A 288,358-nucleotide genomic window follows, 5' to 3' on the forward strand; every position below is an offset into this window, starting at 1 on the left:
CATCTAGAAATAAATAATAGTGTTAATGATCGAGGAAAAGAAGAGGTTGATAGTTTGTTGAACTCAAATTTCATCATCGTGAATGCGGGGCATTAGCATTAACCCAGATGTTAACACACATTTTCTTATGTTTCCTCACAATGAACACGGATAGATAATTTTAATTTCTAAGTATGAGAATCACTCGTCTTTCATGTATTATAATACCACATATTGTGTTGTTTGGATTCGGAAAGGGAATATGTGTTTACTAATACATGTACCACAGATGCTGTTGCTTGGACTCGAGAAGGGGAGTTGTGCTGATTTTTAACCGTTTATCTTTAATATTCTGCTTTGTGAAACTTCCTCCTGTCTTATAGAAGATCATGGGTCGCCTTTCATTTCCTTGCACTTGAGGTTATGTGATAAACAGAATCTGACATTCGTGTCAATGAACGGTAATAATCCAGTGTCATTTATAACAATTTGTATGTATATATAGCAGTTGCGTATTCAATATCAACAAGAAAGCTATTTTAGCGACAGAGACGGATTAAAGGGGATAGGTATTAGTGCAGTCAGTGAGTATGTGGGCATGTGTAAGATCGATGTACTCAGACAATAGCTCATAAATTGATATCTTATACATATACAGATGGTAACAACAAGATACAGATATATCTCTTGGTGATTAGGAGGTATATATGTATGTGTTCTGTTGATGTTATGTCCTAAGTGTACTCCCATCTCTCATCATCCGTGGTGTTAAACCAGCTCAATACAGTTTCAATCGTTAAAAGCTATTTAAAGTCTGGGAATGTCTAGTTTATTAGTTTGTGTCAGATTATGTCTGAGTTCCGTAAAAGTGACATTCTATGGGAAATTGAACACGCTCACCTTCCACATACCCTTAAGCAAACTTTTTTTTTTTATTTTTTTTTTTTTTTATATTTTTAAGAATTAGTTTATTTATATACGAGTTTCTGTCCTAAGGCAATATGCAAATATTTGTTTATGTTACACGACACTTGTGTGGAAACATTACTCTAAAAAGGACCTTTCTTATAATTAGAATATCTTATCAATTCGAAAAGATTGGAATTAAAATAACTTTAAGTTACTACAGGTATTCGTGTATTTTACCCTTTAGCTTATTCAGACAAATCACTAGAGATTAATTTACAGAAATGTTAACATAATGGTTCCTTGTGTATAAAAATCAATCACAATCCACGTTACGGTGCTGTTTTATGTGTTCCCGGGTGTGTTTCCATAGTCACACACCTCGCTGGTATATATATATATTGCCACGAGTTGTATTACAATTGATAACCGCCGTAAAGAATAGCATTATTATGATATCTATTTCATGTTGACCAAATCCACAAAAAGCAACACAACAGTTCACGTGTGTTCTAGTTGATAACCCTTGTTAGTTTTTTACTTTATTATCATATCCGGACTAGACATACGGCATTAATCAGAGACCATTGATTCCATACGCTCATCAGCGTTTCTATTTAATTAGGCGAACACTAATTAGTGCGCCGCTCATCAGATCTTCTGAAAGACGCAATGATCGAAATACTCATTCTATCAGGCTGATTCTCTAGTATAACGCTAAAGAAACAGATCCCCGACTCTGTGTTGCTTGAAGGGCGTTTAAGGAAAATCTAGCTTCTGCTTTCTGATATAGACCAGAGGATTGTAGTCACACACGTAACTTCTAACCCTTTAATCTCTGAAAATCGAAATGACATTGCTGCAAACCCTAGATAATCGAAACAACTCAAAATAAAGTGAAACAGCTCTTATATCAAAACGAAATTTATCATGTTTTTGACATGAATTCTTTTTTGAAAGCGAGCTCGCAGACCGAAATTTTGTACAATTTGAATACTAATTGATTAAAATACTGATTTGAAACATACAATGTCATGCATATGTGTTCAAACGTTATACAGACATACCTATTTTTGGTAAGTTTTCTTTTTCGATAGCGAAGAGTTACTTTAATTTGATTATTGTTGTAGCTGAACACGTGGCTTTCCATCCATTTCATTTCTTCGTGGAAGACACGTTTAGATATTGAATGTAATTTCAATTTAATTAGCATGTGGCATCACATAATTGGTGTTCTCGATACTATTACTTCATTGAGTTTGATTTGTGGTGTTCTCGATATCATTACCTTATTGAGGTTAGTTAATGGTGTTATCGAGATTCTTACCACATTGAGTTTGATTTGTGATGTTCTCGAAATTGTTGTACCTTATTCATTTTAATTAATGGTGTTCTCGAGGTTGTTACCTTATTGTGATTACTGACTGCCGATGCATTATTCGGATTTTAATGGCGCGGTAAAGCACGTGCGATTTCTTTCCAGCTTCCTTTTGGCTAAGAAAGAAAGCGCAGATGGTAATCATCGATGGAATCCAATTTCATTAGAAACTGTCTGTGTAAAACATCAATATTCAAACTACATGTATGTAAATCTTATCTTGAAATTATCAAAATAGCCAGGGGGGCTATACATGTTTGATATCAGTTTTAATCTGCGATAAGCAGCCTTTGTTCACCTAGCGTTTGCTTACAGACAACACAACAGTATTTTAGGTGGCGGACACAAAATAAAGACAGGAAGAGAAAAAAAAAAAAACTAGAATGAAACATTTACACTACTGTAACCAACACGTTCCTGTGGGTTGTTCACAATTTTACCATCAGGTATTCAATATGATATGATTTATATAACCCATCCAATATGGTTTTTAAGAGTTTGATGTTTCAATGACTACATTGTCACCTTCATCATCAATCAGACTAATGACTAATGCGAAGGGTACAAGCACTGGCATATGTAGTGTCCAAGATGGTGATAGACTCGATCGACTGCTAGGATGTTCCGTATATCATGATCCTATTGACACCATGTTCGAAAATAGTGTGACGACATGGTAAAAAATAAATAGAATAAAAAAATTAAAGTCGAACCGACTACGCTTTGCTTCACACTTGGTCATAAATGTGCAAGAGTCTGTAACCCCAGTCCCTGTTTAGTAATAAACCGCTGGGGCGTATCCAGATGGCCTCCCTGACCAACCGCCCCGACAGGTTGTTCTCCCTGTCGAGGATTTTTGAGTTCTCCTAGTCACTTATGTGATTATGCTGCACCAAATGGTCTGTAAGTGATGATTTATTGAGCTGGCACTGAGATTGCTTCCTCTCTGATATGGTGATTTTATTTTCTTGGGATTTTACGTCTTTCTGATATTCGTTAAGTAAGACCCCGAATCTTCTAGTCGTTTCTCCGATACATGATGCGTCGCAGTTCATGCAGCCTATTTATATATATACTTAGCGACGTTCCCTTTAGGTGTTTTGTCCTTGGGGTGGACTAGAATATTTCGGAGAGTCTTGTGAGGTTTCATGGCTGTAGAAACTCCATAACGATTTTTTTTTACATTGCTAAGCTATATATATATATATACATGTATATATAATACCATCAATTCTTGATTAAATTATGCTACAATGTATCTACTGAGTCATCCCCTGGTGTGCCTTACTTTAATGACACAGCAGTACACAGTATACCCGGAGTAATCACCTGGTAATCATACTATTCCACATTTGTTAAAGGTTGGGTAAATTTAATTTCCGAAGCTCCACAAAACATTAAGGTGCACCAAATTCTGATCGTGGTCATGTAAGCGCTTATGATTAGACGACAAATACAAGGTATATAGCTGTCTTTATTCATTGTTTTTATGTTTTAAAAAGGAATTATAAACTAAGATGGGTAAATATGTAGAAACTTATCGTTCATTACGTTAAAAATGTATAACAGTGAAAATATTTGTCAGTTTTCGAAAAGATGATATTTCAGTGGAGGACATTGCGTTTTTCATCGGAGCCATGAACCAAAATGTGATTCATTAGAAAGAAGCCACGATATTTTAGCTAAATCATGAGAAAAAAAACATGAATATATTTTAAAATAATTCAAATAGTCACCTTTACGTTGACGGTGGTTCTGTTGATTTATGCTAAGATGCAAAATTATGTTTGCTAGATGATAGTTACAGTACTCGAGTCATGAACATTAATTTTCAAGACTATTCGACTATTCATACAACTGTATTTCCCGCCTACAGCTTGTAAATCGACGAAAACATAAGTTAATCAAACGTTTTTTTAGTAAAGGTTATTTGCATTATAGGCAAACAGGATGGCAATGTAACATTTAAAAAAACTAAAACATCATATTTTTCACGACAGTATATTGCCAAAAGTATCAATTTTTATTGAAAATCACGAGCTTCAATTCCTATCACCAAAGAAGACCTGATATTGGATATACATTGCATACTGTATATTTGAATGGTTTGACTGGTTTTGATTGCGAGAATTATAATGAAAATCAAGTAATTTTCGTCTCTGGATGCCAGTCGTATGTCCGTCACAAAAGCACGCTGAGTTAGATCTACATCACCATGGTGTTTAATCAATAACAGAGATCTCTTCATTAGCAGAGCATCTATTCCCAACTAACTTCGGTCCGTGAAATAAAACGTCATGACTTTTGAGGCGGAAAATCCTTCCCTGCTCCGGATCCACATCAAATTGATTAGTATCGCCCCATCTCTTCCGGCGTGTGTGTTAACAGTGTCATATTAAGTCACATGGGAGACTATACATATATGACGTTAACACACGTTTTAGATTCGGCAAAGACAAGCTTGAGTTACAGTACTGATATGAGTGACAACTGTAGAGCTCTTCAATCGCTTATTATTCGCTGCAAGAACTTAAAGTGGCATGCTTTGACATCCAGCATGATGAAGACTATTATTAATTAGTTATTAATGACTTTTATTCTTATTTCTCCAAAAATTTTATCTGTTTATATGGATTTTAACAAAACTGCCTGTCAATAATATGTTGTATTCATTAAGATTTCCGCTGATAACAATAACAAGTTTACGTTATGGATGAAGAAGAAACGTTGCATATGATTCCAGAGCAATTTTTAGATCAATGTATTTATTCTCCTAGAACTGTCATTCCAATACACTACCCAGAGATGACTTGAGTCGGACTATTGTTGGGTAGCATGCGCCTGACAAGTGTCAAGCCCTAGTCGCATAATGGCCACACATAATCGACTCGAGTAATTCATTTCCGACCTGATGATTGTTAGTTTTATGGCATGACATTTCGAGACAATAACGTTTTATAACACGGCTTTGATAGTTCACAAAGACAGCTAATCACCATTTACTTGTTTAGCGAACTACATTAGGCATGTGTTTGGCAGACTCCGCCTTTTTATACAGCTCTTTACAATCGTATAGTGTGCCATATAATAACGTCTTTGTAATGAAACTTTGCCCTGAAATTAGACGTTTGTATTTGTCAATAACAACAGTGGATACCGACATATTAACGAAATCGTTCATTGAAATCAAAATCTGTAACACAAGGTCAAAATACGCGTACGATCATGAAATAATTTTGCAAGGAGAAATTTGAGCAGGTACAACGGAAATAAGACTAGGTGTTCCGAAAGGACAAGAAGAGTAAGACTAAGTGTTCCGAAAGGACATGGAGAATAAGACTTGCAAGGTGTTCCGAAAGGATCAAAAGAATAAGACGTACTAGGTGTTCCGAAAAGACAAGAAGAATAAGACTAGGTGTTCCAAAAGGGCAAGAAGAATAAGACAAGGTGTTCCGAAAGGACAAGAAGAATAAGACAAGGTGTTCCGAAAGGACAAGAAGAATAAGACAAGGTGTTCCGAAAGGACAAGAAGAATAAGAATAGGTTCTCGAAAATGACATGAGAATAAGACTAGGTGTTCCGAAAGCAGAAAAAGAATAAGACTAGGTGTTCCGAAAGGACAAGAAGAATAAGACTAGGCGTTCCAAAAGGATATGAGAATAAAACAAGATGTTCCTAAAGGAAAAGAAGAATAATACTAGGTTATCCGAAAGGACATGAGAATAAGACTATGTGTTCCGAAAGCACAAGAAGAATAAGACTAGGTGTTCCGAAAGCACAAGAAGAATAAGACAAGGTGTTATGAAAGGACAAGAAGAATAAGACAAGGTGTTCCGAACGGACAGGAATAATAAGACTAGGTGGTCCGGAAGGACAAGAAGAATAAGACTAGGTGTTCAGAAAGGACATAGAGAATAAGACTAGGTGTTCCGAAAGGACATAGAGAATTAGACTAGGGGTTCCGAACGGACAAGAAGAATAAGACTTGGTGTTCCGAAACAAAAAAAAAAGAATAAGACTAGGTGTTCCGAAGGAAAAACAGTTTAAGGCTCATTAAGATTTTTACGACGTTTCTCTTTTCTTTTTAAATTAAAACAGTTTTAAGGTGATTGAAATATTCAGATGTTTTTCTATTTCCATTACAACCGTTTAAGTTTCATTAAGATATTCAGACGTTTCTCTATTTCGATTAAACAGTTTAAATTTCATTAAGATATAAGGACGTTTTTCTATCCTGTTTGCATTAAAACAGTTTAAGGTTCATTAAGACATTCAGACGTTTTTCTTTTCTTATTCCTTTAAACAATTTAAGGTTCATTAAGATATTCAGACGTTTCTCTATTTCCATTAAAACAGTTTAAAGTTCATTAAGATATTCGGACGTTTCTCTTTAACAATTAAACACTTGGTAGATTGTATTTATTTGCAAGATCAATGCAAGCGTTTAATTGTTATATTTACTTTAAGATACGTTAAACTTCACTTTCTCTTTGCTAAACCTGGGGTTTAAGTTCAGCTATTCCCCTGTTTGTTCAATTGAAAGAACGGCACATGTGAAATCGATTTCATTTTAGTGCTTGGTTTGCACTCAAATTGATGTGTAATACAAAGCCTCGGCGTGACTATGATCACCAAAGCACCAAAATGACGTCATATTTACGCGATTGTTCTTAGTCAAAATCCTTGCTAGCTTTGATTCACCCGCAACGCATTGCCGAACATTTTTTTGACGCAGACGGAAGTGACGTCATGTGATCTGGACTGCATTTATACGTGATCAATACCATCTGGTTTAACACAGGAGTAATGGGTGACTGTCACACAGAATGTAAACATATTGCCATTAAAACAGTTTAAGGTTTATTAAGATATTCGAACGTTTCTCTATTTCCATTAAAACAGTTTAAGGTTTATTAAGATATTCACACCTTTCTCTATTTCCATTAAAACAGCTTAAGGTTTATCAAGATATTCGGATGTTTCTCTATTCCATTTCCATTAAAACAGCTCAAGGTTTATTAAGATATTCGGACGTTTCTCTATTTCCATTAAAACAGTTTAAGGTTCATTAAGATATTCGGACGTTTCTCTATTTCCATTAAAACAGCTCGAGGTTTATTAAGATATTCGGACGTTTCTCGTTTTCCAGTAAAACAGATAAAGGTTCATTAAGATATTCGAACGTTTCTCTTTTCTTATTCCTTTAAATAGTTTAAGGTTGATATTAAGATATTCGAACGTTTCTCTATTTCCAGTCAAATCAGTATAAGGTTCTTAATATCACAAATATTGTGTATCAATTTGACTACTTAAAGGACAATTTCACAACGAAATAATGTAACAGTTTGACTTATTAAAAGGAAGAAGTCAAAATAAAATTATGTAACATTTTGAATCCGTGAAAGGAGAATGTTACAATGACAATGAAAATACCTCGGAGGGCGAAGGGAGGATAGGAATAGTATTGCAAACATGAATTGACGAGTGTCGGTTTTTCAATCATTTTTACTAAACTGTATTGAAAAAGTTTCATTTAAAAGCCTTTCCGATGCTAGAAGCGCACCCAGGGACCAGCTACCGTTCTCTCTTGTAATGAAATTTATCGGTTTAGATCGGTATGTTGGGACCAACTAACACACGATATGTAAACTTAATGCTGCTGGGTTCAATCAATGCTTCTCAATCGCCTTGCAATTCCATAGTTTATAGAAACGACACCGTTAGGGAATATAAAACTAACTAACAGCCAAAGCTTTTAATTTTCTGGTTTTAAATACGTAGTCGGAGGATTTGATCCAATACAACCTTGCATGCATTTTTTTCAAATTGCATTTTCAGAAGGCAGTGCGGCTCTGATATTCGCGACATCAGTCGCCATTAATGCAATTAGGCCATGGTCACGATTTACGCATGTAGGGTCTGGTGGCATTGTATTGATGCACTCTACTCATTTTCAGTTTAAATGTATTGTGAAAACGTCTGTGTGGTTACATAATTTTCGAACTGCTAAGATTTCGAATTGCCACATAAAGGATAGGCCCATTCGGTGTAGCTTCATAGTTTGACTGACAATACCACTCCTGACCATATCTAGTTGATGACTCAGTGGAATCTCCTTCCGAGGAACCATTAAAAGGGGATTATATACATGTATAAGGGGAAATGGGAATAGATATTGCGACTTCAAGTCTTTTCAGTGTTAACGGAAATGACGTAATGACTGTTGAATAGCACCTTAATAATTTATTACATTTTTACCAGTTAAATATCAAAAATATTCTTTTTATAAAAGTGATATTTTTCACTAGTGAAAAATATCACTTTTGCTGATTCGACCAATCAAATTAATGCTTAGAAAATACCAAAATAATTGACCAATCAGAAAGCCTGACATATATGTCAGCACCTGGACAGGGGGAATTCCTTTTTTTGTATGCAAACTTTCGTTGTAGGCCTAGTTAGCATGCGGGGTAGGTTTTTCGTTGATAAAAAATGTAATAAACAGAATATCTAACAGTGTCTCCAGTAATACCAAATATATTTCACTCGTGTGGCTAATATTTTGATATATTAGCCCCACTCGTGAAATATATTTGGTATTACTGAAGACACTGTTAGATATCCTCTATGCATTGAGTTATATATAACACTACATCACATTAATTTTAGGCACAAACTCACACTCCCAGCTCACTTAACGTTACATGTACTGTTTACAATCTTTATTAATATTCTTCTTCTTCCATTCTGATTGGCCTTAAAAAATAAATAGATAAACCTTAATATCCTGAGACTGCAATATTGCTTCCTGCATGTTGAAAATTTTATAATGTATAATATCGATGCTCTACACTCAGAACAAGATAACTCGAACAACAGGTTTGGCTGATAATATTACTCATAATATTATACAAGTTGTTTGTTTAACTTGCAACAATGCTCCATGTTTTGGAAAGACAATCCTAACGTAAACAAAATTGGTTCCATCGGTTTTGTAAACATTATAGGGTTGTGTGTATAAAATTATATTGCTTAAAATCGGATGTTATTGGGGAATATAAAGATAAACGTTAGGCTGTATTGATCATGTAATATGAGCAAAACCTCGGGGCGAATCATGCCGCGATGCCGAGTTTAACAGTAAGCCAAACTTTGCGAAAGATTTAAAGTTGTTCATGAACTAAACAGCATCCGATAAATATTGTTAAATTAAACTTTTTAACTATTTCTGAGTTAGACTATATACTTGTTGTAGTCAGATTGTTCTCATAAATAAGTTATTTTGTAGCTTGCAGACTATGCCAATCTTGGCCGGCCATCTTTGAAAGGCCATTACCTAAGGGACACACGACAAAGGTCTAGATCCCACTGTCTCATCCCAAAAGGGATTACAGATTCTATTAGTCTTAAAGCTTGATAAAAAAAAAGATTTAAACTATATTTTTAAACATGCTGTGGTTACCATCGAACTATCGAATCATCATATCCATATACCCATTGAACATATTTTACACTTCTTGATTTAAGTGTGTTAACGTTACGAGATGACTTCCATTGCCTGTATCCGTTACACGATGCCAGTTGTATGCTGTGCCTCTATCCGTTACACGGTGCCAGTTGTATGCTGTGCCTCTATCCGTTACACGATGCCAGTTGTATGCTGTGCCTCTATCCGTTACACGGTGCCAGTTGTATGCTGTGCCTGTATCCGTTACACGAAGCCAGTTGTATGCTGTGCCTGTATCCGTTACACGATGCCAGTTGTATGCTGTGCCTGTATCCGTTACACGATGCCAGTTGTATGCTGTGCCTGTATCCGTTACACGATGCCAGTTGTATGCTGTGCCTGTATCCGTTACACGATGCCAGTTGTATAGTGGGAAACACTCCTATTTCTGATTGAGATAGTTCCATTGTTGTTCTGTGGTTGCGCCATATAAATGTAGTATGGTATAGTAGATTGATTTATTAATGTCTTCTTATCAAACCGCGAACACTACAATTGTTTAGAAATAAAAATCAATTAATGTAATGCACTTTTGCAAGGAAACTTTCTAAGATCAGAAAATAAAATATAATTGACACCACTTTTTTAAAACAGAAGAAATACCGCCCATACCTCATGACAACGGTATGTTTTGTTTTATTTGTTTTTTAATTGAATAAATATATTTTATCAATATGTCTTTTTCGATTTCAATTATTCAGGATTCAATTGTATATTTATCGTTGTTACCATTCAATCCAAAAGTACGCGAAGTATGCTCATGTTTATAGACTTACATTATTAGTAGGTTACAATAACTTGAGACGGTCCTTCAGACTGCGTTTACCAATGGAAATGTTAACAACAACACTTGAATCGGTAAAGAGGATCAGTTTTAACATTGATTTCTAATTACCACAGAATAGCTTATTTAAATACATTTTGTTGTTATCGTAAATTTTTTGAAAAATATCGGATTGTCAACTGCACTAATTATGAAACAGTACATCAATGTGTCAGGAAGTTAGACTAAACATTGCACTTCCGGTGATACGTGTCATATAGCTGAGTGCTTTTATATCCCCATATAGTGGAGGACACTTTCCTGTATGTGGCAGTGTGTTTCTCCTTGAATGTATAGATATCGACAATGCTTTTCCTCCCCCGGGAATCCGAATAATTAAGGACATCGAAATTTATCACGTGGAACCTGGCCACGTGATATCATCATTGCTTTAGCAATGCTTCAATGTTACATGTATCAGTATGTCATACAGTACATCAATCACTTACAAACATAAACTATATTTATAGAATTTCTCTCTTAGGTTAGAAAGAAGTAAAAATACCTTCAATATTTGTTACAACATCAGTGCGAATAAGGATATTTAAAAAAAAATCAGATGGTATGAGTTGACTTTGTTACCCGGATCAGACACCAGTGTAGTTGTTAATGTTTTAGAGAACACAGTTCTATTGTAACTGTGGAAACTCATGTGAGATAGCATTTTGAGTGTTTGTTTAGATTCCCAATATGTTACAAATAAAAAGGTGCACGACTGTGCAAACCTGTCTTATTATGATTATTAATTAAACGTTTACATTTAGCCATTACCCAAACGTTTCAGGGAAGTCACACATTTAAATTTATATTTGGATAACACTAGGTTAAAGTACCTACTACCTTGTTTCTTATTCCGTGTTTGGTAGTCATTCACGTAAAGTATTATGGGATTGTACTGTAGACTTGATACAGTGTATACTGTCCTGTGCTGTGATAATTGTGCCTATTCCCAGATCATGGCGTCCGCTTCTGTATAATTGAGTGGTCTGGCGGTTCTGATATATTGCGTCTCTAAAAATGATACAAATCACCAGGATTATCAACGATACACAAATACGTACTTAGCTATATTGTAAAATATTCTCACAAAGCTGAGATAATTGGAGATAGTTCCACAATATCTCACAAATTGATTACTTTTTGTTTGGTATCGGACGTCTTAACGTATTACGTACATTATATGTACGTATATCTTTATAAGCGTATTTATCAGTCATATTTCTATCTATCTTGGTATGATGACTAACATTGAGATTTCGTCTTTTGTAGATCGGAATAAGGTAATGTCTTAATTTCAAATTACATGTACATCTTAATGTTTCGTTTGCTGAACTAGTAAACAACCCTGGAATGATCGATTATCTAGATACTCATTACAGGTTTGGTGACTTCATTTGGACGAGATATTAGATTCCATACCATCGATTTATTGCATCAAAGCTTACAAATGGTATACATATCCTAGAAATTTAAAATGGCTTGAAAATAGTTCATGCTGTATAGCGAGGGATATCAAAACTCGAAAACTTTGTTTTTACAATATCATCTTTGTACAGCGACAGAGTTCGATCGGAGATCATTCGTAAAGTTCCGTTGAAATCCGATTGGATAAGTCTGAATCGGTAAGTTGATTTAAGTGTGAAATATGCACTTCAAATGGGTGCAAGGTACGGTTTTCAATGGGATTTATATACTTGTAAGTGAATCATTTCAACGTTATATAGGGTCGTAGTTAACAAATAAAGTCTGTTGTAATACTCGCTAACAAATAAGGTATGTTGTAATACTCGTCTAACAAATAAGGTATGTTGTCATACTCCCTAACAAATAAGGTCTGTGAGTTTTGGGTAACAAATGGAGAAATAGATTAGATCATATACTTCTTGTGTATGTTGTATGGAAATCACATTAGCTATGAGTCTCTCTTTATTTTAAGACATCCTGTAATATGAACGCTAGATGAAGCAACGTCTTTTGTTTTCCTTGACTAAGAGTATAGAAAATAGAAAGGAAAACATTATAGTGTTATATTCTGATGTAAGTCACTATGTAAGGAGATTGGTCGGGAGGCTGGCAGTAGGGGCGATCCTCAATAGTACAATTATATTAAAGGTTGGTGGGATCCATATGCTACCCGCTTCTAAAACAAGATATGTCGGTCACTCTAACCAAACAGTGTCTATGTGGGATGGAAGTGCCCACATTGTCGTTAAATATGTATTTATGCTTAACGATTTCACATAACAATTCACAGCCTTCAACATTAATCCAAAATTAGATTTTGCAAGACTACCAGTGTAGCTAGATTTCAAAACGTTTCCGATTTTAAGGATTTGTCTTAGCCGATTTCGAGGATGAATAACATATTTGCAAAAAATACAACCATTTTGCATAGAGTTTTTGATATGCAACATGTCGATATAATAATAGTCATTAAATGTTAATATTCAAGTTGACAAATCTTGTACTTTAACAGCTTTATTGACAGACGTTAGGTAGATATCGACGAGAATATCTCCACGTAATAAAATCCGGTAATGACGAGAATGGAATTTGAAGTCATAATGACCGAAATAATTTACCACAGGCGATCACCTATACATGTACTCACAGGTCGGTGTGGCATTTCAATTTACGGAAAGCAACTTGCTTTGTTGACACAACCCTTAATTAAACAGTTTTATTTACATTTAAAAACTGTATTTATTTGTTTGATATATTTATTTGCGTATTCAAATAGACGCAGGCATACCATTAACTTCCGTAGACCGTAATCAATGGAATGCGTTTAGAGACTTGAGTTTTCATTAAAAAATATATAGATTATCTCAAAACTAATGTAGGTTCGGAACTGAATTCTGAGTTCAGATTATGGACAACAATAAAAGTACCAGTGTTATCAGCATCCGGGTTGAATAGAGGTGCTGTCCACATCATCATATTTCCTTTTTCGTCCCGGTGCAATAATGAAAATCAAACACGGTGATGGATGAGGAACACACTATCATTATAACTACATTGACATGTCAAAATATATAATTTACTTGACAGGAATGTGATTTAAATTATTTGAAATAGACGCAACAGCTCACTGTCAAAATAGTTGTTCCGTTTAGAGGTTTACGCCCCAGTAACTAGTACTTAATCATAATTCAGATCAATTTTGGAATATACTTGTGACAGGTAAAGGTTATAAAATGTGAATATAAACATTGACCTGTCTTGATATGGTAGTTTAAATAGATATAAATTACAGAGCTTTGCAAGCGAATATAACGTAGATGCATCATGTATAGTTAATAACCGAATGTTTTAACACATGGTGAAATGGATTAAAATGATGAAATCACAGGCGTCTTCTTCTAGTTAGTATTAATAGAAACAAATAGTTGACCCTACTCCTGTATATCAACAAGGTGTAACACATGAAGATCTGCGATGTATCGACTGTAGAACGGAAGTAGATTTGATTGGTCGACAATTAAAGTTAGCATTGTTGACCAATCAGATTGCCCCTCTGCATACCTCTCTGAAATATACAGACTACTTCCGTTCCACAGTCGATGCATCGTCGGCTATCACAATCGCTTTTGAACCATCTTCTCATCTTTAAATGAAAAGACCACATTGACTTTTTATCTAAGAATGTATTTTAAAAGATTGGTGTTCTGAAAAGGTTACAGCCAGTTGTGGTCTTGAGTGAGGCCAGTAACCATTGCTATGTAAGAGCAGCAAGAGTTTTACTAAATGTAAGAGATGTTTAACTCCATCTAAACTGCTTTTTACACAGTTAAAGTTGTTTCCAATTAAAGATTACTTTGATTTCAAGAAAGCTGTTCTTGCTTACAAAATTTTACATGGGATATTATAAATGTCTCAAGTACATGTAATACATGTATGTTAACCTATGTCAGAGATGTTAGTTTAAGAAGTACAAAGTCTTCAGTCTCCAACAAGTTTTATATTCCAAATGCAAGAACAAATTATCTTAAATGCTCATTTGTGTACACATGTTCCAATTTATTAGACAGGTTAAATGAAAATATCAAACCCACCCTCTCATGTCTTTAAATTTGTTTTTAGTATAGGTACACTTTGTCCATGTATTTTGTTCAAGATAAGAATTATATGTGTGTTTTTAATATACATTACATGTATTTAATTAGAGTGCTTATACTGATATTTTGATTATCTGTGATAACTGTATATATATTGATGCAGGGCCGAATTGTAAATTAGACTTGTCTAAATATGTAACCCTGGATAAATAAAATATATTATTATCATTATTATTATTAGATTATTGTTATACGACAAAAGAATAGCATGCATTGATATTAGGATTCTAAACCAAGGTACATGTACATGTACGTTACTGAAGTTTACGTGCAATTGATATTTTAGGACTGTATTTAAATTCAAAGTGAATCGAAGCTCACCTCCAGTTCCAGTTTTTAGAGTGTAGCCTATATTAATATATAAGTCTCTGGTGTTACCATGTTGATATAGTATGAGAAGGGCCTAATATATATTTTTTCTATTTATACTTACCAGTAGCAGACGCCTGTGGATAAGATATATTCAAAGAACCTGCCCGAGGACAGCTTTGTAAGGTTATTAGGATATACTGTACATAGAACAAAGAATCGTATAACAGATTCAATTCAAATTTTCAAATTTATTCTGTAAGTTTTACAACTTATTGGATAACATAATACATATTTGTACATACATTTAAGGACAAAGGCACCCACTCGTACATAATTCATCATTCATTCTACAAAATACTACTTACTCTCTTCACATACATCTACAGTCAACAAAAATAAATCTTACAACAATTTTAAAGAACAATAACAAATATATTATTAATCTAATAAGTTGAAAATGAATATATTTTAATTAAGATTTTATAACAAATCTTTCCTACGTTTATTTGCTAGTGACATATATTTTCCTAAATTGTTAAGTTCTTTTGTATTTTCTACTTTGAGTAATTGAATAAGTTTAAACATACTAGGGTTTTTGAAATAATATGGTTTAATCAAATTAAGCCGAATGTCTGCGTAACACTTGCATTTAAAAATAAAATGGTATTAGTCTTCTATATCATTTTCATCACATAAAATGCAATTCTTTCTTGCCTCGGAATATCAATATATCTTCCACGTTCAATAGTTAGATCATGTGCAGACAAACGAATCTTTGAAATAAGTTTTTGGTAATTAAAATTAACTGGTTTATAGAGATACGACTGAATTTTAATATCATCAACTAGATTTTGGTATAAAATTCCTTTAGACGACAAATTTACTTTCATCAAACATTCTTGCAGGAAATCATCGAAAAGACGCTGTTTAAATACATTACTATCAAATTGATCTGAACAGTTACTGGTTTCTTCAAACATATACCCAAGACCGACACTTTAAAGTTCCTGTTTTAAATTAAGAATCCAAGGGTCTTCATTTTCCAACATCTCATCATAACATGCTTTGAGTACACAATTATCTGAACGCTTTAATTTCAACCAATATTTAAAAAATCTGCCTTTTCTTAATATTTACAAGGGAAATCTTCCAAGTTCAAGGTACAAAAAAACATTATTCGTTGATTTTCTGAGTCCAAGTAATGACTTGAGAAATGAAATATGAAGTTTCTCAATAGCAGGGCTTTATGATAACCCCAGATTTCAGATTCATACATCAAAATACTATTTACATAAGTGTCAAAAACAGAAAGGCGAGATTAACATTAAAAAAGTTTTTTCTGCAAATATCATTTACGGCATATAAAGCTTTTCGTCCTTGTTCTGCAAGTTTATTTTGAGCTTTTGTAAATTTACCATTGGAATTTATTGTAAGACCATGGTAATTAAATTCATCAACAATTTCAATTTCCTCATTCGCATAGACCCATTTCTCGTTATTTTGTATTAATCCACCATTCCTGAAGATGATAATTTTTGTTTTACTAACATTAACAGTTAAGTTCCATTTTCTACTATACTCTTCTAATGATAATACCCTCCTAGCGTACGCCTACACAGGATGTACTGTACATATAGAACAAAGGATTGTGTAACTGATAACGGGATACATTACATTGTCAGATTTTATTGTATATTCATATGTTTAATATTGATACTGATTCTTCTTCACATTGCGTAATTAAAATGTAAATGTACAAGAAATTTAATTACACTTCAATAATGATTGCATTAGTTATTTGTTAACAAAACAACACATGTGGTGATTTACATGTTACGATCGTGTTCTGGCTTATTTCAGTACTTATCCTTTCGTTTGTTGTATGTCGTACTATTCAGCAGCTTTATTAATTGTCTGATATTTTATTTATCATTTTCTACTTGAATTGATAAAATACATAAATATTGATGTAACACTATAAAAGAGCAGGCAAGGAAACATATTGCCAAGGTGAGACCTAAGACTGTGTCATTGTATCACACGGTCGAGCGGGCGGTTTCAAAGATAGATAGCCGTAGATAACTGTAAGAAAAATATTTTACCAAAATTATAAACACAAGTCTTGTTCTGCCGAATTTGTATATAGAAACATTATGAAATAAAGAATAACAACACATCATTCAGAGACATACAAATGTATGCAGACCTGTTTCGAACACTTCTTTTGTTGAAAAAATTATAATAAAATCGGTAGATCCGCTTAATGTAGGCATTCTCTAACTTGAGTATTAACAGCACAGAGCAGCAGGGTTGAAAAAGGATCATGTGAAAGTTGTAAAACAGACATCTTGATTTTGCTGTGTCTGTTGATCTGCCTTGTGATTGCGCGGTACCTGTTGATCTATCATGTGATTGCGCGGTACCTGTTGACCGCCTTGTGATTGCGCGGTACCTGTTGACCGCCTTGTGATTACGCGGTACCTGTTGATATGCCTTGTGATTGCGCGGTACCTGTTGACCGCCTTGTGATTGCGCGGTACCTGTTGATCTGCCTTGTGATTGCGCGGTACCTGTTGACCGCCTTGTGATTACGCGGTACCTGTTGATCTGCCTTGTGATTGCGCGGTACCTGTTGACCGCCTTGTGATTGCGCGGTACCTGTTGACCGCCTTGTGATTGCGCGGTACCTGTTGATCTGCCTTGTGATTACGCAGTACATGTTGATCTGCCTTGTAATTACGCGGTACCTGTTGTTCTGCCTTGTGACTGTGCAGTACCTGTTGACCGCCTTGTGATTGTGCAGTACCTGTTGACCGCCTTGTGATTGTGCAGTACCTGTTGACCGCATTGTGATTGTGCAGTACCTGTTGACCGCCTTGTGATTGTGCAGTACCTGTTGACCACCTTGTGATTGTGCAGTACCTGTTGATCTGCCTTATGATTGCGCGGTACCTGTTGATCTGCCTTGTGATTCCGTTGTTCTCTCTAATACATAATACAATCCCTAGTTATCACGTGACATAACATATATTTGACCTAGATAGCAGAAGATGCGCCTGCGTCAAAATCGATAGTCTGCCCCCGAATTCTAGATTTCATATTCAAATTACGATTAAATTTATATGATATTTTCTAAAAAAAAAAATTAAGTTCAATGAAAATATATTCAAAACAGTTGCCGTGCAAACGTCAGAGCAGTCGTTTAAATTATCATTTAATCACACATTTCAAACCTTCTGAAAATAATCAAATAGAGGCATCAGCTTAAGTCTAACGTGACTGACCTAACTTACCATGTAAATTCAAAGTTAATTTAACGTCAATTATCTAATTGTGCCCACAGCAGAATAGAAATGGTAAAATTTACAGGTTGATCACTAGACTGTGTATTTTTCTGTCAGTAGTAAACGTAATTATAATTACTTTTAAGCACCTATTCGCACTGAGGGTCGTCAGACTTGTGTCTGGGGAGGTGAAATCTAGACTGATAAAATCACAGTCTGTCTAACTTTAAACAAATATTCCACGACCATGACCAGGCATGCTATGAACTGCATGATTACATATTGTGATATTGTATTGGTAGGTTAAATAGCAGTGACAGGAATTAATGAAGATGACAGAAGCATTAGCATTTCCAAGAACGACAGAGGACTTGTGCTTAATATGTATGCCTATAGTACTCGCGTACCATCATCTGTATTTAACAATGGGTAAGGTAACATCCGGATAACAGTACTGAACCTGACCGGATAGGGGGGGTTATGTTTGACAGTACTGAACCTGACCGGATAGGGGGGTTATGTGTGACAGTACTGAACCTGACCGGATAGGGGGGTTATGTGTGACAGTACTGAACCTGACCGGATAGGGGGGTTATGTGTGACAGTACTGAACCTGACCGGATAGGAGGGTTACATCTGACAGTACTGAACCTGACCGGATAGGAGGGTTATGTGTGACAGTACTGAACCTATAACCGGATAGGGGGGTTATGTGTGACAGTACTGAACCTGACCGGATAGGAGGGTTATGTGTGACAGTACTGAACCTGACCGGATAGGGGGGTTATGTGTGACAGTACTGAACCTGACCGGATAGGGGGGTTATGTGTGACAGTACTGAACCTGACCGGATAGGGGGGTTATGTTTGACAGTACTGAACCTGACCGGATAGGAGGGTTATGTGTGACAGTACTGAACCTGACCGGATAGGAGGGTTACATATGACAGTACTGAACCTGACCGGATAGGGGGGTTATGTCTGACAGTACTGAACCTGACCGGATAGGAGGGTTACATTTGACAGTACTGAACCTGACCGGATAGGAGGGTTATGTGTGACAGTACTGAACCTGACCGGATAGGAGGGTTATGTGTGACAGTACTGAACCTGACCGGATAGGGGGGGTATGTTTGACAGTACTGAACCTGACCGGATAGGAGGGTTACATTTGACAGTACTGAACCTGACCGGATAGGAGGGTTATGTGTGACAGTACTGAACCTGACCGGATAGGAGGGTTACATCTGACAGTACTGAACCTGACCGGATAGGAGGGTTACATTTGACAGTACTGAACCTGACCGGATAGGGGGGGTATGTGTGACAGTACTGAACCTGACCGGATAGGGGGGTTACATTTGACAGTACTGAACCTGACCGGATAGGAGGGTTACATCTGACAGTACTGAACCTGACCGGATAGGAGGGTTACATTTGACAGTACTGAACCTGACCGGATAGGGGGGTTACATCTGACAGTACTGAACCTGACCGGATAGGGGGGTTATATTTGACAGTACTGAACCTGACCGGATAGGAGGGTTACATTTGACAGTACTGAACCTGACCGGATAGGAGGGTTACATTTGACAGTACTGAACCTGACCGGATAGGAGGGTTATGTGTGACAGTACTGAACCTGACCGGATAGGAGGGTTACATTTGACAGTACTGAACCTGACCGGATAGGAGGGTTACATTTGACAGTACTGAACCTGACCGGATAGGAGGGTTATGTGTGACAGTACTGAACCTGACCGGATAGGAGGGTTATGTGTGACAGTACTGAACCTGACCGGATAGGGGGGTTACATCTGACAGTACTGAACCTGACCGGATAGGAGGGTTACATATGACAGTACTGAACCTGACCGGATAGGAGGGTTACATCTGACAGTACTGAACCTGACCGGATAGGAGGGTTACATCTGACAGTACTGAACCTGACCGGATAGGAGGGTTACATCTGACAGTACTGAACCTGACCGGATAGGAGGGTTACATATGACAGTACTGAACCTGACCGGATAGGAGGATTACATTTGACAGTACTGAACCTGACCGGATAGGAGGGTTACATGTGAGAGTACTGAACCTGACCGGGTAGGAGGGTTACATTTGACAGTACTGAACCTGACCGGATAGAAGGGTTATGTGTGACAGTACTGAACCTGACCGGATAGGAGGGTTACATGTGAGAGTACTGAACCTGACCGGATAGGAGGGTTACATTTGACAGTACTGAACCTGACCGGATAGGAGGGTTACATTTGACAGTACTGAACCTGACCGGATAGGAGGGTTACATGTGAGAGTACTGAACCTGACCGGATAGGAGGGTTACATTTGACAGTACTGAACCTGACCGGATAGAAGGGTTATGTGTGACAGTACTGAACCTGACCAGATAGGAGGGTTACATGTGAGAGTACTGAACCTGACCGGATAGGAGGGTTATGTTTGACAGGACTGAACCTACATTTGTATAACCGGACAGGAGGGTTACATCTGACAGTACTGAACCTATATTTGTATAACCGGACAGGAGGGTTACGTCTGACAGTACTGAACCTATAACCGGATAGGAGGGTTACATCTGACAGTACTGAACCTACATTTGTATAACCGGACAGGAGGGTTACATCTGACAGTACTGTACCTATATTTGTATAACCGGACAGGAGGGTTACATCTGACAGTACTGAACCTATAACCGGACAGGAGGGTTACATCTGACAGTACTGAACCTATAACCGGACAGGAGGGTTACATCTGACAGTACTGAACCTATAACCGGATAGGAGGGTTATGTTTGACAGTACTGAACCTACATTTGTATAACCGGACAGGAGGGTTACATCTGACAGTACTGAACCTGACCGGATAGGAGGGTTATGTTTGACAGGACTGAACCTACATTTGTATAACCGGACAGGAGGGTTACATCTGACAGTACTGAACCTACATTTGTATAACCGGACAGGAGGGTTACATCTGACAGTACTGAACCTATATTTGTATAACCGGACAGGAGGGTTACATCTGACAGTACTGAACCTACATTTGTATAACCGGACAGGAGGGTTACATCTGACAGTACTGAACCTATAACCGGACAGGAGGGTTACATCTGACAGTACTGAACTTACATTTGTATAACCGGACAGGAGGGTTACATCTGACAGTACTGAACCTATAACCGGATAGGAGGGTTACATCTGACAGTACTGAACCTACATTTGTATAACCGGACAGGAGGGTTACATCTGACAGTACTGAACCTATAACCGGACAGGAGGGTTACATCTGACAGTACTGAACCTATATTTGTATAACCGGACAGGAGGGTTACATCTGACAGTACTGAACCTATATTTGTATAACCGGACAGGAGGGTTACATCTGACAGTACTGAACCTATAACCGGATAGGAGGGTTACATCTGACAGTACTGAACCTACATTTGTATAACCGGACAGGAGGGTTACATCTGACAGTACTGAACCTATATTTGTATAACCGGACAGGAGGGTTACATCTGACAGTACTGAACCTATAACCGGATAGGAGGGTTACATCTGACAGTACTGAACCTACATTTGTATAACCGGACAGGAGGGTTACATCTGACAGTACTGAACCTATATTTGTATAACCGGACAGGAGGGTTACATCTGACAGTACTGAACCTATATTTGTATAACCGGACAGGAGGGTTACATCTGACAGTACTGAACCTATAACCGGATAGGAGGGTTACATCTGACAGTACTGAACCTACATTTGTATAACCGGACAGGAGGGTTACATCTGACAGTACTGAACCTATATTTGTATAACCGGACAGGAGGGTTACATCTGACAGTACTGAACCTGACCGGATAGGAGGGTAATGTTTGACTGTACTGAACCTATAACCGGATAGGAGGGTTACATCTGACAGTACTGAACCTATAACCGGATAGGAGGGTTACATCTGACAGTACTTAGCCTGACCGGATAGGAGGGTTACATCTGACAGTACTGAACCTATAACCGGATAGGAGGGTTACATCTGACAGTACTGAACCTATAACCGGATAGGAGGGTTACATCTGACAGTACTGAACCTATAACCGGATAGGAGGGTTACATCTGACAGTACTTAACCTGACCGGATAGGAGGGTTACATCTGACAGTACTGAACCTATAACCGGATAGGAGGGTTACGTCTGACAGTACTGAACCTATAACCGGATAGGAGGGTTACGTCTGACAGTACTGAACCTATAACCGGATAGGAGGGTAATGTTTGACTGTACTTAGCCTGACCGGATAGGAGGGTTACATCTGACAGTACTGAACCTATAACCGGATAGAAGGGTTATATGTGACTACAGGACATGGGCAATGCTCTTGTAAAGCTTGCTTCCTCAACAGTCAAAAGAAATTTATATATGCATTGAAACGACAGAATCGTGTAGAGATATACATCTTTGAAACAAACGTGGTCTTCTTATGTTGATGAATGTATATGATTTGTTAAATGGGGATAAAACCTCCACCACACAAGGTACTGGGCGTCCATTGGACGTATATTTTCACTAACCTGTTGTGTACTGAGGACTGAGCGCTGATCGCCGATCGCCGTATGAACCAATATACACTTTCAAATGCTGCTATTTTAAGCCTTGTAATTACTCTCCTTGGTAAAATGAGTCATCGTTACATAAACCTGGCAGTGCTTACATTAATGTTTGGTAATGACTTTTTTTTCTGTCGTAAACAATATACATTTGTATTTAAATATATATTTCAGTTAACAAATTAATGCGTTTTTACCCGTATAATTGCTGAATTGTGGCAACTATTTCCCTCTTTAATTCGGTACTATGCTTATTTTATTCTCCGTAGTTCTGTCATGATTTTCATTTCTGTATTTGAAATTTTAGTTTATTTCCGGTGTTCTGACATGATTTAGATACAGGTATTTGATATTTTGGTTTATTTCCGGTGTTCTGACATGATTTAGACACAGGTATTTGATATTTTGGTTTATTTCCGGCGTTCTCCCATGATTTCCTTTCCGGTATTCGATATTTTTGGTTTATTTCCGATGTTTTGCCGTGAGCTTTATTCCGATATTCGTTTTTTTTTTTTTTTTTTTTGCGATTTTCTGCCATGATTTTATTCCGGTATTAGATAATTTGGGTTCATTTAAACTTTGCGGCGTTTATTCTGTGGTTTTGTCTTGATGCTTGTTTTGTGATTCAATCCCGGACATTGAGATATGTTGGAATGGTTACTTAGGGGTCAGTCTGTATGATATTTCAATAAACTAGGCTATACGCAGATTGGGGGTCAGTAATACAATGTAGGTCAGTCGGTAGAGCATCGGGCTCAAGAAACCTACAGTAAAGGTCCAGTGAAGTTGAGATCTCTACACGGATCTGTGTGGGCGATATTACTGACCATCTCGTGCTACCGTGGTTATGTGGGCGAGATTACTGACCGTCTCGTGCTATCGTGGGTGTGTGGGTGAGATTACTGACCATCTCGTGCTATCGTGGGTGTGTGGGCGAGCTTACTGACCGTCTCGTGCTGCCGTGGTTATGTAGGCGAGATTACTGACCATCTCGTGCTATCGTGGTTGTGTGGGCGAGATTACTGACCACCTCGTGCTATCGTGGTTGTGTGGGCGAGATTACTGACCATTTCGTGCTACCGTGGTTGTGTGGGCATGATTACTGACCATTTCGTGCTATCGTGGTTGTGTACTTCGGCTGGACATCCCAGTTACAACGGATAGCATGCGATGGTCTTACGTATGTGCCATAAGGTAGTCACTAACTACTTCAAGGATGCCTCGCCTCAAAATGGCATTTTGCGATGTACAGAGTAAACTGATCAACTGATCTCAGAATTCTGAAATCAGTAAATCAAACAAAGCACAACCATCTCCAGACATGCTATTCGAAAAGCACAGGTCATTGCCCTATTGGTATGGTGCTGTAGATACGGAAATGACATCGTCTAACAAAGGATTACAACAGGCGCAATTACGAACAATTGATTTCTTTCATAATTCCAGAAAGATCATTTTTCATTTTGATCATAAGCGTTAACTAGATAACACTGGGACATTAGCTTCCTGTGTACCAGAGGACACGTGGGCATTGGCTTTCTGTGTACCACAGGATACGAGGACATTGGCTTCCTGTGTACCAAGGGACACGGCGACATTGGCTTCCTGTGTACCAGAAGACAATTGGTCATTGGCTTCCTGTGTACCAGAGGACACATGGACATTCGCTTCCTGTGTACCAGAGGACACGGAGACATTGGCCTCCTGTTTACTAGAGGACACGGGGACATTGGCCTCCTGTGTACCAGAGGACACGGGGACATTGGCCTCCTGTTTACTAGAGGACACGGAGACATTGGCCTCCTGTTTACTAGAGGACACGGAGACATTGGCCTCCTGTTTACTAGAGGACACGGAGACATTGGCCTCCTGTTTACTAGAGGACACGGGGACATTGGCCTCCTGTGTACCAAAGGACACGGGGACATTGGCCTCCTGTGTACCAGAGGACACGGGGACATTGGCCTCCTGTGTACCAGAGGACACGGGGACATTTGCCTCCTGTGTACCAGAGGATACGAGGATATTGGCCTCCTGTGTACCAGAGGACACGGGGACATTGGCCTCCTGTGTACCAGAGGACACGGGGACATTTGCCTCCTGTGTACCAGAGGATACGAGGATATTGGCCTCCTGTGTACCAGAGGACACGGGGACATTGGCCTCCTGTGTACCAGAGGACACGGGGACATTGGCCTCCTGTGTACCAGAGGACACGAGGATATTGGCCTCCTGTGTACCAGAGGTATCTTCCAATACATTGCCGTATACTGGGTGTGGTCGCCGTTATTAGAATTAGAACACAGACGTGTCGACACAATAATAAACCAATATATAAAGAACATATAGATCAGGTGGCATATATATAGGTAAAGGAACAACGGATTTCTGGAGCATGTATTATCTATCGACATGGGCGGTTTTTATAATCATGATCAGCGATTAGGGTTTTCATTTCATTTATTGAAAAAAAACGATGCCATTCCTCGGCAATTAGGATTTATGAAAAAATAAAATAGCGACGAGATAAATCACAACACAATATTGGGTCAATTCGTCTGTGGATGTTTAAGTATTCAAACGGTCAATGTATGATCAAATCGAGTTATCGTGCTATATTTAGATATTTTTTATAATTGCAAACTTAATTATTAAGTAGTTTATCAGCAATAGCAACCATACCAGCATCTGTTAATCAAGACGTCCATTTAACGACTGTCGTGTAACAGCGTCCTGATTTAGTTACACAATAACATGTAAAGCAACAATATAGATTTGTGGTATCTTAATCAAATCGATGACGCCACTAAGGCAAATTAATTTTGCAATTCATGTTCATTTAAAATTACGCAATATTCAAAATATATCTAATTCAGACAATTAGGAGAGTGGTACACATGCTCTTTATTAAGAATTGCTGAGAACCAATTTGATGTGCATATTTTCACACTTTTAGTCCTTGGTATAACTGACGAGTCCTGGAATGACGAAGCAGCTGAACAATTGATATTAATCATTTCTAATGAAGTTATTCATTTGTAAATTCATCTTTAGATGTGCATGTGATGTTCGCTGGTGTGTCTAATTCGTATGTGTTGTAATGGAGAACATGCTACCAAACATGGCGGACACGTGAACATTGACTATCCTGGCCTTAATTGCTTTCCATCCCAATAACGTGAACTGCAAGTGCCGTATTTGGACACGAAAGAGTGAAGGATGTTCTTTAAGTAAATTAGATTCATTAAAGCCGCGTAATTATAAAATGTGCGGGGCCTCATACTGTAACACGTGTTTGGTGTCGAATATTGTCAAAAAGTCTGCGAAAAGTGAAAACCATTTTTAAATGTTCAGGTTGAATGTTTTATGTTTGACGAGTAACCATACATGAACGCTAAAAAGTATCCATTTCTGTTTTCCACCTTTGCTCGTGCTGTATTCTTCACACGACCTCCATTCCTCTGTTCGCTCGCTTCTGTACCATATGTGTTCCGTAGCTAATTCCCGAATCTACAACTTACGTATTCTTCATTAATAATAAGAAATGTCTGAATATCTCATGGGTAATCATATTTTCCAGACAGCGATTCCAATTACATATTGCTTTTATTTCGTCAGACATATTCAATATGTTGTCACACCCAGACGGTCCAATCGTCAACTATTCTCGTTTTCTATTCTACGCAGAATCATACCTATGTATATCCAATGCATTTAACTGGAGGACCATGGTTCGATTGCATTACAGCAGCTTCCTGTATAGCCCGGATGTATTAGAGGTACATTGTACAGTGCATCCCCATTTATACCAGTTACAATGACTGTACTGTTACCTCGGCTGTACCTAATGTCTACCGTTACACCAAATAACCCCGTTAACCAGATAAAAACAATCACAGACACATTATTTTCTTTCAATAACATTAACATCTTGATCTGTAATAGTTGTCGTGCCTGTCAGAACACGGTATTTTTACCGAGCAGTTTAACGACGTCTAATGCTGTACTCTACAATTAATGACATTGTTGACGAGGAACTGGAGACAGAAGTGATACTTCCCGTCAGAAATATTGCACTCTGGGTAATCACAACTCGTCATATAAATCTAGATAAAAGTCAGTGATTAGATTGTAACGTAAGACTGTTTATCTGTACTGGTACTTGTTAATAATTCAAATAGTGCTACAACACTTACTGTTTCAGTGTCGGTAGCATGGCTTTTCGAAGTTCTGGAGTAATATTACGTTCTGTCTTTGTCAACCAAAATTATATTTAAATGTTCCTCCTACGAACCTCTTATTCAGTCTACGTGTCCAATTGTATGCTTTTGCTAGCAACCAAATATAGCATGTCTTACAGTGAACAAGTTCTGTAGGCTTTCGGAAATGCCGCACTTTAGTGTGCCAATACTACTGAAAGGGGTTTGCTCCTCTCCAATTAAGTGGTTAGACCATTGCGTTTAGTAACAAAACAATTTTGAAAAATTTATTGTATTTCAAGCATTGCCGAAAACCTATCATAGCTTTATTCTGAAAACATTTGTTGACAAGCTGTCCAACAGATCAGCAAGCAACATGGCCTGGAGTCGACTCTTTCTGATCCTCTCCAATAATGCCCTGTTGGCCCGCTAAACAGGACGTCTAACAGTTTATCCCATATAATGATACGTGTACTTTTCTGCTGGAGAAAGTACAGCAGGCATCCGTCCGTCACATTTAGGTCGGGCAGTAATTCTTTCTTTCAACTATTCCACACCCATTTCCGACAGTACACACCAGCGCATGAGCGCGTTAACGACTGGTGAAGGGTAGTCGGTAATTATCTGGGAATGTATGCTGTCAATGTGCTCACAATACCCTTCATTCTTCGGATAGGAAGAAATACAGTTGTGATGCAGTTCAGTTTTAAGCAGATAGTGGCATGTCGAAATTTTCTTTTTATTATTTTCCCCAACTGAAACGAGACAAATAATAGTATAGTGAGAAGTTTAATACCCGGGATTATCGTGTACTCATCCACGTGCGCTGTGTACTGGTATCACGCTTATCGCACCTTAACCCTTTCAACCCTAAGAAACTTTAGTGGACTCTTCCATTCAATCATCATTTGAAGTCCAATATGGTCATTAGGGGTGAAAGGGTTAATGCGTGTAGTCTGCAAACCCAATCCATCCGGAATTGGTGATATCTCTGTACGGAAGTCAGTGCAGTCTGAATGACGTTGACAAAGACTAACTCGGGATATGTAGGAATCATCGTTTGATTCAGCTTGATCAAATGTAAGACAATACACTGTCTTTCTAAGAGACATTTTCTGTTAATGGAAAACCGTTGTGATCTTCCTTTTTTTTTATTACTTTTGTCATTTTAAATGTAAAATAACACGAGACAATCGCCTACAAAACGTTTGCTAGGATTACTGTGAATATTTCATAGCGTTACATGACTATTGTATTACGTTGTATACGCACTAAAATCAATAACATATTTATATTCATACATGGAATGCAAAAAATCATCGATCTGTCTTTTTGGGATATCGGGTGTCATGAAATCACAGAATGCAAAATAGAACGAGACAGAACTAAGGCTTGCTATTATCACCTTCCCATTATAGCCTCGCACGTAAATATGAGACTTTTTACGAAATCTTCGTCAAGTTTGTGAATGTTTAGGGGATAGTACGTTGTTTTGAGGGGCTATACTTGCGATCAGAACATGAAATTTGGTTTGAACTCGAGACCGATAGGTCGAGAGTTTAAACCAAATTTCATATCGGTCTCGAGTTCAAACCAAATTTCATGTTCTAATCGCCAGTATAGCCACGAAAAACAACGTACTATCCCCATTCTAACACATTGAGGCTCCTACTATCGCATATATTTAGAAACATTGTTTTACATCGCTACCAGTACGTGACGTGCCATACTGTGACGGATTGACCAATCAGAAAGAAGCTTTCAAAGTCGGTCAATTGGCCACGCCCATACTGGCGAGAGTTCGATCTGTATGTTGACGAAGCGGTGTATTTGGATTGTTGTAAAGTCCTGTTACCGAAGATTAAACGACGTATGTGGATTTACGCAGTATGAATAAGGACATGGGCGTTTTGACAAAGTCAGTGTTGATGTGTTTCTACAGGCTCAACCGTTATGTGAAGTTGTGTGTACTTGTTCCATTTCATTTCGGATTTTAATTTGCTAACTGTTAGATGCCTACACACGGACGAAATGAACGTTTCAATCAATAAATGACGGTAAGAATGATGTTAACGACTTTTTGTTAAATTCATTCAGTTCATTCATTCTTTTCGATTTCTTCACTTTCGATTCTAATCTCATGGGTCAATGGAGCAGTGTTGAATTTCGCTACGAGTCGAACTTGACGCCATATTGTTTTGATTAGAAACGAGGCGTGGCTTAACACGATAGATCATGGATCTATAGCAGAATATTTACATTTGGATGGCAAAGCCATGATATAAACAAACTAAACAAATTTGCAGTCTATGAGAGTATAACTGACACCCAAAGCGTGACACCATTCTATGCATAACTGACACCCAAATCGTGCATTCGGGTGTTATTCATACGCGACCGGATCCCCCGGAACTACTTAAGCTTGCACCAATGTAAACAAATGGCATCTTATCATTGCTCATCATTCTATCGGATAGAGTACGAGACCAGAAAACAAATCTTAAAATGTAAAACGAAAAGAAAGGTAAGAATGGTTAACAATCACGAAAATGGAAATAAAACAAGATTTAATAAACACATTTGTTGACAGATATTTGTTCCGGGGCCAGAGTGGAAAATCATTACACACCACATTGTTTGCGCGCCACCGCCATCCAGTGTTTGGATGACAAAAATTTTGAAACCCGACACATCATGTTTATGTCAAATCATAAGAAAGAGGCTTCTCTCCGGTCGTACAATAGAACAGTTTCTTCTTCACAAAAGAAAGCATTATCGTGTCTAACGCATCCTAAACTTGAAACAGCCATGGAAGTTTTTTGGTACCCGTCACAAGCAACGTTGTCGCTGAAGCTCGTCTAACTCCCTCGGCCACTGTCACTTCTCTCATTGGTCGTATCCCTGACACCGGTGCTGTTGTAGCTACTATAAACTGTAATCAGGTTTCCATGCAATCAAAGAACATGTTTACATCTGGTTTTTTGGCGAATTCCACTTTCTCCCACTGCACATTCAACTTCCGTAGCTAAACTCTGTCAATGCTGTCAGCCGTTGCTTGCGCGTGGTGACGGGTGAAATTTCCATCCGCATAATTGTTCCGGATGGTAAATTTAAAAAAAAAAATCCGAAATCGTTAACAAACTGAATAATTCATCCGTATATTCTGAAATACTGACTACCAATATTATTGATATTGTTATTAAAATATCTGATGATGTTTTCAGTATTTTTTTAATTATTTCCACGCACTATTTTTTTTTGTTTTTGTTTGCCAATCAGCACGTGAATCACAATAGGCTGTTCAATTTGTTGACCTCTGACAATGGAAACGTCGGTAAAAGTCAGATTTCAAATTATAATGAAAATTAAAGTTGAAATCGAAAAGAAACTAATATAGAAAACGTAAATATAAGCATTAAACTGTCTTTTTATGGATTATATGGTCTATATAGATGCCAGAGCTTTGCAGACAATCATTTCATAATGCGCTAGCGCGCATTATGAAGATTGTCTGCAAAGCTCTGGCATCTATATAGACAATATAATCCATAAAAAGACAGTTTAATGCTTAATTAGAACAAGGTCCGTAACCAATCAAAACACGCGTTGCAAACGAATCGTGATAGAATAAACTATATGTCGCGACAAAGTAATGTCTATGTTAGATATATCAAGGTTTATGCCTAATGGTACATGTAAGAGATACACATTTTTGCTCGATGAAATGAAATATGTTGCCGAACATATTTGAAATGTAACAAATTTTTGATCAGTTAAGATGGTCGGGGGAAGGTGTAATCTGTTAAAAAATACTTTAATATATTGTATATATATAACTACCACTATGACTTCCTGCACGTAATTTCAATCAATACTCAACCATGGGAGTGTAACGGAAGTGTCATGTCGGGTTGTTTCTTCCTCTCTACGTCGTACAGGCATATACTTATAGATAAACCTATAAATTATCAGTTTGCCTCTAAGAAACAGGTTTTATTATTATAAATAACCGGCATCTCCTATACATCATTCTGTCAATTTGTCAAACCGTCTGACTCCATGACCTTCACAGGCAGCTGGGGGTCAGCTTACACACCCTGATCCTATCTAAATCCGTCGATGATTGATTACTATAATTCACATGTAGTATATGTCTGTGCAACGTTAAATTTGCAATCCAGGTATTCTATATGTCATTCTAACATCTCTAAAATTCTGTTTCTTATTTAAAAGTAAGCATATCCCTTGTCAAAGCATGTCAAGATTTACGCGTGAAGACATTATAACATAAACATCAGTTAAAGGCCGTTACACCAACAGATCCTCTATGATTGTCACGGGATACTCACTGGACTAAACACCATTTACCTACTGTAAGAACTGACTATAAATGGTTACTGTCATGTTTGATAAGACCATGATATTGTACGTGTATCAAACTATTGTTTAGTCTCTAGACTCGGCAACGTAGGCAACATCACTAACACTAGTCGCTAAACTAAATCTCAAATCACTTATTAACATCACTAACACTAGTCACTAAACTAAATCCCAAATCACTGATTAACATCACTAACACTAGTCACTAAACTAAATCCCAAATTACTGATTAACATCACTAACACTAGTCACTAAACTAAATCCCAAATCACTGATTAACATCACTAACACTAGTCACTAAACTAAATCTCAAATCACTGATTAACATCACTAACACTAGTCACTAAACTAAATCCCAAATCACTGATTAACATCACTAACACTAGTCACTAAACTAAATCTCAAATCACTTATTAACATCACTAACACTAGTCACTAAACTAAATCTCAAATCACTGATAAACATCACTAACACTAGTCACTAAACTAAATCCCAAATCACTGATTAACATCACTAACACTAGTCACTAAACTAAATCTCAAATCATTTTGACCTGACAACCATCCTGTTGTATGTGAAAAGCTAGGACACCCCGCATTTTGTACCTTCCTGAACACCCACATTCCTTCATCCTCTTGACACTACAAATCCTGTAGTATAGCTCCTGCAAATCTTTGGTATAATCCGGCTTTTACTTTACACAGACGGAATCATTCTGTCTTATTAATGTCATTGATACAGTAGTATTGCTTGTTATAACATCAACGTTTAGGTGGCAAATCCACGATATAAATTTACAGTCTATGAGAGCATAACTGACGGCCAAATCGTGACGTCATGGTATGCGTATGAATATATTTTATTTAATTTCAATTTCAACAAATTTTATTGTACAAGATCTTATAATTTATTTACGCACACCATAGTCATTCAATGGCTGAATGATCGCAATTTCGAGAAGCGGCACATAAACGTTTATAACCAAACAAAAAAGTAAATCTTTTCTTTGGTCGTGTAAGAAGACTGTATCACAGGGACACTCAATATCGTATTATTTAACGTAGGCCTTAATGATAGAGTAAACAGACAACTCCAGCGAATGTATAATCTACTATAGTGACGTGTCCCTGTGTCCGCCCCTGTTGGAAATTGGGTCATGGGGTCAATTGGGCCGCGTTCCTGATATATTGTCTAAAACTCGAGCAGTTGTAGCAACTGTCAACTGTCGCCATGTCCATAGGCAGTAGATGAATAAGTGTTTGCTAAATCAACGCGGTCGTACGCAAATGATGATTCGACGGTGTTAAGTGAATTAACTCATGTGCAAAAGTTGTTCGGGGTGAAAATTTGAAAAAAAAAATCATGGATTAGACGTTATAATGGAAGATCTACGTTATTTGAAGGTCGATGTAAGTATTGGTGATCATATGATAAGATGATAGCATCAGTATATCACTGACAGTTTTAATGGAATATGAAACTAATAAAATCTCCCGAGAAAAAAGATTTCCAATCGAACCTCAGACCTGTACGTAAGTAGAGCTTTTCATAATTACCGCCTGTGAACGCTGATCCATATTACATGTAGCTTGGAGACATGTTGGACTGTGACATCCAGTTAACGACAAAGCAACGTGGTGATAAATATAGAAGTGATAACTCCCCTTTATGCGATAAAGAAGAAAATCCACAACAATTCGTTGCATTATCTTTATTTCTCTCATAAGGTCATGCTTTTATTCTTCCATAATTTAATATTTATTCTAATCTATCAACGTAAAATGAAAAGTTATATGATTATTCAGGACAATTGTGTTTTAACAAAACATGTAAAAAAAAAAAAAAAAAAATCTATATTTGGATGACAATGTTATTTCCAATATGAGAACCGAAATTTCGACAAAGAACCTATCTGGCCTACCAACGAGAATTAGAGTAAATTGTTCTTGAAAAACATATGGAAGAATAAAAAAAATCATCTTGTAACACACGTTAAATACGGTAACAATGTGATTATTGTTTTTTCTGACACTCTCAAATACAATATATCTTAATCGTCAAAACGTTATTTAAATGCGGAATCGCATGTGACGTCACATTAATAACGGTTCCTTCTAGTTCGCGAGGACAGCGAATCAATGTAAACGGTTTGTAATAGGTTTACATAAGTAGCCTCTAATTAGTGTTTGTAAATGAGGATATGTCAGAGACAGCCATGGAGTTGACATAAAGTCAATATTGAATATATAAACGGATAAAATGGCAGTACAATTGATTTGTTTTCTTTACTACACATCTGTTACTCAATGCTTTATTTATTCTTATTTATTTATAAGGTTTTTTTTATTAATGTCTCAAAAACAACCTGTGGTTTCCGCCTCTACCACATTGTATCCAAAGTTATGTATGTCGTGTGCCAGTTCGTGTGGGAGGGAATTACACACGAAATCCAATATATACGAACATATCAAACCAAAAAGTATAATAAAGAAACAGTGATCATAACATAATATAAAACAACCCTCGCAAACTAGTTTTGTATTTTAAGCCAACCTTTGCATATTAATTTTGTAATACATGTATAAACCTACCCACGCAAAGATTACACCTTTTTTTTAAAAATAAGAATCTGACAAATGTGACAACATTAGATTACTTGCGTGGATGCTGAATTTTGAAAACGTACATCGGCCTTATTTATTATTCGTTAAAACAATAATAACTTCTCAAACTGACTTAAGATATTATGTGATTTGTTTAGAGAAATGATATTCCTAAGTTGTTATATTTTGTTGACTGGTTTAGATTTCCGACATTTCCCTTCTGGATTCCTAATCACTCGCATAATTAACTGAATCAAAAGCCATACGAAGGAGAAACAGCTCCAACAAGTAGTTACATTTATTACTATGCTGTATATATAATTCATCTATTTTAGAATGTATATACATCTCGTGTGTCTATTATGTCGATTTGTATATATTGATACTGTATGTCCGAGTGTACGTCTTGCTTCCTAATACATTGTACATATGATTAACAATGGTCGGCACAGACCGCCGCAATTCCACTGACGTCTGAATATGTGTTGACCACCACAATAAAGGACTATTGACCCTTGTGTTCATACAGTCGGGACAGCAATTGCTTTAATCGTATTAGAAACATGTTAACAGTATTACGTGTTTGCGGGGGTGGTGAGAATGTCATTATACTTCATGAATATATCCATGAGTTTGACCATTCATCTCAGAGATACGAATATTTAATTATTTTTATGTAATTTGTCTTAATAAGCAGTCATAGCAGACGGTTCTCTGTACACTGAACCAGTATATATATCCCGAATGTCCCAACAACTGTTCTGTACACTGAACCAGTAGATATATCCCGAATGTCCCAACAACTGTTCTGTACACTGAACCAGTAGATATATCCCGAATGTCCAAACAACTGTTCTGTACACTGAACCAGTAGATATATCCCGGACTGTCCCAACAACTGTTCTGTACACTGAACCACTAGCTATATCCCGAATGTCCCAACAACTGTTCTATACACTGAACCAGTAGATATATCCCGGAATGTCCCAACAACTGTTCTGTACACTGAACCAGTAGATATATCCCGGAATGTCCCAACAACTGTTCTGTACACTGAACCAGTAGATATATCCCGGAATGTCCCAACAACTGTTCTGTACACTGAACCAGTAGATATATCCCGGAATGTCCCAACAACTGTTCTGTACACTGAACCAGTAGATATATCCCGAATGTCCCAACAACTGTTCTGTACACTGAACCAGTATATATATCCCGGAATGTCCCAACAACTGTTCTGTACACTGAACCAGTAGATATACCCCGGAATGTCCCAACAACTGTTCTGTACACTGAACCAGTAGATATATCCCGAATGTCCCAACAACTGTTCTGTACACTGAACCAGTAGATATATCCCGAATGTCCCAACAACTGTTCTGTACACTGAACCAGTAGATATATCCCGAATGTCCCAACAACTGTTCTGTACACTGAACCAGTAGATATATCCCGGAATGTCCCAACAACTGTTCTGTACACTGAACCAGTAGATATATCCCGGAATGTCCCAACAACTGTTCTGTACACTGAACCAGTAGATATATCCCGGAATGTCCAAACAACTGTTCTATACACTGAACCAGTAGATATATCCCGGAATGTCCCAATAACTGTTCTGTACACTGAACCAGTAGATATATCCCGAATGTCCCAACAACTGTTCTATACACTGAACCAGTAGATATATCCCGAATGTCCCAACAACTGTTCTGTACACTGAACCAGTAGATATATCCCGGAATGTCCCAACAACTGTTCTGTACACTGAACCAGTAGATATATCCCGGAATATCCCAACAACTGTTCTGTACACTGAACCAGTAGATATATCCCGGAATGTCCCAACAACTGTTCTATACACTGAACCAGTAGATATATCCCGGAATGTCCAAACAACTGTTCTGTACACTGAACCAGTAGATATATCCCGGAATGTCCAAACAACTGTTCTGTACACTGAACCAGTAGATATATCCCGAATGTCCAAACAACTGTTCTATACACTGAACCAGTAGATATATCCCGGAATGTCCAAACAACTGTTCTGTACACTGAACCAGTAGATATATCCCGAATGTCCAAACAACTGTTCTGTACACTGAACCAGTAGATATATCCCGGAATGTCACAACAACTGTTCTGTACACTGAACTAGTAGATATATCCCGGAATGTCCAAACAACTGTTCTGTACACTGAACCAGTAGATATATCCCGGAATGTCCAAACAACTGTTCTGTACACTGAACCAGTAGATATATCCCGAATGTCCCAACAACTGTTCTATACACTGAACCAGTAGATATATCCCGGAATGTCCAAACAACTGTTCTGTACACTGAACCAGTAGATATATCCCAGAATGTCCCAACAACTGTTCTGTACACTGAACCAGTAGATATATCCCGGAATGTCCCAACAACTGTTCTGTACACTGAACCAGTAGATATATCCCGGAATGTCCAAACAACTGTTCTATACACTGAACCAGTAGATATATCCCGGAATGTCCAAACAACTGTTCTGTACACTGAACCAGTAGATATATCCCGAATGTCCAAACAACTGTTCTGTACACTGAACCAGTAGATATATCCCGGAATGTCCCAACAACTATTCTGTACACTGAACCAGTAGATATATCCCGGAATGTCCCAACAACTGTTCTATACACTGAACCAGTAGATATATCCCGAATGTCCAAACAACTGTTCTGTACACTGAACCAGTAGATATATCCCGGAATGTCCAAACAACTGTTCTGTACACTGAACCAGTAGATATATCCCGAATGTCCCAACAACTGTTCTAGTACACTGAACCAGTAGATATATCCCGAATGTCCCAACAACTGTTCTGTACACTGAACCAGTAGATATATCCCGAATGTCCCAACAACTCTTCTATTCACTGAACCAGTAGATATATCCCGGAATGTCCAAACAACTGTTCTATTCACTGAACCAGTAGATATATCCCGAATGTCCCAACAACTGTTCTGTACACTGAACCAGTAGATATATCCCGGAATGTCCAAACAACTGTTCTGTACACTGAACCAGTAGATATATCCCGGAATGTCCCAACAACTGTTCTGTACACTGAACCAGTAGATATATCCCGAATGTCCCAACAACTGTTCTGTACACTGAACCAGTAGATATATCCCGGAATGTCCCAACAACTGTTCTGTACACTGAACCAGTAGATATATCCCGGAATGTCCCAACAACTGTTCTGTACACTGAACCAGTAGATATATCCCGAATGTCCCAACAACTGTTCTGTACACTGAACCAGTAGATATATCCCGAATGTCCCAACAACTGTTCTGTACACTGAACCAGTAGATATATCCCGGAATGTCCCAACAACTGTTCTGTACACTGAACCAGTAGATATATCCCGGAATGTCCAAACAACTGTTCTATACACTGAACCAGTAGATATATCCCGGAATGTCCAAACAACTGTTCTGTACACTGAACCAGTAGATATATCCCGAATGTCCAAACAACTGTTCTGTACACTGAACCAGTAGATATATCCCGGAATGTCCCAACAACTGTTCTGTACACTGAACCAGTAGATATATCCCGGAATGTCCCAACAACTGTTCTATACACTGAACCAGTAGATATATCCCGAATGTCCAAACAACTGTTCTGTACACTGAACCAGTAGATATATCCCGGAATGTCCAAACAACTGTTCTGTACACTGAACCAGTAGATATATCCCGAATGTCCCAACAACTGTTCTATACACTGAACCAGTAGATATATCCCGAATGTCCAAACAACTGTTCTGTACACTGAACCAGTAGATATATCCCGGAATGTCCAAACAACTGTTCTATACACTGAACCAGTAGATATATCCCGGAATGTCCCAATAACTGTTCTGTACACTGAACCAGTAGATATATCCCGCAATGTCCCAATAACTGTTCTGTACACTGAACCAGTAGATATATCCCGGAATGTCCAAACAACTGTTCTGTACACTGAACCAGTAGATATATCCCGAATGTCCCAACAACTGTTCTGTACACTGAACCAGTAGATATACAAATGTATCTCGGAATGTCCCAACAACTGTTCTGTACACTGAACCAGTAGATATATCCCGAATGTCCCAACAACTGTTCTGTACACTGAACCAGTAGATATATCCCGGAATGTCCAAACAACTGTTCTATACACTGAACCAGTAGATATATCCCGGAATGTCCCAACTAACTGTTCTGTACACTGAACCAGTAGATATATCCCGCAATGTCCCAATAACTGTTCTGTACACTGAACCAGTAGATATATCCCGGAATGTCCAAACAACTGTTCTGTACACTGAACCAGTAGATATATCCCGAATGTCCCAACAACTGTTCTGTACACTGAACCAGTAGATATACAAATGTATCTCGGAATGTCCCAACAACTGTTCTGTACACTGAACCAGTAGATATATCCCGAATGTCCCAACAACTGTTCTGTACACTGAACCAGTAGATATATCCCGAATGTCCAAACAACTGTTCTGTACACTGAACCAGTAGATATATCCCGAATGTCCCAACAACTGTTCTGTACACTGAACCAGTAGATATATCCCGGAATGTCCAAACAACTGTTCTGTACACTGAACCAGTAGATATATCCCGGAATGTCCCAACAACTGTTCTGTACACTGAACCAGTAGATATATCCCGGAATATCCCAACAACTGTTCTGTACACTGAACCAGTAGATATATCTCGGAATATCCCAACAACTGTTCTGTACACTGAACCAGTAGATATATCCCGGAATGTCCAAACAACTGTTCTGTACACTGAACCAGTAGATATATCCCGAATGTCCCAACAACTGTTCTATACACTGAACCAGTAGATATATCCCGAATGTCCCAACAACTGTTCTGTACACTGAACCAGTAGATATATCCCGGAATGTCCCAACAACTGTTCTGTACACTGAACCAGTAGATATATCCCGGAATGTCCCAACAACTGTTCTGTACACTGAACCAGTAGATATATCCCGAATGTCCCAACAACTGTTCTGTACACTGAACCAGTAGATATATCCCGGAATGTCCCAACAACTGTTCTATACACTGAACCAGTAGATATATCCCGGAATGTCCCAACAACTGTTCTATACACTGAACCAGTAGATATATCCCGAATGTCCCAACAACTGTTCTATACACTGAACCAGTAGATATATCCCGGAATGTCCCAACAACTGTTCTGTACACTGAACCAGTAGATATATCCCGAATGTCCCAACAACTGTTCTGTACACTGAACCAGTAGATATATCCCGAATGTCCAAACAACTGTTCTGTACACTGAACCAGTAGATATATCCCGAATGTCCCAACAACTGTTCTGTACACTGAACCAGTAGATATATCCCGAATGTCCCAACAACTGTTCTGTACACTGAACCAGTAGATATATCCCGGAATGTCCCAACAACTGTTCTGTACACTGAACCAGTAGATATATCCCGAATGTCCCAACAACTGTTCTATACACTGAACCAGTAGATATATCCCGAATGTCCAAACAACTGTTCTGTACACTGAACCAGTAGATATATCCCGAATGTCCAAACAACTGTTCTGTACACTGAACCAGTAGATATATCCCGGAATGTCCCAACAACTGTTCTGTACACTGAACCAGTAGATATATCCCGAATGTCCAAACAACTGTTCTGTACACTGAACCAGTAGATATATCCCGAATGTCCCAACAACTGTTCTGTACACTGAACCAGTAGATATATCCCGAATGTCCAAACAACTGTTCTGTACACTGAACCAGTAGATATCCCGAATGTCCAAACAACTGTTCTGTACACTGAACCAGTAGATATATCCCGGAATGTCCCAACAACTGTTCTGTACACTGAACCAGTAGATATATCCCGGAATGTCCAAACAACTGTTCTGTACACTGAACCAGTAGATATATCCCGGAATGTCCCAACAACTGTTCTGTACACTGAACCAGTAGATATATCCCGGAATGTCCCAACAACTGTTCTGTACACTGAACCAGTAGATATATCCCGAATGTCCCAACAACTGTTCTGTACACTGAACCAGTAGATATATCCCGAATGTCCAAACAACTGTTCTGTACACTGAACCAGTAGATATATCCCGGAATGTCCAAACAACTGTTCTGTACACTGAACCAGTAGATATATCCTGGAATGTCCCAACAACTGTTCTGTACACTGAACCAGTAGATATATCCCGAATGTCCCAACAACTGTTCTGTACACTGAACCAGTAGATATATCCCGAATGTCCCAACAACTGTTCTGTACACTGAACCAGTAGATATATCCCGAATGTCCCAACAACTGTTCTAGTACACTGAACCAGTAGATATATCCCGGAATGTCCCAACAACTGTTCTGTACACAGGGAAGCACCCCAGCCCGCTGATAGAACAACCATGATCGATGGCCATCTCTTCGCTTACTATCTTAGTAATTCATATTAAATGGCCATTGCTAGCCAAAGCAATCATATAGAGGCCCGGGGTCAGCTCTGCAGAGACAATTCCGGGATATAGTGACAAATCTGTAAAAAGGAAAGTACATTTAAACATAAGGAATGGGCACGAATTATTTATCCGGCTTTCACTTTGTTGTTAGCATCACCAAATTGTATCTACAAGGTGATTTTATAAAAAAAAATTTTTTCTTCAAAATGTCATCTCTACCATTCTGTCTTGTCGACAATGTGTGACGCCTTATGGAAACGCGTATACAACATAAACAATACATGTTAGTCCATACTAGTATATTAAATATGTTTGTACTTAACCAATGAGACATATGAAACTATAGGAATAACTCGAACGAATTTCTCTTGTATGTTTTTTTCCGCTCCAGTCTAAATCACATCACCGTAAACCATGTCTAACTAAATCATTAACTGAAAGGCCCTAACCACAGCCTAACATGTATTTGTGTATTGATTCTGAGTTATTTCATATTGCTCCGAGGTTTTAACTGTCGTCTGTATAAGAAATAAGGGCCCCCTCGGACTAGTAAGCATTAATGGATAAAGTGGCTTCGGATTTCGTATTCTTACTTTCTATTTCGGCTTGTCAATACTCTTATGACATTAAGAAACGGTGCCTGATCTAATAGTGTCCCATGTAAGGCAACCAATAACACCTTTGTTAAATTAACAGTTTGTTAAATGTCTTACAACTAGCGAAGCATTCATTTTCCGATTGTGTACACTCGATGGTTATATAACAATGCTATACCTTAGATATATAGCATGCAAGGTATAGCGTTAGAGTATAGCATGATTTTATTTCCCTCGGGGATACAATTTAATTTTATATAACAGATTCCGAGGTTCATTTATAAGTCTTCATCTATTATATAGTAAACTTCTCCACCAGTAATCGCATATTTTTTGCGCTGGCCAGACACCTCCCAGTGACTTTAAAGAAACATACCTCTAGCCTCAATGTCCATCGCTTGTCTATCCCTGACGAGATGCCTGTTAAAGTGTACAACATATATAATGGTGTGTCAGATCATGATATATCAAAAACCAAACAACAACATTTCCGGGTGTCGTTTCACAGAGACACAGACACACAACAGTTGTTACATTTATATTTGTTGTTCCATGTCTAGATAGACAGATTTACATGTGTTTTCACAGAGACACATTACCGTTGATGTTTCATGGCCAGAAACACAGGTGGACATGTGTTTTTACAGAAATACACCTGATTGAATGTTAGGATTGCATATTTTTTATTAATATTTCATAACATACATGAAAAACACTGCTAAACGTGAGAAAACAATATTCGTCCATGTTGTTTATATGGTAATTCTATTGAATCCCGTATACATACTGGGGTCTTTTATGACTAGTTGGCTATGATAAACAACATACAACTACTCACCGCCTATTATGTTAAGAGCCTCGGGATAACTCATTTACTTACGCTTCTTCTGAAGGCCAGACATTTACATCGATTTGCGTTTATATTGATGGTGTTCGTTAAATATATCTCATAATAGGCCTGTCGTTAACAAATCACTGACAATATCATTTAAATGGAAGAAAAATCGACAAAACTGTATTAAAATACAAATGTTTTTGTTAGTTTATTTTTTCCCCATAGACAAACTGCACGACAGTCTTCCCTATTTAGTCTATTCTTGGGAAAGACATGCTCAATTACCACGCACATTTAAACATCCATTTTGAGCGATGACTTTTTCCCATTGGGAATTCCATTCTAAATTCGCCATGGTTGATATTCTGGAACAGTGCATTCACCGTTCATAATGGAATATATTAAGGGAAATGAAAAGAGACAGTGCCTGAGTCTGGTCCGATCATTCCTAATGACCAGTACGTTGACTGATCACACGTGATCGATGGAAGATACATCAAAAGTGTCATTCACAGGCAACAAATCGCTTCAATTGATGCAACATACAGGATGATATTCTCCTGCAATAAAATTACACATGCACACTCATAGACCGCAATTAAAATAGGGCGCTCTCATGTCAGCTCATTGACCATTATGTAAAGGTCTGGTGAAATGACGTAGACTCTTCTGGCTGTGCTTCGTGTGTGTTTCATGTTTCTTTGAAATGATTCATTGCCAATAGAATCACTGACGAGTCCTGGAAAATCAAAACAAAAGTATGATGTCTTTAGCATTACTGATGAATGTTAGCAGGACACAACAACAATACGATGATAATAGCATCACATGAAGAGTCATGGAAAGTCGAAACAACAGTATGATGTCCCTAGCTTCACTGATGAGTGATGGAAAGTCGAAACAACAGTATGATGTCTATAGCTTCTCTGATGAGTCATGTAAAGTCGAAACAACAGTATGATGTCCCTAGCTTCACTGACAAGTCCTGGAAAAGCGAAAGAATAGTATTATGCCCATAACATCACTGACGAGTCCTGAAATAGCAAAACAACAGTGTGATCCATAGCATCCATAACGAGTCCTGGACTAGCGAAAGAACAGTATTATGCTCATAGCACATTACTGACAAGGGCAGGAAGGACGAAGCAACAGTATTGTGCCCATAGCATTGCTAATGAGGCCTGGAAGGGCAAAACAACTCTATGATGTAATTAATGTCACATTTCGTAATTTGAAATGATACATTTATATTTTAACTTGCTAACTGCTTGTCTTTTATTTCTTAACATTAATTTTCTGTTGTTATCCATTTGTAATAATACTGTACACTAGAGCCTATCCAGTGGTCAATATGCCAACAGTGTATGCCATTGTTTCTAGGTGTTTTGAAATGATGAATATCCTTATAGATCGTAGTCATGATAACGTAAAACCACTTCAATTACAATTAACATGCAATCCTTACATTTACCATTAACAATATATAGTTAACTATAAGGTATACCGAAATTGTAACTCAAAAACGATAATAGGAAGACAAAACCACACGCGTCTCCTTCTGGTTGTTTCTTAGAAAAGTAGAAAAAAAATAGAGAAAAATTTAGCTCCTAATCTTACTATAGTAGGAGTACGGGCCAATGTTTTTTTCTGAAATACTAGTATGACGCATGTGAAAAAATGTAGAATTTCTCGGATACTTTGAAAAAAGACATTGAAAAACCCTGTTCTGGTTGTGTGACCGTCTTCCAGTTTATCGACGACATCTCTCATGCTTACTTAGACTCTAGGTAATGCCATGATCTCAAAACTAAAACCGGGGTGGTAATACTGGAAGTATAGGGCATATATTCGATCACTGGATATGTCTGATTTCTGATCGCACAAGGAAATAGAATACATGAAATCATCATAAAAACCAGAACACCCATAGTCTGTATCAATGAAACCACGTGGTGTTGTTTTCTGACATCAGTCACAATACTCAACGTATCAATAGCAGACAGTTTCGTTTTGACGTTCCCAACACATAACTCTAAACAGAATCGGTAATGTAATCGCTATGCGTAAGGTAAGCACCGCGTGGGAACGTGGGCTCGCCTTGTATGGGAGATTAACGTTACTGGAAGACGATATTGTATACAGTCGATTTCATCACACGCTTTGTGGATCAGCCGCTGTATTGTGTTTAAATACACGGTATAAAACATATAAATCACCCACACACAACGTTCTCGTAAGTTACATTTATGGACAACATTATAGAATCCGAGACTTTATTGCTTCTACTCAGACTGTCCCACTGTTGTCATAACATTGCTTGACCTTGGTAAAAATGGGGGTGTTAATGTGACATGGCCTGGTAGCTAACTGGTGAAAAAAATGACCTGACTTTGTAGTAAGAGGACATGACCTTTATATTTGAGTTAGTGAGCTTGACAGGTCTACTAAAGCGACCAGACCTTTTTATTAAAGTGGCTTGATTACCTGTACTAAGATGGCCAGGTTACGAAAGACTAACCCGTTTTACTAACAACGATAGTGAATGTGACATCCATATAAGGAGAGGCAATAGAGAACGGAAATACAGACGTCCCTCTTGGTGTTATGTAGGCCACAATCATTTATGGGCTGTCCTCTCTCGTAGAAGATGATGACACACAGGAAACCCATCGATTCTGAAGAGGGCATTAGTCATACAATAGTGTGGACACAACAACACAATGATGTTCTAAAGTTACTTCTGTAGTTACTGAATAATTCGGAATGTTTTTATATGCTGGACCTGAAGGAAACGTGAGATTGTCAATATCTTTTGCATAGTAATACTGTATTATTGGTTGAATTAAAAACCCTTTTTCTATTGTCATTTTGTATTGAAATGGATATTAATATGAATGGAAAGTATATACATTACGTAAATAATACAATAAAACTGATATTCTATCAAATACAGTATACACTTCACTGTGGGGAATAGATCCTTATTCATAGATATATATTAGTATGCATACAACAAGTGGAATAATTTGACATTCATTATGTTTATGTTGCATAATATTTGTCTTGTTGTCCTCATAGACAAATCAAACTACAAAAGAACGTCACAGCCTGCTGTATACGAACATTCAATTTGTCATTTTCTTAGAAATTGCATTAGCAGCAATAAAGTAACAGTAAAAATGTTTTTAAAATTCTGCACCATATTTCTCAATTTGATTTTACTCAAGAAAGGCCAGTGATTATACTAAATGGTAAGCATCGACAGGTTTTCTCAGATGTCATTTAGAAGACAATAGAAACAGACCAATTATATTCCTATAACAGGCAGCAAATAAAACACGGCTTTATTGCAGATTGGCACTTCTAGGGACAGGTGATAGGCTGTATCCGGCATCCATTGATTTTGTTAAGAGAGATCAATGAGCTTTTTTTTTTTTTTTACTTCAAACTCGTTTGTCTATATCAAGAACAACTTCCACTTTTGAAACGTATACACGCGTACAGGGATTTGGTAAACCATCCAATGTACTACTGACGTGGTTATAAGGTCTAAGATGTACCTCGCATATTAAAACCCGATTGGAGTAAGTGTATAGATAAATGTATTCATATGTACACGTCGTCTGATGGTGTTATGTATAGTGATACTACATATTTACCACGTAAAAGACTTATCAGAAGTATATCTAGTAATGTTCTATATATAGGTGAGGATGCACGTCATGCCATAAGTCATACTGTTATGAAGATGATGGAACGTTTTTGACGTATTTCTGCTATTTTTTTCAACGGGCTAGCCATGCGCCTCCTATAAAGACAGGCGTATGTCTTAAACTTCAAATAAAATGGTTTGGGGTGTTGTTATTTGGCTGTATGATATTGTAATAGGACTGTAAATGAATCGCTCCCTTAGTTACGTCACCAGTACGGCCCAGGAGACGACCATGGATTCTTCAGATGCTCCATAACAGTGTGAACACTTCTCACGCAAATCAATGGTAAATATTTACAGTGTATCTAATACGTCCATGGTACATTTTAAATAAAAGACAGATACGTCTAACATCCATATCTATAAGCCGATGTAAGGATACATGGATGACTACAATAGACTCAGCGACTCATATCTGCACTTTTTCATGTTAAGTGGCAAACAAATCGCGGAACAAGCGCCACCCTGACTGTGTCTAACGCAGAAACAAAGACAAGCGGTGACGTAACTAAGTAACCTCACGTGACTCGTTCCTTTTAGGACCTACATTGGCTTGATTATGTCATGTCTTCAAGTCAATCCGAAAGTCGGTAGATAATAACTAAGTTACAAAATAGCGTACTGATGCCCTGAAAGTACATTTAGTCTTTTACTGGTTATCAACATGTGCATATTTCTTTTCTAAAAGAGAAAAAAGTTTCAAAATATTGATTTGCAACATTACAGTAACATTGTTCAGGCACCCTGGTATTTTGGCGGCACTTCCAAAAGTTTGATGTTTGTAATGCGGATTACGGCGCTCACAAAACGCGATATTTAGATAAGAGGCGGGGGCCGCGGTGGCCGAGTGGTTAAGGTGTACCGACACTTTACTCGTATAACTAGCCCTCCACCTCTGGGTTGCGAGATCGAAACCTACGTGGGGCATGCGCAGTTGCCAGGTACTGATCGTAGGCTGGTGGTTTTTCTCCGGGTACTCCGGCTTTCCTCCACCTCCTAAACCTGGCACGTCCTTAAATGACCCTGGCTGTTAATAGGACGTTAAACAAAAACAAACAAACAAACAAACAAAGATAAGAGGCGGTCATAAAGGATTTCTTTGTACGTGTAATCATTCTACTACCAACCTCATAAAGATAGCCAGGATTCAACGATTCAGGATTAAAAAGAAGTGTTTTGAATGCATTTTATTGCAAAAGCAACAGGTCGATGTGTGATATTTATTGTATATTATGAAAATTAAAAAAGACATCCGAAACACATTATGTACGTACAGAGCACAGATAAAAAGCAATAAATTATTCGACGCATCACATGATTTGAATAAACTGCGTTTGCTGGTTCCTGATCAAATTTTCTAGCGAACTGCATTGTTTTCTTGCCAGTTGCTGTGTAACATGAAAAGTTGACAAACAGAGATACAGTCAAGTTATGCTTACAGATGCCCGGTAACACTTTCAAACAAAATTAGCAGGAAAACAGACAAAATCAAGAAGAAATACATTTACAACCGTTTGGATATCTATCTAAAACATAGCATGGTCAAATGGTATTTTACTGGTCAAAGTGTGCATAATACTTAAGAAACAAGCACGAAAGGCATTCTTGGACATTTGCAGCAATTTTCTAAATCAAAATTATGGCCAAATAGCTGATAGTATGGTTAGGACACAAACATCTTAATGACCGCCGGACTGCTTTTCTATGTCTATGTTCGCTGTCATAATGGATCACACTTAGTTTCAGGTAACATTCTAGAATCCTTATTTCAGTTAGTGTAACATTACTACGAAGTTATAGCGTGTGTGTCTATTTTATAAAAAATCAAAAAGGGGCTGCAAATTAAAGTTAGAACTAGGATAATATCAATTTCGTGAACAAGTAGCTGTACACTTAAATTTAAATCAGTACGTTTAGATACTGACGCAGATGTTCGTACCTACAATTGACACAATAGATTTAAAGTAAAGACACAAACACAATGTTTATTTGTCAGGAAAATCAATATCTGGTTGTACGGACTCTGTGTTTGAACCTCACCTTTTTATCGACATACGGCATTAACGGCAGGTAAGAGGCTGTATTACTTACCGGTGATTAAGGTCGATTAACGGGAATCTGATCAGCTAAGAGGATAATTAGTTTACCTGTAATGAACATCTACTTAACAGGACAACCACCATGTCAAGTTTGTAAGACTTTTACAAGCAAAACTAGATAATAACAAAGACATCCATTTTAACTTTAAATGGCCGTTTATTATATTAAACGACAGTTGTTCCGAGAATACCTCGATAGGTGACAATTAATTCCCAAAACGTCTTGGATAGGCTTCCTCCAATCTGAAGCAGCACAACTGAAGGCTCAGTGCCCTGAATGATGTAAGATATCCACTGAGAATACATATGATGATTGAATTCTACCAACACCCTCTCCATACTCTCGGCCCGAACCAAAACAGTGAACGTTTTCTCCTCCTTGTTCAATGCTAGGCTAACCTTCTGGAAACAACCAACCAATTGAAAAAATATATTTTTGAAACAGCCCTTGTGTATAGAAAGTTGAGCCAAGGATAAAATGTCTGGCAGCCACTGATTTGCCAGTATGTTATGTAGTGAGAAAATAGATATGTAGCCTTATAGGTAACTATCAATAAGAAATGTTGATATCAATTTCGTAAGTCCGATTGATTTTTTCCCCAAAAGTTCAGGTAATAATAATAAACAGGTAAACATTTAAGATTTTTGAGAATTTTTACTGCAAAATTCACCTATTTTCAAAATGGCTACCCTGGAGAAAATTTGAGCTGAAGGACCCAACTTTCTTTTTTGATTACGTGTTATATCAGACCCTAAACTCTTGTTATAAACCATAATTGTCATATTGAATTCAAGAATTCGAATGAAATACTCCAAAACGTTAGCACTAAAGCCTATGGGAAAACAATTGGTTGGTCCCTATATTTCTGCCTCACCATGCGGTTCTACATATAGATTAATCTGTGTATCTAAAACGCTTCATTCTCTATTTTGTTAACATGTTGTAAAGGGAGATAACCAATCGTTATTTATTAATGTGGTATCTGTTGATCCGTGCTGCAGTGTTAGGTTAGTCACGTGCCATTTTTTGTTTCATTGTGACTTTTAGGTTTGTAAATGTTCAGTTATATATTGCAATATCATTTTGATTGTACTGCTTAATGAGGTAAGATACATAAGATTCTAATTTTTTCCGTTTGCATATAAAATAGATTAACGAGAATAATTTCATTTACATATGTTGGGACTTCACTTTGAATAATATGGTTATATACAAACAGTAATATGTTCCTTTTAAGCCACTTTCAGGTATTATTCTTTTATAAACTTTGTATATTATCTTTTATGACTGATTCTTTAGTGATATGTACAAAGTGCAGAGCCACCAACGTCAGATCTGGGTTCAGGTCTGGCGTAGAAAGCGTGATATATGGGAGTACATTATATTCCTGTGAAACTATATCGAATCGTTAGGGTCATTTATACATACTATTTAATATGTAGATTCATGTTGTCGAGTCGGACGAATCTTGCATTCCTCTTCTTCGACACGTTCTTTGGGTTATGCATGCTTAGGAATGGAAATGTCTGGCAAACCATTTTAAATTCGGGAGAAAGACGATTTCTATTTTGTAATATAAAATCGTGCATTCTTTTTACTATGGTATTACATGTTTTCCATGTTAACCTAATGTAACTAGACATGTTTTGTTGTTGTTGTAATGTGATATATCACTAGTTGTATTCATTCCTCTGTAAGAAAATTCCCAATGATGTGTAAGGGATAATGCTATCAACACTTCTGGAAGAAACTCTGTGGTAAGATTAACACCTATTGAATGGTTTATCAAAATTTTCTTTTCACTATCATCAAAATCATTCCATACATGTTTTAGCGTAATGTGTTATGTATCGTATACAGGTTTTAACTATCGGGTATAACGTCAGGGTAACACAATCACATTTGACGGGAAATGTTGGTTTTGACAAACTACTTGGAGTTTCAGTTGGCGGTTTTAGTAATATTTTCAATGTAAATGGAATTAAAGTAGCAGAGCTCAGGTATTTTGTAAATATATCTGTGAGGGTATCAATGGGTCCGGGCTTCGTTTAAACACCAATGTAATGAAACAGTTATCATCAAGCTATTTTGGGTGAGTACATATTTAACAGTCACAGGTCCGACTAAATTCTCGTATACTATTTTACCTAGACAGACATGTGCTAATAGTGTTATATAACCATGGTAACTCTTCATTGGTTAGTTATTACATCATTGGTTATTACATTTCTCTGTATTATAAATGTATTGAGGTTTTGGTGAAGTGATTCATTTTCTGTCTCTATATAGTAACTGTAACTTCCTATTGGCTATCGTGTCACGAACGCTCAGCCCAAACATGTGTTGTTATGTTTGGAAATCAGAATAGTACGTTAATCTGTCGAGTAATTTATACCCTTGTACATAAATAGTATGTACATTATATAATGTAGTATACGTCGACCCTCTTAGTATCTGTACATACATAATATCTCATGGGAGCAGGAGGCGGTAAACTGAAACGTTCGAAATTGCCTGCGCCCATTTAAGACCGTTTATACGTCAGGGAAATCATTTGCCTATATACTGAAGAATTACCGCACGCGCTATAGGAATTTATCAATAACTCAAAAGTAACTGATAGATAGGGAAAGATAAGGGCCATCAATTCATTTCCAATGCAAATATATTGATACGGTCTGTAAATGCCATCATGCACATCATAAACTGGTCAATAATGTGTTTAGTATATAAAGCTACATAAAATGTCAAACCAATTTCCTCCATACATCGGAACAGAACAATGGGCTCTTGCCACGACAGTTGAACTAATACTGGGATATAGTACTGAGAGTAAAGACATATTTTCTTATTTAGGATACAATAACCAATCTTCTCTGGTAACCGGTATTTCGTATCTGCAGACATTTATCAGAATTACAAATTACCGATATTTGTTTTGTTGCAAAACTGCGTGTGAATCTCGAGATTCCTTGTTATTCCTAGATACCAATATCCACTCAGCTCACAGCTCCGTGTTATGTTATTTAGAGCTCAGTATATTTTCATTAAGTAAATTTACAATGATATATACCATGGCCAAGTTTCAGTTGTTAGACTAACCTGATTTAAACAGGAACATTACTGAACGTTCATGTCAATCAAAATGATAGAAAAATCAATTATGCAACAATAATTTTGAGTGCACTTTTCGAAATGCTGGTTTACATTACAACCCGAGTTCTTATCTCCCCAGCCTGTCAGCATTACTTACATGTAGGTATTATTCACGCATGTTTCCATAAACACAGAACTCGTCTTTTGTTTTGTGCAAAATGTATAGCAAACATGTACCTTACAGTCGGTACTGATTGACGGGCCGGAAGCGATCTGTTGGAGGGGACTCTTCAACAAACGCCATAAAAGATACCGAAGGAAAAATAAACGCATTAGAAGTTGCCCGCTTTACGGGAATTAAAAGGTATTTAAGAAGTTAATAATGATGTACATTTGTAGTTGAAAGATAGGGAACCACACTGTCGTGTGAAAATCTTATAGCTTAATCCCATGTAATCCGTCCAAATTTGAATAGCTCTCTGGGCCCATCACTATCGTGTATACCCAGCACCCAACACTTGCTGCAATAGTTAAACGGACTCTTTTATCCCTTAAATTGGCCAGGGTATTGACCCTCCTCATTGCTATACGGTGCTATTCCTCATTCGGCGCCAATGTCAACTAAGCGGCGGCGTTGATTGAAGGGCCCGACCCCTTCTGTCCAGCTCGTCCTATAAATGTTCTATCGAGAAGAGGTCAAATCAAATTGATGTTTGACGAGGGTGCTAAACGAACATGGATACATTGTTCACAACGACAGGGTGGTTCCCTAACTCTGTATTTCGCCTTTATAACAGTCTATAACATCATTGCATTTCCCGAAAACCGGGCAAATGTGCGTTTCTTTTTTCTTTCAGTTTAGCCCTTTCAAGTTTACAATGTCATTAGGAAGTTTTTTTCTTCTAAAGTAAGATTGAAACAATCGTCAATAAAATATAAGTGTGACTTCTTTAATGAAATCGACATACTGTATGATATCTCCATTGGGTTAGACACCACTCGACATGTGATATCTCCATTGGGGTAGACACCACTCGACATATGATATCTCCATTGGGTTAGACACCACTCGACATGTGTTATCTCCATTGGGTTAGACACCACTCGACATGTGATATCTCCATTGGGTTAGACACCACTCGACATGTGATATCTCCATTGGGTTAGACACCACTCGACATGTGATATCTCCATTGGGTTAGACACCACTCGACATGTGATATCTCCATTGGATTAGACACCACTCGACATGTGATATCTCCATTGGATTAGACACCACTCGACATGTGATATCTCCATTGGGTTAGACACCACTCGACATGTGATATCTCCATTGGGTTAGACACCACTCGACATGTGATATCTCCATTGGGTTAGACACCACTCGACATGTGATATCTCCATTGGGTTAGACACCACTCGACATGTGATATCTCCATTGGATTAGACACCACTCGACATGTGATATCTCCATTGGGTTAGACACCACTCGACATGTGATATCTCCATTGGGTTAGACACCACTCGACATATGATATCTCCATTGGGTTAGACACCACTCGACATAAAGTTGCCGTCCATAATACGTAATAAACTTCTAATGAGAAATGACTTAGTATGTGTCAGTGCTGTGTAATTGCAGTGTTGTATAGCGGAATCATACACCTTACGTTAGTGCGTGGGTCGTACCATCATCGATTCCTGGTCACCAAAAGGAATCCGGTCTTTTATTGACTAAATTACTTTCCGAAAGTCTGGTTTTATATAGGACACTGCAATGGCGTAATAATTGCACGGATATCGCTCGGTTTTATTACCCCTAAGGTCATTTTTCAGTTCATTATAACCTTCACAGAATTCCTGGAGGGGATGAAATTAGGTCTTAAATCAATCGGAAATGCGTCCGCGCATGGGCAATTTACTACATTTTATAAAAGTAATTGCCGATGGTGAAAACGAAATTCGTTTTATATAAATATAGATGTTATATCAAATATGTAGAGGCAAGCCGTAAATGTCATTTTAACGACATATATTTATGGCCTTTGTGATTGAGAGATATTTTATCTCACGGAAGGGCACGTTACGCTATGTGGTTTGGGAATTCACATGTATTTAGTAAACAAATATTGTCTTTGATATTAAATGTGAGCTGTATGGTTTAATATACATTCATGAAAAAAGGACGACAGCAGCGACAAAAATGAGTGGTTGTGTGATTCACCGTAGACAGAAGCAATCGTTTTATATGCATTTCAATCTCCTTGATCATGTATAGTCTGTACGAATTCGTCCAAGCGAGGATGGAGTGAAACAAACTCAAAGCCAACGGTAGCCACGATAGCTCAGTAGGTTAAAGCGCCGACCAAGTAACCTCAAGTGAATATCCGAGATGCGCAGTTCGACGTTCCCTACCCGTGTCGGCTTGTGTTTTTAGGAAACTGAGAAACAGACCGGTCTATGCTGTCGCGGTTGTGTCCTTGGGAAAGACACTTTACCCTGATTGCTCCGAATGACATGCGACAGGCCTGTCGTATGTTCTTCAGTGAGGTAGTCACCAACTAATACAGGGAAACCCCGCCTCAAAATGACACCGACTATTCACAGTTCAATAAACCCGGCAAACAATCAAAGACACTGTCATCATAGTTATATACATTGGCATTAAACAGGCCGACCGGAAAGCCACGTATCATCCACCGTAGTTTGTGGATTGTATTGGTACTTGATTCCTCTCTGTATAAACTGTATTAAAAATTATGACAGAATTTAGCTAATCCATGAAATTTTGCCGCTCCATAAAATTATTGATGATATGGTATAAATACAATATTTTGGTTGTCTTTGGGCGAGCTACATACATTGGCCTGTGAAATATAGAAATTTATCAAACTGAGAAAACTTATATTTTCACTGCAGCGTTGAGCAGTGAAAATTTAATATTTTGTAGTGAAAATATAAGTTTTCGTAGTGAAAAGTTTTGCGTTTTTGACAAATCAGAGCGAACCTTTTATTCACCTTAGATTTTTCCAAGCGAAGATAGATAAATTGGTTATTTCTTTATTTCTGAAATATTCTTTCTAGTTTTTGATAAAACACTCACTTTACGTTAACTTTTCATGCACAGATTCTCTTATAACAGCAGAAAACGCTAAAATTGCGTTGATACAGTAAATCCTTTCAAAATGGCGCCGTCAAGTTGCCGATGAGTAACGTCACAAAGAGACGACGTTAGAAATTATGTTATTATTCCAAGCACTTTCTGACACTATTAAATCTTTAATGTTTTTTTTAATTTTTGTTCTTATCATCAATATGCAATAAAGACGCAATTGAATGGTTTCCCGTTGAATATAAGATATACCATGGTATACCCTGTATCGCCGAGATCTCGCGTGATGACGGTATCGTGATGTCACACTTGCGTCATCTGATATCTAAATTTAGCTGATAACAGAGCCAAGAAGATTTTTTAAAACACCATTCGGCAAAAATAGGTAAATTTTTTATGTAAGCATCAAGAAATCAAAATAGATAAGAGTTAAGCCAATATCCCGACCCAATGTATTGATACCAATGTTGATATAAATCATCCATGCATTTTGTCCCAGCCAAGTATATAAATTCCAACGAAATACGAGGCCTATGACGAAACGCTATGACCATTGTCAAACAACAGTAATTATCGTTTTTATAAACTAATTTCCTTATGAAATCTAAGTAAAAATAATGCGGGAAATTGTGAGAATGTTGCATTTTTTTCAAGTAATTGCAATGGATATGTATTTACATCATAAAGTAAAAATATAATTTGCAGCATTTTTAGTTTGATAAGGGTGTATTTTTGTTGTGTTATGGGTCAAACCTATGAAAATATGACGAAAAAGAACTTCTTGACCCAAATTCTCTAATGCCTACATCCAATATGTCTGTATACAAAGCAGCCAAGCAGTTTGGAATATCCGAGTGAAGAGATCGTGTGTTATGTAAAGTTGATCCTGATTATATCAGAGCAGGTTGAGCACCTACATTTCCTTTCCAAAAGGAACTATAAATTGTAAATCATATCAAAGGTGGCTAATTTGGATTACTGTACACTAGGCAGGAAGCTATCAACATAGTATTTGATTATAAACTCTAATTGAAGATCAGACCAAAACAAAAATCTCCTTAGTCTGTTTTTTTCTGAAACCGAAATGAGGAGTGACTTATTGGAAGGTACAGTTTATCAAGTATAACGAACACTTTGTATATTGAATCATCAGCGCATTCTATAATTGGTAATTATAATCCCTATGAATCATATCGTTTGCTTTAATGGTATATGTCTTACATGTATCTTTCACTTCAATACTACGCCAGGGGCAGATCGAGATGTCTCCCCTTCTGGATGTTCGAATGCGACTATATTCAGCGAATATTTGACGAATATTTTTGTAAAATTTCTCCCTTTGGCGAATGTTGTATTTTGTTGTTGTTAGATGGTCACAAAATGCACATATGTGGGGCTGATAGATTGGGCGAAGGAACAAATATAATCCTCACTATCTTACAGGCAGGCCATCCTATATATTAGTCTTAAGATGTAGCATGTTATAGTCTCCTTCAAAAATATAAAACAACCTTTGTCACAAAGTGATTAGCTCAAATTCCTCAGTCATCCCAGGGATATACAATGTCTGCGAGTCCGCATGTGAGTCATGCAACAGTGCCTTATCTCCAGCCAATCTAGTTTAAAACGAACCCGCATTTCCCCACTGAATCGCCAGATGATAGACAATAAGGTACGGCAACCAGCAGAAGCATTCAAATCATCCATTCCCGGCCGTGAAAACACAGATATTGATGTCGAGAATAAACAGACGAACCCCACCGAAAAGGAAGGGAGTATAATTAAAGGTGGAGAAATCCAAGATCTAGAAATTTCCATGGGTGTTTCCGATGGTTTCTTTGAAAATCATAAAAATCTCTCGTCAGAGTAAAGTTCGAACCAATTACCAAGAAACCAAGGGCGGTGACTTTCCAGGACGTCAATAACGGAAAGAAGTACACTCGACGCAATCCGCAAAAGTGATGTGATCATGTTTTCCGACTGGGGAATGGGCAATGGGTCTGATCACTGAGTACATCTGAAGTTCTGTACAGAGCGTCAATGTGGGAATCCCTTTAAAGATAGCTATCACTTTCCCCCCTAATTTGTCCCTTGTATGTCGACTTTAGAAGACACCCACTCATTGCTTGATTTATCATGGTACAGTTCTGTTAACGTAGATTTTCATTGTCAAGCTGATTCTAATGTTTCTCTAGCTGACAATATTAACGTCACATGAGCTGCACAACATTTCCTGGGAATGTCAGGATGATTTGAGGAGCTATCATTTCTTAATCCCTACCTCTCCGTACTAACCTACATTTGTTTCAATACAATCGGTATAGATCAGTTACACAAGAAGCGAAAGTACAGCAAAAAGGCGCGATTGAGTGAAGTCGATAAGGGGTAGGTCCATAGTTCTGACAATGCAGGGGCATTCGCAACGACATGTAGATGTAAGTAATATAGTGTATATGAGACGACAATATTAAATTTAGTCAGGCGTCTCAGAACTACAGGGATATTGGGTGACCGTCCCAGGAGCGGACGCCGATGCGTTACAATGCGACGTCAGGATAAAAGCAAACGTCTCGGGCGCCTCTGTAACCGATTTCAAGCGGCGACGGAGACGGCACGTCGGCCGGTGTGTCCAAGAACGGTAGAGAATCGGTTGCAGGAGTTTCATTTAAAACTACGACGTCCCAATCTTGGTCCACCACTTAAGCGGAGCTGACGCCAACTTCGAACACAGTGCTTCTTGCACTTGTACCTTATTGGTTTCATTTGGCTCATTGAAGACGCGTGATGTTCACTGACGAGCCTCGCTTTACGCTTAGCAGGTCAGATGGACGATAACTTGTCTATCGACGTCGTGGTAAGCGGTATTCTGTCGTTTGCGTAACGTTCTTCCTTTTATCCATCAACGTACCTTACCTAACAGCAGGACAACGTTAGGCCCCATGTTGCTAAGTGTGTGTCGGGACTTTCTGATTCAGTTCCAGTTCCTGAATGACCACCAAACAGTCCAGATATGTCCCCAATCGAGCATTTGTGGGACTAGCTAGACAGGAGGATAAGAAAGCGCGTCAATGTCCAAAATAACGTCGCTCAACTCAAGCAGGCCCATATTCAGGAGTGGAATAATATCCCTCAAAGGGCAATAAACACCTTGACGGTGTCATTGTTAAGAAGAATATGAGCAGCGTCTGATGCCAGGGGTGGGCACATGTGCTACTGATTTGGATCAGGAAATGGTGTAGGGTACCCTTGTTTTAACGGTATTCACGCAAACACCGTTTGTGACAGGATGACAAAAATCTCAAAATGTATTCAGTAATGATGAAATAATTGTGAAACCTACACTATGAACACATCAGCAAAGAATCATGTAAAACAATAACTATCCAAAGTATTATACACTTCAATCACAATATAAACTGTGTTATCTAAACTCATGTACGTAGAATATGGAGTATGGAATAAAAAAAGAATAATTATTGATAATCTGTATATATAGACACATGAATACACTAACCACCTGTAATCAGTCTTCTCCAATGTCGGACGGTAGATCTAATGTATTGTACATAGCCTCGGGGATGTACATATGTTTCCCCATTTATTTTGGAGAGAAAAAGTGCGATAGGTTTATAAAGCTAAAGCAAACCAATTATAGTCATACCCTTACTTATCACTGGTAAAACATGTAAACATACTGATAAATTCATTTGAAATACAGTAGACTGTAGTCATTGTAACAATACACCTCTGCGCCTATTTATCAGACTGTCAAGGGTCTGGAAAAGATCGCAGAATCATCGAATTTAATGTTAAATGCATATCATCATTTATTCATTTATTGATCAACACAACCCAGCCTGCATTATGTAATTTTGACGTGTGGTCTAACGTTGAATAGTTCGCAGTTTAAGTGCATTTACTCAGGGGGGTATTTGGTATGACTTCTCTGTGACCATTGCTGTTCAGGGGACGATAAATCCAGCAAACAAACATATGATACCCGAAAGGGCACGATAGCGAGTGCAACTGTAAAAAATAAGGTCATGCACCGGAGCCGTTTGATCACTAGCCACTGTTATCTAGTTAAAAATGAGAGCATCTAATTAAATTTCTTGAATAGAATCCAAAATGGATAAGCTGACATGTAATTCCATGTAGGATATTACAGACGATAAATTTATATAACCCATGCCATGTTGTGTCAAATAAAAAAAAATGTTAATATAATATTGAATTCTGCGATCATTCCCTGACCGTAAACATACGGAGAGGGATGTTGTTACAAGGACTATAGTATATTTCAAATGAATTTATTTGCATGTTTACCTGTAGTAAGTAAGAAATGACTGAATGCAAATCCTTCCCATTTCTTTGTTCTCCAAAGCGTTTACAGGAGATAGCCGAATGTTCGTGCAAGTATTAAGGAAAAAGTAAATATATAAAAAAAAACTTAAGATTTCCATGTAAACACACGTATTATCCAAATTCTCCTAATGTGATAGGACTGCTTGAGGACTGACATTGTTATTATGGTTTCATGAGATGCAGGTTAATACTGAACGCTATGGAAACATTTTGTCTGTTCTGGGTTAATTGTTCTGTCTGTTCTGGGTTAATTATTCTGTCTGTTCCGGGTTAATTGTTCTGTCTGTTCCGGGTTAGCTGTTCTGTCTGTTCTGGGTTAATTGTTCTGTCTGTTCCGGGTTAATTGTTCTGTCTGTTCCGGGTTAGTTGTTCGGTCTATTCTGGGTTAATTGTTCTGTCTGTTCCGGGTTAATTGTTCTGTCTGTTCCGGGTTAGTTGTTCGGTCTATTCTGGGTTAATTTTCTGTCTGTTCTGGGTTAGTTGTTCTGTCTGTTCCGGGTTAGTTGTTCGGTCTGTTCTGGGTTAATTGTACTGTGTGGGTTATGTTCGTCTGTTCTGGTTTGAATGTTTTTAAAATGCCAAATTTTTCCATTTTCCCAATTTTTAAATTTCCCCTTTAAAAAAATGGATAAAAAAAAAAAAAACACAAACCCCCAGCCTTTTTTTTTTTGGGCAAAAAAAAATTAATTTTTTAAAAAAAAAACCCCGTTGGTTTTTTTTTTTTCCCCTAACCCCCCGTTTTGAAAAAAATTTTTTTGGCCCGGGGGCAGTTTAAAAAAAAAAAAAAAAAAAAAAAAAAAAAAAAAAAAAAAAAAAAAAAAAAAAAAAAAAAGGGGGGGGGGGGGGGGGGGGGGGGGGGGGGGGGGGGGGGGGTTTTTCTTATTTTCGTTTTTGGTATGTTTTTTTGTTAATTGGGGTTTTCGGGTTGTTGTTGGCATTGGGGGAATTGTTTTCTGCCGGGTTTAATTTTGTTTCCCGGGGTTTATGGGCTTTTCTTTAAAATTTTCTTGTTTGGGGTTGGGTTTGCTTTTGTCTGTTCGGGTTAATTGTACTGTCTGTTCTGGGTTAATTGCTCTGTCTGTTCTGGGATAATTGTTCCATCTGTTCTGGGTTAATTTACTGTCTGTTCTGGCTTAATTGTTCTGTCTGTTCTGGGTTAATTGTTCTGTCTGTTCTGGGTTAATTGCTCTGTCTGTTCTGGGTTAGTTATTCTGTCTGTTCTGGGTTAATTTACTGTCTGTTCTGGCTTAATTGTTCTGTCTGTTCTGGGTTAATTTACTGTCTGTTCTGGGTTAATTGTTCGGTCTGTTCTGGGTTAATTGTTCTGTCTGTTCTGGGTTAATTGTACTGTCTGTTCTAGCTTAATTGTTCTGTCTGTTCTGGGTTAATTGTTCTGTCTGTTCTGGGTTAATTGTTCTGGCTGTTCTGGGTTAATTGTACTGTCTGTTCTGGGTTAATTTTCTGTCTGTTCTGGGTTAATTGTTCTGTCTGTTCTGGGTTAGTTGTTCGGTCTATTCTGGGTTAATTGTACTGTCTGTTCTGGGTTAATTGTTCTGTCTTTTCTGGGTTAATTGTTCTGTCTGTTCTGGGTTAATTGTTCTGGCTGTTCTGGGTTAATTGTACTGTCTGTTCTGGGTTAATTTACTGTCTGTTCTGGGTTAATTGTTCTGTCTGTTCTGGGTTAATTGTTCGGTCTGTTCTGGGTTAATTGTTCTGTCTGTTCTGGGTTAATTGTTCTGGCTGTTCTGGGTTAATTGTACTGTCTGTTCTGGGTTAATTTACTGTCTGTTCTGGGTTAATTTACTGTCTGTTCTGGGTTAATTGTTCTGTCTGTTCTGGGTTAATTGTTCGGTCTGTTCCGGGTTAGTTGTTCGGTCTATTCCGGGTTAATTATTCTGTCTGTTCCGGGTTAATTGTTCTGTCTGTTCTGGGTTAATTGTTCTGTCTGTTCTGGGTTAGTTGTTCCATCTGTTCTGGGTTAATTGTTCTGTCTGTTCTGGGTTAATTGCTCTGTCTGTTCTGGGTTAGTTGTTCTGTCTGCTCTGGGTTAATTGTTCTGTCTGTTCCGGGTTGATTATTTTGTCTATTTTGGGTTAATTGTACTGTCTGTTCTGGGTTAATTGATCTGTCTGTTCCGGGTTAATTGTTCTGTCTGTTCCGGGTTAATTGTTCGGTCTGTTCTGGGTTAGTTGTTCTGTCTGTTCTGGGTTAATTGTTCTGTCTGTTCCGGGTTAATTGTTCTGTCTGTTCCGGGTTAGTTGTTCGGTCTATTCTGGGTTAATTGTTCTGTCTGTTCCGGGTTAATTGTTCTGTCTGTTCCGGGTTAGTTGTTCGGTCTATTCTGGGTTAATTTTCTGTCTGTTCTGGGTTAATTGTTCTGTCTGTTCTGGGTTAATTGTACTGTCTGTTCTGGCTTAATTGTTCTGTCTGTTCCGGGTTAATTATTTTGTCTATTTTGGGTTAATTGTACTGTCTGTTCTGGGTTAATTAATCTGTCTGTTCCGGGTTAATTGTTCTGTCTGTTCCGGGTTAATTGCTCTGTCTGTTCTGGGTTAGTTGTTCTGTCTGTTCTGGGTTAATTTACTGTCTGTTCTGGCTTAATTGTTCTGTCTGTTCTGGGTTAATTGTTCTGTCTGTTCTGGGTTAATTGTTCGGTCTGTTCTGGGTTAATTGTTCTGTCTGTTCTGGGTTAATTCTCCTGTCTGTTCTAGGTTAATCGTTCTGTCTGTTCTGGGTTAATTGTTCTGTCTGTTCTGGGTTAATTGTTCTGGCTGTTCTGGGTTAATTGTACTGTCTGTTCTGGGTTAATTGTATTGTCTGTTCTGGGTTAATTTACTGTCTGTTCTGGGTTAATTGTTCTGTCTGTTCTGGGTTAGTTGTTCGGTCTATTCTGGGTTAATTGTACTGTCTGTTCTGGGTTAATTGTTCTGTCTTTTCTGGGTTAATTGTTCTGTCTGTTCTGGGTTAATTGTTCTGGCTGTTCTGGGTTAATTGTACTGTCTGTTCTGGGTTAATTTACTGTCTGTTCTGGGTTACTTGTTCTGTCTGTTCTGGGTTAATTGTTCGGTCTGTTCTGGGTTAATTGTTCGGTCTGTTCTGGGTTAATTGTTCTGGCTGTTCTGGGTTAATTGTACTGTCTGTTCTGGGTTAATTTACTGTCTGTTCTGGGTTAATTGTTCTGTCTGTTCCGGGTTAGTTGTTCGGTCTATTCCGGGTTAATTGTTCTGTCTGTTCCGGGTTAATTGTTCTGTCTGTTCTGGGTTAATTGTTCGGTCTGTTCTGGGTTAATTGTTCTGTCTGTTCTGGGTTAATTGTTCTGGCTGTTCTGGGTTAATTGTACTGTCTGTTCTGGGTTAATTTACTGTCTGTTCTGGGTTAATTGTTCTGTCTGTTCTGGGTTAATTGTTCTGTCTGTTCTGGGTTAGTTGTTCCATCTGTTCTGGGTTAATTGTTCTGTCTGTTCTGGGTTAATTGCTCTGTCTGTTCTGGGTTAGTTGTTCTGTCTGCTCTGGGTTAATTGTTCTGTCTGTTCCGGGTTGATTATTTTGTCTATTTTGGGTTAATTGTACTGTCTGTTCTGGGTTAATTGATCTGTCTGTTCCGGGTTAATTGTTCTGTCTGTTCCGGGTTAATTGTTCGGTCTGTTCTCGGTTAGTTGTTCTGTCTGTTCTGGGTTAATTGTTCTGTCTGTTCCGGGTTAATTGTTCTGTCTGTTCCGGGTTAGTTGTTCGGTCTATTCTGGGTTAATTGTTCTGTCTGTTCCGGGTTAATTGTTCTGTCTGTTCCGGGTTAGTTGTTCGGTCTATTCTGGGTTAATTTTCTGTCTGTTCTGGGTTAATTGTTCTGTCTGTTCTGGGTTAATTGTACTGTCTGTTCTGGCTTAATTGTTCTGTCTGTTCCGGGTTAATTATTTTGTCTATTTTGGGTTAATTGTACTGTCTGTTCTGGGTTAATTAATCTGTCTGTTCCGGGTTAATTGTTCTGTCTGTTCCGGGTTAATTGCTCTGTCTGTTCTGGGTTAGTTGTTCTGTCTGTTCTGGGTTAATTTACTGTCTGTTCTGGCTTAATTGTTCTGTCTGTTCTGGGTTAATTGTTCTGTCTGTTCTGGGTTAATTGTTCGGTCTGTTCTCGGTTAATTGTTCTGTCTGTTCTGGGTTAATTCTCCTGTCTGTTCTAGGTTAATCGTTCTGTCTGTTCTGGGTTAATTGTTCTGTCTGTTCTGGGTTAATTGTTCTGGCTGTTCTGGGTTAATTGTACTGTCTGTTCTGGGTTAATTGTATTGTCTGTTCTGGGTTAATTTACTGTCTGTTCTGGGTTAATTGTTCTGTCTGTTCTGGGTTAGTTGTTCGGTCTATTCTGGGTTAATTGTACTGTCTGTTCTGGGTTAATTGTTCTGTCTTTTCTGGGTTAATTGTTCTGTCTGTTCTGGGTTAATTGTTCTGGCTGTTCTGGGTTAATTGTACTGTCTGTTCTGGGTTAATTTACTGTCTGTTCTGGGTTACTTGTTCTGTCTGTTCTGGGTTAATTGTTCGGTCTGTTCTGGGTTAATTGTTCGGTCTGTTCTGGGTTAATTGTTCTGGCTGTTCTGGGTTAATTGTACTGTCTGTTCTGGGTTAATTTACTGTCTGTTCTGGGTTAATTGTTCTGTCTGTTCCGGGTTAGTTGTTCGGACTATTCCGGGTTAATTGTTCTGTCTGTTCTGGGTTAATTGTTCTGTCTGTTCTGGGTTAATTGTTCGGTCTGTTCTGGGTTAATTGTTCTGTCTGTTCTGGGTTAATTGTTCTGGCTGTTCTGGGTTAATTGTACTGTCTGTTCTGGGTTAATTGTTCTGTCTGTTCTGGGTTAATTGTTCTGTCTGTTCTGGGTTAATTGTTCGGTCTGTTCCGGGTTAGTTGTTCGGTCTATTCCGGGTTAATTATTCTGTCTGTTCCGGGTTAATTGTTCCATCTGTTCTGGGTTAATTGTTCTGTCTGTTCTGGGTTAATTGCTCTGTCTGTTCTGGGTTAGTTGTTCTGTCTGCTCTGGGTTAATTGTTCTGTCTGTTCCGGGTTAATTATTTTGTCTATTTTGGGTTAATTGTACTGTCTGTTCTGGGTTAATTGATCTGTCTGTTCCGGGTTAATTGTTCGGTCTGTTCTGGGTTAATTGTTCTGTCTGTTCTGGGTTAATTGTTCTGGCTGTTCTGGGTTAATTGTACTGTCTGTTCTGGGTTAATTTACTGTCTGTTCTGGGTTAATTGTTCTGTCTGTTCTGGGTTAATTGTTCGGTCTGTTCCGGGTTAGTTGTTCGGTCTATTCCGGGTTAATTATTCTGTCTGTTCCGGGTTAATTGTTCCATCTGTTCTGGGTTAATTGTTCTGTCTGTTCTGGGTTAATTGCTCTGTCTGTTCTGGGTTAGTTGTTCTGTCTGCTCTGGGTTAATTGTTCTGTCTGTTCCGGGTTAATTATTTTGTCTATTTTGGGTTAATTGTACTGTCTGTTCTGGGTTAATTGATCTGTCTGTTCCGGGTTAATTGTTCTGTCTGTTCCGGGTTAATTGTTCGGTCTGTTCTGGGTTAGTTGTTCTGTCTGTTCTGGGTTAATTGTTCTGTCTGTTCCGGGTTAATTGTTCTGTCTGTTCCGGGTTAGTTGTTCGGTCTATTCTGGGTTAATTGTTCTGTCTGTTCCGGGTTAATTGTTCTGTCTGTTCCGGGTTAGTTCTTCGGTCTATTCTGGGTTAATTTTCTGTCTGTTCTGGGTTAATTCTCCTGTCTGTTCCGGGTTAGTTGTTCGGTCTGTTCCGGGTTAATTGTTCCATCTGTTCTGGGTTAATTGTTCTGTCTGTTCTGGGTTAATTGCTCTGTCTGTTCTGGTTTAGTTGTTCTGTCTGCTCTGGGTTAATTGTTCTGTCTGTTCCGGGTTAATTATTTTGTCTATTTTGGGTTAATTGTACTGTCTGTTCTGGGTTAATTGATCTGTCTGTTCCGGGTTAATTGTTCTGTCTGTTCCGGGTTAATTGTTCGGTCTGTTCTGGGTTAGTTGTTCTGTCTGTTCTGGGTTAATTGTTCTGTCTGTTCCGGGTTAATTGTTCTGTCTGTTCCGGGTTAGTTGTTCGGTCTATTCTGGGTTAATTGTTCTGTCTGTTCCGGGTTAATTGTTCTGTCTGTTCCGGGTTAGTTCTTCGGTCTATTCTGGGTTAATTTTCTGTCTGTTCTGGGTTAATTCTCCTGTCTGTTCCGGGTTAGTTGTTCGGTCTGTTCTGGATTAATTGTTCTGTCTGTTCGGGTTAAGTGTTCTGTCTGTTCTGGGTTAGTTGTTCCATCTGTTCTTGGTTAATTGTTCTGTCTGTTCTGGGTTAATTGCTCTGTCTGTTCTGGGTTAGTTGTTCTGTCTGCTCTGGGTTAATTGTACTGTCTGTTCTGGGTTAATTGTACTGTCTGTTCTGGGTTAATTGTACTGTCTGTTCTGGCTTAATTGTTCTGTCTGTTCTGGGTTAATTGTTGGGTCTGTTCTGGGTTAATTGTTCTGGCTCTTCTGGGTTAATTGTACTGTCTGTTCTGGGTTAATTTACTGTTTGTTCTGGGTTAATTGTTCTGTCTGTTCCGGGTTAGTTGTTCGGTCTATTCCGGGTTAATTGTTCTGTCTGTTCCGGGTTAATTGTTCTTTCTGTTCGGGTTAATTGTCCTGTCTGTTCTGGGTTAGTTGTTCCATCTGTTCTTGGTTAATTGTTCTGTCTGTTCTGGGTTAATTGCTCTGTCTGTTCTGGGTTAGTTGTTCTGTCTGCTCTGGGTTAATTGTTCTGTCTGTTCCGGGTTAATTATTTTGTCTATTCTGGGTTAATTGTACTGTCTGTTCTGGGTTAATTGATCTGTCTGTTCCGGGTTAATTGTTCTGTCTGTTCCGGGTTAATTGTTCGGTCTGTTCTGGGTTAATTGTTCTGTCTATTCTGGGTTAATTGTACTGTCTGTTCTGGGTTAATTGTTCTGTCTGTTCTGGGTTAATTGTTCTGGCTGTTCTGGGTTAATTGTATTGTCTGTTCTGGGTTAATTTACTATCTGTTCTGAGTTAATTGTTCTGTCTGTTCTGGGTTAGTTGTTCGGTCTATTCTGGGTTAATTGTACTGTCTGTTCTGGGTTAATTGTTCTGTCTTTTCTGGGTTAATTGTTCTGTCTGTTCTGGGTTAATTGTTCTGGCTGTTCTGGGTTAATTGTACTGTCTGTTCTGGGTTAATTTACTGTCTGTTCTGGGTTACTTGTTCTGTCTGTTCTGGGTTAATTGTTCGGTCTGTTCTGGGTTAATTGTTCGGTCTGTTCTGGGTTAATTGTTCTGGCTGTTCTGGGTTAATTGTACTGTCTGTTCTGGGTTAATTTACTGTCTGTTCTGGGTTACTTGTTCTGTCTGTTCCGGGTTAGTTGTTCGGTCTATTCCGGGTTAATTGTTCTGTCTGTTCCGGGTTAATTGTTCTGTCTGTTCTGGGTTAATTGTTCGGTCTGTTCTGGGTTAATTGTTCTGTCTGTTCTGGGTTAATTGTTCTGGCTGTTCTGGGTTAATTGTACTGTCTGTTCTGGGTTAATTTACTGTCTGTTCTGGGTTAATTGTTCTGGCTGTTCTTGGTTAATTGTACTGTCTGTTCTGGGTTAATTTACTGTCTGTTCTGGGTTAATTGTTCTGTCTGTTCTGGGTTAATTGTTCGGTCTGTTCCGGGTTAGTTGTTCGGTCTATTCCGGGTTAATTATTCTGTCTGTTCCGGGTTAATTGTTCCATCTGTTCTGGGTTAATGTTTCTGTCTGTTCTGGGTTAATTGCTCTGTCTGTTCTGGGTTAGTTGTTCTGTCTGCTCTGGGTTAATTGTTCTGTCTGTTCCGGGTTAATTATTTTGTCTATTTTGGGTTAATTGTACTGTCTGTTCTGGGTTAATTGATCTGTCTGTTCCGGGTTAATTGTTCTGTCTGTTCCGGGTTAATTGTTCGGTCTGTTCTGGGTTAGTTGTTCTGTCTGTTCTGGGTTATTGTTCTGTCTGTTCCGGGTTAATTGTTCTGTCTGTTCTGGGTTAATTGTTCTGTCTGTTCCGGGTTAATTGTTCTGTCTGTTCCGGGTTAGTTCTTCGGTCTATTCTGGGTTAATTTTCTGTCTGTTCTGGGTTAATTCTCCTGTCTGTTCCGGGTTAGTTGTTCGGTCTGTTCCGGGTTAATTGTTCCATCTGTTCTGGGTTAATTGTTCTGTCTGTTCTGGGTTAATTGCTCTGTCTGTTCTGGGTTAGTTGTTCTGTCTGCTCTGGGTTAATTGTTCTGTCTGTTCCGGGTTAATTATTTTGTCTATTTGGGTTAATTGTACTGTCTGTTCTGGGTTAATTGATCTGTCTGTTCCGGGTTAATTGTTCTGTCTGTTCCGGGTTAATTGTTCGGTCTGTTCTGGGTTAGTTGTTCTGTCTGTTCTGGGTTAATTGTTCTGTCTGTTCCGGGTTAATTGTTCTGTCTGTTCCGGGTTAGTTGTTCGGTCTATTCTGGGTTAATTGTTCTGTCTGTTCCGGGTTAGTTGTTCGGTCTATTCTGGGTTAATTTTCTGTCTGTTCTGGGTTAATTCTCCTGTCTGTTCCGGGTTAGTTGTTCGGTCTGTTCTGGATTAATTGTTCTGTCTGTTCGGGTTAAGTGTTCTGTCTGTTCTGGGTTAGTTGTTCCATCTGTTCTTGGTTAATTGTTCTGTCTGTTCTGGGTTAATTGCTCTGTCTGTTCTGGGTTAGTTGTTCTGTCTGCTCTGGGTTAATTGTACTGTCTGTTCTGGGTTAATTGTACTGTCTGTTCTGGGTTAATTGTACTGTCTGTTCTGGCTTAATTGTTCTGTCTGTTCTGGGTTAATTGTTGGGTCTGTTCTGGGTTAATTGTTCTGGCTCTTCTGGGTTAATTGTACTGTCTGTTCTGGGTTAATTTACTGTTTGTTCTGGGTTAATTGTTCTGTCTGTTCCGGGTTAGTTGTTCGGTCTATTCCGGGTTAATTGTTCTGTCTGTTACCGGGTTAATTGTTCTGTCTTGTTCGTGTTAATTGTCCTGTTGTTTCTGGGTTAGTTGTCTCCATCTGATTCTTGTGTAATTGTTCTGTCTGTTCTGGGTTAATTGCTCTGTCTGTTCTGGGTTAGGTTGTTTCTGTCTGCTCTGGGTTTAATTGTTCGTCTGTTCGGTTAATTATTTTGTCTATTCTGGGTTAATTGTTACTGTCTGTTCTGGGTTTAATTGATCATGTCTTTCGGGTTTAATTGTTCTGTACTGTTCCGGGTTAATTGTTCGGTTCTGTTCTGGGTGTAATTGTTCTGTCTATTCTGGGTTACATTGTACTGTGCTGTTCTGGGTTAATTGTTCTGTCTGTTCGGGGTATAATTGTTTCTGGCTGTTCTGGGTTAATTGTATTGTCGTTCTGGTTCATTTTACTATCTGTTCTGAGTAATTGTTCTGTCTGTCTGCGATTACGTTGTCTCCGGTCTATTCTGCGAGTTAATTGTACTGTCTGTCTGGGTTAATTGTTCTGTCTTTTCTGGGTTAATTGTTCTGTCTGTTCTGGGTTAATTGTTCTGGCTGTTCTGGGTTAATTGTACTGTCTGTTCTGGGTTAATTTACTGTCTGTTCTGGGTTACTTGTTCTGTCTGTTCTGGGTTAATTGTTCGGTCTGTTCTGGGTTAATTGTTCGGTCTGTTCTGGGTTAATTGTTCTGGCTGTTCTGGGTTAATTGTACTGTCTGTTCTGGGTTAATTTACTGTCTGTTCTGGGTTACTTGTTCTGTCTGTTCCGGGTTAGTTGTTCGGTCTATTCCGGGTTAATTGTTCTGTCTGTTCCGGGTTAATTGTTCTGTCTGTTCTGGGTTAATTGTTCGGTCTGTTCTGGGTTAATTGTTCTGTCTGTTCTGGGTTAATTGTTCTGGCTGTTCTGGGTTAATTGTACTGTCTGTTCTGGGTTAATTTACTGTCTGTTCTGGGTTAATTGTTCTGTCTGTTCTGGGTTAATTGTTCGGTCTGTTCCGGGTTAGTTGTTCGGTCTATTCCGGGTTAATTATTCTGTCTGTTCCGGGTTAATTGTTCTGTCTGTTCTGGGTTAATTGTTCTGTCTGTTCTGGGTTAGTTGTTCCATCTGTTCTGGGTTAATTGTTCTGTCTGTTCTGGGTTAATTGCTCTGTCTGTTCTGGGTTAGTTGTTCTGTCTGCTCTGGGTTAATTGTTCTGTCTGTTCCGGGTTAATTATTTTGTCTATTTTGGGTTAATTGTACTGTCTGTTCTGGGTTAATTGATCTGTCTGTTCCGGGTTAATTGTTCTGTCTGTTCCGGGTTAATTGTTCGGTCTGTTCTGGGTTAATTGTTCTGTCTGTTCTGGGTTAATTGTTCTGTCTGTTCCGGGTTAATTGTTCTGTCTGTTCCGGGTTAGTTGTTCGGTCTATTCTGGGTTAATTGTTCTGTCTGTTCCGGGTTAATTGTTCTGTCTGTTCCGGGTTAGTTCGTCGGTCTATTCTGGGTTAATTTTCTGTCTGTTCTGGGTTAATTCTCCTGTCTGTTCCGGGTTAGTTGTTCGGTCTGTTCTGGATTAATTGTTCTGTCTGTTCGGGTTAATTGTTCTGTCTGTTCTGGGTTAGTTGTTCCATCTGTTCTTGGTTAATTGTTCTGTCTGTTCTGGGTTAATTGCTCTGTCTGTTCTGGGTTAGTTGTTCTGTCTGCTCTGGGTTAATTGTACTGTCTGTTCTGGGTTAATTGTACTGTCTGTTCTGGGTTAATTGTACTGTCTGTTCTGGCTTAATTGTTCTGTCTGTTCTGGGTTAATTGTTGGGTCTGTTCTGGGTTAATTGTTCTGGCTGTTCTGGGTTAATTGTACTGTCTGTTCTGGGTTAATTTACTGTCTGTTCTGGGTTAATTGTTCTGTCTGTTCCGGGTTAGTTGTTCGGTCTATTCTGGGTTAATTGTTCTGTCTGTTCCGGGTTAATTGTTCTGTCTGTTCGGGTTAATTGTTCTGTCTGTTCTGGGTTAGTTGTTCCATCTGTTCTTGGTTAATTGTTCTGTCTGTTCTGGGTTAATTGCTCTGTCTGTTCTGGGTTAATTGTTCTGTCTGTTCTGGGTTAATTGTTCTGTCTGTTCGGGTTAGTTTTGTTATTCTGGGTTAATTGTTCTGTTCTTTCGGGTTAATTGTCTGTCTGTTCCGGGTTAATTGTTCTGGTTGTTCTGGGTTAATTGTTCTGTTCTGTTCCTCGGGTTAATTGTTCTGGTCTTTCGGGTTAATTGTACTGTCTGTTCGGGTTAATGTTCTGTCTGTTCGGGGTTAATTGTTGGTCTGTTTGGGTTATTGTTCTGCTGTTTGGGTTAATTGTCTGTCTGTTCTGGGTTAGTTATTTCTATGTTCTGGGTTAATTGTTATGTTGTTCTGGTTAATTGTTCTGGTCTGTCTGGGTTAATTGTACTGTCTGTTCTGGTTAATTGTTCTGTCTGTTCTGGGTTAATTTTGGTCTGTTCTGGGTTAATTGTTCTGGCTGTTTGGGTTAGTTTTACTGGTTGTTCTGGGTTAATGTTCTGTCTGTTCGGGTTAGTTGTTCTGTTCTTTCGGGTTAATTGTCTCTGGTTCTGTTCGGGTTAATTGTTCGGTCTGTTCTGGTTAATTGTTCGGTCTGTTCTGGGTTAATTGTTCTGTCCTGTTCTGGGTTAATTGTTCTGTCTTTTCTGGGTTAATTACTGTCTGTTCTGGTCATTTTCCTGTCTGTTCTGTGTTTTTCTGTCTGTTCCGGGTTAATTGTTCTGTCTGTTCCGGGTTAATTGTTTTGTCTATTCTGGGTTAATTGTTCTGTCTGTTCTGGGTTAATTGTTCTGTCTGTTTTGGGTTAATTGTTCTGTCTGTTCTGGGTTATTGTTCTGGCTTGTTCTGGGTTAATTGTACTGTCCTGTGTCTGGTTAATTTTTACGGGGTCTGTTCTGGGTTAAATTGTTCTGTCTGTTCTGGGTTAATTGTTTCGGTCTGTTCCGGGTTAGTTGTTCGGTCTATCCGGGTTAATTATTCTGTCTGTTCCGGGTTAATTGTTCTGTCTGTTCTGGTTAATTGTTCTGTCTGTTCTGGGTTAGTTGTTCCATCTGTTCTGGGTTAATTGTTCTGTCTGTTCTGGGTTAATTGCTCTGTCTGTTCTGGGTTAGTTGTTCTGTCTGCTCTGGGTTAATTGTTCTGTCTGTTCCGGGTTAATTATTTTGTCTATTTTGGGTTAATTGTACTGTCTGTTCTGGGTTAATTGATCTGTCTGTTCCGGGTTAATTGTTCTGTCTGTTCCGGGTTAATTGTTCGGTCTGTTCTGGGTTAGTTGTTCTGTCTGTTCTGGGTTAATTGTTCTGTCTGTTCTGGGTTAATTGTTCTGTCTGTTCCGGGTTAGTTGTTCGGTCTATTCTGGGTTAATTGTTCTGTCTGTTCCGGGTTAATTGTTCTGTCTGTTCCGGGTTAGTTCGTCGGTCTATTCTGGGTTAATTTTCTGTCTGTTCTGGGTTAATTCTCCTGTCTGTTCCGGGTTAGTTGTTCGGTCTGTTCTGGATTAATTGTTCTGTCTGTTCGGGTTAATTGTTCTGTCTGTTCTGGGTTAGTTGTTCCATCTGTTCTTGGTTAATTGTTCTGTCTGTTCTGGGTTAATTGCTCTGTCTGTTCTGGGTTAGTTGTTCTGTCTGCTCTGGGTTAATTGTACTGTCTGTTCTGGGTTAATTGTACTGTCTGTTCTAGGTTAATTGTACTGTCTGTTCTGGCTTAATTGTTCTGTCTGTTCTGGGTTAATTGTTGGGTCTGTTCTGGGTTAATTGTTCTGGCTGTTCTGGGTTAATTGTACTGTCTGTTCTGGGTTAATTTACTGTCTGTTCTGGGTTAATTGTTCTGTCTGTTCCGGGTTAGTTGTTCGGTCTATTCTGGGTTAATTGTTCTGTCTGTTCCGGGTTAATTGTTCTGTCTGTTCGGGTTAATTGTTCTGTCTGTTCTGGGTTAGTTGTTCCATCTGTTCTTGGTTAATTGTTCTGTCTGTTCTGGGTTAATTGCTCTGTCTGTTCTGGGTTAGTTGTTCTGTCTGCTCTGGGTTAATTGTTCTGTCTGTTCCGGGTTAATTATTTTGTTTATTCTGGGTTAATTGTACTGTCTGTTCTGGGTTAATTGATCTGTCTGTTCCGGGTTAATTGTTCTGTCTGTTCCGGGTTAATTGTTCGGTCTGTTCTGGGTTAATTGTTCTGTCTATTCTGGGTTAATTGTACTGTCTGTTCTGGGTTAATTGTTCTGTCTGTTCTGGGTTAATTGTTCTGGCTGTTCTGGGTTAATTGTACTGTCTGTTCTGGGTTAATTGTATTGTCTGTTCTGGGTTAATTTACTATCTGTTCTGAGTTAATTGTTCTGTCTGTTCTGGGTTAGTTGTTCGGTCTATTCTGGGTTAATTGTACTGTCTGTTCTGGGTTAATTGTTCTGTCTTTTCTGGGTTAATTGTTCTGTCTGTTCTGGGTTAATTGTTCTGGCTGTTCTGGGTTAATTGTACTGTCTGTTCTGGGTTAATTTACTGTCTGTTCTGGGTTACTTGTTCTGTCTGTTCTGGGTTAATTGTTCGGTCTGTTCTGGGTTAATTGTTCGGTCTGTTCTGGGTTAATTGTTCTGGCTGTTCTGGGTTAATTGTACTGTCTGTTCTGGGTTAATTTACTGTCTGTTCTGGGTTAATTGTTCTGTCTGTTCCGGGTTAGTTGTTCGGTCTATTCCGGGTTAATTGTTCTGTCTGTTCCGGGTTAATTGTTCTGTCTGTTCTGGGTTAATTGTTCGGTCTGTTCTGGGTTAATTGTTCTGTCTGTTCTGGGTTAATTGTTCTGGCTGTTCTGGGTTAATTGTACTGTCTGTTCTGGGTTAATTTACTGTCTGTTCTGGGTTAATTGTTCTGTCTGTTCTGGGTTAATTGTTCGGTCTGTTCCGGGTTAGTTGTTCGGTCTATTCCGGGTTAATTATTCTGTCTGTTCCGGGTTAATTGTTCTGTCTGTTCTGGGTTAATTGTTCTGTCTGTTCTGGGTTAGTTGTTCCATCTGTTCTGGGTTAATTGTTCTGTCTGTTCTGGGTTAATTGCTCCGTCTGTTCTGGGTTAGTTGTTCTGTCTGCTCTGGGTTAATTGTTCTGTCTGTTCCGGGTTAATTATTTTGTCTATTTTGGGTTAATTGTACTGTCTGTTCTGGTTTAATTGATCTGTCTGTTCCGGGTTAATTGTTCTGTCTGTTCCGGGTTAATTGTTCGGTCTGTTCTGGGTTAGTTGTTCTGTCTGTTCTGGGTTAATTGTTCTGTCTGTTCCGGGTTAATTGTTCTGTCTGTTCCGGGTTAGTTGTTCGGTCTATTCTGGGTTAATTGTTCTGTCTGTTCCGGGTTAATTGTTCTGTCTGTTCCGGGTTAGTTGTTCGGTCTATTCTGGGTTAATTTTCTGTCTGTTCTGGGCTCCTGTCTGTTTCGGGTTAGTTGTTCGGTCTGTTCTGGGTTAATTGTACTGTCTGTTCTGGGTTAATTGTACTGTCTGTTCTGGGTTAATTGTACTGTCTGTTCTGGCTTAATTGTTCTGTCTGTTCCGGGTTAATTATTTTGTCTATTTTGGGTTAATTGTACTGTCTGTTCTGGGTTAATTGATCTGTCTGTTCCGGGTTAATTGTTCTGTCTGTTCCGGGTTAATTGCTCTGTCTGTTCTGGGTTAGTTGTTCTGTCTGTTCTGGGTTAATTTACTGTCTGTTCTGGCTTAATTGTTCTGTCTGTTCTGGGTTAATTTACTGTCTGTTCCGGGTTAGTTGTTCGGTCTGTTCTGGGTTAATTGTACTGTCTGTTCTGGGTTAATTGTACTGTCTGTTCTGGGTTAATTGTACTGTCTGTTCTGGCTTAATTGTTCTGTCTGTTCTTGTTTAATTGTTCGGTCTGTTCTGGGTTAATTGTTCTGGCTGTTCTGGGTTAATTGTACTGTCTGTTCTGGGTTAATTTACTGTCTGTTCTGGGTTAATTGTTCTGTCTGTTCCGGGTTAGTTGTTCGGTCTATTCCGGGTTAATTGTTCTGTCTGTTCCGGGTTAATTGTTCTGTCTGTTCGGGTTAATTGTTCTGTCTATTCTGGGTTAGTTGTTCCATCTGTTCTTGGTTAATTGTTCTGTCTGTTCTGGGTTAATTGCTCTGTCTGTTCTGGGTTAGTTGTTCTGTCTGCTCTGGGTTAATTGTTCTGTCTGTTCCGGGTTAATTATTTTGTCTATTCTGGGTTAATTGTACTGTCTGTTCTGGGTTAATTGATCTGTCTGTTCCGGGTTAATTTTTCTGTCTGTTCCGGGTTAATTGTTCTGTCTGTTCGGGTTAATTGTTCTGTCTGTTCTGGGTTAGTTGTTCCATCTGTTCTTGGTTAATTGTTCTGTCTGTTCTGGGTTAATTGCTCTGTCTATTCTGGGTTAGTTGTTCTGTCTGCTCTGGGTTAATTGTTCTGTCTGTTCCGGGTTAATTATTTTGTCTATTCTGGGTTAATTGTACTGTCTGTTCTGGGTTAATTGATCTGTCTGTTCCGGGTTAATTGTTCTGTCTGTTCCGGATTAATTGTTCGGTCTGTTCTGGGTTAATTGTTCTGTCTATTCTGGGTTAATTGTACTGTCTGTTCTGGGTTAATTGTTCTGTCTGTTCTGAGTTAATTGTTCTGTCTGTTCATTCTACAATGACTGGATGGTTTGTCTCTCATATCCTAGGTGAGTTTATATTGGTAAATATGGCGGTATTCATCAATCAGACAGAAGACATTTGGTCTTTAGAAACAACTAGTCTTATTATCCTTATACTTTTTATGTTTCCCCTGTATTTTTTTTATGTATCCAATAATATGCCCTGGGTAATGATGGTGATATCAAACTCGACATTTGTTCGTGTACTTTCTTTTGATAACAACTCAGGTTTTCAGGTCAAATTAGGCGATTTATTGGTGATGTTCGGTTTTCGTGTTGTTTTTAGAAAAACCAGGAATAAATGATATTAATTGGAGTTTTTACCACGCATGCTTTTCTCATGTGATGGTGTAATTCTTTGGTATGTGATAACTTTTGTAAATAGAAATCCCAGTGAAATCAAAATTCCACCCCTAAACCATTTTTCATACCTGTATAAATACTCCGTACTGTTTGTTGTACTGCAGATTTTACCAGGAAACATTGCGTTTTTGTCTTTTCAAATGCCTAAAAAGAATACTATACCAAGCCTCGGGCAGCAGTTCCCTAAGATAAACTTGTTATATTTTCGTATCCTCCTTTTTAGGGGTTCATTTGCTTGTAAAATCAGAATAAGCAATTGAACTGTATAGCCACTTTGTGTCGTATTCACATCAACACATTGAGTTCTCCATTAACACACATGACTCACATTAAAACTATTCCAACTTGGAATATCTTTCTTGTGCAACTAGAAACCCGCTGTTTATTATTACACCACGGTAAACAAATGCATATCTATTGCTTTGCCGTAAAACTCTGAGAAACATTTATGTGAGTGTTTATTACCTTGTAAGTTGTGTGATGATATATTTAGGATGACTGTAACATCCGTTATACCGTGTACATTTAGTTTGGAGCTCACTCCCCTCCTTATTATGGAAGAGTTTACGTGGGGCTTCGGCCGTTTTTACCCACAAAGTGTTCACAATTACATCATCCACCATGTGAACAGATTGTACAAGGGAAGCTATTGGAGGTCTTTACTTGGTTCTAAGAAACACTTTGCCTCGGAAATGACAATCAATAAAAAGAAGCCATTGAATTTGTTAATCTTATCTGCTTTCACTAGAACGGAAAATTGGATAACTCTTTCGATATTTCTGCTGAAGAAGATAAATTAAAGTAGCTCTTTTACTCGCTACGTCAATGATTGGCTGTCGATGAAAACAATCAAAACATTTCAAACATACATGTATACCGAGAACACAGGTCTGTCTCCACAATTCGTCAAAGTATATACCAGGAACACAGGTCTGTCTCCACAACTCGTCAAAGTATATACCGAGAACACAGTTCTGTCTCCACAACTCGTCAAAGTATATACCGAGAACACAGGTCTGTCTCCACAACTCGTCAAAGTATATACCGAGAACACAGGTCTGTCTCCACAACTCGTCAATGTATATACCGAGAACACAGGTCTGTCTCCACAACTCGTCAAAGTATATACCGATAACACAGGTCTGTCTCCACAGCTCGTCAATGTATATACCGAGAACACAGGTCTGTCTCCACAACTCGTCAAAGTATATACCGAGAACACAGGTCTGTCTCCACAACTCGTCAAAGTATATACCGAGAACACAGGTCTGTCTCCACAACTCGTCAAAGTATATACCGAGAACACAGGTCTGTCTCCACAACTCGTCAATGTATATACCGAGAACACAGGTCTGTCTCCACAACTCGTCAAAGTATATACCGATAACACAGGTCTGTCTCCACAGCTCGTCAATGTATATACCGAGAACACAGGTCTGTCTCCACAACTCGTCAATGTATATACCGAGAACACAGGTCTGTCTTCACAACTCGTCAATGTATATACCGAGAACACAGGTCTGTCTCGACAACTCGTCAAAGTATATACCGAGAACACAGGTCTGTCTCCACAACTCGTCAAAGTATATACCGAGAACACAGGTCTGTCTCCACAACTCGTCAATGTATATACCGAGAACACTGGTCTGTCTCCACAACTCGTCAATGTATATACCGAGAACACAGGTCTGTCTCCACAACTCGTCAAAGTATATACCGATAACACAGGTCTGTCTCCACAACTCGTCAAAGTATATACCGAGAACACAGGTCTGTCTCCACAACTCGTCAATGTATATACCGAGAACACTGGTTTGTCTTGACAACACGTCCAAGCATAACCCTAGAACACTGGTCTGTCACGACAACTCGCCTAAGCACATAACGAGAACCTACCATACAGTTATATATCGCCGACCTGCTATATAATCTACCTGTGGTGTCAGTCAGTTATACCTGTGGTGATTTATAACCCGCGCTGTGATTGGTGTTGGCTTCCTCCGGGTAATAACAGGAAGTTGGGCTGGAGTCATCTCGATATTGTAAATACAAGTTATGAATGCTGACAAGATACATGTATGTTGAAAATGCTCTGTTTCCAGAACTCCTTCGATCGTCCCTGGGATCTGTCGTGATGTTTACTTCCGGTAATATATCATTATAATGGAAGGATTATGTCATATGGCTATTATATATCCATGATCACGTGCGGTTTTTGTTCATCCTAGAGCAACAATGGCCAGTTGTTGTGAAGACTGGGCCCTCACAGAAATACTCTTCACTAAAATACTACTGAGCTCTTCACAGAAATAGTATCGACCCTTTCACTGAAATACTACTGAGCCCTTTACAGAAATACTCTCGAGCCCTTCATGGAAACACTCTCGAGTACTTCACTTAGATACTACTGAGCCCTTCACAGAAATAGTATCGACCCTTTTACTGAAATACTACTGAGCCCTTCACTGAAACACTATTCTGGAGCCCTTTACTGAAATACTCTCGATCCCTTCACTGATATACTACCCAGAGCCCTTCACTAAAATACTACTGAGCCCTTCACTGAAATAGTATCGACCCTTTTACTGACATACTACTGAGCCCTTCACTGAAATACTCTCGAGCCCTTCACTGAAATATAATTCCGGAGCCCTTTACTGAAATACTCTCGAGCCCTTCACTGAAATGCTACACTGAGCCTTTCACTAAAATACTACTGATCCCTTCACTGAAATAGTATCGACCCTTTTACTGACATACTATTGAGCCCTTCACTGAAATACTATTCGGGAACCCTTTACTGAAATACTCTCGAGTCCTTCACTGAAATATTACCCAGAACCCTTCACTGAAATACTACTCAGAGCTTTTCACTAAAATACTACTGAGCCCTTCACTGAAATGTCCGTCGAGCCCTTCACTGAAATACTATTCGGGAGCCCTTTACCGAAATATTCTCGAGCCCTTCACTGAAATATTACCCAGAACCCTTCACCGAAATACTACTCAGAGCCTTTCACAAAAAATACTACTGAGCCCTTCACTGAAACACTATTCAGAGCCCTTCCCTGAAACACTATTCAGAGCCCTTCACTGAAACACTATTCAGAGCCCTTCACCGAAACACTATTCAGAGCCCTTCACCGAAACACTATTCAGAGCCCTTTACTGAAACACTATTCAGAGCCCTTCACCGAAACACTATTCAGAGCCCTTTACCGAAACACTATTCAGAGCCCTTCCCTGAAACACTATTCAGAGCCCTTCCCTGAAACACTATTCAGAGCCCTTCACTGAAACACTATTCAGAGCCCTTTACTGAAACACTATTCAGAGCCCTTTACTGAAATATACTACTCAGAGCCTTTCACAAAAAAAAATACTATTGAGCTCAACTTTTTATGCCTTGATTAAGACAATGCTTTCGTTGAAACGTTGAACTTATCGGCATACACTATAATTTCGAACTCTCCGGATCCATTTTTAATATATTTTGTATCTGACCCGTCTGCTGAGAGCCCGCAGAATTAATTAAGGACTATTGCCTGGAATAATCGGCCATATTGGATTGTAGTGAAGTAATTCTGGGATGGAATAATGTTTGAAAAACCCATCTAAAACATGACACGTGACTAAATCATCACGACAAATGCAAGATGTTGCACTATAAAGTGGTCACCTGCCTGCTAGCCAGTAGCAATTCTAGATTTAGAACGACCTTTCTTCACTGGTAATCATCAATACAAGGCGACCGGCGTGTTTAAAGGGGAGTTACTCTGATTGCCTTGTTTGAGTGACAGACTATCTGACATTTTACTATCGTTGGACGTACATTATTTTGACGGTAAATTTGTAACAATATTATGATTCATTATGTAAAAGCAAATACAATTCATTATACAAACATGATTACACATTACTTCAATAAATTGGGAAATAATTGACTTAATTGATAATAGTTTGCACGGAAACTACGTTACGATATTATTGATAATGAGAAAGATACATGACGCTGATATGATTTATATCCATATTGGCTGAAATGTTCGGGTGAGATTGGGGTCACCGGCAGACACAGCATGAGTACAACACAGTGGGGCTAGCTGGAGTGATTGGTATACAATGCTGTTTTAATGGCTGTATCAGATTTACTTATATGAAAAATATTATGATACATGCTATTGAAACAGGAAATAAAAGACATCAAACGAAAGTACTCGCTTATCTTACAGAAAATGTTAAATATCAGCACCAAATGTAATTACTTCAAAATAGACTGGATAAGCATGGGAGAACCAGGAACTCCTTTATAATTATACCGATAAGAAATCCATGTAACGTCACTTTCAACTATTATTAGATATTTCAATGTTATGATTTTGAGTCTCGTGAAGAGGTTAACTTAACCTTTAAAAACGTGTTGTTCTGCAGTTTGCCAACAAACGAAGGGAGACAACCCCAATTGTCAAATACACGTGAAGCTGTTTCTGTCGGAATCAAAGGCGGTCATTGATATCAGTTTAAATGGTGACGAGATTTCCGAGATGGACGTCCGTTATTTTACATATAATTACTTACCTTGACTGTGAATGACTTTAAATGCTAAACGCGGATAGCCGCTACAGGTTGATCCTGGCGATACTGATGTTTTCACTTAAAATCGAACTAGGCTTTTTGTAACAAGACATTGTACCATACGTGGGGTAATGACATGTGGATTTAATACATTACCTGTATTGTAAAGGTGGTTTAGTTTGGTTTTCAAAAATGACAGGTGAGTTTAATTACTTTCCATTCTTTTGTTTTTATTATTTATTATTTTTATTTAACTTTGATTCTAATGATTATACCATGAATGTCACATATTCAAATCTTGTCCGCATCATCATGATCATGTAACAAGCACGCCTATATCTATTTGCGTCTTAACTGAAGTTTTCCACACATGTATCTTCCTTTCAGATTTAATTGAAGCGTTCTGTATAAAACCTTTTACAGGACGTAGTTGTGTATACAGTTGTTAGACTAATGGGCTGATAGATCATGCATTCTGATTAATTTAAATACACATACAGATATATGATAAATGTTGTTGTTTTTTCTAAAGAAGAGGTAATTTTGAACAACACGTACTATTTACAGTACTCATACACATGCTTTTTCTTTCAGTAAAATCATTTGCAAATTATAAGTCTCAGACAGGATTATCGATTCAAATATAAGTTACCCTTGGCTTACATGTATCTTTCAGTCTATATTAACGACAATACACACATAAACACACCCTCTCTTAAACTCACAAACACAACGTTCCTTACTTTTATTTACGGTCATTTTCTGTAGTACCATGTAAAAAACGATTCAATGACTTGTTTGGTTGTAGAGGTATATACAGACGGATTCCGTGGGTTGTTTGGTTGTAGAGGTATATACAGACTGATTATATGGGTTGTTTGGTTGTAGAGGTATACAGACGGATTCCATGGGTTGTTTGGTTGTAGATGTATACAGACCGATTACATGGGTTGTTTGGTTGTAGAGGTATATACCGACCGATTACATGTGTTGTTTGGTTGTAGAGGTATATACAGACCGATTACATGGGTTGTTTGGTTGTAGAGGTATATACAGACCGATTACATGGGTTGTTTGGTTGTAGAGGTATATACAGACGGATTCTGTGGGTTGTTTGATTGTAGAGGTATATACAGACCGATTACATGGGTTGTTTGGTTGTAGAGGTATATACAGAACGATTACATGGGTTGTTTGGTTGTAGAGGTATACAGACCGATTACATGGGTTGTTTGGTTGTAGAGGTATATACAGACCGATTACATGGGTTGTTTGGTTGTAGAGGTATACAGACCGATTACATGGGTTGTTTGGTTGTAGAGGTATATACAGACCGATTACATGGGTTGTTTGGTTGTAGAGGTATACAGACCGATTACATGGGTTGTTTGTTGTAGAGGTATACATACCGATTACATGGGTTGTTTGGTTGTAGAGGTATATACAGACCGATTACATGGGTTGTTTGGTTGTAGAGGTATACAGACCGATTCCGTGGGTTGTTTGGTTGTAGAGGTATATACAGACCGATTACATGGGTTGTTTGGTTGTAGAGGTATATACAGACCGATTACATGGGTTGTTTGGTTGTAGAGGTATACAGACCGATTCCGTGGGTTGTTTGGTTGTAGAGGTATATACAGACCGATTACATGGGTTGTTTGGTTGTAGAGGTATACAGACCGATTACATGGGTTGTTTGGTTGTAGAGGTATATACAGACCGATTACATGGGTTGTTTGGTTGTAGAGGTATATACAGACCGATCACATGGGTTGTTTGTTGTAGAGGTATACAGACCGATTCCGTGGGTTGTTTGGTTGTAGAGGTATATGCAGACCGATTACATGGGTTGTTTGGTTGTAGAGGTATATACAGACCGATTACATGGGTTGTTTGGTTGTAGAGGTATACAGACCGATTCTGTGGGTTGTTTGGTTGTAGAGGTATATACAGACCGATTACATGGGTTGTTTGGTTGTAGAGGTATATACAGACCGATTACATGGGTTGTTTGTTGTAGAGGTATACAGACCGATTACATGGGTTGTTTGGTTGTAGAGGTATATACATACCGATTACATGGGTTGTTTGGTTGTAGAGGTATACAGACCGATTACATGGGTTGTTTAGTTGTAGATGTATACAGACCGATTCCGTGGGTTGTTTGTTGTAGATGTATATACATACCGATTACATGGGTTGTTTAGTTGTAGAGGTATATACATACCGATTACATGGGTTGTGTGGTTGTAGAGGTATACAGACCGATTCCGTGGGTTGTTTGTTGTAGATGTATATACAGACCGATTCCATGGGTTGTTTGGTTGTAGAGGTATACAGACCGATTCCGTGGGTTGTTTGGTTGTAGAGGTATAAACAGACCGATTCCGTGGGTTGTTTTGTTGTAGAGGTATATACAGACCGATTACATGGGTTGTTTAGTTGTAGATGCATACAGACCGATTACATGGGTTGTGTGGTTGTAGAGGTATACAGACCGATTCCGTGGGTTGTTTGGTTGTAGAGGTATAAACAGACCGATTCCGTGGGTTGTTTGGTTGTAGAGGTATACAGACCGATTACATGGGTTGTTTGGTTGTAGAGGTATATACAGACCGATTACATGGGTTGTTTGGTTGTAGAGGTATACAGACCGATTACATGGGTTGTTTAGTTGTAGATGCATACAGACCGATTACATGGGTTGTGTGGTTGTAGAGGTATATACAGACCGATTCCATGGGTTGTTTGGTTGTAGAGGTATATACAGACCGATTCCATGGGTTGTTTAGTTGTAGAGGTATACAGACGGATTCCGTGGGTTGTTTGGTTGACGTGGTATATACAGACCGATTACATGGGTTGTGTGGTTGTAGAGGTATATACAGACCGATTCCATGGGTTGTTTGGTTGTAGAGGTATATACAGACCGATTCCATGGGTTGTTTAGTTGTAGAGGTATACAGACGGATTCCGTGGGTTGTTTGGTTGACGTGGTATATACAGACCGATTACATGGGTTGTTTGGTAGTAGAGGTATATACAGACCGATTATGTGGGTTGTTTGGTTGTAGAGGTATATACCGACCGATTACATGGGTTGTTTGGTTGTAGAGGTATATACATACCGATTACATGGGTTGTTTGGTTGCAGAGGTATATACAGACCGATTACATGGGTTGTTTGGTTGTAGAGGTATACAGACCGATTCCATGGGTTGTTTGGTTGTAGAGGTATATACAGACCGATTCCATGGGTTGTTTGGTTGTAGAGGTATATACAGACAGATTCCATGGGTTGTTTGGTTGTAGAGGTATATACAGACCGATTACATGGGTTGTTTGGTTGTAGAGGTATATACAGACCGATTACATGGGTTGTTTGGTTGTAGAGGTATATACAGACCGATTACATGGGTTGTTTGGTTGTAGAGGTATACAGACCGATTCCGTGGGTTGTTTGGTTGTAGAGGTATATACAGACCGATAACATGGGTTGTTTGGTTGTAGAGGTATACAGACCGATTACATGGGTTGTTTGGTTGTAGAGGTATACAGACCGATTACATGGGTTGTTTGGTTGTAGAGGTATATACAGACCGATTACATGGGTTGTTTGGTTGTAGAGGTATACAGACCGATTACATGGGTTGTTTGTTGTAGAGGTATACAGACCGATTCCGTGGGTTGTTTGGTTGTAGAGGTATATGCAGACCGATTACATGGGTTGTTTGGTTGTAGAGGTATATACAGACCGATTACATGGGTTGTTTGGTTGTAGAGGTATACAGACCGATTCCGTGGGTTGTTTGGTTGTAGAGGTATATACAGACCGATTACATGGGTTGTTTGTTGTAGAGGTATACAGACCGATTACATGGGTTGTTTGGTTGTAGAGGTATATACAGACCGATTACATGGGTTGTTTGGTTGTAGAGGTATACAGACCGATTACATGGGTTGTTTAGTTGTAGATGCATACAGACCGATTACATGGGTTGTTTGGTTGTAGAGGTATATACAGACCGATTACATGGGTTGTTTGGTTGTAGAGGTATATACAGACCGATTACATTGGTTGTTTGTTGTAGAGGTATACAGACCGATTACATGGGTTGTTTGGTTGTAGAGGTATATACAGACCGATTACATGGGTTGTTTGGTTGTAGAGGTATATACAGACCGATTACATGGGTTGTTTGGTTGTAGAGGTATATACAGACCGATTACATGGGTTGTTTGTTGTAGAGGTATACAGACCGATTACATGGGTTGTTTGGTTGTAGAGGTATATACAGACCGATTACATGGGTTGTTTGGTTGTAGAGGTATACAGACCGATTACATGGGTTGTTTAGTTGTAGATGCATACAGACCGATTACATGGGTTGTGTGGTTGTAGAGGTATACAGACCGATTCCGTGGGTTGTTTGGTTGTAGAGGTATAAACAGACCGATTCCGTGGGTTGTTTGGTTGTAGAGGTATATACAGACCGATTACATGGGTTGTTTGTTGTAGATGTATATACAGACCGATTCCATGGATTGTTTGGTTGTAGAGGTATACAGACGGATTCCGTGGGTTGTTTGGTTGACGTGGTATACAGACCGATTACATGGGTTGTTTGGTAGTAGAGGTATATACAGACCGATTCTGTGGGTTGTTTGGTTGTAGAGGTATATACAGACCGATTACATGGGTTGTTTGGTTGTAGAGGTATATACATACCGATTACATGGGTTGTTTGGTTGCAGAGGTATATACAGACCGATTACATGGGTTGTTTGGTTGTAGAGGTATATACAGACCGGTTCCGTGGGTTGTTTGGTTGTAGAGGTATATACAGACCGATTCCGTGGGTTGTTTGGTTGTAGAGGTATATACAGACCGATTCCATGGGTTGTTTAGTTGTAGAGGTATACAGACAGATTCCATAGGTTGTTTGGTTGTAAAGGTATATACATACCGATTACATGGGTTGTTTGGTTGCAGAGGTATATACAGACCGATTACATGGGTTGTTTGGTTGTAGAGGTATACGCTCCATTTTAGGACGATCCTGCTTGGGAGGGGCTAACTTTAGGATCGCCTTTACGTGTCCTTTCCTTGTCAACCCTTTCGAGGTTGAAGACGGAGTAGCTAGTATCAATTACTGACTTTGGTAACAGGGGGACACAATCCATTGTCTTATCCACGTAGTCCTGCCCCAACTACAGGCTAAAAGTGTGACGGGAACACAATCCATTGTCTTATCCACGTAGTCCTACCCCAACTACAGGCTAAAAGTGTGACGGGGACACAATCCATTGTCTTATCCACGTAGTCCTACCCCAACTACAGGCTAAAAGTGTGACGGGGAAACAATCCATAGTATTATCCACGTAGTCCTACCCCAACTACAGGCTAAAAGTGTGACGGGGACACAAGCCATAATCTTTTTTCCCTTAGTTGATCAGTTTATCTCCAGTTTTAGACGTGAGAGATTTCTCTGTCAACCCATAGGGTATGGCAGATTGCACGCGCTAACCTTCTGAACCGGGAATTCTGTACCTTTTGAGTGACGTCACTAACAGTTCCCGCGCTGTTATTTAATGTTGAATATGCGTATGAGACAAAGAAAAGACAATATATACTGTTGTAAACATCAGAATAGTATCACTGATACCTTGTTTCAGTGTTTTTTTAAATAAATAATTTGAATTAATTTTAGACCTATGTTTTCTTGTGTAATGATATTGGGGTGCATTTTTTGGGGTTGTGATGGGTTGTGAGGATATTGATGCGCCGATCATGTGCATTTGTTTACAAACGTACCTTGACCGCCGATTTGATATGCAATTATTTGAAGTGGTGAGAGAAAAATAATAATTCCCTACCAAGGGAGTGTGACAAAGAAATCTCGACCCTCGGGTAAATTCATGAATGTCTATCCCGCGGCAAGCCTCCTATTGGACGTTCATGGATTCCCCCTTGGGTTGAGATTTCCTTGCCACACCCCCAAGGCAGGGAAAAAACTATTAATCCACGTGGCCCTACCCAAACTTCAGGATATAAGTTTGACGGGGACACAATCCATAGTCTTATTAACGTGATCAAACCCAACTGCAGGCTAAAAGTGTGACGGGAGACGATTGAAAGAAATTAGTAACTTAGGTGAAAAAGTGAATGGATAAACAAACCACAAATTAAGTCGCCTTTTACGAATGATGCAATGGGGAAAGCAGATTGAATTCCACGGAATCGGATGTTTACGTTTATTTAATAAGAGAAGATTTCCTTTAGTTCAATTTACTACATTGATTGATATAAACGTGTATATATAAATATATATACATATTTATATCCATGTATGTAATTACATTGCGATCCAGGTATTCATATCATCTAATAGACGACTTCCACAATGATCATGTCAGGGTATCGGGCCGACCATCACTGCGCCATTGAAACGTTCTTTTTTAAGGACGCCGATGTGACGCAGCAGTATTTTTGGCTAGGCGATTAGGTGCCGTAGATCGTGAGTTCGAGGCCCGGCCAGGGCACGAGTCTACAGGTTGTCTTCCTTCGTCATTTGTGTTACTATGTTATACATCTATTATCTATTTATTAGCACAATGTATCATATACACTATGTGTTGGTGATCAGAAGATATAGATTTGAATTTCCTGTCATAGTTGTACTGAGAGAAATATGTATAATATATGTACATATACAATTCGTATCCATATATGTAGATACATTGCGATCCAGGTATTCATATCATCTAATAGACGACTTCCACAATGATCATGTCAGGGTATCGGGCCGACCATCACTGCGCCATTGAAACGTTTTTTTAAGAACGCCGATGTGACGCAGCAGTATTTCTGGCTAGGCGATTAGGTGCCGTAGATCGTGAGTTCGAGGCCCGGCCAGGGCACGAGTCTACAAGTTGTCTTCCTTCGTCATTTGTGTTACTATGTTATATATACATATGAGTTATCCGATCTAAGCAGTGTTAAGAATCCCTTACAAACGTGTTGTTATCGAGAAGGGTGGACTGTCTTCGGGAGACGGACTGAAACGACGGAGATTTGAGAATTGATTGACAAATGGATTGATTGACAGGGCCTATGTAAGCATTAGACAGTAAACCGTTCCGGGAATTCTATATCGAGTTTTTCTTCGCATCCTATACTAATCCACTGCAATCATACTATATGTCGCCAGCATGTCTGACTAGATAGCTTAACAATGATGTATAACCATACATTTAATTGGTAAACGACATCAGCGAACGAGGAAATTAATATCATGAGCAATCATCTGGCGACACGAGATCAAGTCCAGTATAACATGGTAACATAGCCACCAGACCTAGTCCAGTATCACATGGTCACACTGTTACCAGACCTAGTCCAGTATAACACGGTCACACTGTTACCAGACCTAGTCCATTATAACATGGTCACACTGTTACCAGACCTAGTCCAGTATAACACGGTCACACTGTTACCAGACCTAGTCCAGTATAACACGGTCACAATGTTACCAGACCTAGTCCAGTATAACATGTTCACACTGTTACCAGACCTAGTCCAGTATAACACGGTCACACTGTTACCAGACCTAGTGCAGTATAACACGGTCACACTGTTACCAGACCTTGTCCAGTATAACACGATCACACTGTTACCAGACCTAGTCCAGTATAACACGGTCACACTGTTACCAGACCTAGTCCAGTTTAACATGGTCACACTGTTACCAGACCTAGTCCAGTATAACACGGTCATATTGTTACCAGACCTAGTCCAGTATAACACGGTCACACTGTTACCAGACCTAGTCAAGTATAACATAGTCACACTGTTACCAGACCTAGTGCAGTATAACACGGTCACACTGTTACCAGACCTTGTCCAGTATAACACGATCACACTGTTACCAGACCTAGTCCAGTATAACACGGTCACACTGTTACCAGACCTAGTCCAGTTTAACATGGTCACACTGTTACCAGACCTAGTCCAGTATAACACGGTCACACTGTTACCAGACCTAGTCTAGTATAACACGATCACACTGTTACCTGACCTAGTCCAGTATAACACGGTCACACTGTTACCAGACCTAGTCCAGTATAACACGATCACACTGTTACCAGACCTAGTCCAGTATAACACGGTCACACTGTTACCAGACCTAGTCAAGTATAACATAGTCACACTGTTACCAGACCTAGTCCAGTATAACACGGTCACACTGTTACCTGACCTAGTCCAGTATAACACGGTCACACTGTTACCAGACCTAGTCCAGTATAACACGGTCACACTGTTACCAGACCTAGTCTAGTATAACACGATCACACTGTTACCAGACCTAGTCCAGTATAACACGGTCACACTGTTACCAGACCTAGTCCAGTATAACACGGTCACACTGTTACCAGACATAGTCCAGTATAACACGATCACACTGTTACCAGACCTAGTCCAGTATAACACGGTCACACTGTTACCAGACCTAGTCCAGTATAATATGGTAACATAGCCACCAGACCTAGTCCAGTATAACACGGTCACGCTGTTACCAAACCTAGTCCAGTATAACATGGTCACACTGTTACCAGAACAAATATGACATATTCAGATCACAATCTATTGCGGTTTGGGAAGGTTAGGGTGTAGTCAAGGGGAAATATACATGAAAATGATTCAGGTATAATTGACTATGGCATTTAATGTAAAGCACATAAAATACATTAAGGGTAGCAAATGTTTGTACTCAATCTTGAATATCTAAACGTACTTCCTGGTTTCGTTTTCAAATATTCCGAACTTTATATGTAGCAATTATGTCTTTAAGTGATATTCGAACAAAAGAGGATAGATATATATAGACCGACCAGCTGTAATAAGTTACACACACGTACAGGACTAAGTTAACTTAGTGGTGACATATGTTATCGTTTTAATAATAATGACAACCCGTTATTTAATTGGATGTTTATAAATATTTACAAGGAAGTTAGAAACTAGTGTGGCCTTACTATTTTGATGAGAACACGTTAAATCTTAAAGAATTCGTGTCTTCCCTATCATTCTAGTCGAAGTGTAGCCAACTAAACGTTGTGAGTTAAAACTACACGGTGTTAAAAATAAACTTACTACTTGCCAATCCCAAATGTTTCGCTATACATGTGTAGAGCCGTTTTGATCTCGTGCTAAGTCAAAGATTACATTTTTTAGGCGATAATTCTACTCGATATTGTTTTGTAAACCTTCTATTCACAAGGTCCACGTTAAGTTTAGACAACAGAACTCTAATCTAATTTGATATAGTTACAAATTAACGCTAACGGTAAGTGGATTACAGACTGCTGTATGTCCAGGGCCGTACGGCACGCACTACTAATCATGTTATACACGTGCAGTACCCCCTCACTAACAAATATGGTAAAACTGTGTCGCCTTACTTACTGATATAAACGTATTTTAATTTGTTTTACAATGTATCAGACTTTTGACTTTGGTGGAGATATATTTTTTTATCAGATTTTTTACTTTAGTTGATACTTTACTTCCTCTCAAACCTAGCAAATCTAGCAATGATTGCAACATTACTTCCGCCCAAACCCAGCAATGAGTGTAGCACTACTTCCGCCCAAACCTAGCAATGCCTACAGCATTACTTACCGCCACACCCAGCAATGCTTAAATCATTATTTCCGGCCAAACCTAGCAATAATTACAACATTACTTCTGGCCAATTCATTACAGCCAAATGTAGAGCAAGACAAACTGTAACACTTGCAACATCACAGGATTTATTGGCTAATCCTCTTAAGCTAGTCAAACGCCTTCAGTGAAGTCAGGTTTTTGATAAGAGAATTTTGGGCTTGAACAAATGTCAGTTTACAATAAATGATTAAACCTGCTACTCCACATCGATGACAGTGTATTTAACAACATGATATACTGACAAATATTTGTACCTCTCATACTGTACGATTCTATAACACCGACACTCTCTCGTGTTAGGTATGGTACACTCCCTAGGAACAGTAACATGTAAATACATGATGGACGCTCCGAAACGATGATAGCACGTGATCCCGTCTCTCTCAGCAAGGCAGGTTTTCAGTATTTATGATACTGAGCCCAAGAAGGCGTTTCGTTTGTCCGAACAACTTTTTTTCGTACAAATATGTCGAGGGCGTGTGCGTGTGACCTTTGAACTCGGTATGGGATACGATGTAAGAATCAGGCAATACTGAGTCACATTAACATGTTAAGATCGTCAGGCTCGGTGTGTGGCTACATGTATATCTTGGGAACATATTTTCCGTAGCAGAATTAGGGAACTGTGACCTGTACTTTTATTGTCTACCTTATAAGGAAAGTAATGTGTCTAAGATTTGTGTGTGGGCACATCTTGGAAAGACAACTAACGATTTCAAGAAAAGATCATCCATAATTTGACCTGAAAGGGGAAATATTCCTGGTACTCTCCCATACTGCATGTTTCTCGTATAACTCTAAAATGGGCACGTGTAACCGATATACTTAAACTGTTCGATCGAACTCCCTGGTCCTTTGTAGACCCTCCGACGGGCGGACGATTTCAGACAGACGTCAGAGAGTAGTGTAGACAGGGTATGAGTATTCGTTCTCCATTGTCCTCCACTGGACTTTGGTGTCCTGGTTGTGTCTTTAGATAAGGCACTGAGAGAGTACCAACCTTCAACAGAAGTGTGCCCTTTACAATGTACATATAGTACAATCCCCGTGATTGGTAGATCAAATCTTCGCGTTGTAGTTTGTTTCATCCTCTTTTGACGTCATTCATGGCGAACACCAGAAACGGAAAACGCAATACGCATTTCCTATCATTAAAATTTCACTGTTTTATACAAAGACAAGCGTCATGCTTATCGTTCTGCTGACTCATCTGAAGGGGTATTAATTGGTGTTAAACTGGCATTTAACGCCCAGGAATTCTAGATTATATACTGGATAAAAGCATAAGGCTTTGTCATTTTACTTCAAACGGATTGATAATTAAATACAAAAAGCTTCAAAGAAATATAAAATAAAACGAATTGCGTTAGACTTGATGAAGATTTGAAGATACAATGTATGTTGATTTTCGCGGTTATCAGAAGTTTTATGAATTATTTTTCACTGCTTTCGGGGTGTCCGACAGTCCTACGAAACGCACAAACGATTGGGTACAAGTTATGACAACTTAGCACGACAAATTTTTATTACAGATGTAATTAATCGTTTTGGTCAACAACACTTCGTGTAAGAACAGTCGGAAAGCGATTTGAGATACTGACTTCAGTAAGATATCGAGGTCTTGGTAGGATGTATGTGGCATTATAAGATGCTGATCGGTCAGGCATCTGTAGCCAGCCACTTCGGAGCCTCTTAAGTGTTTTACTTCTGTATTTAGCTTCAAAATGGTCAACCAAGGATTAATTAAGTCCATATAAATAGTAATGTTACATTGACGTGTGGTTACAACTGCACGCAGTAGGACACGGCCTTAGCCCTCCCATAGCACAACGAAAATGGCGGATAACATGCGCTTCGCGTCGCAACGGTGAGTAAAATTTGTGCTAAGTCTGCTTACTGAGAATGTTCCTGTTTAATTAATATTACGTTTCCGGAATTTGAACCATTCCTGTAAAAATAAACGTGAAAAGAATCCTCGGGTATTTTGATTGTCAAAGCTGATATCGCGCTCGAATTCGGTACATAATTGATTATTATATCCCATATCACACGTTTCTAAGGTGTTAAGATAACATGAAAAGCAATATAAACACTATATTTTGTAAATTATTTGCGGATAACAGTTTCAGAAACACACACACGTTCGATTTTGACAGTTTAGGCACACCTTCGTTGGTCACATCGAGTTTCAGGGATGTCATTTTCGTCGTTCTCATATTTCTTACAGAGCATGTTCATATTTGTTTTACCATATCCCTATGACAGAAACCTGTGTGTGTGTTTCTGAAACTGTTATCCGCAAATAATTTACAAAATATAGTGTTTATATTGCTTTTCATGTTATCTTAACACCTTAGAAATGTGTGATATGGGATATATTAATCAATTATGTACCGATTTCCAGCGCGATATCAGTTTTGACGATCAAAATACCCGCCGTTTTTCATGTTTATTTTTACAGGACTTGTTCAAATTCCGAATTCTGTTCTCGAATATAAAGAGAGAATTCTTTAGATCCGAAACGCAATATTAATTAAACAACGTACATTTTCGGTAAGCAGACCTAGCAGAACTCATTGTTGCGATTCGAAGCGCATGCTATCCGCTATTTTCGTTGTGCCAGGGGAGGGCTAAGGCAGTGCCCTGTTGGTTATGTTGGACCCTTCGTTATGAGAAACGTTAATTACAGATGTATGTAAATGATCAAACAAGAAACTTTTATTATTCCACTTTTATTAGACGATGATTTGGTATTCCGATCTATAATTGTCAACATTGCTGTTTCTAATACGTACGGAATGGTTATGAGTGTGATGTACTTTGTAACTCGCAACTCGCATTTTGTAACTCGCAACTCGCATTTTGCAACTCACAACTCGCACTTTGTAGCTCGCAACTCGCATTTTGTAACTCGCAACTCGCACTTTGTAACTCGCAACTCGCAACTCGAAGAAAAGAAACCCTCATGATTATGAGTTTGCCGTATGATATAACCGGTGTTTACAAGTTCCCAAAACTAATCCCCGCTTTGTTGCCCGTACAGAAATCGGTTACGATCGATACCAGATGGCAGTTTCTCATGGCTTATGCTGGCCGATTAAAGGTAGATTGTCCTAACTGTGGCAACTAATGTAACTGGCTGGCGGTGACACTGTCGAAGTTTACCTAACCGATATGGTAATAAAATACTCGTGTTTACGGGGACATTCGATAATAAACTCGTGACAGCTATTGTTTATACACAGCGCCATAAAGACAGTATTTATTTTATTTGAAATAAAGGACACTGCATGATTTAAAATGTCTGCATATCCATATGTTTACTATTGTTAAGCTAATACGTTTGATCAAACCGTCTTTTAATTGACAAACAAATATGGTACACTAAGGACGTTATAGGTCGCCAAATCTCCAGACCTTTTACGGGATACGACTGGCCTTTACTCACTCGAGCTACACTTGATAATACTGTAACTGTCGCATACGAACGTTGAAAAAAATTTAATCTTAAAAAAAATCTTTAATATGATATATCTATATATATATATATATATACATATCCGAAACACCAATGCCCATATACCATTCATTATGCCTCTATTAGCATGTGTGTCTTTGTCAAAGATACCATTTATTGTATCTTTTTAAATAAAAAACATCAGAAACACCAATACTATTGTAAACTTAGAATACTCCTAAAGTAAGATGTCGTATGATTCCCGTGGTTTGTATATTATTATATTATCATATGTGTGTTAACCTACGAGGTGACTTACATGTTTGAACATGATTCATGGACATATAATTATAACTATCCGGTCGGTACTCTGTTCATTTACTCCATTTAAATTTACCCATTTATCTAATTGTAAGTACACTATTTATCTGCGATTTCGATGTTTAGAAAAACCACTGAAAACGCCTTAAACCACACAGGCAGTAGTTGCTTCTCTTTGTTGATAGTAATAAAAGCCAATACAAGAGAGACAACTCCTGTATACCTTGTTACTGGTGCCACCACTCTGTGTTAGTCCTCAATGCTGACATGCATCTATAGGAATACTTTAACAATATTAACCATGTACAACTAATCCGACAAGTACATTTTTAACATTTAGAATATTATGACACCATGTAGTACGTTTATGATAACATGTTGTGTGGTTATTATAACATGTTGTATGGTTATTATAACATGTTGTAAGGTTATGATAACATGTTGTATATTTATGATAACATGTTGCTTTGTTATGCTGACATGTTGTTTTGTTATGCTGACATGTTGTAATGTTATGCTGACATGTTGTAATGTTATGCTGACATGTTGTAATGTTATGATAACATGTTGTATGGTTATGATAACATGTTGTGTGGTTATGATAACATGTTGTGTGGTTATGATAACATGTTGTGTGGTTATTATAACATGTTGTGTGGTTATTATAACATGTTGTGTGGTTATTATAACATGTTGTAAGGTTATGATAACATGTTGTAGGGTTATGATAACATGTTGTGTGGTTATGATAACATGTTGTATGGCTATGATAACATGTTGTATGGTTATGATAACATGTATGGTTATGATAACATGTTGTATGGTTATTATAACATGTTGTATGGCTATGATAACATGTTGTATGGTTATGATAACATGTTGTATGGTAATTATAACATGTTGTAGGGTTATGATAACATGTATGGTTATTATAACATGTTGTGTGGTTATGATAACATGTTGTAGGGTTATGTTAACATGTTGTAGGGTTATGATAACATGTATGGTTATGATAACATGTTGTATGGTTATTATAACATGTTGTATGGTTATGATAACATGTTGTATGGTTATGTTAACATGTTGTATAATTATGATTTAACAATTTCGAAAGGCAGTCCTCTTCAATGAAGAGTTTGTCAGTAGGCTGGAATAGTTAACATAATGTTTTCTTTTCTGCTTTATGACTATTATTATCATTGTTGTATTTATTTGTTTTTTTGGTTGTTGTTTTTTTTCGTATTGTTTTTATTTTATTTCATTTTTTTTCACTTAGGCTGATTTTAAAAGTTAGATTAGTCATAATTTAAACCGTGTACTCACATGTATAAACGTACAAAATATTTTGATGTAAAAAAATCGGAAGTTTTATTTCAGTTCACTAAATCAAATGGTAGACCAGAAAAGATGTATATTTGTGTATACTGATGTCACACACATTGTACGTACCCCATGTCACACCGACAAAGGCGCATTGTACGTACCCCATTTCACACCGACAAAGGCACATTATACATACCTCATGTCGGACCGACAGTAAGTACACTGTACAGTACACTGTACATACCTCATGTCAGACCGACAGTAAGTACACTGTACAGTACACTGTACATACCTCATGTCGGACCGACAGTAAGTACACTGTACAGTACACTGTACATACCTCATGTCAGACCGACAGTAAGTACACTGTACAGTACACTGTACATACCTCATTTCGGACCGACATTAAGTACACTGTACAGTACACTGTTCATACCTCATGTCAGACAAACAGTACACTGTACAGTGCACTGTACATACCTCATGTCAGACAAACAGTAAGTACACTGTACAGTACACTGTACATACCTCCTGTCGGACCGACAGTACACTGTACAGTGCACTGTACATACCTCATGTCGGACCGACAGTACACTGTACAGTGCACTGTACATACCTCATGTCGGACCGACAGTAAGTACACTGTACATACCTCATGTCGGACCGACAGTAAGTACACTGTAAAGTACATTGTACATACCTCATGTCAGACAAACAGTAAGTACACTGTACAGTACACTGTACATACCTCATGTCAGACAAACAGTAAGTACACTGTATAGTACACTGTACATACCTCATGTCTGACAAACAGTAAGTACACTGTACAGTACACTGTACATACACTGTACCTCCTGTCGGACCGACAGTACACTGTACAGTGCACTGTACATACCTCATGTCGGACCGACAGTAAGTACACTGTACAGTACACTGTACATACCTCATGTCAGACCGACATTAAGTACACTGTACATACCTCATGTCGGACCGATAACAGCTACATTGTACTGACTTCTAGTACATTACAGAAAAAGATATTAGCACCTTTTCTATCATATAGCAGAGTAGGTTCTCATATACACTATATATATATTTTCTATAATAAATACTAAGCAGATGCAGAGGCCTGTTCTTCTTGTTCGAAATTGTGCACTGTCCAATATAGACCTCGTTTTGTTTGGCAACCAGAACCTACAGGATCAAAGACGATACTCTATCCTTTTAGTCTAAAGTTAACTCTGGTTAGAGATCGTGCGTCTGTACGAGAACTCTTGGTACAGCCAATGTCGTGTACACGAATGCTCATAAAAGTCCACATAAATATTGAATAATATAGAATTTTCCAGGAAAATACTTTTTTTCTATTTCACATCAAACTAAATAATTAGATTATGTGCGTTTGGATGACAAGCGGATAGTAAATGGGCTGGTATCCTACACAACTCATTTATTCTCACATAGGCACGTGTCAATCAAATCCAGTCTGAAAACCAGCATTGTCCGCTTCATGCTAACCCGTGCATCTATCTAGAACATATCCATTTCTTAAAAATCATTCCTGATGCTGATTACGTTCTCTATTCACAAATCGAACCTCTCTAAATTGATGAATTTTGTACCGAAGTATCAATACATCTAAAGCAGAACTTCACTATACATGTTTGAGACAAAGCTGAAAATACGATGTTCCATGATGGACTGTATGATTTCAGATTAGTAAAAGTAATTTCCAGTTCTTAAGGAGTGCAGAGACATGGAATTGTTTAGAACAAATGCTCAAGACCTGAGTATTAATAAACTGTGTTTACCAAAGTCAGGTTTTATAGGAACACTCTGTACCAAAATGAAATCAACATGATTTAGACTTCCGGTTCAACATCTCCCGAGAGCATGTTTTTTCCGGTAAATGTATATGTATATTTGTATAAGTCAATGATATTGATTGATCTGGTGTAGTCTGTGCTAAGTTTGTTTACATGGGTCAATACTTGTTAGGAAAAAGTACTATTTCCGTTACACCTCTAATCCTGGGCTACATATTTTGGAACTCATGAATCTTTTCCCTGACTTGTTAAACTCTATGATGCCGTTAGTACAACACACTTGTTACAGTCCATCCTTACCACTGAAATATCTACTCAGTTTTTAACACCCATCCTTACCACTGAAATATCTACTCAGTTTTTAACACCCATCCTTACTATTTAAATACGTACTTAGTTTTAACACCCATCCTTACAACTGAAATATCTACTCAGTTTTTAACACCTATCCTTACCACTGAAATATCTACTCAGTTTTTACTACCCATCCTTACCACTGAAATATCTACTCAGTTTTAACACACATCCTTACCACTGAAATATCTACTAAGTTTTTAACACCCATCCTTACCACTAAAATATCTACTCAGTTTTTACTACCCATCCTTACTATTTAAATACGTACTCAGTTTTTACTACCCATCCTTACCATTTAAATACGTACTCAGTTTTTAACACCCATCCTTACCATTTAAATACGTACTCAGTTTTTAACACCCATCCTTACCATTTAAATACGTACTCAGTTTTTAACACCAATCCTTACCATTTAAATACGTACTCAGTTTTTACTACCCATCCTTACCACTGAAATATCTACTCAGTTTTTAACACCCATCCTTACCATTTAAATATCTACTCAGTTTTTAACACCCATCCTCACCATTTAAATACGTACTCAGTTTTTAATACCCATCCTTACCATTTAAATACGTACTCAGTTTTTAACACCCATCCTTACCATTTAAATACGTACTCAGTTTTTACTACCCATCCTTACCATTTAAATACGAACTCAGTTTTTAACACCCATCCTTACCATTTAAATACGTACTCAGTTTTTACTACCCATCCTTACCATTTAAATACGTACTCAGTTTTTAACACCCATCCTTACCATTTAAATACGTTCTCAGTTTTTACTACCCATCCTTACAACTGAAATATCTACTCAGTTTTTAACACCCATCCTTACCATTTAAATACCTACTCAGTTTTTAACACCCATCCTCACCATTTAAATACCTACTCAGTTTTTAATACCCATCCTTACCATTTAAATACGTACTCAGTTTTTACTACCCATCCTTACCATTTAAATACCTACTCAGTTTTTAACACCCATCCTTACCACTGAAATATCTACTCAGTTTTTAACACCCATTCTTACCATTTAAATACGTACTCAGTTTTTACTACCCATCCTTACCATTTAAATACGTACTCAGTTTTTAACACCCATTCTTACCATTTAAATACGTACTCAGTTTTTAACACCTATCCTTACCATTTAAATACGTACTCAGTTTTTACTACCCATCCTTACCATTTAAATACGTACTTAGTTTTTACTACTCATCCTTACCACTGAAATATCTACTCAGTTTTTACTACCCATCCTTACCACTGAAATATCTACTCAGTTTTTAACACCCATCCTTACCATTTAAATATCTACTCAGTTTTTACTACCCATCCTTACCATTTAAATACGTATTCAGTTTTTACTACCCATCCTTACCACTGAAATATCTACTCAGTTTTAACACACATCCTTACCACTGAAATATCTACTCAGTTTTAACACCCATCCTTACCACTGAAATATCTACTCAGTTTTTAACACCCATCCTTACCACTGAAATATCTACTCAGTTTTAACACACATCCTTACCACTGAAATATCTACTCAGTTTTTACTACCCATCCTTACCATTTAAATACGTACTCAGTTTTTAATACCCATCCTTACCATTTAAATACGTACTTAGTTTTTACTACCCATCCTTACCATTTAAATACGTACTCAGTTTTTAACACCCATCCTTACCATTTAAATATCTACTCAGTTTTTACTACCCATCCTTACTATTTAAATATCTACTCAGTTTTTACTACCCATCCTTACCATTTAAATACGTACTTAGTTTTTACTACCCATCCTTACCATTTAAATATCTACTCAGTTTTTACTACCCATCCCTACCATTTAAATACGTACTCAGTTTTTACTACCCATCCTTACCATTTAAATACGTACTCAGTTTTTAACACCCATCCTTACCATTTAAATATCTACTCAGTTTTTACTACCCATCCCTACCATTTAAATATCTACTCAGTTTTTAACACCCATCCTTACCACTGAAATATCTACTCAGTTTTAACACACATCCTTACCACTGAAATATCTACTCAGTTTTACTACCCATCCTTACCATTTAAATACGTACTCAGTTTTTAATACCCATCCTTACCATTTAAATACGTACTTAGTTTTTACTACCCATCCTTACCATTTAAATACGTACTCAGTTTTTAACACCCATCCTTACCATTTAAATATCTACTCAGTTTTTACTACCCATCCTTACTATTTAAATATCTACTCAGTTTTTACTACCCATCCTTACCATTTAAATACGTACTTAGTTTTTACTACCCATCCTTACCATTTAAATATCTACTCAGTTTTTACTACCCATCCTTACCATTTAAATATCTACTCAGTTTTTACTACCCATCCCTACCATTTAAATACGTACTCAGTTTTTACTACCCATCCTTACCATTTAAATACGTACTCAGTTTTTAACACCCATCCTTACCATTTAAATATCTACTCAGTTTTTACTACCCATCCTTACCATTTAAATATCTACTCAGTTTTTACTACCCATCCCTACCATTTAAATACGTACTCAGTTTTTACTACCCATCCTTACCATTTAAATACGTACTCAGTTTTTAACACCCATCCTTACCATTTAAATATCTACTCAGTTTTTACTACCCATCCTTACCATTTAAATACGTACTCAGTTTTTAATACCCATCCTTACCATTTAAATACGTACTTAGTTTTTACTACCCATCCTTACCATTTAAATACGTACTCAGTTTTTAACACCCATCCTTACCATTTAAATATCTACTCAGTTTTTACTACCCATCCTTACTATTTAAATATCTACTCAGTTTTTACTACCCATCCTTACCATTTAAATACGTACTTAGTTTTTACTACCCATCCTTACCATTTAAATATCTACTCAGTTTTTACTACCCATCCCTACCATTTAAATACGTACTCAGTTTTTACTACCCATCCTTACCATTTAAATACGTACTCAGTTTTTAACACCCATCCTTACCATTTAAATATCTACTCAGTTTTTACTACCCATCCCTACCATTTAAATATCTACTCAGTTTTTAACACCCATCCTTACCACTGAAATATCTACTCAGTTTTTAACACACATCCTTACCACTGAAATATCTACTCAGTTTTTACTACCCATCCTTACCATTTAAATACGTACTCAGTTTTTAATACCCATCCTTACCATTTAAATACGTACTCAGTTTTTACTACCCATCCTTACCATTTAAATATCTACTCAGTTTTTAACACCCATCCTTACCATTTAAATACGAACTCAGTTTTTACTACCCATCCTTACCATTTAAATATCTACTCAGTTTTTACTACCCATCCTTACCATTTAAATACGTACTCAGTTTTTACTACCCATCCTTACCATTTAAATACGTACTCAGTTTTTACTACCCATCCTTACCATTTAAATACGTACTCAGTTTTTACTACCCATCCTTACCATTTAAATACGTACTCAGTTTTTACTACCCATCCTTACCATTTAAATACGTACTCAGTTTTTACTACCCATCCTTACCATTTAAATATCTACTCAGTTTTTACTACCCATCCTTACTATTTAAATATCTACTCAGTTTTTACTACCCATCCTTACCATTTAAATACGTACTCAGTTTTTACTACCCATCCTTACCATTTAAATACGTACTCAGTTTTTAACACCCATCCTTACCATTTAAATATCTACTCAGTTTTTACTACCCATCCTTACCATTTAAATACGTACTCAGTTTTTACTACCCATCCCTACCATTTAAATACGTACTCAGTTTTTACTACCCATCCTTACCATTTAAATACGTACTCAGTTTTTAACACCCATCCTTACCATTTAAATATCTACTCAGTTTTTACTACCCATCCCTACCATTTAAATATCTACTCAGTTTTTAACACCCATCCTTACCACTGAAATATCTACTCAGTTTTAACACACATCCTTACCACTGAAATATCTACTCAGTTTTTACTACCCATCCTTACCATTTAAATACGTACTCAGTTTTTAATACCCATCCTTACCATTTAAATACGTACTCAGTTTTTACTACCCATCCTTACCATTTAAATACGTACTTAGTTTTTACTACCCATCCTTACCATTTAAATACGTACTCAGTTTTTACTACCCATCCTTACCATTTAAATACGTACTCAGTTTTTACTACCCATCCTTACCATTTAAATACGTACTCAGTTTTTACTACCCATCCTTACCACTGAAAAATCTACTCAGTTTTTAACACCCATCCTTACCATTTAAATACGTACTCAGTTTTTACTACCCATCCTTACCACTGAAAAATCTACTCAGTTTTTAACACCCATCCTTACCATTTCAATATCTACTCAGTTTTTACTACCCATCCTTACCATTTAAATATCTACTCAGTTTTTAACACCCATCCTTACCATTTAAATATCTACTCAGTTTTTACTACCCATCCCTACCATTTAAATATCTACTCAGTTTTTACTACCCATCCCTACCATTTAAATATCTACTCAGTTTTTAATACCCATCCTTACCATTTAAATACGTACTCAGTTTTTAACACCCATCCTTACCATTTAAATATCTACTCAGTTTTTAACACCCATCCTTACCATTTAAATACGTACTCAGTTTTTAACACCCATCCTTACCATTTAAATACGTACTCAGTTTTTAACACCCATCCTTACCACTGAAATATCTACTCAGTTTTAACACACATCCTTACCACTGAAATATCTACTCAGTTTTTACTACCCATCCTTACCATTTAAATACGTACTCAGTTTTTAATACCCATCCTTACCATTTAAATACGTACTCAGTTTTTACTACCCATCCTTACCATTTAAATACGTACTCAGTTTTTACTACCCATCCTTACCATTTAAATACGTACTCAGTTTTTACTACCCATCCTTACCATTTAAATATCTACTCAGTTTTTACTACCCATCCTTACTATTTAAATATCTACTCAGTTTTTACTACCCATCCCTACCATTTAAATACGTACTCAGTTTTTACTACCCATCCCTACCATTTAAATACGTACTCAGTTTTTACTACCCATCCTTACCATTTAAATACGTACTCAGTTTTTAACACCCATCCTTACCATTTAAATATCTACTCAGTTTTTACTACCCATCCCTACCATTTAAATATCTACTCAGTTTTTAACACCCATCCTTACCACTGAAATATCTACTCAGTTTTTACTACCCATCCTTACCATTTAAATACGTACTCAGTTTTTAATACCCATCCTTACCATTTAAATACGTACTCAGTTTTTACTACCCATCCCTACCATTTAAATATCTACTCAGTTTTTAACACCCATCCTTACCATTTAAATACGTACTCAGTTTTTAATACCCATCCTTACCATTTAAATACGTACTTAGTTTTTACTACCCATCCTTACCATTTAAATACGTACTCAGTTTTTACTACCCATCCTTACCATTTAAATACGTACTCAGTTTTTACTACCCATCCTTACCATTTAAATACGTACTCAGTTTTTAACACCCATCCTTACCATTTAAATATCTACTCAGTTTTTACTACCCATCCCTACCATTTAAATATCTACTCAGTTTTTAACACCCATCCTTACCATTTAAATACGTACTCAGTTTTTAACACCAATCCTTACCATTTAAATACGTACTCAGTTTTTACTACCCATCCCTACCATTTAAATATCTACTCAGTTTTTAATACCCATCCTTACCATTTAAATACGTACTCAGTTTTTAACACCCATCCTTACCATTTAAATATCTACTCAGTTTTTAACACCCATCCTTACCATTTAAATACGTACTCAGTTTTTAACACCCATCCTTACCATTTAAATACGTACTCAGTTTTTAACACCCATCCTTACCATTTAAATATCTACTCAGTTTTTACTACTCATCCTTACCATTTAAATATCTACTCAGTTTTTACTACCCATCCTTACCATTTAAATATCTACTCAGTTTTTACTACCCATCCTTACCATTTAAATATCTACTCAGTTTTTACTACCCATCCTTACCATTTAAATATCTACTCAGTTTTTACTACTCATCCTTACCATTTAAATATCTACTCAGTTTTTACTACCCATCCTTACCATTTAAATACGTACTCAGTTTTTACTACCCATCCTTACCATTTAAATACGTACTCAGTTTTTAACACCCATCCTTACCATTTAAATATCTACTCAGTTTTTACTACCCATCCCTACCATTTAAATATCTACTCAGTTTTTAACACCCATTCTTACCATTTAAATACGTACTCAGTTTTTACTACCCATCCTTACCACTGAAATATCTACTCAGTTTTTACTACCCATCCTTACCATTTAAATACGTACTCAGTTTTTAACACCCATCCTTACCATTTAAATACGTACTCAGTTTTTACTACCCATCCTTACCATTTAAATACGTACTCAGTTTTTAACACCCATCCTTACCATTTAAATACGTACTCAGTTTTTACTACCCATCCTTACCATTTAAATATCTACTCAGTTTTTACTACCCATCCTTACCATTTAAATACGTACTCAGTTTTTAACACCCATCCTTACCATTTAAATATCTACTCAGTTTTTACTACCCATCCCTACCATTTAAATATCTACTCAGTTTTTAACACCCATCCTCACCATTTAAATACGTACTCAGTTTTTAACACCAATCCTTACCATTTAAATACGTACTTAGTTTTTACTACCCATCCTTACCACTGAAATATCTACTCAGTTTTTAACACCCATCCTTACCATTTAAATACGTACTCAGTTTTTACTACCCATCCTTACCATTTAAATACGTACTCAGTTTTTAATACCCATCCTTACCATTTAAATACGTACTCAGTTTTTAACACCCATCCTTACCATTTAAATACGTACTTAGTTTTTACTACCCAATCTTACCATTTAAATACGTACTCAGTTTTTAACACCCATCCTTACCATTTAAATACGTACTCAGTTTTTACTACAGTTCTTATGCTTACAACTTAATACCTACTCAGTTTTTAACACTCATCCTTACCACTTAACACCTACTCAGTTTTTAACACCCATCCTTACCATTTAAATACCTACTCGGTTACTACAACATATGCTTCATACCTACTCAGTTTTTACAACAGATGGTCCCCACTTAAATACCTTTATTGTCGTGTGTGTCGTCATCCCCAGTACAAACAGCGTGTGACTACTAACCTTGTCGTGTGTGTCGTCATCCTCAGTACAAACAGTGTGTGACTACACTAACATTGTCGTGTGTCGTCATCCCCAGTACAAACAGCGTGTGACTACTAACCTTGTCGTGTGTGTCGTCATCCCCAGTACAAACAGCGTGTGACTACTAACACTGTCGTGTGTGTCGTCATCCCCAGTACAAACAGCGTGTGACTACTAACCTTGTCGTGTGTGTCGTCATCCTCAGTACAAACAGTGTGTGACTACACTAACATTGTCGTGTGTCGTCATCCCCAGTACAAACAGCGTGTGACTACTAACACTGTCGTGTGTGTCGTCATCCCCAATACAAACAGTGTGTGACTACACTAACATTGTCGTGTGTCTTCATCCCCAGTACAAACAGTGTGTGACTACTAACATTGTCGTGTGTCGTCATCCCCAGTACAAACAGTGTGTGACTACTAACATTGCCGTGTGTGTCGTCATCCCCAGTACAAACAGTGTGTGTCACTACTAACATTGTCGTGTGTCGTCATCCCCAGTACAAACAGTGTGTGACTACACTAACATTGTCGTGTGTGTCGTCATCCCCAGTACAAACAGTGTGTGACTACTAACATTGCCGTGTGTGTCGTCATCCCCAGTACAAACAGCGTGTGACTACTAACATTGCCGTGTTTGTCGCCATTCCCAGTACAAACAGTGTGTCACTACTAACATTGCCGTGTGTGTCGTCATCCCCAGTACAAACAGTGTGTGACTACACTAACATTGCCGTGTTTGTCGTCATCCCCAGTACAAACAGTGTGTCACTACTAACATTGTCGTGTGTGTCGTCATCCTCAGTACAAACAGTGTGTGACTACTAACATTGCCGTGTTTGTCGCCATTCCCAGTACAAACAGCGTGTGACTACTAACACTGTCGTGTGTGTCGCCATTCCCAGTACAAACAGTGTGTGTCACTACTAACACTGTCGTGTGTGTCGTCATCCCCAGTACAAACAGTGTGTGACTACTAACCTTGTCGTGTGTGTCGTCATCCCCAGTACAAACAGTGTGTCACTACTAACACTGTCGTGCGTGTCGTCATCCCCAGTACAAACAGTGTGTGACTACTAACATTGTCGTGTGTGTCGTCATCCCCAGTACAAACAGTGTGTCACTACTAACACTGTCGTGTGTGTCGTCATCCCCAGTACAAACAGTGTGTCACTACTAACACTGTCGTGTGTGTCGTCATCCCCAGTACAAACAGTGTGTCACTACTAACACTGTCGTGTGTGTCGTCATCCCCAGTACAAACAGTGTGTGACTACACTAACATTGCCGTGTGTGTCGCCATCCCCAGTACAAACAGTGTGTCACTACTAACATTGTCGTGTGTCGTCATCCCCAGTACAAACAGTGTGTCACTACTAACATTGTCGTGTGTGTCGTCATCCCCAGTACGAACAGTGTGTGACTACTAACCTTGCCGTGTGTGTCGTCATCCCCAGTACAAACAGTGTGTGTCACTACTAACATTGTCGTGTGTGTCGTCATCCCCAGTACAAACAGTGTGTGACTACACTAACATTTTCGTGTGTGTCGTCATCCTCAGTACAAACAGTGTGTCACTACTAACATTGTCGTGTGTCGTCATCCCCAGTACAAACAGTGTGTCACTACTAACATTGTCGTGTGTGTCGTCATCCCCAGTACAAACAGCGTGTGACTACTAACCTTGTCGTGTGTGTCGTCATCCCCATCACAAACAGTGTGTGACTACACTAACATTGCCGTGTGTGTCGCCATCCCCAGTACAAACAGTGTGTCACTACTAACATTGTCGTGTGTCGTCATCCCCAGTACAAACAGTGTGTCACTACTAACATTGCCGTGTGTGTCGTCATCCCCAGTACAAACAGTGTGTCACTACTAACATTGTCGTGTGTCGTCATCCCCAGTACGAACAGTGTGTGACTACTAACATTGTCGTGTGTCGTCATCCCCAGTACAAACAGTGTGTCACTACTAACATTGCCGTGTTTGTCGCCATTCCCAGTACAAACAGTGTGTGACTACTAACATTGCCGTGTTTGTCGTCATCCCCAGTACAAACAGCGTGTGACTACTAACATTGTCGTGTGTCGTCATCCCCAGTACAAACAGTGTGTCACTACTAACATTGCCGTGTTTGTCGCCATTCCCAGTACAAACAGTGTGTGACTACTAACATTGCCGTGTTTGTCGTCATCCCCAGTACAAACAGCGTGTGACTACTAACATTGTCGTGTGTCGTCATCCCCAGTACAAACAGTGTGTGACTACTAACATTGTCGTGTGTGTCGTCATCCCCAGTACGAACAGTGTGTGACTACTAACCTTGCCGTGTGTGTCGTCATCCCCAGTACAAACAGTGTGTGTCACTACTAACATTGTCGTGTGTGTCGTCATCCCCAGTACAAACAGTGTGTGACTACTAACCTTGTCGTGTGTGTCGTCATCCCCAGTACAAACAGTGTGTGACTACACTAACATTTTCGTGTGTGTCGTCATCCCCAGTACAAACAGTGTGTCACTACTAACATTGTCGTGTGTCGTCATCCCCAGTACAAACAGTGTGTCACTACTAACATTGTCGTGTGTGTCGTCATCCCCAGTACAAGCAGCGTGTGACTACTAACCTTGTCGTGTGTGTCGTCATCCCCATCACAAACAGTGTGTGACTACACTAACATTGCCGTGTGTGTCGCCATCCCCAGTACAAACAGTGTGTCACTACTAACATTGTCGTGTGTCGTCATCCCCAGTACAAACAGTGTGTCACTACTAACATTGTCGTGTGTCGTCATCCCCAGTACGAACAGTGTGTGACTACTAACATTGTCGTGTGTCGTCATCCCCAGTACAAACAGTGTGTCACTACTAACATTGCCGTGTTTGTCGCCATTCCCAGTACAAACAGTGTGTCACTACTAACATTGTCGTGTGTCGTCATCCCCAGTACGAACAGTGTGTGACTACTAACATTGTCGTGTGTCGTCATCCCCAGTACAAACAGCGTGTGACTACTAACATTGTCGTGTGTCGTCATCCCCAGTACAAACAGTGTGTCACTACTAACATTGTCGTGTGTGTCGTCATCCCCAGTACAAACAGTGTGTCACTACTAACATTGCCGTGTTTGTCGCCATTCCCAGTACAAACAGTGTGTCACTACTAACATTGCCGTGTTTGTCGTCATCCCCAGTACAAACAGCGTGTGACTACTAACATTGTCGTGTGTCGTCATCCCCAGTACAAACAGTGTGTCACTACTAACATTGTCGTGTGTCGTCATCCCCAGTACAAACAGCGTGTGACTACACTAACATTGTCGTGTGTCGTCATCCCCAGTACAAACAGCGTGTGACTACACTAACATTGTCGTGTGTGTCGTCATCCCCAGTACAAACAGTGTGTGACTACTAACCTTGTCGTGCGTGTCGCCATTCCCAGTACAAACAGTGTGTGACTACTAACCTTGTCGTGTGTGTCGTCATCCCCAGTACAAACAGCGTGTGACTACACTAACATTGTCGTGTGTGTCGTCATCCCCAGTACAAACAGCGTGTGACTACTAACCTTGTCGTGTGTGTCGTCATCCCCAGTACAAACAGTGTGTGACTACACTAACCTTGTCGTGCGTGTCGCCATTCCCAGTACAAACAGTGTGTGACTACTAACCTTGTCGTGTGTGTCGTCATCCCCAGTACAAACAGCGTGTGACTACACTAACATTGTCGTGTGTGTCGTCATCCCCAGTACAAACAGCGTGTGACTACTAACCTTGTCGTGTGTGTCGTCATCCCCAGTACAAACAGTGTGTGACTACACTAACATTGTCGTGTGTGTCGCCATCCCCAGTACAAACAGTGTGTGACTACTAACATTGTCGTGTGTGTCGTCATCCCCAGTACAAACAGCGTGTGACTACTAACATTGCCGTGTGTGTCGCCATTCCCAGTACAAACAGTGTGTCACTACTAACATTGTCGTGTGTCGTCATCCCCAGTACAAACAGCGTGTGACTACTAACATTGCCGTGTTTGTCGCCATTCCCAGTACAAACAGTGTGTCACTACTAACATTGTCGTGTGTCGTCATCCCCAGTACAAACAGTGTGTGACTACACTAACATTGTCGTGTGTCGTCATCCCCAGTACAAACAGTGTGTGACTACTAACATTGTCGTGTGTGTCGTCATCCTCAGTACAAACAGTGTGTGTGACTACTAACATTGTCGTGTGTCGTCATCCCCAGTACAAACAGTGTGTCACTACTAACATTGTCGTGTTTGTCGCCATTCCCAGTACAAACAGTGTGTCACTACTAACATTGTCGTGTGTGTCGTCATCCCCAGTACAAACAGTGTGTCACTACTAACATTGTCGTGTTTGTCGCCATTCCCAGTACAAACAGTGTGTCACTACTAACATTGCCGTGTTTGTCGCCATTCCCAGTACAAACAGTGTGTCACTACTAACATTGCCGTGTGTGTCGTCATTCTCAGTACAAACAGTGTGTCACTACTAACATTGCCGTGTTTGTCACCATTCCCAGTACAAACAACAGCCCACACATTTCTGTAAAACGTAACTCTCGATGACGGCACTAACATGCCATTATGAGCATTGTAATGTGAAGCAGTTCATTTCAAGCCCAATTCCCTTGTCGATTTCCCCACCTAGAATCATCTCACAACAAGTTTCAATCACTTTATGTGATTGTCTTTATTGTTTTGGGATCCAATCTTTTCGGTTTCGTTCTGTAGTGGAAACACTTCACTCCACAATAGTACTCGTCTGGTGGAAGTTATTTGTTACTCTGACAAAATGAAAAATAGGCTTTATTTTTAAAATGTCCACATGATGGTGTTCTTTCCGCATTTCGTTTTGCAATGTGATACTATTAAATGGTGACGCGAGATCAAAACGGTCATAATGAGATTTGTTCCTAATGTTAAAGTGAACCTTCACACATTGTATCTGTTACATTGAAAGATGATGTCCTGTGGAATCGGCCCTTAGATTCTGTAGGTTACGGCATGTCGATTTCTGTAGAATATTCCAATCACAAAGTCAAAGTTTGACGATTCCCATTAGACCTGCCCGTCAGAAGGTCACGCGCGGTATATCAATGTCCATTGAATGTTCCGATCAGAGGGTCACGCACGGTATATCAGTGTCCATTGAATGTTCCGATCAGAAGATGGTATGCCGATTTCCATTGAACTTATTTTCATTCTTATGTGTAAGTTGCTATTTTTACACGAGGAAAATCGTGTAAATGTTCATTTCACATAATAAATCAAAACAGTTCACTCCAATGCGTATTAGACAAAATGATTTCTATATGTTTGTGCTCACTTTTGACATTGTCTTTTATATGTTAATATATTTCACACGGAAGACGATAGCATTGATTATTCACTTGATGACGTTGAACAACTGTAGAGAAGCTACCATTATCTTAAGGACCTTTCTAATCGAAATGGATATGATGGTAGCATGCAGACGCCGCTGATTGGATAGGCGTGACTAGCTTGTTTGTCGTTTTTGTCAGTGTTAACACGTTAAGCAATAGAATGAAAGACGACATCCGACACCAAAGGTCTACGCTCACGGTGCCGACATCACTTGTCTCTGTCTCTTTGCTGAATATCCCACCAATAATACAATCGGATACTGTATTATGCAACGTTCCACCTACCAACGAAAAGGAGGTCACGTCTAGGGGATTGGTCGTTGCTTCAGAAAACGCAATCAAACAGATGAAGAATGAAGCATGTCACTGCTTCGAAAGTCTCCTATTCAGAACAGTTAAGATGGTATTAACGAATTTGAAAGCAACTTCGTCAGATGTGAAACACCCCGTAAATACATAGTCTCCTTTTATATTACACTGTAGCACGACCAGGGACTTTCTTGTTGTGGTAGACACATCGCTATCTCCCCTGGTGATAGAAATCAGCGACTACGGACACAGTCGGTCATCGTAACAGATTAAATATGTAAACCTGACTTATCACAGGACAACTGACACGTCGGCTAATGAACACACCTCTCCATGTTCAGTAAACAACGGACACGTCGGCTAATGAACACACCTCTCCGTGTTCAGTAAACAACGGACACGTCGGCTAATGAACACACCTCTCAGTGTTCAGTAAACAACGGACACGTCGGCTAATGAACACACCTCTCCATGTTCAGTAAACAACGGACACGTCGGCTGTTGAACACACCTCTCCATGTTCAGTAAACAACGTACACGTCGGCTGTTGAACACACCTTTCCATGTTCAGTAAACAACGGATACGTCGGCTGTTGAACACACCTCTCAGTGTTCAGTAAACAACGGACACGTCGGTTAATGAACACGCCTTTCCATATTCAGTAAACAACGGACACGTCTGCTGTTGAACAATCCGTATATCATGTCGTCTTTTATACAGTGTGTATGTCATGTTCACATAAAAACGGAACCGTCGACTGGTAAACAGTCTTATATGGATATGTCAAAACAGTTGATTTTGTTTGATTTTGATCATTAAAAACATAACACTTACATCGATATGTAGAGTGTGTTGTTATCAGAGGTAGTCAGTAGAGTGTCGACACACATCAAAGCCGCTGTCGGCTGTGTATAGCCAGAGGTTTCCCTTATGTGGGTAGCCCAAGTATAGATATACTTTGTTTCAATGGTTTGAATCGAATAATTCGTCTGGCGCCAATAGTTAGATAAGGACATCATTATATTGCTGTAAATGTTATACAGTTTAACAGTTATAACGTCATCAGATTGTTTGAATCATGTTTTGTGTGAAACTTCATTACGCACAGAACTTTTTTTTTTTATCAGAATGCATTCGTCATCAGGCCATGCTTCATTAGATCGTATGCAGCTTTATCATACACGTACATATATCTGTCCTTTGGTATTGGAACTCTGAACATTTTACACTTACCGTTGCCATGCCTCTAGGTGAAGCTAACTAAATCCTATGTGTGTAATTATAGATGTTTACGCATGGTGATTAGGCATGCGCAATTGTACCAGAGACAAACGTAAACATAACTACTTGACTTAAAATCACCAGCGCTTGAGAAGGAATTAAAAGATACATCATTAAATTTTGGAAAATAGTAATAAACAATTCTAGCAGTAATGAAAATTTTAAAAAGACTTAAAAGTATCAATAAAACACCTGGTTCCAAGTACACGCTAAATAGGAATATTGTTGTCGGTAATCTACGGTATACTGACATGAGGGATCCGGCTGCAGCCGAATTCTCTACCGGAACATGATACTGGAGATACAGAGGTGTCCACTGAATTGAGTTCGTGAGAGTGGAAGATTATTGAAAAGAAAATTAAGATAAACGGAACTAAAAACCGGTTACGAGTTCCGTTTAAGAAAAATCGGAACTACTATTATAATCTTTAAAGACTTCCAGAGTCTCCAACGTCCAATCTCGTCACTGCTTGCTACATGTTACTACAGTGTAGCTGTGCGATATTCATACAGTATTATCTTAGACAATACGTATACTTAATCTGGTCGACCAAATTCAATAAATTGTTCCTTTCTTGTCCCTCATTTCTGTACATGATGATACTTACTTCGATACGATTGGTTTGACTGAAGAAGTCTAACCGATGTCATTTCTTGTGTCATTGATTTATTTGTTCTTTGGGAGAACTGAGATTTAAAGTCAGTTGTGAGCTTTTCATCTACAATAAATACTTCATTATTTTTCTTTGCAGTACAATATAGGGTTTACGTTAAGAATATAAGTGAGATATTTTCACTTTATTAAAAATAATTGCAGTAATTGCAATGAAAATGTAGCTTTTGACGAGAAAATGTACATTGTAATAGAATATCCATTGTTCTTGACAAATTTCAAGTATATTTCATCTCTCTTGGTGTTGAAAATTTTACATATTTTCCTCGTCTCTTTTGTTGGGGGATTCCAGAGACGCGTTGTGTTTAGCCAAAGAAGAACTCTGTGACCAATATATATCTTTGTCAAACAAATATCTGTCAAATAACATGACATTAGGCACAGGTCGTGTGGCAGCTGTACTGGTGTACTGGAGTTTAATTAAGCAGGCTTTGTTGTGTCCATCTAGGTGTTGTGTAGTACTCGTTGACCCGAATTAGTGTGTCACATGAACGTATCACCCGCTTTTGATGATGGTGAAATAAATTACATTGTGTTGATTGCCACAGGTATCGTGTTGTATTGTTTTGTACCTATTAATACGACAGGTGTCGTGTTGTACATATTAATACGACAAGTATCGTGTTGTGTTAATATATTGTGTTGTACATATTAATACGACATGTATCGTGTTGTGTTGTGTTGTACATCTTTATACGACAGGTATCTTGTTGTACATCTAAATACGACAGGTATCGTGTTGTATTGTGTTGTACATCTTTATACGACAGGTGTCTTGTTGTATTGTGTTGTACATATTAATACGACAGGTGTCGTGTTGTACATATTAATACGACAAGTATCGTGTTGTGTTAATATATTTTGTTGTACATATTGATACGACATGTATCGTGTTGTACATATTGATACGACATGTATCGTGTTGTACATATTGATACGACATGTATCGTGTTGTACATATTAATACGACATGTATCGTGTTGTACATATTAATACGACATACGTTTTACTGTACATTACATCACATTAGACAATATTTGTTTGACGTGTATTACCATATCATTGTGTGTGATGAACGTAATGTTTATTTAAACCGTGATATATCGGGAGGCTTCTCATCTTCGGTCATCCTTATGGCATTACAGAGTATGTAATATTAAAATATAGAAATCATGTTGTTAGATCATACTTTAGTCATCGACATTGTATTTGATTTGGGGAAAAATCGAGACGAGAGCCACGTGTACCAATTTGGGGTCTGTTTTAGGAACATGTTTTTATCAGTCGATAATCATTGTTGATACTGATTTTGATGCCTATTTTTCATTGCAGTGCCGTTAACAGTTGTCATTGTTGGGGCCGTGTGCAGTGCCTTCGTCTTGTCTCTCATCATGTACATCACCTGGAGGAGATGCTACAGACAACGCCGGAAGTCTTCCACATACGAACAAATCGTGTCGGACCATAAATCGTCCAACATACACGTTGAGAATGGCAGCGTCGTCCCCACCGCCTCTGTCAGGTAAATGGGATATATCACTTCTACAAGTCTAGTATACGATCAATCCGGGCACTCTATAATTTACACGTCACAGTAAGCGATGTCGGGTACACCAATCAATCACACATTGAAGGTTTGTGGTTTACGTGATGTACCGGACAATTAGATGGCTCTCATAACAATGGTACAGAATTATCTGCTTATATTCGTATTTAAGTCTTAGATCAATTGACCATGTACGATATTTAATTTTTAGAAATTCTACACAGATCTAGCTAATTGATTACAATATTTGCGCGGTCCTGATTGCGGCAGACATCAGAACAACCGGAAACAAATGTGGCAACTCTTTGTGTTTTTGACAGCAGGTATTGTCTTCTTCTTCTTCTTCTTCTTCTTCTCCAAATAAAGTTTGAATTTTATAACTTTCTTTATATACTGCGCCATTCGGATTGGTTTGGTACTGTTAAACGTCGTATCAAAACAATAAGACTTACTTAAATGGGCACGAACTTAAAATCGGATTTTAACGATTTCCCTTACATTGTAACAATGTCCAATACATCGTAATGTTGTCCCATTCATTGTAACGGTGTCCCATACATTGTAACGATTTCCCTTACATTGTAACAATGTCAATACATCGTAATGTTGTCCCATTCATTGTAACGATGTCCCATACATTGTAACGATTTCCCATACATTGTAACGATGACCCGTACATTGTAGCGATATCCCGAACATTTTAATGATGACAAATTCATTTTAACGATGTCCAATACATTGTAACGACGATCCGTACATTGTAACGATACCCCATACATTTTAATGGTGTCACATACATTTCAACGATGTCCAATACATTGCAACCATATCCCGTACATTGCAGCGATGTCACCTACATTGTAACGATGTCAAATACTCTGACCAAACCACTGGGGAGTAACATAGAATTGACTGATATCAGTAAAATATTAACACATTGAGTTCTGTATCATGTGATTATAAGATCAGCTTTCTCACGTGATTGGTATCACCACCATGTTTGAGATGTAAGTGATGTGATTGGATGATTTTACGGCTGACCTTGGTTCAGAAGTTCATCAGTAATCTAGTGTTCTGTCACCCATTCATCATTTCTTTGTTTCGTTTTCTCGTGTAATGGCATGTTTCCTAGGTACTGCTGAATCGATAATTTGACGTATCGCTGGAGTGTTACAGATTACTTATATATTAATCATCCAGTTGTAAAAACATTTGGGTTTGCATTTTAGCGGAAAATGTAAGGACAGTGACAGACAATGTTAAATAAATGTAGTCAAAATAAGAATATATAAAATTTACAGAGTACCTGGTATGAACGAGTTCATTCTTCGCTTGGTTTCAATTAGGGAAGACATTTGCTGTACGCGTTTTTTAGACACAATGATTTACAGACTCGCGTACAATATTGACCAGAAGTGTATGATTATCTTGTGATGATGTGTGGTTACGCTGTGGAAGAATTTAGTAATGTATGAGTATCTAGTGTACACTGTGGTACAATGTAGTAATGTATGATTTTCTAGTGTACACTGTGGTAGAATGTAGTAATGTATGAGTATCTAGTGTACACTGTGGTAGATTGTAGTAATGTATGATTATCTAGTGTACACTGTGGTAGAATGTAGTAATGTATGATTATCTTGTGATGATGTGTGGTTACGCTGTGGAAGAATTTAGTAATGTATGAGTATCTAGTGTACACTGTGGTACAATGTAGTAATGTATGATTTTCTAGTGTACACTGTGGTAGAATGTAGTAATGTATGAGTATCTAGTGTACACTGTGGTAGATTGTAGTAATGTATGATTATCTAGTGTACACTGTGGTAGAATGTAGTAATGTATGAGTATCAAGTGTACACTGGTAGAATGTAGTAGTGTATGATTATCCAGTGATGATGTGTAGTTAACAGTTACGATCGGACGGTAGAATGACGGAAGTAGGCCAGAGTCAATGGAAACGTACATATCATATATAAAATTGGTTTACGTTTGTTTTTTGGTGTAATAGACTTTGATAGATTAGTTATAACTATGACTGCGGTTTGTTTATACAGTTACCTCTACATTTGTTTTCGAGTTGTTAAAGCCTATCACCATACAGCACACGATATCTAGCTAGTGTTGGACTATGCAATGCTTTAGTTTAGACCCGAAACTCAAGGTCAGTTTGTGAATGCGCCAAACACATTGAAGAATAAACCAATGCATCAATACGACATGTTTGTAATTTATACATATAATTCCTTATCCTGGAAGATTGCCTTAGCAACCCCAATCCTAAATTTAACCAAGCTTTGTCCGATGTTTTCTGCGTCTCCAGTCCGCCACATAGTACCGTCCTCTGGAACAAATCGCTGTTTATTGGTCTCTCTGAAGATTACAAATTACCTACTTACTCTCACTGATCACTGCGGATAATTACCACAGGACAATAGTATACCACATTGACCTCGCTACCAAGTCTCGTGGAAAGGCAGATCTCGGGTACATTGTAGCCATAGTAGCGATTACCAGGGCCATCTGTTTATCCCATGAGAGCGAGGGTAGCGTTCATTTGGGTGAAAATTCAGCAACATTAGTCCATTTGTTGCCAAGAGTCGCGATGAGGCTCGGGCCATAAAAGCCTTGTGAGTATAAGAGGGGCATAAATGACTCATTGAATAAAGGTTTTCCTGGAATGATGAAACGAACAATTTTTATATATACAAAATGTACATCCCTACATCGCCTTATATTCATATAACCTCTTCTACAAATATCATTATATACCGATGATTCCTGTCTATATATATCATTATATACCGATGACTCCCTGTCTATATATATAATTATATACCGATAGCTTCCTGTCTATATATATAATTGTATACCGATAACTCCCTGTCTATATATATAATTATATACCGATAACTCCCTGTCTATATATATCATTATATCCCGATGACTCCCTGTCTATATATATATAATTATATACCGATAACTTCCTGTCTATATATATAATTATATACCGATAACTCCCTGTCTATATATATAATTATATACCGATAACTCCCTGTCTATATATATCATTATATCCCGATGACTGCTTGTCTATATATATAATTATATACCGATAACTCCCTGTCTATATATATAATTATATACCGATAACTCCCTGTCTATATATATCATTATATCCCGATAACTCCCTGTCTATATATATAATTATATACCGATAACTCCCTGTCTATATATATAATTATATACCGATAACTCCCTGTCTATATATATATCATTATATCCCGATGACTGCCTGTCTATATATATCATTATATACCGATGACTGCCTGTCTATATATATCATTATATACCGATGACTGCCTGTCTATATATATCATTATATACCGATAACTCCCTGTCTATATATATCATTATATACCGATAACTCCCTGTCTATATATATCATTATATACCGATAACTCCCTGTCTATATATATCATTATATACCGATAACTGCCTGTCTATATATATCATTATATACCGATAACTCCCTGTCTATATATATCATTATATCCCGATAACTCCCTGTCTATATATATCATTATATACCGATGACTCCCTGTCTATATATATAATTATATACCGATGACTCCCTGTCTATATATAATTATATACCGATAACTCCCTGTCTATATATATCATTATATACCGATAACTCCCTGTCTATATATATGATTATATACCGATGACTCCCTGTCTATATACAATGTATATAATTATATACCGATGACTCCCTGTCTATATATATAATTATATACCGATGACTCCCTGTCTATATACGTATATATCATTATATACCGATAACTCCCTGTCTATATATCATTATATACCGATGACTCCCTGTCTATATATATAATTACATACCGATGACTCCCTGTCTATATATATAATTATATACCGATGACTCCCTGTCTATATATATTGTTTTATATACCGATGACTCCCTGTCTATATATATTATTTTATATACCGATGACTCCCTGTCTATATAAATAATTATATACCGATGACTCCCTGTCTATATATATAATTATATACCGATGACTCCCTGTCTATATACGTATATATCATTATATACCAATGACTTCCTGTCTATATATATTATTTTATATACCGATGACTCCCTGTCTATATATATTATTATATACCGATGACTCCCTGTCTATATATATTATTTTATATACCGATGACTCCCTGTCTATATACGTATATATCATTATATACCGATGACTCCCTGTCTATATATATTATTTTATATACCGATGACTCCCTGTCTATATATATTATTTTATATACCGATGACTCCCTGTCTATAGATATAATTATATACCGATGACTCCCTGTCTATATATATAATTATATACCGATGACTCCCTGTCTATATACGTATATATCATTATATACCAATGACTTCCTGTCTATATATATAATTATATACCGATGACTCCCTGTCTATATACGTATATATCATTATATACCGATAACTCCCTGTCTATATATCATTATATACCGATGACTCCCTGTCTATATATATAATTACATACCGATGACTCCCTGTCTATATATATCATTATATACCGATGACTCCCTGTCTATATATATTATTTTATATACCGATGACTCCCTGTCTATATATATGATTATATACCGATGACTCCCTGTCTATATACAATGTATATAATTATATACCGATGACTCCCTGTCTATATATATAATTATATACCGATGACTCCCTGTCTATATACGTATATATCATTATATACCGATAACTCCCTGTGTATATATCATTATATACCGATGACTCCCTGTCTATATATATAATTACATACCGATGACTCCCTGTCTATATATATAATTATATACCGATGACTCCCTGTCTATATATATTATTTTATATACCGATGACTCCCTGTCTATATATATTATTTTATATACCGATGACTCCCTGTCTATATAAATAATTATATACCGATGACTCCCTGTCTATATATATAATTATATACCGATGACTTCCTGTCTATATACGTATATATCATTATATACCAATGACTTCCTGTCTATATATATTATTTTATATACCGATGACTCCCTGTCTATATATATTATTATATACCGATGACTCCCTGTCTATATATATTATTTTATATACCGATGACTCCCTGTCTATATACGTATATATCATTATATACCGATGACTCCCTGTCTATATATATTATTTTATATACCGATGACTCCCTGTCTATATATATTATTTTATATACCGATGACTCCCTGTCTATATATATAATTATATACCGATGACTCCCTGTCTATATATATAATTATATACCGATGACTCCCTGTCTATATACGTATATATCATTATATACCAATGACTTCCTGTCTATATATATAATTATATCCCAATGACTCCCTGTCTATATATATAATTATATAGCGATGACTCCCTGTCTATATATATTATTTTATATACCGATGACTCCCTGTCTATATATATTATTTTATATACCGATGACTCCCTGTCTATATATATTATTTTATATACCGATGACTTCCTGTCTATATATATAATTATATACCGATGACTCCCTGTCTATATATATTATTTTATATACCGATGACTCCCTGTCTATATATATAATTATATACCGATGACTCCCTGTCTATATACGTATATATCATTATATACCAATGACTTCCTGTCTATATATATAATTATATCAAAATGACTCCCTGTCTATATATATAATTATATACCGATGACTCCCTGTCTATATATATTATTTTATATACCGATAACTCCCTGTCTATATATATCATTAGATACCGATAACTCCCTGTCTATATATATAATTATATACCGATGACTCCCTGTCTATATATATCATTATATACCGATAACTCCCTTTCTATATATATAATTATATACCGATAACTCCCTGTCTATATATATCATTATATACCGATAACTCCCTGTCTATATATATAATTATATACCGATGACTCCCTGTCTATATACAATGTATATAATTATATACCGATGACTCCCTGTCTATATATATAATTATATACCGATGACTCCCTGTCTATATACGTATATATCATTATATACCGATAACTCCCTGTCTATATATCATTATATACCGATGACTCCCTGTCTATATATATTATTTTATATACCGATGGCTCCCTGTCTATATATATTATTTTATATACCGATGACTCCCTGTCTATATATATTATTTTATATACCGATGACTCCCTGTCTATATATATAATTACATACCGATGACTCCCTGTCTATATATATAATTATATACCGATGACTCCCTGTCTATATATATTATTTTATATACCGATGACTCCCTGTCTATATATATTATTTTATATACCGATGACTCCCTGTCAATATATATAATTATATACCGATGACTCCCTGTCTATATATATAATTATATACCGATGACTCCCTGTCTATATACGTATATATCATTATATACCAATGACTTCCTGTCTATATATATTATTTTATATACCGATGACTCCCTGTCTATATATATTATTATATACCGATGACTCCCTGTCTATATATATTATTTTATATACCGATGACTCCCTGTCTATATACGTATATATCATTATATACCGATGACTCCCTGTCTATATATATTATTTTATATACCGATGACTCCCTGTCTATATATATTATTTTATATACCGATGACTCCCTGTCTATATATATAATTATATACCGATGACTCCCTGTCTATATATATAATTATATACCGATGACTCCCTGTCTATATACGTATATATCATTATATACCAATGACTTCCTGTCTATATATATAATTATATCCCAATGACTCCCTGTCTATATATATAATTATATACCGATGACTCCCTGTCTATATATATTATTTTATATACCGATGACTCCCTGTCTATATATATTATTTTATATACCGATGACTCCCTGTCTATATATATTATTTTATATACCGATGACTTCCTGTCTATATATATAATTATATACCGATGACTCCCTATCTATATATATTATTTTATATACCGATGACTCCCTGTCTATATATATAATTATATACCGATGACTCCCTGTCTATATACGTATATATCATTATATACCAATGACTTCCTGTCTATATATATAATTATATCAAAATGACTCCCTGTCTATATATATAATTATATACTGATGACTCCCTGTCTATATATATTATTTTATATACCGATGACTCCCTGTCTATATATATTATTTTATATACCGATGACTCCCTGTCTATATATATTATTTTATATACCGATGACTTCCTGTCTATATATATAATTATATACCGATGACTCCCTGTCTATATATATTATTTGATATACCGATGACTCCCTGTCTATATATATTATTTTATATACCGATGACTCCCTGTCTATATATATAATTATATACCGATGACTCCCTGTCTATATATATAATTATATACCGATGACTCCCTGTCTATATACGTATATATCATTATATACCAATGACTTCCTGTCTATATATATTATTTTATATACCGATGACTCCCTGTCTATATATATAATTATATACCGATGACTCCCTGTCTACATATATTATTTTATATACCGATGACTCCCTGTCTATATATATTATTTTATATACCGATGACTCCCTGTCTATATATATAATTATATACCGATGACTCCCTGTCTATATATATTATTTTATATACCGATGACTCCCTGTCTATATATATTATTTTATATACCGATGACTCCCTGTCTATATATATAATTATATACCGATGACTCCCTGTCTATATACGTATATATCATTATATACCAATGACTTCCTGTCTATATATATAATTATATCCCAATGACTCCCTGTCTATATATATAATTATATACCGATGACTCCCTGTCTATATATATCATTAAAAACCGATGACTCCCTGTCTATATATATATAATTATATACCGATGACTCCCTGTCTATATATAATTATATACCGATAACTCCCTGTCTATATATATATAATTATATACCGATGACTCCCTGTCTATATATATAATTATATACCGATAACTCCCTGTCTATATATATAATTATATACCGATGACTCCCTGTCTATATATAATTATATCCCGATAACTCCCTGTCTATATATATATAATTATATACCGATGACTCCCTGTCTATATATATAATTATATACCGATAACTCCCTGTCTATATATATAATTATATACCGATGACTCCCTGTCTATATATATAATTATATACCGATAACTCCCTGTCTATATATATATAATTATATACCGATGACTCCCTGTCTATATATATAATTATATACCGATAACTCCCTGTCTATATATATAATTATATACCGATGACTCCCTGTCTATATATAATTATATCCCGATAACTCCCTGTCTATATATATATAATTATATACCGATGACTCCCTGTCTATATATATATAATTATATACCGATGACTCCCTGTCTATATATATCATTATATACCGATGACTTCCTGTCTATATATATAAAGAATACTTGCTTAGTGTCTTAAAATACAAGGTTTATTTTTGACGAGGGTTAGGAAAGACGGGATGGCGAGCCTTCTCCTCTTTCCGTTCCGAGCCAAAATAAACCTTGTATTGTAACTTGTATTGTATACTAACCATGTATTCTGTTTATCCTGCAACAATGTTCTCCAAGTTGACGATATTCAAAACAAGCAAATTACCGTTTTGTTTACCTTTCTTTGGTACGAGTGACCCCGAGTGACGTGAACGGCTACATCGCGCAGGAAACTATCCATTTATAGATACCACTTGTGTGTATTTACTACCACGAAACTACAAGCGCCATTGAAAAATAGTTCCATGCTTTGTATGTAAGTCAGAGTTCAGTTTCAGTTAAGCATGTATGGAAATGTCACACAAATACTAATTATTCTTCACAAAGACCTATTTGATTTACAATATGTTTAAAACAACAATCAACACAACTTTTTAGAACTCGCAGACATCAGACACAAACGTGTGTCACTGTGTGCAAGGCGTAATAGTCTTTAACAACAACTCGAGCTCTGTGACGTAGGCCTAACGTTATTATGACAACTTGTTTGATGTTGGAGCCCGGACACATCTGAAAGTCAATAATATATCTACATGAAAGTATACTACAATATATTATTATTATGGCTTGTATAAATGTTTCAAATTAATTATATGGAAAGTTGCGCCATATAACATTGAATTAAGCTGAGAATTTGCCTGCCGTCACTGTGCTCGAGTTGTTGTTAAAGTATAGGCCTGGAGCACGTGTTTGTGACACTTGGCATGGATGGATTTTCTGATTCAGATTTAAGGTTAGTTGTCAACATGTTTGAATATGCTCTTTGTTGTGTTTCCGAGGTGGAACTGTAAATTACTACTGTCCGCTAATCTGCATGATGTCTGTTGGTGGAACATTGACATCGCGAAGGTTTTGAAGTTTGAAGTTTTTTTCCTTTCTAGCGCTGTGCTATTTTAGTTGGAAGAATAAGGTATTTACTTACATTATGCACTTTTTAACTAAACAAAACAAGCAAATTAAGTTTTGACGATTACGACAAAGCATTTACCCGCTTTTGTTTACGTTTACGTTACCAATTCAGGTCAAAGTTGAGGGTCAAGTTGAAAGTAGTCCCGTCAGATGCGGAACAAATTCACGTGAATTGTGTTGACGTATAACGCAAATTATTGACGGATAAACGTATCCGTCAGTAGTTATCGGTCAGTGTGTGTGACAGTTGCAGGATAAATCATTTTATCCGGATGACTCCCTTTATACATATTTACATCATTATATCCCGATGACTTCCTGATTATATATATTATTATATCATGATAAGTCTCTGTCTATGTATGTCATATCCCGATGACTTCCGGATTATATATATTATTATATCATGATAAGTCTCTGTCTATGTATGTCATATCCCGATGACTTCCGGATTATATATATTATTATATCATGATAAGTCTCTGTCTATGTATGTCATATCCCGATGACTTCCGGATTATATATATTATTATATCATAAGTCTCTGTCTATGTATGTCATATCCCGATGACCCTTTTTCTACCAATATTGTTATATACCGATGACTTCTTTTCTATATAAATCGTTATATCACTATGACTCGCTGTCTCTTCATATATATATATATATATACTCCGATGACTACATGACAATGACATCCCTTTCATGAAAATTTTTTCTCTTTCGTAGAGACGTCATATTTGAGAATATTCGCTTACTTCTATAAAACTGCACCGATACATTTTAAGTGAAGAAAAAAAAACCATCCATATATATTTATTCGCTATTAAAAGTCTAGAACATCTACTAGGCCTTTTGATCATTGTTTCACAACATATTGCTATGTTACTGTAAAAACGCTCACTTGTGGGCGAATTATCCATGTCACAATGGCTTATTGTGTTACTAGCGATGCTTAGTACAATGACTTACTACATTGCATGCTGATGATATGTTGAGAGCAATTGTCAACTGAGGCTAATGTGTTACAGCTATTCCTGTTTTAGTCCATATGTATTACATCCCAAACAAATGTTAATGACAACCTTTGTTCACATATTCTCGCTATCACAACGGGCATCCTTTGGACTAGTTTTGTCAATCATGCTACGGTTGAACCTTTGCAACATTTGTACATTATCAGTACGGACGAACCTTGTTAATGAAAGTCCATTCTATTTTTGAACAAACCTTTTGTACGATAGTCCATTATATATTGATCAAGAATTTTGTTAATGATAGTCCATTGTAAGTTTGGACGAACCCTGTTAATGATAGTCCATTGTAAGTTTAGACGAACCTGATTAATAATAGCCCATTGTAAGTTTAGACGAACCTTGTAAATGATAGTCCATTGTAAGTTTAGACGAACCTTGTAAATGATAGTCCATTGTAAGTTTAGACGAACCTTGTAAATGATAGTCCATTGTAAGTTTAGACGAACCTTGTTAATGATAGTCCATTGTAAGTTTGGACGAACCCTGTTAATGATAGTCCATTGTAAGTTTGGACGAACCCTGTTAATGATAGTCCATTGTAAGTTTAGACGAACCTTGTTAATGATAGTCCATTGTAAGTTTAGATGAACCTTGTAAATGATAGTCCATTGTAAGTTTAGACGAACCTTGTTAATGATAGTCCATTGTAAGTTTGGACGAACCCTGTTAATGATAGTCCATTGTAAGTTTAGACGAAACTTGTTAATGATAGTCCGTTTTAAGTTCAGACGAACCTTGTTAATGATAGCCCATTGTAAGTTTAGACGAACCTTGTTAATGATAGTCCATTGTAAGTTTAGACGAACCTTGTTAATGATAGTCCATTGTAAGTTTGGACGAACCCTGTTAATGATAGTCCATTGTAAGTTTGGACGAACCTTGTTAATGAAAGTCCATTGTAAGTTTAGACGAACCTTGTAAATGATAGTCCATTGTAAGTTTAGACGAACCTTGTAAATGATAGTCCATTGTAAGTTTAGACGAACCTTGTAAATGATAGTCCATTGTAAGTTTAGACGAACCTTGTAAATGATAGTCCATTATAAGTTTAGACGAACCTTTTTAATGATAGTCCGTTTTAAGTTCACACGAACCTTGTTAATGATAGTCCATTGTAAGTTTGCACGAAAGGTTTAGATTTAGACGAACCTTGTCCATGTCAGTCAACTGTTAACGTGGACGAACCTTGTCGACTTTAGTCCATAGTAAGCGCGGACGAACCATGTTAATGATAGTCCATTGTAAGCTCGGACGAACCATGTTAATGATAGTCCATTGTAAGATTGGAAGACGAACCTTGTCCACTTTAGTCCATTGTAAGCGCGGACGAACCTTATCCATTCATGCCACACTATCAATCTCCACATTGGGTTAACTGTCAATACGGACGACGACAATAGTTTGTATTGTCTGTCCAATGAAATGTACATTTACAATTGCTTCTTGTGCTTAAAACCTAGAGTAATCATACGACGTTTTTATAATGCTCATGGGATAACGAAACTCAATGGTGATTTATGCCTTCTGTCTATGGAAATTGAATAATGTATGGACTGTTCCGTCTTGGGTCCTGCGGTTACCTCCCATGAGAGCGGTATATCTGCCTTAGTCAGCCATCTTTGTCCGATGTTAATGGAACCTGTCCAATCACATTCCGTGTGACAGGGTTAACTACCATCTCTTGCCCTGCCTGCCGCCGCTGCCTCTACGTACCCTGCTCCCCCTATAGCAGGTCATACTGACACTCCTTACTGCCACAGAGACCGGTATGTGGTGCCATGATGTCGTCAATTTAATTAGTTGTCTAACGCCTTATCTGGGAAGCTCGTTCTTGTGCTGGTAATGACGCCATTTTTTAATTTGGAAGCTTCGCAAAGTGCACAAGTTGCGGGAAGTGGCTCTTGTACTGATATTTCTCATTTCTGAAGGTTGACTAGCTCTATAAATAACTTTGCTGACTGCTGCTTGCCTCTAAACATTATTTAATTTTTGATGGTATAAAGATTGTTTATTTAACCGTGCACAAAATGTCAGGAGGATACCAATAACTTTAAGCAGAAAAAACGTATTGATAAGAAAAAAATTAAATGGAACACACCTTCCCATATTGAATTGTAATCAAGGCACATGACTTAATAGTTCGATCTTTTTTCTGAGAGTTGGCTGACTATTGCTTCCCTCCGAAACGTTTGCTTACTATCGCTATCCTCCGAAAGGTTGGCTGACTAACATTACCCTCCGAAGATCAGCTGACTGTTACTACACTCTGAGGAATTGCTGACTGTTGTTACCTTGGGGAGGTTGACTATCGAAGGTTGGCTGGTTATTGCTACATCACGAATGTTAACTGATTGTTGCTATCCTCCTAAGGTTGGCTGTCTATTGCTTTATTCCAAAGATTGACTTACTGTAGCTACATGTATCATATGAAAGTTAGCTGGCTGTTGATATGTTCCGAAAGTTCGTTAACTGTTGCTGCCCTCCAAAGGTTGGCTGACTAATATTGTCCTCCGAAAGCGGCTGACCGTTGCTACATTCCGAATGTTGACTGACCGTTGCATTCCTCCGAAGGTTGGTTGAATGTTTCTATCTTCCGAAAGTCCGTTAACTGTTGCTGCCCTTGGAATGTTGGCTGACTGCTGGTACGCACCGAAGGTCGACTGGTGGTTGCTACCTTCCGCAGATAGGCTGACTATTGATATCTTCTAAAGGTCCGCGAATTGTTGCTACCCTCTGAAGGCAGACAATTGCTACTTTGTGAAAGTTGACGGAGTGTTGGTTACATCCAGTTACTGATAGTGTAAACATTAAGAGCTTCACGTACTTTCCAAATCCAGAAGCGTTATTACTACAAATGACCTATTTACTCAATAGATATTTACCATTATCACATTTAGTACAGTTAATATAAAGTGACTGTTAATGCATTGCTATAAAGTCCGCCGTGTGATGAGTAAAAAAACAGGACAGGGAGTTCAAGTTATGATGTTTTGGATGATTTACAGAATTAGATAATAGAAACACTGCAGAATCATTTACTATGAATTTGGTAATTAGATACACTGATTTACTCCAGAAATATGTATAAATTGCAAAACGTGATATCATTAGTGTTTTATGTCAATTGTCGTTTTGGAATGCCAATAAAACTATAGTAGTTGTTCGTTCATAAGCTCTTTTTCTGTTTACTATTTCTAAAACCATGTTTATATTACACCCAACAAAAGCCAATTTTGCTGAATGCTTACAAGCTCAGTCATGTAAACCTGCTTTCGAATAGAACCATTCATGTTCAGTTATCCGTTTATTTGTGATTGAATCGACGTTCAAATTAATGTCTTTAATGAGACGCTATTTTTGGGCGATTATAAAGTGGATTAAAAATTCATTTCAATATGTGAAAAAATTCCTTTATTTATATTTAGAACAATATTTTTTTAATTGAAAGTGCAATGTTCGTTAAGTAAAGAGTTGCATATCATTTCTAAAAACGCTACCTGATCTCATAACAATATATGAGAGTTGCACAAACCAATCAAATCTTACTGCATAACAGGCAGAGGTAAAGTCAGACTAAGGCGGAAATCAGAGGTAAAGTCAGACTAAGGCGGTAATAACTGGTAAACTCTGACTAAGGCGGTAATCAGAGATAAAGTCAGACTAAGGCGGTAATCACAGGTAAAGTCTGACTAAGGCGGTAATCAGAGATAAACTCTGACTAAGGCGGTAATCAGAGGTAAACTCTGACTAAGGCGGTAATCAGAGATAAAGTTTGACAAAGGCGGTAATCAGAGGTAAACTCAGACTAAGGCGGTTATCAGAGGTAAAGTCAGACTAAGGCGGTAATCAGAGATAAAGTCAGACTAAGGCGGTAATCAGAGGTAAAGTCAGACTAAGGCGGTAATCAGAGGTAAAGTCAGACTAAGGCGGTAATCAGAGGTAAACTCTGACTAAGGCGTTAATCAGAGGTAAACTCTGACTAAGGCGGTAATCAGAGGTAAAGTCAGACTAAGGCGGTTATCAGAGGTAAAGTCAGACTAAGGCAGTAATCAGAGATAAAGTCAGACTAAGGCGGTAATCAGAGGTAAAGTCAGACTAAGGCGGTAATCAGAGGTAAACTCTGACTAAGGCGTTAATCAGAGATAAAGTCAGACTAAGGCGGTAATCAGAGGTAAACTCTGACTAAGGCGGTAATCAGAGGACAACTCAGACTAAGGCGGTTATCAGAGGACAACTCTGACTAAGACGGTAAAAGAGGAAAAGTCTGACTAAGGCGGTAATCAGAGGTAAACTCAGACTAAGGCGGTAATCAGAGGTAAAATCAGACTAAGGCGGTAATCAGAGATAAACTCAGACTAAGGCGGTAATCAGAGGTTAAATCAGACTAAGGCGGTAATCAGAGATAAACTCAGACTAAGGCGGTAATCAGAGGTAAAGTCAGACTAAGGCGGTAATCAGAGGACAACTCTGACTAAGGCGGTAATCAGAGATAAATTCTGACTAAGGCGGTAATCAGAGGTAAAGTCAGACTAAGGCGGTTATCAGAGATAAACTCAGACTAAGGTGGAAATCAGAGGTAAAGTCAGACTAAGGCGGTAATCAGAGATAAACTCTGACTAAGGCGGTAATCAGAGATAAACTCAGACTAAGGCGGTAATCAGAGGTAAAGTCAGACAAAGGCGGTAATCAAACGTAAAGTCAGACTAAGGCGGAAATCAGAGATAAACTCAGACTAAGGCGGTAATCAGAGGTAAAGTCAGACTAAGGCGATAATCAGACGTAAAGTCAGACTAAGGCGGAAATCAGAGATAAACTCAGACTAAGGCGGTAATCAGAGGACAACTCAGACTAAGGCGGTAATCAGAGGACAACTCTGACTAAGGCGGTAATCAGAGGTAAAGTCAGACTAAGGCGGTAATCAGACGTAAAGTCAGACTAAGGCGGAAATCAGAGATAAACTCAGACTAAGGCGGTAATCAGAGGACAACTCAGACTAAGGCGGTAATCACAGGACAACTCTGACTAAGGCGGTAATCAGAGGTAAAGTCAGACTAAGGCGGTAATCAGAGGTAAACTCAGACTAAGGCGGTAATCAGAGGTAAAGTCAGACTAAGGCGGTAATCAGATGTAAAGTCAGACTAAGGCGGAAATCAGAGATAAACTCAGACTAAGGCGGTAATCAGAGGACAACTCTGACTAAGGCGGTAATCAGAGGTAAAGTCAGACTAAGGCGGTAATCCGAGATAAACTCTGACTAAGGCGGTAATCAGAGGTAAACTCTGACTAAGGCGGTAATCAGAGGTAAAGTCAGACTAAGGCGGTAATCAGAGGTTAAGTCAGACTAAGGCGGTAATCAGAGGTAAAGTCAGACTAAGGCGGTAATCAGAGGTAAAGTCAGACTAAGGCGGTAATCAGAGGTAAAATCAGTCTGAAGCTGTAATTTTCTGAGGTCTGTCCGTTTAATTTATGTTATTATAAACGGCCGAGTATCCTTAATTTGATTCAAATTATCTAATATAAAAAAGCTAAAAGTGACTACTTTTGATATTATACCTTTTCAGTTGATAGATAGCAGTCGATGACGTATTTATCACAATATGTTGTTGCGAATTGTTATCAAATGTTTCTGTAGAACAAGCTTTCATGGTACGAGATAATGACTGGTTATATTTGGTTTTCACTCAGTTTCTGCTTCCTAACCAGCGAAACCACAAGCCCCGTCTCCTGAGATAGCAATTTAGTGTCCACAGTCCAGAGAAATAGAGCGTACACTATGTAGATACAGGTCATTACTTATTACGCTATGGCGGTAAAACATCGCACACTAGAAATAGACCTCTCATCACGTTTTCAAAGATATGTGGTGCCATACGGAGGAGAAAGATCCCTGCAGCAAGCTAGGGATTGGCTGTTCTTTTGATGTCTGGATGTTATCGAGTTTGTTTATTGACACCCAGCCTTGTATATAATATTGGTTTAACCAACATTTGTGTCTCGATGGGTAGTTGTCTGCATCTATTTCTACCAATTCGATCAGCCATTGAGAGTTGCAGATTGAACATTATCGCTGTGTAAACGAGGACGTGTTTTTATTTGGTCTGCCTGAATGTTCCCCTAGAGGACTTCTCTGTAGAAACAAAGAGTTGGCTATCCTTAAAAAGTTACGCTCCAGCAGGATAATGCATGGTATACTCTACAAAGATCTTCGTATCGTAAGCCCTGGTTTTGTTTTTGCTGTTTTTTTTTTTTTAACGTCCTATTAACAGCCATGGTCATTTAAGGACGTGCCAGGTTTTGGAGGAAGAGGAAAGCCGGAGTACCTGGAGAAAAACCACCGGCCTACGGTCAGTACCTAGCAACTGCCTCACGTAGGTTTCGAACTCGCAACCCAGAGGTGGAGGGCTAGTGATAAAGTGTCGGGACACCTTAACTAAATAACATATAGCTCAACATACTAATACATTACCACGGTCATTACAACTTAAACTAGTTTAAAAAGTTTAGGACGTTAAACACTTAGAACACTGTACTAGGGAAAACAACGTGAAAGTACTTAAAGTACATTGTAGTGTGAGTACGCTACATTACTCACGAAAATACGTGAAAATACGTTAAAGTAAGTGAAAATAAGTTAAAGTAAGTTAAATTACGTGAAAGTATGTTAAATTACATGAAAGTAGGGGACAGTACGTTTAAGTACATTAAATTACGTAAAAATATGTTAAATTACATGAAAATGCGGAAAAGTAGGTTAAGGTAAAATAAATTACGTGAAAACATGTTAAATTACATAAAAGTACGTTTAAGTACATTAAATGACGTGAAAGTATCTTAAATTACATGAGAGTATGGGAAAGTAGGTTTAAGTACATTAAATTACGTGAAATGAAGTTAAAGTACGTTAAAATACGTTAAATAACGTGAAAGTATGTTAATTTACGTGAAAGTACGTTAAATTACATGAAAGTACGGAGAATTACTGTAAAGTATGTTAAATGGCGTGAAAGTATATTAAAGAAAGTTAAAGTCATTAAAGAATCTTGAATTAAGTTAAATTGCGTGAAAGTATGTTAAAGGACGTTCAATACGTTAAAGTACGTTAAAGCGCACGTTAAAGTACGTTAAAGTACGTTCAATACGTTAAAGTACGTTCAAAATGTGGCATTGTTACTTCACACTTTTATATATGCTAGTACTATGAGCAACATGTATTCCAGGTTTTGAAGGTAGCAATTAAAACTTTTTTTCACCTGCACTGCTACTTTTTAACAAACTTTGCACAGAATCTTACATCAATGTGTGTTTTAAGTGTAAATATTTCTGCAATTTGATCGGAGTTCCAGTGCACTTTAACCACATAGACAGGGGTGGAGCAAGTTATTGGCAGTACGTGAACTATTGCACTTTATCATAACACATTGCCTGTATTCTATTCATCATACATATTACGAATTAATTCTCAACGAAATATTGATTGCACTGTGTAGGTTTGGTCATGAATGTGTTAGGATGTCTGTCCTCGGGCTTTGGTCTCTCTCCCAAATGTCTTGTGACAACTTGTGGTCATACACAATGGTGGTAGCGAATGATCAATTGTCACCGTTATGAAAAAACAGAAGAACGGAACCAGCCAACCGCACGACATTGTACCACAGGCCAACATACCCTTAATTCTACTCAAGGATCCATGGCGTGATGGATGCGGTGTAACGGGCCGTAAGGAGCTTGCGTTCTTTAATTTACGAGGCGTTTGAATATGAACCGCTTTATCTGAGACGTAGCACACCGTTTAGGGCGACGTTGTTAGCTGTTTTGAGACGTTGTTAGCTGTTTAGGGCGACGTTGTTAGCTGTTTTGAGACGTTGTTCGATGCTAACGAAGTCGGTATCCGCTATTAAGGGAGAAGTAGTTTGCTGTTTAGGGAGACGTTATTCGTTGTTTAGGAAGTTGATAACCTCTGTTTAGGGAGACGTTGTCCGTTGTTTAGGCATACGTTTTTCGCTGTTTAGGGAGAGATATTCTGTTGTTTAATAAGTCGTTGTTCGATTTTAGGGAAACGTTGATCGCTTTAAAGGGCGTGGTTGTGAGCTGTTTATGAGACGTTGGGAGTTTTTTTGTTTAAGAGACATTGTTCGCTGTTTTGGGAGACGTTGTTCGCTTTTTATGGAGACGTTGTTCGCTGTTTAGGGGGACGTTGTTCGCTATAAAATGAGATGTTGATCGATGTCTGATGACAGGTTGTTCCCCGTTTAGGGAGGCGTTGCTTCCTGTATGAATGAGATGGTATGTGCTATTTAGCGAGATATTTTTAGACGTTTTTATAAGGAGAATTTGTTTTGGAGTTATTTAAGGGCTCTGAGAGGGTTTACTCTATTGCTTGGAAAGGCGATGCGACATTGTTTGAATTATTGACAGTAAAGTTTTTGTTTGTTTTTAAGGGACCATGATCATGAGTAATTGTTCACTTGTCCCACTTACATAGTTATTTACTAATCATAAGTGCCGTTACTATGTCGACGTAGAGACATGTATAAATTAATGTTATCCACTTAGACCTCCGAGTCACGTGACCAACGTGTAGTCCCCAGTGTGCTCTCAGTTAGTTGTTATGAGATGAGCATAGCTTTATAACTGAATTTGTGTTTCAGTAATTATCATAACAAGGGTTAAACCATCTGGTGTATACACTTATAGGCTCATGTTTGCCAACGTGCAGAGGTCACCTTTAGGTCAAAGCATATTTACGTAACACTTTTGTCAATGCTTTTATGATAGGATAGATATTGAACACAGTGTGAGAGGTAAATTTTGAATTATGTTGAAGTTGTTTCAGCATGATTTGTGATAAAAGGCCTGTGTAGTTAGTCACGTTAATAGAATGTCATCACCAACATTTTGTGTTATTTCACTTTGAGCTGCTAATATGCATTACTTAGCAGACAGTCTTGTTGAATGGCTGACTTTACATCAAACCCAACATAGGATGAATCCCCAACGACGATCCCGTTATTCATTACATGCAGACGTGAACCTGTATCTTAACATATGCATTGTTCTTTAATTAAATTTACAATTTCAGCATACTGGTATTTGCTTGCCAAGCAACTGTGGGCCAATATACATGGTAATAACTCGCCAGAGATCGGACATGGAATTCCGATTCCACTCTTTACTGGACGAACGCGTTCCCGCTATCCGTGGAGGAATGAAGTCGGAGAACCAAGACGGCATTTTATGTGGGCTTAAGATATTAGCAATTGTTTTATTGTCAAGAGTTAAGGTTAAGCTGTATAATATGTACGTTCTAGGATCGCTTGAGGCGATCATATGACCGTAGCGACTGGTACTTCACCGGTTAGAGTGTATAACGAGTAGACTCTGACTGTATAAGTACAGACAGTAGCTCTAAAGGCCAGTAAAAGGCCTTACACAAATCGAATACAGGTTTGCTAAAATTAAGGATCCGTTTCTATAAATTGTTTCAAATAAATTTCCTTTTTGAATCAAAGGTCTATTCCAATATTACAATACAAGAGATAGCTATACGGGAGACCTCATCAGGGAAATATCCATGGGACATCAGGATGTCGACCGTGAAACATTCCAACGATCTTCATCAACCTCCTCCCCTTGTGTTGTTAATTTCTCCGTCAGTAGTTGACATCTGTCATGAAAATCGTGAACATTTGAACCCTTGACTACCAAATAATCTGGAACATGTACAAAAGTGCACATAGAAATGACGTAGGTAAGGGAAGCAGGGTGTTACTATCTAGAAATGGGAATTGAAATCATCATGTTTATCATACAGCTTAGCTGTAAACAATCATGATAGTTACATCGAGGTAAGCAGTTGATGTTTAAGAGTCTGCACTGTCCTTGATTTATACGTCCTTCATGGTATACATCCGATGGACATGGCCAGTAGGTTTTGTTCTTATTTAAAGATAACATATCTTCAATATACCTATAGTGAATTGAAGGACTGATAAGCTCTTCGATTAATTCATTTTCGTATGAAAAATAAATCCGCCAAAAAAGTGGAACAGTATGTTCCCGTGTGGATGCTAATATAATCAGCTGATATATTTACTGTTTTGGCCTCAGTTGACCATATTGTACTCAGCTTATACCAGTATGACCTCTGCTAATAATTGGTTACTGAGTAGAAGTCGTGTACAACGCGAAAACAACATATTTCATTAACATGTAACTGGACAGAGAAATGATTAAAATGAGGTGGCTAATATCATATATGTCGAGTTGAAGTAATTTTGTCAGTGTTGGTTTTGCCTGATTTTATATTGCTGTAATAAAAGTGTCATACAAGTGTAAGAATTGTACCTGCTGCCATTATTGCGTGATCATAAGGGGCGACTGAATTTGGGATCTTATCCTTTTCTCTTTCTTGTAACGTTGTTCTTCCTTGACCCTACCTCAAATTTGACCTTTAGTTGAGCTTCCGTCTCTGTGAGGAAGGCTTTTGGTTTTGTCCCCTGGCCGAGACATACATGTACCAGAGTCTCTGAAAATGGCAGTTGCTACTCCTGTTTATCGCTCAGCATTTTGGGAGTTGGACGACTGGTTCGTCCGTTGTCAGTATAATATAACCGGGTTGGGGTGTACTGCTTGGCGTTAGTATACTTCAGTCAAGTAGCACTATCAAGTCGACATCGGTTCCACGATATCACAAGGAGACAAACACGAACATACCGCAGCCTCCCAAAACATACAAACATCCACCATATCCATGCATTTTGCACACATGACAGACCGTCTTTAAATGACCTGGGGAGTTGACCTTAAATAATACTAAACTATACCTAATCATGGCAGTGTAATTGTACAGATAGCTAGTTGATACAATGCAAACTACAACAAAATCGATAAATTTTTGAAAATGAAATTCCCGAAATGTTTTCCAAATGACGAAACTGAAGAGCGTAGCAGTGCGACATGGGACGGTGTCCATCGACAGTCGGATCCTGTTTGATACAGGTGAAGTCGCTGTAAGTGCATTATAATATCTACATAGTTTTTGTGGTTTCCTTTACTAATTCGGGTATAAAGGAGATGCATTGTTTTTGTTAACAAGAACCAAACTTACTCAATATCTATACATAATAGCCAACTTGTGTTGCAGTTTATTGTAAGAGATACGTGCAATGCGAACAAGCGCATTTATATATAACGCAATAGAGCAGTTCTAGGATTAGACATCAGAGGCACATGGTTAATGGACAGTCATTGGTCCCAGAGACAGAGTTAATTGACAGTCATTGGCCCCAGTGACAGAGTTAATGGACAGTCATTGGTCCCAGAGACATAGTTAATGGACAGTCATTGGCCCCAGAGACAGAGTCAATGGACAGTCATTGGCCCCAGAGACAGAGTCAATGGACAGTCATTGGCCCCAGAGACAGAGTCAATGGACAGTCATTGGTCCCAGAGACAGAGTTAATGGACAGTCATTGGCCCCAGAGACAGAGTTAATGGACAGTCATTGGCCCCAGAGACAGAGTTAATGGACAGTCATTGGTCCCAGAGACAGAGTCAATGGACAGTCATTGCCCCCAGAGACAGAGTCAATGGACAGTCATTGGCCCCAGAGACATAGTTAATGGACAGTCATTGGCCCCAGAGACACAGTCAATGGACAGCCATTGGCCCCAGTGACATAGTCAATGGACAGTCATTGGTCCCAGAGACAGAGTCAATGGACAGTTATTGGTCCCAGAGACAGAGTCAATGGACAGTCATTGGCCCCAGAGACACAGTCAATGGACAGTCATTGGCCCCAGAGACACAGTCATTGGACAGTCATTGGTCCCAGAGACAGAGTCAATGGACAGTCATTGGTCCAAGAGACAGAGTCAATGGACAGTCATTGGCCCCAGAGACAGAGTTAATGGACACTCATTGGTCCCAGAGACACAGTCAATGGACACTCATTGGTCCAAGAGACACAGTCAATGGACAGTCATTGGCCCCAGAGACAGAGTCAATGGACAGTCATTGGCCCCAGAGACAGAGTCAATGGACAGTCATTGGCCCCAGAGACAGAGTTAATGGACAGTCATTGGCCCCAGAGACAGAGTCAATGGACACTCATTGGTCCCAGAGACAGAGTCAATGGATAGTCATTGGCCCCATAGAGAGAGTTAATGGACAGTCATTGGCCCCAGAGACAGAGTTAATGGACAGTCATTGGCCCCAGAGACAGAGTCAATGGACAGTCATTGACCCAAGAGACAAAGTCAATGGACAGTCATTGTCCCCAGAGACAGAGTCAATGGACAGTCATTGGCCCCAGAGACAGAGTCAATGGACAGTCATTGGCCCCAGAGACAGAGTTAATGGACAGTCATTGGCCCCAGATACAGAGTTAATGGACAGTCATTGGCCCCAGAGACAGAGTCAATGGACAGTCATTGACCCCAGAGACAGAGTCAATGGTTTCATGGACAGAGTCAAATCCTAGTGTTAAACAATTAGCAGGAATTAAATAGTTTATTTACAGTAGGGTCAAAAACTTATTCTAAATAACAACGTATCATCGTTGTATTTCTGTTTCATACCAGCTTTAAATGATAAACTAATAAGTGTACGTGGTTTTCAGAGCCTTTGGAGATATGCTGCAACTGATCCCGATGAGAAAAATATTGTGGTTATTTACGTTATTCTTTATTTACATTCAAAAGTACAGAAAAGCAAAGATTCATAGTCTGTTAAAGAATACCTGATGTTTGGTTTCTAGACAGCAGCATCGTCATGTTCAGCATTTGTGTACACTGATCGTTATATTGAGTGTAAGAAGTGTTTTAAAAGATAAATTAGACATGTTAAAACGCGGAAACTCGTACAAATGTGATTGATGGTGTTATCACGTATTTATACAAAACACAGCCGCCTGACAAGTCAGCATTAGGCTTATGACGACGGAGTGAGATTTAGAAACAGCTCATACATGTATCTATGGAGAAAAGTATGGGGTTTTCCAAAGGGATTAATGTATACGAAGAGATCCTCAAAAGTTGTCAATTATTTCCATATCATTTTCTCGTTTATTCGTAATTAAAACCTAGTTTGATTTCCAGGACTTAATAAATGTCAAAAGCCAATTTTCTTTCCGTAAACCGATCAATGCTGAAGAATAAATAATTACAATTTGATGTAGCCATTCGTACCGATTGCTCACAGACTGCTAATACTGCGCGTGACAAGTTTAACAAAACAATGATTGATTACACATTACTGATACGGTTCTGAATGATAACACGAATGCGCTCTTAATTTTAAAAGGACATGTTAAAGCGACTAAAATATCGAAACAATCTCTGTTTGAAACTTTTATCAGATGTAACATTATCACATTATCTTAATATATATATAATCGCATATGAAGATAGAGTGGACAATCAAAGACTTCCACTTGATCACGATTGAAACTTTACACAAATAAAACACTGAAAAATAAGGATATCGGTAGCATAGCAATAACATAGCAATAGCATAGCAATAGCATAGCAAGCATAGCAAGCATAGCCTTGTTACCTGTGACACTTTCACCTTTCTTCATCAAAATGTCTTATTGCTTAATACACAATAATCACTATAAGGTCTCAAGAACCGCCACCATGTTCTGGTTACTCGCCATGTTTACGGTGTTTTATCAGGAAGTACGAGTTATACCTCCAACCTACAATGTAGTTTGGACCTTGATACAGCTGGAAACAGCGAATCATTTTATACCAATCACTGTTGTTGGCCCGGATGGAAGCGCGCGATGGGTCTTTATGTGGAGGGAACCGACGTACCCGGAGACAACCCACGTGATCGGGCAGTGAACCACGTGTATACAGACGAATAGAGATACTTCCTTAAAATCACAGTTTATTTGTATTAAGAAAGGAAAGTATTTGCGTGACATATATTATTATCATTACGTTTATGCATATATAATTATTGTAGCCTAAATCAATTCCATATAAATGATGCAGCATTGCATCTACAAGTAAAATGTGAATTCAGCCAGCAAATTCATATATGATGTTACATTTTGCATACGTAGAAAAATTAATTTTGTTTTAAGAAAACATGGTTATCGATATAATCATACATGTATGTGTTATCCCAATAACACTGTCGCCGGTTAGCAATCAGACGTGTTGCAGCACAATTGCTACCGGTTCGATTGATGACGTCAGCGAAAAAACAATCATGACTGGCAATTTCAACCCAATTTCCGTACCGCCGGCGCATCTTCTCCACACTTTAGATAGATTTGTGTATTCGGTAATGTATATTACCAGCGCAAAAAGCGCCAAATCTGTGTTTTTAGCTTTGTTAGTTACCTATCCACTTTCGACCACGCTACAATACAACCTGATTTTCGTTCGATTTGTTCATATCATCACTTGTCAAATACTCACGAGAACATTTGTTGAAAAGTTCACGTTGATGTTCATATAATAGTGTCTAATTTCTTACCCGTATTTTTTTTTTTTTTTTTAATGTATAACAAAACGTTAATTTTGTCTAAGGGAGTCACTAACATTGATATAAAAGATGTACCAGTATTTACTACATATAAGGTACACGGGTCGGGAATATGTGACTCTGTATATTTGTGCCTATAAATGTGTGACTCTGTATACATTTGCTGATCATTTACTTCTCTTGGTACATAACTTTGAAATATTTTGAAATGAAATATTTCACATTTTTACCTCCATTCATCGTCAAGAATTATATTTTCTCTCCAATTTCACAATCCATCCTTCTTTGCAAAACATTAATTGTTTACAAAATCTGAATGAATATGAAATTGATATTACATAGAAATCTCTTGCACGAGACTGAAGTCATGTACAAAAACTATATCTTTCCATTGAGCGTAATAAAAAACTTGTTTATATATTTATATTACTAATAGTCTTCAGATATCGAGTTGAAATAATTGGTTAACAGTTTCGACCTAAAGTTGGAGTCAAGATGACGTCTTAATTCTATTAAGAGACTTACATGTATATACACATTATGTAATTCTAAACTGGCAGCAACGATGCTTAGACTAGATGCAGTCAAGATCACATGACGTGATTGTTACGTCATTTTGATCAACGTCATGGAAATGCTTCGCTATGCGCTACGAATGAATCAAACACAGTGAGAATAATGATTGCGAGAAATTGCGTAACTATGACGTCATTTTGGCGCTATATTGATCATTGTCAGAATTTAACATAAGTAAGTGTAAATGTAACATTAAATACAATCTAAAATGCGTTTAATTGTTAAATATAGACTGGCATGCAGACACTTGAAAATGTATAAGGAAACAGGACCAGGTATCCCGGTAGAGTAAGCGTCTTTTGCTTCATCGACTATTAATACCAGTCATACCACTATGGTCAAATCCAGAGAACATTATATAAAAATCACATTTACGATGATGACAAAGGAACACGTCTGAACTGTGTACAAAGAAATAAAATACCTTCAGATGAAATCATGACGCCGACCTAAAACTTCCCTCATGATCCCGTCAACCTGTAAAATACAACATTATAGTCATATAATTACTCTTATGAAACATGGCCTTATTTAAAGGTAGATCTCCCTACATCTGGGCAATATATGCCACAATTTATATGACCCAGAAATGGCGAATGTAGTCTATCGTCATATGTGCTAATGCTATTTGCAAGTGTATTGTCTGCGCCGCGGGGTGTTGTGACAAACACCTTTACGTGTGGTATATTGGAGTTTTACATGGTAGCTGTTCTAGATCATTGGATGTAATCACCAAAAGTCTTTCTGGTTGCAAGGAAATACTTCTAGAGAACTACAACATTTCTATCGCTAGAGTACACTGTTTAGAATAAAAAAAATGTTAATTGAGTCCAAAATAATTTTCAATAAAATATTTTTATCGTTTCAGAAAAAAATTAATTGACAAAAATCTAATTTGAAGGCGTGTAAATAAACCTATCACATATCAGGTCATTGTTTAGATAAAATAGAATTGGTTCTTTTTCGATTTTGAGTCTTTTCCTTTTATTAACATATACTTGGTAACACTAATTACATTATAGCAGGCTTCACGACGGAGCGACTGGTTTCATAACAGAATTAGGTAGAAAGAGGTATTCTTCCCGGCCCCTCGAAGGACTATTTATCTTTGGGGAACAGAAAAAAAAATTCCAAAAATGAGGACGACAATTTCATTGTTGGCAAAACAAATTAAAAGATTTCTTTTTATATTCAGATATTTCCCTGATGATTTTATCTTGTATTGCTTTACGTAGAGCATGGTGATGATGTTGTTCATACAATCACTGAAGATTTAGTAAATGAGGGTGTTGTGTGGTGTGGTGAAACAAATCTAATATTATTTGTTCTGTAACTCAGAGTATTCGCTTTTATTTGCTTTCAACCCTGATTACGACCAGGGCAAACAGTAGGTGAGCTGACTATTAGATGAGTCGTGCTGTCTCGGTGAACTCTTTACGCGTCACAACACAAGGGAGTACAGGTGATCAGCGGTGAATACCTGGAAAACATTATGGATACCTGTTTATATTGTGAACATATCACGGAATACCAAGATACCTACTCATAGTGTCACCGACAACGGAGAGTTCACAATTACGGAATATCCGGATATCCTATATCGTTCATCGATTACGAAATTTTAAAGATATTATATAACTGTTGATAATATTTAGTGATCACTGGATATCTAGATAGTATTTAATTACTCCAGGAGCAACGTACGTATTTTACGCCTGTTTCATTGGTCATGAAATCAGTTGTACCTGTACATATAAATTAAATACCTGTTGACAGTTTCACAGTTCACGGCGTACCACTATATAATATACCTGGCTATAGTACTATTGTTCACTATCACGGAGCACGATAGAAGAATGCTACATCTTATAGAAAACATGGAGTTTCCTGGACTTTTCTTGGATAAAAAGATCAAAGAAGGAAAACATCAGGTAATATTTGTTTATTTGCATAGATTTTGATTTTTATTTACTAGATTACCCTACAATGCATTTCATTTTGGTTTTGATTGTTTACATTCCGTTGAACCACAGACTATGCCTACAAATATATGTACACCGCAATAAAAATGAATGGTCCTAAACGCGAAAATACCATAACAATTATACTACTTAAAATGCCTCCTCGTATGATGTGATCGTAATCTTGTAATATATTAGTTTTTGTACATTCTACGTCCCACATAGTCTAAATTTTGTTCGCGTTACTTTGTTCACAACTGAATATTCTTAAAGATAATGGTTACATCACCAAGCCATGGAACGCAAAACCATAAAATTATTTAAATTAAAATAAGTATTAAACTCTAAACAAAAGGAGGGGAAAAGACACGTGTTGTCATTGGACATTAATATCATGACAAATTCTCTAACTCAATCGTGTATAATATAGATGACATGATGTCGTGTCTGACTGGACAATGATCTGGTCTGATAATCATGTAGCATTTATGTTCCTTGTATATTTGTCATTTTTATCTGAGTATAAATGTCGGACATATCTGGTGACAGGAACTATACCCACATATATAGATCTCCATGACGGCTGTAGTTGACACTCAATACCATTAAAGGCAAAACCCGTATTATCATCAACAGCAAATTCCTGAAACAGCAGACCTTCTGACAACCTTGGTCAGATAAGGGTACGTGACACGAAAGTGAAGCAGTGACATTAAGATGTCCCTGAAGTCAGATAATAAATTAAGTCATTGCATTTTTGCCAGTGAAATATATAGAGGATATCGAAATATTCTGTCATACGAATGGTCAACGGGAAACCATTCCATATCCTCTATATGATCACCCAAACACCTGTTTTACCGTTTTGGGTTGCAGTACGGCACTAAATCTTGGTGAATCATATGTAAGTGAACTTTGAGGAAGACCAATTTACACAATACTGATCGCAAAGATATATTTGATTATATAATGTAGAAGCTAGTATTTATCCCGCCACAATTAGTTGTAGACTTGTGGTGGGTCGTTCGTGCTCCGCCCGTCTTCTTTAAATAATTCTTGTTCTTACTATTTCTTGGTAAGTACTGGAAAGGAAAACATTTTCATATAAAGTATTTAACTCTTCTTGGTCCCTAATCTTACGCAAGTATAATTTGTCGGGGATCCGCAATATATCAATAAAACATGACAATAGAGAAAGATGTAGAAAGGCACAAAAGTTTAAATTTAGATAAAACCAAAAGCTACCGTGCAATTATGAACACCAACATGTTTATGTGGGATCTCTTGCTTTGAATTGAATTTAATTTCTATTGATGAAACATTTAAGAATAACCAGATGTTTTAAACACGTGATATACCGCATGATACAGTCAAGGTGGATAACGGAAGGCACGACTGTACATAGAGGTGTTGTAAATAAGGAAGGACACTTAGCAAAAGGTTAAATTTTCTCATGACATTACTTTTCTGATTCAAACAGAATATATAGTGATATAAATACGTTGTAAGATGGCCATCGCACGCACAACACTATATCGCGGTGTGCATTCCTTCTTTTTTTTTTTTACTTTATTGGTCTGTCTAGTGCTCAACTTGACCAAGAAATTGCTTTTCTATAAATAGCCCCGTGAAAACGCTATACCCTGTGACGCGTGCTATCAGAAGCGCGAGGCATGGTTTTGGATGAAAATGTGTACGTCGGTCCAGGGAAAGATAGAGTAACCGGAATATGAACTCGATTTTTATTTCAACAACGACTTTTCATTCATTAAGCCGTTGTTAAGATAAAAGACAATAAGATCAAAATACAGGTGTAAGAAAGCGATATGGGACAGGGCATAGCGTACAAAATGTAGACTTTCAAGTACCTGTGCCAAGTACGTACATTTGTACGTATAATATCATGATTGTTATTATTACTTATACTACGTTAGTACAACAGAGAATAATGACATGGAAGTGAACCCGGAACTCGTGACTCGACGGAACAAGCTTAATATAGAACAAAATTTATATATTTGTATGATGGCATTTAAAAAAGTGTGCTAGAAGAATAATGCCGACCGTTCTGGAATGGCTAAGCATTCATTCATCCAGTTGGCCCTAGTAATCTAGTTGATTTTGATATCAACCACTTACAAGAAATGATCAGAAACATGCATTTAAACTCCAAAAATAACTCTTCAACAACTATCGTGCACAACATAGAGATCATAAATTATATTTGTCAATTCAGAGTGTCATTGTGCTGTTTTGGCTTCAATTTTCACGAAACCTTCGATCTTCGTATCCAGATGACCGTTAAGGCCTAGTTGACTTTTAAAGAATAAAATAATGTTGTCCAAGAATTCTTTATTCTTCAAATAAGCCTACGAGTCGTTAACAAATATTTACCAAGATCCAAGTAGTGTTGAAAAAGTGCAATGTTAATTAAAAAGGGAAACCTTTTCGTGTAATACTACGAGGAGATAGACAGGGCAAATACCAATGTTGTAGGGTACTGTTAGAATGTCACAGGCCATACATTTCGACCAACATCAGGTTGTTCCGATTTGTCTCCGATCGTCATTTCTTACTTTGACAATTGCAAACTACATCCTTGGATGAAGTTAGTGCACATGGTCCATCAATATATTTCGGTATGAGGCTAAAATACAGAGGAAGTCTGTCTCCAAAATTATCAATCAATTACACACGGCGAACACCATCAAGTAAGTTTATATTATTACATGTATATAGATAAAATGTCCGCCGACGTCTTTCATTATTTTGGATTATGTAAGACTCAACTTTAATATTGTACTTGCTTGCATTAAAAACCAAATATTGATACCTTACTTCAGGATTTGTGTCGTCTGTAAAATACCGGGTTTCATTTAAGAGTCAAATTCGTATAATACCAGAAAGTTTCTTCATATATCGCATGGGAATTTATGTCGTTTTTTAGTGTAATATCAGAAATATATTCAGATACAAAAGGATATGAGATGATTGTTTCGAAAAGATTTATCATTTTCATTGTAATCTGCGCTACTGTATCGTAGTAATTTAAGGCATGGAATAATTGTTAGGTTCTATCACAGGAAACTTTTCTAGGCATGCAAGACATAAAATGAGCGAAGTTTTGTTAATCTGGACATGATTAATATTGCTTTGGATAATACATCCTCATCACTGCGGAACAGATCTCTACTCGAGAAGTTTGTTCCTTGTAATACGTGCCTGTTTTGTAGTAGATTTACGTAGTGCAATAACTCACAATGGTAATATTTACAACAGCATTAAGGATAATGTCCCTTTGCAAACGTTTACAGCAGCATTAAGGATAATATCCCTCTGCTATACGTTTACAACAGCATTAAGGATAATGTCCCTCTGCTATACGTTTACAGCAGCATTAAGGATAATATCCCTCTGCTACACGTTTACAACAGCATTAAGGATAATGTCCCTCTACTATACGTTTACAGCAGCATTAAGGATAATATCCCTCTGCTATACGTTTACAGCAGCATTAAGGATAATGTCCCTCTGCTATACGTTTACAACAGCATTAAGGATAATGTCCCTCTGCTATACGTTTACCACATCAGTAAGGATAATGTCCCTCTGCTATACGTTTACAGCAGCATTAAGGATAATGTCCCTCTGCTATACGTTTACAGCAGCATTAAGGATAATATCCCTCTGCTATACGTTTACAACAGCATTAAGGATAATATCCCTTTGCTAAACGTTTACAGCAGCATTAAGGATAATGTCCCTCTGTTATACGTTTACAACAGCAGTAAGGATAATATCCCTCTGCTACACGTTTACCACATCAGTAAGGATAATATCCCTTTGCTAAACGTTTACAGCAGCATTAAGGATAATATCCCTCTGCTATACGTTTACCACAGCAGTAAGGATAATATCCCTTTGCTAAACGTTTACAACAGCATTAAGGATAATGTCCCTCTGCTAGACGTTTACAATAACATTAAGGATGCTATCCCTCTGCTATACGTTTACCACAGCAGTAAGGATAATATCCCTCTGCTATACGTTTACAACAGCATTAAGGATAATATCCCTTTGCTATACGTTTACAACAGCATTAAGGATAATATCCCTTTGCTATACGTTTACAACAGCATTAAGGATAATATCCCTCTGCTATACGTTTACCACATCAGTAAGGATAATATCCCTCTGCTACACGTTTACCACATCAGTAAGGATAATATCCCTCTGCTACACGTTTACCACATCAGTAAGGATAATATCCCTCTGCTACACGTTTACAGTTACCAGATGTACATCACTACAGTCGTTATGTAAGCTAGTTTTCCTTCGTATTGCCACATTAAATCGTCATAATTCTCACATATATTGTTTCTTCTGTATGACTTTACCATTATGTCTATTTCCTTTTCATGTTACTTACCCTTTTATTTTCACTTTGATTAATAATAAACCAGAATATATATTTATGCTATGGAGCCTTAACATTTTACTTTCTCTTAGAAATTACGCCGTTTTATCAACCAATTATACTCGACCTTACAAACGACCACGCCAGTTTTTACGTTTTGGGCAGATTATGGTCCGTTAAATTTCTAAACCAACGAAATTGTAAAAAAAATTTTTTATTATATTCCATCACTATCTATTTTCATTCAACATCGCTGTGATAGTCACATGATGTTAAACTTTGTTTGTGTAGTGTTAAAGAGACTAATGACAACCAAATCTATTTAGGACCAATCTTACGTTTCATTCAATTGTTTAGGCTTTCCATGTTGTGCATGTAGTCACATCGCTGTACAATGTAAGTGTTGCACTTGAAAGCAGTGACGCAATAACCACAAGGAATCAATTTCCAAAGAACAATAGGTCATGCAGGAGAAGCCATTTTAGCTTTGTTCGTGATAGTTTGTGTAAAACCAAAACAAAAAGAATATTTTTAAGACATCAATGTGTCCTTTTCTGTATTCGTCTTGTTTTTAATGCAAGGAATATTGAAATACTAAAATTTCAATATTCAAAGCAAGACTTTTTTCCTATTTAAATTCCTCTGGAAATAGATACTTCGGCCTCAATCCTACGTATTTAAATAGATAATGTCCTTGGCAATATCATCACTGTTTTCAGTGACGATAGGTTTTCAGTAACAATGCTCTACCACAGGCGCCTCGTTCTGCCATACGATTGAGTAGCCAAAATGTGATATACCTTATATTACAACACATTCAACACCCAGTGGTAAAAGCCCGCCAATGATCCTCACGTTCTATATTACGATTGTTTCACTGTGTTCCAGTAATTATGCTATTGAATTATTGTGATTTTTATACCTATAAAACATGGCAGAAATCTATAATTCCAAGTGCTTCCGGAGAAAGCCTAACCTAGACTACAACTGCGGCCCATAATCTGCATTTATAACGTGCCGAAGCGCACGGATATGTTGTTACAATGTCTCGGCCGCTGGAACTTAAAGTTCAAAGCGTTTGCCTCATGTTTATATGCAATATGGGCTAGGAATGTTCGTTGGCCATAAACAGTGGTCTCGGTGAGATGATTCAATGGACAGCTAACGGAGACGGACTTGTCTACGTGTATGTAGATAAGGAGGAATCGGCAGGGAGTTGAAGGCGTGGAATAAGTGCCAGGACCCCAATCAATTGCCATCCAATGCGATTTGATTATTGTATTAGAGACCACTCCGTTTCTCTGAAGTGGCCATCTGTCTCATGGATACGATATCTACTCAAAAAAATGTGCAGTTTCCGGGCCGGGTCTCCGGGCTAATGCGACAGACTAGGGATACTTACACGTGCACGCTGTCTTTGAGACCATATAACGTCTCGTACAGACATATGTCATCCTTGCCAAGATCTGGTGTACTCTGAAGACTAATGACTACGCCATTGGATGTATATCCGTCAGCGAACACGCACCAGATTCAGTGACACATATATTGTGACAAGTGATAGGGACTCGAAGTTTCGATATAGATTTTTACACAAGCATTATACGCTTGTTATCATCACCATCTCCATTTACTCATTCTGTCATAACGTTTTAGCGACTAATTGTGAAAGTGATATTACTTAATTGGGTTCTATACTACATTCTTGAACACTACGTGACGTCTTCATGATGATGACGCATTTAACGGAATAACGTATTCACGCACAATATTATATAATGTATTAATTTCATATACATTTATGGCTGTTTAGAGTAACACAGAAACCTGGCGACGTCTCCATTACGTTCGCGACATATACCACATTTATTAACCTCATCAGATCCAGCCAATTACTTACTGAAGCGGTCAGTGCTGTATAGAGGACAACACGGGTCGTGTCCATCACCTCTGTCTGTAGGCCAGGTTACGTCAAACACACAAATTGTGTAAAAGTCAATTTCAATTGGAAGATAATTTACAGCGGTTTTTTTTCGTGGACAGCTTAGTGTGTAGTTCCTCAGCCGAGTAATCGTCACAATTGCCTTCTAGCTCACTTCGCAAGCCTGCCAATGTGGTGTTACCGGTGTTGACTTACTGTCTCAATATAACATTATATAACGCCTAGAAACTGCCTTCCTTGTTTCCCGCCGTCAAAGAGAAGAGTACAAGCTGGAAAGGGACAGTATATTATTGATAAAAAGAAAATATATCTTCACCAATGGACGCCTTAAAAGGACTCCTACAAAGTATGGAGAGGTAAGTAGATCACTGACATCATTCGAGGCCCCACGGTTAACTTGTTTAACCTAATTGATTTGGTTATTTTACAAACTTACATTATTTTAAATATCACGTAAATCGTTTAATAAGAAATACTCTAAGGGCATATACAATACATTGTATGTTTATTCAAGCATGCACAATGTACATTGTCATACGTGCTGAAATATTAAATGTTAATTTGAGGATATTACATTTTTACATGTATAAAGTGTATTGTATGACGTCAGTGGCTAACAGTAGAGTCATCTGTCGTTCGGTTTGGATACGATGTAAGTTGATGTCTAACATTGATACCTTACTCGTTTGTACAAGAGTGTACTCGAGACGAGTAACAGACATTACCGATAATTATTCCTGGGTGGTAAATGTACGCCGCATAAAGTATGTATCACTCCGTCTAATGAGGTCAGATAATAAGATTTGCTGCATACAACTATATCTACTATTCTATATGCAGTTTTTCAATGAAACGAGCTTTAGCAAGTTTCATTGAAACTTTTTATAACGCATTTAACCAAAGCGTGTTGAATTATAAATTTTAGTGATATATTGAGAGAGATAATGTTTTGCTATTGTCGGGATTTCGAGAGATCATATTTAACTTCAGTCTGATGTTACATAATGTGATACTGCATTGCATCAAGTGTATTTGGAATATTAAGATTCATTTAGTTTGCATGATATTTTACTGTCTTACTGAAATTATCCGAAGGACAGTAAACGTATACAGGCGCTAAACGGAACAGATAACTACGTAATTCCTGACGTTGTGATGGTTTATAGTTTCAAAGAATGAACAGTAGAAAAAAATAAATACAATTAAACATTTTTAGCAAGCTGTATTTGGATTAAGATTAAGCCTGCTGATGATAACTGTGTGTATGATTACCCTGTGTATGATAACCCTGTGTATTACCCTGTGTATTACCCTGTGTATGATAACCCTGTGTATTACCCTGTGTATTACCCTGTGTATGATAACCCTGTGTATTACCCTGTGTATTACCCTGTGTATTACCCTGTTTTAACCCTGTGTATAACCCTGTGTATGATAACCCTGTGTATTACCCTGTGTATTACCCTGTGTATGCTAACCCTGTGTATTACCCTGTGTATTACCCTGTGTATGATAACTGTGTATTACCCTGTGTATTACCCTGTGTATTACCCTGTGTATGATAACCCTGTGTATTACCCTGTGTATTACCCTGTGTATGATAACCCTGTGTATTACCCTGTGTATGATAACCCTGTGTATTACCCTGTGTATTACCCTGTGTATAAAAATTCTGTGTATGATAACTGTGTAAAACCCTATGTATGATACCTGTATATAACCCTATGTATGATAACTGTATAACCCTGTGTATGATAACTGTATAACCCTGTGAATGATAACTGTGTATAACCCTGTGAATGATAACTGTGTATAACCCTATGTATGATAACTGTATAACCCTGTGAATGATAACTGTTTATAATCCTGTGTATGATAATTATGTATAACCCTGTGAATGATAACTGTGTATGATAACTGTGTATAACCCTGTGAATGATAAATGTGTATGATAAATGTTTATAACCCTGTGTATGATAACTGTGTATAACCCTGTGTATGATAACTGTGTATAACCCTGTGTATGATAACTGTGTATGATAACTGTGTATTACCCTGTGTATTACCCTGTGTATTACCCTGTGTATTACCCTGTGTATGATAACCCTGTGTATTACCCTGTGTATGATAACCCTGTGTATTACCCTGTGTATTACCCTGTGTATAAAAATTCTGTGTATGATAACTGTGTATAACCCTATGTATGATACCTGTGTATAACCCTATGTATGATAACTGTATAACCCTGTGTATGATAACTGTATAACCCTGTGAATGATAACTGTGTATAACCCTGTGAATGATAACTGTGTATAACCCTAAGTATGATAACTGTATAACCCTGTGAATGATAACTGTTTATAACCCTGTGTATGATAACTATGTATAACCCTGTGAATGATAACTGTGTATGATAACTGTGTATAACCCTGTGAATGATAAATGTGTATGATAAATGTTTATAACCCTGTGTATGATAACTGTGTATAACCCTGTGTATGATAACTGTGTATGATAACTGTGTATAACCCTGTGTATGATAACTGTGTATGATAACTGTGTATAACCCTGTGTATGATAACTGTGTATGATAACTGTGTATGATAACTGTGTATAACCCTGTGTATGATAACTGTGTATGATAACTGTGTATAACCCTGTGAATGATAAATGTGTATGATAAATGTTTATAACCCTGTGTATGATAACTGTGTATAACCCTGTGTATGATAACTGTGTATGATAACTGTGTATAACCCTGTGTATGATAACTGTGTATAACCCTGTGTATAACCCTGTGAATGATAACTGTGTATAACCCTGTGAATGATAACTGTGTATAACCCTGTGTATAACCCTGTGTATAACCCTGTGAATGATAACTGTGTATAACCCTGTGTATGATAACTGTGTATAACCCTGTGTATGATAACTGTGTATGATAACTGTGTATAACCCTGTGTATAACCCTGTGTATGATCCTACATTTCCTACATCATACAGTGAGTTCGACAGTATTAAACGTGGGTAGGATGATGTTCGACTTCTAGGCTACTAAAGAATTAAGTCCGTTTTTGGGCCTCGATTTTCATAAGAAGAATATCAATAGAAGTTAAACCCTGTGTTGAAATTTGTTATGCATGCATTGCTATTATTACTTCTTTTATTGATAGAGCAATACAATCGTCCTTCGTAAGCATAGAAAAAACAAATTTTTACTATAAAAAAAAGTGAAAACTTTTTAACGACACAATTCTATGTTATTGGCTTAACCCATTTAAACTTAATGTGTCACATTTTGATATTCATATTCAGAAGAAGCAAAGTAAATGAAAAACTTACATTTCCGATGTAAATGATTTTCTTTACTGTTGGAGAAAATGCTTCTTAGCATTCATGTCGCACGCACGGGAGGCCGTCCTTAAATGACCTTAGCTGTTAATAGGACGTTAAACAAAATAAACCAAACCAAACCAATTGTTAAGAAGAACAGTTGGTTGCTAAGGATTACAGATGTAAAACTGTGAAAACATGTGTCTGGATCTCAAACTTCCAACAAACTACTAAACACCCAACTATCAGGTTAATTTACTAGCATGATAATATATGATAAACCGGCTGCTGCTAAAGATTTGTAACGTTCTTAATTATTTTGCCTCAATAAAAATACCAACATGTACGGTATGTCCATAAAAGGTTTAGGGAATATACGATAAATAAAAAATTTTGTGCACCTTTCCGCCTCAATGTACAGATATCCATACTCGTTTTTCAGTACAACACAATTATATATTTGACTTTATAAGAATATTCACAATGTTGTTACACGGCGTAACTAAGTCCACTATCGTCAATTCTGCCCTATATCGGTTAAACGTTACCAAATATTATTGCAGTAACATTTGTATCTGAGTCAGAATTGACTACTCATGACAAAGAAGGGTTAATGGTAACGTTTGGCTATTATGACTGAAAAATAATCACATTTCGGTATCTCCTTAGAACAATAGGAATATAACTAAACCTATACTTGTTGGTACCAGTATACATGTCTGTCTGTCGACTCCAACACTTTCTATCTACTCCGACCTTTATACCAACACAATTGTTCTTTTTCAACCTTGCTTTGGCACAATAATTCTTATACATTCTTTTGTATCTCGTTGTCCATGTCAGCGTCATACATTTAACATTTCCCGGTGTGTTAGATTAAACAGAAGACGTTAAAATCAATATTTGTCGTATTATAAACTTTAACTTGCAACAATTACACATATATCAAAGTGCATTTCCAGTCCACTGCAAGGCAGAGCGATATTCCCGAATAAAAAATGTACAATTTGTCAGATATCAATTTGTGACATTGCTGAAACATTGCATGTCAAAACTGATAAAAATGCAAGATTTCTCGTATTGACCGCTGTCCTTGATTATAGAATATTAAAATGTTGCGTTAAAAAAGTAAACAAAAATATAACAAAAAATCAATATAAAAGTACCACTTTTGTTGTCTACTATTCTGTACCGACATATACATGTACATGTGATTACCGCGCCTCAATACTACGGTAAAGAAATCGTGTAAATTAATTAATTGCCTAGTTGAAAATAAGAAATGTTCTTATTTTAGAGTCATAATTTAATTTGCTTTGGAATTCGTTAATCGTCTACCAACGTAAACCCTATTTCTCTGTTGCTTCGGGAGAATGTCTCTCTCACTTGTTGGGATTTCCTGTCCACACAAAGCTGTCGTACGTTAAGATGTTTTTGTACAGAATACCATAGACTGAAATTTCTGGGGGTAACCATCATAATACTCGTATGGCATTGATATAAAGAGCTGTTAGGATTTGAAACACATACACACAAAGGAGAAAGGCATACTTTTAAAAGTATATTGAATAATAGGTACAATATGGTTAATGCTTGATACTGAATACACGTTGTATCATAAAGCATACAGCAAGTTCTCTGGTAATAGACCAATGGCGTGTCAATCTTGAACGGAAGTTTGGGACACCAGAGCGAAAAAAAAATATTAAAATGTAGAAGAGGTGATAATGAATATGCTTCATAGAATATTAAATATTTGTTTGTAGTAGTACATTTCAAATCATATACATACAGGTGTGTGTAGGACAGTCGTTCTGATAACAGCGTACTTACGGCCGTATTCACAAATAAATGAACGGTTTACTGGTTGTGCTCTTAACAATGAAGACTTGATTTGTTTGACAACAATTGTAAAAGTATTATATCAATTTATATCAACCACTCTTATTAGCACGGATAGAAGCCTTTGAGTGGTCTTATTTCAACAGAAAACCGTTGTACATGGAGAAAATCCACGAGGTCGGGGTATCGAACCTCGGCCGCCTAGATGAAAGGCAAGTGTACTTGTGCTACCACTGTGTCACCCGGCCACCCATTATGCCTATGGGTTTAACGGAATGTATGAATCATAGTTTAAAGGCTATTTACTCACAAGATATGTTTCCAGGCACAAACTTTCCTTAATAATGATCCTCCAAATCTGTTTGACAAACTTAATTGTTATGGAAGTATCTAGGTAGCAGAAACATTTTGACATTCATGTTTCATAACTAATTTGATGGTTAGGTTTGGAAAGCCACCCCCTGGTCATTTATCACCATAACCATTTGTGCGCCCATTATATGCAACTATATATTAGCTAAAATAAGTATTCCCTTCGAAATCGGTATTTCGTGATTATCTTTTTTTAAAGTTGATAAAGTATCCTTCCTTAATCCAGTTATCATAGAAAATCACCAACAATTTTAATGTTTGAACACTGTTGGAGTAAAAAATCCCAAATTATTAATCGTACCATTAAACAATGAAATAATCTTATGGTTTTTTATTTTTTTTAATATTTTTACACCAAACCTCAATTCAATGCATCATAGTTTCCGGTAGATTGATATTATATTTTACACACTGCCTACTGTCAGCTACAATGACAGAAAGTAAAGACAATAAGGAATAGCATGGGTTGTGAATGCAATGTTAATGTGGATTGTAGAATGCGTTGTACAAATGGTCTCGCTGATGACAGTTTGTTCTATCGATCTATGTGAGCCTTGGACACGACATACATAGCGATACAGGGACAATCTAATTTAACATTGTTTATCTTGCGATCATTTCCCTTACTCCAGTCGGTCAAAATAGTCATTTCCCTATACTAACGACTAAATGTTTCATCAGACCACTCTGATTTCCGATCTCACGTCTGCGAGGCTGTCCTTTTGTGTAGTGGATACGTGATCTGTTAGGGAATATATGTGCATGCCTAAATCTGATGTTTGGCAACCTACAATTTCATAACTACTCAAATATCGCATACGTTATCTGATTGTTCTTATTTCAAAATGAGTTAGTTTTGTCCTCTTCGGTAACAAGACTGAACAAAATATTGTGCGAGTTAGCTGATCTGTACAGCTTTTTTTGCAAACCTAAGTCCCTGTAATGGGTTTTCAGGGCAAAATGGTGGATAGGTAAGCATCGACAATAACGTAAATAGCAATTACGCAAAAGTGTTTATGTCGTCATATGCATTTTGTATATTATTTATTTACGATATATCACATAACATTTTGTAATATACAGTCTTTACGATATATCAAATTATACTTTGGATATAAATATAAATTCTTTGCGATATATCACATTTAACTCTATGTACATTTTTTACCATATATCACATTTAACTCTATGTACATTCGTTACGATATTTCACATTTAACTCTATGTACATTCGTTACGATATATCACATTATACTCGGTATGTATATTCTTTACGATATATCACATTATACTCGGTATATACATTCTTTACGATATATCACATTATACTCGGTATATACATTCTTTACGATATATCACATTATACTCGGTATATACATTCTTTACGATATATCACATTATACTCTGTATATACATTCTTTACGATATATCACATTATACTCGGTATATACATTCTTTACGATATATCACATTATACTTTGTATGTACATTCGACATGATACAACGAGGTGAGTTATATGTATACCATTCCAGGGAGCTTTGACAACCGCTCTTGAAAACATCACTTCCATAAAAATGACATACAAACTCTCTACACGGATATACCTCAGATAAAACGTATGTAGCACCTTCAGCTTATTGTCATGGATTATCACAGATACAAATGAATATAGCCGTAAACGATTCTGTTTATTAAGGTCAGTGTGAAATACGCTAATGTTGGAATATCAATGGGAACAAACTATCCATCTCCTTTGGCCGGCTCCTTGTTTGTATCCATGTATCAGTTCACATTACCAGACTGTGTTTATCCTTTCAATAGCAACAAAGATTACCAACATAACCACGACGTTATAACTCAAACTAAAAGGAGGGTAAAATATTAAGAAAAATATAGGTTGGCATGGAGACTGCTGAAAAAGTAACAGGAAAACAAGACCAGTGCCTTGCTTCAACGAGACCAACTGCCATACAAATCTAAGTCAAACCCGGGTTAGAGTGTTGACAACGAAACCATTTTGCATAACAACAAGCATGAAACATACGTGACTTCTGATCTCACACGGAAGTAGAATATGTCCAGATTAGATCAGGATGTCAACCGTAAAACTGTCCCCTGGTCTTCATCAACCTACATCTCGCCAACCTTTGTGTTGTTAAGTTCTCCATCAGTGGTCTGGGCATGTAATCACCGTAGGTAGGGGATTCATGCATGTTGTTATCTAGAATGGAGAAATTGATTATTGGTAGGTTGATATCATCACGCTTGTCATTGTAAAAATCGAGGTAAGCAGCTGATGTTGAACAGTATGTAGTGCCCTTAATGTCAAGATCTACAGGGTAAATCCAATTTTACGTTAAGATAAATATTACGTTGATACGTTGTGTCATCATATATTTTTGTACCAATGCATTGATTTGCCAGATCTATCATTCTATGCACATTATGGTATGCCTCCTTAATCTAAAATCAGTGACACAGCATTTTCTTCTTTCTATTTCAACCGCTTACCTTGACTTTTACTTAAAGCATAACCGCCATAAATAACCTACCTTAAAGTTATAAACGACGTGGTATTTATTTCCTTATAGCAAATGTTCTGTTTCTCGATAGGAATATACCCATTTCTCCAACCTGCAGTGTTTCCTTGCCTCGGTAAATTCATTAAACGAGGGTTTGCTCTCCGTATCACATTTACCACGATATACATCGACTGCTGCAACATGACGCTTACAACGTAAATTAATATGTAAAAAATATCAACAAAAAGTCATTTCCTTGTGTTTTTCGACATTTTCGATTTTCATTTACATGCTTAAGATTTCATTGACCCTGCCCCGGCTCGTGTTTTAGGAGCATACAATAGCGTCATGGTTGATATAGTAACCGCTTTCCATTCCGGACCACCTAGACTTATCCTATTTTCCTTTTAAACGTTTCAAATAGACGTGTTTTACTTTACCATCGTTTTATAGATTATAGATAATGTTTTGTTCACAACTTGTAAGTTTCTCTTATTTCTATTTCATTGTTCTAAGTGTAAATAACGCATTGTTTGTCTAAATGAAGTGATATTCACTGACATTGTATTTTGTTATGAGATACACGCTTCACCATGCTATTGTGTTTTGCCGATATGTATTCTCTGTCTTTGTATTTCTATCATTTAATTTATTATCTAAAAGGTAAACTTCGTACTACATTTGTATATTAAATTGATTTATTTAAGAAATACCATTAATGAGGGTTTTCCAGCATATATCGTGTTACATATATTCCAATTAATAAGTTCGCCTATACATTCAATCCTGTAAACCTATATCATATGCTATCTCTATTACGCCACGTTAGTCCCCATACCGAGCTACAGGTCGTAGACCCGTCACCCGCAGGTATAAGGTCATGCTAATGATCTCGACCAGGAGATAACGGCATGCACATGTATTGAATCCAGAATATCATTCTGGCCAATTCAATTTCACGTGAATTACAGACACAGAAATGTTTTTGTCCATTAGTATTTACTGATTGTGGAATCTCGACGTTTTGTTCCAGGTTTAATGTATAAAAAAAACCAGTGGGAGTATTGCTATGTCGACAAGGTAAGGCCGGATTCTATGGATGTTTTCCCGGGAGATCTGTGATGAAAAGATCGACAAGACCCGTGTCTGGTTTCCTCCCAATCACGTCACGTTCACATGGCCATGATACCGAGATTAAAAACGATTATTTTGTCTGATTTGATACTTAAATGAGTTACCTTATCTTTGTAAATATCCATTATTACCTTCGTTGGTTTACGAAAGCATGACATCAGTGCCAGGCGGATACAAAGGAAACCATCCCCCCTACTTGTTTACCGTGATAGCCAGTACAGCAATACTCAACTTTCCTTCTGATGGATTCGTTCTTATATCGCAAAACTAAAATGATTTAGGGCTGTTTTTGTTATACATAAGTTGTTAAGAATTATATAAATATGTATTTATATACATGTATTATCTAGGTATGAGAAATTCAAATTCGATATCCTTGCTGGCTACTCACCATCACTAATGTCGATTAAGGAACCTCACACCATCACGTTTGTCAACAAAGGAACCTCACACAATCACTAATTTGAGAGAACTTTACTTTTGACCAATCAAAATTGTGTTTTCTACGTCAATGACAAACATACATTGCAAGCATACATATTGGGGGGGGGGGGGGGGGGGGGGGGGGGGGGGGGGTAATCAAATACAATTTGTTTGTCTGTTGTTTTTGCATGTTTGTTCGTTTGTTTATTTTTTTATTTATTAGGTATTTTTATTTCATTTATCTATTTTTTGTTTTGTTATTATTATTAGTTTTTTTTACTTTACTTTTTTATTTTTTTTATTATTATTATTATTTTTTTTTTTTTTTTCACTCGTGAAAAATACTGATATAATGTGATATTTATCAAAAGTAGCCATTAAATATCCCACATATATTCAAGCTACATTTGTATCTGTAGAGGAATATTTTTGACACGGGTCGTGGTCCATGTTATAACTAGTACATGTACTTTGATTTCACGTAGACAGGTGTGCGAAGAAACAGATAACGCTTACCAAACATATGCCCTAACCTGGTTTTGTGCCTTACCAGCATGATAGTTTATGTAAAAGTGCGTTGTTTTAGTATAAAAACAGCACAATTACACAGTGGCCGATCTTCTAACTGTCGCAGAAAGAAGCTAGCATTAACAAAGAATCACCTGTTGCACCTTGTAAAACTTGCTTAGATATAGTACCAGGTTCCTCCCTGTATTGACAGCAGAACTATTAAAATATTGTCAGATCGGCTATCCCACTGTTTTCTGCCAATTCATCAAAACACTAATGCTCATCATCAATTAAGACGTTTTTCGGTAAAAAGTCCTACCTTATTCCGGTATTGTGTGACATCGAATATCAATAAATTTCCTTTTATTCTATCAACACCACACGTATTACCTTACGTAATGCTACAGATGCCCACGCAATGTTGGATATTGTCCTGACATTTATCACCACCACCAATGGTCATCGTCATAACTTGTCATATGAATCAGCGTCAGACATGCATTTCTTTATGCTCATTATCATATTCAATTTCGAAGCAGCTTCCGTCTTTTTGTTTGTTTAGTGTTTCATAAAAGACCTAATGAATCGTAAATAACCAGCAATGGATGGGGAGTGACCGGTTATCAGCTTAAAGGAAGTACTGTAAATAACGCTGTATCTTTTGGCAAGCAAACTAAATATGCCTTCAGCAGTATCTAATTAGTCTTTGCACTGCAATACTCTCTTTTGTAATTGCTATGTAATCAGTGGTCTGAGTTTACGAGAATACCAACTGACAAAGCTTCCCTGTTGTTTTTTACCAATATGCCCATTGTTATGTATCAAATTGTATGTGTCAATTGTCATGTCTCCAACGGTATGTGTCAATTGTCATGTATCCAATGGCATTTGTCCATTGTCGTGTATCCGATGGTATGTGTCCATTGTCATGCATGCAATGGCATGTGTCCATTGTCATGTATCCAATGGTATGTGTCCATTGTCATGTATCCAATGTCATGTGTCCATTGTCATGTATCCAATGGTATATGTCCATTCTTATGTATCCTATGGTATGTGTCAATTGTCATGTATCCAATGGCATGTGTCCATTGTCATGTATCCGATGGTATGTGTCCATTGTCATGTATCCAATGGCATGTGTCCATTCTTATGTATCCTATGGTATGTGTCAATTGTCATCTATCAAATGACATGTGTCCATTGTCATGTATCCGATGGTATGTGTCCATTGTCATGTATCCAATGGCATGTGTCCATTGTCATGTATCCAACGGTATGTGTTCATTGTCATGTATCGAATGGCATGTGTCCATTGTCATGTATCCAAGGTCATGTGTCCATTGTCATGTATCCAATGGTATATGTCCATTCTTATGTATCCTATGGTATGTGTCAATTGTCATGTATCCAATGGCATGTGTCCATTGTCATGTATCCGATGGTATGTGTCCATTGGCATGTATCCAATGGCATGTGTCCATTCTTATGTATCCTATGGTATGTGTCAATTGTCATGTATCAAATGACATGTGTCCATTGTCATGTATCCGATGGTATGTGTCCATTGTCATGTATCCAATGGCATGTGTCCATTGTCATGTATCCAAGGTATGTGTCCATTGTCATGTATCCAATGGCATGTGTCCATTGTCATGTATCCAATGGTATGTGTCCATTGTCATGTATCCAATGGATGTGTCCATTGTCATGTATCCAAGGTATGTGTCCATTGTCATGTATCCAATGGCATGTGTCCATTGTCATGTATCCAATGGTATGTGTCCATTGTCATGTATCCAATGTTATATGTCCATTGGCATGTATCCAATGGTATGTGTCCATTGTCATGTATCCAATGGTATGTGCCCATTACCATGTATCCAATGGCTTGTGTCCATTGTCATGTATCCAATGGCTTGTTCCCATTGTCATGTATCCAATGGCATGTGTCCATTGTCATGTATCCAATGGCATGTGTCCATTGTCATGTATCCAATGGTATGTGTCCATTGTCATGTATCCAATGGCATGTGTCCATTGTCATGTATCCAATGGTATGTGTCCATTGTCATGTATCCAATGTTATATGTCCATTGGCATGTATCCAATGGTATGTGTCCATTGTCATGTATCCAATGGTATGTGCCCATTACCATGTATCCAATGGCTTGTGCCCATTACCATGTATCCAATGGCTTGTGTCCATTGTCATGTATCCAATGGCTTGTTCCCATTGTCATGTATCCAATGGTATTACTTTCTATTACCAGTACATTTTTGGAATTAAATGTTATTGATAAAGCCACACTGTATGATATAACACATGTTACAAATATTACATGATTCATATATCTGTTGTTGGCTGCCTCTCTAATTAATTCCACTTTTGAGCTGTTAATGCATCACATCTCTGATTTGATATCCTGGATAAATATTTAGTTTTCCTGTTTTCATTGACATTTCTCATTTTTCTCATTGCAATCGAATTGGACCTTTTAAGTGACATTTTTGTTTCGGTATTGTGGACATGGTTTGCATTACTAAACGTCTGTATTGTTTGTTATCCGGGCTGTGATCGCATCAATTTAATTTCCCGTCAGCTGTTCTAGACGAACAGAACAATTCCCCGTGCGGGAATATAAAAGGACAATGTTTAACGGTTGGTAGCAATTAATACAAGTTTTTGAATACAGAATATAGTGTAAATATTAGCCGCAAACAAGAGGACCAAGCGTAGACTTCCATGTACTAGACTTATTGTGTTGTTCCCAAAGATGAATACACACTACAGGTTTCCCCTGGGTGTAATATCGTGTTTATAAATCCTACCGTATGCGTCAAACAGTGGTGGATTGGGATTTCATATTTTGTTTTGTACAATTTGTTATGATGTCTACATTGTTTTGCCTTTCTATAGCATCGCCGATGTTGTGTAAAGGTTATTGTCTTGTATAAATGTTTTCTCGTGCTTTATCATATTTTTCTATGTTGTAGAGGTTCGTGCGCGCTGTATATAGAAAGTATTCAATGGTTTCCACGAGTTCACGAGTATGACGAAGCAAGGGTGAAAAATGTCTGTATATTCTGTCATATATGTTACAGACACCGGAAAATCATTCATTTTTAAAGACAATATAAATATATGCGCATGGTTATAAATATGGAAATGAAATATTACCATGTCAACTGAAATTCTAATCGCTAACGTTTTTAAGCGTTACAGCTCTTTTCAGGTGATTGCATTTATGCCACAGTTACTGTACGTTACATTGTATCATATGACGTAATGCTATTGTTCATTAAAAGGGGAGGTAATAATGGTAAATTGGCGTCCCGACACTAATTTTAGTGTCCATGAACACACACTAAATTTAGCTTCGGGACGCCAATTATACGCTTTTTGAGAGTTTGTTCGTGCTGTCTAAAGTTTTGTTAGAGCTATTCTTAGGTTTGTCCGCGCTCTTTAAATCTTTTTTTAGCTCTATAAAGGTTTATTTTTACCTATATAAAGGTTTATTTCTAGCTTTATAAAGGTTCATTTCCAGCTATATAAAGGTGTGTTTTTTTCGTTCTGTAGAAAGTTTTGTCAGAGGTATACTTATAGGGTTGTCTCTGTTCTCTTAATTTTTGTTGCCTATATAATGGTTTTGTTCGTTCTCTATAAAGTCTTTTTGCCTATATAATGGTTTGTTCATTGTCTATAAAACTTTTTACCTATATAATGGTATGTTCGTTGTCTATAAAGATTTGTTAGAGTTGTAAAAGGTGTTTCCGTGCTGTTTAAAGTTTTGTTAGAACTACATAAAGTTTTGTTAGAACTATATAAAGGTTTTTCCGAGCTATATTACGGTTTGTTATTACTTTTTCCGTGATGTATAAAGTTTTTTTTCCCGAGCTATACTTAGGTTTGTCCATGTTATTTAAAGTTGTTGTTTTTTTCTAGCTATATAAAGGTTTGTTCGGGCTGTATAAAACTTTGTTAGATATATATTTAGGTTTGTCCGTGCTCTATAAAGCGTTTTTACGAGCTATATTACGGTTTGTCCGTGCTCTATAAAGCATCTTTTACAATGTACGAGCTATATTAAGGTTTGTCCGTGCTCTATAAAGCGTTTTTACGAGCTATATTACGGTTTGTCCGTGCTCTATAAAGCATCTTTTACAATGTACGAGCTATATTAAGGTTTGTCCGTGCTCTATAAAGCGTTTTTACGAGCTATATTACGGTTTGTCCGTGCTCTATAAAGCATCTTTTACAATGTACGAGCTATATTAAGGTTTGTCCGTGCTCTATAAAAGCGTTTTTTACGAGCTACATTAAGGTTTGTCCGTGCGTTATAAAAGTGTTTTCCGAGTTATGTTAAGGATTGTCCGTGCTGAATAAAGTTTTGATCCGTGTTATATAGGGGGTTGTCCGTGCTGTATACAGTTTTTATCCGAGTTATATAGGGGTTTGTTCGTGCTCTTTAAAGGGTTTTTTTTCGAGTTATATAAAGGTTAATTTGTTCTGTATAAAGAGTTTTCCGAGCTTTATAAAGGTTTTTTTGGGACTATATAAAGTTTTTTGTGTTATATAAAGGTTTATTTGGGACTATATAAAGGTTTTTTGTGCTATATAAAGGTTTGTTGTGCTATATAAAGGTTTATTTGGGACTACATAAAGGTTTTTTGTGCTATATAAAGGTTTATTTGGGACTATATAAAGGTTTTTTGTGCTATATAAAAGGTTTATTTGGGACTATATAAAGCTTTTTTGTGCTGTATAAAGGTTTATTTGGGACTATATAAAGGTTTGTTGTGCTATATAAAGGTTTTTTTGGGACTATATAAAGGTTTGTTGTGCTATATAAAGGTTTATTTTGGACTATATAAAGTTTTTTTTTTGCTATATAAAGGTTTATTTGGGACTATATAAAGGTTTTTTGTGCTATATAAAGGTTTATTAGAGACTATATAAAGGTTTGTTGTGCTATATAAATATTTATTTGGGACTATATAAAGGTATTTTGTGCTATATAAAGGTTTATTTGGGACTATATAAAGGTTGTTTGTGCTATATAAAGGTTTATTTGGGACTATATAAAGGTTTGTTGTGCTATATAAAGGTTTATTTGGGACTATATAAAGGTTTGTTGTGCTATATAAAGGTTTATTTGGGACTATATAAAGGTTTTTTGTGCTATATAAAGGTTTATTCAGGGATGTATTAAGGTTTGTAGGTGCTATATTATACAAATATATCATGGGTGTGCAATAGAACATTGGTCGATTACCAGTGTCAAATTTTCTTATTTATTGATACTTGTCTTATTTCAAACCTTTAAACAACAAAATGTCTGAATGTATTCCTACGTCTACCCTCCTACAGTGTATAACTGATGGACGTAAGTCTTCATTCTCTCGCATCATTGATCGATGATATATTTATTACCCATACAAACATAACCACATTCGCACATTCAGATGTGTGTGCGCTGCGGTAGCATGAATTATCTCCCTGGGAACAATGATTTACCGAATTGTGCAGTATTCATGATTGAAGCCAGAAAAATGCAATTTTAAATGGTTACCCTCGCAATGAACAAAGCGCACTGTGAGTTTTTTTTTACTCCAATAGCAATTACTGAGATAGGTTTCAGAGTGATAATCTTTTTACAAAATGAATTAGATTTATCTAATTTCCTAGAATTGAATGTAATGTAGACCGTTACATATAATAGCTTTTAGATGTCAGTACAAAGAAAATGCTACAAGAATATAAAATTGAATGCTACTTGATAGTTTTCGCAGCAAGGCATATGTTTCGCATTAAGTAAAGAAATCAAGAATGTGGATATTTCATTAAGTTCCGAATCGATACAATTTGCGTGTATCTTTTAAACATAAGTAGGTAAATGTTTCACAATTGATCTTAACAAGTGAAATAAAGACTATTTTTGGTTTATGATTATTCTTCATTACAAACCTATTTTTCAATGGAATGCAATAATGGCGTGGGTCATTTCTTGCTGCGTAACACAGCTCGTTATCACATAAAAGCTGAACAAGAAAACACACTCACAATTAAACATAATATTAAACTATCACCACATAGCATTCGAATAATGTCAGAAAATAGTTTCCGGTCGTCGATCAATGTCAATAGTTATTATTTTATTCATGTATTTATTTATTTTTCTATTTTTCCAAAATGTCGATTCCAAAACCAAAATGTTACAGATTCGTCTTTCCCAGATGTACATCTATATAGAGAGAGCATTTAAAGGTCTAGCGACAGTTACTTCTGAGCGATAAAATAGTCATTATACTGTAAATGTATATACCAATATTTCATCTGTGCTTCGCGTCCTTGTGAAATGGCCTTCAGAGAGAACCGGTTTACCAGTTTTACTTAAGTGATGGAGACGTCGACTGCCATTCTCGATAGAAGTTGTGAATCAATGTCTTATATCGAGACTGTAAAAGCGCGATCTGTATGTCGACGTGCGTTTTAGTGGCAGCCTGTGATTGTCATTGATCGAGAATATACGCTAGCCTGCGTCTCTACCTCGACGTGAGGGTATTGGCTGGGAGCAACTCAATGGCGCAGTTCCGATGTCAAATTAAGTTTAAAAGCATGCCACAGTAGTTATGTATTACCGATTTGTGTTCACTTCCGGTTTTGGCATAGATTGCAATTCCCGATCTGTTCACTTCCGGTGTTTTCTGCTACTTTGACGTCACTAGATGACAAAGTAATCAAAGATTATGCTAGCTCCAAGGGAATTGTTTACTTCCGATGTACTAATTACATGTGCATAGAATCCCAACAGACGAGCATACGGTTCACGTGATGTATCGTGTACATATCGTGTCAAACATGACCTCTGTTACTGCAAGGCATAGCCGAGCGTTTCCAGGACCAGCACTATTGTTACGATCACAACAGAAATATATATCTGAGCTGTTAAAAGACGCATAGTAACTTCATATATAACCTAATTTATTTGGAACATATAAATCAACTCAAAGACGGATACAAATTCCTAAACGAATTTCTGCTGTTTGAATTGTTTTTGTGGAACCATTGGTAGAACTTTTCTTGCTTTATAATCACACTGACACCGCTATAGTTTTGTCTTTAACGCCTTCGGTGTGACAAACCGATGTTACATTTTTAAAGGTCCATTGTACATATTTATCTACCTGTTTTCTACTATGTGGCCGGTAGCCGAGATCTTTAGCTGTCATACATATATACCTGCTCGATGGTTGATACCGATGTATGTCAGTTATAACTAAACAAGGGACCCCTCTGGCTACTTTATGTCGTTATAGTTGTTTACGTACGTCACACGACTAGTATTGTAGGAACGTTTTGGTAATCCAACTGGGTGATTGTCTGAACGGGTATACCAAGGTTGGATACAACTAAACAGTTAAAACTAAAGTTGACGTCAGCCTGGACAAAGAAAAGGTATAGTCCTCAGATACAAAACAAAATGAAGCTGGTTTATCATAATCAATTTGAATGAGAATTTAAGGAATCCATAATTCACAACCGACTCTCAAGGAACAAATACTGCGGCAAATAATCAAATTCAGTGTATCGATAAGTTTTGCTGATCAAACGAAAACAAGAAACGTTATTGACCCATTAAGAAAATATTTACTTATGCCCGCCCTGACGTATACTTATAGGTAACCGCCCTCACAATGACATGCGTACGTCATATATCTCCAGGTGAAATATTTTGTTGAGATTAAATTCTTTTTGTTTACTGTAGATTGTGTCCGATGTAGTACATTTTAACGTGTTTATGATATACAGAAGGAATCTGCCCCAAAGACAAACGTCTACCTTCTTCGTTCTGCGTATAATGACAGTACACATTGTGTGTATGGGTCGTGTGTTACCTTTAGGCTCTTACTTGCGTACCTGTATCTCATACAGTCAGTGACCTTTCCGTACTTACATCGGTAGCTGGCAATTCAAAATCTGACCAAAATTAGAGTTGAGAGAGAAGATGCTTAAAATACAGTAAGTATCTTACAGTACAGGTTTCCCTATTTGATAGGAGATTAATCATTATAAATTGGTCTTTGTATTACACAATACAGTATTTAGAATCTACCTTTATGTAAGCATTGGAATACTCCCATTTTTATGTCAAGAAAGGAGCGTGATCACGTTGGTATATAATTGTGGTAGCTGTTAGTTTGAAGCCATATTCAGACATTTCGTCTCAATGGAACTAATGTATAGATGGAAATATATGTGATAAAGTCGCCCCTCATTTATTAACACAATAAGGAATCTGTATATTACACATATGTATAGTAGTCCAAGACTTCGGATTATTAAAGAAGTGTGTACGAAGAGTGGGCTACAGCCTTACATATTGTAGCTATTTAAGCCAATAAAATTGACTTGTGCTCTACTTTCTATGCTGAATTAAACGAAAATTTATCTAATGTATATATTCTATATAAGATTAACATTAAGAGTATGTCCGACGTTGGTGTCAATAAGAAACAATTGTCATAATAGAAGCAATGGAATAACATGGCAATATGATAAAAAGGTAACAACAATACAGTGCAAGAACATATCTGAGAATATTTCTTGTGTAAATATTACGGAAAACGAAAATTCGAAAAAGAGCAAACAAATTAACATATTTGTTTTGTTTTTATAACAGTGGCGAAACAAACTAAATCCGCTTATATCTATCACTCTTGTTGGATAGAAAGGCACGATGGTACTTTTCGTGGAAGGAAACTGAGATTAGCTGGGGATGGGGGAAAACCCACGGACATGATTGGGCAGTTCCGATCGGAAAACTAATTTTGTCAACAATGAGAACGCCATTGTTACATTATTAGCAAGGTGGCAGTGAACATTTATTAATGAACGTCAAGTATAAATAATGTGGCGAAAGGACGATGGTAAAAAACAAACTGTCATTTGTCTGTCAGGCAAATTAAATTTGTTTACCTTCGTATACGACGTATAATACGCGTTCCGATTAGATGGGAAGGGAAACTCCTAATAAATCATCTAGACATATCTGTTGTACATAAAAAAATGTAGCTATTCATCAGGTACCCTTGCTTACGTATAAGGCATTAGATCATATGATTGTAGAACTCTTGTGTAGATAACCACACTTATCAGTACGAAACTGAAGGTTGTAGATGTAAGTAGCAATCGCACATTCATTAGTATATATACAATATACAATGCAGAATCGACTGGGGATGGCTATAAAGACTTAACACACAACGCCATGTATGTTGACCATATGTCAAGCAAATCGATTCTTGGGTTTGGTCAATGTCTGCATTGTACATGTATGTATTCCATCACCGCTATTTACGAAACAGGCCCTATCGTTCATCCTATATATGCTGATTAATTACTGATATGTTGGGCAGAGGTTGGCTGTCGGTGAGAACGGTTGATCTAGTATGTATGTTAATTGAAAGGGAAATGATAGACAACATGATGTTTAGGAAGTCACAAAAACATAGTGCAGTAGAGTTACAAAATACACCGATTATCTGTTGGATTATCAGGAGTATGAGCCTTCGTACCAACGTGGCCTCCTAAAAAGGAAGTATTCATTAACTATAATGACGTGTGTCAATTAAGGTTACTTTGATCGCAATTACTTAACCTTTGAGAAATTAAAAGTTTTTGAAGGGGCGATACACTTCACTGTCAGTTACATTAGTCCATGCAGTAGCCTTAATATAACGTCTGGAGGATTAGGTGTAATACGCAGCTTTCAAGTGTCAGAGTACTGTTGATTACAGTAGCATGACTAAAGATACTTGAGATAGTACTCCGCTATTTTTTGTATTATTGTATAATCCGCAGTATCAATCGTGACTCCTACGTAAAATGAATGCCCCTCCATTACGTAATAATAATCCTAGGCGATTAAGAAAAAATCTGATGACGTCATGTCATGTTTTGAGTTTCAATGTGGCATGCGTACACCGTATGTCGACCATACAGATTTGTATCTAACTAAAGCCCACAAAATAAAAATGCATTTAAGCTTGAGGAAAGGCATTATTTTCGCTGATACAATACAAACTTTGCTTTCAAGAAAAACTTATTATACACGTTAAATCTGCACTTTATTGGTTAGACTGTAGCATGGTGGGTAATTAAACGTGGTAAGTCTATGGAATACTTGGACATTGCATGTTAATGAGATTAGGAAACCAACGGTCTTCCTGGCGTGCGAATCCGGATGATATAATCTGTCATAGATCAAATCGTGACAAATGCTCTTCTGATAAATGGGATTCGGGGATATTAGAACGAAAGTTCATGTGGAATCTAAAGATAGTACCTTCAATTTAATAAAGAAATGTCTCGCTTAGGGCAAGAGTGTATCTGAAGCTCTTCGCATATAGAAAGACTAAGACAGACGTAGCTCAATGAGCATTTAGAATGCCTACACAACACGTTAATTTGTCTATAACATAAAAGGGCGACTTGTTGTGCTCAGAAATTGTAAATAAAAAGCAATATTTCCACCAACAAAGAAACGGTAACAGACATTGAGTCAACAACACTGGAAACTACTAGTTTTGGTTATGGGACTGCTTGTAAGTAGTCCCTTTATTAAGAATTAAACTGTCTTCTTTTGGAAGGTTATTGTCTTATAAGTCTCACTGGATTGCAGACAAAGTGAATAACGCACTCCCGTTATGATTAATTTCTCTGTAATCCTATGAGAATTATAAGACAATACCTTTCCAAAGAAAGCAGTTTAATACTTCTATTTCTGTATTAAATTTCAGTTTCGCCAATATTCAATCTGTGACAGACAGTGTTATTTCATTCCAAAGTTAAATTTCGCGCTGTCAATGGACCTGTTCTTGTTAGGTCACGATACAGTCGACCGTTCCCGGCAAAAATATAGGTCGTATAAATAAAAACTAAATCACCAATTAATTGTTTGTTTTTGTTTTTGTTTTCATTTTATTGACTAACTGTTGAGTATCTCCCCTTTCTGGCAGCATTTGCTACCACAGTACATATAATCATGATTGCCCATGAAAGGGGATTATGTTTATGGTGGAGTGAGGTAACAAGTGATTTATCACCTTGGGTTGTTCTTATTAGAGGGCATTTATAACCTTGGACGGGCTTAGGCAGCTGGTCAGGAATATGTACTTGTAGTAAGATAAACTATAGTCATACTAACCTCATAATCTGGTATGAATGTTTATGCTATTCCGGTCACAAATGTGATAATCATAAGTATAATTGTGTGACCATATATCAGAAGAATCCCTTATACCCAAATATAAAATGTGACAATCACGAGGATAATTGTGTAACCCTATACAAGGAGAATTCCTTATACCCAAATATGAAATGTGAAAATCACGAGGATAATTGTGTAACCCTATACAAAGAGAATCCCTTATACCCAAATATAAAATGTGACAATCACGAGGATAATTGTGTGACCCTATACTAGGAGAATCCCTTATACCCAAATATAAAATGTGACAATCACGAGAATAATTGTGTGACCCTATACTAGGAGAATCCCTTATGCCCAAATATAAAAAGCTCGTGGTATTTAACGTAAGAGGTCGTGTACGTGTAAATGGTAGATTATCACACAAAAACACTCCTCTGGTATTGATCGATCACGCCACCACAGTTGCCTTGGTCAGTTTTATTTTACTTTAATTACTGCAATATTGAGTAAGGCATGTAGCCGCTGTACAGAGTCAACAGAACAACATCTCATGCCATCGATTCCATCCTCATTCTCAAGTACAATCATGCCGGATCATTATTTAGTTTTTCCGGAATTTTAACAGTGATTTTTCGTCTTTGATAGTCTCTATATTAAGTGCGTGTACTTCATCAGTGTCTGAGCCATTGTGTTCCCGTCATCAGCTCACTCTTATACGGAATATCTACATTTCTGTGGAGATGTGACATTTGTTTTATTGAATTATCTATCTAATTGCGTGAACAAAACTAACTGCAAGTTGTCTTCATTATATAGATGCACAATCCCGAGTGTTTGGGTAACGCTTGACAATATTTTATTAAATAGCCTGACTCCCAAATGTAGAGCTTTCCTAACAGCCGCTCTTATTCCATGGCTCAGACAATAGCATCGAAGTGTCAAAGGCACTATACAGCATTGAAACCAATGGACTTAAAGGATTTGAAAAGTTCTCAAAGACAGCGAATGGGCTGACAATAACAGCTGATGAAAGTGGATAAAACTCGACCGTTAATCCTACGTGATCCTTTCGCTCTTAGAAATAAGGTGAACGCTATTCCACCGGTTAGTGAAATCAATGGCTGAACTGCCATACGGCCAACGCGGTTTTGTAGGCTCTCGCTACTGCTTATTTAGTTTCATGTTGTGACATTAGGATGCTTCCTTACTAAACGCCTTGTTTGTTTTTTCTATCGGATTGTGTAATTAACGCGTTCATTTAAACTGTTTAGACTCCCGTCCTGTCGCTACAAGTACACGGTACAGCACTGTACTTACCAGAGTGAACTGTATCAATGTTACGATGACAGCTACGGAAACTACCTAACTTTAAGGTACCCTGTCTGGATTTTAGAGGCTGGTATAACTTTAAGATACCCTGTCTGGATTTTAGAGGCTGGTTTGACACGTGAACCGGCACGTACAGACGATACCATTATTTTGACGGCTCGCTTTCAGATAGGGTTATTGATAGTGTGTAAACATTATGGGATATTTTAATTAAAACGGCGATGTAAACTGTATCAAACTATACCGGACATTATAATAGTTTGACGTGGTCTTTCCTTGTGAATTACTGGAATATAAGAGATGCTCTGCCATCATTAAAAGCCTCACCAAATACCAAGGCACTTTAAAATCGTCTGACACATTACCGAAATTCAAATATCTAGTTTTTCTTTAATTTTTCTGTTCGCTTGTGTACACAAATTGGATGTGTGTGGAAATAAAGACCAACTAGAGCTATAGTTGTATTTTCGATGTACATATGTCAAAAAGAGTATTGGATATTTGTGGATTTTCAATGTGCACGAATGAGGTATTTTCGGATCGCGATAAACCTGAAGTAGTTGCAATATACACAACTTGCCTTGGATACTTGTTTGGATTTACCCTCATCATACCTGGAGTCCGTGGTGTATCACAATGACTATGCTAAGACGTTACCATTCTCTCATACTTCTTCCTTGCAGCATGAAGCAGATCCCCTTCACGGTGCCTCCCCACGGTTCCTCCCCTCGCCGCATGGACCGGGGGTCTTCGGAAGAAGCTCTATCATCAGGTGGTCGTATGTCGGAACCCTCCTCTCCCGGAGGTAAACGCCCTTCTGTCGAAATCCCAGGTAAGTCTTTTAATTCATTTTAACACGGGCTTATAACTATGTTTCATAATTGCTGGAACAGTTATATGTGCTATTTTCAAACTTATTATTTTTTATTGGATTAGGTTCAGCTTATCAAATAGTAATGTGTACAAACAAGCACTTGTATTGAATGAAATAAATTGGTAGTTTGAATATTATTGAAATCACAGCAAACAGGCTTTCGTAGATATCGTTCGACGCACAGTCTGTGATCATTGATAGGTAGTAAATAACCAAAAATAAACGTTTATAACACTCATCAGACATCATCTAAGTTTCTCCTGCTTGTTTTTATATATCTAGACCATTTTGCCAAAAGAAGTCATTAAAGGTCATTGAAATGTCATTTAGGTCAAATTAAGGTCAAATGTCGGACCAATGCGGTCAGTGTCAGGTCGATTATTAGTCAATTAAGTCATTAGAAAAGATTTATTATTAGATGATAGAGGATTTACATTATTGCTCAATGAAGTCAGCATAAGGTCCATTAATTATCGCAGGTTTCAGTCGGGATCCGTTGTTTATCAAAGACAAAGGCCGGGAGCTCTGTTATCGCCAAAAATAGACTCTTCCTTGTTGGTCAATTGGAGTCCGGAAATGATTCCTTATTTATCCGAAGTCTGCAGATCACCCGTTGTTTAATCAATGACTCAATAGAGATACATTATTTATCAGTCAGTAGATCATACATTGTTTAATGTATGACTCAATAGAGATACATTATTCATTTGTCAAAAGATCATCAATTGTTTAATTATGACTCAATAGAGATACATTATTTATTTGTCAAAAGATCATCAATTGTTTAATTATGACTCAATAGAGATACATTATTTATTTGTCAAAAGATCATCAATTGTTTAATTATGACTCAATAGAGATACATTATCTATCAGTCAGTAGAACATCTATTATTTGATGTATGACTCAGCAGAGATACATCAAATTAAATAGTTGAAGTGAAAATGTAATCTGTAAAAGGTTCAGTATAAAATCAGTTTTTTGTCTTTAATTCGGCGTATTCTTTATTTGGGTCGCAGAGTTGGAACAGTAGAAACACTCAGATACAGTTTACACTATAATAATCTAGCCGTTCTAGGTCTTTTGGTTAAGTCCATAGGTCACGTGCTCTTCAAAGTTTAATATTCCACTTAAGTGATGAAATTAGTACTGAATTCATTCAGGATGAACGAGTGTCTCGATATTTGATAAATAAGATCCGGCGTGTGTATACCAATGTTTGAAATTGAAATAGATTGTCACCACCCAATCTCCGAAAAACGCCAGAAGGGATGAACGAAATCGAAATTGTAACTTAGAGCAGTCTCTGAGTGGCTAACTGTATATTGTATCTGATGTAACATACACTTGGCTATACTGACCACTTTACTGTCATATATTCATGGTTAAATCGATTCTTGCGCCCATATGTGGTGCCCCGGGCAAATCGATGTATATTTTCGTATCTTGACCGGCCATCTTTGTGCTTTTGTTCAATGTATTTAGGGTTTGACCCACTAATGTGAACGAGTGGTAGACAAAACAGCACTAGAGGCACCTGATATAACGACCAGACATTTTACAATGTATCTGTTCACAGAATTGTAGAAAGTCTCCCCTGTTTTAAAAAGTGTGGGTTCAGTCAAAGTTCGTATGTTGTCATAATATAGTTATTTAACAAGTCTAAAATGGTATTTGGAACATAGGCGATAATGGAGCCGTGACTCCGAGCACTGACGACTAAGCCAGGGGGTGTACCAATTCAGCGTGTAATGATAGCTTAGCACAACTTCAAAGAGCATTTACAGTGTACCAATATTGAAAGTCCGTTCCTCAAAAGCGTTCCTTCAACTGTATCATTTCATCTTCCCCACTATCCAATACCAAGATACCTCGTTAAAAACCAAAGAAATGCATTCATCCAAGAAAGACGAATGACATTACAATAAACATACATTGAGATGAACCATCCCGGTCCGGCATTTTGAAAGCATTAGTTTTTAGCTCGCCTGCTCGAAGGGAAAGTGAGCTTATGTATTGGTGCAGTGTCCGTCGTCCGGCCGTCCGGCGTCAACTTTTTCCTTCAAACAACTTCTTCTCAAAATCCAAGAGGCCTAGAGACCTGATATTGGTCATGTGTCATGCCGGGATAAAGAGCTACCATGTTTGTTCAAATGAATGACATTGATCTTCATTCAAGGTCAAAGGGGTCAAATATGCTGAAATCTTTAAACAACTTCTTCTCAATAACCAAGAGGCCCAGGGACTTGATATTGGCCCTTAAACATGCTGGGGTGAAGGGCTACCAAGTTTGTACCAATAAATGACCTTGACCTTCATTCCAGGTCACATGGGTCAAATAGGCTAAAATCTTCAAACGTCTTCTTCTCAATAACCAAGAAGCCCAGGGACTTAATATGAGGCCTGTAGCATGCTAGGTAAAGGGCTACCAAGTTTGTTCAAATGAATGACCTTGACCTGCATTCAAGGTCAAGTAGGCTGAATTCTTCAAGCAATGATTTCTTGATAGCTTAGAGACCTGATATTAGGCCAGTTGTGTACTGGAATGAAGAACTAGAAAATTTATTGACATGAAGAAACCTAGCCTCACTGATATTTGAATAAAGTGGTTATCAGCATAGTATCTGCAGAAATAACCTAAATCAACTTCAAAGTTGCTGTAGTGCCAGGTGAGCGATACAGGCCCATTGGGCATCTTGTCAACGGATGAGACTTATCGTGAAACAGACAGAAATCTTGGCTGAAATAAATCTGTTGAGTTTAGTGGCAAGTTTTTAACAACAGTCTACAAGTATACCGATATGTACAAAGTGTACCCTTTATTGTCCAATTGTTTATGTTTATATGAAGGAGGATTTATCGAAAAGCTTATCGGGGCGATTTACAAACCAAGTCCGCTCATTTTCAGTTGTTATATCGATGTCTTTATAATACCAAGACAGCGTCGGTTCAATGTCCCCTCTCCGCTGGCGCCGGTATTTCATTACAACGTTACCATCACGGACGACTCACCAATGAATTGTATAATAACAGTTATTATTTAAATTTTCTATAATGAACTTCATTTTTCATCCCTGTTTTCTTCTTCGCATGTGATTATTTTCACATGACAGTTGATTTGGTAATCATTTTATGACAGATTTTTAGTGCTGATGGACCAACTTAAAACACAGGTTTTCGAGAGACGAAGAATGAAAATACTATAATAATGTTTATAGCCGCCGCCTTCTTTTGTAATACTGTGTTATGAAATTCGATGTATCCGAGACTCGTGAGCGTCCATGTTAGTTTCTAGTCTTTATTCCGTTTTTCATTCTAAAAATACCACATTTCTTGAATTTGACCTAAACTGATCAATCCTTCTTTGTAATTTTTTCTTTTGCTGATATGGTCCTTGTTTCGGCATTTTTACTCGCGTCATATTTTCTAGTTTTACTGTGTGTAAATACAAACTCCTCCCAATTACTCGTCCGACATATCTGCCCAAATTATGTTACGAACAGCGTATCTTCTCTTTAAAATAATAGAAATACCTTAAACACAATACATACTGATTTGCGGAAGGTAAATGATATCAATAAATAGCCATATTACACAGAACAATTGTAACGTTAACACAACAAGCTGTCCTGCATATGTTAGTAACTATAGATTGGGTCTATCTTTTTTTTTCCCCAGTATATGTATGTTTCTAGATACACAAAGACTTTAAAGTCATTCTACACCAATAAAGCTGCAAATAGGATAGTGCTTCATTTACAGGAAGTATAATGCAATGCATTAATTATATCCTCTATTGATCAACTTTCTTCAACAACACGGGTGCTTGTACTTTAAATCGGGAGCCGTTCACACTGGTCGTGCCACGCTAATGGCGATGGACACGTCTATTAGAGCACCTCAGCCGCAGGTCACAGTATCTATGTGTACATTGCCTGCCCTGAGGCTGTCCCTAACGTTTTGACCACACAGACTTGGCCACTTTATCAGAGAACCTCGTAATAAGGTTTGCTTCGTCACCAATCTGTTTTATTTGTGTTGTATCTGGTATCACAGTACACGGTAGTACGTGTATTGGTATACAAACCAAAACTAGTTTATGGGACAAGTGTTTCGTATAAATTTGACAGTTAAAACAAACAGGTATTTAAATAGTTTAAAAGACGGCGTACATCAATCAAAAGTAAAATTCCATTGCGCTATTTCACAGGTGTTCTTCAAATATCTGGAGCTATTCACGAAACCAAACTGTTCCGATTTTTATTTTTTTGATGAAATTGTGAGAAATAGCTGCGTTTGCCTAATTCGACCTCCATTGTACTATCAAACTCTTTTGTACACAAGAGTATTTCCGTGTTCTCACCCATCAACATTTAAGACCTATATACATATATATACATATTGTTTAAATGAAAATAATTTAATATCTGTATCAATCCATTTTAATATCAGAACGTCAGAATATTATGGCGAGCTGGCCTCGTTAATGAAGCGCTATAGGTTTCATATTCACGAAATTACATTGTTTGTTATCTCAAAGACATCTACGCTTATACGCCTGCGCCCACGAGCACTTTTGGTGATTTAAATAATGTTTTTTTTTTTTTCTACTTCCTGCTAGCTTAAGAAACTCAATCAACAAAGAAATGTGCTATTAAACGACTCGTTATATCAGTATTTACGCGTGCGCGTCGTTACATTTCCGGTGCGGTCTCGCCCGACGCTGCTGACTGGCACCGATATTTATCTTGTATTCATTTTTTATTCATAAATCTGATCCTCTGCTCGGTCCCGATCAGCTATCTTTATGTTGTAAGTTAAACGCCGATGTTGTCAGGCTTTCTCCAATGTTGGATCGATTAATCAATACTCGCTCTATCATTACCCCACCCCACCCCCCCCCCCCCTTCAGTTCAGCCGCCTCATTGGGTAATCAACTCTAAAGTAGATAACATATTAGGTTATATTAAATCGTCGCCATTTGGATTAATTTTTCTATCGGTTTGCCTAATGATGTATAATGCTGGATGTGCTCTGGGCGGTACAGTGTTACATAACATGCTCAAAAAAGATTTAAAATCCACTACGATTATTTTTTTAAACAAAATAAAAGTCAACCCTTTTCAGACACAATTTCTGTCCACTATTTAAATTAAAAATTTGACAATGGGACATATCGTCGAAAACACAATTATGATGTTATCTTTTACAGTCATATCTCTGTGTGAAATATTCCATTTAAAACTCGTTTGATGACAATTCTGCCGTCATGTTGATATGTAACAGTTTCCGGTATGTAATGAGAGATACTGTTTTTTGTTCGTCGTTTCCACATGCATGATCTATGATGTCCTCAGATCACAGTAAAGTAATAATTACATCACATCCCAAGTTATTGACTTGCTTCTACTCAATCATTCAACAGATATTGCGTTCTTATAGCTATAAAAATATTTGGGAAAATACGAATGACGGCCAGGGATGGGTTTCTGGGGACTTGATAGATAGAGAAGGGAGGCAAATTAGTTTATTTTGATTTAATTATATAAGTTGACAATTCCTTCCCTGGAAACATTAATAAGTGTCGTTAAAAAAAGCAATACAAAGTAAAGGATATCCATAAATCATTGTACGTTAGTGCGATAAATTTTAGTCCGATTTTTTCAGGGTTTCATACATGTATGACGACGGTCTATCTCTCATTTTATGTCGGAAACTATTTATACAACTAGGCTGGCATGATCAATCTGTATTACCCACTGGATGGTATTACACGTAACAATAACTCCACATTTGAATTATGTTTTATGTCAAAGATAAAAAGCTTGTCGATATATATGTCATCAATATGTTCTAAAACTAATGGTACTTGTAATAACATCTGACACGGAAAGATAAATCAGGTCCGGGTATTGTCTCCGTCTGCTGTATCTCCGGAACTCCAGCGGTAGACAGGATTACTCGATTACAATGGCAATAACTATTTATTTTGATATATTTTCTAAATCTGGCTGTGGTCACTATGTGGTTAAACAGTGGCAACGTATCATGGAATTATGTTACAACACGTATTAGTAGGCGCCAAAACCAACACAATAACGAGGAAACACTATGTTTACTCATGCCCTTGTCGGAGCCACAAGTACTCATGTAAAATGTGGCGCCATATTCTAACAACGTTTGGCAAAATGGCGCTGTCCTATTCTTCAAATTCCGCTCGTTGTGAGTGTACCATGTGCTGCTATTATAAGGAAGAGTTTGCTTAGAGAAACATATTGTTGTGTCAATGAAAAAATAACAATGTGACATTGGACGCAGGGATCCATTCTTTATTTAGTCTGCTTTTCACACCAATACTATCAAATATGGCTGTACACTATGTCCTTCTATGACATCATAGCATACTTATTGATATATGACTGCATTGGCTACCTCAGATTTACACAAACTCTACATAACATTCACGTGACACCAAATTCACGTAACGTCAGACTCACGTAACGGCTACATAACGCCTACGTGACGTCAGATTCACGTTACGCCTACATAACATTCACGTGACGTCAAATTCACGTAACGTCAGACTCACGTAACATCAGCTTCACGTAACGGCTACGTAACGCCTACATAACATTCACGTGACACCAAATTCACGTAACGGCTACATACCGCCTACGTGACGTCACATTCACGTAACACCTACATAACATTCACGTGACGTCAAATTCACGTAACGTCGGCGACAGGTTATTCCCCAATACTGCACCCTGCATGTGGATCAAACATCTAAAATTCAGTGTCGAAGAACACAGAGCTTTATTATATATATCATTTGAAGTGTCCACTTCCAATATAAGATAAATGTCTAGAATACGATTGAAAGAGATAAGCTCAAATACGCCATGTTTTGGCCATCATCTAAAGAAAATGGAAAAAAAAAAAAAACGGAAAACAAAACAGGACCTTGCCGAGCTCGAGTTAGCTCAGGGTTTGTGGTAGATATGCAAACAAGCCCCTCCATTGCTGGTGAAATGTTAAAACAAAGCAGGTATTGTGGGGATAACGAGAAAATCTAGGCATAATTGCTCTCAATTTTACACAAATGACGCTATATTCATCAATATGACAAAGAAAGGCTATTTCGTTAATCTTTTGTGAAATCAGGTCACACTGTACTTTTGTCGTGTATACTTTGGTTTATTTGGTTTATTTTTGTTTAACGTCCTATTAACAGCCAGGGTCATTTAAGGACGTGCCAAATTATGGAGGTCGAAAACAGCCGGAGTACCCGGAGAAAAACCACCGACCTACGGTCAGTACCTGGCAACCGCCCACGTAGGCTTCAAACTCGCAACCCAGAGGTGGAGGGCTATAGAGTTCTTGAAATTGAAGATATCTTACCGGGCATGAATGTTTAATTATATAATGACGTAACTAATAAACTGGAAGGAATAATGAAAAAAGTGAAACCCATTTCAAATATTGACAGACGAAAGGCAATTTTTGTTTCAAACAGCACAATATCAATCTATCACATTTCTTGTAGCAAGCATGCGCAAGCTGCAATGGTTGTACTTCTGCACTTTAACATGTCTTTAACAACGAGTTTCATATTGGTGGTCCAACAACGAGTTTCATATTGGTGGTCCAACAACGAGTTTCATATTGGTGGTCCAACAACGAGTTTCATATTGGTGGTCCATATCAGCCTTCATAGACCAAAGTATGACAGCAAGACCTTCACTATCATCTAGTTATCTGGATCTTGGTACGTGGCAATCTAAAAGACTACATAAAGCGTTAGAAACCTTTAAATGTTTCATTAAGAAGGAAAACATTACGTCAACAGATTTACTAAAAAAGAAAAACAAGATATTGATCAAACTATGAAATAACAGCCGAAAACACTTATCTGCGGCATGTATAAGTGATGATGTCACCTTACTATCGGGCTATTATCAGAGATCGGAACACGCTTTTAATTAATCACCGTTCTTGGTTCTCAACGCCGCCACGTTTATAACAGAAGTCGACACGTCTTCCGCGCTACAGAGACATGCTTTGTGATGAATGACAAAATTAAAGCTACCGATTTACATACATTGTGTTCTGACATTCGTCAATGTTGATGATTTTGTGTTAATGCACTTCTGTATGAGGGTAGTACGATACTATTTTTTACTCTGTCACGGCGGTTATACCAATGTTTATATTCCATGTTCACCTCTCAATACCATTGTATGTTGTGTTTTCTGATGAAATGCCACTATAGGATCCCGTAAACAAGTGTCAATCTAAATATTTGGCCATACTTTAGATCGGCAACGGAATAAGATACCTATTGTGTCTGCTTCACGGATACAGATAGGACGCCATTTTAGCGTCAGGAAGATGAAACACAAGATACTTCATTTACTTATTCTGTCATCAACATCGGTTGTTTCCGAGCATGCAAGAACTGGTTTTGTTCGTGAAACCCGCAGAAGCCTGCCAATTGCAGAAAGAGTAAACAAAATGGACGAAATCAATTCCAATAGGCTGACGTCATAAGACAGACATGGGGGCTCTGGGGCCCCAAAGAGGGGTATAGAATGACTAGATTGATATGAACTGTGTTTCGTTATGTATCTCAAGGGAAAACTCTTCAGAAAAATTAACACAGAGAAATTTTTTTCTGTTTTAAAAGTTAGCTAGGCCTTTGACAGGCGAAAGAATTTCAAGTACAAGAAAACATGGGAGTATGAGGGAAGGGCATTGTATATCAGATCTTTATGGACAATGTCATAAACATGTATGTATACTAAATCAATTGTTTTATCGGCAACTGGAAATTTGGTCTTGCTTCACCAGAAATGAATTAGAAGCAGTCTGGTCAATGCAACCGAGGGACAGTTTATTTGATATGAAATGTTCAGACTGAATAATGAAGTTGTCTGTGTGCATTCTCGGGTATTGACAAATATTTGATACAGAAAAGTACGAATTTATCTAAAGCAAGATTCAGATCGCGATGGTCTAATGATATAAATGGCATTTTTACGGTTACCAGATCAAGAGTGTTGTACATGTATATTCTAATAATTTGGATTAATACAAGTATTATCTTCAGCGGATGAGATATACATATGGGAATCATGTTTTATGTATCCTTCTACCTGCTTCAATGGGTACCGACTTATACGATTTATGCGGTCATCTATTTAGTAAAAATTGCGCTTTATTCACTACTTATCTAAATTAATGTTCATTAATCTGAAAAGAGCTGCACATTCATAAAATAAAATATTGAGTTTAAGTTAAATAAAAGCGCAGCAAAGACAGACGCTTGGAGAACACCTAATGCAACAAATAATTAAATTCCTGATGTTATTTTTGTATTTTTGTTTTTAGATTTATGTCAGGAAAATGTCTGGTAATATCAAAAATGAATTAATTAAAAAAATAAATATTCAGATATCAAACTCGAAAATGGTTTATAAATGTAAAAAAAAAAAGATACCGTTGTTATGTTCTACCGTCTTCACTGCTATGGCGCTGACGAATCGTTCAGCTTTGTTCAATGGAAGGAAGCAGGGATAAGAAAATGATAATTATTCATGTCATCATTTGTTCTGAACGGTGTTTCATAAGCTAGGCTGCAGGATGAAAGTCATCAAAAACGAATGCTTAAATATGTAACGTAAACGAAACTGAGAAAATGAGTTGCTGAACATTTTTTTTAATATAGGATGACTTACAAAATCAGTACTAAACAGCTTGAAGGCAATCAGCGTCCAGAATAACATTATATAGATTTTTCCATCGCAGAAAATATCGAGATTGAATTTACCACCACATTTAAGATACATTAGGAGCGTGTGAGCACAAGTACAATCATTTTGCTGTGTAGAAAATCGTTTGAAGATTATTCTCTGCCGGAGTCATCTGGAAATGCATTTGGTTTCGTGGTGAAGAATATGTGCATTCTGAAATTAAGTTAGATTTCATGAAATTTTCCACTGAATTCTTGTTTCGAGGTTGTACATAGACAATTTATTCTTTTGTATTATAGCATAATATCCGAACAAAATTTTAACACCATCACTATCATTTAAAAGGAGATCTTTATTTTAATGAATAGAGTTGTAGATAGTTTTTTTCGAAAAGAGTTTGAAAATCAAAAAAAAAGGTATATAATGAAATTTTGATTAACTTCAAATCATCCGTTTCATAGAGGGCATAAAAAGTGTCGGTTCACAATCGCGTATTTCCCTGCTCGATATAACATTGGATGCAACACAGTATTTAAAACCACAAAGTCTGTTACACAGTAAGGGGCATGCTTTGACAGGGCTTATATTCTAATTTATTTATAAGGATTCGAGTACAACACATAGCCAGGTACATCGGGGTTATGTAACACCAGAATGGCGTCTGGTTCGGACAGGCCTCTAAAGGAAAACAGGTGACCGGCTATCGACCGGGAAAACAGGTGACCGGACTATCGACCGGGAAAATAGGTGACCGGACTATCGACCAGGAAAATAGGTGACTCAATTGGCTACTGGAAGCAAAGATCGCCGGATTATCGACTCGGGATATAGGTAGCTAGATTAGCTGCTTAAAACGAAGAAGTCTGTATTATCGACTTGGGACATAGGTAGCTAAATTAGCTTCTGGTAACAATGATGGTAGGATTATCAACTTGGGACATTGGTAGCTAATTTAACGTCTGGTAACAATGATTGGTAAATTATCAACTTAGGCAAGTAAATTAGCTACTGGGAACAAAGCTGGAGGGAATATCAACTTGAATCACAATTAGCTTAATAATAAGCTGCCTGTAACAAAGATCTGGTAAAGATCTGGTTTATGGACTTAAGTCACATGTAGCTAAACAGCTGCTGGTAACAAAGATGACTGGATTATCGACTTGAGTCACTTGTAGTTAAATAGCTGTTGGTAACAAAGATGGCTGAATTATCGACTTGAGTCACATGTAATTAAATAGCCGTCGGTAACAAAGTTGGCTGGGTTATCAACACTTGAGTCACTTGTAGCTAAATACATATATGTAGCTGTTGGTAACAAAGATGGCTGTGTTATCGACTTAGATAAGTAGATTAACTACCTACAGGGAACAGTTAGACCGGTTACGTGCTGAGAACAAAACGATATTGGAACAAAAGTGGTTAAATTATCTACTGGGAACAAATGTATATGTATTACATAATATGACAGGAAGTTAGCTAGGCTATATAGTAGAGGTGGACACAAGGCTAACTGGATAATCTGGAATAAAGACAATTTGATTCTTCATTGAGAACACAGATTATTTGATAGAAACACATGTACTTGTTTATTCTATTGAGAACACAGATTATTTGATAGGAACACATGTAATTGTTGACTCTATTGATAACACAGATTATTTGATAGGAACACATGTCATTGTTTAATCTATTGAGATCAGATTATTTGATAGGAACACATGTCATTGTTTAATCTATTGATAACACAGATTATTTGATAGGAACACATGTAATTGTTTACTCTATTGAGAACACAGATTATTTGATAGGACCACATGTAATTGTTTACTCTATTGATAACACAGATTATTTGATAGGAACACATGTCATTGTTTAATCTATTGAGAACACAGATTATTTGATAGGAACACATGTAATTGTTTACTCTATTGGTAACACAGATTATTTGATAGGAACACATGTAATTGTTTAATCTATTGAGAACACAGATTATTTGATAGGAACACATGTCATTGTTTAATCTATTGAGAACACAGATTGTTTAATAGGAACACATGTAATTGTTTACTCTATTGATAACACAGATTATTTGATAGGAACACATGTAATTGTTTACTCTATTGAGAACACAGATTATTTGATAGGAACACATGTAATTGTTTACTCTATTGAGATTACAGATTATTTGATAGGAACACATGTAATTGTTTACTCTATTGAGAACACAGATTATTTGATAGGAACACGTGTAATTGTTTAATCTATTGATAACACAGATTATTTGATAGGAACACATGTAATTCTTTACTGTATTGATAACACAGACTATTTGATAGGAACACATGTAATTCTTTACTCTATTGATAACACAGATTATTTGATAGGAACACATGTAATTGTTTATTCTATTGAGAACACATATTATTTGATAGGAACACGTGTAATTGTTTAGCCTATTGAGAATAAAAGTGGTAATTTCATTTGTCTTTGAACTTTATAACAAAGCTATACATATATAACGAGCTGCTGTCTGTCTGTTTCTCATCTTTAAGTAGTGAAGGATACGTAATGATAGACGGCAGTGAGATGAATGTTAGAAAACAGACAAGTGGGTTGTTTGTTAGCTCTTTGCAATCCGCGATTTTAGTAGTTGCTTAAATTGAAAAGCAAATTGTGATAAAACAAAATCATTTCCATTTCACTTTATTTGTTATATATCGTAAGATACTCGGTGAAACCTACAAATTGATTCTGTTGGCCACTGAGCAGACCTACAAATTGATTCTGTTGGCCACTGAGCAGACCTACAAATTGATTCTGTTGGCCACTGAGCAGACCTACAAATTGATTCTGTTGGCCACTGAGCAGACCTTCAAATTGATTCTGTTGGCCACTGAGCAGACTGAATTACTTGCAATATGGACAGTCGGTGATTTCGTCAGACTTTACCAGTAGACAATCTTTTGAATCGAAATACCAAACTAGTAACATTTCTTAACGAATCGGTATAAAATGTTGACATTAAACTACGTATGCGATAAAAAGACAATTAATCTAGACGACTGATTGTAGATGTATTAAATGGAATCTATGTCTAGGCTGAAATAACGATTTTAATTTGTATCCTCTCCAGCCTTTGTTATTTTCTAAAAGCATCCTGTCTAAGTATCTCATTTAATTTAGATAACGGAAGTACTTAATTAAGTTCTTGAGATGTATCTTTATAGAAACATTGTTTGTTTATCGTGGATATACAGCCTATTAGAAAGCGTTGTATTGCTAAATCAAATTAAATTAAAACATATATTGTCTTCACGAACATCTCCCGGTATTAAATGTCTGTTTTATGTAACACTGGATAGCACACTAATAAAACCTGTTGTATCCCAAACATAGGAGGCTTTCTGCTGTGTCGTCTCCATACACTCATAGCCGATGTATACATCACTTGTGAATTGTATCTGTTCCTGTCTTCTTTTCTGTCGCCTTTTTCTTTCGGTGTATTGTTTTCCTGTTCGTTTCACCGTAGTCAACCGTCCTGATATTACTGTGTCTGCTGCGAACGCATAAAAAGTTTAAGAAAATCGTCAACTCTGTTTAATTAGAGTAAGTAATTATTTTGATATGTCCTAAAATTACTATTTCTATTTTCGATATACAGAGCATAAAGCGCCATTTAAAAATCGTAGTATGTACAATCGGTATTGTGGGGAATCACTTGTGACAAAAATCACCACCGATAGACATATTGAACAAACACAAATACACAGTTCATTATTTACAGATAGCATACATTTTTAAAATTTTTCACATAACACACACATTTTAAATGCATGCATACATTGCTCATATACCACGTAATATAAAATGTATATTGTTCATATTCCACGGTACATACAATGTACATTGTTCATATTCCACGGTACATACAATGTACATTGTTCATATTCCACGGTTCATACAATGTACATTGTTCATATTCCACGGTAAATACAATGTACATTGTTCATATTCCACGGTACATACAATGTACACATGTACATTGTTCATATTCCACGATACATACAATGTACATTGTTCATATTCCACGGTAAATACAATGTACATTGTTCATATTCCACGGTAAATACAATGTACATTGTTCATATTCCACGGTACATACAATGTACATTGTTCATATTCCACGGTAAATACAATGTACATATGTACATTGTTTCATATCCACGGTACATACAATGTACATTGTTCAATTCCACGGTAATACAATGTACATTGTTTCATATTCCACGGTACATACAATGTAGCATTGTTCATATTCCACGGTAACATACAATGTACATTGTTCATATTCCCACGGTACTACAATGTACAGTTGTTCATATTCCACGGTACATACAATGTCACATGTACATTGTTCATATTCCACGATACATACAATGTTACATTGTTCATTATTCCACGGTACATACAATGTACATGTTCATATTCCACGGTAAATACAATGTACATTGTTCATAATTCCACGGTACATACATTATTCATATTCACGTAATACATGTACATTGCTTCATATTCCAAGTACACACATACATTGTTCATATTCCACGGTACATACAATATTGTTTCACATTTCATTTCAACGTAATACAAACATTGTTCATATTCCACGTACATATACAATGTACATATGATTCTATATTCCACGGTAATACATTACATTGTTCATATTCCACGGTACATTATATACATTGTTCATATTCACGTAACAAACATTGTTCATATTCACGCAATATACAATATTGATATTCACGCAATATACATTATTCATATTCACGTAACAAACATTGTTCATATTCACGCAATATACAATATTTGATATTCACGCAATATACATTATTCATATTCACGTAATACAAACATTGTTCATATTCACGTAATACAATTACATTTCATATTCCACGGTAATACATGTACATTTTCATATTCACGGTAATACAATGACATTGTTCATATTCCACGAAATACAATATTGATATTCACGCAATATACATTCTTCATATTTACGTAACAAACATTGTTCATATTCACGGCAATAACAGTCATTGATATTCCACGTAATATACAATTCATTTTCATATTCCACGGTACTCATATTTCGCATTTCATCAATTGTTTATATTCCAAGTCACATACATTGTTCATATTCCACGTTATATAGATTGTTCATTTTCACATAAAATGTTAAATTTCCACGTAATATACATGTACATATTATTTATATTCATGTAACATACATTATTCTTATTAATGTAACATACATTATTCATATTCACGTAATACGCATCGTTCATATTAACGTAACAAACATTGTTCATATTCACGCAATATACAATATTTATATTCACGTAATATACATTCTTCATATTCACGTAATATATACATTCTTCATATTCACGTAACAAACATTGTTCATATTCACGCAATATACAATATTGATATTCGCGCAATATACATTATTCATATTTACGTAACAAACATTGTTTAAATCCACGTAATATACACTATTCATATTCACATAATATGTATTGTTCATATTCATATTCACGTAATACGCATTGATTATATTCACGCAGCGATTTAAGAACAAAGATATTGATCCCCCAACATAATCATCTGAACCGTGTGGAAATTAGCAAAGTTAAATTAGTTTTAATTAAAACAGGACGGGTAGCCCCTGATGTTCTGAGCGATCACAGGAAAACTGTTTAACAGTAATTAATGAAGGTAGGAGAGAGTGACGTAACACAAAAGTGCAAAGAGCTTCAGAATCTGTCTGTCTCTATAGCAGACTTCAACTAACAAACAAGATTATAGAATCCATTGTAATTTCTAAGCAAAATGTTTGCAGCATTTATAAGAGTTTTAATTGTTGTTTAATGTTGAAGTAATATTGGTTATAACAGAGGGGTACATGTATGTAGTGGTGACAGGGTTATAACAGAGGGGTATGTAGTGGTAATAGGGTTATAACAGAGGGGTATGTAGTGGTGATATTGGTTATAACAGAGGGGTATGTAGTGGTGATATTGGTTATAACAGAGGGGTATGTAGTGGGGATAGGGTTATAACAGAGGGGTATGTAGTGGTGATATTGGTTATAACAGAGGGGTATGTAGTACTAGTGGTGATATTGGTTATAACAGAGGGGTATGTAGTGGTGATATTGGTTATAACAGAGGGATATGTAGTGGTGACAGGGTTATAACAGAGGGGTATGTAGTGGTGATATTGGTTATAACAGAGGGGTATGTAGTGGTAATAGGGTTATAACAGAGGGGTATGTAGTGGTGATATTGGTTATAACAGAGGGGTATGTAGTGGTGATATTGGTTATAACAGAGGGGTATGTAGTGGGGATAGGGTTATAACAGAGGGGTATGTAGTGGTGATATTGGTTATAACAGAGGGGTATGTAGTACTAGTGGTGATATTGGTTATAACAGAGGGGTATGTAGTGGTGATATTGGTTATAACAGAGGGATATGTAGTGGTGACAGGGTTATAACAGAGGGGTATGTAGTGGTGATAGAGTTATAACAGAGGGGTATGTAGTGGTGACAGGGTTATAACAGAGGGGTATGTAGTGGTGATAGAGTTATAACAGAGGGGTATGTAGTGGGTATATTGGTTATAACAGAGGGGTATGTAGTGGGGATAGGGTTATAACAGAGGGGTATGTAGTGGTGATAGAGTTATAACAGAGGGGTATGTAGTGGTGACATGGTTATAACAGAGGGGTATGTAGTGGTGACATGGTTATAACAGAGGGGTATGTAGTGGTGACAGGGTTATAACAGAGGGGTATGTAGTGGTGATAGGGTTATAACAGAGGGGTATGTAGTGGTGATATTGGTTATAACAGAGGGGTATGTAGTGGTGATATTGGTTATAACAGAGGGGTATGTAGTGGTGATAGAGTTATAACAGAGGGGTATGTAGTGGTGACAGGGTTATAACAGAGGGGTATGTAGTGGTGATATTGGTTATAACAGAGGGGTATGTAGTGGTGACAGGGTTATAACAGAGGGGTATGTAGTGGTGACAGGGTTATAACAGAGGGGTATGTAGTGGGGATAGGGTTATAACAGAGGGGTATGTAGTGGTGATAGGGTTATAACAGAGGGGTATGTAGTGGGGATAGGGTTATAACAGAGGGGTATGTAGTGGTGATAGGGTTATAACAGAGGGGTATGTAGTGGGGATAGGGTTATAACAGAGGGGTATGTAGTGGTGATATTGGTTATAACAGGGGTATGTAGTGGTGACAGGGTTATAACAGAGGGGTATGTAGTGGTGATATTGGTTATAACAGAGGGGTATGTAGTGGTGATATTGGTTATAACAGAGGGGTATGTAGTGGTGATAGGGTTATAACAGAGGGGTATGTAGTGGTGACAGGGTTATAACAGAGGGGTATGTAGTGGTGATACTGGTTATAACAGAGGGGTATGTAGTGGGGATAGGGTTATAACAGAGGGGTATGTAGTGGTGATAGGGTTATAACAGAGGGGTATGTAGTGGTGACAGGGTTATAACAGAGGGGTATGTAGTGGTGATACTGGTTATAACAGAGGGGTATGTAGTGGGGATAGGGTTATAACAGGGGGGTATGTAGTGGTGACAGGGTTATAACAGAGGGGTATGTAGTGGGTATATTGGTTATAACAGAGGGGTATGTAGTGGTGATATTGGTTATAACAGAGGGGTATGTAGTGGTGATAGAGTTATAACAGAGGGGTATGTAGTGGTGACAGGGTTATAACAGAGGGGTATGTAGTGGGGATAGGGTTATAACAGAGGGGTATGTAGTGGGGATAGGGTTATAACAGAGGGGTATGTAGTGGGGATAGGGTTATAACAGAGGGGTATGTAGTGGTGACAGGGTTATAACAGAGGGGTATGTAGTGGTGACAGGGTTATAACAGAGGGGTATGTAGTGGGTATATTGGTTATAACAGAGGGGTATGTAGTGGGTATATTGGTTATAACAGAGGGGTATGTAGTGGTGATATTGGTTATAACAGAGGGGTATGTAGTGGTGACAGGGTTATAACAGAGGGGTATGTAGTGGTGATATTGGTTATAACAGAGGGGTATGTAGTGGGGATAGGGTTATAACAGAGGGGTATGTAGTGGGGATAGGGTTATAACAGAGGGGTATGTAGTGGTGATATTGGTTATAACAGAGGGGTATGTAGTGGTGATATTGGTTATAACAGAGGAATATGTAGTGGTGACAGGGTTATAACAGAGGGGTATGTAGTGGTGATATTGGTTATAACAGAGGGGTATGTAGTGGTGATAGAGTTATAACAGAGGGGTATGTAGTGGTGACAGGGTTATAACAGAGGGGTATGTAGTGGTGATATTGGTTATAACAGAGGGGTATGTAGTGGTGACATGGTTATAACAGAGGGGTATGTAGTGGTGACAGGGTTATAACAGAGGGGTATGTAGTGGTGACATGGTTATAACAGAGGGGTATGTAGTGGTGACAGGGTTATAACAGAGGGGTATGTAGTGGTGATATTGGTTATAACAGAGGGGTATGTAGTGGTGACAGGGTTATAACAGAGGGGTATGTAGTGGTGATATTGGTTATAACAGAGGGGTATGTAGTGGTGATATTGGTTATAACAGAGGGGTATGTAGTGGTGATATTGGTTATAACAGAGGGGTATGTAGTGGTGATAGGGTTATAACAGAGGGGTATGTAGTGGTGATAGGGTTATAACAGAGGGGTATGTAGTGGTGATATTGGTTATAACAGAGGGGTATGTAGTGGTGACAGGGTTATAACAGAGGGGTATGTAGTGGTGACATGGTTATAACAGAGGGGTATGTAGTGGTGACAGGGTTATAACAGAGGGGTATGTAGTGGTGATATTGGTTATAACAGAGGGGTATGTAGTGGTGATAGAGTTATAACAGAGGGGTATGTAGTGGTGACAGGGTTATAACAGAGGGGTATGTAGTGGTGATATTGGTTATAACAGAGGGGTATGTAGTGGTGATAGAGTTATAACAGAGGGGTATGTAGTGGTGATATTGGTTATAACAGGGGGGTATGTAGTGGTGACAGGGTTATAACAGAGGGGTATGTAGTGGTGACATGGTTATAACAGAGGGGTATGTAGTGGTGACAGGGTTATAACAGAGGGGTATGTAGTGGTGATAGGGTTATAACAGAGGGGTATGTAGTGGTGATATTGGTTATAACAGAGGGGTATGTAGTGGTGATATTGGTTATAACAGAGGGGTATGTAGTGGGTATATTGGTTATAACAGAGGGGTATGTAGTGGTGATAGGGTTATAACAGGGGGGTATGTAGTGGTGATAGGGTTATAACAGGGGGGTATGTAGTGGTGATACTGGTTATAACAGAGGGGTATGTAGTGGTGATAGGGTTATAACAGGGGGGTATGTAGTGGTGATAAAGTTGTAACAGAGAGGTATGTAGTGGTGATAGGGTTATAACAGAGGGGTATGTAGTGGTGACATGGTTATAACAGAGGGGTATGTAGTGGTGATATTGGTTATAACAGAGGGGTATGTAGTGGGTATATTGGTTATAACAGAGGGGTATGTAGTGGGTATATTGGTTATAACAGAGGGGTATGTAGTGGGGATAGGGTTATAACAGAGGGGTATGTAGTGGTGATATTGGTTATAACAGAGGGGTATGTAGTGGGGATAGGGTTATAACAGAGGGGTATGTAGTTCAGGGTTATAACAGAGGGGTATGTAGTTCCTGATAAGACTGGTCTATGTGACAATATATCAACACCTCGCCTGTGCGTGCAACTGAGTCTATATAGACGGCGGGAAGCTTGTATTCAAATACTTGCGTAGGAGGTATAGGACCAGTTATAGACCCATTCTATTGTGTTTTATTAGAATCCAGTGGCTCATCTACGCTCAACAATAATGATTTATTGCTTTTGAAATTTGGAACGGTCTAACTTATGACATAATGATGGTATAAACAGCCAATATCAGAAGTAAATTTTCTCTGTCAATGGATCGATTTAAAACAATGATACTTTCATCGTCTTAATTGAGAAAATTCTGATTTATCAATTCCTGGAAATAATTCCCAAGTGGTATTCATGTGTTTGACTGTTTTATACTGTGTTCTGTCTAGCTGCAATGGCGTACGGACGGAAGCTTCAAACAGAAATATGTTTATAAACCTACCGTAACAGTGAATTGGTTGTTTATTACGTCATCATGCTGCAGGGTAGATATACACTCGTTTTAGAGTACAATGGCCATGTCCCTTATTTTAGACATATTATACTTACAATACACATCATTATTGATGGAACAGATCGTAATGACATAGACAGCGAACGGCTAGTATATGATGGCAGCCTTAATTAATGACAAACGTTGTATAAAGCAGCATGTTTCCGGCCGTCTGATTCCTACCAGTAATAATCCTTGTATAGGTGCTTCCATAATAGCTTGGAAACAAACATGCACGTGCGACAAGGATATTGTAGGAATTGTCAATCGAGATATTATTTGACAATCTACTTTAACTACAAATGTCAGTTTCTGAATCCAGATGAAATAATGTCCTTCAATTCTTTTTTAAAAGCTTTCGATATGAATAACATATTTTCAGCTTTGTCTAGGTGGCAAACCTCAACATACGGAGATCTAGAGCCACTTAACACCCGTTCACGAGGTGTAGATCACATTCTGATTGCCTCGTTTTATTCTGTATCTGACACCTGCATGTAAGAACAAAACATAACATCAAATATACCATGTCTCGATAAATCACCCATTTACCCATTCCTTAGTTACAACTTAATTTAACAATGATTAACCGAAACATCACAATCTGATTAGAACTCAATATGTGTTTTAATATAACTCTAAAGGTCACGCAGTATGTGTTTTAATATAACTCAAAGGTTACTTAGTATGTGTTCTGATTAAGTTTGCATATCTACATCTATCTACTATCATTAATGTCACAAGACAACCAGGCTCACATTGTCGTCCAACAACAACTTAAACGAAGCAGATATGCCAATTATTTATAGAATTAATCTCTAATTAAACGACATTCCAGAAGTCACATTTTAAACAACATTTTACTCGAGAAGACAAAAAGATAACATTCTAAAGCTGATATAATTATATAAAGTATCGTACAATGAAGTCCGAAGTGGAACGATTACATTTCACTTTTGATACCGTAGGCAAACACACGACATTACATCACATTGACCTAAGCAACGAGATCTAGTCGATATATCAAATCCTTGTTTTGATTTAATATAACATCGCTTTAAAAAGTCAGTAACGTTGAACGTAATCATTACACTACAAAACGGAATTCTTAAAAGAAGACTTCTGCTCAAATAAGAATGTCTCAATAGCAACACATTAATTAAATTATGTTCAATTAAAATTTTCTAAAGCGTGCAAATATTACACATTGCATTGAACTGAAACTCCACGAAATTATTGGATATGAAAATAGACGAACCAGTGTAACTGTACGCTTGTATCTAACCCGTGCTGTAGGAGCGAGGGAAATATATTTGCTGCATCTTACTACATTTAGTTTGTGCTCCCTCTTCATGATGGGAATGGTTTGTCTCTGATGTCTTCTGTATTGGAGGCATGGAAGACACGTTGAATAAGGCTTGTTCCACCCCACTACCTGGATCTGCTGGCGCTCCAGTGAAACATTTTATATCTCTATATTATCATTTCTTTCCTGGTTTCCCCTTTGTTTCTGTCTGATATTTCTTTCTGTATTTTGCGGTCTCTTTTCCTTGACAAGACACCCGTCCTCGAGTGACCCTGCCGAGGTCGTTTAACTCCATACAAACACATACGTCACACGTATTTGCCACCATCATAACTGTTTAACATTGATTTACACTATGAAGCTACCACCTCATTGTAACGCTTAGCCGCCACCTGGTAAATTGTATGGCAGTCATTAGAGGATACAGCAGAATCTACTCTATTTGAGGATGTAAAGCCGCCATGTTTTCAGACTTACATGCTGTAGGTACCTTCCGTCTGGAAAAGTCATAATTAATTGCCATGTATATATTTCTCCGGTCAATGAATGCCATCCAAAATATATGTCAGATAAATCACGAAGTTATGAAAAGATACATGTATCTTCTTTTCTGAGAGATTTTTTTTTTGCGATGACATATTTCTGAAAGCCAGGTAATAAAACATATGTATATTGCATTATTGCACTTTTTCTATTCAAATTTCTTTGTGTGAGGCCATTGTGATTCTATTATAGATTTAAAGCAGATTCGAATTAGAAAAGCATAATATATTTATCGAGTACGCACTTTTCATACGGTCAATATGGAGACAAAAGCCCACAAGTGAATCTACCATATGTGTGTATAGTTAAACCCCCACGATAGGACGTTGCTTGTGTGTTACAATTAGTTAAACCCACAGAGACTTTAATTTGGCATTAATGTATTTCATTTCTTGAAATTCGAATCGATCTTCCATGAAACACACCAGATTGTGGTTAATGATCCCGTAACCACTACAGCTATGCTTCATTGTAATACTGCATACCTGGAATAAAATAAAATAAATATACAATAAAAGTCTTTATGTTACCATCACCAAGGCAACGCATTGTTAGTGTCATCAACATACTATTTTTACACGTAAATCCGTTTTTATTTCCATCCTACTTGCATGTCTTCAGAACACTTCATGATGATTATCCTATTTAATGTCTCGTTTTCCTTAGTGACTTCATTATACGAATCAAGGGCATCTATGAAGTACCACGTGACAGTCGGAAATATACGTTACAGACAATTTGCCCAGTATATCGAATAATTTGTTCGAGGGCAACACAGATATTTGTCTCACATGCAAACATTAAAATAACCAGGGAAAACTTTCTGATAATCCCCGGGGGAAAATAAATTGAAATTCGAAACCGACTTTTATCTAGACCATGTAAATATACCTGATGTTAAGTGTGAAATCAGTCTGAATGACATTTACCTTGAGCACATCAATATACGTGAAGTTAAGACTCTTACCTTGACCACATCAATATACGTGATGTTAAGTACTGTATGATATCAGTCTAAATGACTCTTACCTTGACCTTGACCACATCAATATACCTGATGTTAAGTACTGTATGATATCAGTCTAAATGACTCTTACCTTGACCACGTCAATATACCTGATGTTAAGTATGATATCAGTCTAAATGACTCTTACCTTGACCTTGACCACATCAATATACCTGATGTTAAGTACTGTATGATATCAGTCTGAATGACTCTTACCTTGACCTTGACCACATCAATATACTTGATGTTAAGTATGATATCAGTCTAAATGACTCTTACCTTGACCTTCACCACATCAATATACTTGATGTTAAGTATGATATCAGTCTGAATGAAACTTACCTTGACCTTCACCACATCAATATACGTGATGTTAAGAATGATATCATTATAGCTGGTCTTCAATTTCATCACGACATTAGCAACTATTAAAGAGACGAGATTTCATCGCTAAGATCAGACCGAATTATCTTAAAATCATGTTCTGTTAGCCTTACACTAAAGAATCTTGTCTTAGTATCTGAAACTGAATCATGGTACTTGATGAGATTATTTATTGCCCTGTTTTCGCTGGCTCGTCATGTTTTCTTTCATTACCTACCCAAATAATAATGATGAACAGCACAAAACATATTTGATGTGACTTTAAACATTAAGGTTAAAATTAAACTTTGAAAATCGACTATTCTAACTTTCGAATTCACGATTCGCTCCATCAGCATATCAGATTACAAAGAACTTTAAAAAGGTTAAAATTCAAAAAGTTATTAAAAGATCAAGATGTTGTTACTGTTTACTAAAGACTCCTGATGAAAAAGTTTAACACAAAAAGAAATGAAAACCGCCAAAAATATTACCACTGTTTATACAAGGACTCAGTAAATGGTACAAATCGAGAAAATGAATTGATTCATGTGAACACTGACGAAACGAAACCTGGAAGACGATTACGTGTACCTTTATAGAAAGTGATTACGTAATGGGGTTCGTTTCACAGTCAAAGGCCAATTCCCCATAGGTAAGGTTTACACACCTCACGTTTAGAATATCGATGGCGGTTGTAGCTGGAATGAGGGAGTATACCTTCTGTATCCTCCTGTACACTATAGACATATCGACATATATACAAGTGATGGTTCGTTAATAGGGATAGTATACGTGTATAACTTAACACTCCTACAGCCACATTTTCAACGGTGTAAAACACATATACAGTTACATATGGATGACCTGACAGCGCCAAGAACTCACCATATACGACACCTGGTCGCCTAAACAGAAATACATGCAGCTTGGTCAAACTGCACCAAAAAGACGTCCTTAAAAAGAACGTTTCAATGGCACAGTAATGGCCGGTCTGATACCTTTTCACTGTAGCGACTGATGATATGAATACCTGGATCATCATATACTTAATATAAATAATTAACGATGATTCGTGTATTGTTGCAGGATATACAACGAGGACGAGGATATTTTGCAATTAAATTAATAACGAAGGCCGCTCGGCTATAGTAACCTTATATGAAATATGTGAATATCAGATATATAAAATTGTAACAGCCGTGACTCACGAGCGTGTATTATTGGAAAATAATACATGGTTTTCAACCAATCAAAACTGGCGTTGCATAGCAAACATGGTAGAATTATATATATATGTGGATGTTCAACAAAGTCCAATCACAACAGAAAATTACACATAATGAATATGTCTATTTGTTATATACAATCCATATCTACATAATCGCTCTATAAATAATATATTTCATCTTTTCGCACGTATCTTTGAACGAGGCAAATGTTTATCTGTTGTCAGGTGCCTACGCTCTCGGCAGTATAGACCCGAGCCTGTACAAAATAGTAGACGAGGATGACGATTACGAGATTCCTCCAGAGCATATAGGAAGGGTGTGGTTTGCCGTCGAGTACGAGAGGGAGACAGAAAAACTGCTGGTGACTTTGATCAAGTCCAAGAACCTTCCCACACGGCAGTATGGCAACAACAGTAGCTGTGATCCCTTTGTAAGGTAGGGATTATTTGAGGAGTTTCTATCTTATAGGTGGTATATTCTTTTTTTTATAAAGTGCAACGGTGATATCAGTTTCTTGAGTACAAGAAACAAATTGCTTATGATGTGTAAATGACTATACATAGCATGAAGCCACATTTTACTCCGGTCATTTACTCGTGTTCGTCATTGCGACTTTCATTGAGCCATCAATTATTTATAGATTTTTTTAAGAAACGGAAATGTCGAATTCCTCGTTTATCAAGGTATTCAAGCCACGTGTGTCCATCGTGAGCGTTGTATTCATCTAATGTGTCAATTCCAACTTATATAATATAAACTACAGTAGATGTTCTTGTGCAGGTTCGCTAGTATTCTGTAATGGGATTTTGACGGCGGTAAGCAATTGTTCCAAATTATCCGACAAATTGTCGATCGGATTTATATCAGGACTTCCGAATGGCCAATCTTGGATAAAGTTTTGAGCCCAAATGTATGCAATGTGCAATGGTGCCTTTGGGTATATGGCCGTCTGTGATGTCCTACTAATGGTACGAATACTGAAAGTAATCCGCAGAAACAGGACAATGTGTAGGTCAAGGACTTCTTCCCGATACTGACACGCACTTAGATTCCCATGAATAGCAACACGAGGTGATCTGTGGCCTTGAACAATGGCTTTCATACTATTGCACAGTAACCTCATATAGGTAGACGTTATATCTAAAACGATCGGTCCAAGGACATAGCAGTTCGTGTATCCTTCATTCCGCCGTCGGTAAACGCTCACGCGACCATTAGCCCTGACCAGGGAATACCTGGATTCAACTGGGGAAAGACAGAACTCCATCGTTGTCAGTTCAATGCTTGGTTCCTACAAGCATCTAGACTCGGCTCGGTTATACCGGTTGAAATCCTTAAGTAAACATGCATATATGGCCAAGCGTTTTACGTATCAGTACCATGATTAAACTGACGCGATTTAATAGCCAATTTAGTTGTAACAAAGCACAAACAGGCATTTCAAAACTTCACTGGAAAGATTCTCTAAGATTCATGTTTAAGGATGCGGACTTCTATTTATTCATCAAGCATATGTATTACTAATACGACCTTGAATCTTAGTCTACAATTATACACCAAGTTTTCGAAATGTCGATGAAAAGGAAGGATAACAGGGAAAGTAACATGTGGGCGAGTTGTTTATGCTGAGATGTCGTTGTAGATCCGTTTATCTATATTTATGTTCTTACTGACATACAAACCAGTCATGACATGGAGCCACTTTCAAACAAGCCAATGCACATGGGATAGATATAACAGCGAACAATCCCGTATATACCCGTAAATGTCATGTGCATGTATCACATTGTAAACGTTACTACTGCCCCGGTCCACGGGATGTATTTTGCAATGTCTGATGTTGACACACCGCGATGGCTATAAATATTTTACCGTAAATTTTGACATTTACATTTTATTACTCCAAATGGCCTCAGACAGTACAGAAGATTGTTAAAGATTTAGATCTGTCTGTTAAACAGTTCGTATTCTTCTTTCAATACGCGAGGACGAATATTTACAAGTACATTATCACCTCTTTGCCCTCGGTATTTCGGATATGTCTATCCTATGTTAGGCTTTTATTGTAGCAGTATACCCAACGGAAAATGAATAAAATCTTTGGTATCATTTCTCCTTCGTCAGTTTTGATAGATATGATGCAGTGTTTTCGATCAGGGCTGTTGTCCTTTTATAGAAAATGGCACTGTTACTAGTAATAATACTCCATACACTTGTTTACTTAAAGGCTTTGTTAGACAAGGATCCTAAGCAGGCGCTGTGGTGGGATTCCCCTTCCATAATACCGTCGTTATACAACAATGACCTTGATCGGAGTGAAGATCGTGGACTTAGTGATTAAAAAATCAAATGACATGCTAATGGAGAAACAAATCTATTGTTCTCGTTAAATCAAAGAAGATTATTTATTTGTTGCGTTTTGTTAGTGCAGATCGGTGACTTAAATTTCAGAAAAAAATCCGGATCTTGAAGCACAACTATCGAAGTAAATCCGGCTGATACATCTATGACAGTTTCTTGGTTAATAGACTTTTTTTCGCGGCGGAAATGGTTTGCCTTTGAAAGAACCGGTACTTTGTTTTAAACGGTCTAGCAGACTGTACCAGCAAAGGAAGTGCTTCCCTCTGCCGCAAAAGAAGAAGTAAAAAAATGGTGTCAATATTTCTATTGAATTGTAAATTTGTCCAATACACAAAACCTATTTCCCGGAAATTGCATACAAGGAACATCTTGTTTGCCGAGAAACTTACCATGTTCCCATATGTTGACCGACATATGCATATCAAGTTTGTATCTATTTTGCGACCGGAAGTCACGGCTAAGACGTTTCCTAAGTTAGGGCTAGATATCGATGTCGATGAAAGAGCTATCTGGACGAGCCCTTGTGAAAAAAAATAGCATCTTGTAGGTGATTAGTGAATACTCGAGGAAAAGACCTCGTGAGCGATTTACAATGCAGAATGGAGGAGGTCTGCGCACGCCATCTAACGATATTCTTAACAAATAATAACAAGTTGGTGTAGTGTGGAAATCGATTTGGTCCAATAGATCACACCAAGGAAGACTTGGGTACATGCATACATATATTAATATGCATATGAGGACATCATGTCGGCTACAGCGTCGCCAGTAGTCGTATGTACCTGTCTGTATGTTAGATGACTGGACAGTCTGTCGGGAGTACTGAACAGTTTCGGGTCATCCAAATAAATTTCCGTCCAATTTGTATATTAAACACGCCCTTGGGATAAAGCACGTGCACGAAACTACTTCTCTTCATCAGTTATACACGTTATTTATTGGACAATGTTACACATCATTTGAGGGAAAACGCATACATTAATACAGAATTTAGTGCTTTGGAGGAATGCTGATAACACATTGTCGATTGTATCGCAGTCATTAAAGCGGACTCTACCAAAACGCCTAGTAGATACAACATGTTACCTCACTTTCTCAAATAAAGTGCAAATGCATGTACAATAAACATTTCAGTACATTTGTCAAGAAGAATGTATATTTTACAACTACTATATTGGATTGCATAACTCTTCAGATGATAGTGATATGTCCATATACGTGAACATCGACTGCAGTATGTGTACATGTACTTGATAACAATAGACAAGGAAATGGCTGATTGTTAGGTCAGATTTTGTTTTATAGACATTTAAAAGTTTTCCAAATATGAGTATTAGCTACATTTACATACATCTATATTCCTCATCTCTGTCATGATTTAACTGTGAAACTACTACAACGTTTGATCAGGTGACCATTATTGCTGTTCCAAGAACTTCACAAACTGGAAGTTAGAAGGATGTTATAACAAAGCATAACTACACTACACTCTATTAAAAATAAATATAAGTATTGGATGTTTAGCAATGAGTGGTAGGGTCATACCGACTTGTAACCAATAGCAACGGGTGTTATAGGACCATAACTCCATTTTCTGAAATGTATATTTTGAAATACGCTTTCGTATTCTTCACAAACACAAATACAATTGAAAATGTTTACTCTTCTTGTTCCCTGAAGTTGATTTTACAATTCTTAACCGATTAGACTATTCAATTATCTTGGCATGTGTGATCATAGGAAATGCTTACTTTCATGATTTGCGACGGTAAAGAATGTTAAGCTTATATTTCCATTTTCCCATTATGTTGTCAATAAGAATCTCATTATTTCTTGAGATTTACGTAAATAGCAGCATGCTATGAAAGTCTCAAAAGTGACAATAGAAATGTAGAGTATTGAAACAGTTTCCCTTGTCATCAGACTAGATAAAGATTTCCTTCACTGCTGCTCCAATGACCGGTCATTCCCACAGACTATTCTGTACACCAGTCGGACACTTCCATGCTAAAAACGTAACCTATTCATTTATATCTACACCATTTGTGTCTGTCTCGTCTTTTTATGTCCAGTAACTACTGTGCGTCTGCTAGTCTGATTAGAGACCCCGTCATGGTGGTACCGACATGTCGGACAAAACGTCCTGAAGAGGGAGCGTATTCTTGTTCGATAAATCTGGGCAATATATCTTCATTTGTAGGTAATGAACTATTTACCGCACGAGATTTAGATATATGTTGGGTTCGTGGCACGCATTAGGCTTGTCGTATTATCGGTCAAGCTTATATCTCGTGCCCACAAGCTCTGGCTCCATGTAAGAAAAGAAGAGCCACCCAGGGGAGACGGTTTGCATGAGTGTGCGTCGTAAAACACAGATAAACGTTTAAGAATCGCATAGTAACTATGTGGCAAGAGTGATACATATTGTCCGTGCTCTAGTCTGAATACTGAATTCTGAATACTGCAGTGTCGACCAATTTACTACTACGCCTGTTATGCCGCAAGTGTATACATTGTAATAGAATTGATAAGAAACCAGTGGATAAATTATATGTTCCATAATGAAAGAAAAATATTTAAATTTTAAGCGATTAAAAGGGATATACATACATTGAATAATAACACGTGAGTGTATATTTTTATTCATAAAAACCGATTAGTTGGTGTTATTTAGTTTGGCTGATTAGAATAGCTGATCTCGACACTAAAATGGAAATGTTGGGTTGTGTGTCGAATTCTACACGAAATATCTGCTAAAATCTGCCGTTATATCTAATTAAAATGTCTGTATTAGGTAAAAATGTCTGTATTAGGTAAAAATGGGTTTACAATGAGTTTTCAATGAGTTTACTATGAGTCACACTTTTATAGAAAATTAAATGACATACTGAAGATAACAAAACTCCACGAAAAAAACTAAAAGTGTATAGTCTGTTTTTGATTTCATCTGTTGTTTTTGTTTGGTTTATTTTATTGTTGTTAATTTATATTACATCAATAAAAGTTTATAGTCTGTTTTTTTTTTTATTTTGTCTGTTGTTTTTGTTGTTAATTCTATATTACATAAACGTTTATAGTCTGTTTTTGACTTCATCTGTTGTTTTTGTTTGGTTGATTTTATTGTTGTTAATTCTATATTACATCAATAAAAGTTTATAGTCTGTTTTTTTTTATTTTGTCTGTTGTTTTTGTTGTTAATTCTATATTACATAAACGTTTATAGTCTGTTTTTGACTTCATCTGTTGTTTTTGTTTGGTTGTTTTTGTTGTTGTTAATTATATATCACATAAAATATCGACATCAAATCTAAAGCTTTATAAAAGTTTGACATGTATGCGTGTGGTGCTAAGACTGCCTATGTCATCCAGTTTAATTGATTAGACCAGACAGTCGGTACAGCTTATCCCCATTATTATGGTTTTGTCCATTGATGATCTGAACGTTTATCGTATTTTGCAGAATTTATCTCATGCCGGACGAGAGACGTTATCTTCAGTCCAAATTCAAAAAGAAGACATGCAATCCTAAATTTGAGGAGAGCTACGTGTTCCAAGTAAGTTGGTGCAAGTGAACTGACACAATCAACTGTTATAGAGCGATGCAAAGAGAGATCAACATTCAAAAAATATTTCTAGAATAACCATTCACTATCGTATAATCCCTGCACTACATGCATGACTCCGCAAGACGTTGTTTATACTCCTTAACTTTCTATAGGGATTGCAAATACGGTTCCCTAGCACTTGTCCTTAATTGTTCATGTTTTGTGATTTTCTTTTATTTCACTATTAAAATATCCAAACACCTGGAAACCTCCTACAATTAGTCAGCCTCATAAATATAACCATTTCTTGCCTAAAGGATATTTACTTTAACAGGTTTCCACCAGGTCACTGCAGGACAGAGTATTAAAGTTTACAGTTTACGACGTAGATCGTCATAAACGACACAACGTGATTGGACATGCGCTGTACCCACTCAAGGAACACGACGGAGAAAGTAATGAGCGTCTTGTTATATGGCGAGATTTGGAACGAGAGGTGACGGAGGTACGGCAGTTAATGAAAGAAAAAAAGGAGCTACGCTTTTGACAAATGAGATTTTATTTTTTACTCGCAGTGAATCCGATTTTTGGTGATTTGAATAATTGTTTCCCCTTGATTCATTTTAAAGAGTTGATAATATCTCTCTGCAAGTATATTGACATCGGTAATTATAGAGATAAGTAGGGACAGTTATAGATAAGAACACATGTACACTGTACTTGTATTAAATATCATGTTTATAATGTAATTCCGCATTATTTTTTGAAAAAGTATACAAGGACACCTCTTAAGCGTTTGTGAATTCACAAGGACATTTTAACTTCATTAGTTGTCCAAACATCTGTAAAATTAAGCTTTCAGTTGTTGTTTATATCATTGCTATAACGAAGTCATATTTTTCAAGAATTGTTTATTCGTAATCATTTTTGACTATTTTCGATCACATGACATAAAAGATGGCGGCGTCCATGATTGATTAAACGGCGAGATTAAAGGAGTATCATGTTGTAAAAACGGTACTTTGTACCTTTTGCTATGAAACAAGGGGCCTAGGAGAGCAGGGAGGAATTATGATAGTCTGGGAGAAATGTTTGGTCAATAACCTTGAGTGAAGACGTAAAGGAATGCCGAGGCCACAACCTATGAAGAAAGTATATAGGTTAGCCTAAAAGGGAAACCATGGGTGAGAAACTAAGAGCGGGGTTTAAGGCGACAACCTAGACAGAAAAGGGCTGAGTGAATAGCCTAGGAGACTACCCAGGAAGTAGCCTAAGAGATAGACTATGGGGTCGTCTAGGGGGAAAGCCCATGGAGAAGCCTAGGGGATAACACAGAAAGTAGCCTAGGGGGATAACCGAGGGAAAAGCCTAGGGGATAATCCAGAAAGTAGCCTAAAAGATAGACCATGGGGTCGTCTAGGGCGATAGCCCAGGGAAAAGCCTAGGGGGATAGCTCAGGGAAAAGCCTAGAGTACTACCCAGAAAGTAGCCTAAAAAATAGACCATGGGGTCGTCTAGGGGATAACCAAGGAATAAGCCTAGGGGATAGCACAGGAAGCCTAACGCAATAGACAACCACCTGATTAGTTATGATTGAGGGCGATACATTATAGAATAACCTTGTTATTAACATTCCACAGGGATGGTGTACTTTCTAAACACAAGTCATCGACTAAGCGCTAAAGTTATACATTTCAAATCAACATATGCCACTAGCTAACACGATCGTCTAGGCAACAAGACATTTACAATAAATATGGAATTTTGTTAGCATCTCCACATCTAGTTATGTACTTCATTTACCTATATAAGTTTTTTTATAAACTTGACAGACTGTGACCAACAAGGGTGAACTACTGGTGTCGCTGTCTTACAACAATCATCTTGAGAGGCTTACGGTTGGAGTGTTCGAGGGGCGTGCACTGAAAACGGAAGGTGCAAACGGTAAGATTATAACAACGTCCAACCTTTTTTCGTGTTTCTCTAAAAGTACATGCAGCTTATTTCTTGGGAAAAGTGGATGTCAGCCGCAAAACATTTCAGTGTATTATCATACGTCAATGTGAATATAATTCAACAGTAGTCATTTGATACGTAGTCCAGAAAGCATCAGTATACATGTACACAAATATATGTCACAACGCATACTTGAGAAATAGCACAATGAAACAAAAATTAGGTTTATCCTGACATAATTACGCCATCAGAGATCACAGAATGAAAAAAAAATCTGGAGACATACATCAATGCGCCAGTGGGGGTATACACAGGAAGTGGCGCCGGTGATTATATATCCGTCTTTCCTGTGCCATTCCTGGTATTTATCTCAGGAGCAGCCACCAGTTGTCCACGCAATGAGACCAATCAGAGTTCAGATTATGCATAGGTTAAAGCATTGTTAGCTTTTGATCAATAAACTGGAGACAATAAAAGTATCATCACTTGCATAAAAGTGAACAATTTAGATGTATACATTTTAAGGTTACTAATCTTTCCAATTCATCTCTTCCTACTCATATATCACATATATATATATATATATTGACATGCATTGCTTTGAATCTTTCGCCTAAGCATTACTTTGGGCAGGGATTCAGTTACAACAAAATATTATCTATTGCACCGGTGTTTTAAAATGGGTTTCTTTCCATTTAGATATGTTTGTTGTTACATGATGTAGCCATTATAGGCATTGTCGTTAAGGAATCGAAAGTACATCTAACCTAGGTTACAATACTGGTCTGTTATCGCCGGTCTGTATTTTCGACAGACATTTAAGCTATGATTTTATATCCTATTCATAAGATAATTGATAGGTACTGAATAGTTTTTGAAATAATGGTCCTATTAAAGTGTCGATAGCATATACAGAATTGTTTCTCTTTCATTATCGAGAGATTCCGAAATCACGAACGCTATGATAAGATATCGGATACATAACGGAACCACTATCCAATCAAATAAATAAAAATCGGAATGCGGTGACCGTAAAATCCAGCGGCAATATACACTGTCCATTGATCCTTTAATCCATTAAATCTCATCTCGCGTGATCTTGTCGTGACTCTAGTGTGTTTACATAACTTTGCATTTCAGTAAAGCCTTGGATTGATTTTACGGCCCCATTCTCGTGCAGTTTTATGCACATGAAAAAATCCCAAAGTTAAGGCAAGGGTGATCAAATAACCGTTAGTTGTCAATGCAGAATGAATGTCAGATTGTGAATTCTGCGGCATACTTTCAATCGATTCAAAAACGTTTTGAATTTTCTTGTTTAAAGATGTCTAAAAGTTCGAGCACTCTGACTTAATATTTTTTTCGAAGTTCGATCTGCTTTCAGTCATACTTACCTACTCTAATTGGTCTGAGAATGTTCATAGTTACAAAGCTTTGTATTGTATACATGTGAAAATATAATCTTAACATTTTCGATTGTCTTCGTACAACGTTAATTAATTAGTTAATTGATTAACGATCCAGTAAACTGTTATCAGACCAGACAGCAATATATCTCACCCACACAGCAGATATCATACCATACGGTTTTGACAATAATACAAAAATATTTGCTTATATCTAGCCTGTGATATCTACAGGGTCTGATAGTCGATCATACCTCGTTACATGAACGCTAAAAGAATTGATCCTGTAGCTGAATGCTGGATACGATGGCAGATATATAATAAACCGTTTAATATGTTTCAGATTTCTTCGTCAAAGTGTGTTTACATGTGCAGAACCGTGTGGTGAAATCAAAGAAAACGGAAGTTATCAAAAAGTCAGACTGTCCGAATTTTAGTGAATCCTTTACATTCAAACTGCCCGTTGCCAATCTGGATGCAGCCAGTCTCAACATTACAACCATACAGCATATAAGTGGACATAAGGGTCAGTATACCAGTCACGATAACGAGTCTTACCATGTCAGTATAGCCCCTTATATATAGTGTATACAGATAGTAAGTTAATGAATCCCGCCATGTCAGTATGTATAGCCCCTATATATAGTGTATACAGATAGTATGTTAATGAATCCCGCCATGTCAGTATGTATAGCCCCTATATATAGTGTATACAGATAGGATGTGTATTTAGCCCCGATATATAGTGTATACAGATAGTATGTTAATGAATCCCGCCATGTCAGTATGTATAGCCCCATATATATAGTGTATACAGATAGTATGTGTATATAGCCCCCTATATATAGTATATACAGATAGTATGTTAATGAATCCTGTCATGTCAGTATATATAGCCCCATATATATAGTGTACACAGATAGTATGTTAATGAATCCTGTCATGTCAGTATATATAGCCCCATATATATAGTGTACACAGATAGTATGTTACTGAATCCCGCTATGTCAGTATATATATAGCCCCATATATATAGTGTACACAGATAGTATGTTAATGAATCCTGTCATGTCAGTATGTACATGTATATAGCCCCTTATATATAGTGTACACAGATAGTATGTTAATGAATCCTGTCATGTCAGTATGTATAGCCCCCCATATATATAGTGTATACAGATAGTATGTTAATGAATCCCGCCATGTCAGTATATATATAGCCCCCTATATATATAGTGTATACAGATAGTATGTGTATATAGCCCCCTATATATAGGATATACAGATAGTATGTTAATGAATCCCGCCATGTCAGTATATATATAGCCCCTATATATATAGTGTATACAGATAGTATGTTAATGAATCTCACCATGTCAGTATGTATATAGCCCCTATATATATAGTGTATACAGATAGTATGTTAATGAATCCCGCCATGTCAGTATGTATATAGCCCCCTATATATAGTGTATACAGATAGTACATTCTGTATGTTACTGAATCCCACCATGTCAGTATGTATAGCTCCTATATATAGTGTATACAGATAGTATGTTAATGAATCCCGCCATGTCAGTATGTATATAGCCCCCTATATATAGTGTATACAGATAGTACATTCTGTATGTTACTGAATCCCACCATGTCAGTATGTATAGCTCCTATATATAGTGTATACAGATAGTATGTTAATGAATCCCGCCATGTCAGTATGTATAGCCCCATATATATAGTGTATACAGATAGTATGTTAATGAATCCCGCCATGTCAGTATATATATAGCCCCTATATATATAGTGTATACAGATAGTATGTTAATGAATCCCGCCATGTCAGTATGTATATAGCCCCCTATATATAGTGTATACAGATAGTACATTCTGTATGTTACTGAATCCCGCCATGTCAGTATATATATAGCCCCTATATATAGTGTATACAGATAGTATGTTAATGAATCCCGCCATGTCAGTATGTATAGCTCCTATATATAGTGTATACAGATAGTATGTTAATGAATCCCGCCATGTCAGTATGTATAGCCCCTATATATATAGTGTATACAGATAGTATGTTAATGAATCCCGCCATGTCAGTATGTATAGCCCCTATATATAGTGTATACAGATAGTATGTGTATATAGCCCCATATGTATAGTGTATACAGATAGTATGTTAATGAATCCCGCCATGTCAGTATGTATATAGCCCCATATATATAGTGTATACAGATAGTATGTTAATGAATCCCGCCATGTCAGTATGTATATAGCCCCTATATATAGTGTATACAGATAGTATGTTAATGAATCCCGCCATGTCAGTATATATATAGCCCCATATATATAGTGTATACAGATAGTATGTTAATGAATCCCGCCATGTCAGTATGTATAGCTCCTATATATAGTGTATACAGATAGTATGTTAATGAATCCCGCCATGTCAGTATGTATAGCTCCTATATATAGTGTATACAGATAGTATGTTAATGAATCTCACCATGTCAGTATATATATAGCCCCATATATATAGTGTATACAGATAGTATGTTAATGAATCCCGCCATGTCAGTATGTATAGCCCCATATATATAGTGTATACAGATAGTATGTTAATGAATCCCGCCATGTCAGTATGTATAGCCCCTATATTTAGTGTATACAGATAGTATGTTAATGAATCCCGCCATGTCAGTATGTATAGCCCCCTATATATAGTGTATATAGATAGTATGTTAATGAATCCCGCCATGTCAGTATGTATATAGCCCCCTATATATAGTGTATATAGATAGTATGTTAATGAATCCCGCCATGTCAGTATGTATAGCTCCTATATATAGTGTATACAGATAGTATGTGTATATAGCCCCATATATATAGTGTATACAGATAGTATGTTAATGAATCCCGCCATGTCAGTATGTATATAGCCCCTATATATAGTGTATACAGATAGTATGTTAATGAATCCCGCCATGTCAGTATATATATAGCCCCATATATATAGTGTATACAGATAGTATGTTAATGAATCCCGCCATGTCAGTATGTATAGCCCCCTATATATAGTGTATATAGATAGTATGTTAATGAATCCCCCCATGTCAGTATGTATAGCTCCTATATATAGTGTATACAGATAGTATGTGTATATAGCCCCATATGTATAGTGTATACAGATAGTATGTGTATATAGCCCCCTATATATAGTGTATACAGATAGTATGTTAATGAATCCCGCCATGTCAGTATGTATAGCCCCATATATATAGTGTATACAGATAGTATGTTAATGAATCTCACCATGTCAGTATGTATATAGCCCCTTATATATAGTGTATACAGATAGTATGTTAATGAATCTCACCATGTCAGTATGTATATAGCCCCTTATATATAGTGTATACAGATAGTATGTTAATGAATCCCGCCATGTCAGTATATATATAGCCCCTATATATAGTGTATACAGATAGTATGTGTATATAGCCCCCTATATATAGTGTATACAGATAGTATGTTAATGAATCCTTTCTGAATGACCTAACTTTCTGTAATAAACAAAACCTCATTTACAAGATACAACTGACGACGGAATACAGTGATATATTTACATTCTGTGTTGCATTTGCCTAAATTTCGTTAGTAAACCAAATTGTATTCATGAGACTGTATACTACAATTTACAGTGATTCGGTCAGAGTAGGAATGCAGCCCCAGGTGTTGCTGGTCAAAACAATGGCCGCCAGGTACAAAAAATAAAGCAACTTCACAAGTTATGAGAGTAATATTTTATAATTAAAACAAAATGCAGTCAACACAAAAAAAACTATAAGCGCCGTTCTTGATCTAAGAATTATCAAATTGTCAACGTCGTCACACTCGCAGGGGCTCGTTTCTGAATTTTCAGAATGTAAGACACGACAACATTAAAAGTCCAGTATTTATTAAAAATAAAAATCTTGTGAAAAATCGGGAGCATCAACATGGTTTCCGGTTGTGTATGTATATTGGATTTTAGTTTAGTGGTTATTCACTGATATTAAAGGCCTACCTTACAAAATCAAGCCCCTGTGAAGTTGAAAATCGTCTGCTAAGATGCGACAGGTTAGACTTGAATCTGTTTCGAACGAAACTACCGGGCGACATTCTATTGGTCTGTCACCCAAATTGTATTCATATCGACTGTATACTACCATTTTGTAACAGTTCAATGCTTAATTAACAGCTGAGAAACATGGTGTGGATAGGAGGGAAACAAGGTGTGGATAGGAGGGAAACAGGCTGTGGATAGGAGGGAAACAGTGTGTGAATAGGAGGGAAACAGGGTGTGCATAGTAGGGAAACGGGATGTGGATTGGAGGAAAACAAGGTGTGGATAGGAGGGTAACAAGTTGTGGATAGGAGGGAAACAAGGTGTGCATAGGAGGGAAACGGGATGTGGATTGGAGGAAAACAAGGTGTGGATAAGAGGGTAACAAGGTGTGGATAGGAGGGAAACAATGTGTGGATAGGAGGGAAACAGGGTGTGCATAGTAGGGAAACGGGATGTGGATTGGAGGAAAACAAGGTGTGGATAGGAGGGTAACAAGTTGTGGATAGGAGGGAAACAAGGTGTGCATAGGAGGGAAACGGGATGTGGATTGGAGGAAAACAAGGTGTGGATAAGAGGGTAACAAGGTGTGGATAGGAGGGAAACAATGTGTTGATAGGAGGGAAACAGGGTGTGGATAGGAGGGAATCAGGTTGTAGAAAGGGGAAAATAGGGTGTGGATAGGAGGGAAACAATGTGTGCATAGGAGGGAATGAGGTTGTAGAAAGGAGGAAAACAAGGTGTGGATAGGAGGGAAACAATGTGTGCATAGGAGGGAAACGGGTTGTGGATTGGAGGAAAACAAGGTGTGGATAGGAGGGAAACGGGGTGTGGATTGGAGGAAAACAAGGTGTGGATAGGAGGGAAACAAGGTGTGGATAGGATGGAAACCGGGTGTGGATAGGAGGGAAACAGGGTGTGGATAGGAAGGAATCAGGTTGTAGAAAGGAGGAAAACAAGGTGTGGATAGGAGGGAAACAGGATGTGGATAGGAGGGAATCAGGTTGTAGAAAGGGGAAAACAAGGTGTGGATAGGAGGGAATTATGTTGTAGAAAGGAGGAAAACAAGGTGTGGATAGGAGGGAACTAAGTTGTAGAAAGGAGGAAATTAGGTGTGGATAGGAGGGAAACAGGGTGTGGATAGGAGGGAATTAGGTTGTAGAAAGGAGGAAAACAAGGTGTGGATAGGAGGGAAACAGGATGTGGATAGGAGGGAATCAGGTTGTAGAAAGGGGAAAACAGGGTGTGGATAGGAGGGAAACGGGGTGTGGGTAGGAGGGAAACATGGTGTGCATAGGATGGAAACAAGGTGTGGAGGGGATGGAAACATGGTGTGCATAGGATAGAAACAAGGTGTGGAGAGGAGGGAAAGGGTGTGGATAGGAGGGAAACATGGTGTGGATAGGAGGGAAACATGGTGTGCATAGGATGGAAACAAGGTGTGGATTGGAGGAAAACAAGGTGTGGATAGGAGGGAAATAATGTGTGGATAGGAGGAAAACAAGGTGTGGATAAGAGGGAAACAATGTGTGGATAGGAGGGAAACAGGGTGTGGATATGAGGGAAACAGGTTGTAGAAAGGAGGAAAACAAGGTGTGGATAGAAGAGAACAAGATGTGGAAATGAGGGAATTAGGTTGTAGAAAGGAGGAAAACAAGGTGTGGATAGAAGAGAACAAGATGTGGAAATGAGGGAATTAGGTTGTAGAAAGAAGGAAAACAAGGTGTGGATAGGAGGAAAACAAGGTGTGGATAGGAGGGAACTAAGTTGTAGAAAGGAGGAAATTAGGTGTGGATAGGAGGGAAACAGGGTGTGGATAGGAGGGAAATAGGGTGTGGATAGGAGGGAATTAGGTTGTAGATAGGAGGAAAATAAGGTGTGGATAGGAGGGAAAGAGGCTCTGGATAGGAGGGAATCAGGTTGTAGAAAGGGGAAAACAGGGTGTGGATAGGAAGGAAACGGGGTGTGGATAGGAGGAAAACAAGGTGTGGAGAGGAGGGAAACAGGGTGTGGATAGGAGGGAAACAGGGTGTGGGTAGGAGGGAAACAGGGTGTGCATAGGAGGGAATCAGGTTGTAGAAAGGAGGAAAACAAGGTGTGAATAGGAGGGAAACAAGGTGTGGATAGGAGGGAAACAGGGTGTGGATAGGAGGGAATCAGGTTGTAGAAAGGGGAAAACAGGGTGTGGATAGGAGGGAAACAAGGTGTGCATAGGCGGGAAACGGGGTGTGGATTGGAGGAAAGCAAGGTGTGGATAGGAGGGAAACAAGGTGTGGATAGGAGGAAAACAAGGTGTGGATAGGAGGGAACAATGTATGTATAGGAGGGAAACCGGGTGTGGATAGAAGGGAAACAGGGTGTAGATAGGAGGGAAACAATGTGTGGATAGGAGGGAATCGGGTTGTAGAAAGAAGGAAAACAAGGTGTGGATAGGAGGGAAACAAGGTGTTTATAGGAGGGAAACCGGGTGTGGATAGAAGGGAAACATGGTGTGGATAGGAGGGAAACAAGGTGTGGATAGGAGGGAAACCGGGTGTGGATATGAGGGAAACAAGGTGTGAATAGGAGGGAAACAGTGTGTGGATAGGAGGGAAACATGGTATGGATAGGAGGGAAACAGTGTGTGGATAGGAGGGAAAGAGGGTATGGATAGGAGGGAAACAGTGTGTGGATAGGAGGGAAACTGGGTATGGATCGGAGGGAAACAGGGTGTGGATAGGAGGGAAACAATGTGTGGATAGCAGGGAAACAATGTGTGAATAGGAGGGAAACGTAATGTGTATAAGATGGAAACAGGGTGTGGATAGATGGAAAACAGGGTGTTGAAAGGAGGGAAACAGGGTATGGACAAGATGGAAACAGGGTATATACAAGAGGGAAATAGTCCGTGTATAGGAGGGAAACAGGGTATATACAAGAGGGAAATAGTCCGTGTATAGGAGGGAAACAGGGTATATACAAGAGGGAAATAGTCCATGTATAGGAGGGAGACGGTGTGTGTGTATATAGGAGGGAAACACAATGTGGATAGGACGTTGATGATGTAGGTGCTTTAAATGTGGATAAAAGAGATACAAGATGCAGAGTACTGTATGTTATACTCATAGATGCCAAACGACAAGATACTGCGTGGATGAAGTATGACATCTTAATTCATACCGTGCACTCTACTGTTCTATTATATATCACACAGGACACGCCATCTTTATACCGATGAGATATCCATTTACCGGTATTTCGTTCGTTTGTTATTTACATATAATCGCTATCTGGAGCTCGGAAATTGACTTCAGACGACTAAGTGGCAATACGACATATCTGGACTAATAACGTTTCCGGACGTCATTGGAGATGATTTTCCTGACCTGATTTGTCCTATCGAAATTCCTCCATAGTCCTCTGTATCATTTCCATCAACTACTTTCATTCAGACATATCAATCGTATTTTTAGCATTTTGCTGTTAGCTTATTTAAACATTCCAAACAAACATATAACGCGAAATGATACATGCGTGTAACAAAGCCGCCATTAACAGTGATCAGAACCAGACGGAACTACAGACCAATGTTTATAATCCCTGTAAACTATTAGATGTTTCATCAAGAGCGAAACACGCTTTGATTCAGAAAAGATCTGGAAGATAGCTTGATTAAAATATATTTGATTTGATTTTATTATCTATTATGGATTCTCAGTTAAGCCTATTGTGTAGAGCATTCACATCACCATATGAAGCCTGTTCTAGATTATAGCGTTATTTTATATCTGCAGATTAAGGCTACTTTTTTATGCCGGAGAAATGCCAAATAGGACACTGCTTATATGCTATGTGACACAGAGGTCATTAATAAAAGCGAACTTCTCTGGTTTAGGTATTGTATTTCCTAGACAGATTGGTACTTACCAGGGACATTTTGAACTGTACAGATTACTGGTTAGAGAAATGTGTCTGTACCCTTCGGCAGAGACGGAAATCACGCTCTGTGATGTAACCAGCAGTTTGTATTATTTGTTCCGCTTTAGGAATAGTAAGAGAAGACTAATTCATCAACACTGCATGACGGAGACAGCGAAATATCATCATTCGGAGGCAAGTGCATGCCTGCGTCTGTCTACACCATGGCATATCTTTTCAATCCAAACCTCTGGCAAATGTGATCACATTCCACCCCTTCCGGCAAGTGATGAACAACATTAAACTAAATGAATGTTTCGCTAGCCTGATCTTTTGTGAGATGTTTAAAAAAAAATGCATTACTCAATTAATGGAGTTGGATATTTATGCTAACAACTTAGTCATAACGCGTCTAAGTTTTAAGCCATGAGATAGGCGGGTCCTTCACGTGAATTTCACGTAAAAAGAGCAAACAAGTAAAAATCACGTGAAATTTTTCATGTGAATTTCACGAGAACGTATTTTGCCTTTGTAACATAGATATATAAATAAATCACACAAACACTGTTTACATCTATAATTTACGTTACCTTTTTAAAGCTAAAATATGCAAATAAAATTGCTTAGACGCAAACTTCACGACAACGACTTGCATGTCGTGATATACCTAAATAATCCAACAAACATAGATTTGAGTAAAAATAGTGATGTTAATGCAGTCATGACTCTTCTTAATGTTCAGAATAAATGGAACGAAACCGTTACTAAGATTCTCGTTCAGAACAAATGACACGAAACTGTTACTAAGATTCTCGTTCATGATTGTTGTAAGTTAACATTTGGATTCATTTAACGATTGTGTGGCTGTCAATTTTGTTTCGTCAGCCTTGTTATTTACTTTTATTTCTAAAGAAGAGCGACATAACCATCTGCATGTTGTGAGGTAAACCGCCCAGATTGTAGGGAGACTAGTCCACTGAGTGTCGTGTCTGATACGCCGCGGCCGGCGTGATTGTGGTAGGTTTATCTGTCTCATGCTGAAGGTACATTTGCTTTACCTCATATCTGGGTTTCCTTCTTTGTCTTTTACTGATCTCTTGTCGTTCATAATGAAACGAAACTTGATATATGGTCACTATTTAATCATTTCTTATCACCATCTTTTTCTGGCATTTATCAGGATACGGGTATGAAATCACAATATATTGAGTGATGACAGCCTCGTTGTGAGCTGATACTGTTACATATATGTGTCGACAGGATATATTTGCTGAAGCCTTTTTATTGAAGAATGTGATATTTGAAATGAAAAGCAAACGTGTATTAGTTGGTCAAATTCTCAGTTACCTGATGTCGCCTCTCGGACATTCTGTTCTCCCTCAAGGCACAATGTCAACGTATTGGATACTTAATGGTGTAGGATTACCAATAACCCGACGGTTACCGGACTTATTAAGCTTTTTGGACATAGTATGATAGACATTGTATTCTCACATACTTCACATGGTTATACGGCGGTTGCGAGGGAACAGATCACCCGATCTCACACAGGGGGGGGGGGGGGGGGGGGGGGGGGGGGGGGGTAGGAAGACAGCCGGCACGCGCTGTATGACGCTGCTCACAATAACGTAACGTCATCATTTTACGTTGAGTAACCATGTCGTAAATGAATTCAAAATGATATTTATAAAGCACTAGTGTGAATTGCATTCAACATAAACATATGGAAGCTTGGTGCCTTGTTTACCACGACGTATTCATACTATGATAAATTTATTACCGAGCTATCTTCCGATATTTTTCTGCTAAAAATATCCTCTGTGATTGAGGAAGTGTGAACAATTTACAACTGATACTTATATGCCTTTATTAAATTAAAATCTGTCATTGACATGTAGCAGATTCAATATTTAAGTCATTGTTCCCAATATCACGATGTCAATGATAGTGTCGACTGCTGACAGGGAAATCTACAACACGAGTTACAGGATACAAATCTACAACACGAGAGATACAGGATACAAATCTACAACACGAGAGTTACAGGATACAAATCTACAACACGAGAGTTACAGGATACAAATCTACAGCACGAGAGTTACAGGATACAAATCTACAACACGAGAGAAACAGGATACAAATCTACAACACGAGAGTTACAGGATACAAATCTACAACACGAGAGATATAGGATACAAATCTATAACACGAGAGTTACAGGATACAAATCTACAACACGAGAGATACAGGATACAAATCTACAACACGAGAGATACAGGATACAGATCTACAACACGAGAGATACAGCATACAAACTTACAACACTAGAGATACAGGATACAAATCTACAACACTAGAGATAAAGCATTTTAATGAGTGGTTTTAGTGTCACCATTATGACCTTAACTTAAACTATTCCGTTTCTATGTGTGTAAGAAGATCCATTTTTTTGCCCGAAAGTAGTCTTTATGTCGTTTGCTGACATCAGGGAAGTTAAATTCCCTTGTTATTTTGGAAGTATACGATCCCTGTGTAAATAGTTGTTTTGTTCATATTTTGCCCTTGGTTACTCCGTTTTTAGTAGGAATTATGATTTACATTTCTCCAAAATCTTATTTTTGGCATCGTCTTGTCCTTTGAGTATCCAGAATCCAAACATGTTTTTTCTATTATTATTATTTTCTGCTTCAAATTCAGTTCTACAGATCAAATTTTATGTGATATTTCAGTAGATTTAAAGGACATTACCATTTGTTTTCAATTCTATGGATAGATAATTAAGTTTGTCCACTAGTTGAGCTAGGATAAAAGCTGTGTGTCTGGTTTAATGATAGGAAAATATATAATGTCCTGTTTGGGTAGTGGACGCCGTATCGCCAGTGTCTAACACTGATAAACAATATAGGACTTGTATGGGTGCATTGCGAATCATTTTATAAAAATAAAACATATTTCATCCCTAAAATGTCCCTTAACGCAAAATTCAAAATATTAAAAATACAAAATTTTTAGATCGAGATTACAGAATGCATTCGTTTTATATTAAATTAGCCAATCTGCTGCAAACCGCTTGGTAAAGTGGTCAAATATATAATGATGAACGACGCAACCATTACCGTGTATTCACGTGTACGTAAGTAACAAACGCCTTTGATTCCATTCCAGTGTTTTACTCAATAAGGTATTGTACGTTGATTAATCTCAACTTTACAAATATAACCAAAGATAATGTCCGACCTCCACATGGCGATCGGTCAATACACCCCCACACAACCGTGTGTTCGATGTCTCCGTTGGTAGACAGGCCTGCTGTTTGATCGACTGCCATTTTTGTTGCCAGACATGTTTTATAGATAATTGTCATTAATGTTTTGCTCTACAGAACTATGTTTTCCGTTTTCTCGTCAAGCCAAAAGACCTACTTTCGATTAAAAGAGAAAATGATCATTCGGAAATTATCTGCCGGTCCGAACAATGTATTCATTACCGATTTGTATTCGAATTGTTTAATGATCTGAAAGAAGAACAGAGGACAGGAAATGAGCAGATGATTCTGTACCAGCGATTTACGGACAGTAAATACTTTCTTAATTCGGCATCAATTATCATAGAGTATATCGAACCAAAGGAAAGCCAAATACATGTATCAGGATAGGAAAGGGGCTCTCTCTGAATTTCAGTTTTGAGATTAGCTAATACGCAGATAACATAGTGATGGACCTTTTTGCCCTATCTTAGGGGACGCGACCAAAATTTGGGCAATCGGAACTCACCGGATATACTTCGGATATACCACACGGAGTTCCGAGTGGTATTTTGGATTAATGTCCTATCTGCACTTCCTAACGTGAACTTAATTAAAGTGATGATCCAACAGGAACTTCAAACTAACCTATACCTACTATTTCTATTGAATGTGAGCAAGAAACCAAGAACAAAAGCTAGTTACGGTGTATGAGATATTACATACATGTATTTTCACTATCTGTTCGTTCCCTCACTTATTATCATTATAAATGCTCGTTATTCTACACGAGGAAGATTATATAGACTTGTTTTGGTCCTTACCTTACCCAAAACTTAATTTAAGTATTTGATTCCCCAAGACAGCTACCAAATTTTCAAGCGAGTACATACTTATGTTTCCGATGGTCCTTGTCCTGTTGTGCTCCTTCAAAGGTCACAGTGAAAGTCTGTGTTTTGTTGATAATGTTCTCTCGTTTTACCCATTAAGTGTACATGACAGTACATTTTATTGCTGTCGAGAAGTAGGTATTAAGCGAGCGTTTGACTCGTGATGAATCCCAGAAGATGTATTGTCGACGCTGTGACCTAAGCTTTCGAGATATTGGTTTTTTTCAGTTCTGACATTTCATGGCATGCCATGACAAAACAAAACTGCGCAAAGGGTATTATTTCTCAGATTTTAGTTAATTACAACTAACTCGGTCTGGTCCAACAAACTGTACAGAAACGGCTCCTCACGTGTTAGATGTAAACACGTCGTATGTATGGTGTATAATATATTCACTTTCGGACATGAAACGATCATTTCAAACTAGGTCATATCTGGACAATCAGGTTTATTATTTACAATCACCAATGAAAAAGAAAGTAGTGTCGGTTTCGATAAATACAATCGCGGTGTATACTCAAATTTAATAGAAAGAAACAAAATAATTAAATCACCATTGTAATATTAGTGATAGAATCATGTACAGATAAGTGAGGGAAGGGAAGTTCCTACAAACAACATCAATAAAACTGGAAGTCTAACGTACACTGATAACATCAGCCTGGTATACATTATCGCCGCTGCTCTACGTATTCTGACATGAAATTTGAAATATCGGATTGAGATCTCGACTGATTTGACGTAACTCAAACAAATGATTCTACCGTAAAATGTTTCGTCGGAATAAGAATGTAATCACATTGAGCTCAATGTTAAAATGTCTAGTCTGAGTGATGTTGGGACATTTTCATTTGTGTGTTCATATGGGCAGGCGGATTTATTGAGTAGTCAAATATTTGGCCACAATGCAATACATCATTGGAGAACATAAGTACATAGTATCTTAATTGGTCCCCACACTCAATGAATTAATATGTAAAAGGTTATCTATGAGTTCGAATATGTATTAGTTTGGTGATGATTAGCGTGAGCTCTCATCCGATCCGATACTACAAATTAGGTATCTCACCTGATCCGATACTACAAATTAGGTATCTAACCTGATCCGATACTATATAAATTAGGTATCTAACCTGATCCGATACTATATAAATGAGGTATCTAACCTGATCCGATACTATATAAATTAGGTATCTAACCTGATCCGATACTATATAAATTAGGTATCTAACCTGATCTGATACTATATAAATTAGGTATCTCACCTGATCCGATACTATATAAATTAGGTATCTAACCCGATCCGATACTATATAAATTAGGTATCTGACCCGATCTGATACTATATAAATTAGGTATCTAACCCGATCCGATACTATATAAATTAGGTATCTAACCTGATCCGATACTATATAAATTAGGTATCTAACCTGATCCGATACTATATAAATTAGGTATCTAACCTGATCCGATACTATATAAATTAGGTATCTAACCCGATCCGATACTATATAAATTAGGTATCTAACCTGATCCGATACTATATAAATTAGGTATCTAACCTGATCCGATACTATATAAATTAGGTATCTCACCCGATCCGATACTATATAAATTAGGTATCTAACCCGATCCGATACTATATAAATTAGGTATCTAACCTGATCCGATACTATATAAATTAGGTATCTAACCTGATCCGATACTATATAAATTAGGTATCTAACCTGATCCGATACTATATAAATTAGGTATCTAACCTGATCCGATACTATATAAATTAGGTATCTAACCTGATCCGATACTATATAAATTAGGTATCTAACCTGATCCGATACTATAAAATTAGGTATCTAACCTGATCCGATACTATATAAATTAGGTATCTAACCTGATCCGATACTATATAAATTAGGTATCTAACCTGATCCGATACTATATAAATTGTAGGTATCTCACCTGATCCGATACTATATAAATTAGGTATCTCACCTGATCCGATACTATATAAATTAGGTATCTAACCCGATCCGATACTATATAAATTAGGTATCTCACCTGATCCGATACTATATAAATTAGGTATCTAACCTGATCCGATACTATATAAATAAGGTATCTCACCCGATCCGATACTACAAATTAGGTATCTCACCTGATACGATAAATTAGGTATCTAACCTGATCCGATACTATATAAATTAGGTATCTGACCCGATCCGATACTATATAAATTAGGTATCTAACCTGATCCGATACTATATAAATTAGGTATCTAACCTGATCCGATACTATATAAATTAGGTATCTCACCTGATCCGATACTATATAAATTAGGTATCTAACCTGATCCGATACTATATAAATTAGGTATCTAACCCGATCCGATACTATATAAATTAGGTATCTAACCTGATCCGATACTATATAAATTAGGTATCTAACCTGATCCGATACTATATAAATTAGGTATCTAACCTGATCCGATACTATATAAATTAGGTATCTAACCTGATCCGATACTATATAAATTAGGTATCTCACCTGATCCGATACTATATAAATTAGGTATCTAACCTGATCCGATACTATATAAATAAGGTATCTAACCTGATCCGATACTATATAAATTAGGTATCTAACCCGATCCGATACTATATAAATTAGGTATCTCACCCGATCCGATACTATATAAATTAGGTATCTAACCTGATCCGATACTATATAAATTAGGTATCTCACCTGATCCGATACTATATAAATTAGGTATCTAACCTGATCCGATACTATATAAATTAGGTATCTCACCTGATCCGATACTATATAAATTAGGTATCTCACCCGATCCGATACTATATAAATTAGGTATCTCACCTGATCCGATACTATATAAATTAGGTATCTAACCTGATCCGATACTATATAAATTAGGTATCTCACCTGATCCGATACTATATAAATTAGGTATCTAACCCGATCCGATACTATATAAATTAGGTATCTAACCTGATCCGATACTATATAAATTAGGTATCTAACCTGATACGATAAATTAGGTATCTCACCTGATCCGATACTATATAAATTAGGTATCTCACCTGATCCGATACTATATAAATTAGGTATCTCACCTGATCCGATACTATATAAATTAGGTATCTCACCCGATCCGATACTATATAAATGAGGTATCTAACCTGATCCGATACTATATAAATTAGGTATCTAACCTGATACGATAAATTAGGTATCTAACCTGATCCGATACTATATAAATTAGGCATCTAACCTGATACGATAAATTAGGTATCTCACCTGATCCGATACTATATAAATTAGGTATCTAACCTGATCCGATACTATATAAATTAGGTATCTCACCTGATCCGATACTATATAAATTAGGTATCTAACCCGATCCGATACTATATAAATTAGGTATCTAACCTGATCCGATACTATATAAATTAGGTATCTAACCTGATCCGATACTATATAAATTAGGTATCTAACCCGATCCGATACTATATAAATTAGGTATCTAACCTGATCCGATACTATATAAATTAGGTATCTCACCCGATCCGATACTATATAAATTAGGTATCTAACCTGATCCGATACTATATAAATTAGGTATCTAACCTGATACGATAAATTAGGTATCTCACCTGATCCGATACTATATAAATTAGGTATCTCACCTGATCCGATACTATATAAATTAGGTATCTAACCTGATCCGATACTATATAAATTAGGTATCTAACCTGATCCGATACTATATAAATTAGGTATCTAACCCGATCCGATACTATATAAATTAGGTATCTAACCTGATCCGATACTATATAAATAAGGTATCTCACCTGATCCGATACTATATAAATTAGGTATCTCACCTGATCCGATACTACATAAATTAGGTAAATTAGTTCACGTGATGCCTTCGGTAAATTGGTTTACTTGATGCCTTCAGTGAATTGGTTCACGTGATGCCTTCGGTAAATGGGTCCACGTGATGTCTTCGGTAAATTGATTCACGTGATGCTTTCGGTAAATGGGTTCACGTGATTGATGCCTTCGATAAATGAGTCCACGTGATGTCTTCATTAAATGGGCCCATATGTGATACCTTCGGTAAATGGGTCCACGTGATGCCTTCGGTAAATGGGTCCACGTGATGTCTTCGGTAAATGGGTCCACCTGATACCTTCGGTAAATGGGCCCATATGTGATACCTTCGGTAAATAGGTCCACGGGATGCCTTCGGTAAATGGGTCCACGTGATGCCTTCTGTAAAATGGTCCACGTGATGTCTTCGGTAAATGGGTCCACGTGATGCCTTCGGTAAATGGGTCCACGTGATGCCTTCTGTAAAAGGGTCCACGTGATGCCTTCGGTAAATGAGTCCACGTGATGCCTTCGGTAAATGAGTCCACGTGATGTCTTCGGTAAATTGATTCACGTGATGCCTTCGGTAAATGGGTTCACGTGATGCCTTCGGTAAATGAGTCCACGTGATGTCTTCGGTAAATGGGTCCACGGGATGCCTTCGGTAAATGGGCCCATGTGTGATACCTTCGGTAAATGGTTCCACGGGATGCCTTCGGTAAATGGGCCCATGTGTGATACCTTCGGTAAATGGTTCCACGGGATGCCTTCGGTAAATTGGTTCAAGTGACATTATAAACTGATTTTCGTTTTCTTATAAAGAGAAATTCTGAGTACTTTTTTTAATATGTTAGTTGCCATGTGCATGAATACGTACATAAGTAATTGTTTAAAACAATGAACGGTGCTTAGTGAGAGCGTCATAGTAAAGAGAGGTCGAAAAGGTGTTGTTTTTTCCGACTTCTCGTTACACTCATGTACCTGGATTCCGAAGATCACAAATTCATACTACATTGTACTAATGCTGGTTTTGTCAAGCAATCATTATTTTCAAACCTTGGACATACATTACAGATTTGGTTTCCAATAACAATTACCATAAGAGATTTACAGATTTGAATGTGATACTACAGAATGCTGGAGCCTGTTTTTATTGTCAGTATTGTCTTACTTACATTAGAGTATAAACATCACACTGTTACTTCTTTCCTCTTTTTCAGACAAGGTCCTTGGTCGTGTGATTCTGGGGTCGTTCATGTTTGCCCGCGGTAAGGAACTCGATCATTGGAATGAGATGGTAGCCAACCAAAGGGACCAGATCACATCAGTGGCACGCCCTCGTATGAGACGTCGCAAAGTAACACCTTCATGGAATACGGACAATGATAATCGTGATCTCGTTTCTAATGTAGTGGGACCAAACACTGGATATTGACGGGACTGACATTATGGATGCAACAAGTATTAACCTGAGAAACACATTCTTACACATTCGTACGTAGCAGCAATCAGTCCTGACGGAATACGATGGTGACTAGAGGATATACCTAATGGAACTACCACGATTGCACGCACAGTTTCTCTCTGTAATCTTATTAACAGGGAATTTACACTTGAGGATTTTACATCACTCATGCCATTCCCAGCAACGTGTGTTTAACTTTTCTTTACTTTAAATTGTAACAGGGATATGTTACAGATAAGAATCATATCCATATATGGTATCGTAGTGTTGGGGAGGGGGGCAAAAGTAATATCGGAAGTACCCTTCCGATCTCAAGCTCACTATGATTTCCAGTTTAATCATAGTTTGATTATTGTTTAAATCTACTGTAGTAATTTTGTTATACATATATGAATGAAAGTAACAAATCCCAACTAATGAAATTATAATCGAACATGGCCAGGTACTGACGATTTATCATTCCTAATGAGAATTCGATGATAAGAAAAGCCGATATCCACAACACACGCTTCAACTAATCACTGTTTGAATGATGTACATGTATATAAATAAGGACTTCTTGGTGATAAGCTTTAATTGCCCTATGTCAAGGATATAGCATTGTTTGTTTATGAGGACTATATCGAACTATAATTTTAAACGATTTCTTAAGATGATAAAAAAACAAACAAACGTCATCCAATTGTCCCCTTAATGGTACTGTGGATATAAAACCAGAAAGAGACCGTTTATAGCCCGTCATTAATCATTTTTAGTACTAATGTCTGAAAAAAATGTGTCCCCTCTGACAATATGACATTTTACTGTCAAGCCTTAGTATTTAGCTGAACTCAGACAAGCATCATTCTACTAATAATATGGTTATTTCAATACACGATGTAAAACGCTGTGGAGGCGATGCCTATGATTAAGTAAACATTTCTTTGATTTAAGAAACTTAGTTGAATGGTTATCAGGATTCAACAGTTAGTCAAATGGCGCCATACGCCATCATCGCTTCAGGCTTTTCGTATGTTGCAATCAGTTATAATACAATACAATTTTTTATCAATAAAAGGCGGGTCGTATGTTCATCATCAGCACAATCAGTTAGAGAACACTTGTGTTTTTATTTTCTTATCGCTGAGCTGCATTCTCTGTATCGATAGTGATTCCTACCTGAATGCAGTTGTTTAAACAGCGTATAAACAATTAACAAATATAGAATTGTTTTTAATAATTGTTCAATATGTTCATTTGATAACGTTTGAAATAATTTCAATTTGTTTGAAAACTCAACTCAAAACTATATCATCACTGTTTTCATAATTGCGATTTCAAGATGCCATTACCTTCGGTTTTTAAGTGTACACATGGCATTTTCAGTTTAAATAATCAAGTTATCGGATTTTTTTTTTCATGTGTGTGTGTGTTTACATTGTTAGAGCACAAACTACTTCATGTTTACCTTGAACCGAATCAGTAAGTTAGAGAGGGAATAACGGAGTGATTATTTTGTAAATCGGACGATTGTGTTCATAACCACGTATATACAGCGTATGTTAACACATGGCATGTCTGTTGTAACGTTAGTCCGAATTTACAATGAATGCCTTTGAATTACGTATACGGTCAAAATCATATGTGTTCATTGAAATCATTATGATAAACTTATGGTAAGACGTGTTTTAATTCCCGATTTAAATACGTTTTAATGTTGGCGTTAATTCCTAAAAAACCAATGAATAATAATATCTGTCTTTGTTTTTATTGAATACTTTTACATCAAACACGCCATACTCCGGGACAACAGCGACACGGTCACAAAAAGAACATTAAGTTACTTCACCGTGGCAACAGTGATACTTTTAATCAAACAAAAGCTGTATTTACTGTACTATGGCGACAGGCATACTTTAAATCAAACACACACTTTAGTTACCATGGCAACAGTGGTACTCTCCATCAAACACACATTATAGTTATCATTTCACCAGTTATACAATTTATCAAACACCCACTATAGTTATCATGGCACCAGTAGTACTCTCCATCAAACACACACTATAGTTACCATGGCAGCAGTAGTACTCTCAATTAAACACACACACCATAGTTACCATGGCAACAGTAGTACTCTCCATCAAACACACATTATAGTTCCCATGGCAACAGTAGTACTCTCCATCAAACACACACTATAGTTACCATGGCAACAGTAGAACTCTCCATCAAACAAACACTATAGTTACCATGGCAACAGTAGTACTATCCATCAAACACACACTATAGTTACCATGGCAACAGTAGTACTCTCCATCAAACACACACTATAGTTACCATGGCAACAGTGGTACTCTCCATCAAACACACACTATAGTTACCATGGCAACAGTAGTACTATCCCTCAAACACACACTTTAGTTACCATGGCAGCAGTAGTACTCTTAATCAAACACACACACTATAGTTACCATGGCAGAGGTAGTACTCTCCATCAAACACACTATAGTTACCATGGCGACAGTGGTACTCTCCATCAAATAATCGCTATAATCATTATTACTATGATAACAGTGAGTTCCGTTAGAACAAAAGGTATATGCAGTTTGTGGTGGCGACTTATAACCTTGTAGCATAATCGATGTGTCGGATTTGGAACATTTTTATTGAGCATCACTAGCTTGGGATAAGATATAATTCAATAAATAAACAAGAGCGATAGTCATGGTTACCTGGTAGTATGTAGATATTTACAGTATGACCCAACGTTATATAGAGTAACAACCTGTCATTCTAAAGGGAGCATTAGTAGATGTCTATATTATGAAAGTGTCAACATTAAAGGTTCATCATCTTGAGATTCAAGTAACTATAATCGGTTCACTATTGTTTTTAAATGTCGCTCTATTTCTCTCTTTCATTGAATATGCAAATATCGGTTGTTTGTGAAGCACCCAGGGACACATTATTGTGTGTATATGCACGTGTAAATTCTAGACTGTGGCGTGGTTATGATGAAGTTTTACAGACTTTAAGATATCTATTTGAGAACTTCATCAGATTTTACATCAACAACATTATATACAGTACATATATCTGATTTGTTAAAACATTATTTTGATGACGTCATTTTGACACTTTGGATATTGCCTCTACAATATGTAGGAATACGTGCATAAGAGGTAAGGCCGTCTACACTGAAATGATCAAGGGAAATGTTAGGAGTGCGGTGGCCTTAAACTTGTTTGTTTAAAAGACGTTAATAATCGATCATCCAGTGAGTCAAAATGATTCAATGTAAAATGTATATGATATATATATGTGATTATAACAATACTTATGTGTACATTGTGCTGGCGTCATGTACTTTATTAAAATGTGTAACTTGCAGTAACTGTGTTTGTCTTGTATTGATAGCATGTGTCAGGTTATCGATGAAGAATCAGGGTACTGGATCCTGCGGAAAGTGTTATCAGCTTTGAGCAATCAAGTAAACAAGAGAGCATTGACGGAAAAACGAATGCGTAATTCTAACTCAATACGGAACAAGAGCAAACTATGAACAAAAGAAAGAGAATAAGATCGCGTGCTTCAGATGATGTAGCGTCGTCTTCTTAATCGTACAAAACAGTGCTGTCAAATCCGGGTAATGTCATGTTCTCAAAATATGAAACCGGTATAGTAACAGGGAAACCGCCATATCAACCGATATAACTAAGACATCTCATATGAAGTGGTTTATCGCATACTGGAATCGGCCCGCCTGTCTCTCTGTCGTCCCATAATCTTGTCCGGACAACTCTTACTAAAGTATTGTTCCGACTTCAACAAACTTGGTATGCATAATCAGTGTAGCATGTAGTTTTGCATCCTGATTTGTTACCATAATGCAATTTCAAAATGGTCGCCGGCTTCTGATTGGTTGAGGCTTGTTCGGACTCCTACTATAGTACAAACCGGATTTCAAATGAAACTTGGTATTAATGATGGGTATGGCATGTAGTTGTGCATAGGAAAAAAATGACCGTGATCCATTATTCAAAATGGCCGCCGGCTTATTCAAGATGGCCGACAGCTTCTGTTTGGTTTAGGCTTGTAAAGTACTAACCCGAAACTTTACATTTATGATCTGTATGCCATGTAGTTGTGCACATAGGAAAGAAAATTAACCGTGATGCATTATTCAAAATAGCCATGATGCCGTATTCAAAATGGCCGTCAGCTTTAGATTGGTTAAGGCTTTACATACGCTTGTTCAGCGTTGCTCATTCTCGGTGATTATTAAGATCATCATGATTACCAAACCCTGAATTATGATTGGTTTATAAAAATTGAAAATGATTCCTAATAATACTTTTATTGATAAGAAAAATCATTTACCGTTATGAATATGTCTGCATATGAAGATGATACTCCATTTTAAAGACGGTGTGCAAGGTAGCCACAACGACGACAGTTTTGATCTGTTATTGCATAAAGCCGTAGAGATAAAGCATCTGTAAACAGGGCATCGCGGAACGATACTAAACCCCTCGCAGTAAACCCTGACGACGAACGTGAACTATGAATTGAACAGGCCGACACAAGTGGAATGTGATCTGTTTTATTAACAACAAATTGATACTCAACTGCATTTGTATTTGAACTCCTGATATAGGTGTTGGTTGTGTTACCTTTTAATGTACAGCTACATATATAGCTGTGTGGTCAGAGTAGTATTGAAATACTCTGTGAAAACGGAAGCAAGAGTTACTGTTTTGCACACTGCACTCCGCCTCGATATGGTCTTGATCTGTATGATTTGAACGTTATGCTGTTGAGGACAAGGTTTTTTTTTTTGTAAAAGGGGAATAACTCTGTGAAAACGGATGCAAGAGTTACGGTTCTTGCACATTGCACTTTGCCTCGATGTGGTCTTGATGTGTATGAAGTTTGATGAAATAACCATGCATGTTATGCTTCGGACAAATATAATACGTGCGTATAACACTGCTTCCATTCCGATTGAGATGAGGTTTATTTAGGTCCAATTGTCAGGAAGCAAGAGCGAACTAGGCAAGTGTGCTGAAGACTAAGCAGATCTGGGACGGCCCTTACAGTGCCGACCAAGTGCACGTTACAGTAACATTTACTATTGATTGATATAACAACATGTCTGGCCCCAGTAGGTCCTTATTCAGCTACAAAAACGTAATATGATACAGTATGTAAAATTGTGCATACGTATATAATTGAAGTAAACAATGGCATTATTTACCGTTTCTATGGTACTAGTATATTGTACATTGATATATGCTAGTGTTCATATAAATTGTATCATGTGGCCTATAACAAGGATATGCATGAAGGATTTCTTTGAAGGATTGAATATATACATGTACATGTAGTAGTTAGTGGAATAAAGTACCAGTGCATAAACACTATGATAATTATCATTTAATAGTATTGTACATGTATTGTATATATGTATGTCTACCCTCCGATGTGTCTCGTAACACAAGGAAATAAAAGAAGCTAAATCTGAGTTGTCACGGAATCGCTTTTTTCCGGAAATAAAGTTTTTCAACTTTAACGTCAGTAAAATTCGTGTGAAAATTCTACATATTGGCAAAAAGGCGTAACCAAATCATTGGGAGCATGTCGCTGTCTCAGAATTATTAATCAGAATTATTCATTCGTTTAGTTTGATATCTGGATTTTAGATCAACCCACACCTAATGCTAAGTTTTACGCAAAACAAATCCGGATAATGTGTTATTAGTTTGTATTTATTTACATCTCTCCCTTCTTCAGCTTAGTAAACTCTGACTGCGAATAAATTAGCGTATACGCAGTGAGAAAAGGCTCAGTGGATTAATAGGCGCGGGAATCGGTACCATAATTATGACGTCATCCATTTGTGACATTATCGGAACGTCAACTAGACGCATTTTGAAAGGACTGATCAACGCAATGTTAGCGTTTTCTCCTGTTACCCGATGAACTCTGCACAAAAAGCTAACGTCAAGTGAGTATTTTGTCAAAAACTAAACTGAATAATTGGGAAATGAGTGCTTACAACAAATGGCAAATTGTTCCTATAGAACAATCGACCACGTCACTACTAAATCTGTGTCAATATACGCTGTGCTCGACAACCATAGTTAATCTGAGACGGAAATTGTGAATTATAAATATATCAATCAATTAAACAAAAACATTGAGTTGTTTCTTTTAATTTTGTTAACAATACTGGTGTCTTTACATAGATTCACTGGAACTATAGTATCTTAGCAACCGCGGCTGCCGTAGTTACCAACGTCGCAACACACCTTAGATTTCATTTTCTTCGTACTGTATTTAAGCCACATACTCACGAAGAAACATACATTTTTATATCAATGTTTACATTTTGAGCTTTTTACAGTTTTCGGACTTGATACATACCTAACAGATTATCGTGAATCAGAAACTGAAAGAAAATGTGAAATTATGAAAGTATACCGGGAATTCCCAAAAATAATAACTGTGGCTGCCGGACCAAGTTTCTCTGAAAATTAGTTCCACAATGCAACGGCGGGTTTTACAGTCCATACAAAATGGCGGAACGCCGAAAGCGTGGACCTAGGGAAACGCAGACAGATTCTGCCAAAAATAGACGCAAACGTGAGTGAAATCGGCAAAAACCGAGTATTTCCTAAGGAAAGGAAATGATTCGTTGGATCTTAGCGAGAAAAGAAAAGGGAATAGACTCGAATTCCGATTTTGCCGGACATCTATTGGATTGCTGGTTAGCTTTTGAACATTGTCAACTTCACCGATCTAAAATTCTATCGATGTTTTGTTGTATGCATATTGCTACATTTTAAAATCAAGTATTTAAATGTAAACTATGTTTATTTTGTTCAGTTATTATGTGAATATTCTGTTATGTTTAAATGAAAGCATTATCAGGCAAAGTTCACGTCTGCTCGATATGTAAACAGAGACATATATGTATATATGTCTCTGATGTAAACAACGGCCCTGTGTGTAGTTTATATGCAGCCCACGTTGTTATAGCCTCGTTCTCGGCTCCGTGACAAATCTCGCGATAAATATAAATGCGGCGAGTTATTTTTATACACTGATGTCTCAAGGACTCCCCTGGTGTCCAGACCAGTGGTCATTTTAATGTTAGGAGAGCATGAATGAGTATCTTGGATTGCCATTAATACATGTGTGGAACTAGAATTTTAGGTTGTTTGGGAGTATGTGGCTTTAAACGGGGTTTTTTTTATGTAAATATAAGGATTGTACTTCAATCTAACTGCGTCTACGGCAGTATGACCGCTGATGGCAACGAACATATCCTATGGAGTGCTAACGCGCGAACCATAGGAAACGTTCGTTGCCAACTGCGGGCATACTACCGTATACGCAAAATGAAGTATAATCCTTAATTATGTGCGCATTTAATAAACTTCCGGGGACATAAACCCTTTAATGGACAGTACGTATATCTTCGGGTCACATGATCTAACAAAACGGCCTGGCTTATTATTAAACAATCATCCACGAGCCTGTTGATTGCTCAATTCTGTCGGAAATAAAAGAAGTGTACAATTATTTATAATGTCAACTTTACCGTTTATCTTTTTCTGAGACATTTCATATTATTTCACGTTGTTGTGCTACGTGCTGTTTTGTTTAACTCGTCCTCAGTCAATATTGTCAAAGTTGCTGACTTATGAAGAATAGATACACTAGTGGTACACTCGGATTTAATCGGTATGAAATTGAGATACATTTGGGAAACATTACTGCAGAGGCCATACACTTCGACGCCTTGCTGTCGAGTGCAGGTGGTGACTTACAGACTGCTACTGAAATTCAATAGTTCACGGTGTCAGAAACGTTTACGTTCTCCCCATTCGTTACAAGTATCCATTGTCTTGTATGAGAGGATAAAATACCGCATTATAATCAGCTGAATAAAATCAATATAAAACATGACAATAAATCTAAACAGACTTGCTTTGGAAAAGTGAAAATATGAAATGCCACGAAATCAAAAATTTCAAAATGTTTTTATTTCACACGGAACCTTTCATTTTGTTTTTACATGTGTATGGCAATTTAATTAGATCATATAATAGATCAGAAAATGAAGTTCGACTAAAATATCTCAAACTTTAAAGGTTTGCATGTTGCATCATTTTCTGATAATCATTCCTGTACTATCCATGTCATCTCCAGTTCCTCAGGTGTAAAAAAAATTAATTAATCGAGAAAGTACATGATCACATATACGTACAGGTATATATGTACATCGCCTTTATTTTACATTGATACAGTCATAACCGGTTTTGACTGGTCCCATGAATATATACTCGCGGATTTTCATATTCGTTATCAAGCAAGGCATACTGTACACTACACTTCTATAGATACAAAGGTCGGAATGTATCGTTATGATAGGGAAACATCCCACGAGCATTTTGAAAACTGGAATTCGATTCAAATTGCCTAATCCATTGTGAAAGCTTTTGACTTGCAATGTCAGCTTTAAACAAGACCATGTGTTCTGTAAGGGTAAGCGTCTTCTGGTTCATCGACGACACCCACCTTGTCAACTGGGACATACACATACCGGAGGTAGGAGAAGCCGGGATGTTACCGTCTAGAAAACAGTGTGGACGTCTGTCGTTCATGCAAGTTCCGTCCAGTTTTCCAGTTTGACCAGAGACGTGTATATCAACTTTGTAAGATCTGGAGTGACAGACAGTAAAACAACAGGGAGGGATAGTGGACGAGCTCAGAACTGGGAGATTCGGGTTAACTTGGGATAAAGACTGGTTTTTCCAGAGGTCGTCCAAACCAACCTTCGTCCAGATATTCTACTCTGGTCACAGCAAGGGAAGAGAATGATAATGATTGAGCTTACTGTCCCCTGGGAGGAGCGTCGTCAAGAGGCATACGAGCGGAAAAGAGGAAGTACGCCAACCTTGCTGGTGACGTTAGAGCAAAAGGATGGTGTGTGTGGGTCATGTCAGTAGAAGTGGGGTTCAGAGGATTCCCTGCACAGTCCATGTGGAGGATGTTTGCTGCTGTAGGCATCCGGGGGAAAGACTGAAGGACAGCTGTACAAAGACTGTCAACACCAGCAGAGAAGTCGTCCAGCTGGCTTTGGTGGAGAAGGGAGGACAAGGACTGGAAGCCATCCATTGACGGGCAGTGATTTGGCCAATCACTGTCGACTCGCTACCTTTAGGGCGTTCCAGGATTGGAGTCGAAACGCCCAGTGATGAGAGGTGGTCCTGGCTGGCTGACGACGTCGATGGGTTTTGCAGTCAGATGACTGTGTGGAGGTACTCTGATATCGTGACCTCTCTGGTTGGACCCATAATAAACTATGAATTTCGACGTTCATCTAATTTACGATAATATCGCCCATCCAGACCCTTATACTAGAATGATGAGGTTTTAAGCCGATATGAACCAGATACATAAAATTATGGGAGAAATGTGTGCGTCAGATTGTTATCATTAATATGACGTTAATGAAAATTCATTACTGATTTTTTTATGTTTATTATCGGATATTTAACATTTGTGTTATATGTCGAACTACAATGTTGAATAACAAACCTTAAATACCGGACTAAGATGGTAACATAGTGATAACAATGGCTGTAACGGTAAAACATGCAGTGGAGATACGTTTTATCTTAGTGAAAACTACGGAACTGTTTCAAACTGGACAAAAAAATAAGAGTTGATGCCAACCGGTCAAGAGCAGGCGCAACAACTCCGGCCAGGAGGTTAGTGGTAGGCAACTCTTCCGGACTCCTTGTCGTATCGGGTCACGACACTGACTGATCGGTGAGACGAAACCTAGCAACAGGCAGAATTGTATAGGCGAAAAAACATTTACAAACTTAATGTACAGTAGCAATACCAGTATTTCACAGTTTTGGATCAATTCATAGACAACCAAACTGTGAAAAATAACACCCAGGTGGAATTTTTTTTTTTTTTTTTTGTGTTAAACGAGGCCATAATTATCGTTCATTTACAAGTATAAGAGCACATTTGTAAGATGTGGAGAAAATCTAGTTGTAACTCTCTCGGTGCCTCGCAGTACAAGGGAGGTTACTCTTGCCCCAGAAAACCCCAGAATCATATAAATAATTATGCATTGCGAGATGTATGATACAGCTCCCGATTAATGAGTGTCCAAACGAGGACAAATGGAATCAGATCATTAATTACACTTTACCTTTTGTCTCTTGTTAAGTAAGAGAAGCAAATGCATAAACCTTCTCATCGATGAGAAACTAAAATTTATAATTTGTTTGCTATACATATCAAATTCTCAAGATAAGTGTGTGAAAGAACAGGAAAAAACACATCCCTGTCCAGTACCCCGACAGAAATCGAACCCAGGTCTCTATCTTAAGTCACGACTCTACCTCCTGAGCCAAAAGAAGCATGCTTTCACCAATATCATTAATACCATATATGACACTGAATCAATTTCCTTCTGATTTTATATATATTTAATATGTATTATGTACAGTGTAGCAGTATCATAAACAACATTTACATACAAACTCCATTATAAATATGAGATTATGCAAATGTACAAGATCGAAATTCATTCATTATTATTCAATTGTGTATAAATAAATTAATTATATCCCTTTAAAATATGTATACAAAAATATAGTATTCAACAAAAAAATATATATGTAAAACAATGTTTTATGTTAGATTTTCTTTGTCATCAAACATAGTCCCAAGAAGTTTTTTCTGATCATCTCCAGCACGAAACAGTCTCATCATTAGTGAGGGTTTACCAGGGGATGGTATTACTTCTAAATCTGATGTAATGCCACTGCACTTCCCAGCTGCTGAAATGTATAGATCATGTAAAGTGCATGATTACAATGTAAATCGAACTCGACCACTTGCTGCCGTTTACTCAATGTGTCATAAAAGGAAACAGATTAATATAAGTCTTATACTTGTTTCCGAATCCTATTCACATTATGATTGTATGATTGTGTATTGTATATGTATGAATTGAATGAATAAAATAAAGTTTATATTAACTCGACCATTGTTAATTTAATCATGGTGGGGATTTTCAGTTAGTTTGTGATATATGTGTACTTAACTGAAAGGCTTGGTCTCCTCAAACTTAAACTTTAGGGGGAAAATGTCAATTCACTTACCATCATCAACAGGCGTGTTCTTCTTTATAAATTCTGGTAAGTTTTCTGGGTTAAAATCACAACTTTTCTTATGAGAATTCAATCTCTGGAGTTGTCCAATAAACTCACACCCTGATCTGCGAAAAGGACACGCAACCTACAGGAAGATAACCAAATGTAGCAAGTACATAATTATAATTATTATTCAAAACGAAAAATAAAATTTTGATGATTTTTTATAAGTACATAAGTTAATGTATATTGATATATTAAATATTGATGATTTTTGTTTTTTTTGCATTGTTGGCTATGAAGATGAAGATGATGTAAGTGTATAGACAATTCATTGATGATGAGTATGTATTGATGTCATGTATTAAGTACATGTTTTTAATTTGAAGGTGATGAAGAAATAAGAGCCTAGGTATTGACTTTAATGATTTTGCAATGATGATGATGATTGACTTTAATGATTTTGCATTGATGATGATGATGATGATGATGATGATGACGACGATGATGAACCATGCTTACTGGAATTGATATATATGTCTCTGTGGTGTTAATGTATTAATGTAATAAAATGTCTAAGAAAATTAAAAAAAAAAAAGACCAAAAAAAATCAAATCAACAGGTGTTAGTACATCGATAATTCTGAATCAAAATATTTCTGACAGTAATTATCTAACTTTCAATGTACAGTCATAGGATCAAAGTCACAAATCTATTTAAAACTGACCAAAAAACACACAGTTATTTAATGGTGACATTTATAGTTTTTTTAAACATTATATACAAAGTAATGTGTCAGTAATATTTGCATTATTCAAAAACATAACAGTCAATAATTTTACTGTAAAAAAGGTCTTACTACTGACCAACTGAACTTACCATACATTTATATCAACTATCCACTTTTATCAATTTCGTGCAGTATCTTTATCTCAATACCAAAAAGCCTACTGGACCTGCACTTTTCCGTTAACTCTGAGTAAGCTTTTGACTCCCCTGAATTAGCTTGGATTCCCGTGTTAATAAGGACATGTCTATCTGATAAATCTTTGACCATTCAGGTATGTGATTTCTGAAACTGCTTAATACCAATAATCAACTGAAAACCCTACAACATTAGTACATGTATTGTCCACCTGTTAATCAATGTTGTTACTCAATTCTTTCCATATCTCTGACCATCAAAGTGGGGCATCGTGTTACAACACTACCACATACCATTTGATCTCCAATGATATTCTCTAAAATGAAGTCATGATGAAGTTGTCCAATGTGTAGTGTTTTCCTGTGAAAAGTAGACAGAAAATCATTTCTATTTTATCCAAATACTGAATGCGTGGATGAAGCGTCACAAACAAAAACTCAATATCCAGGTCTCATTATGACTATTAAGAGAAATATATGTTCTTGTATACAAATCACATAGTGTTCATGCTATGCATTATCCTGACGAATATTAGCCAATATTATTTGTAATTAATAAAGGATATCCTTCATTTTTTTCTCATATTCTTTTTATCTGAATTTAATTTAGTTTGATATTAACCATTGATTTAGTAAATTGTATGAAGACCCCTTCCCTTTGCCCATATTTCATTAAAATATTCATAAATTTCTTTGCAATCTGAAATTTGCTTCGGCTTTTGCTTAATATCTATCGGAATTTGGTAGTTATTTGGTGCAAAATTTTAACTCATCAAAGTACAATATGCTGATCATGTTAACTCGAGTACAAGCAATGCATTCTACAACTTGAACTTTACATGATTTGCATGTTACATGCCTCATCAAAATTGAATCCTAGCATAATTGCATGTATTAGATGCTCTGCTTGTTTATTTCTTAAAGGAAATAATTATTGGGTCAAATCTTAAAAGTCTATGTATGCAGCAATATTCACTACATTGAAAGAATTATGTTTGAACTAGATGGCAACACCCATTCCCAGTAGAAATACTGTTGAGTATTTTAATTCATACCTGTCCTCAGGGCATGTTCTACTGTTTTTTAGCCAAGGCAGGATACACTACAAATTAAGAATGAAATACATGTATTTGTATAAGCATCATTAAATATTTAGCAGCTATTTATCAGGTCAAGATTTTGTTACTATAGTAAACAGAGATAACTCTAAGTAAAACTTCATTTTAACTAGTGTCCAAGTTATTCATGTAACTATTTTTCCAACAATAACATTTTATTTTGATGCGAGTAAAATAATCTGAATTATTTATGTTTATAATGTTTACCTTTTTACAGAAGCTATGACCACAAGGTGCTCTTTGAGGGTCAGAAAAAACATCCTGGCAGATTGAGCAATACAGATGAGTGCTTACAGAGTCTGGGTTGAGGAAATACCTGTAGATTAATTACAGACACCATCAAGATTAGAGCTTAATAGATTGACTGATTCAATTCTGATCAATCATTATATTATTTTTATAAGGTAGGTAAAAAAAAGTAGAATGTGTTTCCACGAACATGCCAGGAAAAAATAGTGTAGGTACATGGAGAAATCTTTCTTAAATCGTTTTTAATATTAGGTTATATAGACAAGAATCATGACTTTAATAGTCTTTCCTAAAAAAATGGTTAAAAAAAGAAAGGGGGTAGACACAAAATATAGGGTCAGTGTACATGTAGGGCTAGCAGAAACATGTATTTTTTTCCCCATAGGCCCAATTAATTGTAATTAATTTACAGTATTACCAGTACATTGTATATTTATAAATCTTCATGCATTTAATATATATAGACAGTTGAAGCAGAAATACAGCTATATGCATGCACAATCACACATGTACCTTTCTTCTTCAGTCTCAATACAATCGGGTTCAGGGTGTTTCCTCTTCCATGACATTCTCGCCAGTAGATTAAGGCTGATAACAGACCTTCAAGTGGCAGAAATCTCAAAATGAGTATTCTGGACACAATTGTACCATATATCTAAATGTAAAAACATGTAAAGAAATTACTTACATATATATATTGTATCCACACAGGCCTACAGTTACTACTGGGTAGCTGTGGACATATGCATGTCTTTTTTGTTGTTGTTTTTTTTTTTTTTTTTTGTATTTGTTGGCCAAAAGTAGCATGTGCGATATTTGGAAGGAAAACGTTGTGAAGAAAAAAGAGAAAAGGTAAGATCCCAAATTGAGTCACCTTCTAGAGTATAAAATACCCTTTATACTATATTTATAAACAAATCAGATCTTTTACGGTATACAGGTTATTTTATATGGATTATTATATGTTCTTCAACACTAAACTCCTTACTCCAACAATGTTAGAGGTTTTACACGGCGAGATACTTTTGACAGGCGCCTGTGTTTCATTCGAATTCGATCTCCTCTAATTCGCCATCCTACTGTAGGCTAATCACACAAAAAACACACACTAGGCCCTAGTATCACTAGGCCTAGTGTCCACAAGTTCCAGTGGGAACATTTTCTGAATACTTCTAGAAATATCGTTCTGAAATGTGCAATAATTATGGGGGGTTTACATTAAAATGTTCTGAACGTGATGTCATCAATCTAAAACTGTAAAACTTCAGTTAGATTTCATATTCATTGTAACTAACCAGGGACGGTACAGTCCATGTACAGTAGCAAGAGAGAGAGAGAGACTGTCCCATATCTTAAATAATGTGCGATGTCCAGAACATAGTATACGCTTTTTGAGAACATTATACAAACCCGAAGCGGAAACAATCTGGCCACGTTCTGACTGCCGAACAGGCAAGACAGTTGTGTAAACCGCCATTCAACATCAACAATGCTTTGCGCATGGCAAAGACCATTGCAATATGCAGGTGCCCGGTCAAAATTTCCGGAATTTCAATCGTTATTTAAGAGTTGTCCCCCTTACGCCACAACAACTGTGCCCAAAGGGGACTTCAAACAGAATTATGTGGCATATACAAATGTATGTTTTAATGAAGATTTCTTGATATTTTTCCTAAACATTGCGTTTTCATGAATTTGGATGTCATGCACTAAAACTGTATACTGAACAGTTCAGTGTTTTCAAGTATCTACATATCGCATGCTTTGTGATAATAAGGATGCAAAATAACACATTTCCCTTTAGATGATTTATGGTTGTAAAGTGGTCACAGACAAAATATGGATTTTTTTTCACATGATTTGGAAAAAAAAAATCATGAATGATATTTTTTTCAGTTAGAGATCACGATTAAACTAAACATTATGGAAGAATAAAAACATGACCTTAAAACGGAAATAAAAATTATATAACACATTATTGTGTTTTTATCACATAAAGGGGAGTTATCTCCCCGCTGACATCGTGCCTTCGGACTACTGTACTCAAATGTAGGTCTGACGTTCGATTGGAAATCTTTTTCTCGGGAGATAGCATTTTATGAGTGTTTTTAAAGACGTCCGTCCGGGGTATCGTTAGAGAAAGTGGTAGGACTTCGATATGGGGGAAATGGACAAAGCAAAACGTGGTTTAGAGAATTCCTGGCCCATCAACCAGCTTTTAAAAAGAGAAAACCGAAAACAACTGATGGTAGGAGATTAAATGCTTAATCAAAATATGACAAACTCCTTTGTAGTGACAACACATTTTAAGTTACATTTGTATTTTTATATAATGTTAAATGGTCTCATTCGTAAGTCAAATAACAAATAAAAGAGTCAACTGTTGAACATGGTTGTCGGTACTCGAAAGGTAAAATATCTATCATTTGGTGAGTCAACTGTGATGTGATCAAAACAAATAAGATAAAGTGGAACTACATTGTATATCAAGAGGTTGAAACCATTAAGTTTACTATTTCGCCACCATTTTTACTTAATCTTTCGTTCAGGACTCTTGCATAAACCAGAACAGCTTTTTAACTTTGATGAAGCTGGCTCAGTGGCGAAGGGATTATTACCCTAGATATATTTTATACTGGTAATGGGAACAGAGATTGATGACATCGCTTTCAACAGCTGCACTGTGTGTATCAAGTGAACAAGTGCTGTCAACTTTTCATATCTATGAAAAAGTCTTAGTGGATCGTACACGGGATGGTATGGACAGCAAGGAAGAATTGCATATATTTTTTTACATCGATGTATTACCATTTACATTTTGATAGAAATTAAATATAGACTCTAAAAATTGAATTCAGTTTAAATGAAAAATTAAATTTGATAAAAATAAATCAAGATACGATAGAGCCTGACTTTAACTTTATTTCCCATGTCTTAGGCCTGGAAACCGACTGTTTGCCACTTCCTTAAAAGGATAATATCGGCTCAGATGTTTTTTTACATGGTTCTATATTTTGGTGCATACCACAAAGACTCGTCCTCTGACCATAGATAACCATGAATCTCATCAGTCAGCTGAGATAAGAAAACGTCCTCGGATAAACAAGGTAGAGCTCGGGGGTTTTCTTCCACACACGACACATATTGTACAATCTGTCTCGCCTCTTTTATCCTGTCTGCGAATTCTTAAGTTTGCTTCATACCATACGCTCTCGACAAGATCATGTCGCATCGCAGGAGTATCTCAAGAACCTTGAGACGTGTACAGCATCATAGGGTTTGAAGTTAATGCCAACAAGTGCTACATAATTATTCATTGTGAAGTCAAAGTCGTCATGTTTTCACGAGCTCCACAACACAATCCTACAAGGAGTACCTAACAATCCAAGCCTTGGGGCTGCCACATCGTCAGACCTCAAATGGGACACTCATATTGATAATATATGTACAAGTCCAGCTCAACCCTAGGCTTCATCATGTGACAGTGTCCTGCCTCGCCTTCGAACGTCACCTTACATCTCAAAGTATGGGGCCATTATTTGTGATCCATTCCTCCAGTCGGATATTGAGATCGAGACAGTCGGGGTATAAATCAAATGCCAGGAAACTAGAGCTACCGTTCTCCAACAGCATTCATGTTTAAGGTATTGAGGGATTAGTGCAGCAATACATTCTGAAACAAGAAACAGAAAAAAGTCACGTGCGTGCACACAGATTGTTAGACTTTGGAGCAAACGATAGTGTGGGGAAATCCCAGGTAAATACCAGTCCATGCTACAAACCTGTTAAAACAGGCCCATTGAAGGAATCGTATTTAACTAGGACCATATCATAGACTGGGACAAGCTTTCAGAAGACAAGTCTTTTCGACCACAGTGGAGACATTTTTAGTCTCATCTCCACAATAACTAGGATGTAAATGTAAATCAGGAATATCAGTCGGATAACAAAATACGCTCAACCACAGTTTTCACAAAGGCATTTGCAGTTATAAATTGACAAATACTAATAACAAAATACCTTAATTCTAAACACACAATATTGAAGCGAATTTAGGGGTGGGGGTTGAATATTAGTGTAAAGATCCCGACGGTCATGCTAATTATAACAGCTGATATTGTTTACTATTTGTCATAGCTGTTGGATGATTCGTGTAGTAAGAACGTGTTCATTGTACAAACATTATGTAATAGAGATGCAGTGGCGTAGGAAGCGGGGGGGCAGGGGGGGCAATTGCCCCCCCACTTTTTTCAGTGGGGGGGCAAACATATCTTTTTGCCCCCCCACTTTTTGACATCCAAAATCTAAAAAAGGGGATAAAACGCGAATTTATATATTCATTTCGATAAATATCTGTATATTTCCGAACCGATAATGTTTTCTTGAAGGCAACGATAAAAACTTTATCTTGTACATCCGGAACATTCCGACTTTTATACTAGTATATCAATCCTCAGACCTGTGTGTCGGTCGTCTGCAATAGCCTGGTAAGTCAATATTTATATCTTAATACGCAATTTTGCTTAACTTCATCACATAGATTCAATAAGTTGATGATAATTTGTGAAGTTAATTGAGTTCATAATGAGAAAAATACAGAAACACAACATGAAGAAGAATGCGCGGTTTTAACGTGAATAGAGTGATACTTATTACCGACAGGTACGAGAAAATACAAAAAAAAAATCGGCTCGCGCCTACGGCGCTCGCTTTATCACTAAATTACTGCCCCCCCCTTTCGATTGCAGATCTACAGGGGGGCTTCGCCACCCTGGGACCCGCTGGGCGGCCCCCAGACCTCTCGCAAAAAGGAAAAAAATCGTCTAGCGCCTACGGCGCTCGCTTGATCACTTAATTACTGGACCCCCCTTTCGAAAACTCCTGGATCCGCGCCTGATCCCGAATTATTGGAAATGTGCTATATTCATTTTCCGCGGAGGCTTAGACCCCCTTGAACCCCATATCAGGGCGCTGCCCTGGACCCGCTGGGCGGACCCTCGGACCCCACAAAAAAAATCGCCTCGCGCCTACGGCGCTCGCATTATTACTAAATTACTGGACCCCCCCCCCCCCCTCCGCCCTTTCGAAAATCCTGGCCGGGCCTGGTGATTCATGTTTTGCTATATTTAATATATATATATTCTGATTTGCGTAAATAACTTATTTTGTACTACATAAATTATCAAAATTATCATGGGATGTTGAAATGATAATTATTGGCTAATTTTGCGGAGATGGCATACGATTTGTTTAGTGCGTAAAATTTAAGGTTAAAAAAAATTGTGCCCCCCCACTTTTTGACGACTTCCTACGCCACTGAGATGTATTATGTATAGTGGTGTCAGAGTGCTAAAAGTATCATATGAAAGCTGATAGTTTCAGAAGAATGGCTGGTCAGGGCATCACACTGTGCATTATTCATTTACGGCCGCCATGTTTGCAGCCTTACGTCATAGGCATTCAGCGTCTCAAGACATTGAATTTAATAACTTATCATTATTTAAACCTTACCTTGTAAAAGCAGTGATGTTCCAAATTATTTGAATACATAATCCATCCAGCACGAAATAATTCCATGTTTAAACGCATGCTATTCGCTATGTTCCTGTATTTGATATTTGAGTCATTCCCTCTCGTAACTTTCAAGAGTGAACTGGGCCAGGTTGTCGCTTCAGATGCGAATGGAAAAGTAGTTATGTTTGAGATGTGAGTTTATTGTAGTAAGAAAGTGGAGAATGCAAATAAGAAACTTGTATAGTTAACAGATTGTATTTATTGAAAGTTAGTAGAATAGTTTACAATTTACTCCGGAACTATCTGATTGTAGTTCCGCGGAAGATTGTTCCAAGTTGGTGTAAAAAGGCTAATTTCGGCATCCATGTTTGCATCTCTGACCATATTTGGAAGAATTTGCAGCTGGTTGCAAACATGGCCGCCAGAAAGGTATAAAAGGCCGCGAGCAATTCAGAATTTTATCCTTGTCCTATTGACAAACCAGTAGATCACTACGCCTCAAGCTTAAAATCTATCCAGTGAACCTATTTATCGTCGCATAAGGTAAAGGGAAACAACTCTTACAATAGGGTTATAATGTTTAGGGATAATACATAGATGTTTGATATCTCTACGTATTAGTAGCAAATGGCATTCTACATTTGCTAGTATATTCGTCATATATTTCACATTAATATTACTAGTTTTAATACGTAGATATTTGGTTGCTCTACGTATTAATAGCGAATGCCATTCTGCATTTGCTAACCTGTTTTAAAGATTATGTTATTGTAACTTTCCATATTTAATACGCAGATTTTTGGTACCTTTGCGTATTCTTAGCAAATGACATTCTTCATTTGCTAGACTATTTGATAACGATATAGTGTTCAGATTATTAGTATTTAATACGTAGATCTTTTGATTCGCTGCGTATGCTATACTATTTGATGCTCTATTATTTTGGTTAGTATTACATATTTAATACGTAGATCTTTGATATCTCTACGTATTAGTAGCAAATGGCATTCTACATTTGCTAGTTAGTGTTGAGATTATTAGTAATTAATACGTAGATCTTTTGATTTGTTGCGTATTAATAGCAAATGTTATTCTACATTTGCTATACTATTTAATGCTCTATTATTTTGGTTAGTATTACATATTTAATACGTAGATCTTTGATATCTCTACGTATTAGTAGCAAATGGCATTCTACATTTGCTAGTTTGAGCATATAATATTACAGCCTAAATCCTAATTTATATATTAGGATATCTAGGTATTTCATAGCATTAGTTTATAAACGAGTATTACTATAGTATAATTACGTGCTACTAATCATGATTAATACGTAGATCTTCGGCTTCTCTACGTATTGTAGCAAGTGATATTCTGCATTTGCTAATTTACAACTACTTGAATAGTTGTAGTTAAATCGTTAACAGTGATACTTGACAGTACCGTACATCGTTAGTAGCTTAACTGTATTATACAAAGTCGAATTGATTCTAAGTTTGTATTAAGGTATCAGAAGGACTCGTGGAGTTCGAATGTAGGTATGGAGAGAGAGATTGGTATCCCTAGCTAAACTTCCATAATTGTATAGTTGATTAAATCATTGTTAAGTTATCATCTTTAAATTATCATCAATTGTTATCCTGTTGGAATTGTTAATTGTTGAATGATATTTGATAACTCATAAATAAATAATTGAGTTGAATTTTATATTGGACTTGAGTTATACTTATAGTAGAGGCGTAGTATTTTTACATACAAAAAGAATCGCTGGAGGTGATCTGTGATCACATGGAATTGACATAACCTGTGCCTGAAGTCAGAAGACAGACCCTAAACATCACGCTACTCACAGGGTCTGACGTGACACGACGTAGTGACACAGTTTCGTTACAATATCTTTATTCTATAAATAACATTACCGGGTATTAATTATTTTATTGAGCGTATATTTTATAACATGTTCATCTCATTTATAAAGGTGAGTAACATCTGAACTACTTTGAAGATAGATGTTTTATCATTAACAATTCCACGTCTCCTCCTTTTAAGCATTGATGTCATTTTTTTTTTAGTTTCATCGGGGTATGAAACAAATTTTGTTTGCAAACTGTATAATCCGCTACGCGGTTTCTTACAGAAGTTTGCAAACAAAATTTGTTTCATACCCCGATGAAACTAAAAATAATTGACATCAACGCTTATAATTAATTTTTGAAAATGATTTTCTAATTTAAAACATGTTTTATGTACAAATTTTACTGGTATTAAATGGGATTCTTTTTCTCAAATCAATACGCAACGTCAATTGTCGCATTGTTCACATTTTTCGCGCCATTCTCGGAATTTCTTTCATAGAAGAATGAAAAGAATTTTTCGACCAATCACATTTGAATATTTACCATGAAAACAAAGAGAAATTAATTATATAAGAATGAAAAGAATTTTTCGACTAATCACATTTGAGTATTTAACATGAAAACAAAAAAAATAATTATACTCACTTTAAACTGAATTGAAACATATCCGTACTACCCCGTTAAGTTTGAACTAACAAGTATACAATATAATATATCTCTTCATGTAGCAGTGTGGACAAAAACGCTTGTACACACAATAGCTGTAAAACTATATCTATATACATTCATGTATCAACGAAGCCTGGGTCTTTTTGGCTTTCTTTATCTAAGAAATTTACATGATATCTGAATTTAAACTATAAACATCCATACCAACTTATAAAAACTGTGCTATATATATATACGATTTCCACTGGGAGGAGAGACACCGTGTACTACATCTATGTCCATATAAGTAGGCATTCATGTTATATACACTGTGTTTAACTTGATGTACTGTCATGTAAAACTCGTAGGTTTAACTTTTTGAAATGGTTTTAGCTAAGAAATGAGAACTTTTTTTATGTACATGTATGTTATTTTACCGAATAACCAGCAAACAATGTATCAACAAGGATGTAAAGTTTATAATCTAGAAAGAGACGATGTTGTGTAGCCTTTTTAGATAGCAACTGATGGGTATAAGCTAAATGAGATCGGTATCACTCCACAAAGACATTGCATATTTTGACAGCAATAAACACTTATTTTATAAATAGCGTTGTATTTAGCTGTTTAACTTCTGCATGGAGATTGGGATTTTACAATGGAGTTAACTGCCAGGCAAGATGTACCTTGTATTCATTAACAGTTTATTTGATAGTATTGAAAAATGTGAGATTGCCGCATGATTTAAGAATTAATATGTCAACGCAAGCTGATGGTATATCGGGATAGACATAGAATACAAGCTTGAGATACATGTATGCGAAACCTACAGTAAAAAGTAGCGTTTCACGTTTGCTGTTGTAAAAAGTAAATTTGTGTGTTTCTCTGGGGAAAAAAGGAACGAAGTTTCCATGAATATCTTCTTCCGGAAGGTAAGGATGTAAAACATGCTGGAGTATGAAATGTGCTGTACGCCCATGTAGATGTAATAATTAGAAGTGGTGCCCATCCTTGTGCATTACATCATTTAACGATTAGTAAAATACTGATACGATTCGGCCCTATATGGGTATGAAATATGGTGTCTTCCACAAACCAAATTTTAAATTATAGAAGAAGTCCAACAGGTTATCTAAAAATCAAGGGTTCCTAAAAGTGGGGAAATGTATGGCGATGTATATATACCCATATAGGTCTACTACGTGGGACAATGTATCCCGATACATTGTATATATACCATATAGGTCTACTACGTGGGACAATGTATCACGACACATTGTATATATACCCATATAGGTCTACTATGTATGACAATGTATGACAACACATTGTATATATACCCATATAGGTCTACTACGTGGGACAATGTATGACGATACATTGTATATATACCCATATAGGTCTACTACGTGGGACAATGTATGACGATACATTGTATATATACCCATATAGGTCTACTATGTATGACAATGTATCCCGATACATTGTATATATACCATATAGGTCTACTACGTGGGACAATGTATGACGATACATTGTATATATACCCATATAGGTCTACTATGTATGACAATGTATCCCGATACATTGTACATATACCCATATAGGTCTACTACGTGGGACAATGTATGACGATACATTGTATATATACCCATATAGGTCTACTACGTGGGACAATGTATCCCGATACATTGTATATATACCATATAGGTCTACTATGTGGGACAATGTATCACGATATATTGTATATATACCATACAGGTCTACTACAGTATGTATGACAATGTATGACAACACATTGTATATATACTCATAAAGGTCTACTATGTATGACAATGTATGACGACACATTGTATATATACCCATATAGGTCTAATATCATGTATGTATGACAATGTATGACGATACATTGTATACATTGTATATACCCATATAGGTCTACTATGTATGACAATGTATGACGACACATTGTATATATACCCATATAGGTCTACTATGTCGGACAATGTATCACGATACAGTGTATATATACCTATATAGGTCTACTATCATGTATGTATGACAATGTATGACGATACATTGTATATATACCCATATAGGTCTACTATGTATGACAATGTATGACGACACATTGTATATATACCCATATAGGTCTACTATGTGGGACAATGTATCACGATACATTGTATATATACCCATATAGGTCTACTATGCATGCCAATGTATGACGATACATTGTATATATACCCACATAGGTCTACTATGTGGGACAATGTATCACGATACATTGTATATATACCCACATAGGTCTACTATGTATGACAATGTATCACGATACATTGTATACATAGAGAATACATAGTTAGTGTTTTAAAATATCACCTGTATTTTTGCGAGGGTGAAGAAAGACAAAAAGGCGAGCCTAGGCAAGCCACTGTCCGAGCCAAAAATACAGCTTATATTTTAAGTCACTGACTATGTACATTTGTATTCTATTGATCCTGCAAAAGTCATCAAAAATAAGCATTTTGAAGTGAAACGGTATTAATAATAATCCAAATAGGTTCGCCTTTTAAACGTTGTTTCACTTGGAAGTAGGTCAGTCGAATTGACGTACGTGCTAAGATTCCAAAATACAGCTGTAATGCGGTGGCAGTTGCAGGATAAATACCCATATAGGTCTACAATACGATCGCACAGAAGACGTGCGAGATCATTTATGGTGTCACGTGATCAATATTTTGCCACCTACTGGAAGGTACAAGCATAACGTATGATTTAATACATCATTGTATCTAATATACAACACAAACTTGTTAAAGTGATTTTTGTAAAATGATGCCGATTATATATTACCTAAATGTAGTACATAATGTATCTAAAAGCAAAATACGTTATCCTGACCACACGTACGAAAGGAACATCATATAATCATTCCTTTAGTCAATCAACTTTATCATTTTTGATAATGTATCATCTTAAGAGAGTATAAAATACAAACGTTAGTATTATATTATGAAGCTTTGCCGCTGGATCTATTCGTCAGAGTCTAATACTGGCATACAAGATAAGCATACAGGACGTATCGGCCAATGGAACGAGTATTAAAACATTTCGTTATTTGCCGATTTCCGTCGTCCTTTTCTACCGTTTGGTGTTAATCCCATGGTGAGCGATATTTACTCTGCGTGTACGAATAGTCATTTTATTGTTAAATCATGCAAACTATCGATTTAAAACGCCTTTGTTTGAAGATAAATGTGATGATAATGTTCATTCCGACAAGTTACCACAGTAAGGGGTACAGCAGATTTAAACTACATAATTCTTACGGATTTCTCCCACTCAGAGGTTTCCGGGGAGATTCCCGAGTTGTTTAAATGGTAAACACGGGTACTTGTAAAGTACACCCTTACCAATAGTTAAAAGTATTACAACATAAAAGTCATAAAAGTAATCTGAAATGCCGATCTGTACCTGCGTCCAACACGGGCTGGTGTGCGAGCATTACAGTAAATAGGACACCTGGATCATCACGCTATAACTTATCAGCCCATGTTTACTGATGTCTAGGGTAATTAAAATTATTCTGAAACCCTACAAGTATCTACATGAGCTTACTAACTTTTAATGTACCAGAAGAGTGCAATTTAGATGGCAACATTAATTTAATGATTCATATAGACTGTCATGCGGTAAGAAAAACAGCTTATAAAACGGCGATGGACGAGTTGCTTCCCTTTGTACCCGGAATTTCTCACATGCACTTAATTTTCATCGCAGGTACACCTGTGACTTTTTTTTCTCTCTCTGCAACTTAAATTGCATTAGCTTTATTTTAACTCCATATACACATACCATTAAGCGCAGACCCCAAAACACTATCCCCATTTAAATCAGGAAAATACCATTATTACTATTAGTGTATAATAACCTCCCTGCGCTCAGGAGTACTGTGTATGTCCCTAGGGGCCTCGCTGGGGCTCGAACTAGCCACCTCTCGCTCTCAAGGTAAACATCCTACCACTAGCCTAAAAGGATATTCACGTTAGTCTGAGCTAGTAAGGCGACCTTATACTCTGTAAGTTTAAACCACTGTCTCCTTCACAAATTCTTCTCCAGAGAAGCCTCTCAATGTCCTATAGCTTTCACTTTTAGTGGTCAACGGCACCAAATCTGTAATAGGAAGGAGTAATGAAAAATAACCTGCCCGCGCTGGGGCTCAATATAGCGATGTCTCTCTAGAATAAATAGAAGATATTGAATGGTTTCCCGTTTAATATAACATATATTTGACGAGTATGACATATTACTCCTACTATTTCTAGAGTAGGAGCAGGGACTGATGTTGTTGTTTTCTATAAATAGTAACCAGATACAGATGCCTATATACGGCTAAAAATTGTTTTTTTTATGTAGGGTGAACTATATTTTTTTCCTTTACGTGTTCACGTATAAGTTTTTACGTGAGCACGAAAAAGTTTTACGTGAGCACGTAAAGGGGAAAAAAAATTTCAGTCTACATAAAAAAAAATGTTTTTCATGTCACCTCTGTTCCACCGTAAAAACCTGCCACGTCCTTCAATGACACTGGCTGTTAATAGGATGTTAAACAAAATAAACCCAATTGGGACCTATAGTGTTTACCCGATCGACACGATATCACGATTTCTGATATACATTTTGTATATGGCGACTACTGATAGAAAAAAAACCTGCGAGTTTCATATTAATGAAAGTTTTGTGGTTGACATCCATCTCATTGAGAAGTATTTCCATGTCGATAAAAAGTAGATAAGTGGGAAAGGCTAGAAAAAACCCATAAAGCACGCGATTCGGCAGGAGGGACCACATGAGTCGCCTCATATCACAGGTACATAGTTTATTGATGGCAGGATTTATAATTGACTCCATACGCCATTTTAAGAATGACATTGATCTGTATTGACATTTTAACATATGAAAACATATCTTTATTTCATTTAACCAGTGTCACAAACCTCTATTTCTACAAAATAATGATGACAATTAGGATATTCGTACCTGTTTTTGCATAAAGCAGTGTCGTCATGAAATGATCCAATTAAGGGGTTTTAAACTATTCACAATATACACCAGTTAAGATAATTAATTTTGATATTTTAATTATTGTTTTTAAAATGTTTGAATTGATAAATGTCTCTACTTTTAGATATTATCTCAAGCATCAGTCGTTCCCACGCATTTACATTGTAAAACTTAGCAATCAAATTATTGTTTCGGGGAGGTTACCTTGAAACACGTGACGTAGGGAATCGAACACACCTTTGTTGAATATCTCATTAGATACAGGTGTTGTAATGACACATTCTATAGGTACATTGTGATCCGTGTCCTATCTGGTAATCACGCTCCAAACAAAGTATATTTATAAACTGGTGACACGGCATTTAATCATCACAACAAATTTAGTGAGCTATTGTTTTACAGTATTCAAAAAAGTTAGAGTACACATCCCATTGGTCAGCGTAAACAAAGCTTCAATCCTTTGATGAGTTATTTTTAGAATACTAAATATTGTAGGTATGGCGTATAGGTACATGTAACTTACATACATACACAGTTTAATCTGCTATTTGTATTGAATAAGTGTTTAAATGTTTACACAACTAATGTCTCAAACAATAACCCTTCTCCATAACAGGCTCCGAATTAACAACAATTAACGTTGATTATCAGTGTCTAATTATAACTCTAAACAATGGTAATTAGTTCTATCTCTCCACTAATACCGACGACAGGTACACGTGTCACCACTTCGTGTTAGACTTTATACCACCTTGTTGAGGACTTTATTTGACAAGGAAAAACTTATTATATACTTCATCATCCAACCTCGTGCTATCATATAGATCTGTCAAGTCCCGGTATCAGACTCAAAGAATAGAATATCTCTGTTTTGTTTTTATTTTTGGATTTTAAGATGCTAATTCGCCAAAACGTTATTGGGAAATGGATATAACTGATTAAATACACTCTGAAAGCGAATCCAATTCAACAGCCTCTCATTTCCCCCATTCTCTGGAGTATTCTTGCACGCTCCTTTACAGAAACTCCTAACTATAAAAGTATCACCCGGCACATACAGTAACCGACTTCGAGACGTTGTGAACTTTCTTGTGTACAGAAAAGCCAAACGTGCTTGATGCCCCACCAATTCACATTAGTCATTGTTTCTAAAGAAGAAATATTTCAGATTATCGGTTTAAAGGCAATGATGACATTCCCTTGTTCAAATAGGATTCTCAATATATCAATTAAAAAGAAATGCTATTGCTAGCACAGCTCGTTGTTCGATCAAGTTGTATTGAATCATGGTCGCAGTCGTAGTTTGGTATACTCTAGAATTAAACTGAATCGAATCTATTTTGATCAATGTTCACACATTACACAATCTACTAAGGAACGAGTCTATTTTCTTGTTACGCCGGCTTTCTTCTCCAAGAAAAAACGACAGGGAAATATCTATGATTGATGTTATTAAGTATAGACAGGGAGAGGGGCCCACGTTCGATACATTTGTATTTGAAGAGAAAGGGGCAAAGGTTGAAATTTCAACTATATTTGCTGAGAAATGGGTCCCTCGTTGATATTTAAACTATGAATAGGTAAGGAAAGGGGCGTTTAGATGAGGAGATACCTGAATGAGTGACAGTAAAGGACCATGACTATACATGTAGGTACAGGAAATATAGACGGAGGCTGAAATACACGTTCAAAAACGATATCTGTTGATAGAATAGTTTTGAGTACCCCAACGTCAGTGTTGAAGTACATGTTAGTCCACGTGGGTAATTCTGGTTACCACGTGCCTGTCAACGTGAGTAATTCTGGTTACCACGTGCCTGTCCACGTGGGTAATTCTGGTTCCCAGGTGACCTGTCCACGTGAGTAATTCTGGTTACCACGTGCCTGTCCACGTGGGTAATTCTGGTTACCACGTGCCTGTCCACGTGGGTAATTCTGGTTACCACGTGCCTGTCCACGTGGGTAATTCTGGTTACCACGTGCCTGTCCACGTGGGTAATTCTGGTTCCCGGGTGACTTGTCCCTGTTGGTTATTCTGGTTCCCAGGTGACCTGTCCACGTGGGTAATTCTGGTTACCACGTGCCTGTCAACGTGAGTAATTCTGGTTACCACGTGCCTGTCCACGTGGGTAATTCTGGTTCCCAGGTGACCTGTCCACGTGAGTAATTCTGGTTACCACGTGCCTGTCCACGTGGGTAATTCTGGTTACCACGTGCCTGTCCACGTGGGTAATTCTGGTTACCACGTGCCTGTCCACGTGGGTAATTCTGGTTACCACGTGCCTGTCCACGTGGGTAATTCTGGTTCCCGGGTGACTTGTCCCTGTTGGTTATTCTGGTTCCCAGGTGACCTGTCCACGTGGGTAATTCTTGTTCCCAGGTGACCTGTCCCTGTGGGTTATTCTGGTTCACAGGTGACCTGTCCCCGTGGGTTATTCTGGTTCCCAGGTGACCTGTCCCCTTGGGTAATTCTGGTTCCCAGGTGACCTGTCCCCTTGGGTAATTCTTGTTCCCAGGTGACCTGTCCCTGTGGGTTATTCTGGTTCCCAGGTGACCTGTCCCCATGGGTAATTCTGGTTCCCAGGTGACCTGTCCCCGTGGATAATTATGGTTACCAGGTGACCTGGATTCCACTTTTTGCAATTTAAATTTGATACGTTTCTACATTCTTCATTCCAACTTTCCATTCATTTTATACACATTCATCAAACGTCACCGAGAAAAGCTTGAGTGTTATCTTAAAGACCAAATGTAGTTCGTCAAAAAGGTCATGTCTGACTGTCGTAAAGCTCTATTGAGATGAGAGATTACGCGTGAGTAATGGCATTTACTTATATGTATAAATGACACTCCATCCGAGCCTTAGGGGAGGTCCAATAAAAAATCAGTCTCGATGAAAAGTAAAGAGACATGATAAACTATTACATGTTCCCGTGTTCTTTGATCAACCTTCTGCTTGCTCTGCTGGCTCAGTGTAAAACTTGGTTTAGACCACAGACTCGACCTACCGACTGATCACAACTTATATCTTACATTTAGAACTATAGTTTCTAGTCCTTGTTTTCCACACGACTGCATCTATGGTGGCTAATGAGCATACGAATACATGTACATGTTTGTAACAAAATATTTTCTACATTTTTCAAATAACAATGGTGGAGCTTCCGGTTTCTGAAAAAATGTCATTAATGAAGTATTGCATAACGCATAAATGGCATTTCGTGTGGAGATTCTGATTGGATTTAACTTGCTTTTGACAAAGATAAGTAGCTTTCCTTTATCTCACGCAAAAAGGAAGATATGGTGTAACTGACGATACATTAAATTGGTATGACCCGTGATTGTCATTCTAAGGAACATACCTACCGGTGTACACGCCTCTCTGTCCTATCCGGTGTCGGATACGTCGTGCCATGTGCTGATATGGTGCAGTTAATCTCTAAATATTTACATAAACGATATGTTTCTGAAGACAAACAGACAGTTCCCTGTGTTTGGTATAAATTAGGTATCCCTCTCTTCAAACAGTCGTAATGACAAAATACACAGGCCTAAATTCAATATTTATCAGAGCGAACAGGGCTCATTTGTAGCGATTTCGTATTGTCAAAGCTAAAACTGTTTACAGACTAGGCAAATGGTTTATGTTAAATTAATATCATGACACTTTATTTTGAGCTGAGTAAATTGTGATATCATACTTGAGAAATTTAACCTCGATGTACATTTATGACACGATACCCATAATACAAATAAGCCAATTCCAAAACGCTTTGAAGCAAATATATGTGAACCTATGCACCAGAATGTTTGACAATGAAGTGTTATGCCTTTAGACAAACGGTAGTCTGTCTAGTTATAAAAAATGGTCAAAATCCGGAACCATTTTGGTAGTATCATTCACTGAGTACTCCGGAAACTCGGGTACAAGTGTTTGTAACCGTGCCTCTATAACAATGGTCTCTCAATAGCCTGTCGACACTGACGACTCCAAGTTAACTTATATAAGGTCAACGATTTCGTAACTGTCGGAGTACGCTGAAGGTGTTTCGATTTCAGGCAATTGAAATTACACTTGAGTTTTATTTAAACACGTACCGCACCTATTTGTTCGAACTCTACAAAAGTAGAGCACATACAATGCTTACACATTTTAATGAATATATCCGTTTCATTCAATGTTGAAAACAATAGCGGGTGTTCGCGGAAGTGAGCATCCGTGACTTCGTTACATAGAAACGTATGATAGAGAACTGAAATATGAGATTAAATACATATACACATTGTATAATATATAAATAAAGAAAAATAAAGGCTCGGCAACACGTCTTTTGCGCCTTCGTCGCATCTAGGCGAGTCTTCAGACCTTGAGTCTGAAGAATCGCCGAGAAGCGACGAAAGCACATATATATAAATGTATTTGGTTAATTTGAATTGTTCTGAAAATAAAGCGGCATTTTTATCAAAAATATAACAAACTTAAATACTTCCTTATTCCATACACTCAGTCTCATTTGGCAAACGTATTGATCACATAACTGGCTAGCTTAGTGATATACCGTGTAGAACCCAAAATCAAAATCAGTCGCTTACCTCAATTTTAACTTACAACGTAACCAGGAGGAACAGCTTACAACTAAGCTGTATGATTACCGCGATGATTTCAATTTCCCAATTGTTAATTTCAGTTTCTAGATTTTAGTATTATTGTCATGATTTCAGTGACATGTCGACCACTGACGACAACACAGGGTTTCGAGAGATGCATAGTGATGAAGATCAGTGGTAATCTCGGGTAATGTGGCGGGTGTGGGCGATAAAGCAGAAGACGCTTACTCTTTAGAAACACGTGGTCTTATTAACTTTGTACTTTTTCAAGGGTCTTTATGCAAATCTAGATTTTTTCGTTCATGTTTCGACTGCTTCCTCTATCGATTTCCGTTAGACTTACTTAGTCTTTATCATGACGGTATTCTGTTTACTACTTTAGTCACTTGAACTCTAAGAAGAAACTTACAACATTCTAAAAATATGCTTTCGCCTTTTTCATTTCACATTATTATTCAGAAACTTAGATCAACTGTCCTGAATTGATAAATACATAATTAATACATCACCAAAAGTAGTGATGTGTCGAGCTTAGCGATAGCTGCGCCTGTTATAATGTCTGTGAAATATCTTCTTTTTTTCTTATTTTTTAAGCACCCTTTTTAAATCTTGACAGAAAATATCACCCGATGACGGTGTTAAAGAGTTTGATATCCCTAATATGCTGACAATTAAATGATTTATTCATCGTGAACAAAAAGATAATTCAAAGATTTTTAACTTGAAAGAGAAAGACGATACGTTTATCGATTTGCTGATCTCTTTAATACGACGAACTAATCTACAGGGTGTATTGGGAGAAGCCCACGGATCATTAGTCGGCCATTTTTGTCAGTGCTCTTTTGATATGTGCACTGTGTTCACGTCAGCTTTTCTGTCCAATATGGTTCTCTTCCAAACACACCGTGATTTGCAGTTCTTTATCGAAGACAGCCATCAGTGTCGGGTCGGGCTGGGCCGCTAGTTCTACTTGAGAGTACTGAGAAAAGACGACCTCAAATAGTCAAGTACAACATGCGTGTCGACATGATAAAACAACCACCATCATCTCCAACGCAAGGCTTTACATGATTAGCATTTTTTTTTTCAAAAATTGATATCACGTTAAGTAAATTTCCAAAATAAAAGCGGAGAATCTGCTTGCTCGAGAGTACGGATATAAGCTAGAAATATTGTTTGTTAGTCGACACAGCACCGCGATATGGGGATATTAAACTGTTATCATCATAATAGGTATATCAAATATATGCCATTAACAGCAATCGCCTGGAGAGGTTCGCCAGGCCTGAAAACGTTAGCGAAACGTAAACCACCGTGTTGATTTTATCTTATATATACATATATATTACAGTGTGGATGCTATTCATCTTGCATGAAAACATAGGTTGACCATTTAACTTGGTTATGCAGATTAATTATATATACTCTGAATATCGCAAGACATTTGCCTTACCGCAATATATCATTACTAGGAGGGAGACAACAAAATGATGATGTCTCTATTCTGTCACGTGAGGGTGGAGAATGGTATACAATAGATAAGACGATCCACCGATAGTATGCTACCTTACAGACTGATATACATGCAAACTGCTTACACAAACAAATCCATTTGACACAATGTATACTATTGAACATCGATGACATCCTGATTTCGTAAGAAGGAATTATGACGTAGATATGTTATGTTCCCAATAAGGTAACGACGCCGACCATATAACCTCTAGAAAACCACAGATTTTTGTCCCGTTGGTATGATACCATTTCACAAATGCACCAAGAATTCATTGTTTTCATGTCTTCATTCCTATATTTTTAATATCGGCCTTAATCATTCTCGCCGTTCACCTTTCTGGGGGAAATCCCATAACACATTCCGAGAATTATTGCAATGACGTTTTAACTGGCATGTAGAATTATACAGAGGGGGAAGCGACGCGTTCTGATAGGTGATGAGTTCTGATAGGTGATGAGTTCTGATAGGTGATGAGTTCTGATAGGTGATGAGTTCTGATAGGTGATGAGGAGTTCTGATAGGTGACGAGTTCTGACAGGTGACACGTTCTGATAGGTGATGAGTTTGACGAGTTCTGATAGGTGATGAGGAGTTCTGATAGGTGATGAGATCTGATAGGTGATGAGTTTGACGAGTTCTGACAGATGATGGGTTCTGATAGGTGACACGTTCTGATAGGTGATGCGTTCTGATAGGTGATGAGTTCTGATAGGTGATGAGTTCTGATAGGTGATGAGTTCTGATAGGTGACGAGTTCTGATAGGTGATGAGTTTGACGAGTTCTGACAGATGATGGGTTCTGATAGGTGACACGTTCTGATAGGTGATGAGTTCTGATAGGTGACGAGTTCTGATAGGTGATGAGTTCTGATAGGTGACGAGTTCTGATAGGTGACGAGTTCTGACAGGAGACGAGTTCTGACAGGTGACACATTCTGATAGGTGACGAGTTTGACGAGTTCTGATAGGTGATGATGAGTTCTGATAGGTGACGAGTTCTGACAGGTGATGAATTCTGATAGGTGATGAGTTCTGATAGGTGATGAGTTCTTCAGGAACAGGTATTTACCATTGTAAAAAATAAAATCGTTTTTAATGTGAAGACGTTACTTTGCTTGAAAATATATAATCAAAACACAGTTAAGTTATAGATAAACAATGCTCACATGTAATCTCATAAAGCACATTTTTCTTTAGTTCGGCCACTTCTATAACAAAGTAAACTTCGGCACCTGTATCGACAAACAGTTAATTGTCGTAGCTTCAATTCATCTGATGAAATGGCAAAATTATCCGTCTGTGCCCCAAATGATCGATTGGATACTCATGATCTAAACGAATTTTGTGAGTGGGAAGTTGGGTTCTGAAACTATGGAAACATCCATGTATTCTCCAAAGACAAAGACACGAGAAATTAAATTTTCCAATAAATATCAGGTAAATTATCTGGGAACCAGTCTACCTCACATCGAAAACAACCAAAACAGTGACTTGCTAATATTTACAGATATACGGGAGAGTATATATAAATAGGGTTAACAGTACTCCACGAGAGAACTCCATCGTACTACCAGTTACACACATTACATGGTTTCAAACTTGTATTAAGATATATCGGTTCTGATGATTTGTAATGTAACTACTTTTTATCACTAATAATTGTTCAGATATACCTACAAAATGTATCTTCGACCCAAAGATATCAATCTGCTGATGCGGAGAGAATTTTTATTACGATGTAATACGGTCTGTTGACTTTAGACGGTTAAACCTATCACGCCATAATGATGTCTACGAAATTGGCTGGACGGTCTGTAATGCCATACATTCAAAACAGATGTACATCAAGAAGATTTTACGGACGTCCTGCACAAAAAAATCGGCTAATTCCTGTGCATCGTTTCTGTTAAACCTTTCATGTTGATTATGATCTTGACTCATTTTAAAGACGATGTAAAACCATCACATCTATGACCCCCGACCAACATATGGCATGTGTAAGTAGTCGGCCTAATCTAACATCTCAGGTGTGAATTAAACGGATATTTTTGATACATGTCAAAACATAAAAACCGGCACAACCCCGCTATCTGTTTAACCTTTGTTATTTCTGAAATAGACTAAACCCGACTAGTATTCCATAATAAATGACGGAGTTAAAATCACGAGAGAAGGATCCCGGACGTGTAAGGGAGGCGGGTAATTCCAGGATTAACGTATCAGACAGTTTATCTATATGGCTTTCACGGGATTTGTGCATGGTACTTGTCAAAAAGATGGATTACATCACAATGTATGAATTCAACAAACAGCTAGGATGTCTATACAATGTGTATAACAAACAGGATATCTACGTCTGTATACAATGTATATAACAAACAGGATATCAATGTCTGTATACAATGTATATAACAAACAGGATATCCATGTCTGTATACAATGTATATAACAAACAGGATATCCATGTCTGTATACAATGTATATAACAAACAGGATATCCATGTCTGTATACAATGTATATCTAACAAACAGGATATCTACGTCTGTATACATTGTGTATATCTAACAAACAGGATATCTACGTCTGTATACATTGTGTATATCTAACAAACAGGATATCTACGTCTGTATACAATGTATATAACAAACAGGATATCCATGTCTGTATACAATGTGGATATCTAACAGGATATCCATGTCTGTATACAATGTGTATAACAAACAGGATATCCATGTCTGTATACAATGTATATCTAACAAACAGGATATCCATGTCTGTATACAATGTATATATCTAACAAACAGGATATCTACGTCTGTATACATTGTGTATATCTAACAAACAGGATATCTACGTCTGTATACAATGTATATAACAAACAGGATATCCATGTCTGTATACAATGTATATAACAAACAGGATATCTACGTCTGTATACAATGTATATAACAAACAGGATATCTATGTCTGTATACAATGTATATAACAAACAGGATATCTACGTCTGTATACAATGTATATAACAAACAGGATATCCATGTCTGTATACAATGTGTATAACAAACAGGATATCTACGTCTGTATACAATGTATATAACATACAGGATATCCATGTCTGTATACCATGTATAATCTAACAAACAGGATATATATGTCTGTATACAATGTGTATATCTAACAAACAGGATATCTACGTCTGTATACAATGTGTATAACAAACAGGATATCTACGTCTGTATACAATGTATAAAACAAACAGGATATCTACGTCTGTATACAATGTGTATATCTAACAAACAGGATATCCATGTCTGTATACAATGTGTATATCTAACAAACAGGATATCTACGTCTGTATACAATGTGTATAACACACAGGATATCCATGTCTGTATACAATGTGTATAACAAACAGGATATCTACGTCTGTATACAATGTGTATATCTAACAAACAGGATATCTACGTCTGTATACAATGTGTATAACAAACAGGATATCCATGTCTGTATACAATGTGTATATCTAACAAACAGGATATCTACGTATGTATACAATGTGTATAACAAACAGGATATCCATGTCTGTATACAATGTGTATATCTAACAAACAGGATATCTACGTCTGTATACATTGTGTATATCTAACAAACAGGATATCTACGTCTGTATACAATGTGTATAACAAACAGGATATCTACGTCTGTATACAATGTGTATATCTAACAAACAGGATATCTACGTCTGTATACCATGTGGATATCTAACATGATATCCATGTCTGTATACAATGTGTATAACAAACAGGATATCTACGTCTGTATACAATGTGGATATCTAACAGGATATCCATGTCTGTATACATTGTGTATAACAAACAGAATATCTACGTCTGTATACAATGTATATAACAAACAGGATATCCATGTCTGTATACAATGTATATAACAAACAGGATATCTACGTCTGTATACAATGTATATAACAAACAGGATATCTATGTCTGTATACATTGTGTATATCTAACAGGATATCCATGTCTGTATACAATGTGTATATCTAACAGGATATCCATGTCTGTATACAATGTGTATAACAAACAGGATATCTACGTCTGTATACAATGTGTATAACAAACAGGATATCCATGTCTGTATACAATGTGGATATCTAACAGGATATCCATGTCTGTATACAATGTGTATAACAAACAGGATATCTACGTCTGTATACAATGTGTATAACAAACAGGATATCCATGTCTGTATACAATGTGGATATCTAACAGGATATCCATGTCTGTATACAATGTGTATAACAAACAGGATATCTACGTCTGTATACAATGTATATAACAAACAGGATATCTACGTCTGTATACAATGTATCTTACACACAGGATATCTACGTCTGTATACAATGTGTATAACAAACAGGATATCTACGTCTGTATACAATGTATATAACATACAGGAAATCCATGTCTGTATTCAATGTATAATCTAACAAACAGGATAAATATGTCTGTATACAATGTGTATATCTAACAAACAGGATATCTACGTCTGTATACAATGTGTATAACAAACAGGATATCTACGTCTGTATACAATGTATATAACAAACAGGATATCCATGTCTGTATACAATGTATATAACAAACAGGATATCCATGTCTTATACAATGTGTATAACAAACAGGATATCTACGTCTGTATACAATGTGTATAACAAACAGGATATCCATGTCTGTATACAATGTGGATATCTAACAGGATATCCATGTCTGTAAACAATGTGTATAACAAACAGGATATCTACGTCTGTATACAATGTATATAACAAACAGGATATCTACGTCTGTATACAATGTATCTTACACACAGGATATCTACGTCTGTATACAATGTATTTAACAAACAGGATATCTACGTCTGTATACAATGTATATAACAAACAGGATATCTACGTCTGTATACAATGTATCTAACAAACAGGATATCTACGTCTGTATACAATGTGTATAACAAACAGGATATCTACGTCTGTATACAATGTGTATAACAAACAGGATATCTACGTCTGTATACAATGTATATAACAAACAGGATATCCTTGTCTGTATACAATGTATATAACAAACAGGATATCCATGTCTTATACAATGTGTATAACAAACAGGATATCTACGTCTGTATACAATGTGTATAACAAACAGGATATCCATGTCTGTATACAATGTGGATATCTAACAGGATATCCATGTCTGTAAACAATGTGTATAACAAACAGGATATCTACGTCTGTATACAATGTATATAACAAACAGGATATCTACGTCTGTATACAATGTATCTTACACACAGGATATCTACGTCTGTATACAATGTGTATTACAAACAGGATATCTACGTCTGTATACATTGTGTATAACACACAGGATATCCATGTCTGTATACAATGTATATATCTAACAAACAGGATATCTATATAAATAGAATTTCGCCCGTTAGGGCGACATGAAATATTTATCTGTCACCCAAATTGTATTCATATCGACTGTATACTACCATTTGGTAACAGTTCAATGCTTATATTTACATTCATAAAGATTTTTTATTTACTGTAGATTATGACGCGTTTAAATTTGCCGCTTACCATATCACTGACGTCATCTTGTTCAAATACCGGAACAGCCGAAATTTCCAGAAGGAATAATATAGTCCCTCGTGTCGTTATTAATGGCAAACACATACAATGGTTTTGCACAAATTTGACTTTATTTTCTATTTCATATACGTTTGTAGATATCGTCAAATTATTCATAATTGCATAATTTCCGATTGTTTAAAATCCAAGCCTTTTTTCGGCGCAATGCTATACGGTTAGCATTTAGAAGTGATGCGGCTTTGAACGGGTATTGCAAAGGATAGACTCGATTCCTCGGAAACACCTAAGTTTCTATCGACTGGATTTACGTTATTTTCAGAAGAATGTCAGTTCTTAAATTCTAAATGAAAGTCGTCTTGACAGTAGGTGAAAACAATTCCAAGGATACATTTGTCTTTCGTTCGAAACAGATTCAAGTCTAACCAGTCACATCTTAGCAGACGATTTTCAACTTCACAGGGGCTCGATTTTGTAAGGTAAGCCTTTGACATCAGTGAATAACCGCAAACCTAAAATCCAATATGCATACACAACCGGAAACCATGTCCATACTCCCGATTTTTCACGAGATTTTCTTTATATAAATACTGGACTTTTAATGCTAATGTTTAATGTCGTGTCTTTGCATTTCTGAAAATTCGGAAACGAGCCCCTGTGAGTGTGACGACATTGACTTTGACAATTTGATAATTCCTAGATCAAGAACGGCGCTTATAGTTATTTTGTGATGACTACATTTTGTTTTAATTATAAAATATTACTCTCATAACTTGTAAAGTTGCTTTTTTTTTTGTTTTGGATTATAAATGCTAGCATTCGAAAGCTCTCCAGGCTGAAAGTAACTGGCGGCCATTGTTTTGACCTGCAACACCCGGGGCTGTATTCCTACTCTGACCGAATCACTGTAAATTGTAGTATACAGTCTCATGAATACAATTTGGTTTACTAACGACATATAGGCAAATGCAACACAGAATGTAAATATAATGTGTATAACACACAGGATATCTACGTCTGAATACAATGTGTATATCTAACAAACAGGATATCCATGTCTGTATACAATGTGTATAACAAACAGGATATCCATGTCTGTATACAATGTATATAACATACAGGATATCCATGTCTGTATACAATGTGTATATCTAACAAACAGGATATCTACCTCTGTATACAATGTGTATATCTAACAAACAGGATATCTACGTCTGTATACAATGTGTATATCTAACAGGATATCCATGTCTGTATACAATGTGTATATCTACTGATTAAGTATGATTGAAGTAATCATATTTTTTGCATCATTGCTTTGTTGCAAGGATCATGTAAGAACATACTTCGTTACCACTACCATGTACAGTGCACATTTACAGGCGTTATATGATGACCCCACTCTCTACTGGCTGTGATATGGTGTGTGTTGATACACCCGTTATAACGTGTCAAGAATGCATTAACAGGGACTATTGTGCATGTTCGTTTTGCCCTGAATATAAGTTGAATTAAATATTTAAGTCGTATTTGGCCGAGGTCAGGTTATAATCAAGTTGCCAACAGGCCGATATTGAATCTTTTATGTTTGTTTAATGATAAGGTTGACACGTGTTTTTTCGGATACCAAATGTTTTCACCAGATTTGTACATATCTTTACGCTTTAATGGACATGTACCCTTTTTGTCTTCGGTCAGGTGCACGGTATTGAAATATGTCTTCATTTTCAAAGTTATATGCTGTGTGGTGTGTGTTTCATATTGAATGGGGAAGTACTGCTATGACTCCCTATGAACCAGATTCGGCTCAATGCAGCCTTTGCATGTCGTGAATTCAGATAGATGTTTTGTAACAATAATAAATCAAGTAGAATCAGATTTAACTTTGGCATAGTCTTCAAATACGATATAATACACAGAAACATGACCTATTGTGTATTTACTGATACAGTGTGTGTAGGATGTTATATGTGGATGGGAGAGATATATGGGAGTCCAGTATGTAGGGATGTAGATGGGAGAGATATCTGGGAGTCCAGTATGTAGGGATGTAGATGGGAGATATGTCCGGGAGTCCAGTATGTAGGGATGTAGATGGGAGAGATATCTGGGAGTCCAGTATGTAGGGATGTAGATGGGAGAGATATCTGGGAGACCAGTATGTATGGATGTAGATGGGAGAGATATCTGGGAGTCCAGTATGTAGGGATGTAGATGGGAGATATGTCCGGGAGTCCAGTATGTAGGGATGTAGATGGGAGAGATATCTGGGAGTCCAGTATGTAGGGATGTAGATGGGAGATATGTCCGGGAGTCCAGTATGTAGGGATGTAGATGGGAGAGATATCTGGGAGTCCAGTATGTAGGGATGTAGATGGGAGATATGTCCGGGAGTCCAGTATGTAGGGATGTAGATGGGAGGTATGTCTGGGAGTCCAGTATGTAGGGATGTAGATGGGAGAGATATCTGGGAGACCAGTATGTATGGATGTAGATGGGAGAGATATCTGGGAGTCCAGTATGTAGGGATGTAGATGGGAGATATGTCTGGGAGTCCAGTATGTAGGGATGTAGATGGGAGAGATATCTGGGAGTCCAGTATGTAGGGATGTAGATGGGAGAGATATCTGGGAGACCAGTATGTATGGATGTAGATGGGAGAGATATCTGGGAGTCCAGTATGTAGGGATGTAGATGGGAGATATGTCCGGGAGTCCAGTATGTAGGGATGTAGATAGGAGATATGTCCGGGAGTCCAGTATGTAAGGATGTAGATGGGAGATATATCAAGGAGTCCAGTATGTAGGGGTGTAGATGGGAGAGATATCTGGGAGTCCAGTATGTAGGGGTGTAGATGGGAGAGATATCTGGGAGTCCATTATGTAGGGGTGTAGATGGGAGAGATGTCTGGGAGTACAGTATTTAGGGATGTAGATGGGAGAGATATCTGGGAGTCCAGTATGTAGGGGTGTAGATGGGAGAGATATCTGGGAGTCCAGTATTTAGGGATGTAGATGGGAGATATGTCTGGGAGTCCAGTATTTAGGGATGTAGATGGGAGATATGTCCGGGAGTCCAGTATGTAGGGATGTAGATGGGAGATATGTCTGGGAGTCCAGTATTTGGGGATGTAGATGGGAGATATGTCCGGGAGTCCAGTATGTAGGGATGTAGATGGGAGAGATATCCGGGAGTCCAGTATGTAGGGATGTAGATGGGAGAGATATCTGGAAGTCCAGTATGTAGGGATGTAGATGGGAGATATGTCCGGGAGTCCAGTATGTAGGGATGTAGACGGGAGATATGTCTGGGAGTCCAGTATTTAGGGATGTAGATGGGAGAGATATCCGGGAGTCCAGTATTTAGGGATGTAGATGGGAGAGATATCTGGGAGTCCAGTATTTAGGGATGTAGATGGGAGAGATATCTGGGAGTCCAGTATGTAGGGATGTAGATGGGAGAGATATCCGGGAGTCCAGTATTTAGGGATGTAGATGGGAGATATGTCCGGGAGTCCAGTATTTAGGGATGTAGATGGGAGATATGTCCGGGAGTCCAGTATTTAGGGATGTAGATGGGAGATATGTCCGGGAGTCCAGTATTTAGGGATGTAGATGGGAGATATGTCCGGGAGTCCAGTATGTAGGGATGTAGATGGGAGAGATATCTGGGAGTCCAGTATTTAGGGATGTAGATGGGAGATATGTCCGGGAGTCCAGTATTTAGGGATGTAGATGGAAGATATTTATAAATGTAGGTTGGGGTGGGCTTAGGTTTGTCTCGGAACTCCAGTATTTATAATTGTGGGTTGGATGGGGTTTGGTTTCTTTGAGTATTCGGTGTGTGGGTAGGGTTTTGCGTGAGAGTATTCGGAGTTGTTGGTAGGGTTATATCTGAGAGAATTAGGGGTTGTGGGTAGGGTTGAGAGTATTCGGGATGTGGGTGGGGTTATGTCTGAGAGTATTCGGGGTGTGGGTGGGGTTATGTCTGAGAGTATTCGGGGTGTAGGTGGGGTTATGTCTGAGAGTATTCGGGGTGTGGGTAGAGTTATGTCTGAGAGTATCCGGGGTGTTGGTAGGGTTATGTCTGAGAGTATTCGGGGTATGGGTAGGGTTATGTCTGAGAGTATTCGGGGTATGGGTGGGGTTATGTCTGGGAGTATTCGGGGTTGTGGGTAGGGTTGAGAGTATTCGGGGTGTGGGTAGAGTTATGTCTGAGAGTATTCGGGGTGTGGGTAGGGTTATGTCTGAGAGTATTCGGGGTATGGGTAGGGTTATGTCTGAGAGAATTCGGGGTATGGGTAGGGTTATGTCTGAGAGAATTCGGAGTTGTTGGTAGAGTTATGTTTGAGATAATTCGGGGTTGTGGGTATGGTTGAGAGAATTCGGGGTGTGGGTGGGGTTATGTCCAAGAGTATTCGGGGTTGTGGGTAGGGTTATGTCTGAGAGTATTCGGAGTTGTTGGTAGGGTTATGTTTGAGATAATTCGGGGTGTGGGTAGGGTTGAGATAATTCGGGGTTGTGGGTAGGGTTATGTCTGAGAGTATTCGGAGTTGTTGGTAGGGTTATGTCTGAGAGAATTCGGTGGTGTGGGTAGGGTTATGTCTGGGAAAATTCGGGGGTGTGGGTACGGTTATGCCTGAGAGTATTCGGGGTGTGGGTGGGGTTATGTCTGAGAGTATTCGGGGTATGGGTTGGGTTATGTCTGAGAGTATTCGGGGTTGTGGGTAGGGTTGAGAGTATTCGGGGTGTGGGTAGGGTTATGCCTGAGAGTATTCGGGTGGGTGGGTAGGGTTATGTCTGAGAGTATTCAAGGTGTGGGAAGGGTTATGTCTGAGAGTATTCGGGGTGTGGGTAGGGATATGCCTGAGAGTATTCGGGGTGTGGGTGGGGTTATGCCTGAGAGTATTCGGAGTGTGGGTAGAGTTATGTCTGAGAGTATTCGGGGTGTGGGTGGGGTTATGTCTGAGAGTATTCGGGCGGGTGGGTAGGGATATGCCTGAGAGTATTCGGGGTGTGGGTGGGGTTATGCCTGAGAGTATTCGGAGTGTGGGTAGAGTTATGTCTGAGAGTATTCGGGGTGTGGGTGGGGTTATGTCTGAGAGTATTCGGGGTATGGGTTGGGTTATGTCTGAGAGTATTCGGGGTTGTGGGTAGGGTTGAGAGTATTCGGGGTGTGGGTAGGGTTATGCCTGAGAGTATTCGGGCGGGTGGGGTAGGGTTATGTCTGAGAGTATTCAAGGTGTGGGAAGGGTTATGTCTGAGAGTATTCGGGGTGTGGGTAGGGATATGCCTGAGAGTATTCGGGGTGTGGGTGGGGTTATGCCTGAGAGTATTCGGAGTGTGGGTAGAGTTATGTCTGAGAGTATTCGGAGTTGTTGGTAGGGTTATTGCGAGATTATTAGGGGTTGTGGGTAGGGTTGAGAGTATTCGGGGTGTGTGTATGGTTATACATGAGAGTATTCGGGGTGTGGATGGGGTTATGTCTGAGAGTATTCGGAGTGTGGGTGGGGTTATGTCTAAGAGTATTTGGGGTGTGGGTGGGGTTATGTCTGAGAGTATTCGGAGTTGTTGGTAGGGTTATGTTTGAGATAATTCGGGGTTGTGGGTATGGTTGAGAGAATTCGGAGTGTGGGTGGGGTTATGTCCAAGAGTATTCGGGGTTGTGGGTAGGGTTATGTCTGAGAGTATTCGGAGTTGTTGGTAGGGTTATGTTTGAGATAATTCGGGGTGTGGGTAGGGTTGAGATAATTCGGGGTTGTGGGTAGGGTTATGTCTGAGAGTATTCGGAGTTGTTGGTAGGGTTATGTCTGGGAGAATTCGGGGGTGTGGGTAGGGTTATGTCTGAGAGAATTCAGAGTTGTGGGTAGGGTTATGTATGAGAGTATTCGGGGTGTGGGTAGGTGTTGAAGTAATCAAGAGTACGGAAATACCGTACATTTTTCACTGTAAGCTTCGTTACATCTGTTGGGATATCGTCTTTCGACATTCATCTTTCTTCGTGAAACAGTTAGATTAAAAACATACGACTTCGTTATCATCGGATCACTGACAAGTGAGGGTAGATCGGAAGTTTTTTGTAAATCTAAAATTCTCTTCGCTTTGTTTTCTGACGACCGCAGATTGCGTCCATAGCCTGAAAAAGTTAACGTGTTTGTGGTTTTACTGTAATGTTTACAGTTAATCAGCTCCACTTTGAAAATCCCTTTTTTTAAACTGTTGTATTTTTATCATTGTAAAAACTGCAGTATTTACCAGACAGACGTCACTTTATACTTTAATTAACATGTTTAGGTCATGTTACACGTATCTGTGGCTAAATACTGGTATTATAATAATCATATCATTGAAAAGGTACAGACATAATGTTTACAAGTCTAGTTCTAAATAGTTACTCAATATATTTAATCTCCGGGTTAAACGCTCAATAACTCATTTCAAATCTTTTGGCATTACATCTACTCAAAAAGAATAAAGCGGTGTTGATGACATCGCAAAGAAAATAGATTGGAAGATAACTATCGACAATTAATGTGTGTCAGAATCATTAAAAACCAGATCGTTTGTGATTTTAAACTTAAAGGTATACTCTTAAAATAAAGGTATTTAGGTATATTGTAAACCACAGGACACATATTAACAAAAATGTCACTTTTTGTCATTCCCCACGAATACTTACAGCATTCCATAGTTTTGTGTGTTTAGACTTTCTGACGTTATAGCTTCACAACAGACACAGTACACCCTGGACCGTTGTCCTGATGTTTTAACAAGTTAATTCGACTCTTTGTCCCCGACTCCAGATTGGTACGTAGATTTGGGTGTACATTACAGCCTCTGTATGATTGGTCAGATAACAGTGTCAGAGGTTAAACTTACAAAATTACACGCTAAAATACATATTTTGAAAGCGATACTCTACCCAATGTTAAAAAGTGTTGTCAGTCTACAGTGAGAGAAAGAACATATACCTAATATACAGCACTACTCTGTCGTCAGTGTCACAACAGTTACGTATGTCGGTATTACACGTGTTATATAAACAAATGTATACATGTGTATCACATGTGTAGTATCGATATCACGTGTAATATACATGTAAACATCACATGTATATAACATTGATATCATGTATGTAATATTGATATCATGTATGTAACATTGATATCACGTATGTAACATTAATATCACGTTTGTAACATTGATATCACGTATGTAACGTTAATATCACGTATGTAACATTAATATCACGTTTGTAACATTAATATCACGTCTGTAACATTGATATCACGTATGTAATATTGATATCACGTATGTAACATTGATATCACGTATATAACATTGATATCACGTATGTAATATTGATATCACGTTTGTAACATTGATATCACGTATGTAACATTAATATCACGTATATAACATTGATATCACGTATGTAATATTGATATCACGTATGTAATATTGATATCACGTTTGTAACATTGATATGACGTATGTAACATTGATATGACGTATATAACATTGATATCACGTATGTAATATTGATATCACGTTTGTAACATTGATATGACGTATGTAACATTAATATCACGTATATAACATTGATATCACGTATGTAATATTGATATCACGTTTGTAACATTGATATCACGTATGTAACATTAATATCACGTATATAACATTGATATCACGTATGTAATATTGATATCACGTATGTAATATTGATATCACGTTTGTAACATTGATATGACGTATGTAACATTGATATCATGTATATAACATTGATATCATGTATGTAACATTGATATCACGTATGTAACATTGATATCATGTATATAACATTGATATCACGTATGTAACATTGATATCACGTATGTAACATTGATATCACGTATGTAACATTGATATAATGTATGTAATATTGATATAATGTATGTAACGTTAATATCACGTATGTAACATTGATATCATGTATATAACATTGATATCACGTATGTAACATTGATATCACGTATGTAACATTGATATCACTATGTAACATTGATATCATGTATGTAACATTGATATCACGTATGTAACATCGATATCACGTATGTAACATTGATATCACGTATGTAATATTGATATAATGTATGTAACGTTAATATCACGTATGTAACATTAATATCACGTTTGTAACATTGATAACACGTATGAAACATTGATATCATGTATATAACATTGATATCACGTTTGTAACATTGATATCACGTATGTAATGTAGATATCACGTATGTAACATTGATATCATGTATATAACATTGATATCACGTATGTAATATTGATATCATGTATATAACATTGATATCACGTATGTAACATTGATATCATGTATATAACATTGATATCACGTATGTAATATTGATATAATGTATGTAACGTTAATATCACGTATGTAACATTGATATCATGTATATAACATTGATTTCACGTATGTAACATTGATATCATGTATATAACATTGATATCACGTATGTAACATTGATATCACGTATGTAACGTTAATATCACGTATGTAACATTGATATCATGTATATAACATTGATATCACGTATGTAACATTGATATCACGTATGTAATATTGATATTATGTATGTAACATTGATATCACGTATGTAATATTGATATCACGTATGTAATATTGATATCACGTATGTAATATTGATATCACGTATGTAATATTGATATCATGTATGTAACATTGATATCATGTATATAACATTGATATCATGTATGTAACATTGATATCATGTATATAACATTGATATCATGTATGTAACATTGATATTACGTATGTAACATTGATATCATGTATGTAACATTGATATCATGTATATAACATTGATATCATGTATGTAACATTGATATCATGTATGTAACATTGATATCACGTATGTAACATTGATATCATGTATATAACATTGATATCACGTATGTAACATTGATATTACGTATGTAACATTGATATCATGTATGTAATATTGATATCACGTATGTAATATTGATATCATGTATGTAATGTAGATATCACGTATATAACATTGATATCATGTATGTAACATTGATATTACGTATGTAACATTGATATCATGTATATAACATTGATATCACGTATGTAACATTGATATTACGTATGTAACATTGATATCATGTATGTAATATTGATATCACGTATGTAATATTGATATCATGTATATAACATTGATATCATGTCTATAACATTAATATCATGTATGTAACATTGATATCACGTATGTAACATTGATATCATGTATGTAACATTGATATCATGTATGTAACATTGATATCATGTATGTAACATTGATATCATGTATATAACATTGATATCATGTATGTAATATTGATATCATGTATGTAATATTGATATCACGTATGTAACATTGATATCACGTATGTAACATTGATATCATGTATGTAACATTGATATCATGTATATAACATTGATATCATGTATATAACATTGATATCACGTATGTAATATTGATATCATGTATGTAATATTGATATCACGTTTGTAACATTGATATCACGTATGTAACATTGATATAACGTATGTAACATTGATATCATGTATGTAACATTGATATCATGTATGTAACATTGATATCACGTATGTAACATTGATATCATGTATATAACATTGATATCACGTATGTAATATTGATATCACGTATATAATATTGATATCACGTATGTAATATTGATATCACGTATGTAATATTGATATCATGTATGTAACATTGATATCATGTATATAACATTGATATCATGTATGTAACATTGATATCATGTATATAACATTGATATCACGTATGTAACATTGATATCATGTATGTAATATTGATATCACGTATGTAACATTGATATCACGTATGTAACATTGATATCACGTATGTAATATTGATATCATGTATGTAACATTGATATCATGTATGTAACATTGATATCATGTATATAACATTGATATCATGTATATAACATTGATATCATGTATGTAACATTGATATCATGTATGTAATATTGATATCACGTATGTAACATTGATATCATGTATGTAATATTGATATCATGTATGTAATATTGATATCATGTATGTAACATTGATATCATGTATGTAACATTGATATCACGTATGTAATATTGATATCATGTATGTAACATTGATATCATGTATGTAACATTGATATCACGTATGTAACATTGATATCATGTATATAACATTGATATCACGTATGTAACATTGATATCATGTATATAACATTGATATCATGTATGTAACATTGATATCATGTATATAACATTGATATCATGTATGTAACATTGATATCATGTATATAACATTGATATCATGTATGTAACATTGATATCACGTATGTAATATTGATATCATGTATGTAACATTGATATCATGTATGTAACATTGATATCATGTATATAACATTGATATCATGTATATAACATTGATATCATGTATATAACATTGATATCATGTATGTAACATTGATATCATGTATGTAACATTGATATCATGTATGTAACATTGATATCATGTATGTAACATTGATATCATGTATGTAACATTGATATCATGTATATAACATTGATATCATGTATATAACATTGATATCATGTATGTAACATTGATATCATGTATATAACATTGATATCATGTATGTAACATTGATATCATGTATGTAACATTGATATCACGTATGTAACATTGATATTACGTATGTAACATTGATATCATGTATGTAATATTGATATCATGTATGTAACATTGATATCATGTATGTAATATTGATATCATGTATGTAATATTGATATCACGTATGTAATATTGATATCACGTATGTAATATTGATATCACGTATGTAATATTGATATTATGTATGTAACATTGATATCACGTATATAACATTGATATCACGTATGTAATATTGATATCACGTATGTAATATTGATATCACGTATGTAATATTGATATCATGTATGTAACATTGATATCATGTATATAACATTGATATCATGTATGTAACATTGATATCATGTATATAACATTGATATCATGTATGTAACATTGATATCACGTATGTAACATTGATATCATGTATATAACATTGATATCATGTATATAACATTGATATCATGTATGTAACATTGATATCATGTATATAACATTGATATCACGTATGTAATATTGATATCATGTATGTAACATTGATATCATGTATGTAACATTGATATTACGTATGTAACATTGATATCACGTATATAACATTGATATCATGTATATAACATTGATATCATGTATATAACATTGATATCATGTATATAACATTGATATCATGTATATAACATTGATATCATGTATATAACATTGATATCATGTATGTAACATTGATATCATGTATGTAACATTGATATCATGTATATAACATTGATATCATGTATATAACATTGATATCATGTATATAACATTGATATCACGTATGTAATATTGATATAATGTATGTAACGTTAATATCATGTATGTAACATTGATATCATGTATGTAACATTGATATCACGTATGTAACATTGATATCATGTATATAACATTGATATCACGTATGTAACATTGATATTACGTATGTAACATTGATATCATGTATGTAATATTGATATCACGTATGTAATATTGATATCATGTATGTAATGTAGATATCACGTATATAACATTGATATCATGTATGTAACATTGATATTACGTATGTAACATTGATATCATGTATATAACATTGATATCACGTATGTAACATTGATATTACGTATGTAACATTGATATCATGTATGTAATATTGATATCACGTATGTAATATTGATATCATGTATATAACATTGATATCATGTCTATAACATTAATATCATGTATGTAACATTGATATCACGTATGTAATATTGATATCATGTATGTAACATTGATATCATGTATGTTACATTGATATCATGTATGTAACATTGATATCATGTATATAACATTGATATCACGTATGTAATATTGATATCATGTATGTAATATTGATATCACGTTTGTAACATTGATATCACGTATGTAACATTGATATAACGTATGTAACATTGATATCATGTATATAACATTGATATCACGTATGTAACATTGATATCATGTATATAATATTGATATCACTATGTAACATTGATATCACGTATGTAATATTGATATCATGTATGTAATATTGATATCACGTATGTAATATTGATATCATGTATGTAACATTGATATCATGTATGTAACATTGATATAACGTATGTAACATTGATATCATGTATATAACATTGATATCATGTATATAACATTAATATCACGTATGTAATTTTAAGAAATCACCGGTGTATTGTTTTTATAATATACATGTTAATTCTTACATCTTATTTCAAGAATATCGAGTGTGACAGTAATGAGTAGGTTTTAATACTTTAATGTTTCCCGACGCACAACTTAAACGTATACATGTCACGTGATGTGCATGACAAGATTGTGAACTACCATGGCTATAATTCGTTTGAACACTCGTAAATATGGAATCAAAATAAAACAGCAGTTGCAGTATTAACTAAAAAGGAAGCCTCGATATATGGCTATAAATGAATAGATATTGGAATTACACAATTAATTTTTCAGAAATGATCAATGTTTAAAATGATGTTATTAAATAATCAAGCTATTGACAACAAATGTCAGACAAATAAATACACAATTCTAGCTTACCAGTGAATGTGTAAAGTTTTATTACATTCTATGTTGATATGTGTAACGGATCCTTAATGTCCTGGATAATGTTCACCGACACCGTATTGTATGATGGTCAATGGAGGCAAGTTTGATATATTGGAGAATCTATTATAGGGACGGATAAATAAAACACATGGGTCTAGTTAAATGGCGACAGCTTTGGAGGACAAAACATCAAAAGGCAAGGCAATTGGATTGTGTTAACTATTTACACGGATATGACTACCATACACAAAAGTAACTCAATATGATTGTAAAACAATATCAATGTAGCCCAGAACATATTTATATGCTGTAATCACAAGGTACACCCGTTGGTTCCTGAATGTCTGAAGCCAGTCTTACTGTGCAACGAATCTATTAATTACTGTCCTTCATTTTGCATTGATGCCTGCTCGGTTTTGCTCTTGACTGTTTTGATGCTTTCCTACCTATTGTTTTGATACCCCTCTGTTTTTAATGTTGGTTTTAAAATAGACCAATATTATTGAATATTCGCATTGGCAAGTATTCTTAATACGTTGTTCTACATTCTTGCTAATTTAAAAGCTGCCGCCTTCGTGTCTTGACTTTGATATATGGACAATAAACAAACAGTGGTTAGCTGGTGGACTATCTGTCCCCGAGGTAGATTTGTATCTGGTGGACTATCTGTCCCTGAGGTAGACTTATATCTGGTGGACCATCTGTCCCCGAGGTAGACTTATATCTGGTGGACTATCTGTCCCCGAGGTAGACTTGTATCTGGTGGACTATCTGTCCCCGAGGTAGACTTATATCTGGTGGACTATCTGTCCTCGAGGTAGACTTGTATCTGGTGGACTATCTGTCCCCGAGGTAGACTTATATCTGGTGGACTATCTGTCCCCGAGGTAGACTTGTATCTGGTGGACTATCTGTCCCCGAGGTAGACTTATATCTGGTGGACTATCTGTCCTTGAGGTAGACTTGTATCTGGTGGACTATCTGTCCCCGAGGTAGACTTATATCTGGTGGACTATCTGTCCCCGAGGTAGACTTGTATCTGGTGGACTATCTGTCCCCGAGGTAGACTTATATCTGGTGGACTATGTCCTCGAGGTAGACTTGTATCTGATGGACTATATGTCCCCGAGGTAGACTTGTATCTGGTGGACTATATGTCCCCGAGGTAGACTTATATCTGGTGGACTATCTGTCCCCGAGGTAGACTTATATCTGGTGGACTATATGTCCCCGAGGTAGACTTGTATCTGGTGGACTATCTGTCCCTGAGGTAGACTTGTATCTGGTGGACTATCTGTCCCCGAGGTAGACTTGTATCTGGTGGACTATCTGTCCCCGAGGTAGACTTATATCTGGTGAACTATCTGTCCCCGAGGTAGACTTGTATCTGGTGGACTATCTGTCCACCGAGGTAGACTTGTATCTGGTGGACTATCTGTCCCTGAAGTAGACTTGTATCTGGTGGACTATCTGTCCCCGAGGTAGACTTGTATCTGGTGGACTATCTGTCCCCGAGGTAGACTTATATCTGATGGACTATCTCCTCGAGGTAGACTTATATCTGGTGGACTATATGTCCCCGAGGTAGACTTGTATCTGGTGGACTATCTGTCCCCGAGGTAGACTTGTATCTGGTGGACTATCTGTCCCTGAGGTAGACTAGTATCTGGTCGACTATCTGTCCCCGAGGTAGACTTGTCTTTGGTGGACTATCTGTCCCTGAGGTAGACTAGTATCTGGTGGACTATCTGTCCCTGAGGTAGACTAGTATCTGGTGGACTATCTGTCCCTGAGGTAGACTAGTATCTGGTGGACTATCTGTCCCTGAGGTAGACTAGTATCTGGTGGACTATCTGTCCCTGAGGTAGACTAGTATCTGGTGGCCTATCTGTCCCTGAGGTAGACTTGTATCTGGTGGACTATCTGTCCCTGAGGTAGACTAGTATCTGGTGGACTATCTGTCCCCGAGGTAGACTTGTATCTGGTGGACTATCTGTCCCCGAGGTAGACTTGTATCTGGTGGACTATCTGTCCCTGAGGTAGACTTGTATCTGGTGGACTATCTGTCCCCGAGGTAGACTTATATCTGGTGGACTACGTGTCCCTGAGGTAGACTTTTATCTGGTGGACTATCTGTCCCTGAGGTAGACTTGTATCTGGTGGACTATCTGTTCCCGAGGTAGACTTGTATCTGGTGGACTATCTGTTCCCGAGGTAGACTTGTATCTGGTTGACTATCTGTCCCTGAGGTAGACTAGTATCTGGTGGACTATATCTGTCTCACGAACAGGTGGGGATAGACATGTTTAGGGGTACGAAACCTATAATCGAGGCTGTGAGAGTATAGTCTTCTTAATTTGTGGGTGTGATACATGTGCTAATGCAAAACTAATCTTGTGATATCTTTGAATCCAAAACCGATATCATCACAGCCTTTTCGTCCATCTAAGCTTTCGACATCTTCATTCTGTATTTTTCAATCTATTATTTTCACGAACTTTTAATGAAAGATAACAAATTGAATATACAAAATGCCATGCATAGGACCAACTCTGTAATGTACTACAATCACACCAATCAAAACGTCATTATAGCCCGCACACAAAACACTCATTGATGGCGGGACAATGCATCGAAACAAACGTCTTAATAATACAAATCATTAACGAGTGCAGCGTTAAATGATATAAAGAGGTCACATCACGTCGCCTGCTGTCGTATGGACACCCCGATTTTTACCTACATGCGCTTTCAAGCATCAAAAGTATATTGACATCTAGGAACATTTGTTTAACAGTTGTTAGCTTTACACTATTGCTGCTACCGTTAGCATGTTTCTGTATGGTGGCAATTCGGTATTTATCAAAGTTACATTTTTTTGTATATACTCTCTTTTCCCATACTTATTAATACATTACATTATTACATGTTTCTTTTCATTATTTTGTCAACATTCTTTATCAATTGTCAGAACATGCAGTATATAATTGTTTCATTATAAACAATGGTTTCCTAAGAAAACTGGAACTTTTACATCATGTATAGTCCGTTATTGATAGCAACAGAGAGACACACAACAAGGTCAAACAATTTTTATACCAACGATTATTTCATACCGGAACAAAAACTGTGTCACTGTAAGAGGGCCGATTGATATGTTGTGAGCCTCGTATTGAAGAAGGTACTCAAGTTATTTTAAAGTCCTACTATTCTCTGACTATATAGGGCCGTGTACCCAAGGACTGGTCGCATTTGGTTAGCACTCTAAAGTAAAAAAAAAAAAAAAAAAAAAAAAAAAGCGGCTTTTGCAAATGGACAAAATCGGCGAAAGAGCAGTTATCCAATACCTGCATAAAAAGGTTTCACACCTAAGGATATCCATATTGATATGGTAGCAACACTAGGGAAAGATGCGCCTTCATATGCCACAGTGAAAAGGTGGGTAGCGGAATTTAAGCGCAGCCGACAGAGCCTTGAGGATAAACCCCGTTCTGGAAGGCCTGTCAATGTTGCAACTCCAGAAATGGTCATTAAAGTTCATGATACTGTTATGACTGACAGATGAATCACAGAAAGATATATAGCCAGTTGAGTTGGCATTTCACAGGAAAGGGTACATTCCATTATGGCCGAGGATCTTGCAATGAGAAAGCTTTCGGCCCGATGGGTACCAAGACTTCTGACAGTTGATCAGAAGCATACCAGGTGCGTATATTATCGCGTGCTAATCTTAACCTTTTTGAGGAAGATTCTGCCAACTTTCTTCAGAGATTTGTCACTATAGATGAAACATGGGTCAATCATTTAACCCCAGAGGCCAAACAACAATCGAAACATCGGAAGCACCCTGGCTCTCCTCCGCCAAAGAAGGCAAAGCCTGTTCCATCAGCTGGGACGGTTATTACCTCGGTTTTCTGGGATGCAGATGGTATACTGCTGATAGATTATCTCCAAAAGGACAAACAAACAGTGGCACATACTATGCTTCATTTCTGAGGCAGTTACGGAAAATATTAAACTTAAGCGTCGCGGAAAGCTCACTAAAAGTGAATTATTCCATCAGGACAATGCCCCTGTTCACAAGTCTATCATTGCCATGGCTGCCATTCACGATTGTGACTTTAAATTGATTGAACATTCATCTATTTCCAAAACTGTAAACAGCTATTCCAGTCACCCATTTCCAGTTCGATGATGACGTTATACATGCAGTGGAAGACTTTCCGAACAGATAAGAAAAGGAGTTAAACACCGCTGGCAAAAGTGTACAGATACTGAAGGGGATTATGTTGACAAATACTACAATTTGTCCGGCAAAATTCAAATAATTCAATATGAGGCTCACAACATATCAATCAGCCCTCGTATTTCGGTAAGTATTTTATTTAAGATTAGGATGTCCAACAAGTATTTATGTTTTTAAAGATTGGGTAGTCCAACAAGTGTATATTTTATTTAAGATTGGGTTGTCAAACAAGTGTTTATCTTATTTAAGATTGGGTTGTCAAACAAGTGTTATTTTATTTAATATTGGGTAATCAAACAAGTGTTAATTTTGCTTAATATTCTGTAATCAAACAAGTGTTTATCTTATTTGATATTGGGTAGACAAACGAGTGTTTGTTTTATTTGAGACTGGGTAATCAAACATGTGTTTGTTTTATTTAAGATTGGGTAATCAAACAAGTGTTTATCTTATCTAAGACTGGGTTGTCAAAAAAGTGTTTGTTCTATTTAATATTTGGAAGTCAAGCAAGTGTTTATTTTATTAAAAATTGGGTAATCAAACAAGTGTTTATATTATTTAAGATTTGGTAGTCAAACAAGTGTTTATTTTATTAAAAATTTGGTAGTCAAACAAGTGTTTATTTTATTAAAAATTGGGTAATCAAACAAGTGTATTTTATTTGATTGAGTAATCAAATGTTTCAATTTTTGTCGGCGTGAGAGGAGCTGTATATGAAGGTCATTCAAACATCAGTGCTATGATGTACTAAGATGAACCGTACTATGTTCCATCATACCGATTATCAATCACGAGTAGGCTCTCGGCTATTTCCCCGCGTAAATTAAAAACCGACAAAACCCCTACAATAACTTTATATTGGTAATTCATGTTGACAATAACATCGTAGGAGGTTCCCAAACGAAATTTTTGCCCAGCCACTCTTTGAATACATTGACTGTCATTTTTGAAATTACAAAGATAAACAGAAGGCGTGAATTACATTGGAGTCAGTGACTTGTGTTGGATGGAGTCGGTCTAGGCTGAACACGCTTGAGTCCCTGCTATCAACAATTGCCAACATACCTAGACACCCAGTGCTAATGTATGTACTGTACTCGTGAAAACTCATCGGATTTTCTCATTGTGCTAGGCGACACATGTGATTTTGTCATTGTGGTAAGCGACCCAGGGGATAGGAGGCGGGGAGCTTTGATGTTTGGATATATATATAGGTTTTAGTTAAACATGCTTATTAGGAGTTACCCGTACTTTCTTGTAAAAGGTAGATCTACCCGGTATAAAATATAAAGTTAGCGAACACATTATTAATTAAAGTAGCGCTCATGATTACAGAACGTGCCAACTTTGTTTGTGAGGACCAAAAAGGGGCGAAAAATGATATTCAGAAAATCTTTTATTCATTTTCTTTACACTGTTATCGAACATGCGTAATTTGACGGGGAATAATTGACTGATCTTCTGTGCTGGCTAGCCATAATGTACACTTGATTGTCAGCCAGTATTTTGGGCGATACAACAAACCACACATTACACTACAATAAAGTGTGAATGACATAACTTAATATTTACCTTGGTTTCAAGTCTAATCGATTTCGATTAGTTTTCTTGTCTGAAAAAGCCGGCAAATACACTACAATTTCTGTGGCCTGCTTAATATATTGAAATATTTATATATTTAGATATGGAACCCTCGCGTGTTTGTCCTGAAAAGGTTCTATGTATCGGATTGTATTGCTGATATGATGTCATTCAGTACACGATAATAATTCACCACCCATAGAGCTAAATTTGATTAGGTAGTGATACATAAACTTCCCATATATCTTCAATGATGGCACCCTTATACTTCCTTGTATATCGGTAGAGAGGCACACACGAGATATGTTATATTATCAGCCAACAAAACAGTGTGTGCTATATAGTTAATTTGTTACAAACAATTTATCACTCAATCATATCAAACCTTCCATATAACAATATGGTGCTGTCATTTTGATAGTATCTATATGTAACACTCACTTCAAGGAAGAGTTATAACAATTTTTTATGAGGTAATCCGACACCACTTTTTACGGATAGGTTCAATTCAGTTCAGTTCAATTCATTTATTTCCTTAAGCCTTTCGGCCAATCAGATTTTACAACATAATAAGACATCTTCTTCAGTAGCATAACATTGTGTAGAGCTGGTGTCACAAAATAGGGTATGATTCACATAAGATATAGTACGGTATGTGGTAAGACTTACGACTGTGAGATAACAGTATTACACCCTCAAATATAAACACCAGGTTATACATACAGGTATGCACATGCATGCATATACTCAGGCATGCATATACGTGCGTAAATCATGTACAGGAACGAAGATACATGCACACATACATGCACGCACATGCATGCGTTCACACTGGCAAGTATATGCATGCATAAAATGACCACGCATACATACAGGTGCGCATATGCATGTTTTAATTCAGACATGCATGCATACATACATACATACATACATACATACATACATACATACATACATACATACATACATACATACATACATACGTACATGCATGCATGCATGCATGCATGCATGCATGCATACATACATACATACATACATACATACATACATACATACATACATACATACATACATACATACATACATACATACATCGATCGATCTATCGATCGATCGATACCTCTTTCAGTGGGATAGATCGATACCCCATTGGTGGGATAGATCGGTACCTCTTTTGGTGGGATAGATCGATACCTCTTTTGGTGGGATAGATCGATACCTCATTGGTGGGATAGATCGATACCTCATTGGTGGGATAGATCGATACCTCTTTTGGTGGGATAGATCGATACCCCATTGGTGGGATAGATCGATACCTCGTTTGGTGGGATAGATCGATACCCCATTGGTGGGATAGATCGATACCTCTTTTGGTGGGATAGATCGATACCCTATTGGTGGGATAGATCGATACCTCGTTTGGTGGGATAGATCGATACCTCTTTTGGTGGGATAGATCGATACCCCATTGGTGGCACAGGAAAATGCGTTGAAAATTCGTATTCTATATTCAAAATTCCGCTTTGAAATCTTAAAAACGGTTAATGCAAAAATGATATCACTAAGACAAACTTGTCCTATTTTGTCTGTATACATCTTGTTGAATGCGCCATAGCTACGTTTACAATGCATTGGAATGTTTCTCCTGCATGTAACCCCCAATAACACGATTTACGACGGAAGTAGATAGCAATTTGTTTGAGACAAGGTTATTCCAAGTACCATAAACCTTATTGATACAGTGTTTATGTAATAAAAATGTTACAAAACAGTGCTATACATAACCGTACTCGATTCAACCTCTATCTCCTAACATTTTGATTACGACCTGGATCCATCAGGACAGCGTATGGTTAGCTTTGATGGGTCTTGGAAGCGTTTTGTGTGCCATTGTCGAAAAGGACTGGGATCGGTTTTCATCAAATATTTACAAAAATAGAAAATTAAAAACTGTTTTCTGGTGATCCTATACAATAATGTAGACGACATATTAAAACAGTTTAAATGAATGGTTCCAACTTAAGCTTCACAACTATATCCTGTCCTCAGATGCGATGTCGTCCAATGTCTTACCTCCCCCTAGAGATCTTTTGATCTGTCGTAGAATCGCGACCAAAGTCACATACAATGAAATCACAAGCTGTTGTGTTGATGGAAGTAAATCAAATTACACATCGTATTTAATTGTACCGTAATAGGTTTTAACGCCTTACCCAGGCCTGTCTGTCGGAGTACACCCAGATGGTTGCTGACAGGCGACAAATTCCACAGCGGTACCATAACACTGGGCATAAAAAATTACCACCAAGTGCAATGACAGCATGACTATCACGTGCCAAGTCGCCCATATGGCAGCGTTTTGTCCCGCGAGTTGCCGGGGTGGTGACTACCGTAGTGTGTCAGTAGATTGGAATTAAGCTCGAAAGTCACCACCCCTTGCTAGGAATACAAAAAAAATAAGAGGATATTCATTTATTTCAGCATTCCTCCTAAAGAAAGCCATGTCAATAGTTGTTCTTTTTTAATTGAAAATTCTGTACGCGCAATATTACTGATATAGAATTACTTTGCGTTTCAAATATGACAATATCAGAATGCATTTGATGGCCTCGTTAACTTCGTCTGAATTACTAACGTTATTATAAATATATTTCTGATCTAAAATGACTAGAAAAAACGTAAAAACAACAGTGTTTAAATAGCTATATGTAAAATAGGGACAACGATTGCCAATGTTTTCTCCATGATCTCGTCTATTTTTGAAAATATACAAGCTAATTATAACAAACGTCGATTTACAGAAAACGGTAAACCGAGTCGTCAAACGTCTGCCTACAGTAAACGGTAACCACAACAACACCTAACGTTCGACCTACAGAAAATGGTGTACCACAACAACACCTAACGTTCGACCTACAGTAAACGGTAACCACAACAACATCTAACGTTCGACCTACAGTAAACGGTAACCACAACAACATCTAACGTTCGACCTACAGTAAACGGTAACCACAACAACACCTAACGTTCGACCTACAGTAAACGGTAACCACAACAACATCTAACGTTCGACCTACAGTAAACGGTAACCACAACAACATCTAACGTTCGACCTACAGTAAACGGTAACCACAACAACACCTAACGTTCGACCTACAGTAAACGGTAACCACAACAACATCTAACGTTCGACCTACAGTAAACGGTAACCACAACAACACCTAACGTTCGACCTACAGTAAACGGTAACCACAACAACACCTAACGTTCGACCTACAGTAAACGGTAACCACAACAACACCTAACGTTCGACCTACAGAAAATGGTGTACCGCCACAACACCTAACGTTCGACCCATAGAAAATGGTGTACCGCCACAACACCTAACGTTCGACCTACAGAAAATGGTGTACCACCACAACACCTAACGTTCGACCTACAGTAAACGGTAACCACAACAACACCTAACGTTCGACCTACAGAAAATGGTGTACCGCCACAACACCTAACGTTCGACCCATAGAAAATGGTGTACCGCCACAATACCTAACGTTCGACCTACAGAAAATGGTGTACCACCACAACACCTAACGTTCGACCTACAGTAAACGGTAACCACAACAACACCTAACGTTCGACCTACAGAAAATGGTGTACCGCCACAACACCTAACGTTCGACCCATAGAAAATGGTGTACCGCCACAACACCTAACGTTCGACCTACAGAAAATGGTGTACCGCCACAACACCTAACGTTCGACACATAGAAAATGGTGTACCGCCAAAACACCTAACGTTCGACCCATAGAAAATGGTGTACCACTACAACACCTAACGTTCGACCCATAGAAAACGGTGTACCACTACAACACCTAACGTTCGACCCATAGAAAACGGTGTACCACTACAACACCTTACGTTCGACGTGCGAAACAAAACATAAACAGTATACCACATCGTCAAACGCCAAATCTACAGAAAGCGGTATACCAAAACACCGAACGTTCGACCTACAAAACAACAGAATACGGTATATTACATTATCAAACATCCGACCTACAGAAAACGTTATACCACAAAAAACATCAAGCTTTCGACTTACTAAAAACGTTATACAATGTACCACCGCTCAAACGCCCAAAAACGGTATAACACAACTTCAAATGTCCAAAAACGGTATACCACAAATCATGTGAAATTGTTTTCGATTTGTAAATGAAAAGAAAATCCTATATGAGGAATGTCGTGAAACATTTATTAGTGATGAATATAAACTCAGTATTATTTTTTATGTTATGGTTACAGAGTTATAACCTTTTACTCTCTGATATATTACACATAACTGTGAGGTACTTTGCTTCACATTGGCTACAGTAAATAAACATTCAAAAGCATAATAAACAATTCTATGTATTCGATATGTTTATATCGGTCATAGTCTTGAATTTAATTTTCTGGGTGAACTGAGTTTCTGGAAATCATATTATCTTCTGTGGTATTTACATTATCGGCAAATATCCCATTCTTAATATGAGGCCGTTAGTTTGGACAGCCGACTCTATTTTATTAGTATTGTTTTGTATGTTATGTTTCTTATGTGGCAGCGACTGAGAACATCAGACTATGATGGTTCTTCTGGGTGCCCTTCACAGGCATGGAAATAAAGACGGAAATAAAAAGACCACTAATATTCCCTGTAATCAACATAAAATTAAGATATTGCTCCTCGGCATTCTTACGAGATGTTTTAAGAAAATAGGGTTATAAAACCGATGATGTTCGCGACGTACATTTGAGCATTACCCTTGACACCAATGAAATAAGAACGTATTCCACGAGTGTCTATTTATTAGTTGAGGTAAATCTATTACCAGTGCACAAGCCTGAAATCTCATAAGGACTTGTTGCCTATATGTTCTATGTTCAGTAGAATCACGTGGTGTTTATTCTCAACCTAGATATTTCTAGATTACAATGTAGTGTTACAATATGTCATTGTGTTTCTCCTTATAAAAACCAAACTTACGTTACCTTCAGCACGGGTTAAGGATTTTTTTTATACAAGATGTAAATCAATTAAAGGGAACTAGGCTGCACATTGTATTTCTGGGGGAAAAAAAGCATTGCTTTAAAAGACAGTATCTAAATCTTCATATCAAGAATAAGGTCAAACAATCCCTTAGTTCTATCATTTCATTCCAAAAACAAACAACTTATTTGAATAAAAAACAAATTATAATTGTGAATATATCCTGAAACGTCCCAATATAATCACTTTAAAGAATAACCTGACACCTGTACGTAGTTAACAAGCTCCCTTTGGTTTCTATTGGAGTACAGACACGGTCAGGTAGCTCTTCCTTACGCTCTTGTAATCAACATTCCCAAATCGAAGCCAGCCAATGTGGTACATTGTTGTTCGTAAGCGTACTATTTCATACTATAGTAGAAATCTGATGGTGGAAGGGTCTGTTTAGGTACATGTGAAAAAGTCATATTTTTTCAGTGATGGCAACGGCGATGATATATGCGATAACGTCACTTTGAAAGCCATTATAATTAGATTTTACGATATTTTTGTGACGGGACATCACTCAACCTCTCTTTTTTTTTCTTTCGTTTATCGTCGTCCTCGTCGTCTGTCAAATGACGTCTACGACGACTATATAGATGTTTCTTAGTAGAGTACCTATTAATGCCGGAAAATTTATCAAGTGGTAGTGTATGTCTATTATTATACAGCCCGAGGTAGTCCCGGTACTGTTACAACCACTGAGGCGTCTGTTACCTTGTTAGCAATGTCATCTGATATGCGTGGCCAGTACATAATTCAAGTTCACCGCTATAACGTTTTCCATTTCCTGAAAATAAGTAAAACAAATGCAGAACCAAGGTTATCAGAAACTAGTGATACAAATTATAAAATGATAACAAAACTAGCATTAAGACTCATTGGAAGTTAGCCCGTGAGTTTTGCGGAAACGCTGCATACACTTCCGAAGTGAATAGTTTTCTCGTTTTAAAATGCACACACATTTGTTTGGTGATCTACTGATATCCGGAATGTACCAAAGTGAAGGGATTTTAGGATATAATCCTTTATCATCAGGAATGATAATATCAAATCACTCGCTGCTAAATAGCGAACATTGTACTTTGTATTTATTAACAGTTTTCTGTGAGAAATCTGTGTATCAGCGTACATAAAACCTCTCAAAACTGGTAAATAAATGTATTGATATTTCAACAGTAGAGATGAAAGAAATATTTGTTTGTCATTCATGACTCGGCAAAATATATCTTGTACTATTTCAGTGTAGCCAATTATGTATTTAAAACGACAATAAATAAACAACTTACCTTTGTTATTTTATCGAAGAAAAGGTAACAACAAAACTGAAATTCCTTTAAGAAGATAAAAATGTATACATTTATCTGTCGATCGCTAAATCGTCTTTTACACAAGAAATGATAACGTTTCCACGTCGTTATCTCTCCATCATCACGACCTTCCTTCGAAGACAAAAGTTGTTGACGTTTTGTAAAGTTTATCTTTCCATCATTTCAACATTGCCGTGTTTCTCGTACGCAGCGTGGGGTCCGTCTGATTTAAATATGGTGGCGACGTGTGCCAAACAAAAAACTTTATTGTCGATGAACTAGATATATAAAACACAAATTGTTCGGAGATTGGACAGATAAAATTGGAGGTTCTTCTTTATTTCCTCTTTAGAATTAGCTATAGGTTCACAGTCGTGTCAACCAAACACAATCAAATCTGGGTCGTCTGTTTCGACATTTCACGCACAAAAGGCACGCGCAAGAAACACAGCTATTGATGCGTGCGTTACTACGGTACCTTATATCATCTATAAGAGGTTTATATCTATAATGCTCTGCATTCCTTGGCGGCTGCACTCTAGTATCTGACAGGTAAAAGGACTTTCTTAGTATGCTTTGTCATCACAATAGAGAGTGCTCGTTATGGTCAATAGCATTGTGAAATACAATTCCAATTATCTTGGCATCTGGGAGAGTGCATTCTTATAACCTCCTCATTGTTTCTATAATTTAAACAGACATCAAATACTTCGTTTTGAATTGTACTTTGTAAAACATTCTTCACAAATTTTGGAAATACTTTTCTTAATAAAGAACAAGTAGTTGTCTGACTACTTAGGTATGTTTCGGATGTCTATCTCAGACGTAAGAGAATGGAATTTCAAATATGAGTTTAAACACTTATCAAATTTCACATATTTTCTTTACTAATCTATGAAAACAGTTATTGTTTCTATTACAAAGAAACATTTATATATTTTAAAACAATAAATTCTGTTTCTGTCACCGTGACGATAGGAAGATGAACATCATGAAATTTAAATAACCACCAATTGCTCTTCTCTTTGTTTCCAACAAAACGTGCACTTCTCTGATACTTCTCCTGCATAGTTTTTCATCTTCTCGCGAACCAGCTACATTATTCTGCTCTTTGTTTTAATTTGTGCAGCATGCGATAAGTATTGTTAAGTTTTAAACATTTGTAAATATGTCAAAAGAGAATTTAAGAAACGAATAGACTGAAGTTCGTTCAATTTTGCTTCTCTTTTTCTACCATTCTTTACATTCTTCTGTAATTCCTTTCTGTCAATAACAAACTATGTTGAGCTATTACACAGCAGTTTGAGAAATCGTACTTGTAACACCCTCAATTCAAGGGCAGCCTCCTGGTTCGCCATGTCAAGCCAAACCTTGAAAACATATCCCTAAGTCTTGTTAAATGAAAGCATTTATGTATTTATTCATATTTTGGCAAGTCTTACTAGATGCGATGTTAAATATGGATTAGGTATATTTTAAAACTGTTAGTGTGTACCGCTGGTCTATTTCGGGACATGGTGATCATTAACACTTAGACCCCGATCCATGATTATGTAGAGTTAAGTTCTTCCTTTTTAATTTTTAAAATCATTTCAGCTTTCCAGTCATTATCACTCTGAAATTCCACTGCCTACAATAATCAAACACTTTCGTTGTGCCTCCGTTGGTGATCTACCATTTTTGATAGTGATACGTTTTAAACGTTTTCAATATTTTGTGATGATTAAACAATTTTTTTTTTATTTAACAAACATTTATTTATTCATTTATTTATTTTTTTCATTTTTTTTCTCATTTTTGTTCCATCACTGTTATTTTTCTTTCATATACACGCCATGAGTACATTCATTAACATCGTAGCTTTCGAAATAAAATTAAATACCTTTAATAGGTATAATTATCTTAAGATGCTTTTAAAGAAAATTATCAATTTAATCATATACACTTAAATTCCCATCACAACGAATATATCATTTTACAGAATAAGATACTTGATTTCAACTCGTTCATGAAAATGTAACTTAAACGGTTTTAAACTCGGGGCAAGTTACTTTAAAAGGAATTCAGAAATTGTCAGAAACATTTACCTGTATTTCACTTCCTGATGACATAATTCTGTCTTGCTATGTAAAGCTCCCATAAATGTCAGGTAACTGCCAGCTGGGCCTTCCCTATCAACAATGACAATAACGTCTTACTAATGAGTAACTATCAATCAGGAAAAACAGATGAGTGTCACTCAACTTATCTTTTTAATGTTCCAAATATTGTTATTTACGTAATATTCGTGATTGTTTTGATTTCTATAAAATGTTTTCAATTTAAATACCATTTAATATCAAAGATTAAATATAAAAATAAATGCACATATATCAATCTTTCTATTTCACGTCACGTCCAGAAGAATGAATGTCACCATTAAATAACCTATACGTCATCTGTCTCTGAGGGAACGATTGGCTATGTGTAAGGTAAGCTAATCAATACGTTATCAGTAATTACGAATAAAACATGACGGATGTCCCTCGGTAAATGCCGCCTGTAATTTTAGACTGGTCCTACAGTTTCCTATTAACACCCGAGTCTAGGAGGGATTGAACAAACAACCACAGCTGGTGAGGTCGAACAGTGCGATAAACACAACAACACGACACCGTATATTACATTTCGTTATTGCCAGATTGGCTACATTATTGCTTGGTCGAACTTAATTAGATAAATCAAGACTAGAGGTATTTGATTCAGTGTCGTCCGCGACATTCCTATTGCCATGAATAACAAAAGTCCCTATAGAATATCGTGTGTTGTATCATTCACTGTAATGCATAAATGTCTAGATATGTTTCCGAATTTTTTCCAAATTTGCCAAAGAAAATTGGTCATCTCCAGTAAAATAGAAGTGTTTTTGTCGACTCCTTCATATGTCCGTTGAATGGTGCCTTTTCTGTAGTATACTTTCTGACTTACTTTGTCGTTAATTTTGATGTGACATTGTGATAACCATTATGGTTACAGGAAAGACAGAATGCAGCATCAACATACTAGTATTTATTTTATATAAGCACATACTGGCGTCCAAAACGTATTACATACAGTTGAAACACATCTCGTCCTCACAAACTGGCGTCCAAGACATAGTACTTACAGTTGAAACTCGTCCTCGCGAAGTCTTTCGTTATCCTGTTTGTTTTAATTTTGCTTGTAATAATCGTAGTGTCTTGTTTTTCATTTTTGATACCATTGGTATGAAACCTGATTATTTTTCATCCTTGTTTTTCGATGAAGCCATGAATGTTTTGCATAAAAACAGGTAGCTTAAAATGGAACAGGGAAAAATGAGGAAGTCGTTACATATCCATGGAAAAGTAAATAATTAATTATATGTAGAAAATTGTTTGTTGCGGATGTCCTTTGTTTGCCATAGATAATGACCATAAACCGTTTCGGTTTTGTTTACACGTGAGGTAAATAGCGGATAGCATATCTTTTAGTTTATTGC

At 37.1% G+C, this 288,358-nt stretch overlaps 2 protein-coding genes across 6 annotated transcripts; one reads left to right on the plus strand and one right to left on the minus strand.

Annotated features, from left to right (window-relative positions):
* The first annotated feature begins 78,965 nt into the window (after positions 1–78,965).
* On the plus strand, positions 78,966–224,842 carry LOC117329052 (synaptotagmin-15-like). Of its 4 annotated transcripts, XM_033886752.1 has the most exons (9): positions 78,966–79,251; positions 112,382–112,571; positions 170,008–170,156; positions 194,934–195,144; positions 200,531–200,624; positions 200,950–201,120; positions 202,448–202,559; positions 204,321–204,503; positions 221,226–224,842. In XM_033886752.1, the coding sequence occupies exons 1-9, from the start codon at positions 79,245–79,247 to the stop codon at positions 221,438–221,440; spliced, it is 1,332 nt and encodes a 443-aa protein (XP_033742643.1). In that variant the 5' UTR covers positions 78,966–79,244; the 3' UTR covers positions 221,441–224,842. The 4 variants fall into 4 exon arrangements, with proteins under 4 accessions (XP_033742643.1, XP_033742667.1, XP_033742651.1 ...); XM_033886776.1 differs by lacking the exons at positions 78,966–79,251; positions 112,382–112,571 and adding an exon at positions 139,960–140,253; XM_033886760.1 differs by lacking the exons at positions 78,966–79,251; positions 112,382–112,571 and adding an exon at positions 146,154–146,998.
* A 6,601-nt stretch (positions 224,843–231,443) lies between these two features.
* Positions 231,444–236,477, minus strand: LOC117329073 (RING finger protein 151-like). Of its 2 annotated transcripts, none has more exons than XM_033886794.1 (7): positions 236,343–236,477; positions 235,446–235,587; positions 234,891–234,999; positions 234,621–234,667; positions 233,860–233,926; positions 232,651–232,786; positions 231,444–232,323 (listed from the first exon to the last, which is right to left on the minus strand). In XM_033886794.1, the coding sequence occupies exons 2-7, from the start codon at positions 235,499–235,501 to the stop codon at positions 232,178–232,180; spliced, it is 561 nt and encodes a 186-aa protein (XP_033742685.1). In that variant the 5' UTR covers positions 235,502–235,587; positions 236,343–236,477; the 3' UTR covers positions 231,444–232,177. The 2 variants fall into 2 exon arrangements, with proteins under 2 accessions (XP_033742685.1, XP_033742679.1); XM_033886788.1 differs by having other exon boundaries at positions 231,444–232,326; positions 236,343–236,476.
* Between the last annotated feature and the right edge of the window lie 51,881 nt (positions 236,478–288,358).

The sequence above is a fragment of the Pecten maximus genome, chromosome 1, assembly GCF_902652985.1.
Source record: "Pecten maximus chromosome 1, xPecMax1.1, whole genome shotgun sequence".
Taxonomy (NCBI): Eukaryota; Metazoa; Mollusca; class Bivalvia; order Pectinida; family Pectinidae; genus Pecten; species Pecten maximus.

Excerpts from the sequence above, each read along its gene's own strand:
- LOC117329073 (XM_033886788.1), bottom strand. The coding sequence starts at position 235,501 with ATGTCATGGAAGAGGAAACACCCTGAACCCGATTGTATTGAGACTGAA. Across the intron at positions 232,787-233,859 it reads ATATCATTGGAGATCAAATG|GTTGCGTGTCCTTTTCGCAG; the intron begins GTATGTGGTAGT and ends ATCTTCCTGTAG. Across the intron at positions 232,327-232,650 it reads GAACACGCCTGTTGATGATG|CAGCTGGGAAGTGCAGTGGC; the intron begins GTAAGTGAATTG and ends TATACATTTCAG.
- LOC117329052 (XM_033886752.1), top strand. Across the intron at positions 170,157-194,933 it reads CCCTTCTGTCGAAATCCCAG|GTGCCTACGCTCTCGGCAGT; the intron begins GTAAGTCTTTTA and ends ATCTGTTGTCAG. Across the intron at positions 204,504-221,225 it reads GCATATAAGTGGACATAAGG|ACAAGGTCCTTGGTCGTGTG; the intron begins GTCAGTATACCA and ends CCTCTTTTTCAG.